We start from the raw sequence: 288358 nt of genomic DNA, 5'->3' as shown, positions 1-288358 counted from the left end.
ACTGGGGAGCACAGTATTCCCCAGGAGGCCTCACCAGTGCTGAATAACTGGGAAGGATCACCTCCCTTGATCTGCTGGCAACACCCCTCCTCATGGAGCCCAGGACACTGTTAGCTTTCTTTGCCAGTAGAGCATGGTGCTCGCCTGTGTTCTTCTTGGTGTTCACCAGAAACCCCAGGCTTTTTCTGCAAAGCTGATTTGCAGTCTGTTGGCCCCAGCATGTACTGGGGCATGGAGTTGTTTCTTCCAAGAGGCAGGATTTTGCACTTCTTTCTTTTAAACTTCATGAAGTTCCTGTCAACCCATTTCTCCAACCTGTCAAGGCCCAACTTGATGGCAGCACAAACTTCTGGTGTTCCACCCACTCCTTCCAGCTTTGTATCATCTGCAAACTCGTTGCAGGTACACTCTGTCTCATCACACAGATCATTAATGAAGATGTCAAACAGGATAGGACCCAGTAGTGACCCCTGGGGTACACCGCTAAGTACTGACTTCCGTCTGCATGCTTTAGCATATGGGCACTTCAGAGAGGCACTCCAGTATACTGATTTCCCAGACAGGTTTCAAAGATTTCTCCGTAATTGTGTCATGGAGGCATTTCCTTTGCTTACATGCAAATGGTCAAGGTGACTTCACATAAGCCCCATTTTGCTGATTTTGTGATCCCTTCCTGTCCATCATTCCATTCTGCCTGTCCATAACTCCTTCCCAGGGCTTATTCTCTTCCTTCAGCACCATTCATAGTTTTAAGCCCTTCTTACCAGCCCAGACATTCTTCTGGCCAAGATACCTCTGCCCTGCTTAGTGAGGTGGAGCCTATCTCTCCCAAGCAGGTGCTGGTCTGCAAAAAGGGTCTAGTGGTCATAGACCCCAAATTCATGTCACCAGCACGAGCTCCACAGTCAATTATTGACCTGCATTACCAGTTCTTTCCTCCTCACACTCATTCCTCTCACTGGCAGGATTGAGGATAACGCCATCTAGGGCCCCGTGCCCTTGAGTACTGCCTCTGCAGCTCTGAAGTCACTTTTCATATTGTCCAGGTTGCCTCTGGCAGTATCGTTGGTACCCACATGGAAGAAAAGCAGGGGATAGCAGTCAGAGGGTCAGGCAATCTTTGGAAGACCCTCCAGAACGTCCTGGATCTGGTCCCCCAGTAGGAAGCAAACCTGTAAATGATAGGTCAGGTTGGCAGACTGGTGCCTCTGGCCCCTGCAGCAGGGGAGTCACCCATTACAATCACTCACTGCTTTTTTGTGATGGTCACGCATGGTTTAGTGTCAGATATCCCTGTTCCTTTGCATGAAGGCACATCTGGATCCTCTTCAACTCTGAGTGCAGTAGTTCTAAGTCCTTAGGTGGGGCAGGAGCTTTCCTCTTCATGCCTGAAGTCACCAGCTTCCATCCTTCACCTTCTTCAGAGGTTGTGCTTATACTAGAGATGGACATTGCCTGCATCCCCGCAGTGGCTGGGGTCCAGGGCTTTTCAAGCTGTTGCGTCTCAGAGAATATCCTTGTCTTTCTCCTTTTCATTTTCCTTGCTGCTGAGCAGACGGCTCATTTCCTCCCATAGCGCCTCCACTTGGAGGCGCAGCTCCTCCGAGATGGCACACATCTTGTGGGACAGAGGGACATCCCTCCTGGTGTCAGAGAGAGGCCTCGGGCACTACCTGCAGCCTGGGACTGGGAGGGATGCTTCCAACATCTGAAGCTCTGCCTGTGTCAAAGCCTCTGCCCTAACAGGGACAGCTGCTCCAATAGTTGCTGGGGAAACCACCCCGTGACATGTAACCACTGTACCTGACACTGTTTACACTGGTACAAATTCCTCCTCATTTATGCCATCCAGCACAAACTGCTACTTCTGTTGGCTGTCTTCATGAGCTGTGCTCTAGGGCTGGCTCGTGTATAGGTTTCTCCCAATCACTGACTAAAGGTACTTGACTCTCCCTAATCAGAGGGCTCCTGCAACAAAGGCCCCATGCACCCTGGCTCAAAGGCAACTGACCACACTCACTAGAAGCTACTAGAGCTTCCTCAGGCTCACACCTAATTGCTTGATTGTACTTGGGGGGGCAAAAATATGGTCCCAGTGAAGTGAAGAGTGAGACTCCCATTGACTTCAGAGAGATCAAAAATTTAAATCTTAATAACATGTATTAATTCTTCATGCAGTCATGGGAAAGCAAGTATTGTATAATTTCTCATCTCTGAGAACTGATGCTTCTCAGACACTTTGATTGGAAACAGTGAATAGGGTTCTAAAACCTTGAGGAACGGAAACACAACCCATACCAGCTCTTTGTTAAAAATTCTTAGCATGTTTACCAAATTTTTTAGCAAGGAGTGAAAAAGCAAGAAAACTAAGCCACAGCTGGTCGTTTTTACAAGTATTTGAGAAACCAAAAACATCTGAGTCATCGACAGAGATTGTGATAGTGAGCAGTACATGGGAGCTGCAGGAAAGTGGTCTGGATACAGAATGAGTCATTTCTTCGTTCTTCGGTAGCAGAGCAAACCCAGACTCAGACTAAAGCATACCAGTCGCAGTTACATGGGGTTACTGGCAACTGCAATAAAAATATGTCTGACTGTAGATTCTTAGACCCATGGACCAGACATAAATAAAATAACTCTTACTTGCAAAGGAGAAAATCTAATGGTGGGGAAAACCTCTGAATATGAATGTGTGGTTGAAAAAACATCTTGATCTCTATTCTGTAGAACTCTTTATTTAGCTGTTCTGTATTTATTTGTAACATCCAGAAATAGGCAGACCCAGTGGAAGCACTGAATACAGTCTATTTATAGAAGAAAATACTCTTTTCCATTTCCAGGGAAAATTTATCACAGAACCTCTAAAATTTTTACACTAGTTGTTCTGTATAAAATTAGACAAAAATATTGGGGGAAAAGTTTATACCATGAGGAGTAATAATAAAGCTACTACTTCCATGATAATTTCAAGTAGACTAAGGAATCCTTAAATCACATGAAGAATCATTACTTTGCTTTTTCGTTTTACATTTTCAGTCATTGATACATCAGCTCCAGGCTTAAGAACTGGAAAAGAAAGAAAACATGCTTTTTAGAAATTACAAAATCTGTATCGTATGAAATGTATTAAGAATAATATGTGCAAGACATGGAAGTATATAACTTTGTATGGTAACATTATGCAGAATTATATGCTATGCTAACAGCCCTTAAATGGTGTGAATTATCTTGTTACTATACAGAAAAAAAATCATTTGATTAGCTTACAGTGTATTCACTAATTTGGGCTGATTAAGCTGTTGAGTGCAAAGCAATTAATTAAAACATTCCATACACTACTTGTTTTCCACAGCCAACAAGCAGTTGGTGTTATTAATCCTTTCAAATATAGCTGTATTTATTATACGCAAATTCAAGTTTTCAAAGGAATGTACTATATTGTTACATATACTCATCCTATCTCTTGCATATTACAATCCGTATCTATAGATTTATAAAAGCTAATGTCAATATTTTCCTTGAATTACAGTTCTGTAACTTATTACACCTGTCTTCATCGAGAGAATTCTAAGAGAGCTGAAATACTGCCTTTATTTCAGAAATAACCCAAAGTTCAGCTTTTTTCTTTGCTTAGTCTGCTGTGTTTGAGTGTAAGAAACAGGGTAAGTGCAGTGAAAACATATGTGTGTTTTAAGGAATGATCTCTTATGAGGAACCCCAAATTTATTAGTTAAGACAAATCATTACACTAGAGGGGAAATGCGATGGAAGAATTGCTTTGGTTGATGTTTTATCTAAGACTGGTGTGTGGACTCTAGTAACAAACCAGTCCTGTGTTATGCTAATTTAATGTTTCATCAGCTTCAAAAGAATAGCCACATTCTGTTTTTTTCAGTTTGATATTTAATATTAATTGATATAATAAAAAAGTGTTCTATGGCATGTATTATTCAGGATTTAGTATTAACCAGTTTTGTTGAATACTCCGCTGATAGAATTTCTTGAGAAATATGGTCTCTATTCACATATGTGGAAAAGGAGAATGTGGATTAGTGGTAAACCAACGAGGTAAGCAGTGAGGCTCTAGAGAGCTGTGAAGTGTGCGTAAATAACTGGATACACACAGGTAAAGAGATAAGGCTGAATGCTCATTGTAAACTTGCTATTTGAACCCCAGATTGCAACTTCTTTTAAGCCATCCCTCCTGGAAAAAGTTGCAATTACAAAAAACTTTGCTGACTGCATTTCATCCCAGACATTTCTTCCCAAGAAGTGTGACAAATATATTTAATTTGATGAGCTCAGATTAACGAGTTATATAAATTGCTGGAGTTGCTTCATTAATTTTAAAAACACAAGGAGAATTTACACAAGTCAAGAATCCACTCTTTCCACTGAGCTGTAAGACTATTTCAAGTGCTTTAGTTCACTGTATCTCTAAAGCGTATCTTCAGGCATATGCAATATATATTCCTAGATATTAAAAGCGCTTGTTTTGTGAATTACATTCCAACACCTGCCTAAAATGTTTCACTGAATAATATAAACTGGTAGCAAATTTTGGGATCATCAAAGAAGCCTTTAAGAATATTTCCAAAAGGTTCTGCATGTAAGTAGAAAGTTTGTTTAAAGATGTACTCAGATGTTCAAAATTGTTATTCGTTATTGAATGAAACAGTTAATTATGGACTGCTGTTCCAAGTCAAGATTCTGGGTCATCACTAGAGTTGTTATTCAGTCATATTGTTTAATTTTCATCGTGTTTACCTTCCTCTTAGTGCTGTCTGCATGCTGAAACATCACAGCAAAGTACTAAGAAAACATGGGAGTTTTATATACGCTATTTTCCTGTTTCTTTCTTATTCTTTAATTTTAGGTATAACGAAGTTAAAACAAGATTATCTCCCTCAGTTTCACAGTTGATATAACTGGTCAGTTGCAAACCTTACTAAATCAATATTCTCTCTCCAAGACAGCACCATTTGATCTCCCATAGAGGAGTTTTTTCCCTCTCCTGCAAATGGGAAAGGTTGCTACAAGGTCTGTGAAGACAAAGCACCGTTAAGGGGAAGATGGAAGTTTACAGCTCTATAATGCCAATAAGATGATTTAGCCACACCTAGTGACCTAACCTTGGAAATGAAAAACAGCTACTTTGAAAGAAAGAACTATATATACACACATACATTTACCTGGATGTCTGTCTCTTCTACTAACTTGCATTATGGTGCGCTGCAGAATTGCCCATTGAGAGGGAGTCAAGTACTTATAAAGGGTATTGCACATACATTTTGAAATCTACTTTCTGCTGCATTAAATATATCTTTGATGTTATACACTATCTTTGTTTTAAGAGGGAACTTATCTTTCCATTTTTTAATATAAGGAGATTGTTTAATATAGGGAGATTTTTTGACATTAGACATTCTTAACAAGACAGATCTGGATTTCTGAACTTGTTTTCTAGAATATTTGAGAAATTACCTCAAATATTTTACATGACAGGCAAGCACCACACACTGGTGTCATCCGTGTTGTTCATCAATCCTATTTTTGTCAATATAATTTACAATACCAGGGAATTATTCATATGAGTCCATACTTGCTGAAGTTGAAGTAGTGTACAATTGTATTTTCCTGTAGGTAGTGGTATAATACCTAGTCATGCACGTGGAGTAAAACACATTGAAACACAGGGTGAGAGCATCTACGGTGATTTGCTGAAGATATTGTGAGGTTTGTAGATGCTCCGTTGCATTCATCATCTTCCCTTTCAAAGAAATAATTCCAGCCATTAAGATAGGAGGTGTGCTGGAGCAGAGATTCCCCTGCAGCCCATGGTAAGATGGCAGGCTGCCCCCTGCAGCCCATGGAGATTAACAGTGGAGCAGTCCATGAAGACCTGCAGCTGTTGAGGACCCCACGCCAGAGCAGATGTCTGTGCCTGAAGAAGGCCATGACTCCATGGGCAAGCCTGCGCTGGAGCAGTCTGTTGGTGCAGGACTGCACTCTGTGGGAGGGACCCACACTGGAGCAATTCATAAAGAACTGCAGCCTGTGAAAAGACTCACATCAGAGAAGTTTGTGGAGGACTCCCTCCCATGGGAAGGGACTCCACGCTGGAGCAGGAGAAGAGTGTGAGGAGTCCTCCTTCTGAAGAGGAAGGAGTGGCAGAAACAATGTGTGACGAACTGACCTGCAGCCCTCACTCTCCGTCCCCCTGCACCACTTGGCAGGAGGAAAGGAGGGGCTGGGAAGAAGGGAGGGGCAGGGGAAGATGCTTTTAAGATCTGGCTTAATTTCTCATTATCCTCTCTGATGTGATTGGTAACAAATTAAATTGATATTTCCCCAAGTCGAGTCTGTTTTTCCTGTGACCATAGTTGGTAAGAGATCCCTCGCTGTCCTTGTCTCCACCCTCAAGCTTTTTGTTGTATTTTCTTCTCTCCACGCCATTGAGGGAGGAGGAGCAAGCAAGCAGCCACATGGAGTTTCGTTGCCAGCTAGGCTAAACCAAGACAGTTTGGCAGTAGAGGGAAGAGATTTTAAAGCAAATCATTAAAATAGGATCTGGGAAAAGTTACAAGAGATTAGTTTCCAAATGCATACCTAGAAAAGTAGATAGGTTCTTAAATCATTGAAGAAAGCATCATATTAGTTAGGCTGAAGAGCTAGCCTACAAAATCATTTAGCATGGAAGGATTTTATTTTATCTCCTTGGAGAAACCAGCACCTAAAATTAGATTCTTTCATGGAGAATCTTTCTCATCTTATTATTGTTATCCAAAAGCTTAGAGAGAAGAAAATATGAAGACTCTTCTGAGCATTGTTTCTCTCCGTAGTGGAGTTCTTCAGTGACAAATGAGCTGTCAGATGAGATTGGTAGAGAGATCGGTTTTGCACTGATAGCTTCAACTCTGTGAGAATGTAAACTTCTTATTAACAAACTGACTTCATGTTGGAAATTAATAAGGGGTTGTAAAGTAGTTAGATAATTACAGCTATTTGAGCGCTCTGACTCACAGGAAGATCAGGTAACAAATTATGCCCTTACATAAGGGCAAGTAGACTGGGTAATGAACAATATGCAGGAACTGGAGCTTTCTCTTACTGTGATGTAATCTGAAAATCAGAATGAAAAGCACAGTTTTAGAAGAGTTATTTCTGTGACAATAGTAGGCATCATTGGAAGTGAAAATAAACTTTAAAAAGACAGGCCAGCAGAAACAAGAAAAACAAATACAAATTCATAAACAAGAGTCACAATATTGCCTATTGTACAGGCAATAAACTGGAACACAGCTCTCTCTGCCCTGTCTTTATTATGGAAAACTCTTGTCTCTAGTTCTGCTGGGTTGCCTACCTCCACCCTCCCTAGCCTTCTTGAGTTCCCTCAGATTCATCTTGACAATCACTCTTTTGTATGTTATTACTTGAAATCAAATAGAAGTCTACAGTCCTTAGCTCTAAAACCTCTAAGAATCTCTGCAAAGCTCCTGCTACGCTTTGGGGCGTGAAAGGAACATTTAGAAAAAGGTTAGAGCAGGGCAACAACAATATTTGGTGTGATGATCACTAACATCCAGTAACTGCAGAGCTTTTCAGCTCTTTTAATTCCTTTCTCAATATGTCTTTCCATTCGATATCCTCTTGTTTGAACTCAGAAGTAATATCACTGAATCAGCTTCAGCACCGCAGGGGGAGCATGAACAAACTCCGATTGGAAAGAAAGGCAGTTATACAAACATTTAAACCTCATAGACTTGAGCAATGTCTGTGCTCAAGTGACAAAGAACTATTTAACAGTATTTTTTAGAACTAAAGCTCTGAACTATTCTTATAGCAGCTATGAATTTGGTCTATAAATCACATATTCCACTGTTCTTTTTTTTTTTTTTAATTGCTGTGAAAATATAGCATAAAAAAAGTCATTTGAATGTTGAAGAAGTAAATGACTGAAAGCTTTAATGACATGCTGATTATTACTGTGCTGTATTTGGGAGCTGTCAATAAGAGGCTGATTTCTTTTGAAAATTGTCCCATTTTATTACAGCTTTAGGCTTCAAGGGTTTTTGAAGATTGTGCTTGTCACTCGCCACAGATGAAGCGTTGTGCATTGAAAACAGATTATAATTAGTTGAGTATCAGAGGTGAATTTTACAGTAGAGTTTTAAACATGATATTGATCCCCCTCCATATGTCAAAGAGAAAGAAGAATCCTTTCCAGAGGCCTTGACTTTTGAAAGGTTTTGAGCACTTATATACACAGGATAATGAAAAAAAATCCTTATCGTAATTCACATCAAGGAGAAGAGTCACAGTGTTACTGGTGCAACAGAACAACATCTGAAGTTTCCCTCTTCATAAATGTTGCTGTTTTAGAGGCAAAGAGAAGACAAAAGCATGGCTGGTGACTTAAGGCTGGTTTTGGATGATACTTTTAAAGTCTTGCTAATAACTCCCTGAATTCTTCATCAGTATGATTTCCAGAGGTGCCTGGCCAAGAAAGCTGCCTTGATTACTGCTTCCCTCATTCTAAAAATCCTCTCAAGAGCTTAAGGAAAGTTTTGATTAATTATTCTAGTCTCCTGTTTGAAGCCTCTACAGTCTCCCTACAAAAGCTGTGCAAACCGTTACACCAAACTTCTGACAAAATGAAAACATGGAACATCTCTAGGTTTAAGTCATTCCTCTCCAGGGCTCATTCTTGTCTGAAAAGGGAAGATCAGCCAGCCTTTTCACACTACTCTCAGCAGAAAAATGTTTGTTTCTCACCATATCAAAGGCTTTTTAGAGAAAGTGCATACACAATTTACCATCCACGCCAAAGGTGCTGATATTATGCATAATTTTGTGGCATAACTAATTCATTTCTGTGCTTCATTTTTCTGCCTGATTTCTTTTTAGTATCTCAGGAATTCACAATTTGGTATTTCACACTTTAAAAAAAAATCTTGTGATGGTTTAGATCTTATCGTTTCATGTTCAGCTCTGGGGTCCCCAACATAAGAATGACATGGAGCTGCTGGAGTGAGTCCAAAGGAGGGCCACGAAGATGATCCAAGGGCTGGAGCACCTCTCTTAGGAAGACAGGCTGAGAAAGTTGGGGTTGTTCAGCCTGGAGAAGAAAAGGCTCTGAAGAGACCTTCTAGCAGCCTTCCAGTACCTAAAGGGGGCCTACAGGAAAGCGAGAGAGAATTTTTACAAGGGCGTGTAGTGATAGGACAAGGGGCAATGGATTTAAACTGAAAGAGGGCAGATTTCAGTTCATTATTAGGAAGAAATGTTTTATAATGAAGGTGGTGAAACACTGAAACTGGTTGCCCAGAGAAGTTGTGGATACCCCATCCCTGAAAGTGTTCAAGGCCAGATTGGATGGTGCTTTGAGCAACCTGGTGTAGTGGAAGATGTCTCTGTCCTTGGCAGGGGGGTTGGAACTAGAGGATCTTTAAGATCCCTTCCAACCCTAACCATTCTATGATTCCATGATTCTATGATTTGGGATAAATGTCTTAACGATGTCATCCAGGGAAGTGAGACAGGACTTTACAGGCAAAACCAGCAAAGAAATCCCTGGGTACTCACATCTGGTGGATAAAACACATACATGTCGATCCTCTCACCCTAACCTGCCTAGGTTAGAGACAGTCCATCACAGCCACTTGAACAAAATGATCAAAGGTCTTACTGCAAAAGCTAGCAGGGCTCATTGACAGGGATTTAAACTAGATTTGAAGGGGGAGGGGGGAAATATCAAGAATGATAAAGATATGCTGGAATTACCTGTAGAACAGAAGAAAGGAATTCCAGCTGCTCCAGCCAGGAAGTCAGATTCATCTGGGGCCCAACTTAAATGCCTTTATGCCAATGCGCGCAGCATGGGGAATAAGCAAGAGGAGTTAGAAGTGTGTGCGCGGCTGTTGGGATATGATCTTATTGGCATCACGGAGACATGGTGGGATGAATCCTATGACTGGAGTGTCAGAATAGAAGGGTACAGGCTCTTTAGGAAGGATAGCCAGGGGAGAAGAGGAGGAGGAGTTGCCCTCTATGTCAAGGACCAGCTAGAGTGCATGGAGCTGCACCTGGGGACCAATGAGGTCCCAACTGAGAGCTTATGGGTTCCGATTAAAGGCAGAGCAGGGACAGGGGACGTAGTAGTAGGGGTCTGCTACAGACCACCTGACCAGGAGGAGTGGGTGGATGAGGCCCTCTACAGACAGATAGGAGCTGCCTCACATTCACGAGCCCTGGTCCTCATGGGGGACTTCAACCACCCCGATATCTGTTGGGAGGACAACACAGCAGGGCATAGGCAATCCAGGAGGTTCCTGGAATGCACGGATAATAACTTCCTTCTCCAAGTGGTAGAGGAACCAATGAGGAGAGGTGCTTTGCTGGACCTTGTTCTCACCAACAAAGAAGGGCTGGTGGGGCACGTAAAGCTCAAAGAGAGCCTTGGCTGCAGTGATCATGAAATGGTGGAATTCAATATACTTAGGGAAGCAAGGAGGGTGCATAGCAGGATCACCACCCTGGCTTTCATGAGAGCAGACTTTGGCCTCTTCAAGGATCTCCTCAGTAGAGTACAATGGGATGAGGCCCTGGAGGGAAGAGGGGCACAAGAAAGCTGGTTAATATTCAAGGATGACCTCCTCCAAGCTCAGGAGCGGTGCATCCCAACAAAGAGAAAGTCAGGTAGGAACACCAGGAGGCCTGCACGGATGAACAAGGAGCTCCTGGACCAACTCGGGCACAGGAAGAAGGCCTACAGAGGGTGGAAGCAAGGACAGGTAGCCTGGGAAGAATACAGAGAAATTGTCCGAGTAACCAGAGATCAGGTTAGGAAAGCCAAAGACCTGATAGAGTTAAATCTGGCAGGGACATCAAGGGCAACAAGAAAGGCTTCTGTAGATATGTCAGTGATAAAAAGAGATCTAGGGAAAATGTAGGCCCTCTCCGGAAGGAAACGGAGGACCTGGCTACCTGAGATATGGAGAAGGCTGAGGTTCTCAACCACTTCTTTGCCTCAGTCTTCATTGGCAAGAGCTCTCGTGGCATGGCCCAAGTCACGGAAGGCAAAGGCAGGGACTGGGAGAATGAAGAACCGCCCACTGTAGGAGAAGATCAGGTTCGAGACCATCTAAAGAACCTGAAGGTGGACAAGTCCATGGGACCTGATGAGGTGCATCCGCGGATCCTGAGGGAACTGGCAGATGAACTTGCTAAGCCACTATCCATCATATTTGAGAAGTCGTGGCAATCTGGTGAAGTTCCCAATGACTGGAGAAAGGGAAACATAGCCCCATCTTTAAAAAGGGGAAAAAAGAAGACCCAGGGAACTACAGGCCAGTCAGTCTCACCTCTGTGCCCGGCAAGATCATGGAGCAGATCCTCCTGGCGACTATGCTAAGGCACGTAGAAAATAAAGACATGACTGGTGACAGCCAACATGGCTTCACTAAGGGCAAATCCTGCCTGACTAATTTGGTGGCCTTCTATGATGAGGTTACAGCATGGATGGATAAGGGAAGAGCAACTGACATTGTCTGCCTGGACTTATCCAAAGTATTTGATACTGTCCCACATGACATCCTTGTCTCTAAACTGGAGAGACATGGATTTGACGGATGGATCACTTGGTGGATAAGGAATTGGCTGGATGGTGGCTCTCAAAGAGTTGTGGTCAACGGTTTAATGTCCAAGTGGAAGCCAGTGACGAGTGGTGTTCCTCAGGGGTCAGTACTGTGGGCCAGTGCTATTTAACGTCTTTGTTGGTGACTTGGACAGTGGGATCGAGTGCACCCTTAGCAAGTTTGCAGATGACACCAAGTTGTGTGGTGTTGTGGACACGCTGGAGGGAAGGGATGCCATCCAGAGGGACCTTGACAGGCTGGAGAGGTGGGCCTGTGAGAACCTCATGAAGTTCAACAAAGCAAAGTGCAAGGTCCTGCACGTGGGTCGTGGCAATTCCATGCACAAGTACAGGCTGGGCAGAGAATGGATTGAGAGCAGCCCTGAGGAAAAGGACTTTGGAGTGCTGGTTGATGAGAAGCTCAACATGAGCTGGCAATGTGCGCTGGCAGCCCAGAAAGCCAACCGTATCCTGGGCTGTATCAAAAGGAGCGTGGCCAGCAGGTTGAGGGAAGTGATTCTGCCCCTCTACTCAGCTCTTGTGAGACCCCACCTAGAACACTGTGTTCAGCTCTGGAGTCCCCAACACAAGAAAGACATAGAGCTACTGGAGTGAGTCCAGAGGAGGGCCACGAAGATTATCAGAGGGCTGGAGCACCTCTGCTATGAAGACAGGCTGAGAGAGTTGGGGCTGTTCAGCCTGGAGAAGAGAAGGCTCCGGGGTGATCTTATAGCAGCTTTCCAGTACCTAAAGGGGGCCTACAGGAAAGCTGGAGAGGGACTTTTTACAAGGAGGTGTAGTGATAGGACAAGGGGCATTGGATTTAAACTGAAAGAGGGCAGATTTAGGTTAGATATAAGGAAGAAATTCTTTACATTGAGGGTAATGAGGTACTGGAACAGGTTGCCCAGAGAAGTTGTGGATGCCCCATCCCTGGAGGTGTTCAAGGCCAGGTTGGATGAGGCTTTGGGCAACCTGGTGTAGTGGAGGATTTCCCTGCCCATGACAGGGGGGGTTGGAACTAGATGATCTTTGAGGTCCCTTCCAACCCTAACCATTCTATGATTCTATGATTCTGTGATTCTATCTTCAGCATCTCATAATATCCTGACTTTCTAAGTGTAGCTTGGTTTCCAACATAGCAATCCAAGATTTTAAGCCTTCTTAGAATGTGAAAATAAAACTCATATGACAAGAAAGCAGTGGTAAGGCTGAAAGGATCTTTCGGCAACTTACTAATGTTAGATTCATTAAGGATTTTGGCTGGGAACCTTCATTCTCAGCATTTTCCATTATTTAGACTTAGTGGTAGGAGAGCACTTAAATTATGATAACAGGAAAGAGCAAAGAAATAATTTACTGTGCTCATTCAATGTATATTATTAGTGCAAAAGACCCAAGATTTTAAATTTGCTAAACACTTGCTTGAGGAAATCTGCTTGGTCCTGCAACTTACCCATAAAGTACTTGTTTGTTTCATCTGAACATGTGAAATAAGCTGTAATGGATGTAGCCAAATTGCCTTGAAGTGCTTCAGGGCCATATTGAGTTTGTGGTTTATAGATCTGAAGATGTAGAAAATGTGAGTTGACCAAGTTTTCTGAACATACTGCCACTTTGTCATCCTCTTAGGATTGTTTTGTTACAGGCTAAAAATGAGCAATAGCTGTTCAAATGGATATCTTGATGGTAAACTGAAATGAAAAAAGAAAGTCCATTAGTGTCATGTGTTTCTTTTTTCCTCAGATATGACCAGACAACGATTTAAAAATCCAGGATGCAGGTCTTTTTTCTTTCCTTGCAAAGAAAACAACAACAAGAAGAATTTAATAGCCAAGATGACAGTTTAAGTGGAGCAAATGGAAGGCTTTCAGAGGTTATTGCAGTTTCTGATCTTTGGACCAGTCATTGACATTTCAGTATAAAGGGTAATAAAGGGTAAACATTTTCACAGATCTATAGACACAGCCCTCATGCATCTTGACTGTTCGTTTGAAATGCACATAATTTAAGCGGGCTTTTTTGGGGGCTTTTCTTCTTTTTTTTTTTTTTTAATTTTGGTGGAAAGAGATTTTTACAGACCTTGGCAGAACAATCAGCCAGGTTGCAATCACTTCCTATGGGCTTGAGAAAGATTTATTCTTTCAATCCCTTGTTCTGCCTTCTCCAACTGCTCAAATTCCTCACAAAAAGGGAAGTTTTGAAATGTTACTTTTCAATCTAGACCGTGAATTCACCTCTACCTGTGATAACATAGAACATTCTGCATAAACCTCTACATTCTGTTTCAGCACATTAACATACGGATATTCTGAGAAAGGAGAAGTTCAAAACAACTCTTTTTCTTTTGTCCAGCACTTCAATTTACTAAAGTCACTATATATATTACAGTTGAAGAAATTATAGCAATCCCTGCAACCTGTGCTTTGCACCATTTACTATATTTTCCTGTGTGGGTATTTATTTTGCTATTGATAGTTTGTGTACATTAGTCTTGTTACTGTTTGCTCATTTGCTTATCATAATTTTAAAATACAAGATAAGAAAGAAAATTTCATAAATGTGCATAGTAGATGAAAGTATTCTTTTGGATATATTATACTTAGCTTTAAAAAGACATATCCAAAAAGATTTTAATATATGGGTTACATAACCATATGCAGAAGTCTTTATTCTGATCCCGAACAGACCTAACCTGTTAACAAGCTCAGAGCAAGCAATGTTTTTTGTATATACATTAAAGATTTGGCAATAAAAGTAATTTCTGAACTGCTCACTCTTTCAGCATAAACTAGTTCTTCATCGTATATGTTGTAGTTGTTTTAATAAGTTTTTAAAACCACATTTAGATAGACAGATTCCTATTGAAATATAAATCTGACATTTGTGTAAGCTCATACAGAGTTTAAAACCCATCTATTTAGGAATAAATGCAATAGGTAAAACAAGAAACACAAAATTTAATTACTACTTGTAAAATCGTTGGATAAACATAGCATAAATCAAAAGCTAACCAACCATAGCTGTTATCATTATCTCAAAGTGAATTGCAATCATTTGGAGACTGGATGTTTTTACGATTAATATAATTTGTACTGCCTGTTTTTCCTAAGTACTTTCTCTGCAAAAACGACCATGGCAATGACCTCTCCTAGTAATTTAATGAGCAAGAAGAGGTTCTCATGCAAATTGCTACTAGGATGCCTCCTAGCTTGAGACACATGGTTGTCTGACTATTTGAAATAATAATAAGGGTCATCTTCTGCTTCTCACACAGTATGAGTGGTAATCATAACGGTTCCCCAATTGCCCTATGAATGCTGACTAGTTAAATGCCAGACTCTCTTCTGAGGGAGCACTACTGATGAGCAGCGTATTATGGATATTTGCCAGTAGCAAGTCTGCTCAGAAAACAGTGTAATGATACCAAACAAATCTAACTTCTGGCATGCACAGAAAAAAAAGCAGGTACGTCCTGATTAGGGTACGTCCTTCAGATAGGGTAGCTGATGAACCATTTAGGACTTGCTGAACCTCAGAAAAACAGATATAATGCCCCAATAAGGGACCAGATGTTTTAGTTATTTTGATGAATATTGATTATTCCTTCTTACTTACAGATAGTGATCATGCAAATGAAGGGTAAAATCTTCCCTATCCTACTAGAAACACAATAGCTTTGAGAAGAAAAGTGAAAGAAACTGTAAGGATGAGAGTTTCCCAGGTGGAGAACCTACTTGATTCAGGAGAATCTAAGAGCATTTTCCTATGTATCAGTCTTTCCTGCTGTTCGAGAGAGAAGAGATGCATGGATATTACTGCAATGTTAATTGTTGACTTTATGATGTTTGGAGAGTAAACTAGAATGTTTCTTTGACATCATGTTTGGAGAGCACTGCCCCACAGAAGTGCATATTAGTAGCTGGTTGGACCTCTCAGATAAAAATTTGAAGGAAAAGAAAGTTTTGAATAAATGTGAAAGAGGTAGGTTAAAACAGAAACCGTGACAGTACTATGAAAATCAAATTCAGAATTCTGAGAATGATTTCACTCCTGTCTATGCAATAGTAGTGCAGCAATGCAGAATGGAAATGCACAGGGGTCCATACCACACAGATAACTAGTGAGTTGCAGTCTGTCAAAAAGCGATCATACTTTCCTACCAAAATATCTAAATATCTGATTTTTCAGGTTTGAGTTTCAATACTAATAATCATTCAAGTTATGGGGGGTTTTGAGTCCATTCATGTAGGTAGTAAAGTTGCATAAAATTAAACATTATTTCCAACTGAGCCATTAGGCTGCTTCGTCTGTGATTCAACTTTAATAAATTTGCTGAAAATGACTTATTTTAACTTATCAGTTAGAGTCTTTAACATATCTTACAAATTTAGGCATAAATATTGGGTTTATTCCAATTGGTGTAAATTTTCCATTGACCACTGTTGAAAACAAAAGCCAGTGCAAGATAAAGAATGAGACTGTCAAGCTTTGTGTGAAGTACAGAGTTTACCATTTTTGAAGATACAAGTGTTTGGTTGCCTCTGGAACTGCACCTCATGAAAATATGCTATATTCATATACCATTGGCACAAAATTTTTTGATAGCTAAAAGTTAAGTATTTGTTTTTACAATTATTTTTTGATTCAGACTTACTTTGAGCTGCTGCTTTCTCGTTTGCTTTTTGTTTTCCTCTTGACAATGCTTTTATAAAAATAACCATACATACTACTATGACTAACAACAAAGTCAACATGCTCTGTTCATAAACTATTGCAGGGTAATAGTTCAATCATTGTACACACATTAGAAATTCCAAAATAGAATCAAATTATCCTATAAGAGAACGGAGTAAGACATTTGACTTGTTTTAATGTTGGGGCTGATATCCTCAAAGCCATCAGTATCTATAAAATATTTAACAGTCAGATTCTCCACTGTTTTATGTCATCCTTCAGCAAATGATATAAGATCAGAAAAATTGCTACCCTTGTCCAAAACTTAAAGAAATGAAGTTGTTTAAAAAATAAAGAGAATTTTGGGAATACACTTTTTTAAAATAATAAAAGCAATCTAAATGACTCTCCAGTATTTAAGTTTATGAAAGATAAGTTGATAAATGAGTTGAGAGGAGGCTATGGTCTCAAATTATAGTTTATAGCTGAGCTTGAAACCCCTAAGCTAAAATACTATGAATGGAAAAGCTGATACAGCCACCAATGCACAGGACAAGATGGTTCCACTGCAACAAAGAACATTTCAAGTACATAGAAAGTAACAAGCTGGATTCCTCCAGGAAATGTACCCCAGATAGTAAGTCCAAGATTTGTAAGTCAAATAAATCAGTAATGGAACATGAAACTTCAATCTATATGTCATTAAATCTGTGTTCAGCAAGTTAGATCCTTGGAGTGCTTTCAGATTTTCAGCTCTTTTTTGAAGAGAAAATATGCAGAACTGAGAGGCATGAAAGGGAAGGCTTAAAGAGTTAAGCTGAATTTAGCAATTTAAAAAAATATCAAACAAACAAATTCAGAAAAATAACAGCTCAACAAGTGCATAAACCCTTCAGGCAACTTTCAGTCATGCAATAGGCATTTTCTGAGGACAAAATCTAGGGGCTAAGCAGGCAGAAGAGTAATATATTGCAAAGAAAAGCATATCTGATAAACATGGTAGATTCTATGTACAAAGGGCTTGCTTCAGGGGCACAATTTTTCTCACTGAAAACCTCTATTTAATTGAATCTATATAATGTGGCATCTGTTTAAATGAGTCTTTTTGTTTCTCTCTATGCACATATAATTAGGTACTGAAATCGAGCATTTTGTCTACTGGATTAATGGTGTTGTAAGAAGACAACCATTTAAGACCAGTTGAGAATGAGAATTACAATGTTGAATTAACAGAAAGAAAACATCAACAACAACAAAAAACCACATTTTTCTTTCAAGTATGATTTTTTTTTAGGTTTATAGGAATGAAACACCACTTTGTTTCACAGCTCACATGCAAAGTTCTTTTGGATTTCCTGGTTTATAGTTGTGGCTGCAATACAAAATGCTTGACCTGACACATCTGCAAGATTTTCTGTGTAAAATTCTGGTGACTTGCTTTTGGAATTAAAATTGAATTTTAACTTCTCATTTTGAAAGTTCTTGGGAGAACTTATTGTCTTGTCAAGTTAGGAGTCGTGTTAGCATCACCAGCCGAAAGGGAAGAGGTAGCTTTTTGAAGTAATTAAAAAGGGCAGAATTTGCAACATCGGTACAGAGCTGTGTGGGTTAGGTTGACCCCCCTCCCCCCACACAGCCGGTCACTCCCCCTCCCCCACCCCCAGGAATGAGGGAGAGAATTAAAGGATAAACGGGAAACCGTGGGTTGAGATAAGAAGAATTTAATACAGATGATTTAATACAGTGTAGGTGCTCACCACCCCCTCGTACGCGAAGCCCGTCTCGTCCCGAAACTGCAATCCCGGACGAACTCGAGGCCCCGAAATAGAGAGGGGCAGAGAGAGAGAGAGAGAGAAAAAAGAAAGAAAAACAACAGAGCAACAGCGTGGCAAGCGCAAAAGAGCCAAAGTGCAAAAGAGCCAAAGCGCAAAAGCCCTTCTTCCCGGCTGACCCTCGCTTTTATACTGGGCATGAGGCTGCATGATATGGAATACTAATTGGCCAGTTTGCCCCTCAGTCTTAAGTTCCACCACAAATCACAAGGGGAATCGTGTCCCCCGTGTCCCAGCTATGCTTCCCCCTTATCCCGCCATGTTTCTGCACTCCAGCACACTGAAAAGTCCTTGGAGTTTCACGTCCAACCACAAACATCAGCTTGCTATCAGCATTCTTCTCAGAGTGAGCCTCTGAGTAAAACCAAAACACGGAGCTCTTCTAGCTGTTAAAAACTCTGTCCCAGCTAAAACTAGGACAAGAGCTTACAGCTCCATCTCTTTCATTCCCCTAGAGCAGCTAGATGTCACATTACTAGATCTAGTTCCAATGCTCACTGTTGTTGTCAGCCTGTTGACCAGAGCATTATCACCACCAGGCGATTCCCTTGCCAGTGCCTGAAACCTGAACTCAGGTACTTATCAGAAAGCACACCCACTGAAGTGATATGTGAACTAAGTGCCACTGAAACACCATTCGGCTCTTTGGAGTGTCAAATGTTTAGTTGCAGCATGCAGGTTTGTGTCAATTATTTATATGCCATAATGATTCTCAGAATGGAGAAGGAAGGGCACCGTAGATTGCACCAGCTTTCATCACTTCTAGTGCATCAAATTAAAATGCCAGCAGAAGAGAAGAAAATGAATGAAGGTCCATCTTTGTGGAAACAGATGCCTGTCTTCCTGGGGATGGATGACAAGCTGACCGAGAGCTTACGGGTCAGCATTAAAGGGAGGGGAGGGACAGGTGACATTATAGTGGGGTTCTGTTACAGGCCACCTGGCCAAGAAGACAAAGCAGATGAGGCCCTCTATAGACAGATAGGACCAGCCTTACAGTTCACAAGGCCTGATCCTCATCGGGGGACTTCAACCACCCCGATATCACAGGTGTGAATCAGGTGTGAATCATGCTCCAGTGCTTGCCTGTGAACACACATGAACTGCGAGACGTCTGGGAACCAAAGCAGCATCCAGATAAAATTCCCACTTAGGCTGTGAACTGAGCACCTTCATTAGAAAAGTTGATGCTGAAGAGCGAACACAATTTTTACATTCTGAAAAACAGCAGAGGCAGCAATCCCAGCATATCTGCTGGATATAATCCCAGATATCTGCTGGAGGGACAACACAGCCTCCAGGAGGTTCCTGGAATGCATTGACGATAACTTCTTTCTCCAAGTGATAGAGGAACCAACAAGGAGAGGTGTTATGCTGGACCATATTCTCACCAAGAAGGAGGAGATGGTGGGGAATGAGAAGCTCAAGGGCAGCCTTGGCTGTAGTGATCATGAAGTGGTGGAGTTCAAGATCATTAGGGCAGCAAAGAGGACACTCAGCAAGCTCACTACCCTGGCCTTCAGGAGAGCAGATTTCGGCTTCTTCAGGGGTCTGCTTGGTAGAGTACCACAGCAGAAAGCCCTGGAGGGAAGAGGGGCCCAAGAAAGCTGGCTAATATTCACAGATCACCTCCTCCAAGCTCAGGAGCAGTGCATCCCAACAAAGAGGAAGTCGGGCAAAAACACCAGGAGGCCTTTATGGATGAACAAGAAGCTCCTGGATAAACTCAAACACAAAAAGGAAGCCTACAGAGGATGGAAGCAAGGACAGGTAGCTTGGGATGAATACACAGCAATTGCTGTCTGAGCAATCAGGGATCAGGTTAGGAAAGCTAAAGCCCTGACAGAGTTAAATCTGGCCAGAAACATCAAGGGCAACAGGAAAAGCTTCTATAGGTATGTCAGTGATAAAAGCAGGACTAGGGAAAATGTGGGCTCTCTCTGAAAGGAAATGGGAGACCTGGTTACCCAGGATATGGGTAACCTCAGAAGGCTGAGGTACTCAATGATTTTTTTTCCTCAGTCTTCACTGGCAGGAGCTCCAGCTGCACGGCCCAAGTCGCAGAAGACAAAGACAGGGAAAAGGAGAGTGAATAACTGCCCACTGTAGGAGAAGATCAGGTTCGAGACCATCTAAGGAACCTGAAGGTGCACAAGTCCATGAGACCTGATGAGATGCCTCCATGAGTCCTGAGGGAACTGGCAGATGAAGTTGCTAAACCATTTCCACCATATTTGAGAAGTCGTGGCAGTCCAGTGAAGTTCCCACTGACTGGAAAAGGGGAAATATAAGACTCATTTTTAAAAATGGAAAAAGGTAGACCCAGGGAACTGCAGGCCAGTTAGTCTCACTTTCGTGTCTGGTAAGTTCACGAAGCAGATCCTCCTGGAAACTGTACTAAGGTGGATGGAAAAAAAAGGAGGTGATTGATGGCAGCCAGCATGGCTTCACTAGGGGCAAATTGTGCCTGACAAATGTGGCGGCTGGCTATGGCAGGGTTACAGCATTGGTAGATAAGGGAACAGCAACTGACATCATCTTCCTGGACCTATGCAAAACATTTGACACTGTCCTGCACGATGCCTTTGTCTCTAAATTGGAGACATGGGTTGGATGAATGGACCACTCGTTGGATAAGGAATGGGCTGGACGGTCTCACCCAAAGAGTTGAGGTCAACAGCTCAATGTCCAAGTGGAGACCAGTGATGAGTGGTGTTCCTCAGGGGTCGGTATTGGGTCCAGTGCTGTTTAACATCTTTGTCAGTGACACGGACAGTGGAATTGAGTGTATCCTCAACAAGTTTGCTCACAAGACCAAGCTGTGTGGTGTGGTTGACACACTGGAGGGAAGGGGTGTCACCCAGAGAGACCGTGACAGGCTGGACAGGTGGGCCTGTGCGAACGTCATGAAGTTCAACAAGTCCAAGTGCGAGGTTCTGCACATGGGTCAGGGCTATGCCAAGCACAAGGACAGCCTAGACGGAGAACAGATTGAGAGCAGCCCTGAAGTGAAGGACTTGGAGGTGTTGGTTGATGAGAAGCTCAACATGAGCTGGCAATGTGCGCTTGCAACTCAGAAAGCCAACAGTGTCCTGGGCTACATCCAAAGAAGTGTGGCCAGCAGGTCGAGGGAGGTGGTTCTTCCCCACTGCTCAGCTCTCCTGAGACCCCACCTGGAGTACTGCATCCAGCTGTAGGGCTCCAACACAAGAAGGACCTGGAGCTGTTAGAACAGGTGCAGGGGAAGGCCACAAAGATGATCCGAGGCAGCTCTCCTCTGAAGACAGGCTGAGAGAGTTGGGGTTGTTCAGCCTGGAGAAGAGAAGGCTCTAGGGAGACCTTCTAGCAACCTTCCAGTACTTAAAGGGGCCCTACAGGAAACCAGTAGAGCTACTTTTTACAAGGGCATGTAGTGATGGGACAAGGGGCAATGACGTTAAACTGAAAGAAGGTAGATTTCTATTAGATATAAGGAAGAAATTCTTCACTCTAAGGGTGGTGAGGCACTGGAACAGTTTGCCCAGAGAAGCTTGGATGCCCTGTGGAAGTGTTCAAGGCCAGGAATGGACAAGGCTTTGAGCATCCTGATCTAGTGGAAGGTGTCCCTTCCCATGGCAGGGAAGTTTGAACTAGATGATCTCTGAGGTTCCTTTCAACCCAAACCTTTCTATGATTCTATGAAATGCAAGATGTTGTACCCTCGGCTAAGCACTAGTGTCCAAAAGTGTCTGCACATCTCGTAGGATGGTATGCTTGATGCTCTACAGCTAAGAAATTTGTTTTGGTTGAGTAGGCATAAAAAGGAAAAATACCTGCATAGGCTAGCACAGGGCAGAAAAGATTAAGTTCTAATTAGATATTAATAGTAATAATGACATCCCTGCAGCTTTCTCAGTCACCTGCTGAGTTGTATCAACAATCAGAATTTATCAGAGCTGAACTGAGTAATTAAATACACTAGTTACATTGAATTTATATAGTGCTTTCTTCCCAATACTACCCTGACTACCTTTGTTAAGGCCAGAGAAGAAGACATTGCAAACACAAAGTTGTGAGATAAGAAGTCTTGAATTTTAGTTATGCAATGCATAGGAAAAAGGCACACTTTAAAATATTCCTAATAAAGCACAAGATTCAGATATAGCCTATATGAGATGATGAATAAAGAGTGATAAACGCATGTAATATTCAGCATTCAATGGTGACACAAAAATGTGTTATTTTCAGAATTATGGCAAACATAGGCAAGTAGGAAGGAAAATCTAGAGTGATGATCTGCCAGGATGATCTTGGACCAATATTCAAGAGAGATATCAGAGACACATTCTGCTATTAGAAAGCAGAGCGTGGACTTTTCAGAGTTGCAAATACAAGTAAGAAAGTTAAATCCTGGAACAATAAACTGAAGAAAGAAAAAAGTTTTTGACCTACTGCAATTTTTTATTGAAAGAACCAACTTACTCAGTAGTTGTCATAAAATAAACCCCTTGATTTCTTTACCTAAGTACACAATATAGCATTTCACATTTCTTAATGAGGGGGAGATACCAAATGTCTGGTGTTTCTTTCAACATACAAACAGTTACTATAGTCTATAACAAAGGAACAATAGAAGCAACTACTAGTAAAAGATTTAAAAGTTCTTGAAATGTTTAATTATCTATCTCTGTTTAAAACTAGTACGTAACAGATAGATAAGAGTTCAGCTTATTTTACTCAGAAGGTTTAGTTCACCTGTGTAAGCTGTGACATAGGCTAAGATTCAACGGATGATCAGATCTGCCATGAAATTAATTCAGAATACAGAGATGTGACTAAAATTTAGTGATGCTGACAAATCACTCAAAAGTCCTGGTGGTTTGTTGTGTTATTGATTTTCTTAAGAATGAGAACAGGTGGATAAGTGTTTTAAGATGCTTGTTAATATTAACTGGCTTGCACATGACCTTATTTAGGAAAGGGATTTAACAAAAACAGACTAAATGTAAATTTCCTCAAGACTGTCTGCCCTCTGGACTCTGAGATCAATAGTTTGAATGAAGATAACCAATCAAAAAAGTATCACCACTACCAGGAATGAGTCTTTGGTTTTATTTATAAAAACATACTTGAAGAAGGAAATTCTTCTACAGCAAAGTGTTTGCTCATAAATATTATACAGCACTATCTCTTGATTTGGAAAAATTTAGAAGTAAGAAAAAAAAAGAGGAAAGTTCATAGACCAAATTATAGACTTAATCTTTATTTATATTATGTAATACATAGAGAGATGTACATGTAAAGATGTATAGATATAATTAAACACACAGATTGCCTTCAGAATACTCTTTTTGTACACATCAACGTATTTCAGGCGTTTCACGTTTTCAAAGAGCATCAAGGGCAAAACAATCATTTCTAAAAAAAGGTTTGCATTTCAGTCAGCCTGATGACCAGGTAAAAATCTCAACCCAAACTGAGCAGAAAACTTCAGGCTGCAAAAACTTTGAATCTTCTAGCATATCCAGTGTCCAGTGGTGGAGGAGGGCAACAAAGATGATGAAAGGATTAGAGAGAGTGACTTATGAAGAGTGGATAAGGACACAAGATTTGTTCACCTTAAAGGAGACTGAGGAATGACCTCATTCCTGTCTACAACTTCCTCAAGAGAGGTAGTGGAGAAAGAGGTGCTGATCTCTCTTTAATGTCAGGTGACAGAATACAAGGGAAAGGCTTAAAGTCTCATCTTACCAAGTTTGGACCGGATATTAGGAAAAAGTTCTTTACTGAGAGGATGGTTAAGCACTGGAACAAGCTCCCCACAGAAGGGGTCATGTCCCAAGGCTGTGTGTGTTCGAGGAGTGTTTGTACAATGGTAATAAATATAAGGTTTAATTCCTAGGTTGTCCTGTGTGGAGTCAGGAGTTGGACTCAGTGATCCTCACAAGTACCTTCCAACTCAGGATATTCTATGATCCTAAGTGGAAGCTTTCTGCTTGTTAGCATAAATCTCAAATATTGATAATCAAGTTCTATTTCATATTAAAACATAAATAACTCTCTTTCTTTCTGTAACTTCTACATTTTATTAATTACAACAGGTGATTCTTCCCTGTATGCTTCAAACTACTTTGTGGACTTATGTTTAACATCTTTAAATAATAAAAATTAAGATGATTGTGAATAAAATACCATGATGTTTAAAGACAAGCTTTATCGTAGAGGATGGACTTGCCCAGTAGTCCTCTGGCCTTATTTCCCAGAAGATTTTCCTATTGAAGCAAATATGAAATGTCTCCTTCTGTGTCATATAATGTATTTAATAAGGAAGCAGATAAGTTTGCATTTTAAAAGCTGTAGTAAATAGGTGTTTATAAAGACAGATGTTATACTTTGGGATTATTGTTTCCTTAAATTTCTTCTACATCAGTAAGAACTAGTCATCTGTATTCTCATCAGCAAGTGTCTGGCAAGTGTTAGCAAATCAGACACTGACAAGAGAAGAAATAACTGTAAGAATGAAAATATCTTTTTATTGGATTACTCATGTCTCTGTTAAGCTCCACCTAAAGTAATTTAAAAAGTAAGACATTCATCTAGAGGATACATAATCCCTGCAAAACAGCAAGAAGAGTGCATAAGGAGAAAGGAAGGGGTGAATACTGTATGACTAGATAAATTGTTTGAAATATCTATTTTTTTTTTCTATTATGCATTAAGCCTTAAAAAGGATTATGGAAATGAGATGGGGTAGAGATGAGTGCTCTGTTCTTGTGTTGAGCGACTTTCAGGACAGCAGTTAATTGAACTGTTTATCACATTGGAAGGTCGTATGAAACATTGTCAGAAGACTTCAGAATAAAGTGCACTTCATGCTAAAAATAAAAACAGACCCCCACTTTCATTTATGTTTTTTAAAATTCTAATGCGGTTATTTAATCTCAAAGGAGAAACACTCATTATGATCGTGGCAGTGCTGCTGAAATCAGCAAGTCATTCACTATCTGCTACATTTCTCTGCTAACAGTTTTCAGTTTAACCATTTTTTTATACAAAATTGTCTTCAGGTAAAAACTAGATCAAGTGATTTTGGGGAAGGAGAAGAAAATATGGGAAAATAACAGCATAGTTTATTTAAATTTCCAAGATTATTTCTACACTGTAACAACTAATGCTAATGGTAGGCGTTATTCCAAAGGAGTCACCATAAGACATTTACACACACAAAGATGGACCTTTTGGTAACGTGTCAGACAGATCAAGCTGGAGCTCCTCTATTGCTCCAGGCAATAGGCACCATACGCCTGTTAAGGTGTCTCTATATCCTGCAGCTACAATTTCCCTGCAGAGGCAGAACAGCATTTCAGACCTTGCAGCCATTCAGATTTCAATACTGGAGCTTCCAACAGGGACAACTCGGAAGCTGACAGGCACTTCCTGACAGGGTCAGCCGGCTGGGGAGAACCAGGGCAAAATCTGTTTTGCACATCACCAGATAATGAAACTTTTCACTCCATGATTCGTGTTACATCGAATCCAACACAGATTCTGGAAATGTCATTGAATACTCACAGAGATAATAGGGCCTTGCACCAAGTGCACTGAGCTGACAGTCAGCTCCTAAGGCAGAAGGATGTCAGTAAAAGGAGGCGTGCCCTTTTATTTTCTCAATGTGCTGCCAATGCTGAGATCACCACGGCAAGTATCATTTAGGTGGGACACCCCAAAAAAGGACAAGAAATAATTAGCTCGGAGCTTTGCCTTTTCCTCACCGAAGTGATTTCTAACTGCAGTGTTTTCTCAAGTAAATTGCTCCAATGAAGATTTTCTGTAAAGTTTTATCTGGGATTGACAGTACTAAGAAGAACTTTGAGTAGGATTTGTGGGAAAGGAAATAATTAGACAAAGATTCCAAGCTGGACAGTTTCTCTTGGGAAGAAAAAACTTACCCATGAACATCAAACTGTTGGTGCCTGTTCTCTCTCACCAGCTCATCCAGTCGATCTTTTGTCAGAAAACAAAGATTTTACTCACTTTTTCATGCATAGCCAGTTTTGCCTACAGAAAATACACATGTACAGTTCTAAAAAACATGGTTTTTTTCAGTTAATTTTATATCCAAAGAAATGAATTCAATTTTGCTGTGCATTCAAACTTAAGATTTTTTTTTCCTAAGAATATTCCATTATTTTTTTTGACAAAACTGATTGCTTTGATCTATTCCTAGAGTACTTTCTGCTGAATATATATGAAATTCTGCAGCTCTATAGAGCATATAAGAGTGGTTTGCTACCTTCTGCTTTCTGCTGGCAGTTTCTAAATAGCAGGTAATATTACAAGCCTAGAAGCAGAGTCAGCACTCTCTTTGTGACTGCTTATGAATTTACAGGCAGTCTTTGCCATTGAGTTACCCTAGCATTAATCTAAAAAAACTACAAGTCAGAAGGAGTCACAAAATACTGGTTATGTCCACAAGCCTCAGCAAAGAACCTTTTTGCCTGCTATAGAGAAGTCCTGTCACTTTTCGAATGCAGTGTCCCATCAAAAACCTAAACACAAAAACCTAGTCAGAAAAAGAACCACTAACCCTCTGGGCCTTTACTAACTTCAGCAGCTTTTTTAGCTGAAATACTTTCCCTTTCTAAGTCATGTAACGATGGGCCTTAATTGTTGTGCCTGTGAAATTGCTCAATCAGTGTTTAGGAGAAAGGTTACTGGAATGTGAAATAGGCAGTCAATTAGGGCAAGAGAGAGAAATTTCACCTCCAAAACCAGCATACAACCTTTACCACTTCCTAAATCTCTGTGTTGATTAGTAATAAACTTTGAACTTGGTGTCCAACTTCAAGCTCAAATGTGTTTTCACAAAAAGCCTTCACAAAGAAAGATGTTTTCATCTTTCTACTGTAAACAGTGACCCATCTTGTTCCTGCATATATTCAGCTGTTTTAATTACTGCTCAGGAAAAGCCAACCTCCATCAGACACAGGTTTGTTTTTTTTTTTAATTAATGTTTTGTTTATAATCTAGTCAATACAGTGAAAAGTAACTGCCACTTCTCTTGGCTGAATACATTAGCTTTATGATTATATTTAAAATGGCATAGAACAGCCCAGGAAGGAAGTGGCTTTTAGCTACTAAATGAAAAACTTAACATTTTTAAGTGCTACTGAGAAGTAAAGATTCAACTCAACTGGAAGTAGTCAATCACTATATTAATCACATCAGGTTTTGTGTGTTTGTATTTTTCTACAGCTGCATTTTGCAGTAAATCCTTCCTTTTCTAGAAGATTCTGCAAACTTCTGCACGTTTGCTAACAATTACTGACTGCCTTGCACTTCCGCAGAGCTCAGACAACTTCTTTCAAGACCAAGTTCCTACCTCTGAAAACCAGCTGTTGAACACCAGGCTGCTGTGATGGGCCTATGTCATTGCAGTTGTGATACTCAAATTTAAACAGAGACCCTAGGTCCTCCTTTTGAGATATGGTAACCTCTAGCTGCATTTCTAAAAGGCCTGATGTCCATGCAAGAAACAGATCCAACATAGGGAATTTTCACAATGCAAGAACATGGGATATCCACGTTTTCCGGGGATTTGCTGATTTGAGAAGCTATTTCCCACAAGTGCCTTCGGAAATTCCATACAAATCTTCAGTCACGGCAACGATTACTAGCACGGTACATGCAAAATTATCTAAAACTGAACAAGTTGACCACCATCAATCAAACTTCATCTATTTTGTAATAATGGAATTCCTGTTACTTTTAGGAAAATGTTTTTTTCCCTCCTATCACTCATGTTATACATATTCCCCTCTTTATATTTCACACTCAATATAATTTAAATTTCTTTTTCATTTTTAACTAGTGTTGTTGCATTAAAATATTCAGGGGGGAATTTTTTTCTTTATTGTGTAATAATGGATATGTATAATGTTATTATATAGCATTGATTAAGCAATTATGGCTTAGTCATAGAAAGACTGGGGGAAAAAAAGACACAAGCCCCAGAGGATAGTGTGGGGAAGGTAAATGTTTGAGAGCCAATCATTTCTAAGTACTTCCCACCCACATGTCCAGAGGCCTTCGCAGTCCTTGTTGACCTCAGCTTGGACTCCTGCCTTCTTCTTCCAGCTACTGCATCACTATCTCAGGGTGCAACTCTGAGAGCTTTGTGCCTGACATTTGGCCAGCAGTGCCACAAGCAGCCTCGGAGCCTCTTGAGAACCTGGAGGCTGCCAGAATGTCAGCAGCATTTCCTCTCCATAGCGAAAAATCCAGGGGAGCTACAGTGACCTGATACTGCAATCCCTCATCAAAATGAAAGCATAATATCCTGAACTATATTGAGAACAGTTGGTACTCAGAGGCTTTGTTATGCCTGTACTGGTGCTGCAGTTCATTCTGGCCATGACAGAATGGCTTTGCTAGCAGTGTTTCTTAGCTGCCTATACCTAAAATTTAGGAGACGTATGTTCCCCCTCTACAGAGTCCAATTCCTATCAGCACTGCAAGTACCTTACAAAAGCCTAGCACCTTCGTGCTATAATAGCTGACTGCAAAGGACATGATCTGAAGTGTTTTCAACATTTCTTACAAAGAGGCCAAGCAGGGCTGGTCTTCCATCTGAAACTCTATTAAGTGCACAGTTTAATTTAACAAGTAGCAGTATTTCTGCTGCATGCTTTCTCTCCCTCATTGCTATGTTGTTTGTTTCCAGACTGAATTGCTTTTATTGATTTTGTACTGTTTTGTCTAATGATTTTTCTGGTAAACCCCACTTAATATGATTTATGACCTTCACTCTTCTGCTGCAAAACCAGTTGGAGGATGTTTGCTCTATCAACAAATCAATTATTTTAAACATTACCTCAAAGGGTCTTCTCAGCAAATTTATCCATTGCACCTTAGAGATGTCCTCTGCCTTTTCTTCCTCCTGTCACTTCCTATTTAACATCTTTATCTCTTGATATGCACACACTCGCCTTTGGAACACACTTCAAACAAATGTCTTTCTAGGATAAGATATCTGGGGGGACTACTAGACTACTTCTTTTAACATTTACAATATAGCTGCCACAGTTTGCTTATCCATAGCCTTGATGGTTACAAAAGTAATCTGTGGATGGTTTAAGCCTCTAAGTGTCAGAAGGGGATGTCAATCTGGTTGGCTTACCATCAACATAATTAGAAAGAAACAATCAATCAAAACCCTGGCAAGGCTGTGATTTAAACCAGCATCTCTCTCGAGCCTAGTAAATTCAGGCTACAATGTAGTTTATATTGTTTCTGTAGTACAAAACTACAAAGATTATAAATTGTCTTGAAATCAGCATGCAGGTAGTCATTCATCCTTTCATGTGCACTTTCCAAGTTTAAAACTAAAATGTCAAAAAAATTAAAAAGAGTAACTTGTGTTGGAGTTGGCAAACGGATTTTTGTGGCTTTAGTCCAGGGAAGCTCTCATTTGTGGCTTACACAGTAAAAGCTACAGCAAGGAAAATACTCCTAGCGTCTTCTGTTCATGACATACGACTCCCTAAAATAACAAACCTTATGACACACTAAAACCTTATGACACACTAAAAATAAGGTTTTTTCCTCCCCTTTTCTTATTGATAAACTCTAAGAAGAAAACATAACAAAAGGCAGAAATAACTGGTACCTTTTTACTTTACTTTAATTGCCAACTCTAAGCTGATATTTGGTCTAAAACCTCTGCTAGAAATAAAATATTGCTACTAAGTCAGATTACACAATAGAATTAACCAGTTTTCTCCTCCATTCAGCTTAAAAGTGTTTATTAAAACCTTAATATCAGTAAAAATGTTAACCACAAGTTTCAATCAAGACTTAGCTGTTTTAACAGCAAAAATGATAGTAGAGCTTAAAGAGATTTACAGAAAACATCAGAACAAGGACAAGCAAATCTTATTTCCCATTAGTTTGCTGAAGCAGAGGTGGTTAAGAGATAATAGATAAAGTCGATTGTCCTAAAATAGCCTGACTTGGCAAAACTTACATACAAGATGCTGCTGTTATAACTGTCTATCAGTTTTCTTTAAATCTTTAACACTGACAATTGCCTCTATGTTTCACAGTTGATACCTGAGTAGCTAAATGCAGACTATGGACTCAGAAGCATGTAGGCAGGGATTTGCTTACAACTGAATCCAGATGACATAATTTCTGGTTGCAAAATTTATTTTGTCATAGAATCATAGAATGGTTAGGATTGGAATGGACCTCAAAGATCATCTAGTTCCAACCCCCCTGCCATGGGCAGAGAAATCCTCTGCTACACCAGGTTGCTCAAAGCCTCATCCAATCTGGCCTTGAACACTGCCAGGGATGGGGCATCCACAACTTCTCTGGGCAACCTGTTCCAGTGCCTCACCACCCTCTATGTAAAAAATTTCTTCCTTACATCTAATCAAAATCTCCCCTCTTTCAGTTTAAATCCATTGTCAGTCAGCTTTATATGCTGCATGGCACATGTTAAAGAAAGAGATGTGCTTAAAGTTACTGAATTTGTTTTATTTCTTTGGCTTGTATGGGTTTATCATCCTATGTTCAGTAACAATTTAGAAAGTGGCTGGTGCAGATTACAGTGGCTAGAACATGCCTGTGCACTGCTGACTTAGATATCTTTTATCTGAAATGGGCACAACATAACCCTGCCCTTGGACTCTGCAGGAAGGACAATGTGATGGACAACACCAAAAAGACCACTGAACCCTAGTCTCACAGGGTTCATAGGGTAATTTAAATGTAAAATTAAACAAGCAACAAGCACTTTGCTTGTACTTGGATATGAAAACATGGAGTTATTTCACTTCTGAGTTTAAGTGATTACATTTGTTCAGACACATATTTTAGCTGTGTTTGTTGTTTCATGTCAATTCATCCTGACCAGCTGAAGAACACACATACCATGCAGTTCATTTTCACAGAACCATTTTTACTGCGCCTCATATTTCCTCAGGTCTTAAGCTCAAAACAACTATTTGATTTTGCTTTGCACTATATAAATACAAAATGCTGACAGATAACCTCACATAGTTCCCACAAAAAAAATAAAATAGAAAAAAAATCTGGGGAAAAAAAAGATAGACTGAGCATATGTTGTAAAGTGAGTGATTCATTCAGAAGAAGTACTCAACTATTCAGCACCTGGTATGCGCAGTGTAAATTTACAGCCATCTTGTTGAAAGTACATTTGAGCTAATACAAACTGGTTTCATGTGAGGCTAGGAGAAAAAACAATAAAATAAAGAACCACAGTAAACATCCTCCATTCATGGCACCTGGGCAAAAGATCATGTGGTTTTGTTCAGTACACGCTCTAATCTTAGCAACGTTATTTCAAGGCATACACCGTAGAGAAAACAATAAGCTTCATAGACTAACAATGTAATTTGTCTACTGTATCTATAAGGAAAAGAGGGGTTAATGTAAGTTAACATCTTAATTAACCTTAACAGGGATCAATAAATCTGTATTAGTATAATTTTATAGAACAATTTTAGCTCTCAAATCCAAAACATTGTACAAACTTCACATAATCTCTCTGAAGTCACTGAACAGTTCTTTTCTCTTATGTAAAACCCAAATACAGAGGGTGAATTTTGCTCACATCAAGTTCTTTCTGACTACCATCAATTCAGAAAGACAATGGTTAAAAAAATGCAATACCATTGGTTGCATTACATGGGTAATATCACTAGAAGATGAATTATTCTTGAATAATTCGTCCATTGCTTGTGTCAAACAAAAGTATGTCTTCAGGAGCAGAGAAGCAAATGTCTTCTCTGAACTATACCTTTGGCTTCTTTACAGAATTTCCTGTTCCTGTGTGCACAGCAGAAGGAAGCATGTGTCTGGTTCTTTTGGAGGACTGATGTACAATGCTTTTTTAAGACAACTTCCCCTAAAAGCATTCCAGCTGCATCATACATAGCAGGCAAGAGTACTACTGTTGTCTGTCTTACTCCTTCCCTACCTCAATACTTAGATCAAACTCCACCAAAAGATTGCACAGAGAGAATTTGACAGGAAAGAGGTAGTGCTTACCTGTAAAGGCAGAAGTGCACTAAAGAGATGTCCCCAGGAGAGCAACCACCACCACTACAGACATTTGTAAAAGGCATGTGCCCTGAAAAGTGCCTTAGCCTGTCCCTAATTCTGGTCACACACATGTACTACAGGATCACACAGTAGCTCCTGGGAGAACACGACGCCACCATGCAACTCTCGCTTCCTACAGTCTTTGCGTTTCTAGCAGGCTGCAGCCTGTGAATCACAGAAACTCCATGCTAAAATTTGGCATCCCATTTCCACAGAGATTTGAGCTACTAGAAAGCTATCAGTGAATATTTTTTTGATACGTCAAGAAGACGTATAAATTTTATAATCTTACGTGAGGTGCACCTTCACAATGACAGTTGACCAATTCCTACAAGAATCAAATGGAAATAAGAGACTTTTGTTGTGAGAGCTGAGTACCTTTGTCCCCAGTGGGACAAAGCCGAGAAATCCCAATCACTAACAGGAAACCCTTTCTCTTTAGAGACTATGTCTTTCTAACCCACTGCAATACAAAAGTAAATTAACACTAATAAGTCGATGTTTTTTTAATAAAAGAATTATCACCTCACCTTCAACTACGATTGCCTACAGTATTAAAGTACAGTGGTTATTACAGATTTACTGTGTGATATATCAATTTTAATGTTAATCTGCTAATATCCTCAAAGTATCTCAATCTCTAGTGAGTGTAGTGTGATGATCAGGAGAGAGAGCATGCATCATTGCAAGATTAGAAGCACTACTAATTCAATCATGCTGACCTTCAAGCAGTGAGCTTAAACAAGGCTGAAAAACGAACCTTTCAGTGATAAGACTAACAGCCATTGAAATTTAATTGTCCCTGATCTTTGTGCCTCACCTTGTCAATGCTTGCACTGGTTTTGGTAGCACCAATAAACAGAATGCTTTATCAGCTTTGACAGTATGCCTGAGAGCAAGGATCTAAAAAGTACTAGTTGAAAGAACCAAAATATCCTAGATGCTACTTTTTAAAAGGTCATATTTGATATTTCTTACACAGACATGTGTCTTCTAGGTACTGCTGTTCATTTGTTCCCTGTACTTTTAGGGTTTTGAAAATACAGTAACTAATTTGTGGACTGAACTTGCATTAAATTTGCATTAAACACTGCTCTGCCCTCCACTCCCGCAAAAAAAGAAACCCAAACAAACAAAAAGAAAACCTCAGTGTCAAGAGTTATTATGAGTGACAAATAAACATCACAAGTGGTAACTGACCCACCTGTCTTGTCTGTTAGTGAGCATTTTTCTGCTGGAAGCTATGGAAACATACACTCTGCTTAGCTCTTAATTCTAAGACATATTTGCACTTCCGAAATGTCAGCCATGCCATGAAGTTAAATTACCTAATTAAGAATTCCATTAATTCAACAAAAAAGGTGAAGTCAGTGACAGACTAAATTAACTTCATCTCTAACAATAAGCTAGAAATGCAGTAGTAATGTCTTTGTAGAAGATACTTTGTATAGGTGCACCCTGCATGTTACATTTTTAGCATTTCACGTTAAAGCAAAAATTTCGGTTTAAATTGTGCTAATAGTTCATGTTAATTTCAGTTAGTAACTTGAGGCCAAGATTATAAAATATATCTCCATCACTTCTTGACAAGGACAGGTAGGAAAAAAGAAGTAGAAAGTTTTAGAAAGTTAACACAACTGACAGATATGCAGGTTTTCTGATCACTACGTGTAGTGGGTTAGGCCAATCTGGCAACTAAACTCCACGCAGCTCTCCCACTCCTGTACAGTGGAGAGGAGAAAAATGTAATAAAAGAGCTGAGGGTCGAGACAGGAACAGAGGAGCACCCACCAACCACGGTCCTGGGCAAAAGAGGCTCAGTTTCCTTGAAGCAAAACAGTTTATTAACAGCTACCTACAAAGAGAAAAGCAGACAAAAACAGTTACTTGAGAGGATAACAAGAAAACAAGGCCAGGTCTTAAAAACAACACCACTCCCCCCCTTTTGCCTCTTCTTCCCGGCTCTACCTCCTCCCCCCAGCGGCGCAGGGCCAGGGAATGGGGGAGTGCAGGTCAGTTCATTCCAAGTTGTTACTGCCGCTTCTCTTAAAGGAGAAGGAGTCCTTACACCATTGTCCCTTGCTCCAGTGGATCCCCTACTCACAGGGAAAGTGTGAGGTCCTACCCGCTGGGAGGCAATCCTTACCCCATTGGATTGCCCCAAGTGCGGGCTTTACCAGTCCTGGACCTTTAAGGAGCTGTAGCCACTCGCTCTGGTGTGGGTCATCATACAGACTTTAAATGCGCTCCGGCGTGGGTCGGCATATCGACCTGAAATGCGTCTCCGTACAGACTTAGATGCGTAAATGCAAAATGCGTAAATGTGCCTCGACCTGTGCCCATGATTCACAATAGTCTCAGGCTCAGGCATCTCCTTTAACGAAACACCTCCCCATCGACGGGGGTCATCCCACGGACCCTAGATGCGTACCGTACTCAGGCTCTGGCATCTCTTCTCGACGTGGATCCTCCACGGGCTGCGAGTGGGTCTCTGCTTGCTCCACCGAGGACTGGTTGCAAAGGGGCTGCTCGCAAAGGGGACTCAGCCACGGCACATGTTGTTCCATTCCATCTTCACTGACCTGTATGATCTGTGTGGCCGTTTCTCTTAGATCTCAGTCTTTTCTGGGTGAACTCGGCCCGGTGGGCACCCCAGCAGCGGGGCTCTCCCCGAGTTCCCCAAGCAGCTCCGCCGCCGCCATCCTCGACGGGAGGGGGCTGCTGGCCCATCCGGGCGCCGGGGAGCGGGGGCCGTACCCCCCTCCCTTCTCTTTGCTCCTGGGCAAAGGCACACCTTTCCGGTTCCTTTGTCCCGACGTAAATAGGGCAATTCGCAGAGGCGTCGATTGGCTCAAGCGCCGGGGCGGATGGGAGTCCGGTGTGATGGGCAGCTTCTGCCACCCGGACCTCCCCCCCCACAAACCATGACACTATGTCACACATGAGCTGCATGAAGAACAAATGACAAGGTAGAGGTTGTCAGTTTAGTAAGATGTAAATATGAGTCTTTCTCATGATTTGTAAAGTGTTGGAACATTCTTGAAAATACTATTGACAGCATAAAGAGTCTTTCATCTAGAAAGAACTTGTTGAGTGATGCTCAGAGGAGGATGAAGGTGAACTCCTAGAGCAGATGGAAAGTGAGGTCTGCCTGCTACCACATTCTCTTTGCCCAGCAGTAAAACCAGGAGGAGTTCTGTGAAAGGAGACATGATAGAGAAAGAAAAAAAAAAGAGTTTCCACCACAAATACAGAAAGGATAAGGAAAGGTAGTTTTTCATCATACTTTCTGCCTCCATATACTGCCAGCCATTTTGTGTCCTATGCCAGCCAAGGGAGGATGTCACTATGAAAGACCTTATTACTTTTTTATATAAAATAGTTTCCAAATTTATAATCAAGCATTTAACCCTCCTTTTTGCTGGACTAAATACATACCAACTTTTAAAACAAGAAATGAGCTTAATCTGAACTCAGTCAAATACAATAAGTATTGCTGGGATTCTTTGCAGTGTTGCAGGTAATCCCTTTGGGTCTTTACATACAAAAGCAATTTTGGGAAGTCTGGAAGGCTGAGTTTGTTTTCTGTGATTGCAGGTTTGTTTGGGGATTAGTGGAAATGCAGTCTATAATGGATGCAAGAGGAAAGCTCCTGCTGAATCTAGATGTGCTTAGCAAACAAATACCTGGAATTATTAATCATCTACTGATTCCTATCAAATTTCAACTGAAAAACTTTCAATAATAGGAGCCTGACTATCATTCAAAAAAGAAGAAAAATCTTATGGATTGATTTCTAACACTACCACTCCTTAAGGAAATAAGAAAAGAAAACAACTCACACCCTCAAAACACCCCATGAAATATTGACAAACACACACTATCAAAGCAGAAATTTGTATTTGTCCAAACATGGGTGTCTATATCTGAGAAGAAAAAGAAAGAACTGAAAAGGTACACCTGACTTGCCATTAAGGACCTATCAGATGGGGCCAAAACCAGCAGAAAGGCATATACAGAATGAAAGACAAAAATAAAAATAGTGGAGACCAGATTGAGACTACTACTAGTGGGACATACTTCTTCCTGTTGCCGGCCTCAGTAGGTGATCATGTACAGGTATCAGAGTGTCAGTGCCTGAACAATTTGTTAGTATTTTTAAAAGACAGCTGAGTTAATTGATAATTTGTTCTTAAAAAAGAAGCTAAAAGTATATCTGATCACAGCTGTCACATGTGGTTTAAGTCCCATACCAATGGCTCTTAGTCCTTCTTGTTTTGTGGGCTCCCCAGCAGTTCCAATAGGGTGTAAAATGGAGAGTGAAGGCAAGATAGGTCGACTGGTTTTCTCCTCTTTCATAAAGATCCTAAAAATAGCCCATGGATCTCGTGTTTTCTGTCCTTCGAGTGTCTGTTATCCAGGCCCAAAGCTCTCTAGAGTACTAGACTTTCTAAATAATTTCATTTACCTAACAGAAAGCTATAACCTACATTTTCAGCAATGCTTGTCTAACAGAGAAAAGCATCCAGAGCCACTGCTGTTCTAGGTGGTGTCACCTGAACAAGTTGAGCTGGAAACCCCCAACTTGAGCAGAAACACAGCACAGAATAACAGAAAAACATTATAAATGACTGCCAAAGACATCACCCAGACAAGAACACAAATTACTTTCCCAATGTAAGATGCCTCAGTACAAAAGATTCTGCCATAATAACACATTCTTATGAGTGTGGCTTCAACCTAAAATAAAAAGTTTTGCCTTTAGATCTATACTATTTTGATCTTAAGAGTCACAGAACAACACAGAGCAAAGCAATGTGCAATGGGGATTACGCATTCATGCAAAGATATTTTGATAATTTAACTGAGATAAAAATGTAACTTCCTTACCACCTAAACCATTTGCATTTTCCCAGAGTTATATCAGATCTGACATTTTGAATTATAAAACAATAATAATTTTATAATTTAAAAAAACAGGAAATAATAGAATTTCAGATCAAGTCACAGAACTGCTAATGCATTATTTCTTTTCATATTCACTTAATCCAAACCCTCCAATGTTATTAACATAAATCAGTCTGCAGAGGGGCATATTTATCTAACTCCATGAAAATGATAAAGGAATTATTAATAAGAGCTCAGGACCAGAGTTTGCCCATCCTTGTACATAAAAGAACACTGACTCAAGCTCACATTTTAGAAAGATAAATTCCAGCTCTGGGCCAAGTTTATGATCCTATTTGTAAAGCAGTTGCCATTTTGTGAAGTCAGGCACAAAAACCATGTAAAGAAAGGGTCTAAACCCAGTCATAGTTGTTTTCTAATTTGTAGGTTTGATTCTGTCTTATTTATACAAAATATTTATCCTTTTTTATATTTACATATCTATACCTGTCTATCTATATAAATAATATAGCACCACCATCTTTAAATGGTAATAGCCACCAACACAACAATAATCTCTAATTGTTGATTAAAGAGTATTTAAGACTTTAGACTAAGCAATATTTTTACAAAAAGTTTTAAAGAGTCCCTAAGAGATGCGTATCTCGAACAAGAAGGATGCGTGGAATGTGTCTTAATCCAAAATATATTTCCTGTGATGTATTTATGAATCTTCCATAACTGTTCTTCCAGGTTTATAAAAGTTTATTATATCATCAAGTGACAAAGCAAGGATGTGTTTTAACTCTTCCACAGTCTTTCATAGTAACTGGACTTCCTGCTCTATATGTAGTTAATACACTCAGTCTGTGATGTCTGCAGGCGATGTTTTGTGACTAACATGCCTAGGAAAACTGTAAGACACACAACATGCAGGAAGAAATATGGAAAACCCACTCCAAAACCATACTGCAAAGAACAATCCATCCTCCACTACATATTGCTTTGATCCGTCCCTTCTTTTACCATTAGGTAAAAGTCATGATTTGCATTATTCCAGTGTTACAAATTTATGATTTGTTACTACTATCAAAAGTATTTCTCTTGCTTATCATTCAGCCATCAAAAAAAAATAGATAAATAATTCTTCAAAGATAGTGTTCTTTGTCTTAATTAGATATCATAACAAATGAAGCCCATCGATTGAAAGATTTTGTTTTTTTTTTTAAAAAACCCAAAACCAATGAAGAAAACCCACTCCACACCAAAACCACATTGTATTTATAAAACCCATTTGTTAACTGGTAACATAACTGTTAGTAGTGCCAGCAGCAATTACAACGTTGTTAATAATGTTCAAATGTTATTACTCCTCAGTTGAGGAAATGCTAATCATCTGTTTAGATTTTGCTATGGGAGCAGCCTGGCTCCTCCCTCTCACCCACGCACTCTTCTAAATGCCTGTCATGCTCTTTGTGAAGATCTCATGAGACAATTAAGCCGGTCTTTCTTTTGAAGCTTTTGGCTACAAGAAGATTAAACTACATTTTAATGAAATCTAGTATTCCTACTGATATTTTATTAAGATCATCCTTTGGTAAAAAACTCTCTCCACCTCATTACTCAAGACAATTCTGAACTTATAATTCCATTCCCTAATCACACAGGAAGATAAATCAGGATAGGGCTCAGATCAGCCGCTGGGCTGCCCTGTGATTTCCAAGTGCCCTGTGCTTGGTAAGCACCTACCCACAGCACAATCCTCTTACCAGAATTAGAGAGAAGGAAAGCCTTCTCACTGAACCTGAGAAAGGCAGGAGAGGTTATATTTTACTTTTATTTGTGCTTTCCTCCAGTACATCTTCATCCTCAGCCTCTGTTGGAAAGCACATGTTGCACATTTTATGGCTTTTGCTACAAGCTACAGGCTTGCTTTACTCACACACTAGTTCCTAGAGCTGTGAAAAACACTCTATGCCACTTCTCCTAACCCACATTGCACAACTTAAATACCTCTTAATCCACTTCTAGCCCAGATGGGCTCTCAGACCAATATGCTGCAACCCACACTGCCACACAAAAGCAAAGAGGACAAGTGATACCAGCCCTACAGTCTCCCACACTCTGCTCCAACCCTCTCCTCCAACTGCAGTTTCCACTCACTCAGCCTAATTAAGTCACCAGCTGCCAGCACAGTCCAGCTGGCCATTCCTGCTCCCTAAATGGGGTAGATGTAGTGGCATGCATGAGGCAGATGATGCTGATGGGGAAGGGAAGCAGTGCATCTCCCAAGCTGTGCTTTCATCATGCTTGGGCTTAGAGTGTCCACCTCCACCAGCAACATGTCAACCATCATGCTGCAAGCACTCCTAGAGGCCAGGTCCCATCATCCAAGCATTTCCACCCATTCTGAATTACCGAAAATGCAAGCTGGGGTATCATGAGTGGCTTTGCACTCCTGAAAAGTCCCAAGAGGAGTCACTGCTTGCTACCCCTTTTCACCTTGGCTGTGCCTCCGATAAGCCACCAGTAGCTTTTGTGAGATCACACAGTCACTAAAATTAATTCAGAGAATATCTAGCCTAAAAAAAAAAAAAAAAAAAAAAAAAAGGGACTTTTCTGGTGGATCAGTTTGCAGGATTTTAAGTTAACAAGCTTCTCACACACATTTCTGAATAGGAATGGAGGTAAGCCAGGGACAGAAACATTTCCTAGTTAGCACTCCTGAGTCTCAGTTAGATCCTGATTTTCAAAGCACTACTGCTATACAACCACATAACAAAGCATTTAACAATAATAGGAATTCTAATTAAGCAAAACGCACTTCATGCTGTAGCACATAAAATGAGATTGCAGAGATTAAGAACATTTGTCCCCAGTTGCCATATACAGATAATGCTTTTATACATGGAGAATCATTAGCATATCTTAAAAAAATTATTAAATTATTATATTTAAAAAACACAAAGAACTAAAAAATGTATTTAAAAATGATGGGAAATATTTCTTAAATCCGAAGGTAGTGTCTAAAATCAGAAATAGACACAAAACCATCAGTAGCCGTTAAGATTTATATTTACTGCAAATTGTGCCAAGAAAACCATAGAGAGAATCAGGGCAAATATCTTCACACATTTTTCACATATATATTGATGTATGTATATGTACAATGTATATTTATGTTAAGTATGTATAAATACACATATATGTAAATCACCTTCTTAAAGGCAGAATGGCATCTAATTTCTCTTGCAGAAATAAAGTACTTCAGTTCAAAGATTGGACCACGTTGGAAAATCAACGCCCTAGCCTTGAAAAAGACAAATGCCTCTTGGAACGTGCTTACTTTGGTAGAAGGGAGGATATTGAACATATAGCTGGAAACTTTTGCAGATGTCGTACGCTTTAATCACAGTGTCACAGACAACATGGTGTAACTGAGAGTTAATATCGATTAGTTATTATACTAATCTTCTGTTATTTAAGATTTTAATCCTCAAAGATGGGTAAAATACCATTTTCTTCACTTCAGTACTGTATATTGTATTTCAACATTGCAGTTCTGGGCATCTGTAATAAAAAAACAAAAATCAAAGATCAGTCAGTGCAAAACTCTGGCTAAATTACCCATGGTTACGTAATGTTGTAGAAGAGAGCTGATGTTTGATATTAAATCAAATACTTCTTCCCAGAAGAGTTTAAGAACCTGAATGATGTTCCAGTGGCTGGTTATATCTTGGGTTGTAACATGGCATAGACTAGTGTTTTGTGTTAGATAAATGTCCATCTGAGAAAGCAAACTGTAGAGGAAGAAGAAAAATTCCTCATTTTACCCCACTGTTCTGAACACTGACAGAAATTTTGCTGTCAATGCAAATGGATAAGGCCTCTGATCTACAGTGGTTTTTGTCCTACTTTGTTTTAAGGAAAACATGTCTTTCTTCTCCACTTTCATAAGGAAATGTTAAATCCATATCTTACTTTCATGATATTTGGCATAATTGGCCCAAATTTGAATTCTTCTCTCTCTGAGGTTTATTTTCTATCAAATTATATTCATTTTCCATGTAAATGGACAAAGGATAATTTTAAATATGTTACCTAGGGACTCCACATAAAACAGATCAAATGGTAAAAAATTCATGTTTTGCATAAAATTAATCATTTTGAAATGAAAACCAAGCCTTAGCCTATTGCCTTTTAGGATGGTTCAGGGACACCATTAAAATGCCTTTTATATCTATGACTGAAATTATCAAACTATATGTTCTTTTATTTTGCATAGCTAATAAATGCAAAGAGATTAATCACATTTTTGTTTAGGTGATATTAGGTGGTAAAGAAACTAAAAAAACTCTACTTCTTTACTTTTTTTAGTGCTTTTTTTAGTATATATGCACATTAGTACCATCTGATAGAACAATAAAGATCCCTTATTCTCCACATCCCTCCTGGTTTAAATATGATTACTGTTGAAAAGTTACCAGAGGTTTCAGAGAGGAAAGACAAAACCCACACAACTGACACCAAATCAAAATCATGAAAAAGACGTTGATCATCCCTGCCATTACATTCTTTGGTGTAACATTGCCTTACTGTGAATATGTCCCATTCACCTCCATGTGCAGATATATAGAGCAAAATCCTTTATGTAAATACAAGATATTTGATCCTGAATTTTGCTTTCTTACTGAAAATATCAAAGAATTTTAATACTCATGCGGTCACCAACTTGATCTAAATTTCCACCCTGTTTTCATTCAAAATGGCTTGATTATTTTTCTTCTTCTTTTTTTTTTTTTTTGAGAAAGCCACTACTTTCACTTTTGAGAGGTGTGATATACTCCTTTAATCTCAACATTTCCTTAGTATTCTGTATAAATCCATTGCATAGCTTTGCAAAATCTGGATGGACTTTGTATAAACCTTAGAGCTTGGTGCACACTACTGTTACTCAATACGGAAATTAGCTTTTTAAAAAAAATTAATTTGGTTAGGCTAAAGATAGATACTGTGTGAAAGATGGAAAATACCAGAGTGAAGATTGTTTAAAAGACATTGTCACTGAGTGACTCCTCTGACCCGAGAATTGCAGCATAATGACACAGTCTCATCCATGGATTTACTTTTTCATATTTATCAGGGCACCATAGTAATTCTATTTCGGTGTATATTAACTTGAGGGACACGTTCTCTGCTTGGTGCTATCACAAGTTAGTAGCGATACATACAAATGTGAATTACTCAGTGCTTTAACTCCATACTGGGTAGAACGTGCCACTCCTACTTATGTCGAACGCCACCGTATCATACGAGAGCTTTATTTGCTGGTTGAGAGCTACAGAAACAACCAAGGCCAAAATGAAGAAGAATGTCAGAAGCCCTGTGAGCCAGGCATCAGTTTCATGTCCTGTAAACTGTAACAATAAGAACAGTCTTATTTTCTGTAATCACGATACCTTCTCTCTGTTTTGGCATCTCTCTAATAAAACAGAGATCATCTGCATCACTTGCTTGAATATATCTTACGCAAAATAATCAATAACTTTCCCTGGAAGTGTCTCCTCCAGCCTATTCAAGTGGGAAGTAGCTCTCAGAAACATAGCTTATAGCATGGCATTAAATGCGTACATGCACACTTAGGTAAGCACTGTAGCAAGATTAACCTTCAAATAGCTGCTTAAGTATTTGCTTCTACTTGTTGTTTGGTAAGTTTGGAGTTAAATCCTAAGTAGCTGTATTTAGCAAGAGCTAGCTTTATCAGAGATAACAACTAAATAGACTTCTTCCTCACATGACTTATGTTACTACAAGGGATGCAAAAAGGAAACCTTGACTAATGTTTTCACCACTTTGAATCCTCTAACAGTCTTTCAAATACAAAATCTGATGCTTCAAATCTTAATGGTTTCTGCCCTCATGGCATCTATTAACTCTGTATTACAGCAACATATAACCCCCTTAGAACAAATAAAATACCAGAAGAGAACAGCAGCAGGTGACCAGAGGATCAAAGTGCAACCCATACATGATCAGTCCCCACCACTGCTCCAAAATTAACGGTGTGGTCTCCGTTTTGTTGTTCACTCACTGTGCAGTAGGAAGAAGGAGCAGAGGCTGTAAATGAGTGCACCAGTCAAAAATCCTTGATGATGCAGGATACTTTCTCCACTTTATTCACCAGCAAAGCACCACAAGTGCAAAATAAGCATCATTTTGCCTGGTGGAAGAGAAAAGGAAACTTGTTCTGCTCCCAAATCACTGCAACACAGATTTTTGCCCAAGATAGGAAAAAAATAAACAGGAATGTAATGTATTATAATATTTTCTAGCTATCCTGAGCTCGTCATGTGAAGAACTGACAGCATTCTCATACGTAACGCTCTCTTTCAAAGAGTAACAAATGCACAGGTGAACAAACAACTGTATCTGAAGCACTGTCATTGATTATTCCATTTAATAATTTCTTCACCACAAATGGAGCCCTCTGATTTTAATAAAAATAGATTACCTCATTTCCTTCCCTGGGACTGGTCAGACTCCTGAGACAAAAGGTCCTCTTTCAGTCATTGTCATTATTTATTGCATGTAGTCTTGCACTTCCATTGGAAAATGAACTGTCTAATCTGCCAGTTTGAAATTGGAAAACACATACAATTGGTAAAAAGGCCCTAATTCTCCCTAAAATCCAAGGTGTCTTAATACTCAGGATATTATGTTAGATACATAAGCTGTTAGATTTAGGTCAATGTGCTATGCCTTTTGAGACTATAAAGCCATTCTGACCTCGGTTTTGATTATACAGGGATTTTTCACAGCAGTTCCTGCAGCTGGCAAGCTAAAATGTGTTAACATGCCAGGACACTTTGCTGTTTGGATATGTCATAGTTCAGCCCAGCCAGCAGCTAAGCTACCACGATGTCACTCTGTTGTTCTTCCCCATCAGTGAGGAGGAGAGGAGAAAAAAGTGACAAAAGGACTGAGGGTCGAGATAGGAACAGGGAGGGATCACCCACAAACCGTGGTCCCAGACAAAACGGATTCAGATTCGGGATAAATCAATTTAATTCATAAATGGCTCATTCAGAGAAGACAATGAGAAACAAAGCCAGATCTTAAACACACCTTCCTCCCACACCTCTCTTCTTCCCCCCTCTACTCCTTCCCCAGCGGCACAGGGGGACAGGGCATGGGGGAGTGCAAGTCAGTTCATCATGCGTTGTTTCTGCTGCTCCTTTCTTAAAGGAGGAGGACACCTTACACTCTTTTCTCCTGTTCCTCCTCCCCCTTCGCTGACCTCGGTGTCTGCAGAGCCGTTTCTCTCAGATCTCAGCCCTTTCTCCTCTCTCACTGCAGCTTCACTGGTCCCGGCTGGCCTGACGAAACTTGGCAGTCCCAGCAGGACGAACACAGTCCAGCAGGCACCCAGGAGCAGGGACTGTCGGAGTTCTCCAAGCCATGCCGCTGAGGCCATCTCCAGTTGAGTGGTGGTGGCCCAGCAAGGACAGCTGCCTGCCCTGGAGGATGGGGGGGGGCAGCCCCTGCTTTCCCCCTCTCTTTACTGTAGGTCCAGCCCAGTTCGGGCTCCTTTGTCTCCTTCTTAAACAGAGCACGCACAGAGGCACTGGTTGGCTCGGCCCTGGCCAGAGGGGACGGGAGTCTGACCTGGCCAGGGACCAGTATGGCTGGTTTTAGAGTGGGGGAAGATTCTCGCGGATTCTTACAGGGGTTATCTCTGCAGCCCCTCCTGTGCTACCAAAACCCTATCAACACAGACCCAGCACAGGTTATTAGATGGAGCTTGGGAAAAGTGTTTCAAAATTATTTGCAATGTGCTTTTAAACAGTATAAATCATCCTCAACACATACACAGCAGTTTACCCTAGCTTCAAGGTATATGAATAGGATGATAAAAAGTCTCTAGCAACTACTTGTTTGACTCTGATTTACTATATGCATATACAAATAAGGATAAATTCAATACAGTAGTAAGGAGAAAATCAACATCGTATTACTTTAGATTAGACCCTTAAACTGGTGAAGACATCAGCACTGTAATGCACTGCAGCTAGTCTTTTACTCGTATAGAAACCGAACTGTGATAAAATTCCTTCCTTAAATAGCACAAAATACTCGGTCTTGGGTTTTGAGCCACTTCACTGAGTCAGGAGAGAATTTGCTTTCTTATATTATGGTATGGAAGCTATAATTCGCAAAGCTTTATGGGGCAAAAATGAGAATAAGAAGGGAAGGGCAAAGTTACAAAGAGTGTTCGCTAGGTAAGGAAGACTGCATCAGCGGAGTACAAATTTCAGTCCTTTCAACTCTTGCACTAGCTTTGTTAAATCTTCATGCTCAGCCTCTGCTTTGTTTTCTATGAAAGATAGGAGTAGCTGTTTCACACCATTAAACACCAATGAAATATATGGTGACAACTAACTACTATTTGTCATAAACAGGTGACCGTGTAAACTATTCTCTATGTCTACCAAAAGTGAACTGAATATTAAAGCAAGATTTGTTTCTTATGGAACGTCGAACATACAACTTTGGATAAAGCAGATGACAAAGTGGCACAACATACTGCACTAATGAAGATGAGAAAAGAAAACCAACTTTTCACATACGTTCACTTTTCTCGTTTCACTGGGAGTGGGAATAGTTTCACACAATTTCTCTGAGAACTGATAGTTGATATGACAAAAGATCTGATCTGATTAGAAGTTAGGATTGTCAAACTCAGCATTTCTTATATACTTGTGATTCTTTTTGTTGACTGCAAACAAAAATTTCTTATTAACTTGTTTCCAAGCCTCTCGTATTCATGAATCTTTGAATGGCAGCTGAAAGAAGAAAACCCATCATATGTGGTGAAACTCACAAGAAATTGGCCCAGGTTGGCATTACTGTAATTAATAAAACAATAACTTGTTTTTGCCAGGTGTAAGAATTTACAACATTTCAAAGGCTCAAGATTTTCACTAGGAAGCGAGCCAAGAGCTATACACTGCATTTGTATATCTTCTATATGAACTTATTTGGCAAAATTATAGCTAGGAACTGCTATTGCATTTGAACACTTAAATATTTATGAAACTGCATATAACTAATCTGTACAACTTGGTCTTCTAAATCAATATTAAGACTAGGTCTCCTGCATCTGTCCCTTTCTTACAGCTACAGACTTTTTTAGCTGTAGAGATGGCATCTTCCTAAAATCTTATTCTCAGTTGAATTTTATTTAATCATATGTAACACTAACCACAGTGCTTCAGGGAGTTTTGTTTTATTTCCAGCTCGATACATTTCAGTATCTCTGCTATCAAGCTATTGCTGCAAATACAGCCATGTGTAACTGCAGGTATAGAAAATGACCTGATTTCATGCGCAGAAACCAATCTCTTTTCTAATGTTGTGGAATCGTGCCGCTTGCTCTAGATGCTGAGAGTCTTGAAAGTGAGTGCACTGTCTGCCTGGGTGGATGAGCATCCTGCTGCAAAGCCATGGGGGCCAGAGCCACTTGTTTCAGACAGTTATTGCCAAATGTGCTACACAAAGCTGTTACACATGAGATGCAGCTCATCACAGGACATAAGATATAAACCGGATTCCTGAAGGGTTAGAGACTCAAAGAAAGCGTACTGAAACCACCTTCAGCACATCTTTCATTTTCACTAGGCATTGCATTTAAAATGTGCAGGATGTACTTCTGTGGAATTTCCCAATGCAGATGCCCCAAATACATAGATGGTGTAAAGGAGTAATATATATGCTAAATAAGTGAGACTTCCCTTTGCAAAGAATTACAGTCTCCTGGGGATATGATTTTGCTCTAAGAGTTATCCACATGCAGCGCATGACTTCAAGGTAAAAAAAAAAAAAACAACAATTAAACACAAATTGAGTGTTTTGCCAGGAAAATACATTTTAAAAGAATTTTAGAGTGTTAAGGGTTTAGAAGCAGTGTTTGGAGATTTTTCTGTCTTTTATGTATTGCAAAGGCTATGTATTATAGAACTTGGATTTGATTTCTTAGGACTATGTAGTGCAAAACAGGAATGAAATATCAAAATGCCAGCAAGGACACCACAGTTATGGGGAAGTGCAATTGGTTTACTTATTTTCATTACACTCTTGCTCTAACTTACTAAGCAGTTGCTAATCCTTCTGGTTATTATTGACTCAGAGCTACACTTTAAAGAACTTAACAAATCATTCCCTCTGCAAGGTCTACTACGTTTGAAGAGCCGTTTCATCATTTTGTCTGCAGAACAATCATTTAGGTGTTGCATTGTATTAAGTACTCTAATGTCTCCACATTGCATATTTTTGGGTTCTGTTTTTTTTTTTTTCTCAGATAAGCATGTCAGAGAATTTACTTCTTTAATTACCATTTCAAAATCTGCATTAAAGTAGATCAAGTCTTCATTTGCTGTTTGGCACTCAATCCATACAATTTTAATGTAAATCTATATTGCAGATCATTGCAGGCATGTTATTATATTCAAAATACCAGTAACTTCCACAGACAACATTAGGAGTCAGACGCACTCACAAAAGTTCTTTTTTTTTTTTTTTACTTCCATGGTTTTAGTCCTTGTCTAATAAAATTATGCAAAATCACAGTACATCAAAAGATGCAATTACCTTAAACGAAGTACTCTATCATAACAGAGAAAAAACCCAAATGATGTTCCACATCAAAGCCATTTCAGAAACAAATGTGACATTTTAGAGAAGGAATTTGTAAACTAACAACTTGGTGGTTGAGTCCCCATCCCTGGATGTGTTTAAGAATAGGGTGGATGAGCTACTTGAGGATATGGTTTAATGGGGATTAGGGATGGTTGGACTCGATGATCTCTAAGGTCTTTTCCAACCTAGAAATCTATGAATCTATGAATCTATGAACTTGGAAGCCATGGAAGGAAATGGCCTTCCCAAATAAAAATGCTTGAAGTCTCATCTTTTTGTCAACACAAGAACCTACTAAAATATTACAGACATTTTCCTCATATGTTCTTCATTATATATGGTTGATGTACCAGTTTATGTTTTGCTGTGCTTTCTAAACTTATGCTCGTCCTTTTTCTTCTGCAGAAAAGAGGAGTTATTCACAGGTATACTTCTAGTCCCTCACCTCATTTTTGACAGAATCAAGAAGGCAATTGTGTATGTCCCTGTAGGACAACCTACAGACCTTCTATCTTGGAAGAGGGGAAAAAGTGGTCTTATGATGTGGCACCTGGCCTTCTCTTGATGGAGAAGATAATACTGAATTTCCCACTTCGGTATGTGAGGTAAAACAGTTCTGGAGATATTCCTATTCCTATGTGAATAGGAACACATGAACTGTTTTATTGCACCCTGCCTCTGACCATCATGACTTTTGGGATAAAGGTAAAAAATTGTGGCTTGAATGGAGAGGCATAAGGTATATTTTTCAAGGCTCTAACAGTTGGGAAATGACAGATATATCCAGACAATTATTACTTAACATAACTGTTCTCCATGACTTTGTCTAAGTGACACTCCAAACTCTTCTGTACTCTTTCACTCCACAGCCTGATGACTGAAGACTTTGTCCTAGGCTTGCAAGACCTGCAGGTGTATACAGCACCACAGTATTCTTCATTTAATCGTTCTCTTCTCCTTTCCCTAGAGAGCTATATGCTCCCTGAGTCCTTTTAAACATCTCTGTAGCTGGTCCTTAGAAAACTGTTTGTAACGGACCCATGGCTTCTTTCTTAAAGGTGACAAGTAATTGGAGCACCTTATGAAGTGAAGATAAGGTTAGCTTTTCCTGCATGTACAACTTTGCGCTTACTTATATTGAATGACATTTGCCCTCTCATTTACTGTCATGCAGCATTAAAGGATTTTTCTGAAGCTCTTCCTGGGAGCTTTCAGTGCAACTATTTTGGATAGTTTAGTGCCACTTACAAAGAACTAGTGTAGAAGGTATCTAGTTGTTTTCCTGGTATCTCAGGTTTCTCCACTCAAGCACAGACCTAGATCCTGCAGACACTGAACTTGATTGAGAAAGCTTATTAGAAGGAAATGCAAGCCCTGAAAAAAATGTCTCTGAGGAATTTGTAAATCTAGGTCTTTTCTGCTCTTGACTGTACTGAAATGGTGATTGTGTCTCTGACTTCTGATTTTTATTTCAAGGACATAAATTGTGTCTTTTATATCATACAATTTACTCTCATTTTTTTAATTTTCTTCAAAGCTTAAATTCCAGTAAAATAAGTAAATTCCAGATGAGAAAATTCTCTGTTTCCATGAGTCCAGTTATATACATGTTTCATTACCATTTGTTACCAAATCTGTATTTTGTATTTGTCTAAAATTTGCTAGTCCCTGGAAGTCACTAGAAAATCATTCTTTGTCTCATGTATTCATTGTCTATGCTCTTTGTTGTTCTTTTTATTCTTCAGGGAGTCATGAGGTACTTTGAATTCCTGCAATAAGGGAGGACATTACTCAGGGAAAATCAGAGACATAAAGTAAATCCATGAGCAGTCTAGGTGATGTTTTGTGTAAATCGCTTTATACCAAGATACTACTCCTGTTTCTATTACTATCCCAACGATTTGTCTCCCTAGTTTTGCTACTAGATTTTCTGTACAATAAGAATTTTAATCATCTGCTCTAGTGCTTTCATTCCTAATTACTCATTTCTCCTATTTCAATGCAATAGCCATGTAAGTAACTTCATCAGAATCCAGAATAAAAATATATAATGTGTATACAACTCTAGGTTCCAATGCTTGAGTTGGGAGATTGGAGCATATAACCTCCAGAGGTTCCTTCCAGAGGTTCCTTCCAACCTCAACCCTTCTGTGATGCGTGTTATGGATAAAATACACATATATATATACATAAAATTATCAAAATTGGTTTCCCCTGAAGACTATCAAGCAGGCACAGTTACTTCTCTTACAATTTATTGAATATCTCCTATCTAGACAAAGAGAAAGTGTAATTAATTTCCAAGAAATAACCTGCATGACTTTCAAAGCATCATTTGGAATACATATCAATAAGTAAAATCTAAGAGTGAACCTCTAGACTAAATGAAAAACAAATCAGTTTTTAATTTGTTTCACTATTTTCACAGTGCTCCCTGAGCATTTTGAGGGAAGCTCTCACACTTTATCTGAGAAATCATCACGACCAGCTGCATCTCTGCAGTGCCTGCACACAAATGCAGGTGGGATGGGGAACAGACAGGTCTGTGTGCCACTTGCAGGACTGCAGTCTCACTGGGATCACAGAAGCACATGGAAAAACTCACATGGCTGGAGTGCTGCAAAGGATTGCTACAGGCCTTTTGTAAAGGACAGGCTGGGACTACCAGAAGGGAATGTTCTTCCAAACGCAAGAGAGCAGCAGGAATACATGGAGCTGTGCCTGGGACAGATGGCCACCTGACTGGGAGTTTATGGGTCAGTATTAGAGGGCAAACCAGTGTGGGCAGCACTGAGTTGGGTGTCTGCTACAGACTGATTGATTGATCAGGGAGAAATGGACAAGGCTTTTTCAGAGAGCTGGAAGAAGCCTCACATTTGGAAACGCTGGTGCCGGCGGGAGACTTGAACCACCCAGATAATGTGCTGCAGGAACAGCACAGCAGGACACAAGCAGTCCTGGAGGTATTTGAAATTAATTCATGAATAACTCCCTAAGACAGATGACTGAAGAGTGGATGAGAGAAGGTGCTCTGTTGGATACTTAGAAATGAGGAGAACTGGTCAGGAATGCAAGGGCAGTATGGACTGCAGCAACCAAGGGAGGCTGGAGTTCAGGAATCTGAGAGAAGGAATGAGGCAAATAGCAGGATCACAACCCTGGATTTCAAGAGCACAATCTTTGGCCTGTTCATGGACCTGCTGAGAAGAATCCCTTGAGAGGTGGTCATGGAGAAAAGGGGGTTCGGAAGAACTAGGTGATCTTCAAGGATCACTTTACTCAGCTCAAGAGCCCCATGAGCAAGAAATCAAGCAAAGTGACAGGAGGTCTGCATGGATGAATGAGGAGTTCCTGACTATATTCAGACATAACAAGGAAGCACACAGGAGCTAGAAGCAGGGACAGGTCACCTGGGATAAATAAGTAGACACTGTCCAAGAGTGCAGGGATGGGGCTAGGAAAACTAAGCCACCTGGGCTTTACCCTAACAAGTGACGTGAAAGGCAGCAAGGGTTTCTACAGGTGTATCAGTAGCATAAAGAAGAGGAAGGAAAATACAGGCCCATTCCTGAATGGGGCAAGGGACCTGGTGATGGAGGATATAGAAAGCTCAAGGTACTCAATGCCTTCTTTTCCTACACCTTCACATATCAGATTTGCTTTCAGGAATCCCAAGCCCAAGACCAGTGGAGAAGTCTAGAGCAAGGAAGATTTACTCTCAATGTAGGCGGATCAGGTTAGGGAACATACAAATAAATTAGACATTTTTATATATAAGCCCATCAATGAGATGCACCCATGACTGCTTGGGAGGTGGCTGATGTCATCATGACGTCAGTCTTGATCCTCTTCAAAAAATGATAGCAACCGGGGGATCAGAGGAAGGAGGTGGTTCTTGAGGTCTGGAGCAAAGGAAGCATCATTCCTGTCTTCAAAAAGAGCAAGAAGGAAGGCCCAGGGAACCTTGATCCCTGGGAAGGTGTTGAGGCAAAACCCTGTAAGTTGTTTCCAAACACATGAAGGAAAACAGGTCATTAGAAGTAGTCAGCCTGCATTTAAACAGGAGAAATCATCCCTGACCAACCTAACAGCCTCCTAAAAGGGCATGACTGGCTTGGTGGACAATAGCAGACCAGTGGATGCTCTTTATCTGGACTTTAGTAAGGCTTTTGACAGTGTCTCCCATGACATCCTCATAGATCAACTTGTGAAGTACAAGACAAGGGGCTAAACTGCCAAGAGTCCACTGAAGGGCCATGAATATGATTAAGGGTCTGGAGCATCTTCTACATGAAGGGAGGCTGAAAGAGCTGGAACTAGTCAGCTTACAGCAAAGACGACTCAGTAATATCTTATACCTGTGTATAAACACCTGATGAGAGGAAAGAAAATGAGGGAGCCAGACTCTTCTCAGTGACAGTCACTGACAGGAAAAGAGGTAATGGACACACAATTTGAAATACAGGAAAAGCTGTTTAAACATGAGACAACACATTTTTGCTCTGAGTATGATTGAACACGGGCACAGGTTGCCCAAAGAGGTTATGGAGTTTACATCTCTGGAGATATGAAAAACTTGACAGGACACAGCCTTCAGCAATCTGCTGTAGCTAACCCTGCTTTAAGCAGGGAGTTGGACTGCAAGATCTCCAGAGTTTTCTTCCAACCTCATCCACAGTATGTTTCTGCAGTTACTATTTTCCAGCAGCCTATGCACTTTAAAATCATCCTTTTCACCTCATTTCATTATTTTGAGCAAGAAATAGCATCAAGAGCTATTCCTCAAGAACAGCACATAACACAAGAAATTTTAATAAAGACAAAGACAATGCACATAGCAGCATTTCGACAGAAGAAAACACACTTTTCAGAATGCATTATACTCTCATAACACACTTTGAACCACAGAACATGACTTTTTGCAATATTAAACATAATCTGGAAAGAAAAGAAACAGCTCATCATATTAAGTTTTCATAATTTTAAGTTAATCATAATACATGTCCTCAGACCTGGGAGGCTGATGCTCTTCCAGTTTCTATTTACTGCAGGTGAAAACTCCATAGCCACACAGCAATTAAAACAATAATCACACAGGTCTTGTTCATATTTTACAATATCTATGATTCTGTTACTCTTTTTTGTTATATAGTGAAATGCATTGACATAAAGTAGCATAGCCTGCTGATGAGTAGCTGTCCTATGAATAAATGAAATACACACATTTATTGTTCTTTTGTGCACATCATTATACTGTTCTAAAGCAGAACTCAGCAACCAAGGCCGAAGTGATACTTTCATTCTAGCTGTCCCTTTTCAGTTTCTCCTGATTTTCACTAATACATGTCTTTGGGACCGACATTTCCCATACTTGGTCTCTGTGTAAAACATTAATGTTTTTCCACATTATGAGAAAATCTCATTGTTTTTTAGGTATGCGACAGTGAAAATATTTCTCTCCTTGTACATTTCAAACAGAAATTTCATGCTCAGACAAAGCCATAACTCAAGCTAGAAATTCAATAAAAAGGAAAGTAGCTTATTTCATAGAGACTGCTGTTATCAAGGATGTAGTGTTTTCAGCATAATAATTGTTTAAATTATCTGTTTCACCATGGACAAAAGTTTTCTTCTATGATTCAAGACATTTCCAGTCTCAGTGTCTACTGGTTGGAGAAGCAGGAGGTGTTCAGCTTCACGGAACAAACCCAACCTAACAAAATTCAGCTGAAAGACCAGAGTTTATGGGAGGTGGAAAGGTGTAAGTCTACCCATGACCTGGAGTTTCTAGCTTTTATAAATTCTGCCAGTAGAGCTATGAGATCAAAGAGCCTTTAGCAAGCAGGAGGATTATTTAAAAAAAAAAAGAAATCACCACAAATGGATTTCAAAATAAAACACAGCAAAATAATATCCTCTCAATTTCTTTTTATTCTCACCCCCCTCATTAATTTTAAAAAACTCAGATGTAGAGCCCAGGAAAAATTCATATATTATTACTCTGCTGCAATGTCAAGCATGCAACATAGGCTTCCAATAGAGTTTTCAGGAAATTTGTTTTGGACAAATAATGATGATGTAGGTAAACCAAATTAATTACTTCCAGGTCAGATATTTGGCTTCAAAACTGTTGTAAGGGAAGAAAAACTCCAAAAACCAAAGCCCAAAACAATTCAATAGAATTTGGGGAAGCAGCAGTCAGACCAGTAGCCTGTAGACGGCTTACTGTAGCCTCAGAGTTAAGGTGCAACAGCTGCAGAGGAGGGAGATCTGGAGAAAATCGTTCACTGAGAAGGCTTCATCCTACAGTTTGAAGCTGTTTCCTGAACTGCAAGACAGAGAGGGAGATTTTATTCTTCTCCTGTGTTAGAAGTGCTCAGCCAAGGCTTTCAGATAGGGAAGGATTCACCCCTGTGATAATGTCTGGTGAACATACAAATGTCAAAACATGATTTATGCTTTTTTAATGCTTCCACTTCCTTGTTTGGCCTGGCTTTTAGTTTATTGTTATCAGCTTAGTTCACACCTCCCAGCTACATGAGATGTTCTCAGATACACTTTCTGACACTCATTTGGAAAATTTCTGTAATTACCTGTCATGTAGAATTAGGGATCACAGTGAAAGGTTAGATTTGTTTCTTACAAGCTTTGTTTACAGCAAAATCCCAATGTGATATCAAGGGAAGGAAATGATCAGTTATAAAGAAAAATCAGGCAAAACAAAAAAATCGCTTGTCCCATCTCACTGAGCCTTAGACAATTCAGTGGAATTTCTGAAAAGATTCTTCTAGTAAAGAAATAGAAAGAGAAATGTTTTTTGACATTTTAGACATGATTTTGATTAAAAACAGACTGCATAGTCCTTGGCTCTTTGCATTAACGGTGTGCCAGCCAGCCTCTCTTATTTGATGAAGGACTGCAAAAGCTGGCTAAGAGCAATTCAAGGGAATAATTATATCACCCTATGAATTAAATCTCACCACTGCTATTCCCAGGAAATCTGACAAGCAACAAGAGCAAGGGTTGCTGTACTGAATTTTCAATGAAAGACCATGTTCACTTTTGGAGCAGATATTTTCAGCACATTTGATTTAACTCATTGTCACAGCCCGAAGAAACGAAGGCTGACAACAAAGAGATGAAAGTTGCAACAAAAGTTAAGCAAGAAAAATACCAAGATGCTTTAAGACATTGTCCAAAGCAGACATGGGTATTCAATTGCTATGCAGGTTTCAGCTTCATGTTTTCAGACCTCTGCTGTAAACTCGTTGAAATGAGGTTGGAAAAATGAAACTCATTTGTGTTTTAATTTACATATTCCAGAATACTGCAAGGTGGCAAGCCAAAGAGAACCATGCTGCAATCAAATACGTATGTGTGCAGACCTTAAGGCAATTTTCATAGTTACAGCTGAGTCACTAAGGCAGCTGGGCCACTCAGTGAAATTAAACATAGTAAATTAAAGGCACATGTAATTGGCTCTCTGTATTTATTGCACTCTCTCTCTTTTTGAGTGCATCTGAATATACTTAGGATCGATTTCATAAAATCTCTTTTGGCAGAATTTGTGCTCTCTTTCTTCTGCCTTCCTGTAAAAAGGATTATCACGAACATCAAAAAACAGATTACAACTAGTATTAAATGAAGTATATAGGCAAAATGGTTCTTCAGAGACTCTCAGCTCCCTTTATTATTTGTTTCTTTTTCTCCATGGGGCTCTCAGAGGATAACAGAGTCTGTATTCCTTTTCATACCTTTGAGGAAAAATCTTTTCTTTTTTTTTTTTTAACTGCCTCAGTAAAAGTTGGTAATGAAAACAAATATACACAAATGGAAGCTATCTTCCCTCAACTCAAATATTTCTTTGACTTTAATAACCTACAAAATCTGTCATTAGTGCCACAATTACAAAAGCAAGTTAGAAGTGCTTCTCTTCCATTTACTTCCCTCTGATACATCCATTACCGGAGTAAACAGTGCTCCCTTACACTGCCCAATGATCTCCTTAGTGGCAAGGTAAATCTTAACAAGTTAACTGAATGTTGATGCAGTAAAAGCCCAGAAAAAATAAAGTACCATTTTTCACCAATAGGATCTTCACAGTTGCGGCTGATTGAGTCCAGCTACAGCCAACCTGCCATGCCAGGAAGGGCTATGCCACCACGCCCTCTGCTTTTCCCCTTCGTCTGCCAGCACCAACTGTTCAGCAGCAAACTCAGATATAAAAATTCCCCAAAATGCTCAGCTCTAGAGATGCCTCCCCAGCACTTGTGCTGAGTTTTTCCAAAAGACAGGGCAACGAAGAGATTGGCAATGTGGTATTAGTACGACCATGACACATCCATCTCAGAGGGAGAAGCTCCCTATTAGATTCGGGTCTGCAAGGAGCTGTTTTGAACTATGGTGGACACCGTTTAACAGGCTTGCGTGCAGGAAGCTGGTGTGAACTCCTTCCCAGCTAGCTTGGCTAGCTCCTCGCTCAGTTATTTGTAATTTATGCAGAAAGAGGTAGTGAAGGGAAAGGAAAGTACTCAGGCTCGAAGAGCATTTCATACGTCACATAAAGCATATCTCTGAAAGTAGACACGGCTCTAATAGGGTGGCTTAAATACTCACTTAAACCTAAAAAAAAAAAAAATCAGAAAAAATAAATAAATAAACAGACAACCAAATATTACCCTGCTTTTCTTCTTTTCCTTTCTTTTCCCGAGTTCTCCTAGATTTCCACCCTTGCTGTGGGCACTCTCAAAACAATTAAAACATAAGGGCTTTAAAACTGCTTTGTTTGTACCTGGGCTGTGCAGTTTGCTAACCTTCAGAAAAAATAATTCTGTGGCATGTCAAAAAAATCACCCCAGTCAGTAAAATACAACATGGCCTGAGGAGATCATAACCTGGAGTTTATCACTCAGCATTACAAGGACAAGGCAGGACCGCCATGAAGGTGAAGCCTTCGCCATGTGAAAGTTAAAAGAAGACAGCATCATAACCTCATCTCTGGACAGCTTTGGTTGTGAACAAGAAGTACAGAGCCTTCTCTCTCTTGCTAATTTTTAATGAGACTGCTAAAATACATCGGTTATTCTATATTACCCTGCCTTACTCCCAAAAAGCCATTTCCTTCCCACTGCAAAGCTGAACACATTAAATGGCCAGCTTTGAGTACAAAGTCTGCCCTGCTCCTTCTCGCTCTGCACGACTAGTGCTTTGCATTTCAAGGAGAAAAGAAGACATTACATCATTAACATTGGGCTAATTACTCCAAACAACCTCACCATAGTTCACAAAGAAAGTTCTTTCCATTTATAAAATAGACAGATTGAGCTGATACCAAAGTGAATCAATCAACAGTAAAAAGCATGCTGAAAGTAAAAGGCACACATTTAACAGATTTAAAAGCCCTTTTGTAAACAAGAAGGATCTTCATTATCTTTACTTAATGGAATATCAAATGTTACCAAAACCACGATGATTCTGACAGATTCACATTAATTTCTCCAGTACCTGCTGGAAAGTAATAAGCAATTAAAGGTGCTTTTTTATTTTCCATTTTTTTTTCTTTTCCATTTTTTCTTTTTTCTTAATATGTGATTTAAAGTAATTTAAAAACTGTCTTCTTTCATAATAGGTGGGGAAAACAGAATGATTTGTTTTGCTTCACATACAAAATGAATTGCCAATGATGCGTCAAAAATTTCTAAGAACCTTAGTACAATGCAGCAAAACTGAAACTTTTAAAAGAAAAGCCAAAAAAAAAGACATAAAGTTAAAAAAAATAATTAAAATGTCAAGATTATCATTTTATATATCATAAATACTTCACTATATTATTCATATCACTGCATTCCAGCAGCTTTAGAGTGGTCAGCTCATGTTCTGATAAGCATCCACCTCAACTTAGACTGGTCTTCCCTGCTCTCTAACTCAGCTGGTACTGGCCTGCCTCAGTGCCTAAACCAGCTGGTGCAAGCCAAGTTAAGTGCTGAGGTCTTCACTGAAATTGGTTATCTCACCCTAGCAACACTGGATTTCCCCATGGGAAAATAATGGCAACACAACAATGAACCTTCTAAGACTCAGAGTGTCCATCTGCCTAAGTACTGGAATTGTAGACTTAGAAATAAGCACTGAGTTTGCTTTGCATAGCAGATGATCCTACCAAATGGGGGAAACAGGTTGCTAGCATGGGAATAGGTAACTCACTCTTTCATTGAACTATACTAGTATTTTGCTTAGACTATCTGACTGTATTCATTTACAACTTTTTACCTCCTTCTATTTTTGCAAATGCAAATTTCTCCTGACAACATCTATCTCTGTTTTAAGCAGAAAAGGTGAAAGGAGAGGCTTTAAAAATTACCAGAAATGCATAGAGAAATGTAGAAAGGGCTCCAGTGGAAAAACAAAAGTAACGTAACCATGTCAAGAAGATAGCACTACAAAGCATGACAGAGTTGCTGAAGCAATTACATTGCCAACTGTAATTCTCACAGTTCATAATTTCCAAGAGATTGACTTAGCAGTCTTGCAGGTATTTTGAAACATAATGACTCGATGTTACATTTCCAATGCTGCCCTCAGGGTCATTGCACAGGAGGCAAAATGCTTCCTGGGCATCCCTGGATGGTTGTCAGACTGTGGTCCTGCACAGGTGCGCCCCGCTGTCTTTCTGTTCCAAGGGTAACCACATAGCTTCAGGCTCCTGAGCTGTCAGAGAGACTGACACCTTGAATTATCAAAGAATTCCCTCTCTCTTCCTCTCCCCCTCCTTCTTTCTTCAAGAGCTGCCTAGTTGACATAACAGGATATTTCCTTATTCCTAGGGGAAAAGGATCTGGTTTCTTTTCATGTGAATCTGTCAGCCTCACTGTGTCTGCTTAGTACAGTGCAAGTAATTTGGTGCATTTGCTTCGAAGAAAGACATCAAGTCAATTTAACTAACTCAACACATTTCCCCAGAGGAGAACGACAGAGATGGAGAGAAAAAGCCCTGTCGCCTTCATTGTCCTTCTCTGGCAGAAAGGTTTGCGGGATACAGGGAGAGGACCACTCTTAGGTTTGGCGCAAGGGCTAGAGTTGTATGAACACTTTTCCAATTCAGTTGATCCTGAGTTGGGCCAAAGCACTCACATCTTCCCTTCACAAATGAGACCATGTCTAGACCTGAAGAGGACAGTTCCAGTCTGCTATCAGATTAAAGGTATTTCAAAGCTACTGAAAACCATCACCTCCCATAAACCAGCTGTTGTGACCTATTGAAGTTAACACACTAAGGAAGAGTGCTTTTTCATGTGGAGAGGTGTGGGAAAGGCTGGAGGAGGATTATTTTCATCCACGCTGCAGCACTAGAAGCCTCTGAGGTGTATGTAGCCAAAAGGCAAGGCAATTCAAGGAGGGTGACAAGAAAGAACTCCCATGTCAATCTGATAAAAGAAAGAAAGTATCTGGGTAAGTAACCTTAGTGAGGACTGTTTCAGATTTTTTGAGCTGTGTTATTCCTGGAGTATGCCCTCAATACAATGAATGTAATTTACAATTCTGAACATACGGAAAAAAAAAAAAAAAGATGAGATCCATTTATTATGGAGTTGTCTAGTAGCACTAGAGATGTTTTATTAGCGCTCTTATTATGATCTCTCCTGGATTTCAATCTCACACATGAATTTGTAACAGTGAAGACTGAATCAAAACTGAAATCAAATGGGAATTTCTTTTACTGGAACTAAATATAACTTAAAATCAACAATATCTAGCTCCAGCCTTTATATGAGTTATGGTCATATGTGCTTCTCCCAACTCTTGAACGGGTTGAAATGGAAATTTTTCTTAGCTGGAAAAATTCTGATGAAATATATTTCTCTCTCCCTCTCTTTCTCTTTTTCTTTTTCTGTTTTTCTTTTGGTTTTCTACCATCTTGCCTGCCTCATTTGGAGGCAACCTGTATGTATATTCATACAATCGTATCTGTATGAACTCGTATTTCAGCACATACTGCTTTATTATATTTATTTTCAAGTATTTTGGGGAGCAATAGTAGGGAAATGAAGCAAATGGTGGGGAACATAGGCTTGGGGAAAGATGGACTGCGCTGGAGACATAAAGAGAATATTTGAGGGAAAATCTTATATTAGAAAGCCTTTATTTCAGTCTATGCATGTACCATGCGCTATACAGTCAGTAAATTTGAGGAAAATTATTCTGGCAAGAAAAGTCATGCCTTTGAAAGCTGAAGAGTTTTTAATACACATACATCTTGTGGAATAAAGAAAGGAAAAGAATGGGTTTAGCTGGCGGGGACAGAATAGAGTGAGTATTTGGAAGGAGCAAAAAAGAATGGTTTGGGGACAGGGGTGTCAGGGTGTTATTGTTGTGACAAGAAAAAGAAGTGAGCAATGTGTGATCTTACAAGGATTTCCTGCCTATTCTAGCTTCAATGGCAACTTTATTTTATTTTATTTTTTAATACAGACACTGTCAGCATGTGCCTACTAAATGGTTATGCGTTAAATCCGGAGATTATTCTATTGTAGCTATTTCAGGATAAGTTAACAAATGATCATACTAAACATGTCAAAAAATGTCATGGATATGTTTTTTTTTAAATATCAAAAACCACTACAGGACTGCATGAAAACCAACATTTTCCCACTCAGTGCTGAGGACCGGCCCATGAACTGCAATAATAAGGGATAATTTTAAACATGCCCTTCGTTTAACCTATGGGTTTTCATATGGACATAGTTTTTTTGAGATCCTACTAGCCTTTCAGAAGTTGATATTTAACGATCATGTCTTCCAAGCTCAAAAATGCTCCATCCCATCAGATAGGAAATAAAGCAAAGATGGCACGAGGCCTGCATGGATGAGCAAGGAGGTCTTGACTGAACTTGGACCTAAAAAGGAAGTGTACAAGAGGTGGAAGCAGCAGCAGGTGGCTCAGGAGGAGTATAGAGTCACTGTCTCATCTTCAGGGATGGGCTTAGGAAAGCAAAAGCTGACCTGGAGTTACTTCAGGGAGCAGAGGATGTGAAGGAAAACAAGAAAGGCTTCCAAAAAAACCCAACCAAACAAACAAAAATCAATTCAAACACAAGAAAATACTTTCTTTTTTGTTTTACTGTGAGAGAGAACATCTTGCTCATGGAGTTTGCGGACTCTCTATCTCTGGGGATACTCAAAACCCAACTGCACAGTGCTCTGAGCTACCTGCTTTAGGCAACCCTGCTTTGAGCACAGTGAGGTAGACCAGAGATTCCTTCCAGCATCAACCACTATGTGAGTCTGTGAAATTGCAAGCGTAAGACTGTAATTGCAGGACTGACAAATTATACAATTCACATCAGCTTCATCTGTCAACTTAGCCACATTCAATATCATTAACTATCAGCATCACATATACCAAAAAAATACAATAAATTGGAGATCTCAGATCATTAATAATGCAAGTCCACGTCTGGGGAGAGAATACGCTTTTCTCCATAAAGTGAATAGGAGTTTGGCATTTCATTGCAAGAAGGGCAAGATGTATGCAGTGACAGTGAATAATGTCAGACTCTGAGAATCTTCATGGAACGTGCAAAGGTGCAGCTTCAGGATAGAGTAGCAACCTTTGTGTGAGTTTTATTTCTCACCTTGATGAAATTCAAATGTTAGTGCGATTTGGGGTTTATTTTGATTTTTTTTTAATTTATAGAGATAATTGCTTTAGCAACAGTAGTTCTAATTGTAGCAATTAACAACGTCACTTTTTCCCTCTTCAAAAAAAAACTCCAGCTGAGAGTATGCAAAGAAATTATAAACCAAATGAGATTAAAGGTACTGAAGACCTCCTATGATGGCGTATTTCATTTGTACTCTCACTAAATAAAGAGACAGCAGGACGATTTTCCTTTTTGAGCTTAAAATGCAGTATTGAGAAGAAAATAAACATGTGAAGGAATCATACAGACCCCAAAAAATTCTGTCTAGCCTAAGAGATCATTTGTTCTTCATCTGAAAACAAGCCTTAGTTTTCCATTTCGTAATTCCTTTTGTCCTGATGTGCTGCTTACCCAGAGGCAGGTGAGTGACAACAAAAGCTTAGAGATTAGCCAATAAATACATAACTGAATGGACTCCTGACAACTGTGCTACATTTTTTATCCTTTCTCTTCTTGCACCCTTACTCTGTCATGGTAGAGATAATCAGCTCATTGACTGCTGCATTTTCTATTCATTATCACAGTGCTTGTGTAACTGGGAAAAGAAAAAGAAACTCGAAGTAATTTACATTTCCAAAGAGCTTCCTGAGATCTAGAAATATGTTGTATGCCCAGCCTCTCCTAATTTTGAAAGCTGAACTATCCCATCAACTCCTTCATTCTCTTGGGAGGCAGAGGGGTAATGACAGAGGGGCTCAGTACTTCCTCCTCTTGCCCTATCCTCCGTATTCATAAAGCAAACACTAGCGGTACCCAGTAAGGCCAAGGCGGATAGAGATGCTCCACCTTTGCTACTCAAGTGAAATGCCACAGACAGACAGTAAATCACTTACAGAAACACATCATTGGTCAGAGACGGAGCACAATGGTATAGGCATTAGCTTTTTATACTGCTTTTTATCTTCAGTTTCTACTCAGCAAATGGATATCCCAGTGTCCTCCAAGTCACAGCAGTTGCTTTTGACTTGTTCTTGCAAATCCATCTCAAAATTCTCTCAATCGATTTTTACATTTTACACAGATTCTGGGCATGCAACTGAAATTAAGGCATGCCAGCTTTATCAGCCAAACGGAGAGAAGAATACATTTTAAGGGAAGGATAAAGAGGCAAGGCATTTTGGTGGCCTTTAGATGAATGGCCATGGTAATTCCAGTACTGTTCAAGGGCTCTGTTTCAGATGCCATTAATATACTAAACAGCTGCATATTTAAGCCACTTTTAAAACACTCTCCCAACCATACAGGCTGCACCTCTTCAGCAGCCTAAGTGCAATTTCTTCTTTTTAGCCAGTATGTAGCATTTTTAATAGTCTATTATATATCCTGAGGCAGTCCAAAGTGACATACAGCAGTGGTTTTATGAAACACTGATATGCAGCTCAGCATCATTTCCTGGCACATCACATCACATATTGACATAACACAAGGCGGCCACTGGCTGCATGTCTTTTGAGAAGAATATTGCTATAAGGGGAAAAAAGGTAGAAATAAGTAGCTGCTTGAGTTTACATTGTCAACAAAAGGCTTTACTGCATTAGAACATAGAGACTTTCAATATATTTCAAATGTTTCCATTTATGATCCAGCAAGCAGGACATGCAAAGTGGAGTTAATTCAGGTATTTTTGTGAGAGCGCTTTGCAGGAGGAAAGAAGGGTGAAAGAGTGACGTCTCGCTGTAACATGTAGAATATAAATATCTTCCTTTCAATAAGGCAGAAAGTCAGTGATTGGAGGCCAAATCATTGTTTGGAGAAAAGACAAAAGGAGGCAGAAAAGAAGAGAGGAAATCAAAGCAATGGAAAGTAGGAAATTGGCATATACTTGTCAGAACAGTTCATTGAGAAAAAGACAGACAGACAAAAGACAGAGAAAAATTACATAAAATACATAATTTCAAAACAAGCATATATGAAAAGATTAAGAAAATTTTGAATACGAACCAGTTAGGTTATTTGGATGTTTTGAGTTTTCATCTGCCTTTAGAGAAGGCCTATTGTCTTTGAGGTTTCAAACTAGAAGGTGTAAATGTACATTAAATCCAGTGATAAACTACAACCTAGAAAAACTTCTGCAGAAATTGAATTTTGGCTGTGAAATGAATACAAGATCAATCTCTGTTTCAGTTAGCAGAATTTGTTCTTAAACATCTGTTCCACATCTTAAATTAATATTAGAGCCTTCCCTGGAGTGGTTTTGGAGTCTTAAATAATTCTGCTTCGAGAAAACAGCCAGAACAACAAACAGGTGGGTTTGTCCCTTATCAACATGAGTGATGTCCAAAAGCATTGCTCTGGATAGCAGCAGGAGGAACATTCAACAATGTCTCTTCTCCTAGCACGCTGCAGATTGGATTGTGGATACCGGGGTTGTAAAGAGAAGAAAAACAGGGTATTATTGCCTTCTGACATCACTGCAAATGTACCAAGGGGGGGGGGGGGGGAGTGGGCGGAGGTAGGGTGGGGAGTGGGAAAAGGGAAGGGAAATATAGAGAAACACATTAATTTTACTAGCTTTTTCTTGTAAATGAATTTTTATTGTTAGAGAGAAAATTCAGCTAGCTGACCAAATATCATTTATTCTTTGCAGGTCTTCATTTTAGAATGTTTTCAAAGGAAAACGTTATAAAGAGGATAACTTTCCTTAAAGTAGCACTCAGGGGAGCGATCCAGCTGCACTGAAATATCTAGAAGCTGAGTTCAGTTTTCTTTAAAGACCATTTTATTATGGCAAATAAAGATTGAAGGGCAAGATACCCAATATATTTATGCTATCAAAATAATAGTACATGTTCAGTTTTTCACTAACAAGTCTGTGCCATACATTTAACTTGTAAAAGATCAAGCATTCATTTCTGTGCATAACATCCACAAGAGAGCTCCTCCGGTCCTCTGCTATGACCTTCCAGACACCCTTCAAGAGATCTCAGTCATTTGTTCAGTCCTGGCCACCAGATCCCCAACAGAAACCATAGAAGTATAGCCTACAGCACACCTCTGTTATGAAATTCAGTGTACTGTCAACTTCAGCGATAATGTAGAAGTCGACACCTAGTCCCCTTGTGGCAGTAACCATGGGTTGTTCCCTCGTTAGAGGAATTATGTTGTTTAAGTGAGGACTATATGGTGACACTTTCCTCACTTGTGGGTTATAGTCTGCACTAGGCTTTGTAAAGCTTCCTGGAGCTTTGAACAAAGATGGACAAACACAGGATAGTTAATTTCTGTATTTCTTCTGAAGGCTGTTAATCGCATTGTATTTTTTTTTAAATATTACGTGAATGAATATTGTCAATAACTAGGATCTTGTCCTTTTACACTTCATGAGCAACTCTAACATCTTTCCTCTGCTCTACTTCATCTTAACAGTGAGTTTGCCTTTGTAAACTCATTCCTTTTATGTTCCTTTTTCCGAATGGTTTCCTTGAGTCATCCTTGCTCTCCAGAGACCATTAAGAACAATGCATGGCTTAATAGTCAGGCCCATGAATCCCACAGTTTACATCCTAACTTCAGTAGGATTTTAGCTGCTTGCAGCCCAGGAGTCCTTAAGCTGTTTTCGGCCAGAAATTGAGGCTATAGTGGTAAGGAGGATGTGCTGGACCTAGGCATGAATTGGTGTGAATCCACCAATAGCTGGGGCTGATTTGTCTTATTCTTATTTGTCTATATTGTACACAGTGGATTTTGCTTCTGATAGTTCTTAACAGGTGTAACTGAAATGTTATCCCAGCATGTGAAAGCTGAAACAAGGTGTAAGAACCAGTGCCTTCCTTGCCCCACCAAGATGTTGTCCTATGGTATGAGGCATCACCCATTCCACATCAGTCAACCTGCAGGAGAATGGTGACTGCCTTTTGCAGAGCAGGGCACATCGAAAGAAGAGTTTCCTTTTCTCTGGTCCAGAACATTGTCCCCAGGACCCCAGAGAACTGCCTTTTCTCCTTGCTAAGCGGGTACATGTCACAGGACTGATGTGGGATGCTGAGCTGCTTCTCTTTTTTTTTTTTTCTCTTTATATCTACAATTGCTTTTAACCTAGCTCTCTTATCTGCCTCTCTCCACCAGAGATGGTCATATGATTATCCCAAATACTTAAAGCTGCACAAGCTGTTTTCCTGAATTTTATTTCCCTTGGATCAGATAGGAACAGCTTGCGAGCTCAGCTGCTGTTCAGGTGAGAGAACATGAGGGTAAACTAGATAGAAAAGTTTTGTATGCACAGGATAATTCCTTGAGATCCTGCAAATGCCCAGTGTTTCACAGGTGAGTCCCAAAATTATCATTCTCAGTGTGTAAGCAGAGTAACTAAGGACACTTAGGAAAGTTTTGAATTCTTTGTGTATCTTTCAGTTGGTCGAAGCTTTAGTATTAGATTGCTTTACCTCACTGTAGCCTGACATCAATGAACAATGTAAGCAAAGAGTATTAATGAGTATTTCCTAGACATCTGGGGAACAAAAAAATTGTTTCAATACAAATCTCTTCCAGTAATTTCACTGCTCTCTCTTCCTGATGATTACATATTAAATGAAACCATGACTGCGAAAATAATTAATTCATCTAGAAATCCTGTCTGGGATCTCTGGCCAGAGTAGCTGCAAAACAACTCAAAATTTACTCATTTCAGATTGGAATAAATTTTAATGGATTTGGAGAACTTGCAAATATCATATCATCATGAGAATATCGTATCGTCAGTGATACATACAAACAGCCTCTGATGCGTATCCGGAAAAATATGCTAACTTTTTAATGAAGACTGAATCTGCTAAGATGCTGCATTCAAAAATATAGAATACTTCTCATCCAATATTTGCTGTTCTTCCTCATGGGACTGTTCAATTTGAGTAATACAAATCCTACAGAGCATTGGGGACACAGAGCTTAAGCTAATTATACTTCTGAGAAATATACATGGAGAGTATCTGGAAACTCCACTTTGCAAATGTCCAGCAGGTATTTGAATCATCACTTTTCTGGTACATCTTTTCTTACACTGAGGAGCTAAAACTAAGGGATATTACAGAACTTTCACTATTTTACCTGGGTGTGTATTCAGTGAATTTCATAAGCTTGTCTTCCAAACAAATAAATTACTCAGTTCCTTTGCCATTTAACTGAATATTTTACACTAAGAAAGAAAAATGCTTTAAGACATAAGAAATGACAGTCAAAAAAAAGTCACATGAACCCATATAATCTTTTCCATCATTCAAAGACAACACAGCATCTGAACTAAGCCACTTGTCATCCTTTAAGCCTAAATATTTCATTATAAAGGTTCTCCTGAAATTCTGAATTAATGTTATTCTTCCTTCCCACATTCACAGTGCTTATTTCAGAGCTATTGAACTACGGAGCACCTCACATTCACCTGTCTGCTCGCTCCAGCAGTAGGTGCTGGCTGTGATGCAGAGCTTCATGGCAGCGTAATCTGGAGACTGCACTACTTTATCTCACTGGACATTGTGAGTGACTTGGGAATTTAGGGTATTGTAACAGAAAGATATTTCAGACTTTTCCTAACAAATTGGCAAAGCTAACAAATGTGCATATGATGTTTTGGACTGCAAGATCTTCAGAAAAGTATTGATAGGTTGCATTCAAAGGGGCTAGCATTTGCCAGTACGCTAACAGACTCTGCTCCCAAATAATACCTATTAAAAGCAGACTTTTTTGTTGTTGCAATATTCAAATGATTATTCTTCTAGCAGAAACAGGATGAGGTAACATCCTGAAAGAGGTGACATCTCCCCCTTTCAACCAAAATGATTGGAACAGATTAGCACTTGCCTAGAAACACCATAAAATGTTTTACTCTCTGTGTGCTTAAAGTAGAAACGTTTTCTTTTCAATTATTTTAAATAGTCAAGATGGTCCTTCACAAACACAAAGCTTTCAAATCCACGTCTGCAGATTTGACAAATATTATTTATAAAGCAACACACAATTTATTCAAAGGAAGATATGCAATCTTTGAGGACTGAAATTAACTACAAATGACTGATTTGATGATAGAAATAAATTTGGTTTTTTTGATAATATTCTTCTTTAGGATTCTGATGATGTTTTCTAATTGTAAAGATATAGCCAGTAGCTGAGATATAGCTTGTACACAATTTTTTGTGGGTGGAATTTTACACCTGATTTATACTGGTATAAAGACCTCAAACAATGGAAACATACAGTTTTAAAATCGTTGTCATCACAACATTGTCATATTGTTTTTAAGTGGCACATTTTTTATCTGGGGCTTTTATTTGCTGTATTTTGTTATTCATTTTCTCCAAAAGATGGTTTTAAAATAGTTTATGTATAATACAGTACATCCTAGTATTTTTAAAGTGGGGTTCGCTCTTTAATCAGCAGTCCATAATGATTACAAAGGTAACGCACAGGAAGCATCACTTCAGGTACAGCTCTCCTGTAAACTGAGAGCACACATTGGCAAACACTCTCTTCTTTGTTTCCATTTCCATTCCTCTTAAATTTAATTTTGTTTATAGCACAAGAAAATCTGCCTGCAAGGAAAACTGATATGTGTCACATCTTAAAGAGAAATAAATCAGTAATCAGGCAATGCACTTCTGGGAAAACAAAATAAGCCTGCAGTAATACTGAAAGGCAGGGGAGCATAAGCCAAATGGCTCAGAGATGTGCTACCTGGAGAGCCATATGAAAATGACCTTATGTACAAAAATAAGTGCAGCAGTCAGACTTGGCTGGGAGCTTAGGAGATCTTACAGAAATAAATACAAGATCACAACTAGCCATTGCAAAAGCTTCGTGTCTGTCACATACCTCTAACTATTTTACATTTTACTGTGTTTCCTTACATAGAAAGTAATTAACAATTACCCAATGTAAAAAAATAAAAATGTGTGAGAGAAAGGACAGCAAACCACATTTCCACAAAAGACTGTTGTAGAGCTTTGTCATGAGGGGAAGCACATGCTTGTGCCACCTTGGGATTGATTCCCCAGCTAGTTCTGGTTCTGAGGAAACAAAACCTGGAGAATCCTGTGTTTCATCTATAGCTAGTGAGAGTTTGTGTATGAAAATCTACCATGAAAATTTACTCTTAAAATTTAAATGTCATAAGCACAGGTCTTTACTGTCTGACCAAAAGCAATTAAAGTTAAGCATTTTCCTTTGCAACTTCTACACCTTCAGGAAAATCAGGATCTATTCTTTGCCAGACAATAGTTTTGGTGTCATCCTGCTTGAAACATTACATGGAAGTCATTTTATAGCGTAACTGTGAACTTGCTCCTAAGAGCCTTAGAGTTTGCAAATGTTTCCACTTGATATAACTGATATCATACATGAGAAGAAGGATCACATACTTTATTCTCTATGCAAAAGAATGAACAAACATTCCTCATTAGTAAACTGAGTTCATTGATAAGATAAAGAAATGACTGTTCTTCTGTTGTTTCTCCAGTTATACTCAATTTTCCACCAATCAACAATAGAAACGTAATTAGTTTCAAGCAACACAAACAAGGTCTTGAAGTTGTGTCCTTTTGTAGTCACTTTATTTATTGTCTACTTCTGGGCATTAGTGCTGAAACTAATTTAGGATATTCTCAGCTGGTGATATAGGACATAGTCACAGGATGTTCTGATTACATCTGATTTTTGGAATGAATTATTATCTTTGCCTTCTAGTGGTGGTTCTAAACAATTTCTTCCAGTCTCTGTGAATTATGTCCATTTTCATATACTTGATTTCAGAAAAAAGAAGATAATGAAATATTGCAAGACAACATGATGTCATAAAATTTCCTCCCCAGAAATTATAAGTCTTCCAGGATAAAGTCTTTTAATGGGGGAGATTTTCTAACCATTTCCCAACCGAAGAGCTTTTATAAGAATCTAAACTTTAGGGCATTTCACCTAAACTAGTAATCATTTTGAGGTCTGCCCTTCGCTAATCTTTATAAGTAATTCTGCTTTGACTGAGAGCAGTTTAAGCAGATCTAGCTAACTAATAACTCACTAAATCAAGAAAGGTTTTTTTCAGCAGTTTTCTAAGGCATGACACAACACTGAATATCTCCAACATGCCTGTAAGATTATTCAGACATCTCAAAAGAGCTGAAAGAGTGCAGACTATGTTGAACTTGAGAAATTGAAGAGACCAAATTATTTGATAGCAATTAGGTTATTGAACCTTATTACTTTTAATTTATTTTTCTATCAACTATGATAGAGCAAATGGGTTAATCCCTTGGCTCCCAGCTATGTACAACAGCAATAATAAGTCCTATTGGTTTCAGGGTCTAGGGTTTGAAGGAGCTATACCTGTGCTGGTATTTTCTTCTGATCTTTTCTTTTGCGATATTCTTCCACTGAATTTGGAAATTCAGCTTTTCCTGCTCTGCAGCGTGTTGTGCTCTCTGTGGTCCAAACGTATGCACACTCAGGGTACAGCCTGAGGCAGAAAAAAACTGATGGAGAGCAGGAATATCCCAGGAATTCTAAGACTTGATGTTGAGGCTCTCAAATATCTATACAACGTCTTACTACAAAGCCAATTTTTCAGTACAATCAAGGTAGAGCACACGGTTAGGAAAATAGAAACATGAAAGCAAGATAAAGTGTTGTGAAGGCAACACATAAAGAGGAAAGCAACATTACACCTTCCGTAGGTACTCTCTACTGCATAGCAGGCAATAATTCATTATAATTAAACAATGGGAGATAAATTTCAATTTTTTTCATAATGTTTTAGATTTTCTCATATTTTCCTAATGTGGCAAAAGTAATATTAACATAAACAGTCCCTGCCTGCATAATACCTGTCAGAAGCCTCTGTTTGTCAGTACTCAGAGTTTAAGCCCACTGTAGTAAGCTCTTGCTGGCTTGATCACAAATTCTCCCCTCCGTTTTTTATGAGCAGGCAGAAAGATGATTTAGTTCCCTTTAGCTCTCTCATAGAGCCATTCCCTCTAGGAACAACGCTTAAAGATTGTTGAACGCTCAAAACACTGCTGAGTAACCCCGTTATCTATTTGCCTACATTTTCTCACTTGAAAGCAAGTCAGTGTGTGTACGGTTTTTTTTTCTTTTGTTGGTTAATGGAATCGCAAATAAATATAGCTTGTATTATGCTGACTTATATTTAAATCTGTTTACTTTTTTCTCCAGAATTACTTAAGCTGGGGTTTCAAGTGTTAAAAGGATGAGTATGAATTTTGAGTCACATTATCTAATTCTTTTCAAGTCCTGAAATTGAAGCCAGCATTGTTTAGAAATGTAACCATCACTCAATTCAGTAAGACTATAGATTGCATGTAGGGCAGCCCAGAAGTCTTTTTTGTTATATTTTGTTATGGTTTATCTCCAGGAAATCTAGCATTCTGGCAGTGCAATATAGTGAAAAGCTGAATCATGAATGTTACTCTAGTTATACGAAGAAGTGTGTTGATGAGTGCATGGAGAGGCACTCCTCTTCAAGCCCTTGCTCTTAAGATGACGAGAGACTGTGAACTCTAGCAACAAGGGCAACTCTGGAAGCACGTGTTTCTGTCATCCTTCTTCCTTCCCAATTTAAGCTACATGTTTTTATTCTTCATGTGGAAATACTGCATTTTTCCCAGACCCTCTAGTACGCGCTGACTGCTAAATGTATTGCTCTACGACAAAACAATTGCATAGGTTTCTTCACAGCGTTCCTGTCAACGTAGAAAAGAACAGGGATATATCAATCTATTTTGCAAATGAATGGTCTTGACTTTACCTTACATTCTTTTTAACTGGAAAATTACATATTGAAAGGCTCTAATATAATTACAGTTAGATTCCTAAACTGGGAAAATGTTAACTTTAAATTTGTCAGACTGTAAGGATTTGTCAGGCCATTCTGAATTTTAGAAAGACAATTATGTCTCTACTTATTTCCCAGTTGCCATTACAAGGAGCTCTGAACGCTGTCTTCGAGGAGGTCAGTTGAGATACCGTGCTGGAAATACTACATGCCTGAATCAATATGGTAACTCCTGTTACCTTTGTGAGCCAAATATCACACAGCATTATCACAAAAACAGCATACGAACCTACAAGCATAAATAAATTCAGAATTCATTACAAAGTGGTCACAGAAGGAGTATGCTGATGGTGTCCCCTCCAGCCTTACCCCTCTGAGGGCCTGTTTCGTAACTGTACCAAATGCTACCAGACACTGCCAACCAACTGACACTGTGATGCTGTAATCACATTTCATTTTAGGAGTCACCTCTTATTAACACAGAGCCTGTCAAATTGGAGAGGAATACGTGAACACTAAAAATGCTTGCACTAATTACTATGGCAACTCTGAAGATCCTGATGTTAAAATTAGGCACATCTTTGGTTTACATTTCACTTTCTCTGAAGGAAAAAAACCAACTTAATGCCATTTCATATATCCTACTTATACCAAAAATATTCAAACATACGTACATTCTTCTCACAGAAGATCTTTAAATCCAAGTAGGAATTCCAAACACAAACTGATTCAGATCTGAAATCCTTGAAAGATTGTAAACATGAAGTAAAAAGATACGTTTTGCAGGTAGAATTGAGCAATGCGGTTTGGAAAGTAGACAGCAATTATCTTCACTTCATGCTTATCTCACTAGTCATTAAAATGCTCTGTTTCCAAAATAGCAAACAGCAACGCTCTATGTGGAGACGTAAAAGGTTCTAAAATGTCATCCATTGAGACAACGAGAGGAATGTCAAGGGTGCATTTCAGAGGCACAGAACATGTTCTTTGATGGCCTTGAATTAAAAAACTGATTTTAAGAAAGATTTATCTGGGGAAAATGTGCATAAAAATTTAAAATCAAATGGAAGCATATACACTGAGATTCCCAGCTTGATATCAAGACTTCACCTGAAGCTGCCATGGCTTAAACTAAACCCCTGAGTTACTCTAATATCTAAGAGGGGATGTGAAAATAATAGAATTAGAAAACTTTACAGATTTTCATTGCTAGCCACTTTTGGATAGCCTTCCCCACTGCTTTAAACGAAACTGGAAATGAAGATGGAAAAAGCATCAAGGCATGCAGGGCAGGGCAGAGGGCACCAGTGCTGCTGCCAGTTGTGACTGCTGTGTTCACAGAGGTGGTAATGTGACGAGAGGAAAGGGCAGCCCTGCACTCAGTGTTTGCTTTTCCTCTCACACATCGCAGCCTAGAGCAATCCTCTCAGACTGTCCCATGGCTCCCCCACCCTCTGGTAGGTGAGGGTGGAAGAGGAACCACTGCATGCGTAAATCTTGTTTGCACTGGATTCTGAGAGAGGACTTGAATGTCCTTCCAGAGCTAGGAGATGTTCCAAAGGCGCAGAGTGTAAGCTGGGTCAGAATTAAACCTAAAATAAATGTTGAAGACCACTGACTGTTCTCCTCCATCCTTCCAGTTGAGGGTAATGATGAGGGAAGAAACAGGAAGAGTCAGCACATCAATACCTGGCTCTGAGCCTGGTGTCGCTGGCAGAATTTTGGGGTCTTTGATCATGAGATGGTTTACATGACACCAGGCTTGCTGGACATGGACAGGATACACAGAGGAGGAGAAAGATCTTTGCGCAGAAGTTAGCAAGGGTCGTTGAAAGAACTTTAAACAGATTTGAAGGATGAAAGGGAAAAAAACAGGCTTACTAGATAAAAGCCTGAGGGCAGCACATCAATGTTTGATGGACAGTGTGCTAGTGAGGTTGTTCAGTCTGCCTTCTCAGTGGAGATAGGGAATGGAGATCCATGCAGCAGCAAAGATGCAAGGGTTGTAGATGTGTTAGAAACCATGGAAATGCCTGAGAATAGTCATGTAGGATTTACGGTTTCTCCCTCCAAAAAGGTGGCAGGATCAATAGCCCATTGAAATGGGCTACACCAATGCATGCAGCACGGGTAACAAACAGGAGGAGCTGGAGGCCATTGTGCAACAGGAAAACTATGATATAATTGTCGGCACGGAAACATGGTGGGATGACCGACACAACTAGAGTGCTGCAATGGATGGCTATAAACTCTTTAGAAGAAATATGCAAGAAAGGAGAGGCAGTGGGGTAGCCCTGTATGTTAGGGATTGTTTTGATTGTCTACAGCTTAATGATGGAGGCGATAGGTTGAGTGTTTATGAGTAAGAATCAGGAGGAGGGCCAACGAGGCAGATATCATGGTGGGAGTCTGTTATAGACCACCTGACGAGGATGAAGAGGTAGATGAAATACTCTATAAGCAGCTGGGAGAAGCCTCACAATCCCTAGCCGTTGTTCTCATGGGGGACTTCAATTTACCAGATGCGTGCTGGAAATACAATACAGCAGAGAGGAAACTAGGAGATTCCTGCAGTGTGTGGCAGACAACTTCCTGACACAACTGGAAAATGATCCAAATAGCGAAGATGCCTCGCTTGACCTGTTGTTTGTGAACAGAGAGGGACTTGTAGCTGATGTGATGGTTAGAAGCCGTCTTGGACACATTGATCACAACATGATAGAGTTTTCTATTCTCGCAGAAGTAAAGAAAGGGGTCAGCAGAACTGCTACCTTGGACTTCCAGAGGGCAGACTTTGGCCTGTTTAGGAGCCTGATGGACAGAGTTCCTTGGGAGGCAGTCCTAAAGGGCAATGGAGTCCAGGAAGGCTAGACATTCTTCAGGAAGGAAATCCTTCTTGCATGTCCCCATGTGCCAGAAGATGAGCTGGTGGGGAAGACCAGCCTGGCTGAATAGAGAACTTTGGCTGGGACTCAGGTGAAGAAAGAGAGATTATGGCCATTGGAAGAAGAGGTAGGCCACTCAGGAGGGCTACAAAAATGTCGTGAGGTTATACAGGGAGAAGATTAGAAGGGACAAAGCCCAACTAGAACTTAATCTGGCTAGTCCTGTAAACAACAACAAAAATGTTTCTATAAGTACGTTAGCAACAAAAGGGGGGGTAAGGAGAATCTCCATGCTTTATTGGATGCAGCTGTATTGATCAATAACTGGCTGAAAATAAGCCAGTAGTGTGCCCAGGTGGCCAAGAAGGCCAATAGCATCCTGGCTTGTATCAGAAATAGTGTGGCTAGCAGCACTAGGGAGGTGATTGTCCCCTTGTACTTGGCACTGGTGAGGCCACACCTTAAACACTGTGTTCAGTTATGAGCTCCTCACTACAGGAAAGACATTGAGGTGCTGGAGCATGTCAAAAGAAGAGCAATGAAGCTGGTAAAGGGTCTAGAGCAGAAGACGTATGAGAAGCGGCTGAAAGAACTGGGGTTGTTTAGCCTGGAGAAAAAGAGGCTCAGGGGAAACCTTATCACTCTCTGTAACTACCTGAAACGTGGTTGTAGCAAGGTGGGTAGCAAGTGATAGAACAAAAGGAAACAGGCTCAAATTGTGCCAGGGGAGATTTAGATTGGATAGTAGGGAAAATTTCTGCCCTGAAAGGGTTGTCAAACACTGGGACAGGTTGCCCAGGGCAGTGATTGAGTCACCATTCCTGGAGGTATTTAAAAGATGTGTAGATGCAGTGCTTAGGGTCATGGTTTAGTGGTGGGCTTGGCAGTGTTAGGTTAATGGGTGGACTGGATGATCTTCAGGGTCTCTTCCAGCCTAGTTGATTCTGTGATTCTGTGTGATTCTGCGACTTCAACAGAAATTAGCTCTTCTTCACCTGATCTAGCTATCTCATTCAAGTCTCAGCATTATACAGTTAGCTTTCAGACATACTGCTCCTATACTTGAATGCGTCTTAGCAGGGCCAAAGCATACACATCTCTTGCCAGAGACAGAAAATTTTTGACAAAAAAAGATGAACATGAGTGACAAGAAAAGAGCTCCCTCATTCTTACGTAGTCAGATACTGCTCAACGAACAGTTATCTTCAGTGCTAAAATTGTGAGAGATTTTATGCCTTTGTTCTCTTAAAACTAACTAGCAATCAAATGCAACTACATTTTTACTGGCTTCAAAAAACACTGCAAGAGCACTGAGAAAGCTGGGGGAAAGCTACTGGTTCATGCAAAGACAGACGAACACCATAGTCCATTGATCTTCATAATGAAAACCTGTCAGTTTCTGGTTGCTTACAGTGGCCCAGAACTACAACACAATGATGATATGCTATGCTGTGTTGCCTGTGCAGTTTCCTCGCTTTACAAAGCATGGAAAATGTGTGGGAGATGAGACAAAGATGGGACTCTTGACAGAGGAGAGAGTTCTGCTCATTAACAGGTTTCCCCTTCCCCCTCTCAACTTGTCACAGTTGTCAGCTCATCTCAGATTATGGAAATGCTTTCAATCTGTCTTTCTGCATTAGCCTGTCATTAGTTTTACATGTTGTTCTTTCATCAGTGGCTCTTAATTACTGTAATTTTGTTCCACAGTCTTTGATAAGCTCATGCAGTGTCTCTTTTTCACGTTTTCATCCTATTGAATTGAAGGCGATGACTCCAGCAGTTGAAAATGGAGTTAAAGCAGGACTAAAATGCCCCACCACATCCAAATGATTAGGAACCCACATCATGGCTCCCACTTTCCTGCAGTTATTTTGGGAGATAAGGCTTTGATGTGAGTTAAAGAAATGCCAATGTCCGGCATGTGCAGAAAGGAAGAACAAAACCAGATCTCATTGCATTTTATCTGGACCCGATTCTGGCTTCAGTCCAGTTTCCTAGACGATTCTCTGCTGCCTGCTTCTGAGTAGGCATCAGGTGCCCCTGCCTGCTTGCCAGTGCTAGTAGCCAGCAGGAATTTGCTTTTAGCTGTATAACGCTTACAGGGATGGACTAGGGCTGATGGACTTTGCTCACTCCCAGCTGACAGAAACAAAATGCTGAACAGAGTTGCAAACACAAATATGGTTCTGAGGATAACTTCCAGCTGACAGCTTCAGAACAAGTATGTTCAGTGACAGGATGACTCTATCTAAAGACAATCTTTATAAGACAACAGTGGTTTTGGGTTTCGGGTTTTTTTAACTGATCCATGAAGACAAATTCCCTCTTCCTGTTTCTCTCCCTTCATTTTTAGGCAAGAGACATCAAAGATAAAAGCATGGAAAGTTTTTATATGACCAAATTCAATGCACTCTTCAGCCTGATAGAGGGACACTTGAAGTGCAACATCTACACAGTGGTAGAGGTAAGCCTTTGTAAGCAGATATAGAGAACAGTTTTCTGAAATATATATTTTTTTTGCAATTGGATACTCTAGGTGTAAACTTCCAAACTCAGAACCATTCAATTGAACTTCGAGTTGCAAGGGAACTGAGCTGCAGAACTCATTGATCTTAATGCGAGTTGCATGGCTCGAAACAATGTGTTTCTTTGTAAATGCATGTATAGCTGTACATTCATTTTTTGTTATTTAGTATTTCTATCTACTGAAGCATTTACACATGAAGTAAAGTGATCAGAAGTCACTATAGCAGAAATTTCTGTAATGTTTAAGTAAGTTCATATTTCTACAATTAGTTTTTCCATACCTTGCAAGACAGTGTATGCTATCATACTATAGATGAAACATTATCTCTGCAAAGCTGGCCTCATGATATCCTAGATCAGTATATAATTCTATTAAATGGTGAAGCACAAATACAATATATAGCAAAAATCACGACGCTTTTTTGTTACTGGGGTGCACTGAAGCCCACAAACAGACTTGGCAGCCTATTGTATGTAGTACAAACACAGGTCAAGAAGTTGAATGGATCTCAGAGGTCCACTAGCCATGTGTCAAATAAGAGAGGAAGGGAGCAAAATGAAGATGCATTAGTCAGCAATGGCAAGCAGAATCCACTCCAGACATATGTATAAGATGCTTTTTTAGAAATGCAACAACAGAGTTCGGCAGTGGTATCTTATGTTGACAATGAAAGGGAGGTGACGTGTATGGAGCTCCAGAAGCGCAGAAAAGTAGCATCCATTTAGAGAATACAGAAGATGGTTGGCTGGCATGGTGCTGAGCTCCTAACTGATGCATACTCAAAATACATAATGAAAAAATATTATTGTATACTCTGTTTCAGATTTGCCTGGGTTTCTAATAGTTCTCATCCTAACTTTGGGTTCTATCATTGTTTCCACTGGATTTATTAAGCTTGTCAAGGGAAAAATAAGGACATTGCCCTATTTTTCCTTACATAATAAATATAATTGCCCTTGTAAAAATTGCACACTTCATGTGAATTACAATGTCTTTAATAAAACTTCAGGAAACTGCATTATGCAAAATTGAGGATGTGTTGTCAATCAGTCAAAGGTTACTCAAGTCAGACAGGTACCCTCCACGAACCAGTACTGTTAATTGAAACTGATAATGCTGAAACTGAGAGGATTTCTAAAGGGTCAATAGTGATGGTGATGATGATCTTCAATGGCATCCTATTTCCAGGAAAGGCATCTTGATCTCACACGTTTTAGCAGGTTGTCAAATTGCATTGCTTTGATTAAACTCTGAGCTGCAAACTGATTGTTCCCATGATCAAAAACATACTAGTTGACAAAGCGAATCACATTTGATTCTTTTGGTATTTGTTCAAGAACAACTCCTGTGAAGGGAGAAGTTTTCCACCAGCTCCTCCAGTAAGATCCTCTGAGCCATTCCAGCTCTGACAGCATGGGCTTTCTCAAACAGTTCCCTAGCTTTAGTGCTGTTTGTATCCTCACCTTTTCCTATGAACTAGTTAACAACCTATTTTCCAAGGCAAGCAGTAAATTTCTTCCTGACTTCTTATTCTTATCTATATAACCATGGCATGCAGGGGGTGTGGGCAAAGACCCCACCGAGGTAGGCACTATGCGCACCCTGTCATTATGCTTCTCCAGCCACTGGGAATTTAATCTCAAAACTCTCCTCCAGCATCTTTTTTCACTCTCCTTTTTTTCCATGTAGCCCCTGATGTACAAGCCTGAAAGCTAGACTGCCCTTTCTTTGAGTGACATTTGGCCATATCAAATAATCCTTCTCTTCTCTAGGTAAAGGAAGAGGTGGCGCAACACCTCCACAGGAGTTCTCTGTTATCCTGTGCTTCCTCAAGATGCCCTGTATTTCTCTCCAGGCCTGGAAGGGCTAGCTGCCTACTTGCAAATGTAGTGTCTTAGTTGCCTGTGGGATACCAACAGCACAAGTAGAGGCTGTCAGTCACTTTCATGTGACTCAACCAGTCCTGGCATAAATTACAGCAGGTATAGGGTTGCTGCAGCGTGTGCTCACTAGCTGAGTGAGACTAGAATAGCAACCCTTTGCCAACATCTTCACAGGGTTTTGCTTACTCTGTTCCATTCAGGAAAAACTGAAAATAGGCCCCAACAACCTCTCACAGCCCAGCTGTGGGCTATTGGCAGCCATCATTCCTGTACTTCCGCTCTTCAGACACACGCATTGCCAATCTTGCTTCCTCCTTTCAAAACATTTAAGGTGTGGCTTGTAGTCCCAGTAATGAAGCTTACCTGAGAGTAGTTCACAGTCTTCTTCTTCCAACAGCTGCCATAATCCTGCTGCCTCCAAACCCGTTCAGTTCAGGCAACCTGTCTCTCCCTTTCCTGAAGCTGGGTGCAGCTTTTTGTAACCTCAGCAATCACCATCCCCTTACCAGGACTGAAGTTTTTATAGAGTGATAGAGTTCACAAGAAAGTTGGCTTTAAATTTATTTCAGCTTTCAGTATAATTTTGTCCAGTAATCTCAATCCTTTGCATTCGTCATTACCTGCTTTCTCCTAGACAATGTTTTTTTACACCACTTTTCCAAAACCTCCCTTATCAAAAAGGCAAAGATGCTGCAAAGCTTCTGAGAAAATTTAGAAGTTTCAATTGATGTCTAGTGTAGCTTTAATCAGCCAAATGATGTCATCCAAATGACATTCATTCTTCACTCTATTCCCTTTCTCTGCAGAATTACATTTTAATAAAAAAACTCCCTGCAGAAAACCTTTAAAATCCTACATCAAAGCCTTCTGTAAAGATCTCTTTGTCTATAAATGGCCCATGAAATAACAGAAATTCCTTCTGTCTTACTCTCAAAGCGCGGGCAGATGAAGAGGCAACTCACTCCTATGGCTGAATGAAAGTAGTATAGATTTCAAAAATCCTTTCTAAAAGTTTATTTATTAAAAAATTGATGTATTGCATCACAAAAACATGGTTTCTGTAGAATATGGCCTGCTGCAATCTGTCTTATCAATTTGATTTATGAATCCTGTCTGGCTTACTTACTGAATTGCTTCACTTTGATACAGTCCTTGTTTGATATAGAAGCTCAATTCTGTATCAAAATAGGATAAACATGCCCTGTTCTGACCGCTTTTCAGTTTTTCAGGAATTGAAGGAGCTTTTAGAAAAGGCAAGTAGCTCAGCTAGCTTGTTTCTCCCCTCCACCAATCTTGTACATTCAAGTTGGACAAGAAAGAGCAGGAAACTCTGTTTCACATCAGGTTTTGTTGGAGGACAAGATGGCAGCAAAATATTAAATAATCACGAGTTAATGCTTAAAAATATTTTATTTAAAAAGGAAAAGAAAATATTTTGCAGGAATAAGACAGGTAGAACATCTAAACATGTTTTGTTGAAACACTTGCTTCCTAAGCAAAGTTTTGTTTCATTAGCTGGTAGATACAGAACTAGATCATGAGTGCTGTCTAAATGTGATCTTAGTGAGTGGCTGCCTTCACATTCTCTACAAGCAGCAAGCCATTCCCAACCCATCCATTTTGCTTATTTTATTTGCAGTCTCAAGACTACTGTGATACCACTTGAGCTCCTGCGTCAAGTAGCAGAAACTGTGGATCACACTCTCTGATGTTGAACACTGGGCAGGAATTGTATCACCTTTATGCTCCTCTTTTAGCGCTGGCACGCTCTCAACGACTGTTTGGAAGTTAGTTTACAGCTCTATGTGGTCTGACTCATGCCAGAATTATGTATGTGAACTAGCTAGAAAGATGGTGTGAATATGCCACTGAGTGTATTTACAGGGAAAAGCACTCTAATTCCAGAGACATGTAAAACACACTATCTGTATAACTGGCATTACTCTGTAAATTCTGAATTGCTTCAGTAATCTAGCGTTCAGCTAGCCACTGCAAGATCAGTTGCTTTTTAGTTATAGGAAACCTTAGAGCACTTCTATATTGAGTTCTAACAGATGATTCAGTCTTAGAGGTATGCTTTAATAGCTTCACAAAACTGTCATTTCTTCCTCCTCCTAACTGTTAAATGCCACCAGCAAAGATTTAATTGGTCACTTGCTGCTCTCCAGAGTTTATCCCTTTATTGGTCTGTGGGTAAATGTTTTGATGGCTTTATGATGAGACCAATTTGGCATACACTTGTTGCTATTACTAATGACCACCACATTTAGCAAGTCTAAGCGATCCAGAGTAGACAAAAAAGGAAGAGATTATACAGGGCAGCAACTGAAAGGGCCATTTGTGCCCTTCCATAGAAGGAAATGTCACTGCTTAGAAAAACTCAAAAACTGAAAAAATACAGATTCTCTTACTTCTATAATCCTAACAGCAATACATTCATAACATTTCCTGTCTGTGACATTCTCCTTAGCACATTTTCTTTTGTAATCAGGATATTACTATTGCTCTTTGGGGCTTTAGACTAGGTTTGCAGGGAACAAAATCAAGCCAAACTTCTGTCTATAAATAACTAACATTATTATAAAAGACCATGAAAGGGGCAAATAAATACACCATTTAATAGTAGTTGAGTCACAATCCCAGGATTTCAAATCCCAAATATGCAATTGCTTAGTTTATCAATACAGTATCATAGCACTTAACAGATATCTCTAGCCATGCTGGTAGTCAAGCTGGTCAACTTACTGTCTCAGTTCAGTCCTCATCAGGTAATTGCCTTCTTAACAATAGCAGCACTGCAGTTTATCTTACAAATATCAATAAAAAATTTCCCTGAGATACTCAATATCTTTTCTGCCTGCTCATCCCTGGGTCTTTTCCCTATGGTATCTTTGTATCATTGAATACCCTACTTAGCACTGCAGGACGAGGTGGGTCCTGAACAGAAGCTTGCAGTAGCTGGTTTACACCTGTATATTCACACCACAGATGTTTTTTAATTAACAATCCAATAGAGTTTTTAGCAATATGAATTACATCTGAAAACATATTCAGGCTACTATCTTCAAGAGAATTGGTGGTTTCTACTGGAAGGCTGCTTGAATACCATCAATTGAAGAACAAGCCTGCATAGATGAACAAAACTAAACATAAAGCATACAGGAGGTGAAAGCAGGGACAAGTAACCCATAAGAAATAGAGAGACACTGTACCAGCATGCAGAGGTGGGTTAGGAAAGCCAAAGCCACCAGGAGCTGACCATAGTGAGTGGCATAAGGTAACAAAAAGCACTGCTCAAAGGTGCATTATCAGCAAATAGAAGAGAAGGGAAAATGCGGGTCCATTGCTCTACTGCGCAAGGGTCATCATGATGAAAGATATGGTAAAGGTCAAGTTACTCAATGACTTCTTTGCCTACATCTCACTATTAAGATTTGTCTTCAGGAAACTTCTGGACTTTGTTAAGATTTGCCTTCAGGAATTCGCCTTCATAGACATTAGCTGTTATGTGTGGGCTGCATAAGCAGACAGTGAGGGAAACTGAAAACTGTGGCCAGGCCCAGAGAGTGGTTATCAGTGGCACAAAGTCTAGTTGGAGGTCAGTAACTAGTGATGTACCTCAGGGGTCTATACTGGGTCCAGCCCTGTTCAACATCTTCATTAAAGGTCTGAGTGATGGGGCAGAATGTACCTACAGCAAAGTTGCAGACGACACAACACCTGGAGGAGTGGCTGATACTGCAGAGGGTCATGCTGCCACCCAGAGTGACCTTGACAGGCTGGAGAAATGGGCTAACAGGACCCTCATGAAGTTCAACATGGAGAAGTGCAAAATCCTGCCCCTGAGAAAGAACAACCTCATGCACCAACATATGTTGGGGGCCATCCAGCTGGAAGTCAGCTTTGCAGAAAAGGCCCTGGGGTGCTGGTGGACACAAAAATTGAACAAAGGCCAGCACTGTGTCTTTGTGACAAAGAAGGATAATGGAATCCTGGTCTGCATTAGGAGGAGTGTTGCCAGCAGGTTGAGCGAGGTGATCCTCTTTCCCTTTCTTCAGTACTGGTGAGGCCACACCTGCTGTACTGTGTCCAGTTTTGGACTCTGCAGTAGAAGAGAGAGACGGAGCTACCAGAGAGAGTCCAGCGAAGGGCCACAAAGACAATGAAGGGAGTGGAGCACCTCTCCCGTGAGGAAAGGCTGAGAGAGCTGGTACTGCTTAGCCTAGAGAGGGCTTGGGGAGATCCTACTGATTTGTAGAAATACCTGAGGGGAGGGTGCAAAGAGGACGGAGTCAGGCTTTTTCCAGTAGTGTCCAGTGACAGGACAAGAGCCAACTGGCACAAACTGAAACACTGGAGATTCCATATAAATATCAGGAATTACTTTTTACTGTGAGGGTGAATGAGCACTGGCAGAGGTTGCCTGGGGAGGTGGTAGAGTCTCTACCCTGGAAGATATTCAAAAGCCATCTGGACATGGTTCTGGCCAATGAACTCTAGCTGTCTCTGCTTGAGCTGAGGAAGGGGCTTTGACCAGATGACATCCACGGTTCCTTTCCAACTTCAGACAATTCTGTGATTCTGTGAATCTCAGACCTCTAGCACCAGTGGGAAAGTCTGGAGCAAGAAAAACTTATCCTAGGTGGCAGAGAACCAGGTCAAGGAATATTTGAATAAACTGCATATATGCAAGTCTATGGGACCAGATAGGATACACTCATGAATGCTTGGGGAGTTGTCTGATGTCACTGCAAGGCCACTCTTGATCATCTTTGAAAGGTGATGACACTCAAGGAAGGTGCTTGAGAATTGGAAGAAAGCAAATGCTACTCCATCTAGCAAGATGGAAGATACAGGGAACTACAGGCTGGTCAGCTTCTCCTTGATCTCAGCAGGGAGATGGAGCCAATAAAGCTGGAAACCATTTCCAAATGCTTGAAGGACAAGCAGATGTCTGGGAGTAGCCAGTGTGGGTTTTCCAATATGGAATCATGCCTGATCAACCCAGTAGCCTTCCACAATGAAATGACTGACTTGGTAACTAAGGGGAGGGTAGTGGATGTTATTTATTTGGACTTTAGCAGGGCTTTCAACTCTTCCATAACATTCCTGTTGGCAAAAGGAAGATCTACAGACTAGATAAATGGACATTGAGGTGAAATGAAAACTATCTGAACTGCCAGGCCCAGAGATTTGTGACAGATGCCATAAAGCCCAGACCCAGGCCAATCACTAGTGGTGTACTTTAGTAATCAATACTGGGAACAATATTGTTTGACACCTTCATTAATGACCTGGACAACGGGACCAAGCACAATCTCATCAAGTTTGCAGGTGATACAAAACTGGGAGGAATAATTAATATAGCAGGTGGGTGCTACCACTCAAAGGTACCTTGGCAAACTAGAGAAATACACAAACAGAAACTTTATGAAGTTCAGCAAAGGTAGGTGCAAAGTCCTGCTCATGGGCTGGGATAATCCCAGACAATATTATTATAATGTCTAAAGTAACCATATTAGTATGGATAAACTACCAAGGTTTTGAAAAATAATTTTACCTGGAATATATAATTTTAGGTTAAATACATAAGTTCACAGCAAAATCTGTGCTCAAAATTTTATTCCTTGCTATGGCAATACTAAAAAGAGATAGATTTCCTTAGTCCTCTAAGTTTGTCATCAGTACCTAAGTACAGCAGAAGCTAGAAACTGAAGGTGGAATAGGAAGGGAAAGGAGTATGGGACAAGACTGCAGAAGATCCCTCTGAAAACCATCTTTTTGTAATTAGAGGACATCATAATCACCAAAAAAAAAAATTTTTTTCAGAAGATGTACCGCAGCATTAGTATTACCATTTCTTTACCACTAAGCTTCAACTGTACTACTGAAGACAGCTCTCCCATCTTACTTCCTGTTTAGAAAAAGCAAGTCTCAGTAACACTGTATCAGAATAGATACATACCACACAGGGTGGGGGCAAACCAGAATGAAAACAAGCAAACAAAAGTAGAAATATTTTAATATTAGCTTGGGATCTGCTCCTTAAGCCACCCCCAGGTAAAGCAGTGGGGTGCAGTGCCACAGAAATTTTTCCCAGTACATGTTTCCCATGTTTCTCAAACAGCACTGCAAACCATTCTGTGACCAATGCTTAACAGTTACATCTACGTTTGTCCTTCAGTTGCTTTTTATTTCTAAGTTGTTCTTTTCCTTCCACAGTTTCTTTCCTTCTATTTCTTGTGCTATTTTTCCCCAACTACTTTTGTGTCCAATTTGTGTTTAAATAGGTACTCTGTTTTCTGCACTATGTCTGTATCTTCCTCTTTCTTTCAAATTTATGCCCTCTTATTTCTCCCTCTCTTTATTACTGTCTCTTGCCCTTACATGTCAAGGCTAGTAAAATTGCTTATCCACAGACTGAATTTCTACTTCACAAACAAACAAACAAAATAATCCATTTTCTTGGCTCCTTATACGATTTCCCATGCACTTTCTCTTTCATCGTCCACCAGTATCTGCTCCTGTCACACACACAGCATTTATGCTTTCTTTCCACAAGGCTTAATGAATGGATTCCCCACCTGGTGCTGAGCTGAATCCAGGCAGACCTGGTAGCTCCCTGTCAATTGACAGCAATATGTCAAGAGGAAAGAAAAAAGGGAATCTTCTCTTTGGTTTCTTGTATGCTCCCTTCTTTCTTCAGCCCCATGTTTCTCTCAGAGCAGGCATTCTTCTAAGAGTGTTCTAGGCTAAATTTTGGTTACCATGGTCTCTTTCGAACATGAGGGCAAGATCCAGGGATCTGTTCTTGTGTCCTTCCCTTAAACACCTGTCGATCATGACAGAAGTTATGGCTGATATAATTCTACAAGCAATACAAATCTTTTGTTACCACCATTTCTGGAGTGGAAAACACAGCACTTCTCATTCACTTTTACCAGAGATATTGTCCTATAACTTGTTTCGTTAAAAGCACCTGTATTCTCTGGATATCCTCCAGTATCAGCGCATGCCAGGTGCATGGCTCATCACTTGGCCTCAGTTATTTAAATAAATTTGCTTAGCTTTGTTGACAGAAAATATTCAGTCATAACTAATCTTCATTCTGGATTTCTCATCAAGTAAAACCATTGTATCAATACAGCAAATAAAAGACCATAGGTGAAAATATTTCAACCGCATAGCTGTGATTGCAAGATTACACCAGCTGTACACTATTGTCCAGAAGCCTTTGCTTAAAGAAACTCTTTCCTATTTAAAGCAGTGATGTGCATAACAAAGACACACATGTCTCTGGATTTATCTCTGGATTTACATCATTCCGATTCATGCTGCCACCCATGAAACACTTTTTACTGTGTTCCTCACTTCACTGCATTCCTCATTTTTTTCTTCAACTAGTCCTAACACTATGTTTGGACTTAGTGCCTGCTCCCAGTTATCACACACTAGAAGCATGAAGGTGGATCCCTGGATACCATGATGCTTTGTACCAACTCAGGCTTCTACTTCTGTCTGTCCAAGACAGACAGCTAGGAGAATTGTCCTTACCTGGGAGCAGATCTGAGTATTGGTTTTGAGGTCAAACTGCATTTAGCAGTTCTCTCTCTGGCCACTCATGGTTCAGTCTCCATCTTCAAAGCATTTAGTCAGCTTATCTCTTCTTTAGTCAACAGTGTATGGATGAATGCGTAAAATAACATAGTTTATTGTTCCATATTACACCAAGCAAGGGTGAGAGCAAGTCATGAAGGCTTCCCAAATAACCAATAATAAAAATGTTCAGGATCTCAAACATAAGCACTTTTCTTTTCATCATTTTGTGCTATCCTTTTTTTGATGAAATCTAATAAAGGCAATTTACCTGCTCTAAGTAAAAGTCTTTGGCACCTACATTAACTAGCATACAACTCTTTTAGGAATATCTTCACAGAGCCCATTGCATTGCTGAGGCCTCTCTTTTAAAGTGATGTCTTCAGTGAGTGTGCCCAGAAGTTGTGGTAGCAGATATATTTGACCTGTGTACCTATCATCTGATTATGCCACACCAGAGTCCCTCTGAATTGGAGGATCAGTCTCCCACATGTTTGGGTAAGTTCAGTAAGTCTTGCCTGCTGTGCCTGTGGCTTTGCAGTCACTTAGAATCATTGCTAGTCACAGCTGATTAGTGAAGAACGCTACCACACTGCAGGCATCCTATGCAGAGCTGAGGAGATCTTCCCACCAGCACTAAAAAAGAAACAAAACTCAGCAGCCTACGCTATATAGTACATCTTTTGATCTCTGCCTACATGGTTAAGCTTTCCACTAATGCTAAATAATCACTAAATCAGTAAGGACACTTTTAATTTATCTTCAAAGTTACCATAAATGGCAAATATCAGTTGAATACATTACATGTCTAGAAAATGACAATGTAAAATTACAGTTTGTATCATATAGTCCATATATATGCTGTCTTAGATCTTAATAACCTTATTTTATTAAGATTATGGAGCTGATAAATATGCTACATATGATAAATATTTGAAGACAAAGAAATCCCAAATAAACAAACAAACAAACAAACAAAATGATCAAGAAAATTCCCAGATTATATTAATTTTCCTAGACTTAAGGATTGTAAAGTTTTTGCATTTTCTTGCGTTGGTGCAATTCCAGTAAGAAGGAGACCAGAGGAAGGGACGAAGTAATAATATTCAGAACACTTTTAACTTACAATGACAAGCAAATGGAAACAATCTGAAGCAGTACTGGAAACTCATTCAGCAAAATACTCTAGTTCAGCAGTTTTATATGGCAACGACATTGTAAAACCATAACAGAAATATCATGCTGGCTCAAAAAGTTTGAAATACTGTAGTAATATATATTGCAAATGGGAAGACCTGAGGAAAAGAAAAATAGGAAGGAGAGAGTCATGAAAAGCCAGCTTATTAATCAAGTGAATAAATGCTGACAGAAGAACACGTAAAGAAAACTATTCTAAGAAATGAAAGAAATTAAAATGGTCTGATTTAACTGTTTATGTTACTGACAGACTTATGACAGAGTATAACCTTCAATGACACTCAGTTATTGTAAATAGTTAGATTTTTGTGAAACATCTCACTGTGCTGCAGTTTAGGACCATGATCATCAGTGCTACCCTCACATCATGGCTGATTTTTGTGTGTATCTACTATAGGCATTTTTTGTTTTCTTCTCACCTGATTCTCCTTTAAAAATAGCGCAGAAACATAAAACTTTCCTCCAGTCAGTGGCTCACCAATTCTTAGTCCATATTTTTTTCCAAAAATTTAACCAATTTCAAGTTGCAGGAAAATCAGATGCAGACTGCACATGTGTTTTGTCTGTACCTTAAAGCTAGCACTGTTCTTTCGAGCAAAATCTTCTGTGTGGCAAACTACATCTTAACTAATCACTAGAATGATTTCTTAAGAAACCAAAAGTTTAAATTATTTTCTCTATTTAAAGAAAGTGGTTGCTAACTCATGCTCCTTGGAAGTATCCACCTTTCCTCAGGATCTACAGTATACTCCTATGAGCCATTCTACCAGCATCGTAATTTTTGTAAGAGTCTTGAGGCACTGGTAAGCACACACTGGTACAAAGGCTCCAAAAAGGCACTTTTGTGCACCTCCTTCTGGTCTCTAGTGAGTGCAGAAGGTACCTCTCTCTGTACTGCTTTTTAGGAAGACCGTTTGGCACCTTTTCCCCACATGTCCCATGATATGGTAGGACTCCAAAAGCATGGTCCAGGTCTACTAGCCCTCTACTGAGAGGCAGGACTGGTGGTTTTGCCCTCTCCTTCACAACGGCCCATGAGAGCAAACAGGATCCTGTTCCACCCAGGGACAGGGAGACACAGGATCTGCTCAAGATACCCTGCTGCCTCCACCCAATGGAACCTCACTTTGGCATCCTCCTTTCACTCCTCTCAAGCCCTGATTAAAATGGCCCTTTTGCTTCCCAAGAGGAACTGGTGGCAGCAAGTGCAGCTCCTCTCCTGCACTGGCTTGTGCTGTCTGTTTGCAGCTCCAAGGAAGAGGCATCTGGCAGCGCTGGTGGCAGCAAGGAGGTGACTTGGGCAGAAGGCAGTGACTCCCACTGCCCTCTGCCTTTCTCTGGCTTCAGAACCAGTACCTTGATGCAGACTATACTCAGCAAGTCTTAGGAAGCCCAACCTGATGCTCTTCCTTCATCCAGAAGATGCAAATGCTCTGTTAAATAAAGTACTGTGAATGGGAAAACATGTAACAATAGGGGCAGCATGGGAATTTCCGAGGTTTCTGTGTGAGGACCGTTGAGATATTTTTTTTTTGAGAAAGCCAAAGTGCGAGCAGTTTGCAACTCACCTCCCAGCAAGGAAACCAGGGAACCTATTCCCAGGGTAAGGAGGTTTTGGCCATTATGTTCTATTGCAAATTCATGAGTTACGCATTGACAAAGGGACATCATTCACACAGATATTTCATTTTACAATCAAGAGTATGATTCAGACTAGACAAAAGCAAACAGTGGATTAGCACAGATATTCCCATCTTAATCTATACATCTATAATATTACTCTAACACTTTTGTGCTTTTTTTTTTTTCCTTTTAATATGATCTCCTTAGAAGGCATATTGTTCTTTAAACAAACTAACACAAGTTCTCAAGTTATCTCAGGATAGTTATTTCAAAAGACAATGCAATATTTCATAATAAACATTTATAATCAGGTTTTTAACAAAGTAATTCATCATATAAACAAATGAATCAGTCAGACACTAAATAAATATTGTACTGGTAAATACTAGCATTTTGCTTATATCATGTAGGACCTGATCCTGCAAGCCCTCTGTATATATCTTTATCCCCACTGAATGATTGGTTTAATTTCTTCTTTTAATCTACTATTTTACTTTGAGCTGAGCAAATACTTTCTGGTCACTAAGTAAAGTAATTGAAATAAGCACTGGAATACATCCCAGCAGACAATGATTTCCTTAGATGTCCTTGTAAATTTTTTTTTTTTCATGTTTATGAAATCATCACAAACATTTATCAACAGGCATTCAGTTTTGATATTTACAATCTGAGTTGCATCAGTTAGTCAAGATTGATCAAACAAATTGTGTTTCTTGTTCTTGGCTCTCTAATTGAACAAAGTGTGACCTTTGCACTCAATTTAAAGAGTGGTTTCCAATAATTATTTTATAAGCAATACTGCATTTTACTTTGTCCAGACATTTGTGCTAACAATACTGAGCTAGGAAGGCAAGAGTCTCATGGAGCACAAGCCAGGAGCTCTCCTTAAGGAGAGCAAACAAGTGTGAATTACCTTCTATGCGTTCGCATCTACCACAATTACTACCTTCTCCAAAGGCAATGAGGATGGCCTTTTTTAAAGCATACAAAACCCTATGGCTAATCCTTTAATTCTGAGTTTACTCACTCCTTTTAAGGGATGCCTTCTTCCTTGCATGGTAAATCCAGAACAGAGAACCGCAGATAAGAGACATTAACTGACCTACACACCCTCTTGGTGCCTTACGAACTTTATCACGGTATCTTCATATAAATAGATGTAGCAGGAATTCCAACCTCTCAGTTGGCTTTTGAAAGGAAACACAGAAGGACTCAATTACAGCTGAAAACGTATTTAAGGATTTGGAAACTTAAATTCAATAATTGCTTACTTTTTCTTGTCCACGTCTATTTGAAATATAGTTTGAAATCAAGGGTACTGAGGTTATTAGATGTACCTGCTGTATCAATTTTAGTTTGGCTGAATTCTGACAGTTTCTTGGATGTCTTTGACCTCTTACCACAGTATTACATGAAATGTTCCAAGCACGTGGCAGAAGTAATGATGATTGAAACAAATCACTGCCTGAACTGAAAAGAGGAATGTATTTTGAAAACACTCTCTCTCTCTCTCTCTACATAGGGATATACATACACACACACACATACACACACACATATATATCCCTATATAAACATTTCTCTAAAATACAGAAATGGATTTTATTATGTCTTATGTTGGTATCATTTTAAATGCTTTACTCTGTGAATCCACAATATGACAACTTCAGGCTGTTCAGAGACATAAATCTTAACGTAGCCTTATAACCTCCACTAATATAAATATATTGGCAAGGAACTTTGACCAGCAATAGTAAATTTTGAAACTTAAATAATTATTCTACAGTAATTTTAACAACAAACTGCTACTGAGTACCAATATTCATGGAAAATGTAAAAAAAAAAAAAAAAAAATTCTAACACTGTATCAAGTGCAGCTTTATGAAAGGAATGTAAAAGAAAATGATGTATTAGAGACTCATTCTAAAAAGAGGAACAGCAACTTATCTATGCGTTTCAAACAAAGAATACTGTATGCCTGCACTTTATCATAAATAACCATGTTAAGTTATAACTTCTTTTTGCCTCCAAATGAAGGACGTTGGTTCACAAATCTTCTCAAGTGTACATGAGCATTTCATTAAATCCTGTTCCTTGTGAAAATAAAGTTCATTTACAAATAGAGTGAACAACGAAGAGTTTGATACTATACTGAGACATTTAAGGACCTTGACCTTGGTAGCCAGTACCGGTCGTATTTGCAAGTAGCTCCTCAGCTTTTCTTTTCTTTTTTTTTTTTTTTAAAAATAAAAGTACAATAGTTATTCATTTACTTTAAAAATTCTAAAGATGAAGAAAAGTAGTATTTATACATATAAGTCCTCATATAAATTATAAAACTCAAGTTTATCTTATAGAGTTCCATCCCCAGAAGAAGCATAAAGCACTTTTGTGGTACCTTCACCAGTAAATATTTGTATCACATCAAATTTGAAAAATGCAACAAAGATGATACTGCATCCCAAAGCTGAAAGACAACATTATTCTGATGCAGTCTCTTGTCATAGATGTGCTCCATGGGATCATATGATTGCCATGACTTGACTGAATTTCAAATAAAGGAAGTATGAAGGAATTCACCTCACCAGTTCAGTAGGTGTAAGAAACATCAGTGAACAGCAGACTCATCCTGTTCGAGGTCAACAGTCTTTGGAAGACAACGAGGAGGGAGTTTAAAACTATGACAGCAAAATCAAATAACAATAACAATAATGAGGTAACCTCCTCTAAAAAAGTCAAATGGGCTGAGATGTCAGGAGAGAGTTCGATTGTACCTGACACCCAAATGTTTCTGTAGCCAGAGTTCAGCAAGCTGCATGGTAGAGGCAAATGTACTTGCTTTGGACCCTAAGCACATTTTATATTGTTTCGGGTCTAAATTGGGGTCACACTGAACTGGATGAAAAATATGGACGACTCCTACTTCTTGACTTCTGAAAGCCTTCAAGCCAGATGTTATCACTTTAGTAAAGAGGTCTACGTCCTCAAGTCCCCAGCCTTGAATTGAGGTATCAAATCCACCAGCAGTAAGTAGATCACTTTTGTAAATACAGGTAATTCCAAATCCATACTCCCTCCAAAATCCAGTTCTTTTTGTGAAAATAAAACTACTGTCAGCTGGAGGGTTGCCTCCATATATTACTTTTGGATCATACTGACTAAAGATGATAGGGTAGTAAACCTGTTCTCCCTGAATAGTGTTATCTCTGCATCGCTGGAGGAAGTCTGGTGTGAATATCAGATCAACATCACAGAATAGCAGCAAAGTGCCATTGTCAAATCGAGATGAGGCCATTTCAAGACCTAAACCTCTAGAAAACCTTCCTGCCATCGGGATCAGAGTCATATCTGCCTTAGGATACTTAATGCTGTATTCTTTCATTAGTTCTATGTGTTTGCTGGAGTCTTGGCCCAACTCAGAACTGAAGAGAATTATTGCCAACTTTACATTCTGTCTGGGAATCAGACAAGTCTTCTCAAAGTTATCCATAAATCTTGAGAAAATGTCAAATCTTCCTGTGAGAGGGACAAGAATATGTATTTTCTTGTCACTGCGTCCCCCAATGTCTTGGGTGCGTTGGAATGATGAGGAAAAGATCTTTAAAGAGCTTGAAAGAAAAGAGAAAGATGGAGTGTCAGTGTTGGTATCCTCCAGCAGGCTTCTTACATCCAGCTCCTCTGCTTCTCTGAAGAAAGGTTTGCTAAACAATTGCTGAAGGTAAGCGTGGCGTCTCACCGGAACCGTAACTTTCCTTCCTTTGTGCCTTTTGTACAAAAGCAGTAAATCCAGGATGTACTCCACTCCATGCAGAGGGTCCACCCTGCGGTAGCCATACTGTATTTCCTTGAAATCAATGAGCCTCCCTCTAGATCTAGAGTTCTCATTTATCATTTCCATGACTTGCATCACGGTGTCGTCCAGTGCAGCCCGCAGGACACTGCTCAGGCTCTGCCGGGGTGGCTGGTTCTCCATCATTGAGTAAAGAAATTTTCCTGTCAGGAACTCCCACTCGATGACTTCACTTCTTTCACGTGGCTGGAAATGATTGAAAGATGGCATCACTCCCAGTTGCTTATCTTCCTTATTTAACTCACTGTTACTGAGCTGGCTCATTAGGGCACTTTCCCTATGGAGCTGGATGGTCCGATAGCGCAGTTCGGAAATTTTGCTGCTCAATATGTAATTGTGCAGTCTGTATTGGTAGGCTGGTCTTTTGTTTGGATGAAGTGTTATGGCTGTGTGAATCTTGCTGTTGTGAAGATCTTGAATGTAACCCTTCCGGTTGTGTTCATAATTTTCATGGAACAATTGCTGCATCTAAAAAGAGAGAGAGAGAGAGAGAGAGAAAAAAGACATTAAGGGGAAGCACTTCTAGCCACAAAAGGACCCATATTGTTACTGTTGATCATTACTAATTCTTATATATCATGGCTGGTTTTAGGCATAGACCTTTAAAATATTCAGTAGGAATTATTTACACCTTTTTGGTCTCAGTTTCACTACTGTCCAGAGTAAGTAAATATTGTCCTCTACCTAAAAAGAAAGGCAGATATCTTAGGTTTATCTTTATTTCATCAAACTGCAAAAGTAAACAAAACACTTAACTGTAGGTCTGTAGGTAATATTTCTGAGTTCCTAGGTGCAGGCTGAATGCTGCTATACAAGAAACACTAAATGTTCACCTACAGCTCAACCCTTACTAGCATAGATCCTTACTGAAAGGTTAGCAACACTGATGATGTTTTTCAAGAGGACCCTGGATTTATATTTAAGGAGCACAAAGTTGCTTGTGTTTCCAAGAGACATACGCAAAAGGACAGTGCTACTTAACATTCAAAAACTGAATGGACTTAATTTCAACACAACCATTTTTTTTTCCATGTGGACAAAGAATTCAATGACTGAAATACAACCATTGGAATACGTGTGTTGGCAGGAGCACATAAAATAGGGTATGTCAACTAAACTGTAGATCATGCTAGTATAACTCGTCCTGAGTAATTTCCAACTCATTTCTGTGGCAAGAAAAGACATTCTACTTCTGTCAAATTAGCAATTGTAATATCTTCTAAACAGTGAAGACGTGCATTTAATGGCTGAAGCACAGCTCTAGCATTTAAAGTATCTGGGCTTTATACTTTCCTGTGCTAACAGCTAAACTGTAAGCAAATTATAAAGCTTTCTCTGACTCGGTTTCCTCCCTAAAAGAAAACTTAGCTCATTATTTAATTAATGTGATAAATATGTATTCTTAAACGGGAAGTGATATGGAGGAGTAAAATAGTAACATCGTAAGTACATTTAAGACCCGCTGCTCTTTGCTAAACTAACACCTACTAACTGCAGATATACAAAATTATTTCCCATGAGTAGCAGATAAAGGAGAAGAGGCTGCTCTTTTTCATGTGCAAACAGACTGATCTGTAATTAATATATAAGGAAAATGTGCTAATTAGATAGAAAATGTTGTTCAAGGAGGTGTTGTAAGCTTGAGCTATAATCAGATTTTGTGATGAGTATTGAAGCTTGTCTTTTATACACTGAGGAAATCAAGAGAGGTGAGGTCTGATGACACAATGTCTCGGATTCAAACATTTAGCTCATTTTACTGCAATTCTTTCTAGAACAGATGTTTTGCTACTAGAAGTAATCATAAGCATAGGGCAATAAATTTAAATAACTCCTAACAAAGCTAAGAACCATGACAATTATTTAAAATCCATCAGCATGTATAAGAAATACACATTTTCATATTTAGAAAAACAGAATTTTAATCCAAAATTTCTAGAATCTCCCTCCCACCTCATTCAGGCCCCAAATGACTCTGCTTGGGCAAACATAGCTACCAGTCTTAATCAGGTCAGCATTTTTGAGGCTACAGACACATAACAGAGAAAAGCAACAGCCTAGTTCTGAGAACTACCTTAAGTTCTCTTAAATTTGTCTTTAATACAACAGATATGTCTGTTACATTAAAGCAACTCGTGTGAAAAAACATACATAGTTACAAAATAACTCAAATACTCCTTATTCACATAACTCCCACCTAAATCTGTCAGAGCACATTTGTTCTGTCTTGGGAGGTGGTTATTTTACTTGTCACATGAGATGAGAACCTGGGACATGAGGGTTTGGGTGATTTCCTTGCTATCACAGAGAACAAGAACCAACACCACGGCTACTGAGTCACAGTTTAACCAGCAGTGCTGGCAAAATCAAAATATGGCTTCCTTGAGGACAAGAGATGGACACTGGCAAGACAGGCAGATGATTAGGGATTGAATTCCAGAGAAAAGTGCCTGCGAAAAGGCTGGGTGAGGATATTTGCTCTTTGGAATAATAATTTTTCCTTCTCCCTCTACAATTTACATTTTGAATAATGAAAAAAGATCAGCTCATCAGGTGAGATCTCTGTCTCTCCAGTTACAAGCCACACTCCCTTCCTGGCCCCTTTTGTTCAAAACTGTCTACTGTGTGCTCTGTAAGGTGCTTTTGTATTCTCCACTTATTCTGGAAAAAGTTGAATCCATGATTTTCATGTTTAAAATTTCACAGTAAAATCCCCTTATAAGAAAATAAAGAAAAAGAAAACATATAACCTTGAAAACAAAAGAAGGAAAGGGAAGCTGGTTGCTGAATGCTATTAGTATTCTTCCCAACAAACCCTGGCATTCCACTCTTTCCTATGTTCTCTAACCATAAAGAATCACTTGAGTTTTAGTTCATCCACAATGAAGAATGACATTTAAGTGAAACAACCAGTAACTACCTTTACACATTTAACTTATCCTATCTGAATTTTCACAGTAAGTTTTATCTAAAGTAGTATAATGTATTTTATCCAAAAGATTTTTAACAGATGACAAAATATTGCTGTAAAACTAAGTCCTTTCATCCTGTTGTGCAAATTCGTCTGTAACCCTTGACTTGCTACAAGCTCAACTTCACAGTAGATTCATTAGCAGCACTCATTTAACAGAAAAATTCTATTAACATAAATACTGCATTTTTATTATATTCCAGTTTCTGATGCCTTGGTTTATTAGATATGCTCCACTGAAATCACAGTGAGGATGTACTCCACTATACTAATGATTTTGGTTTTGATAATCAACAACAGATTAACAGCAGCAATGGAAAAAAATTGTATCAACTCAGGAATCCAGTATTATCATACATATACAAAACTGTACTAATCAATTTTAGATGATGTTACTGAACACTTCTAATAGGTCTTCATACAGAGAAAACAGTTCAGAACAAAAATGGCACTGAAATCACCAGCTCTTCCTGAAGATAGCATTTTATTTTCTTTCAATATTGCAAGACAAAAACATCTTTTTACAACTCAAATTGTTAATGTCTAGATGAAAGCAATTCAATGTGATCCGAACTTGGCTTTAAAATTTCTAAGCAAGGTGCTTAACTCGAGGACGCAAAGGGAAAGACAACAAAGTTTCCTGGAGAACAGATCTGTGCAAGGGCCTGCATTGGTCAATGTAGTCATACATGATCTGGAAAAGGAGGTGATTTGGGAGGTGGTGAGATTTACTGAATTTAAATTAAAATTATTCAGCAAGGTAAAAGTAAAGCTGCCTGCAAAATTTCTCATGATTTCGAATGGCTAGGTAAGACATCAAGCTGTATGATGTGGTCAACATGCTGGAAGAAAGGGATGCCATGCAGAGAGACCATGACAGCAAGCTGCAGAGATGGGCCCACGCGAAGCTCATGAAGTTCAACAAGGCCAAGTGAAAGGTTCTGCACATGTGTCTGGGCATCCCAAGTACAAATAGAGGCTGGACAGAGAATGGATTGAGAGCAGCCCTGAGGAGAAGCACTTGGGCGTGTTGGCTGATAAGCCCAACATGACTCAGCAATGTGCACTTGCAGCCCAGAAAGCCAACCGTGTCCTCTGCTCTTGTGAGACCCCACCTGGAGTAATGCATTCAGCTGTGGGACCCCCAACACAAGAAGGACATGGAGCTGTTGGATTGAGTCCAGAAGAGGGCCATGAAGATGATCCGAGGGCTGCAGCACCTCTACTTTGAAGACAGGCTGAGTGAACTGGGGCTGTTCAGCCTGGAGAAGTCTCCGGGGCGATCTTATTGCAGCCTACCAGTACTTAAAGGGGGCCTACAGGAAAGCTGGAGAGGGACTTTTTACAAGGGGGTGTATTGATAGGACAAGGGGCAATGGCTTTCAATGAAAGAGGGGAGATTTAGATTAGATATAAGGAAGACATTTTTTACAATGAGGGTGGTAAAACACTGGAACGGATTGCCCAGAGAAGCTGTGGGTGCCCCATCCCTGGAAGTCCAAGGCCAGTTTGCATGGGGCTTTGAGCATCCTGATCTAGTGGAAAGTGTTCCTGCCTGTGGCAGGGGGTTTGGAACTAGAGAATCTTTAAGGTCTCTTCCAACCCAAATCATTCTGTGATTCCGTGAAAAGGGCAGATTAAATTCTGTGTAGATAAAAGCAAAGCACACGTGAAGAAGGCAATCCTAATCACACCTGAAGAGTGTCAGACTGTGTGCAAGTTGTTAGCACTCTGGAAAGAGAATCTAGTTACACAGCAGGCAATTCTGTGCAAACGTCACGTCGATGTTCAGTAGTGATGAAAGGAAAAGCAAATGGCCTGAGGACAAGTCTAGAGTGAATCAGAAACATCATTAAATGGTTGTGTCCATAGTGCGCCTGAATCTTGAAGGCTGTGGGCAAGTACGTTGTAAACATCACAATCTCCAATCTGAGATTGATAATATATGAGCAGAAAGGTACTAACCAAGGCCACCAGATGATCACAGATATGGATCATTAAATGAATAGATGGCTAGGGCAAAAGGGAGAAATCCAAAGAGGGACAAGCCCTGAGATCTATAAAGTCAGCAGCACCATAAGGGAAATGGTTTTCTCACATAAAGAACTATGACACATACAATGATGCTCTCAAGATTCAAAAACAGAAAAAGAAATGCATGGTTCAACCACAGCACTTACTGACACAGTAAGCTGCTGATGCTGTATCATAATGTGTTTTTACTGTCTTACAGCCCTGCCTCAACTTTTTCTACCGGTTACTGCAGAGAGGATATTTTGTGAAAAGAACGTTTAGTCTGACATGTTACAACCACTTTACGTTCATTGAAAGCAGTGAATGGGAGAAGTTGTCTTCAATTCAGTAGAACACATAGAGGCACAACATTTCATTCTTTCATATTGCCTGACTTTGTGACTTTCCTGAAGAGTATGCAGTCTTCCAAACAATTCTTACAGCACAACTAATGCAAGAGTTGGCAAAGACTTCTTCTTTCCTCTTTTCACTCCAGCTGAAATAGAAGCTGGCAAGAAATAGGAATAATCTAATCATGCTCTGAGGAACTCTGAACTCCAAGCACAAATAAAAAAATGAGAAGAAACAAATTAGAATAAAGGCAATGCTCTATTATCATGGCAGAGAAACACAATAGCTAATACGTAAGCACAATGGAATTTGCACTGCAAGCTCTGAAATCATTATAATCTCTGTGATTTACTGATGTAATAAAACCTGAAAGTTCTTATTATATATACACAAAAGCCCAAACCAACATAGTTTATTATTGCAAGACTATCACATAGTAAAAGACTGAAAGTAAATAGTGCTTTTTAAATTAACACAATTTTTCTTTGAGCATTGTTTAAGACCAACTTTTCTCATTTAACAGAAGAGACATGGAACTTAATCCTTCATCCACTCCAGCTCTTCCTAAATCTACAGCAGTACTAAACTGTTGACCATTTTATTTAAACAGGATTTTTAATAAATTTAGAAATAAGATGAACAGGAACTATGCCTAGTCTTTCTTCACCATGCACTTTAGAGTTTAGATCCCATAAAGGTAAAGATTTATTCACTCTTTCCAGTGACTTCAAGGGGCATTTAATCCATACAAAGAACACATGTAAAATCTACTGTGTTTGAGATAATACTGTTTGGCTGAACAGCAACAAGTTGAGTACCTTAACTGAAGGATGAGTTTAAAAAAAAATTAAAAATTCAGGTAAATACAGGCAAATTAGAATGTTCTCAACAACATGTTGCTGCTTGTTCACAAGCCCTGGTCCTTATAGGGGATTTTAACCACCCCGACATCAGTTGGAAAAACAACACAGCGGGGAACAAGCAATCCAGGGGATTCCTGGAATGCATTAAGGATAACTTCCTTATCCAAGTCATAGGGGAACCCACGAGGAGAGGTGCCATGTTAGACCTCGTTCTCGTCAATAGGGAAGGGCTGGTAGGTAATGTTGAACTCATGGGTAGCCTTGGCTGCAGTGACCATGACATGACGGAGGAGTTTGAGATCCTAAGGGCAGATAAGAGGGGGAAGCTCAGCAAGCTTGAAACCCTCAATTTCAGAAGAGCTGACTTTCGCCGCTTCAGGAACCTCTCTGGTAATGTGCCATGGGATAAAGCCCTGGAGGGACTGGGAGCCCAAGATTGCTGGTTGACTTTCCAGGATCATCTCCTCCACGTTCAAAGGCATTGCATCCCTAAAAGGAAGAAATCAGGCAAAAACACCAGGAGACTTATATGGATAAACAAAGAACTCCTGGCTAAAATCAAATACAAAAGGGGATTACACAAAGCATGGAAGCAGGGACTGGTAACCTGGGACGAATACAAGGAAGTTGCTCGTGTACTCAGAGACTAGGTTAGAAAAGCTAAGGCCCTGACAGAGTCAAATCTGGCCAGCGATATTAGAAATAACAGAAAAGGATTTTATAGGTATGTGAGAGAAAAAAGAAAAACGAGAGAGAATGTGGGGCCTCTCTGGAAGGATACAGGTGACCTGGTTACTGAGGACATGGAGAAGGCTGAAATACTCAACAACTTTTTTGCCTCAGTCTTCACTGGCAACCACTCGAACCACACCACCCAAATCACAGATGATGTTGGCTGGGTCCGGGAGAGTGAAGAACCACCCAGGGTAGGAGCAGACCAGGTCCGGGAACACCTAGAGAACCTGAAGGTGCACAAGTCCATGGGACCTGATGAGATACATCCACGGGTCCTGAAGGAACTGGCGGCTGAAGTTGCTAGGCCACTAGCCATCATATTTGAGAGGTCCTGGCAGTCTGGTGAGGTTCCTACAGACTGGAAAAGGGCGAACATAACCCCCATCTTTAAAAAAGGGACCAAGGACAACCCGGGAAACTACAGATCAGTCAGCCTTACCTCTGTGCCAGGTAAAATCATGGAACAGATTCTCCTGGTAGCTGTACTAAGGCACATCAAAAATAACCAAGTGGTTGGTGACAGCCAACATGGCTTCACTAGGGGCAAGTCGTGCCTGACTAATTTAGTGGCCTTCTACGACAAAGCTACAGCGCTGGTTGACATGAGTAAAGCAACGGATGTCATTTTGCTGGACTTGTGCAAGGCATTTGACACTGTCCCACATGACATCCTTGTCTCTAAAACGGAGAGACACAGATTTGACAGATGGACCACTCAGTGGATAAAGAACTGGCTGGATGGTCGCACTCAAGGAGTTGTGGTCAATGGCGCGATGTCTACATGGAGACCAGTGTCAAGCGGTGTCCCTCAGGGGTCTGTTCTGGGTCCAGTGCTGTTCAACATCTTTGTCAGCGACATGGATGACGGCATTGAGTGCACCCTCAGTAAGTTTGCCGATGACACCAAGTTGTGTGGTGCCGTGGACTCACTTGAGGGAGCAGATGCCATCCAGAGGGACCTTGATAGGCTTGAGAAATGGGCCAGTGCAAACTGCATGAGCTTCAACAAGTCAAAATGCAAGGTCCTTCACCTGGGTCGGCCCAATCCTAGGCACAAATACAAACTGGGCACAGAGTGGGTTGAGAGTAGCCCTGAAGAGAAGGATTTGGGGATGTTTATAGATGAGAAGCTCAACATGAGCCGGCAGTGCACTCATGCGGCCCAGAAGGCCAACCGCATCCTGGGATATATCAAGAGAAGTGTGGTCAGCAGGTCAAGAGAGGTGATTCTTCCCCTCTACTCTGCTCTTGTGAGACCCCACCTCGAATACTGTGTCCAGTTCTGGTGTCCCCACCATAAGAGAGACATAGATCTGTTGGAGCATGTTCGGAGGAGGGCCACAAAGATGATTCAGGGGCTGAAGCACCTCTGCTACGAGGACAGGTTGCGGGAGCTGGGATTGATTGTTCAGCCTTGAAAAGCGAAGACTTCAGGGGGACCTAATAGCTGCCTTCCAATACGTGAAGGGAACCTACAAGAAGCCTGGAGAGGGACTTTTTACAAGAGTGTCCACTGATAGGACAAGGGGAAATAGGTTTAAGTTGAAGGAGAACAGGTTTAGATTAGATCTTAGGAAAAAATTCTTCAGTACGAGGGTGGTAAGACTTTGGCAAAAATTGCCCAGAGAAGTTGTGGATGCTCCCGCCCTAGAGGTGTTCAAGGCCAGGTTGGACGGAGCCTTGAGTAGCCTGGTCTAGTTGAGAGGTGTCCCTGCCCATGACAGGGAGGTTGGATTAGATGATCTCTAAGGTTCCTTCCAGCCTATGCCATTCTATGATTTTATGATTCTATGTACTATAATAACACGCAAGACTAAGTAATAGGTGACCATAAGTTTCTGGACAAGAAAACACATTTCAGCAAGTCATTTGGTGTGGTGCTATAAGAAAAACTGTCAGCCTGGAGAAGACAAGGATTAAGACCAGAATTGTGAAATGCGTATGAACTGGATAACAGAGAAACAATAACCAACTATGTTTAAATGAGGAACTGTTAGTTTTGACGGAAGTAATTACAGAAGCTTCTGAAGAACAGTATCATACCTAGTGACACAGGCACAAAATCTGGGGCACTGCTCATGACACAAACTCAACGACATCACGAAGAGACAAGAGAAGACTACCTTACAAGAAGGGCCAGAGAACTTGCAGAAGCAACATCGCAGACATTCAGTTGTTATTTAATAATACAACACACATGATCCTACACTCATGGATTTAAGAGGTACATGACTAAATGTTTTAGGAAAGTTGACTTTTAAAACTGGAAATAACTGACAAGTAAGGAGAACATATGAATACTAGATGACAATAAGGTAACATGGAGAGATTAAAAAACATCAGTGCGAATCCTACACAGAAAAGGAAAAGAAGATTTTGTGTTGCATCACTCAGGATATTTCTGAAAGACAATTTCACACAATTCTGAACCTGCATCTTTATCAAATGCATGTGACCAAATCAATGCAAAATTGATTTGCCAGGATGAGAAACTATCTTATGAGAAGTTAATGCTATTTCACTTGTTTAACCTTGCAAAATGAAGGATATGAATTATATGGTCTCTAAATACATTAAGTAAATAAGAAAGAGATAATGAAAGCAAATGAGCCTTAACTTCACCTGGGCAGGAAATTAAAGGAAAATTTCTAGCCATCAGAAGAGGAAGAGTTTAGATCAGACTTTCAGTACAAGTAATGCAAACAATTTAATCAGGTTATAAAAAAATTAGATTGCCTGTGAGTAGGGGAAGGAATGACTTGAGAGATCTACTCAATTTTTCCTAATGATACAGTGCTCGTTTTTTAGTAAGAATTAATTATATATTACTAATTGGCAGCAGCCAACCTTCCTACAAACGGACATTACAGTGAAAACACCTCACATCCTTTTTCTACTCACAGTCCTCAGCCAACAGTAGTTCTTTATGTTTCCACTTAGTGTAATGCCTAACAAGCCAGCTTTATAGCTACAAAAATGATGACTGGTAATATAATAACTTTATAGCATAATCATTTGTTTGCAGCTTACAATGCATCCGAGTAACAATGCTGTGAAGCATTTTGCCACAAAACCAGAACAAGAATTCATGTTTCATTATTCAAATTATTGTAAGGGATTAAAACCTGCTGCTGTCATTATATTATGCCCATCAATTTAGCATAGAATGCACCCAGAAACAACAGGGAAAACTGGAGTGTAATTATAATCAATGAATGATAGTAAAATGCCACAAATACAATAGTTACATCTTGCTGTATATTGAAAGGGATCTCTGCTAATTCTTCCTAGAGAAGTTCAAACCAATACAGCCACAGAAGAAAGTGCTGAATACCATTCCGTTTCACACATCATTAACAGACACCTAAATAATTTAAGCACCAGAATCAACACCGTCCCCAGGATGAACAAACTTGATGCATTGATTCCAGCTCTGGTATGTAGGGGTTAGTAAGCAAAAAAATCGCAAGTGAATATGACAAATTCAATTAACAGTTTCTTCAGTATTAAGACTGTTCATAGAAAGAAATATAACTTCTTAATTGCAGATTAGCTAGTTATGATATGTAGTGATCAAAACAAAAAAGAGCTATTTTTTTTCAGACTCTTTAAAAAGTAAGCCCACGCATTAATTATTTATAACTCTTCTGCTGGCTGTCACCTTAATGAGATTACTAAATAAAGGTTAACAGCAAAGCCTTTTGGATCATTTTCCCCCACCTCCTGTCTCACATTAGTCAAGCCATTGGACTGAAATCAGCTCAGCATGCTGTAAGACATGTGATACCAAGAAAAGCTAAGATAAAGAGCTCATGAAACAGTGCTGCTCTGTTAATGTCAGTAGACTTTTTTGACATCTCATCTCTTTACGGTTTTAAACTAAAAAAATCCCACTCCAAATTCTCAAGTTTTCCTGCAATGTAGGACAGATAATACAAGAAGGATGTAAACAGTCATGTTGTTTTGTGTACGATTCTAGCTACCCTCCTGCTATAGGGATACTTCACCAAGCACACACTGTAATAAAATCCAACAAATCTGTAGAGGCAAAAAAAGCATATGTTAGAAGAAGAATGGCAAATACCTGAACTTCCATAATTTAGCCTATAAACAGACAAATTAAACAGCACTGACATGCAAGTACAGCAGTATACACGTAAGAAAACAGCAAAATGTTTTAAATTACCCTCTGTATTACCTATTTGGAACAATTGTGAAAAAGGCTGCATTTCGGCAGTCTACAGGTGTAATGGAAGTAGGCTGTCACCCTTTCAGCTTGCTTAGGTTTGGTCTGCCTGGTGCCACTAAAGTTGTCCTTTGCACAAACCAGCCTTCAGAGTAGGAGCACCACAGGTAATAGGGAAGGGGTGAGGGACTAACAAATTAGTAACAGTGCAACGGAAGCTCTCCCTGAAACAGGGATTCTGATTTTATTCCTGCAGTAATGAAAGATGCCCAGTATTTGATAGCCGGTACCCTGTTTGAAGATTTAAGAGATTGCTGCCTTGGTTTCGGAGTAAACTGTTCCACCTCTGGGAGAAAGGAGAGCTGAAAGCTGTTCACCACTTGCCAGTGAGCTCGTCATGGTTTAACCCATCCGGCAACTAAATACCACGCAGTCGCTTGCTCACCCTCTCCCATGGCTTAGGGAACAGGGAAGAGAATTAGAGAGGAAAAGAGAAGGAAACTCAGAGGCTCAGATAAGAACAATTTAATAATTGAAAAAAAAAAAAATTAAAAGTACTAATGATAAAAATAGTAATTAAAATTATATCAATACATTATAATACATAAAATGTTAACAACATACACAAACAAGTGATGCATAGTGTAATTGCTCACTACCTGGTGATCAATGCCCGTCCCAGCCTGGCAAGTGATCCCAAAACAGGTAAGTCCCAAAACCGCAACCCCAGAAGAGTGAGAGGCCCAAAAAGAGAGAGAGAGAGGGAACTCCAAAAGTCTGAGAGAGAGAATAAACTTCCTGGTCAATCCTCATTTATATGCTCAGCAGGATGTTGCATGATATGGTATATTCCGTTGGCCAGTTTGGTCCTCAATCCTAAATCTATGTTCAAACTTAGGAGTTGTGGACGCTCCATCCCGGCCATGCTCCCCGCCAGCCTGTTGTGCTCCTGCACACTGGCAAAACCACGGCAAGCTGAAAAGTCCTTGAGGTCTCAGCACCAACTATAAGCATCAGTGTGTGATCAGCATTCTCCTCATAACAAATCCCATTCTAAATCCAAAACACAATGCTACTCTAGCTACTAAAAAGAAAACTAACCCTGTCCCAGATGAAACCAGGACAGCTCTAAAAAAAAAAAAATCAGATCCAGAAGAACTGTGTCAAAGGTGTTGACTTTGATTAACTGCTTATTTTCTAGTTTGAGCTTGCTGACAGCTAACATTTATTCCCAATCATTTTTTTTTGGTTGGAGTTTTCCTAAAAACAAGATATTGTTTTACTAGCGTTACATACAGCTCAGCAAACTTAATCGTTGCCAATAATCTACAATGAATACACATTGTCCTTTCCATTCCCTTGTTCCCAGCAGTGCTCATACATTTATACTCACCTCATCCCAACAGTCCTCCCTCCCACAAAAAAACCCGTGACTTCTGAAGAAACCATCCAAATCTTGACAGTCAGCACATTCAACATTTTTCAGCATGGATGTACTCCACAGTAAGAAGGCTGAAGCTCTCCACAGTGTTGCACCAGAGAGCAGTTTGTTCTATGATTGTAAAAAGGGGCATGGGACAGTATTTCATAGATACTTGGCTAGAGCTATTCCTAAAAAAAATAGCCATTCTTCACCTGTAGAGATCAATCTTCTTGTACAATGTGTTTGAGAGTCTTCGTCCATCCAGCCCCATTTCATGCTAACCAACCGCAGCTGGGGACAGGGAATTAACACCCTATAATGGGCCTGAGGCTGTGCTGGCTGGCTGTGCTTCACATCACAGCTTCATTCATACAAGCTGGCACAAGAACAGAGGTTCAGCACGTCATCTGCACTCCAGACACATTGCCTGATGTGGCAAAGTAACTCCCTCCGCTCACAACCCTGCCACGTGCAATGCATGAAACCTCTACCGCTGAACGAAGAATGGGGAGATTTTCTTCTGTGCCTTGATTTTACAGTGCAATATAAAAATTTAATGTTTCTATAGCCTTTATGCTTCAAGTACTCTGAGTGGGTAATCTTAGTACAGTGGGAGAGAACAATTTTATATAGCAAGAGAAAGCAGCCCCCCGCATGCCCCCACCCCAGGAACAACACTAGCAATAAACAGTATGAGGCTCCTTTCTCATGAAAAATCCTTATAAAGCAGCATTATTTTACAAAGCACAATCCTCCTTCCTGGGAGATGAGCACCTCTGCAAACTACAACAGTCTGACACAAAGGGTTCCCTAGTATTTATGACTTGCCTTGGAAAATAAATCGAACTGAAGATTCCGCATGCTTGTACCTTACTTAACTTGTTATCCACCACAGAAAATATACATCTTACATCGTTCTGCAGGAGCTCGAAAGGTCCTCCTTAACTGATTCAGTCATAAGTAGCCTTACTTTTGAAGTACTCAAATGTTGAAGTACACATTGAGAAAAAGCCATTATCATTTCTGATTCATCTGGAAAAAAACCCCAAACAACTAAAAAAATCAAGCTTCAGGGCTACAAACCCTGAGATCTAAGAGCTGAGGTAAATTGCTTTAAAGTACAAATGCTTCTCTGCCTCACTTGTTGGTCACACTTCTGGCTAATTGAAAAGTTCTAAGTGAAAGCAATTATTTGCATCTAATATTCACAGTATATTTATCATTATAGCCTACAAATGGGAAATGCTCTGAGGTACTATGCACTAGTGCCAAAAAAAGTCGTCTTTTAAGCTCAGCATCACAATTATTTATTAACAGCTAATTGATATAAACTACTTTTGCACATCGAGACAGGCATTCTATCACATTATTCTGTCACCGAAAAACACTTTTCTTCTGCAAACAAAGGAGTTTTGAGAACTTGTTAGGCAATGTTAATCCAGTGCAATCTGATGCAACTTTGATCTTCAACCTTGAAGCTGATCCTGCTTGAAGAGCAAGGAACTGGACTGGATAATCTCCCAGGTCTCTTTAACTCAAAGTATTCTATGAACCTACAATGCTATATTAATAAGTATACTGGTATTAGAAGCATAATTTGAAGAGAAACATGTGCCAGAAATTTGTACCATACTATCAGTGTTAGGGATTCTGCACCTGGCATCCTCCAAAAGTCTTTCACAAAAATACAAGCTTTGAGAGACTGGAAACACTGACAATTCGGAGTATTTTTAACTTGTTAATGCATAACCTATGTTATGTGGCACATATGCAGCAGCAAACATAAAGCATGATTCAAAATTTTTTTAGGTAACTCAGCCTTAAAGAGATGCTACTTCCTCTGTTCATTTATCCTTTTTCTCCCTCACCTTACTCACAGTTAATTTTTTTCACCTTTTCTTTTGGAGTGTCTTTCTCTTCTGTAGACTTCTGGAAAGCATTTAGATACAGCAAAAAATAATCATTCTCCTGTGCTTAGTTGACACACTTCCGTTTAATCAGTTACCTAAATCTTTTTTTCACTCCCCACCCCACTCCCATAGGTCTAAAGCTATATAGTTATATAGACCTGGAATTATGTTTCAGGAGCCCTGTAAGAAGAGTACCACAATGTTCCTGAAGATGAAATACATAGTCTCAACAAAATAGTATTGTACATAGTCAGTTAAACACAACGACAATTTCATCAGCTGAACTTCCATGCAACTTAAAAAAGCTGTCTGATACTTTAGTAGCATGCAGTTGATGCCATGAAGAGTGCTGTGCAACATACTGTGAAGGATATTATATTTCTTTTTAGCTAACAAGTCTGTATGCACATCTACCAGATAAATGGCAAATGAGAATACTCAGCTTAATACTGAATACTCAATATTTATTTCTTGGTCAAAGTAGAGCTGTTAAAGTAGTGCCTGAGCAGAAAAATCAGTTTACTAAAGTTGTCTGAAAAGCCCATGAAGGTGAGAACAGAAGTTAGTAAGAAAGAGGTATTTTAAAAAAATCAAAACAAAAAGTCAAAAGAGAAAGTGTAACAAGAGGACAAGGATGGGACGCCAACTTATCCTGGGGAGTAGTGAGAACCAATACACTTATAAGACCAAGCAAGAGCTGGAAAGGTCAGATACACTAGAAGGTTTTATCAGAAAGCATATATTGCCCCATATGGAAGAATTTAGCATACCAGTAGATCTCTCCTCTGCTAATGAAACGCTTCTGAACGGTAAAGACAACAAGGCAGGGGATTGCACATGAGGCTTGCTATGTCAGTAGCCATGTATTCTGTATGCCAACAAGTGAATACTAATGGTGTGCTCCTAACACCACTGCAATGTATGTCTTGCCTACACCCATCTCCTCCCACTGGGAAGTTAAGCCGTATCAGGAATGCTCATGCAGCTGGAATTAGGAGAATTAGCTAAGGGCACCATGATAAATAAGTACCCGGTTCACAAAAAGGCAGCTTTTCTCTTACTGAAAAGTTGCTAGACAGAAGATCAACCGCAAAGGGGTCTGGGACTGCTAGCCCGAGCAGTGCTGATCCCTGGCTGAAATGCCAGGAGATTGAAGTTTGCTATCCCCTGCGGACTGGAACCAAAGAGATGGGAGTTTGGTGAGTTTCTCCACACAGATTTGTTCAGATCTCTCATCTGAACAGATCTGCAAAAGAACAAATATAACAGAGTGCTGCATTTGCCTTCGCTGTTGCTTGTCTGATTGTTTCTAGAAATACCTTCTCCTCAGATATAAGCACATCTGAAAAAAAGTGTTTTCATATCTGAAGATATTCATAACTCATAATAGCAGAACAAATTAGTAATAAAAAAAAACAACTCAAACACTGAAATGAGAAAATTCGTTTAAAAAGTCATTGAGGTCCTCAGGAAAAAATGAGATTGGCTGGAAAAAAATCCTGTAACTCTATCTGTGTTTCAATACAATCCACAATTATGCTTCTAAAATTTGATTTATCTTGAGACACAGACACATGGCTTGTTTTCTTCTCTACTGTTCACCAACTACGATTTTCTTTTTTATTACGTTAAGAAGTTATCATTCTACTGCAAACACACGTCAGAAATCTGCTGGTTTTACCCTTTAAAGAATCTTTTGAAGCCTTCAATTATTAGAAGAAAATTCAATAAATGCCTGCATAACAAATTAAGTACAGATTTACATTCTAGCTATATCAGATAATGTTGAAATGATGAAGTACAGCACCCGTAATTTCCATTAAGTAACACTATGAGTCTGTGTTCAAAAACTTTACCGATCAAACAAATCCAACTGCCTGAATATATTACACATTTGTTGACATTAATATTTAAACACCTACAATAAAAACAGTGCAGGAAAACATTTGGCCTCAAATGTCTTTGTTTATGCACAATTAGCAATATTTCACAAATAATTAGTTTAAGTACTTCAATTCCCCAGTCCATTAGCCTCATTTGGGTAGATTTTCCACACAAAATACAGAAAGAACAAGCATTGTAAAGAGACATACATAACTGGAAAACCTAAAAGCTTAGTATAGGAGTGATACTTGGGTTATATCTTCAAAGGTTGAGAATAAGAATTCAATCTGCAGCATTAATTTTAAATTACACTGAGTCAGACAGCATCTGATAAAAACTCATTGCAATCTCTTATGCAATGCTGGTCTAAGGACAGAGGCAAGAATGTGAGATAGAGGTAACACGTTTCTAAAACTAGAAAAAGGAAAACAAACACACTTCTAGGGGAAGAAAACTTTAAGAGACCTAAAAAGCTGCCTGGAAGCCTTCTGGACATCTTAGATAGGTAACTAGTTTCCTTGCTTCAAGCTCAGGCCACAATGTTTAGATTTCTGTTTTCTGGTAATAAATGCAACATATTGACAAAATTCTGAGATATCAAAAAGGATAAAGGATGACGGAAACTGGCAAATTAAAATGAGAAACAGACTAGGGCTAGTGTTTACCTAAGACTTTAAGGAAGAACATATTATTACTATAAAAACAGGCAATCTCATAAAAAACAGCACTTGTAGCAGAGCACCAATTTTCTGTTCAGAGCTCTAAGGGCATTACATTTACTTGACTTGCTCTGAAGCTTGTGTGTTTATTCAAATCATCCTCGAAATCTGGCATCTTGCAAAAGCTGTTGAGTGGAGTAGGTGTTCAGTTATGAACGTGCTGGAGCAGAGGAGTCCTGAAAGACAGCATCCAGGGGAACTCCCCCTCCCCCCACAAGAAAAAAAAAAACACAACAAACCAACAATGAAAAAACCACACACACACACACACACACAAAAATCCAAATTTTTAAATGTGGCAGAAGCTACAACTCCTTATGCACACGTTTGTCTGGATATGACCATGAATGTCATCCCACTTCATGTGATTTCAGTGTATCTCAGCTTGACAGACAAATGACAGATGACACGAGCACTGAAGTGTGTTTAAGCACTCAGCCATGACTTATTGTTTATAAATACGGAAGTGGTTTGGGAGAGTGGTTTGGTTTAGAGCTATGACAAAGGACTGCCCACAGTAGGAAATATTGCTAACTAGTAATCTTGACCTTTCTTATACGATTGAAAAAACAGGCATGAATTGCAAGCCACTTAGCAATGCCCTACTCAGGGTGCCATATTCTTCTACCTGCACAAGGTAAGAGGGAGGAAATCTCCTTCCACTTGTCTTTGGCCATGCTACAAGCTTTGCCTGCTATGTCCAGATCTTTTTTACGCATTTAGGCTCACCTTTGGGGATGCAGGTGTGACTACAGCATTCAGTGAGACATGAAACCTTATCGTCAAGAGAAAAGAGATTTTCTTTTCTGCAGAGGCAAGTCTAGGTTCCCCTCTTTGCTCACTCAACTAGTGGTGGGGCTTTGTATTCCCATTATAGAGAGGTCTTGCCTGCCTGGGTAAAGGATCTATCCTTCCAGACAGGGTCAGGTGACTGAGTTCTGCACTGGCAGCACAGCCCCAAAGATAACTAGAAATAAAACCTGCCTCCAGCAAGATTTTTCTAATGCTAGGAATATTAATTTTACAGAGGAAACATACAGTCCTGCAACTACAATAACAGGAATAATTTAGAAATAATAGATAACGGCAATCAGACATGTCTTTTTTACTAGGAAAAGAAATAGAAAATCAGCAGATGTAAAATGGAGTAAAGGAAAAAGTCTGTGTGTGATAAAGTACCTTAGGGAGCCAGGGTTTCTTAAAGTTACTGAAGCTCAGAACTTAGCATGAAGCTAAAAGGATTAAACATGCAGATAACAAGAACATCCAAGACAACATTGTAAGAGAGAAGAGCAGTGAGAACCTTTGCTGCTCGGGGCAAAAGCAATTTGGTAGCTCAATAACGGCCCATTGCAAGGTCTCAGCATGAGCTCACCGCGACGATCGAGCCTACAGACTGCAGTATTAATAACTCTTTCCAGAGAAATCTATTTAGTAAAAAATGATAATTTGACCACTTTCACACACATCACATTACATCAACATACTGAAAACAGAATTTTCAATACCTTTGGACAACAAAACAATAAACATAGGCTGGTGAAAAAAGAAATTTTCTCTTTTTTTAACTGGGTAAGCACTTCTTGAGAACACTTAAATATATTGCAAATTCCCATTTTCAACTCTCATTTAAGTAAGAAAACAGAAGCATCAGCAGAAATACCTAGTATGGACCAAGGCTCTCTATTCTATGTCTGCTAATTAAATACTCCCATCTTACAATAAAGTTAAACATAAACTTTATAGCAACCTCTACAAAATTTGGGAATGACTGAAATCTGGTTCTCGTGGCTGGTAGACCTAAAAGTGGTTTCCCACAAGTTACCACTGGAGAATTAAAAACTGAACTAGAGTACCCAAAAAGCTATAATTCTCCCAAAGAAACAACAGGTAAAATCAGTACAGTAAGACTGTCTGTTATACTTCTCCATTCCCTTTACATAAAAGCTGCTCAGCAGATTGCATACTCATAGCCTGCATGATAGGTTAGATTTAATCTCCTTTTGATTTAATTTTCCTATACTTGCACTGCATTGAGTCATTACTCAGCTGACAAAGTGAACAGCATGATCTCCTTGTCAACTTAGTTTTCCCTTCTTGCTTTGTCAGTAAAAGAAAGAAAGAAAAAAAAAGGATGTTCAAATTAAGATTTTATTTCTTATGGTGTAATCAAGGAGATTAAGTATAGCTTCCTGCCAGTTGATTTTATTAACATTAAAATTTATGATAAATTACGAACCGCCCTTAAGCTAAACATCCAATTAAAATAACATAAGCATGGCACGACATCTGTTATAAAGTTTTTCTTAGAAGAAATCCTAATTATATTGCCATTATACTTCTTCACAGGCATAGCTGTGTTTTCTGACTAGATGGGATGAAAATATAACATTAATTAACATGAATGTATTCTTACAACATCACTGAGAATTAGTCTTACACTAAAAGTAAAATCCAAGCCTACTGAGTTATATGCTTCATGGAGACTGGAGATGTTGCATTGAACAGTGACTCTTCATCCTTCTAGTATTATAAAATATTGTTAACAAGATAGTGCAATGTTGGATTTCTGAATTGGGAAGTGCTGCTGATTAGTAAAAAGAAAAAATCTTCCAGCTACAGAGTGGTAATTTAAACCCCATTTTATACTGCCTCATATGTCTTTATGGTTGAAAATGTTACTGGTTTTCATACACATTTGAAGATTTACGTTATGAAAAAAAGTGGTATTACCCTGCTAATGGCAATTTCTAATTCAAGTCACAGAATTCAAACTAATTTTTTTTTTCAGGTAGTAAAAGACTTGCGCATTCATTGGCTCTTTAGTAATAAAGTCTAGCAATTTTCTTGCAAATCACAAAAGCATGTCTGGCTTGGCAATTAACTCATAATCTACATCCACTGTGTCTTGTATAATGTTGTAACACATCATTCTGTTTTATACCATATCTGTCATAGCACAATCAAATATACATAAAGCAGTTTTATAAATGCTTACCATGAAGATTTTGGAATGAAACAAAACCAAACTAACCAAAAAAGATGACAAATGAGGAAGTGCAATAGGGTACAACAAATGGTCAGGATTGATTTATTCGGAGAAATACTCAAGGGAAGCAAATTCCTGGTGAGAACAAATCAGAAGAAAAATTAAGGACTTCTGATTTTACCAAGACAACTGACCTAAATAATTCAAAAATTAGTTTTTATTAAATTGTTGGCTGGCTTCATTTGTGTTTTGAATGGAGGACGTAGGGCAGAATGGAACAAGGAAATCAAAACGAAGTGCAATAGTTCATTTTAATTTTCTCCTGTCTCTCACTGTAAAATGTTAAAATATCTTAAAGGAATGAGACCAAAACTATAGGGAGCTTTCTGCAGGATAACACTACATTTATTTTTAATTGGATGAATATTAAGAAAATGACTCCTCTGTCAAGGTAGCCAATAGTTCTATTATGTAATGATGATGACACCATATAGTAAGATAAACTCTCTTACACAATTTCATTTTATGATCAGCTTGAAAAAACATTACAGAGCTCTTTGAAAACCACTTATTGGGATTATTAAATTTGTTTTCTTGGATGTATGCCTACAGTGAGCTGCTATTTCTCTTACAACCATGCGTATCAATTCCTATGAAGATTAAAACCAACAAATGTTTGTTTAAAATACTGAACAAAATGGAGAAAACCACGAAGAACTTTAGAGAAAGATGATAATAGGAGTAAGTTAATTCAAAAACATGGCAGCAAAATTATTTTTCCTGCACTGTGACTGAAGACAGATGTGGAATGTGGGGATGCAAACAGTGAGGAACAAAGGATATTGACACTCCGGTTGCACTGAGATAGGGTTTAGGAGGATGGGTTGAAATGTCACTGTATCTGTCTCAAAACCAGCTAGACTTTGCCTTCTGAGAGCAACTATATGCACACTATGATGTGCAAATGACTTCACTCATATATGGAACTCAAAAATCTTATCTAACAGGAAGAAAGAAATAATATATTGGAACTTCCCACTAATAAGGTAAAATGCACTCAGTAGGAATTAAGAGACATAATTGATTATTGTTCCTACAACTATTGTGAATACCCTGAACTGATCAATTGTTTGCTGAAAGATTTCAGCAAGCAAGCAGAATATTCAGCTATCTTCACTTTGGAAATGAGTTTTGGTCTTTTCTCTCTAGGGTCAGGTGGGTTCATTAACATTTAAAACATCTATCTATGTATTTTCCTTACAGATATCACCAACAGGAGTTTCTTTCAAAAAGAGGTCTAAATACACAGATATGACACCACTTGGAACTGACATCTTTCATCAGATATGCATGTTATATTTAATCTATTTGTAAAAGCAAAAATAATGCTCTTAGTAAGCCAGATTTAAGCTTTTTCATACTTGCTTAGCCTAGCTATAGAACAGCTGCTATATGTTAATTTATTTCAATCACTGCCAGTCTGCGTTATAGTTACATTGGTGACATAGAATAGCTCAACACAATGAAAAAACCCCATGTAGCCAAAAGGATCTTTCTGTATTTACACAACTAGAAAGCATGTTAAGTTGCATCAAGTCATTTCTATACTTGACTCAAACTGAAAAACCTCTTTGCCCATTTTACAATTTTATTCTTTCTCTCATTCAGCTTAAAGAATCTGTAGAATATGAACTGGTCCTCACTTCTCTTTCCAGGACAGGTGTCCACAAAGTAATTCCTTACCAACCCCTAATTTCAAAATGCCCACATTAGAAGCCTTAATGAACAATCACATTAAATCTATTTTTGTATAAAATAAATTCAGAATCATAATCACTGAATTTTCATCAATTTCCTTCCTGAAAATCCTTCCCATGCAAGACTTGGAAGAGAAAGTAAGACTTGGATGCAGCACACACAGCAAGGAGTTCCACAGAAAATTGCACTTAAATCACTGCTTTAACATGGGCAATTTCTGGTACATGAGGTGTATTTTGGGTGCAATCTGATCTATTAATTTCATACAGTTGACTTAGATTAAAAGTATGAGAGGAAAAAAGCAGAACCGCTTAAAACAAGTAATGATCCAAAACCACTGCTTTTTATTAAAGACCATTTCTGGAGATCCTTGAATAGCATTTTTATAATATGTTCAAATGCATACAAAGTCAGGAATAAGACTGCGTTCAAGGAACTGAAACATCTGATACTTCTAAAGAAGGTGACCCACAGTAGCTTCCTTAAAGTTATTTTAAGTGACTTCTGTTAATCTAGGAGAGCCACAGGCCCCTGCTTTTGCTGGCCACCAAAGTCTTCACTTAGCATCTGGAAAAGCTTTCAGTTTTATAAAGTACAACAAGTTAGCAAACGCCAAAAAATAAGACAACTTTTACCTAGTAAGTTCAGAGAAATAGTGGATCAGCATTGCCCAGTTGAAACAAACACTACCTTTGTCTTGGACACCAGTCACATCCACCAAAACTAAGAAGCCAGGATCCACAAAGGTGGTCATTATCTGTAAACAGGTGAGAATATATGCTGAAGGAAGATTTGTATTTTAAGATACAAATTGAACTGACTTCCTACTTGGCTCCTTTTCTGTTTACCACCTTCCATCTCTCCATAGGCGAGTAACACGACTAGTTTAACTGACTGTCATGGTTTGATGTGGGGGGGGGAGGTTCTGGTGGCAGAAGCTGCCCATCAGATCAGACTCCCATCCCCCTCGGGGTTGAGCCAATCGGTGCCTCTGCGAATTGCCCTATTTACGTTGGGACAAAGGAACCGGAAAGGTGTGCCTTTGCCCAGGAGTGAGGAGAAGGGAGGAGGGTGCTGCCTCCGCTCCCCAGCACCCAGCCAGGCGGTGGCCCGGGCCGGGCTGGGGCAATCCGCTGAGGATGGCGGCAGCGGAGCCGCTTGGGGAACTCGGGGAGAGCCCCGCTCCCGGGGCACCCACCGGGCCGAGTTCACCCAGAAAGGACTGAGATCTGAGAGAAACAGCCACACCGACACCAGGTCAGTGAAGATGGAATGGGACAAGGTGTCCCAGAGCTAAGTTTCCCTTGCAAGCAGTGGTGAGACGGCAAGTGGCCCCCTTGCAGCAAGACGGTCCCAGGGGAGCAGAGACCCACTCGCAGCCCGTGGAAAACCCACGTCGAGAAGAGATGCCTGAGCCTGAGGATGGTACGCATCTAGAGTCCGTGGGAAAACCCCCGTCGATGGGCAGGTGTTTTGTTTGAAGGAGATGCCTGAGCCTGAGACTATTGTGAATCATGGGCACAGGTCAAGATGCATTTACGCATTGACACATTTACGCATTTAAAGTCTGTATGGAGATGCATTTAAGGTCTATATGATGACCCACGCCAGAGCGAGTGGCAAGGACTCCCTAAGAATCCAAGACTGTGGTAAAGCCCGAATCGGAGCAATCCGGTAGGGAAGGATTGCATCCTGCGGGTAGGACTCACACTGGAGAAGTTTGTGGATTTTCCTCGTGAGTAGAGGATCCACTGTAGCAAGGGACAATGGTGTCAGGACCCCTTCTCCTTTAAGAGAAGCAGCAGTAACAACATGGAATGAACTGACCTGCACTCCCCCATTCCCTGCCCCCTGCGCCGCTGCGGGGAGGAGGTAGAGCCGGGAAGAAAAGGCAAAGGGGGGTGGAGAGGTGTTGATTTTAAGACCTGGCCTTGTTTTCTTTTTATCCTTTTAAGTAAGTGGTTTTGCTTGTCTTTATTCTTTAAGTAACTGTTAATAAATTGTTTTGCTTTCAGAAAGCTGTGTCTGTTTTGCCTGAGACCGTGGTTGGTGGGTGCTCCCTCTGTTCTTGTCTTGACCCTCAGTCCTTTTATTATATTTTTCTCCTCTCCACTTTACTGGAGTGGGAGAGCAGCTGTGTGGAGTTTAGTTGCCGGATCGGCCTAACCCACAACACTGACACTGACTGACTGTCAGACAGCTTTATTACTGACTTCGTATAAACACAGAAGATGAGAAGTAATATACAGCTGTTGATGTAAAGTCTTCATTAGTCTTTGAAACCATTTTCTATATGCTTATTGCATTGTATGTACAGGCAACACACCTACTTGTGAATTCTACTATATCTAGGTGTATACAAAACATAGACAAAACAATACAATAAGTATTATTGTTCTTATTCCAAACAAGCACTACAGAGTTCTTTTTATAAAGGCTATGAAAGATATCAGAGAAATGCATGAATAACTTTCCAATTTAGGATCAGTGAAAATGACCCAAAATTTACCAGTTCAGACACTGCAGTACACGCTGTTCACCACAATCAAACAAATAGATTTTCAGAACACTTAACTTTAAATCTCATGATACCAACACGATTTTTCTAAAGCTGACAGACACTCGAGAATTACAGCAAGCATGTCAACACTCTCAAAATCCTTCCATTAGCTACACGTTTACCTTCCAGAGATGGATTACAAATTCAATAAGCTCAATATCCTGAAGTAAACAAAGTTGCAAAGAACAAAAACTTGCATAAATACAGTATTTGGAAATACAAGCAGCTAAAACATGCATTTTCCAAAAACATTACACAAATTACAACCCAAATATACAATCATGTTAAGTTTGAAAATTAAGATTCAGAAGTTAGCAAACACAGGGCCCGTCAGAAAAATGTGAAGTGATTGTATTTTAAAAGGATTAAAACATAATTCACTTCCTATGTTCTGCAAACAAAAAGATCACCCATAGCATAGCATCCCATTGAAATAAATGACTTGATCACCTTTCCAACCCTGTCAACACTTCCTCCCACGCACTGCAGTTTTCCCTCAGATGATCTAAGTGATATCATATAATGAAGTGCCAAATAATTCTTTTCAAGTTGTATTTAATTGGAAAAGAATGCTGTATTGCAGACTTGAAGAGGGCTTGTATGTCCAAATCCTGTTTTTCCACCTACAGCAAGTAGATCTAATAAACAGCATCATGTGTGCCTACACATCTTTTCTCTTACAAAAACTCAAAAGCATTGATGCAAGGAAAGAATTAAGCCTGACCTTCCCCAGTTTCTGACTGTAGGAGATTTCAATGCTTCTATTCTTCATTAAATTCTGGATATAATTTTCCCATTCCTTGCCAAGAAACAAAAATAAAAAGCAAGTAACTGGTATCCCATCCATACTACGTAAATAATTGTTCTCTAATTTTAGACTTCACAGGAAAGTTCACGATCAAACGTATGGGACATGGTAGTCTAGGGCTGAAAGATTAGAGAGTTCAAAGCACAGAGGCTCAAGCCCAGACCAGAAATAGCCAAGTAGGGCAATTTTGACTCCTGGCTGCTACTATTAAATCCGTTCAGCCTCCTAGACTCTTCAGCGTAGGCTTCATCCTTTGAACCAATGAAAGCCAATTAGAAAAAAATTTCCAGTCTGCTTTTCGCTACTGCTGAGCAGAAAGGAGTGTCGAAATGAGAACTCCTACTGTCAACTCCAAAAAGTGCATGCTCTAAAACCTATGGTTTCTTCTGTCTCTGTCCCTGTCGGTACCTGTGATCACTCCTAGTGTACTTTCTCCCTAAAGCCTTGGTCCTGGCCAGCACTCCTCTGCCTGTTGCCGTTTTCACTCCCTCGTTCATTTCCTATCCGCATTCCAGTGTGGTTTTGTGTCCCTCCCCACTCCACGCTGCCACACAAGGTTGTTTCTCTTTCACGCCCTCGAGTCACAGCATTGGTGTGCTTTGGTGGGATAATGAGTAACGAGTCTTTCTGGCAGGCAGGAGCTGTCAGAAGGCAAAACATCCTTCCAGTAGATGATATCTTTGGAGAGCGTCTTTGCCTTTGTCTTTCCTACAAAACCACAGTCAGTTTGGAAGCAAATTTTCACAGTAACAGTAAGTACTCATCTCCACCTCGGTCACCAGCCCATTAACTTTCAAGTAGCCACCCTCAAGTATTAATGTGAAGCAATTTATCAGTAAGATGGCATTTCTGTTTTCCTTAATACAGATCAGCAATATAGTTTCCCTAACCTTGCTCTTCAAAAGGCAGCAACATTTTCCACAAAATTTAAACAAATCTGTATGTGGCATAGAAAATTTCAGACCAAATGGCTCAAATCTGCCAAAATTATAAGCAAATAAAGCCTTTATCTAGGAAGATTTATGTGGCCCGTAATTAACAGCAGCGTGAGTAGTAGCTCAGGCTACACTAAATAATAGCATACGCTCTATAGAGGAACAGGGGCAACCTTGGGCTTCTTACACAGAATTACATTTTCCTTCTACTCACTAAAGCAAAAGACAACTAAATGTATCCGATCAAAAGTCCAGGCACATTACCATGTGTTCTGATTTGTCAAAAATTTCCGATCACTTCTATCACTATAGTATCTGTGCTTGATAAATGAGTTCACCTCCTCAGGGTTTGTGGCTAGATCTGCAGCTGTTTGAGTACTAATTTCATTCTGTAAAGATTTTAAATATTTTGCTTAAGTTAAAAATTTGCTTAAGGGTTAAAATTTTGGAATGTTTCATTCTTTCCTGGTAATTTTACTTACATATATTTCTCTCTTTTTGCATTATTTTCTATCACCTTTTGACCACAGTCATAGCAGATTTTCTCCCCTTTTAAGAGAAACAATATGCCCTGGCATTAACCAAAATTTAGATCAATCTAATGTTCATTTCACATCTGAGATTTTTAAAGTTTTGATAGGAAAACACATCATTTATTTCCCTCTATTAGAAAAGTTAATTAATTTTGAAGGAAAATGCCGCTATATGTTTGGATGAGATTAGCCAATACCTTTTTATATTTATGGCCAGAAGAAAAATTTCAAGTTTGATATTTGCAACTGTTCCTTTAGATTTCCAGTTGCAGAAAACACTGTATTTTACCCAAGCCTCTTCAGTATTCTTTCTATCCTCAAAGAACTCTTTTCTTTGGACATGACACTGCAGATAATTGCTAACTATAAAATTTAGATCTCCTCAGTTTTGGCCAGGCATTTTTGAGAGGAGCCATTTTGAGTTCCAAACTAGCCAAAGGTGCCCTGGGTACTTTGGAATTGTGAATTCAAGGTACTGAAGGCACTAAATATATAAGTGAAGTTCAGGGATTTTTCTTGCAATGTATTGCCACAGATTTGAACTATGTTGAAAATCTAGAAGAAAATCCCATAATTTGACAAATAATTAAAAAAAAAAAAAAAAAGAGAGGTGACTTGTTTGGATTATGGACAAGATAAATTTAAGTCCTGAAAGGTTAAAAAAAAAAAAAAAAAAGGCAGTGTTGCTGTGCGAATATATGCAAAATTTGGAAGGGAAAGTAATGCAATAAATTCTTTCACAGAACCAATTCCTACAAACTGTTTTCTTCAGAAGGCAAGATCATGCAGACCATGACAGTTTCTACAACCTTCCAGCAGGATGCAACATGGAGACTGGAGCCTGCACTAATAAAAGCCTCAAAGCAGAACTGTAGCACCCTTGTAACAAATCTTTGTTGGAAGCAGTCCAACTTAGGCTTGTGGGCTCAGCAGTGTGTGTATTGTATTTATAGCCTTCTACTCATATGGATGAAATCTTTGCTGATAAAAGCAAACCCACCATCACTCACACTAGCGAAATGCTTTGCACAGATGCTCAAGAGCTATGAGGAAAATTACAAGTCAAGCTGATTTTGTACTTGGTTATATTGTCTTTTAAAACAGATGGGTTTCTTTTTATGGCTTGTAAAGCCAATTTTTATATATATTTTAATTATCCCTATTCCATCTGTGCAGTTTAATTACTGATTTATTTCCCTTTTTAGTAAGATATCCATCTCTGTGTATTTAATTACTGTCTACAGTGAGGAATGCAAGTAACTTCATTTTCCTTATGAGAGTGACAATACATCTTTTAAAGATAGGACATGTCATCACAAATGACTGAACAAACACCACAAATAACTAAACAAACTGCAGAGAGTAAAAACTGTAACTGCAGCTTCCTTTACTAGCCCCTATATTTTATCAGCTAATTGTAAAAACCAGTTTTGTTGGAGACAAAACAATATACATACTAATCCAATGTCCGATTTCACCTCATTTTGCATAAAGCTTGCCAAGAATTGCATTACTATTGTCTCTGCAAATCCACAAACTCAGGGTCTCTGAAAAAGTCTGTCACTTTTGAATGTAAACACTAAAATACAACTAGTACCATTCCTAGTTCAAACTTGGAAAGACTCATTCTGATTTTGAAGTAATTCAGTACATGCAGAGAAACTGGCAGCCCCTTGAGAATGTCTTTTTTTTTTTTTTTAATAAAGCCATAAAACATAATGTGGGTCCTGTTATGAACATTCTCAGGATTTTAACACAACCCTGTCTAAATTGCACAGGTGCTTAAACAGTCATAAAGAAACACAGCAACAGTAAAGAAATAGTACGATTGATTCAGTTCACAATTCACAGCTGGGAGGTTACCTATGTGAATATATTATATCTAGGAAAATGGTGCAGTTAAATCCTTATAACTGATCACTCGGATTAGTAAAACTAGCATGCTTTAGCAGATGAAACATTTTCCAGTACTTTTTTTTAATCCTGGCTTTTCTACACATGAGATGTTTCCAACCAAATGGAGTGTAAAACATCGTAAGCATTTATCACAACAGCTCATAAATTGTTTCCTCTCCAAGAGCAATTGCTGAGAAATAACTGTACATTTCAAGAGGGACATTCTAGTATAAGCAAAATGATGTACAAAGCCTGCAGAAAAGTGGCGATATTTCCACAGTCTAATATGTATATCAATCCAAATTCTGGAAGCGTTTTAAGAACGCATGTAACTTTTCAACAGGCTAATACAAATGGGACCAAACTGCACCCAAAAAAAAGACATCTTTTGCATTTGACCTAGCAATACTCACACTGACATAATAATACTGATGGAAGAAAGCAAAAACTATATGCTACCATTCTTCGTAAACAGCAGCTGCATTTAAATTACATCAGAGCTGCTGTGAAATAGAACTTGCTAACCACCTCACGACAGCTGAAGTGTTTTATTAGAAATAGGAACAACTGAGAAGATCCTCTAGGAACTGACAGATTGCACATGTCGAAGTGCATCACTGACCAAGAACACAGCAGGATATAAGTTAACTACATTGTTATTACTGTAACCTGTCACCAAGGAAAAACTTCGAAACTGTAGTTCGTTGTGTTTGATCTTGATTTTACATTAAGATCACGCTTTCATACCTACCAGTTATCATGTAGCATTAGGAAGACTTCCAAAAATAAATAATTTATCAAGCAAATTTACCTTATTCGGTCCTGTTAAGTCAGGCTGAGGGCTTTATTGGAGCAGTTAGCTCAAGTTATTACACCTCAATTACTCTCCTTACTTTAGCCCAAGTGAATGCAGTCATCCTACGAATCAATACTGAAGCCAGCATGATTGATTGCAACCTCGAGCACTTCTGTAGCTCCAGCTTCTACAGCTCCCTTAAATCAATGTTCAGCTGTCAGCACCGCAGGGGTTTTAGGGTCCCCTCCCACACTGTGACCTGGGCTGCCTGACGTTAGCTTAAATCACTGCTTAAATCACGGATTTTTGTATAGAAAATGGGTAAAAGGCAAGACCAATGATAGTCCATCTTCATTATCTTGAGCAATGGGGACAAAGGAGGAAGAGGACTCCTGCGACAACGGGATAGAAGAGACCTCCCGGTATCAGACAGCAACGGGAAGAGACTGCCTGCGGCATCGAGCAGGTACGCTTCTGCCGGGGGCTGTGTGCTGTCTGCCGCGGGGCTGCCGCGCCCAGCACCGCGTTGCCCTGAAGCTGCTGTAGCACTTCTCCACCCGGGAGTCATAGGGCTGTATCTGCGAAGAAGTCACCGGAGCAAACACACCCTGTCTGCCCTCCAGCCAGCCCGGCACGGGATCAGCTCCGTGCACATGTCCGTGTCCCACTCAGTTTGCAGCTCAAGCAATCCAGCCTTGATTAATTCAAGCGAGAACGCATCCAGGGAGCCAGGAGCACAGAGAAGATGACCTCTAAGCCAGCTGCACCATCTATCACATAAGACTACGAACTGCAGTGATGGAGTGTCCTGTTGCTTGCAGAAGCACTACTTACTGCAGTGACCATTTTAAATCTGATTTCTGAAGGACTATAGACCACTAACTCAAGTCCAAAGGTGTTTTTATGTGTACGTCAAAACTTACGGGTGTGTTCTCTGTTCATCACCTCCAGAGCAATGGAAATGACAAAATTCACCAGTTGCAAAGTGCAAGTGATTTCTCTGATCTTTTTGGTTTGGCAACTGGAGAGATGATTACCCATGTTCTCACATGTAGCTGCGTCTACAGCAATTTCTGGAGAGTTTGAAAATGTCTTTTAAGCATTTCTTTCTTTACTTAGAAAGGAGCATGCAGGTGTATAGAAAGTGATAATAGTAAGCACTACAGTCCCACACTATCTTGCACAGGCAAACTTTTCAACTAGTTTCACTATCGCATGTCTTTGTCAAAAGCACATTAATTTTTTGTGACTGCTCACTCAGAGCATTAGCACACTGATGAATTCCCACAATCCATAAAGGTGCCTCACAAAACCAAAAAAATAGGCTATTGGTGTGTATATGAAACCCTTCTTTCTGTGTGTACCTCAACTGATGAGGTCGGTGCCTTGTATATTACACTTTTACTCAGATATGAGATATCTTCTTAGCCTGTAAGGAATTTTAAATTAGCTAAAACTTTGAGAAAAACAGATATGACTTTCAAGAGTACATGATAATCATCCTCGTGCCATCCCCCTGCTCCAAGGAGGACATAAATAGCATTGGATCCAAGAAAACCATCTAAGTTTCAAAAAATACAACAGCAACAGAAAAAGATGGACACTATTATAGTGCTGAATTGGGTTTTGCATCATGCGTAACTTTTTTAATGATACTGCTCCCCAAAAAGTTCTCTTTTGTATTCTATTTTTTAGTTGTTTGAAGCTATATGTTTTCTTTCTAGGTATTTTAGTTGTTTAAAACTGTATGGTTGGATTTCCTGTGTTAGCTAGTGTAATGGATACTTACTTTCCCTAGACTAGAATATCATAGCCCTCCTTATCTAAACAGATGTAAACCAGACTCTTTTTCTGTAAGATTCTTTAGAAACCTTGATCCTGAAGTCAAAAGTAAAACAAGATAATAACAAGACAAATACATAACAAAGTCTAGTCCTTTGCAGAAAACGAATACCTATAGAGATGTTCAGTGAGACAGGACTCACTGAAAGTAGACAAACAGAAATATAGTAAATTCCAGCATGAAAAACAAAGGAGAGAATTTATAACTTCAGAATTTGTAAACTAAGAATTTCTTAAGTCTCAAAATAATAAACTGAAATAGTTTTGCTGATCATCCTATTCTCAGACCCTAAGATTTAAGAAACATCCAGATGTAAATAACATCACGTATTAGCATTTCTGCGGAGCTCCAACGTAAATCCTTGGCATGTCTCACTGCATAGACGGGACAATGTACAACAGTGAGGTGTATCTGAGACCAAGTTATGAAAAAACAGGAGGCTCTGAAAGTGATTGAGCACAATTATTCCAGATTTTGTTGAAATTGTTTCACTACCTAGTCAAAAAGAAACACTGCTTCTATAATGATATCCTGGTAAACCAAAAATTCAACAACTTTTTCCTGCCAAAAACAGATAAACAAATACGCACTGTATAGCCCACACAGAAAATAACCTGAGACTTACCTGGACTTACTTTCAGCTAAATATGGGACTAGATTTCCAAATAATGCAGAAGTTAAAACAATATTACCAAGGCATCACGCATTAATTTTATACCAGCAGCTAATTTTTTAAGCTAATGTCCAGTAGCCTGTATCTAATCTCACAGTTTAAGACTATTATATAGGACCATGCACTTTTCTCTCTTGTTTTCCTACATTCCTTGAGACATAACCTTAAATAATTTCTTGAATAGTCTGCAATTACTGTAGCCTGATCAAAGGTAAAACTTTCCAGAGATAAATTAGAAAAAGGGAGAAGCATGCAGGTATGCACACAATGATGAAATGAAACCCTAAACAAGGAGAGTGAGAATCAATTATGGCAGGTATTGATTGTGTTTTTTTTTCTCCAAGATTAGTATTTTGAGCCAGGAAATAAAATAATTCAAGGAATCTGAAAGCACTCCAGTTAGAGTAGAAGATAAATATGATGATATCTAATTAAGATAAATCTTTAAAGTCTCATCTGGGAATACTAGCTAGTTATGAATCTCATCACAGGTTGTCACTTCCCTTGACCACTACTTCCCCCATTTGCCTTGACTTGGGATGGCTACTGTCACTGAGCTGCCTTTTAGGCAGCCTTTTCTTCTTTTATCTGTCAAACACCTTACAAAGAAAACTGCAATTTAAGACATCATTAAGATTGAGGAGGGAGCACTGTTGTGTGCAACAGCATAATTACTTTGTTTTATTATATAGACTCTGGTAACATCAAGCCATAAGACCAGAGATGGTAATCTGCTGGAACGGTATGTTCAACATACAATATAAACAACTGACAATGCTGTAACACATGTTTAAGCCTAGGGTCACACACACCAATGTTTATAAATCTCTCCCTAACCTGCTGAATCCTGAAGGAACATCTCCAAATAAACTCTGCAGGGAACCTAAGTTACTAATTACTTCTATTATAAAGTTGGAAGGATAAACTTAGAAAACTAAGCACTCCAGCACTTTAAAGGATGTAGGCTTAATATGAGAACAGACCTGTTAATTTGCACAAAAGTGCACACACACACACAAAGGCACAAAAATACTTTGATGAAAACAGTCAAATGTTGACTGAAACAAAGTCAATCATTTCCATCAGACATCTTCACATATCCTTAGATATTGTTAAAACACTGTGTTGTGTTATAAGAAAGACCACTGCATGTTACTGACAAACATGGTTTATTATGAAACTTATTCGCAATACTTTTGTGGGAGCTGATATCCAGTATTTCCCTAATATGATCAAAACATGATTATGCTTTTTCCCAGCTTGTGTTGTAGGTTTCTCACATGCAAAAACATTGTAAGAAAACAGACAGTTTTCCACAAACTAAATTTTCTTTTTAGCTAAAAGATGGTTGAGAGCAACTAATATAGCAGAGAGCACTGAGAGCACTGTAACAATATAGCAGTCATTATTATCGTTTTGCAAATGTAAATGAAATACAGCAATCTTGTAGCTTGAATTCACAGCACAATTGTCCATTAATACCCTAATCTGCAAGCTCAAAGTAACACAATTTATTTTGCAGAACTGTTTTCTGTAGTCTTTCCCTTCACACATACTAGGCTGCACAGAAAATGTTTGTTTGCATGCCGAAGAAAAAAGAAACACATTTGCTGTTACATTTATTTTCCAACTATTTCCAGTTTTAATACAAAAGAAATGGTAACGGTCACACAAGACTGGAACTCATATGCTATACTGAAAAAACTGATTTAAGGAGTATGCTAAAAATTAATATCTAGTTACAATATCTGTATTAAGAGTTAGATTTTGCTACCTTCACTAAAGTATAAGGATTATTTAGGGAGAAACTGCCAGTTTCTGTGTGTTCTCAAATTTCTAGACTCGTACAGAAGAGTATCTCATTCTTTGTTTGAATATGCAGGTATCCTAATGAATGTCTTAAATCTAACAGATAAATTACTCTTCAAGCCTGAAAAAATAACATAGCATAATAAACATTTGATTTTAACAACCTGACTATGGACAGTTCATTATGGATGTTCACAAAATCTCAGAAGGAAACAAGCTGGGGCTTGCTTCTCTCAAATAATAAAATCTTTCAAGAGTCACCAAAAAAAAAAAAAAAAAAAAAAAGGGCAAAGAAAAAGCTAGTCTTATGTCTTCAGGGCCAAACACTATATTTGCCTCTGGCAAATAGGCTGACTTTGTCCAGCAGAAGCATTAGCGATGAAATCACAGCCCACCTGAATCACAGGGCAGCAATTTAGTTAAATGATTCTGCAGGGAGTCTGTAAGCACTTACGGCACTTACGCACCCTTTCCGCTGTAAAAGGGTCCCAATTACATATAAGCAACCATGGGCATACAGGAAACTGCGCCCCATTACCTCCTATCTCACCATCTGCTTTCATCATGAAATTGTAGTAGAACACTCACTGCACTTTAATTAGAGTCACCTCCGGTGGAAGGGAAGAAAAGAAGCAACCCTTTTTATTAGTTTTCTGTATTACTCCAATACTTCTTATGTCATCTGACTAAAAGAAAGGAATCAAAAGCTTTAAGACTTGTCTTTTGAAACTCAAATTCCAGTTTTTAAGACAAAAACAATTTCTAAATGAAACATCAGTTAGAAGAGAATCGAGCCAAAAAAACTGAACAGGAATCAGGAAAATACCCTAAGGACTGCTGTTTGTGTCCACTGCCAAATCAAAGTTACATTTATGTTGGAGACGGACCTTGTTATGTTGGAGACGGACCTGGTTAGTTTGCTGCAGTAACTCTTTTCTGTGACTACATATACCATCAAGATGTGGCACTTACAGTAACCTAATGATGGACAAATATCTTTTTCAGTATAATTCAAAATCTATTTCTGGTGTTCAAACTGTAGAAATACTATTTAGGACAGTTCCTGTTACCACTGTTCCCACCAAACATGTCAAACAATACTTTGTAAATACTAACTCTCCCCAGCTAGTATACTCTCCCTAGTATATTTTAATGGACTCCCATCCTTAGGTAACATAAGGGTAATGGCTATCCGTTACAGTTGCTGGACTGAAGATGGCTGTTTCACAATTAAAAAAGCAGAATACAAAAAACCAAAGCCACCATGAGGATATCTATTTTCACTATCACACTCTATTACAGTTCACAAGCACTTTCTCAACACAGAGTAGACTATGAAGTGTTTGTGCACAGAGTTTCTCAAATGTCCTCTAGAATTTATCTGGAAATTTATTTCCGTTACAGATAGCCACATACTGGTTTACTATTTCATTATTGTAAATAAGATCCTTTATTTCCATTAACATTTCCAGCAGGAAAAGCTTTTCACTGGAAAGACACCACTTCAGCTTTGCTCTGCTGAATTTCTAACACAAGACATCTACTTTTTCTGCAGCAACTCTCCAGTATATCTGACTTGTGTGCCACAATCGCTTAAGAATTACTAACCTCAAGTTTCCATTAGGGAACACCTTGCAGCTGCAGCATGCTTGCCAAAATACAAAACCTTGCTGCTATTTTAACACATTTTATCGTACTCCCTACTGGCCCTCTGCTTCTTTCATAAAGAGAGAGTGTCAATCACATCTTTCATTTGCTTTAGGCAGTAGATCTCATGGTAAAACCTTTCTGGGTCCACAGAAATGTATTCCTGCAAGAATGCATGTACAGTGTTGTCTTTTTTGTCTTTTTTTTTAAACAGGAAAAAAGAATGTCTTAATCTTTTTGAAAAGTAGATATATTCATCTTAGAAATGGATTGACATAATACTTGTGAATTAGTGATCTTCCTCTTTATTGTACCTTAAATGTTCATTGAGCAAAGAGAATAAGAGGAGATAAATAAAATGGCAGTTCTGTGATTCAGCCACTGCAGTCTAAGGAACTCCTCTTCGGTTCCTTATGCCACCACAAATCTACCAGTGACAATGGAAACAAATCATTTTGAGTCATGGCAAAAAACTAAAGGACACAAGCAAGAAGGCACCAAGCAGAGACTTGGGCATGTTGAATCCAAAGTCTCACTGAAATTAGTTTTGAAGCTTACACTAATGCTTGCATATACCCAAGGCAATGTTTGCAGGTACTTGTCCCAGCCTTGTCGGGCTTCCATGGAGCAGTGCCAACCGCAAAAAGGTACTCAATGGACTGGCTAAATAACATCAGCAACAACTGGCACTGATTGCATATACGGATACATCTGTAGATGCACCATGATACGGTTTGGGTGTCACTGGACTGACTCCCAAAGATCTGATGAGCTCAGACTTGTGCAAGCATTTCTGCAAAATGCAAACTACCTCCAGGGCTGTAAGACTTCTAGTTTTGTACCCTTTTCCTGTCTGTCCTTGTTCTTCTCTTCCTCATTGTGCAGGGCTCTTTTTGTTTCTGGCCTCTTCTCTGGAAGTGAGAAGAAAGGGATATTCATGGAGGTAAGATTAAAACCCGCCTCAGTTCAACAAAGTTTCACCCCCTTCCACCTCCAAAACTTTCCAAAAGCCTGCCAAGAGAAGTCTTTCTCATTAAAAACAAAACAAACCACAACAACTGTCTGCAGTTAAAGAAAATAAAGGAGACTGTAAAAAATGCACACCTTCCTTAAAACTTTGTAGTTTAAATACTTCAGTGGTTTCCTTCCTTTCTCTATTTTAATGGAGTGTTTAAAAGGTTTAAGTAGCAACTATGTGACAGATGCAAGTCTCTGTATCTGAAATCCCAAACCTTGTATGACTGCTCAGTATTTTTCAGTGAGAGGATCACACTAACACAACTGAACTTCTGAGCTCATTTAGTCTACTAGAATTAACATACTTAGAATAAATAATTAGTCATTCGCAGTGTATTAAGAAAGACTTGTTTGAAAGCACAGGAAATCTGTCAGTTATCACCAGTAATTAATGAGACTTTTGTAATGGGGTAGAAAGCTCTACAAGCCAATGATTTGAAGTGTACTAAACACTTTGACATGCTTTCACAATACATTTACAGCAGTTGGCATAGGCCATACTCATACATTTTCTCTAGGTCTGTCTGACAAAATTTAACAAATGGCCTTTGTTTGGAACAGTGGATTTGAAATTTTCTTAAGCACCTCCCCAGGTAGTTCTCCCTGTGCTTTAATACGCAGTTCTCAGGCCAGCTCTAGTGATCTCCCTGACCATCACGTAATCACGATCACTGCCAGTAGTCTTGGGAGTGGCATGAGAACAAGGCAACGCCACAGGTTTTCAAATCAGACGCTGAGGAACTTTAAGATGCAACCACAGGGCACCTCAAATGAAAGACATGAAAATATATACTACGATCAATTGTGGAAATGGATCCAGGAACCACTTTTCTGAAATTTTTTAAGACAGTATCTTGAATAGCCTAATAGCTATTAGTCTGTGGTCTTCAGTGGCTCCTCCTCATCCCCACCTCGATTATGTTCACAGATACTGAGGCCAGCAAGCACCAGTATGATAATTTACCTTGATTTTCTGTATTACATATTCTACCACATTTTACACTGAAATTCCTGGAACAACCCTATAAATTCTGATTCAGTCAAATCTTTTGAAAAGACTGTCAATCTTAAAAGATCTGGGGAGAAAAAACTTAAATACCTACCCATAAATTGTTTCAACAGTTAATTGCCTTAATTACTGTGCTGGGTTTACGGGAGTGGCTGCAGAAATGGCCCCTGTAAGTAGCTGTGAAAAGCTTCCCCAGCTCCAAAACCTGTTGGACCAGCCTCTGGCCAGGTGAGACTCTCCCCATCCTCTCAGGCCAGGGCTGAGCCCATCAGCGCCTCTTCGAATGCCCTATTTAAGACAAAGGAGCCTGAATGGAGGCTGGACCTGCACTGAAGAGACCAAGGAGGCAGGCAGCTGGTCCCACTGCTCCCACTACTGGACTGGAAATGGCCGCAGCAGGGTAGCCTGGAGAGCTCCAAAGTGCCCTGCTTCATCCTGTCAGGAATTCTGAGGTTCTTTGAGAGGACTGAGACCTGAGAGAAATGGCCACACACACACCAAGGACAGTGAAGATGGAAGGGGAGGTGGTGTGCTGGAGCTGAGATTCCCTTGTAGCCCATGGAGAGATGGCAGCGGCCTCCCTGCCGCCCGTGGAGATTAACGGTGGAGCAGAGATCCACCCACAGATCCTGGAGAACCCCACGCTGGAGCAGAGATGCCTGTGTCTGAAGGGAGTTGTAAAGAATGGTGTCCATGAGCTGCTGGAGGCTGACGACGAGGCAGAGAGGCATCTGAAGCCCATGGAGAACCCCACACCAGAGCAGGTGCAGCTCCCTAAGAAGCCATGACTCCATCAGGAAGAAGCCCGCACAGGAGCAATCCGATGGGTAAGGATTACATCCTGTGGGAAGGACTTGCGTTGGAGCAGTCTGCGGACTGTTCTGTGAGGAGGGGATCCACTGGATCAGGGCAAAGAGTGTAAGGACTCCTCCTTTAAGAAAGGAGGGGCAGAAACTGTGTGATGAACTGACCTGTAATCCCCCATTCCCCATCCCGCTGTGCCTCTGGGGCAGGAGGCAGATCTGGGAAGAAGGAAGGGGTGAGGGGAAGGTGGCATTGTTACGATCTGGCTTTGTTTCTTGTCCTCTCAAGTAATTGTTCATAAATTGAATGGATTTTGTCCCCAGTCAGAGTCTGCTTTGCCCGGGGCCATGGTCGGTGAGTGCCCCCCCGTGCTTGTCTCAGCCCTCGGTCCTTCTGTCCCATTTCTCTCCTGTCCACCGCATGGAGGGGAGGAGTGAGCGAGCGGCTGAGTGGTGGGTTAGTGCTGGCAGGGCTGAACCACGACAATTACTAAACATTGTGCCTTGCTCCCTGTCAAAATTTGTATTGTTCAAACTTTTGTTTGCTTTCGTATCTTGTGATGCCTTTGGCCTTGAGTCCACCAAACTAAAACATCCTATCTGGGCAAAATTTGCATTATGAAAAGGGATTAGGAATGCCTGGGGAATGTAAAATGGAGACATTTGTGTCTTTTAGCAAATTATTTATATGTACTTAAAACAACTAAATACTGCTGGACATTCTGAGAGTGGGAAGAGGGACAAATGCATAGGTAAAGGAAGGGAGAAAAAGAATTTATTCTGTATAACACAAGTGTTCAACTTTCTACTTCATTGTTGATACTTGTGGCTTATGCATTTCTAATTCTCTCTCTCGTGAGTATACCGCTCACAGTATTTACAGGGGACCTGGGTATACATTATTTTACCATTTAACTGCTCCTTTTGCCTGCCTTTTTCACTCTACAAAGGAGTAATTTGAAAGGCAGAATATCAGTCTGACTTTAATGTTCCAGGAACTTACAACTTTAAAGAGCACTCAGAACCAATCAAACTTGCAAAGGGATTACTTGGAAGCATGCAATACGTTTTTAATTTTATCACAGACTAAGGCTGACTGTTGATTCAGACAAAATGTTGATCTTCAGTGTCTTACCATCTTCTGAATTAATACAAGGAAACAAGCCTCTATGTTTTCAAACCAGAAAAAAGGATAAATTTTGATCATTATGAAAAAAACTCTGTTCTTGCGTCTCATGAAATCTTTAATCAGACTCTATACATTGCTAAACATCAAAGACAAAATATACAAAATACTGTCTCAGACCTCAAATGTAACTTGACCAAGAGTGCCCAAATAACAGCAGAATATAACCAATTCTATCAGTGGCTTCTCAAATTAGCATTACTTGGCTGAGTTTTGACGGGCAACACACAAGACCGGGTACACTGGCAGCAATCTGAAGTGAAGAAAGGCAAAGTCAACAAGAAGGGCATTGGCAGTCTAAAAATTCTAAACATAGCAGCACAACAATCTCTGTATATTAAAAAAAAAAAGTATATTTAAGCTGTTATAATTGCTTCCTTTCAAATGTTCCTACATATTTCTCTCTAAGATGCTGGTGTAAAAAAACATGAACTGATTATTATTCTATTCTTCCACAGAAAACAATCAGTTTTTCTTCTTCATTCTTTAGCAACTTAAGATTCATAGAATAAGACAATCTGTGAATAATATTACAAAGCATTATGGGCCAGAATAAAAGAATGTAATTTACAGAGAAATAACTAGATAATGGAAAACTTTCAGATACTTCCAGTTTTGGTTATTTATCCTTGCCAAGCCAATACTGGAAGAAACAAAAAATCCTGACATTTTTAACTAACTAGTATTTTTTTATTATTAGTATCCTTAAGAATTTCTTGTTTTTAAAGGCCAAAGAAACTCAAGATAACCAAAGCTGGAAATCACTCTAATAATGTGTAATAAGGTTCAGCAGTGGTATTTAAAAAATAAATATCTTTTGATTCTTAACTAGCACAAACTTAAAATTGCTATTTCATACCAATATTCCATGCAATTTAGCCCCTTTTCACATATAGCACCTTCAAGTTTTCCATTACAATATATAAATCCAGAAGATGTCAAAATTTGAATTGCCAGCATCCGTGAGCCTGATTATAATTAAGTATTTCATCACTGAAATAAAAGAATAGTTTCACGTTTTGTTGCCTCAATTTCATAAAGAAAAAGTTAGAAAGGCTTGTGTTATTGTTCTAAAAGAGACTTTTCTGGATTCCCAGTCATAGAAATAACAGGAAAATCCAACTGTTTCTTCTTGGAATTTTGTCTTTAAAAGATTGGATTGTCATAGCAAGGCAATTCTGTGTTTTCTGCCTTTAATTGGAGACACTTGGATATTCTGAATCTTTAGTAAATGTATCATTTCATCTTTTTAAACTGCAATTGAGATCCGCAGGTCTTAAAACAAAATACAGCTTTAGATGCTATGAAAAAAACCTGCTTCCTTTTCTTCATCACATTTTTATTCCTTAATTCAAAAGATAACAAATTACATGGCCCTGCCTTTAAAGGAAAAGCTATGGAAGACATAAACTTTTAACACACAGAATGGGAAAAAGAGACAGGTTTTGTGTATTGCAGGGCACATACGCAAGTGAAAGCATTCATACACATAAAGTATTTTGCATATTTTATAAAGATCTCTTGCCTTACTATATAAAATCGTATATATAATATGTAAAATATTTTATAAGTAGTATATAATATATAAAAATTTTTACCATGGTTAGTGAAAGAATACTTAAAGGGATTTGAAATTTCTCTACAAACCCAATCACAGAGTCTCAATGCCCCAAAGCATTAAGAGAAAATAACAGCAAATGTAAGACTGTTTAAATAAGATGCACACACAAGTGATCACCAATTTCCTTGCAGATCTGCTATCTGCACAGACAAGCAAACCTCAGACATTGTCACTTTCAGATGTATCTGAACTAACATGTTTCTCCCTTCATGTGGTATGGAAACCAATGAAGAACTCCTGAGATGAAATGAAGTCAGTATGAAAATCTGGCAGTTAGGGAGGGATGACTTCTCTATTTTCTGCACTGGTTTTAAGAAAGGAATGGCAGGAGTCTTTAGGGGGCATAATGAATATGCTAACTTCTTCTTAGTCTGGCACCACCTATTGTATATTTTCTGAACTGTATGTCATTTGGACCTCATTCTGGTAAAATGCTTTTCAACCAAGAAAAGATGCAATAAATGAAGAAATCTCATTAATTCGAAGGGTCATCTCAGTTAGAGATGCACTTTGATTTGGAACAATATGCTCTTAAAAAACTAAAGGTTTGGTTTTTTAGGTTTTCTCCTTTTCTGTTTTTGTTTGTTTGTTTTTTAATGAGTGAAAACATTATTGATGCTCAGAGTCTATTTTTATCACTTACAGGATGCCTCTCATATTCCTGTGACTGCAGTAGCTTTGAGCAGTTCCTGACTGTACCTAGAACAGAAAGGCTGAACTCTACTGTATCTATTAATTTTTTTATTTTTTTTTTTACTGCCTTTTAACCTTGTTGCTCACTGCACCTCCATGTTCCCTTTTTTAAGCACTCTGCAGCTCAGAGTGGAACAATGAACAGCATAGCATGGATGACAGCTGATGTCCACAAACCCAGGGCAACACATTTAAAGAACGTACTGATACAAAACCAGATTTACTGTCCCAATGAAAGAACTTCCCACTGTGTTGCTGTTGCCCACTTGGGTGATCACAGCCACATACAGGACTTAAAGGACAGATCTTGTCCTAGGTTTTCTCTTACATGTCACCTCATCTGTTTCGATCTCATACCCAAAGTCCCAGATCTCATCACTCTATATTTGCTTCATTCCAATCAAACATTACCTTGTGCTTCAAGTGCCAATCTGTTCATTTTTTTCCCTTTATGATGACAGTTTTCAATCTTTGTTGGATTTTAATTATCTTATTATTTTAGCCCACCAGGAAGTTACAGTAACACAGCTGAGTTGTTTAATACCCTCCTTCAGTTGTTAAAATTATCACCCTGCTTATTTCTATTAGCAAAAATATTGGTAGCTACCTCCACGTTCTTTTAATCGCTGCTCCCTAGAACTCAGTCTAGTTCTTAAAGTTTTTTCCTTTATAAGGTGACCAACCTCTCCACCACTGCACCCAACTTCCTCAGCCTCACACTCCCTCCCAATTCATCCCATCTTAGTGCCAGCATTGTATTCTCATTTTCTACAGTAACATGCATGCTTTCCTTCTGTCTCCTCTGCTATCATTTTGGAGGCATTGTGCCCTTGCCAGTTTCTTCATCTCACTGCAGGAAGATACCAGAAATGCAATTTAACTAGGTAAAACATACAAGAGCAACTTGGGAGCAAGTAAGCCAGAAGGGGTCATCCATTCTCATGGACTAACAGACTAATAGACCAGAACATCCATTAGAGTACACAGTCAAGCTTACACACCACATACACTTACATACCTTCTAGTAAAGCCCAGTATGAAACTCCGTGAACTTTGGCAGAGAAGTAGCTTTCCAAAAGACATGCTCTGATTTGAAGGCATCAAAGGGAAGAGTATCTGCTGTGTCTCAATTGTTGATCCAGAAATTAAACATGTTCCCTTTAACATTGTAAAATTTTCCGTTTGAGTTTGTCTGCTTGCACCTTTCAGCCTTTTGGTTTTGTTTTGTTTATTTTGATAGGAAAAAGAATCATTTAGTATCAGTAATTTTTTCACTTCTGTGTTCAAGTAATCCCATCATGTCTCCATCCCTTTCTTATAAGCTAAGCCACTGAACTCTTTCCTATGTTTTCTCGTTCTCTTTCGAATTATTCTCATTTTTCAAATGCAAATGCTATACACCCTCAGGTGACATTCACAGGTTTCCTTAGTAGAAGTAAACCCTCCACCTTTCTATTTACTTATTGCTCATTTTCAAGTATTTCGCTAACTCTAGCAGTGACACTACAAGCTCAGGTTCAGTGTTTTCTGCTCTGACCCCTGAATCCTGTATGAAGTTCTTTTCAGGGACAAAAAGCCTCCATCACATTTTATGGGAACAGTTTCCTTTCCATGTTCCTGAAGCACTCACTCTTCACATGCCTCGGTTAAAAGCACAGGCTGGCCAAATTTAGCATCACTCACCTCTCTTTTCACCATCTGTGTCAGGGCTATCAGAAAATGCAATTCGTAGAAACAACTGCTGATGATCTCTCCCAGTTGACAAATACTTTTAAAGATCTGACACATTGTTAATTGTATCTTAATGGCTTTAACATGTACTCTTTTCATAGCATACAATGCTATTAAGAAAAATTATGCCAGGCAGTATTAAACAGTTAAGAAAAAGTCATTAGTTCTACACAATTTACCTTTATTAAGCAAACCTGAATCTCATCAAGGGACGCAATAGAATCTGGCTGACAGTTTTTATTTTCCATGTCACAGGTCTGATGAACATTAACTACATTCTGCACTTTTAACTCTAACTCATTTTTCTTCCAAAAATGACAACTAATAGTGGACTGTTGAACTCAAAGATGTTAATCTGGTTCCAGAATGAATTTACAGAAACGAGTTATGGAAGAAGCACAATCCATGATGAAGGAGCAAACAAGGATTTCGAGCCACCAAATGTGTGTGCTTGCGGAATCCCTCTGAAACAGAGTACAAACTAAGTGACAGTCAAGCCATTGCCTTTATGTTACCAAACTTTGAAATGAGTTTGATCGGAAAAGGCTGTAAGGCACATGATTCCCTAGTATCATCACACAACACAAGGACAAAGCAAAATAATCTTTCTATGCACGTGCAGAGAGGAAAACACCAGCAACATGTAAGATGGTTATATGGCAACTGCAAAACAGCTGTCCTAGTCTATGACAGACATGATATAATCTAATATTTTAAAATATTTCATAAAGCTATTAATTTTAAAAAGTAAGGTCTTACCACATCACTATTTCAATGGCATGCCTAGTGACATCTTTTTTCTCCTTTTCTTTTTTTTTTTTAAGAGTGATACATGAAAGTCCTGATAAAAAAATTCAAATGAAAATCACTCTTTGGCATCTCAGCCAAAGCTTGTCCCTCTGCTTTCTCCCCTTAAGTACAGAATCCACCTACAAGGTTATAGGAAATACTGAGAACATTGAGCTAGTCTCAAGCATAGTAGTCTTTTAATTTTTGCTGGAGAACTATCACAAAATATCCTGGTCAAGGAATTATAAAGACAAGAGCAAACAGAATGGCCACAACCTGAGAAAAGATAATACGCATTTTGTGGACTCTAACAGTGAAACCTCGGAAGTGAACAAAGTTTCTTCTGTCTGAATATAACCAGCTGAGGCCAGCAGCCAAAATAACCAAATAGTCCTACTGCGCTTTTACAGTAAATTACGTGATTTCACAGTTGTAGATCCTATTACCAGATGACATCATATGTTTGAGCTAATGCCCGAAACTCCTGGCTGAAATTTACTATTGTGAGCACACTGTCAAAAATTCTGTGGCTTAATTATACCCTGAGATCTTACCCTGCGTTTCACAGTTCATCATTAAATGCACAGACTACTATAAAATAGTAAAATATAATCATATAAAAGCTCATTTTTACTCAGAAAATGAAGTATTAGAGTCAGATACATGCTACCTAGGAAACAAAAAGTAACAAACCACCATAAATGGTTTAAATACAGTTAGTGCTTGCTGCAAATGTCAGCTGGGAGATGATGGAAAAGCCAACTGATCTTTTTTTAATAAATTGCACTATAATTACAACAAAACAGGAATATATTCATGAAATATATGGAAAATATATTTATCAGAAAATATCAGGAAAGTGTGAATCAAAAGACAACCTTTAGTCATCATACAAGCAGTCTGCCAGAGGTCACACAAAGTGATCACAAGAACAGACCCTAACATACTAGCTGCTCCCTCTAAAAAGGATTTTTAGTAAGTGTTGGTGTAACTCATATCAGAGGAATAATTTTTGTTGGTAAGTATACTACATACAGCATTCACTGAAAGTTACAAGAATTAAACATACTATAAAATGTCACCAGCAGCTATAACACAGTGATCACAATTAACTGAATTCAGTAAACTGAGCCTAATATGAGGCTATTTGTGTCTACGTGTTTAAGAGGATCCCACTGATTAATCTACAAAGTATCTGATAACTTTTGGCTTTGGCTTGACTCTTAAAAATAGAGGTGGAGAACACTTAAGATTCAGAGAATGTAAAATGAGAAAGGATTGGAAGAATTGAACAAGTAGGGATGTTAAAGAAAAATGAGTCAAGGACAAAGGAATAGCATTAAGAAAAAGGCAACAAGAGAGTATAATACTGCTTAGCCAGATTAACATTTACTTCACATTATGTAAACATCTCTGAATAATATAAACCCATATATGTTACAGTAAAGAAGATATTATGGTCTTCAGTTGCATTCAACAGTCTCCACAAAAAACAAGGACAGTGTAATAAACAGATTCACTAAAAATATATTCTGCAAAGGGGTGAAAACACTGTCATATTATTCAGCTTATTTCCATTTCCAAGAGAGTTTTCAAGATTGAAGGCAAATCTATCATTCTTGGTTTACCCTATTCATAAACAGAACAAGAGTATTTAGGGCAACATCTGCCTGAATTTACCACCAAATGTTCTCCCTAGCCACAATTTGTAAATAAATCTCCTCGGGTTTAAAAATTAAGATAACTGATCTCCTCTGGATCTAACTTCCAGTGGTGTCGGTATCCAACAAGGACAAAGACATAAATGGACTCTAACACCCATTTCAAAATATTTTATTATTTTCAGAGACCATGGCAACAAATAAATAAATGCTGTTTTTTCCCTGCAATGCTTATTTTACTTTTCTGCACTGATTACTTTTCACTCCCATTAAAAACAGTCATTAGTTTGACTGTTTCATCCAGATTTGTTTCAAGGGAATCTAATCTTTATATAATCGGATACTTTCCTGTGTTGGTTAGATTTTAGACTCTTAAAGACTAGGTTATATCCTATCCTTTTCACTTTCCTAACTTTTTAACCTTATCACACAAGCCAAGTCTACTAAAATTGTTTGACTCTAACAATATAGCTAATGTGGTAAGAAAGCACAGAGAAAGAGCTGCTGATTTTATGGCAATATCATTAGGCGCCAGAGATCCAAATCTCAAAGGGAAAAAATACACATGACCCTCTTTTATATTGCTTCTTTTCCATAAACAAGAGCTCTCAGAATCCTAAAAGTATAGATATACGTATAGGAGGTTTGCAATTACAGTACTTTAGCCATAAAATTACAATACATTATATATAGTATAACTGTACGACGAACCAGATCAATCCTGTGTGTTCTCTTTTTTTTAACTCAATCGCAAATCCATGGATAATCACATCTGCTTTGCTGTCAAATACACATGATGAACATGATACCCATCACTTATGCAAAAATCAATTACTTTACAAGCACATGATCTGATCTAAGAAAATAGAAATTTCATAACCACAGAAACCATACAACATTTGTGGCATATACAGTTCCCCTAGATAATTCCTTATGCAATAGGTAAGTAGCATCTTATCCCAGATGTTTTTCATTTCTCTGCTCTCAGGTACAAAATAGTTGGTTTCAGAGCAAGGAGCAGAAATTTGCATGGACCAGTATAGTGGCTGAAAGAGCACGTAGCATCCTCCCACCCTACACACTATGTATCTATGACATTAAATACATCTGCCAACTGTATGTCATGGGACAGGACCCACTCAGTTAAGCTCCCCTAATCCTACTGTTACTCTGCTTTTTCAAGCACCTGCCACTGAAAGCTCTCCTCCCTCACCATTTCCTTTACCTTGGCAGGCACCTCTACAGCAATGACAAGCAGCTGCTGTGTCTGTAGATCCCAGCAGGAGATGACAATGTGCTCTTATAATACATGCTGGAGATGCAAGCACTGCCTACTTCAGTGTGCTCTCTACAGGCTTCTCAGCCAAAACACAGTCAGGATATGGGAGTTTCAATTATTCAAAGGAACTAGAATAACAAACGAGAAAAAATGAGGTCTCGCTCTGCCTTCTAGAAGAGGCAAAGGCCTTTCAGTGCAAAGTAGAGGTCCAACTCATTGAGAACAGAGAGCTCGAAAAATCAGGTTGCATTTTACTAACAACAATTAGCTAAGCTATTAAAAACACTTTAAAAGAATCCTAAAAAATAGGCTTACAGAGTGCTTTATAGATAGTAATAAGCCCTAACAAGACATACTAGCAATGACATTGGTGGAGAAATGTTAATAATACCCATCCCACTGCTAGCAGTATGCCCACAACTGCAAATAGATTTACATGAAGAAAGCATGAAACCCTCTAGATCAATTTATACTCTGTTGAGGTTATAAATTGAGGAAAAACGAGTTTATTATTGTTCAGTTTTTAAGCACAGAATCAAGCATACCTTCATAAACAGTGAAGGTTTTCCTTTCTCCCATATAAAAGCTGCACAATCTTACATTGTGCTGTAAAAAAAAATTAAAAGGAAATTCCACGCAGCGTGCAGTTTTCTTTCCACCATAAACTCACAGGGTGAAAATGCCACCATTTTTACATGCTCAGGCCAGTAGCTAGCCAGTTATTTGTTACCTTTGAATCCATCAATTGAAAAAGTAAAATCTTATTTGCACTGAGGAGGTAATACCTAAATCTGGAGTGTTGTATGACGAGGTTAGGTAGTATCAAGAGGTATCTTCTAGCTTCTGCAAAGTTGCAATTTTACACAACGTAGCAGACCCCATGTTCTGGGTGTACGCGGTGTCCGTGTCCCGGTGTTGGTGGGAGGGGGCTGTGCAGTGCCATGTGCCCGTCATGGCCAGTTACAGCTGAATTCAAACATCTCCCATAGACCCACTGCAGGACACAGCGAAGCCCATCGGCCACGCTGGTGGTGCCTCTGTGAAAGCGTATTTAAGAAAAGGCAAAAAATGCTGGACAGAGAGAGGAAGAGGGAACAAAAAAGGGTGAGGAAAAATAGAGAGAACATCGAGGTCAGACAAGGAGGAGAAGGAGATGTTGTTTTAACTGGCAATAAATTAATTTTCCCCAAGCTGAGTCTGCTTTGCCCGTGATGGCCAATGGTAAGTGCTCTCTCTGTCTTCATCTTTCCTCCCTGCTCCCACTGAGGCAGGGGATAGAGTGAGCAGCTGGGTGGGAGTCTGGTCCTTAGCCAAGGCTAACCAGCCACACTGGGACAAATGCTTACAAGCAGCTTACAGTTTTACAAGGGCAACTACCAGAACAATAGTGTCCAAAATTTTTTTGGCATGAAAAGCTTCTACGTTCCAGACACAACAATATATTTCATCACACAAGGCCGGTTTGTGACCTAATTTTCTAATTTTGTCTGGAGAGAGCTGCCAGGATATGTATCGCCAAGAACACTGAGCCAGTAAGCTGGAAGGAAGCTTGAATCCAGAACTCCAGACTGCACCAGCACAAAACTCATTCTGATTATACCCTACATTTACTAAGCTACATAGACCATGACCTGTAACTATATCTGAGCAAAGATTTACATTTCTCCCAAAGTAACTAAAACAAAGTACAACCCACCGAGTACCTGGCCAATACAATATGATTAGTGGACAAATGGTAATGCAACACTCATTTTAGGATGAAAGAATAATTTTAATCTAAGTTAGTAGAATATGTAACTGAAATATTCTGTCTATATCTTTTCAGTATGCCTTTCGGGCATGGCTGACCTTCTCATCTTGAAAATATGCAAGCCTATAGAGCATTCTTTAGAGACAGAAGTCAGTGACACAAAGTGACAGATAAAAATGTGATAGTTCCTTAATTCTTCTAGAAAACAGCTTTTCACTCAGCCAAGCTTCAGCAGTATTGGTGTTTTAACACCTCCGAAACACTCAGAAAGAAAAATCCTCTAATGGTTATATGCATTGAATGCTTTACACCTAATAAAATACTATTGCATAATGGCCATTAAAAGATTTTTAAAAAAACCCAAACAAATGAACAACAAACCACTCTAGAAATATGCCCTACTCTTTCATTTCCAACACAAGACAGCCGTAGGTAGCCTGGAGCTAATCTGATTGTAGAGTATGTGAAGATATCCAGAAGAAATGCAGAGTTTGAGAGCCTTAAGGGGTACACAGCTTCTTCATTTCTAACATTATTCTTTTTTTCCTTTTAATATGAACCTAAGGCAGAGAGTAGCTAGGTCCAAAATGAAGTTTGACCTTTCTTCTCAAGATGCTACAGTCAATGTACATCAGAAAGCATTAACAAAGTCACCCAGGTCAGTGGGAACAGAATGCTGCCAAAGTTCTTTGTGTTTGTCAAAAACTGAAACAAAGGATGCAAATGAGGAGAGTGGTAGACATCCACCAGAGGAGAGGATGGAGAAACTGAACAGGTGACACAGACATGACATCAAAAGCACAAGAAATGCCAATAAAACACAAGCTCTATACATCATGATTCCTCGTTCTCACTATTAAAACATAGTGTCTAATCTCCTCATCGACTGGAAAGGGAAAAAGAAAGCAACAAGTCATTTGGAGATCCAGGTGCAATCATCTACTTCTGATAATATCGATAATACTGTTTTCCAGCAAAGCTTTCAAAAGCCTAAATGAGAAAGAGTAGAAACGAATTTCTACAGAAAACATCATCAGAAATCCCAGTTGAGACATGATCCTTAAATTTAAGCCTTTTTCACTGCTTTAGAAAAGACTGAGAAGAACATTCTCTTTGATGCAGAGAGATGTTCCTTGTCTCCACAGTGGACTGGGAAGTATTAATATTAAACTGCAGCATGAGAGAGGAAAGGAGAAAAAATGTAGTAAAAGGAACCTTGGTTCACTGAAATAGTCTTCTTAATGAGGTTACGGGATGTTCCTCACAGAAGGTTTCCACAAAGAACTTCAGCAAAAATTTATCTGGAATAACATAGAAATTGATCCTGCAAGCATTAACTAAATGATCTTGCGAGGTCTGCACAAGCTTGATTTTTCCAAGAGTTAACGTTAAGAACTTCCTCTATCAAGGTCGTGGCAGTGAAATAGGTGATGATTGCCTCACACGGAAGAAGTGATAATATATAGATATAGAATCCTTGTTGCTTATTTAAGAAAAGAACAAAAGAAAAGTCAGAATCTATTTTTAATTTAGCCAATTCATAGCCAGAGATGCTGTTGCTTTCACAGATACAGCTTTCAGAAGACAGACCACATGTGGTATGCTGACCATCATGCTTAAATGAAGCTAAAGAGATTTTAAAAAAAACATTCTAAAACATATTCTGTATGATGACATCTTACCTTGAATATTACCTTCAGTTTTAGGCATAGTTTTTAAATGAAGATACCAACAATCTACAGAGCTTGGGGAAACCACAAAACCAGCTCATACAGGAAACATGATCTAGCTGGAGAAAACAGAAAGAACTACAGAGAAGAATGTGCAAAAATAAGGTAGCAACCTTCCAGTATTCAAAAAAATCACTATCAAGAATGTGGTTACGATCTTTTCCTTATGTCTATTGGGCCTCCAGGGAAAGGACATGAGGAAGAGGATTTAATCTGCAGCAAGATTATTTTGCTTGCATTAGAAACAGATCTTTTAGCTATACATACAGTGGTAAAGCTATATGACATCATTACAGAGAATATGTCAAGTGTCCTACCTGGGAGACTTTTAAGAACATATTTTTATGTTCTTAAATTTATATAAGGGATGGTCTAAGTAGACTTAAGCAGGCCTCAGTGAGCTGAACCAGTTGAGCTCAGATGACCTCCACACAGTTATAATTCTGTGTGTCTAAGAATCCCTGAAAAAGTTAGATCCATGTGTTAAATTCAACCATTACAAATTTATGTACCCATATAAGAAGGAACAAATCAGAAGCCAAATATATTTTAACAGTGAATTAGGTTAAAAAATGATCCTTTGAAAAATGTCTGAGGATTCATATGTATTTATATGAGTATATATAATTAATACACAGGAAAATGTACTTTTATGCAGATACAGTTTTATAAAAATTTCTGAATTTTAAATAGTATCAACAATAATTAAAAAAAAACAAACCAAAACAAAACAAAAACCCCCAAACCTGTGAATGACTGGTATAAGATCTGATTAAGATCATCACTATCTGGAAAAGTACCATATTCTTTCTGGAGGACTTCCAGTAACCTTGGAGCTTTCTAAACTGCTCAAATCCAATACTCAGCAATAAAAACCTAACTGGTTCTAACTCAAAGGCTATACTTTGTTTGACTCCAAAATACAAAAAGACAGGTCAAAACATTCACAGTTTCCTCAGAGGAATGCCTTTCATGTACTGAGAAGTGCTTTATCTGCTCTTGAAATTATCAAAGCTTTTATACATGTCAGGCAGAACAAAGTCTCTCTCCCTTAAATTTGTCCTCCTGAAGACCACTAAAGAACTCCTGCTCAGAGGCACTGCAGATTATTTTATAACTCTCATTGCTTTTTTAGTCCTGTTTACTGACTGCTTTGCAAAGAGGAGAAATCCAAAGTTTCCTATTTAAAACGCTCCCAAGGTCAGACAACATGTGGCAACTCATTCATAATTAGATGGCAAAAAGGCTGTAACACTACATTGCCTTGAAGAGCTCAAGCTCTCCAGCATGTGGGCTGCAGCCATATGTTCCAACACGCTTCTGCCAGTAAAACGTCAGAGGTCTGAACAGAACCAATACGGTATCAAGGCCAAGCAGCAGCCTTCCGGGGTTTGAGATTACACCTTGTCAGAGCTCCTTGCACTGATGATAACGTCCAAGTGGTAAAGGAACCAAGGAGGAGAGGTGCTTTGCTGGACCTTGTTCTCACCAAGAGGGGCTGGTGGGGAACATGACGCTCAAGGGCAGCCTTGGCTGCAGTGACCATGAAACGGTAGAATTCAAGATTCTTAGGGAAGCAAGGAGGGTGCACAGCAAGCTCACTACCCTGGATTTCAGGAGAGCAGACTTTGGCCTCTTCAGGGATCTCCTTGGTAGAGTACAATGGGATGAAGCCCTGGAGGGAAGAGGGGCACAAGAAAGCTGGCTAATATTCAAGGATCACCTCCTCCAAGCTCAGGAGCAGTGCATCCCAACAAAGAGAAAGTCAAGTAGGAACACCAGGAGGCCTGCATGGATGAACAAGGAGCTCCTGAACCAAACTGGACACAAAAAGAGGGCCTACAGAGGGTGGAAGCAAGGACAGGTAGCCTGGGAAGAATACAAAGAAATTAACCGAGCAACCAGAGATCAGGTTAGGAAAGCTAAAGCCCTGATAGAGTTAAATCTGGCCAAGAGCATCAAGGACAACAAGAAAAGCATCTATAGATATGTCAGTGATAAAAAGAGATCTAGGGAAAATGTAGGCCCTCTCTGGAAGGAAATGGGGGACGTAGCTAGCTGGGATATGGAGAAGGCTGAGGTACTCAATAACTTCTTTGCCTCAGTCTTCACTGGCAAGAGCTCCAGCTGCACTGCTCAAGTTACAGAACGCAAAAGCAGGAACTTGGGGAATGGAGAACCGCCCACTGAAAGAGAAGATCAGGTTTGAGACCATCTAAAGAACCTGAGGGTGCTCAAGTCCATGGGACCTGATGAGGTACATCCGTGGGTCCTGACGGAACTGGCAGATGAAGTTGCTAAGCCACTATCCATCATATTCAAGAAGTCGTGGCAGTCTGGTGAAGTTCCCACTGACTGGAAAAGGGGAAATATAGCCCCCATCTTTAAAAAGGGGAAAAAAGAAGACCCAGGGAACTACAGAACAGTCAGTCTCATGTCTCCACACAGCAAGATCATGGAGCAGATCCTCCTGGCGACTATGCTAAGGCACATAGAAAATAAGGAGGTGATTGGTGACAGCCAACATGGCTTCACGAAGGGCAAATCCTGCCTGACTAATTCGGTGGCCTTCTATGATGAGGTTGCAGCATTGATGGATAAGGGAAGAGCAACTGACATCGTCTACCTGGCCTTATCCAAAGCATTTGATACTGTCCCACACGACATCCTTGTCTCTAAACTGGAGAGACATAGTTTTGATGGATGGACCACTCAGTGGATAAGGAATTGGCTGGATGGTGGCACTCAAAGAGTTGTGGTCAATGGTTCAATGTCCAAGTGGAGACCAGTGACGAGTGGTGTTCCTCAGTGGTCAGTACTGGGGCCAGTGCTATTTAACATCCTTGTTGGCGACATGGAAAGTGGGATCAAGTGCACCCTCAGCAAGTCTGCAGATGACACCAAGTTGTGTGGTGTTGTGGACACGCTGGAGGGAAGGGATGCCATCCAGAGGGACCTTGACAGGCTGGAGAGGTGGGCCTGTGAGAACCTCATGAAGTTCAACAAAGCAAAGTGCAAGGTCCTGCACGTGGGTCGTGGCAATTCCATGCACAAGTACAGGCTGGGCAGAGAACGGATTGAGAGCAACATGGAGGAGAAGGACTTGGGGCTGTTGGTTGATGAGAAACTCAACGTGAGATGGCAATGTGCACTTGCTGCCCAGAAAGCCAACCATATCCTGGGCTGCATCCAAAGAAGTGTGGCCAGCAGGTCAAGGTAGGTGATTCTGCCCCTCTACTCAGCTCTCGTGAGACCCCACCCAGAATATCACATTTGGCTCTGGAGTCTCCAGCACAAGAAGGACATGGAGCTGCTGGAGCGAGTCCAGAGGAGGGCCACAAAGATGATCTGAGGGCTGGAGCCCCTCTGCTATGAAGACAGGCTGAGAGAGTTGGGGCTGTTCAGCCTGGAGAAGAGAAGGCTCCAGGGTGATCTTATTGCAGCCTTCCAGTACCTGAAGGGGGCCTACAGGAAAGCTGGAGAGGGACTTTTTACAAGGGCATGTAGTGATAGGACAAGGGGCAATGGCTTTAAACTGAAAGAGGGCAGATTTAGATTAGACATAAGGAAGAAATTTTTCACTCTGAGCGTGGTGAGGCACTGGAACAGGTTGCCCAGAGAAGTTGTGGATGCCCCATCCCTGGAAGTGTCTAAGGCCAGGTTGGATGAGGCTTTGAGCAACCTGGTGTAGTGGAAGGTTTCCCTGCCCATGGCAGGGGGGTTGGAACTAGATGATCTTTGAGGTTCCTTCCAACCCTAATCATTCTATGATTCTTTGATTCTTTGCAGCTCATGTTCAGAGAGGTACTGTGAAGTTCAACTTGGGTGGGGAAAAACATGTCCACTTGAACAGGCATACCTGGAAATCCCATCTGTGAAGTCAGCACTATAATCTTGCCATTCCCAGTTCTTCCACTCTTCTCCAGTCCCACTGTCACTCCAAGTCAGGGTTCATGATGCCAAACTGTTCTGAGCTTCTTGTGCTTAGTTCTTTTATGAACAGATTGTCAGTGGATGTAAGTTTCTGTAATTTCAAACACATTTTCAGGGTGATGTGAAAACGTCATGAGACTGTCTCTTACCATGGAACATGCAACATTCAAATCATACAGAAAAGGACCTTCATCCACTTTGGTGTGTTCCAAAGGAATGACCAACAACTACATACAAGATCTTGGCATTTTAATAGGTACTCCAATGAAACTTACAGCTCAGTACTAGGTTGTGGTCAAGCACAGAAGTCAGAATTTTAGGAACTAAAAGGACAAGGATAGACAAAGCAGAAACTGTCACTATCCTCATTGGTGAGTGCTCTTCTACCCCTCCTCTACTTACAAATTTAGAAAAGGAGATAGCAGAACAGAAGGGAAGTGGACACACAAATAAGAGGTAGGAAGGGAAGAGATGGACAAGAAAAATAGTCATAAGGAATGTAAATGAAGAAAACATGGAAAAAGGAAAAAAAAAAAGACCAAAACCATAGAAATCACTAGCAGAGGATTCTGCCATTCATAGCTAAAATACTTATGGTGTAAGGTACCTAGAAGAAGGTGGATCACAAAGTCAAGGATATTACAGTGTCTTTATGAAAATTCAGGTAGGTAAAGCCAAACCTTCCATGATCATGAGAAAAGTGAAATGAAAATCCACTACTATAAATAAGAATGTAGGTTTTAAATACTAATTAAGAATAAAATGCATGAAAAAAATGCTCAGTGACATTTTTCTCCTACAATGACTATAATATTTACTGAAGACTACATCTTTTGGAATAGAAAGAGGACAGTTGTTTAAAAATATTTTGAAGATAAATTATTTATTATTCTTTGTATTTGTGTATGCTTTTTGATCACTTATTCTTCACTCTAATATCGTAGAAAATTGAGTAAACAACGCTGAAGTTACTTCCTTCACACTATTCCTTCCTAATAGACCTGTTCTCTCTTTTTTGGAATATAAATTTGGCCACTCTCCTGTTTCTTTCTCATTGCAAAGTGCTCTTCCCACTCTCATCTTTTCTACCTTTCTTCCATGTCCAAACTGTATCTGCCGCCTCACTACTTTCTTTTTCCAAAACCCAAACCATCATTCCCTTCTCACAATGCATATAGGCGCAGCATGCTATTAGATATATGAAAGGTAACAAAGAAATCAAACAGGACAGGAAAGAAATACAATGTTGAAGTTGAAATACTGAGTATCATCCTCTCGATTATTTGTCAGCTAATAGATTAAGTAATAAGAGCGTCCCCCTTATATAGAAGTTTATGCACAGTCCAGTTAGGGCTCATCATCAGTCTGGGCTTGGCCATTAAGTTTCAATCACACCAGTGACTGCAAGTTTAAAGAAAATCGCTGGTGGTGCTGACTACTCATCTGAAGAACTGCTCATCTAAAGCGGCTGCTGCTTGGATGTGAACACAGGGCAGGCACCCCGCCAGCACGTGGGTGTGCAGCACGCTAGCCCAGCAGACGGGCTGGAGGGAGAGTCCGACAGGAAAACATGTCATGTGTGTTCACAGGGTTGGTTTTGAGCACAAATTCTTGACTATGCCTTTTAACTAATGTTTCTGAATCGAACACACCCGCTGCAAACTCTACAAGCAGGAAAGCTTGATTCCTGCTGCCTCTGTGGGGCGAAATACGTAGTGGGGAGCAATATCCTTTATACTGACATTCTGAAACACAGAGATTGACTGTTTGAGTGGGCTAGGAGAGGTCCTGCCTCAGACACGTCTTTGTGTTGTTAATTTTTAACTATATATATTCACACTTCCATAGCTAATGTGACCTACAGCCCTGGATTTATATCTAACTCATATGTATTTCACTGCTATGGTTACTGTCAAAGGGCACATCTCCTTGGCTCATTCATCTGATGTGGGAAGAGGTTCAGATCGAATGATACACACTCCACTTTTTAAAAGAGCAGATGCTTTCTGTAAAAATCAATTTTAACAGTTTGGCTAAAAGTAGAACTTTAAAGTGCTAAAACTAATAATAGGAATTCAGCCTACTCAAATAAATTCCTATTAACAGAGAATAAGTGAAACTGAACTGCACTACAATCAAGTTCAACATTCGTAAAGGAACTTCCATGAGCTCAACTTAAATTTGTATAACCAACCTACACCACTTTAACTACAAACACCAACAGGCCTCAAGATTTCTTACTCTCTCAAGATTTCAGCATATTCTAAGCATATACAAACACTAAACTTTGGCAGCAATTCAGCTCTGCACCATGCAAGTAAGAGTCATAGCTACAGGGAAGGGCCACAAAGATGCCAGACTTCACCCTTTTTCAAGTCTAACAGAAGCTTTATAAATAAATTTTATAATAAATAGCATTAATAAATTTTTCCAGTATCACATTTGTCAATTGCAGTATGGTTTGGAAACCAGTTGAATGGCATTTTGCCAGCTTTGTACTGTGAGTTTGTAGATCAGGTTACCTAAATCTGTACAGATCCCCTTTATGGGTACAATCCTTTAGGTGAGTATTCTCCCAATATTTTCAGAAAACCATGATTTCCTGAATTATTTCAAATTTCCTGATATTTCAAAAATCAGTTAGAAATTTGTCTACATGATAACATAATGCAAGAGCCTTAAGAGGTCCCACAGCAGTGTTGGTACAGCAAAGCCTGTCTGCATAAAGCCCCTCCTCTGGCAAAACCCCCAGGCTGAAACAGGAGGTGGCAGACCCAGAAGCAGTTAGAAGGGACAGCATGGGTCTGTCACAGTCAGTGACATGCCACCAGCATCTAATTCCTTGTCATCCTTGACTGGACAGATATCAAAACAGATTGTAACTTACACAGTGGATAGAACAGGAGCAGAAGGAGGGGGAAAAGCATCTGGCCCTGGAAGACAAACAGAATCACAGAATCACAGAATGTTAGGGATTGGAAGGGACCTCAAAGGATCATCTAGTTCAATCCCCCTGCCGGAGCAGGACCACCTAGATCAGATCACACATGAACGCGTCCAGGTGGGTTTTGAACATCTCCAGAGAAGGAGACTCCACAACCTCTCTGGGCAGCCTGTTCCAGTGTTCTGTTACCCCTACTGGGAAGTTCTTCCTCATGTTTAAGCGGAACCTCCTGTGTTCCAGCTTATATCCATTTCCCCTTGTCCTATCATTGGATGCCACTGAGAAAAGCCTGGCTCCATCCTCATGACAGTCACCCTTTACATAGTTTTAAACATTAATGACGTCCCCCCTCAGTCTCCTCTTCTCCAAGCTAAAAAGACCCAGCTTCTTCAGCCTTTCCTCATAAGGGAGATGCTCCACTCCCTTCATCATCTTTGTGGCCCTGCGCTGGACTCTCTCAAGCAGTTCCTTGTCCTTCTTGAAATGAGGGGCCCAGAACGGGACACAATATTCCAGATGTGGCCTCACCAGGGCAGAGTAGAGGGGGAGGAGAACCTCTCTCGACCTACTAACCACAGCCCTTCTAATACACCCCAGGATGCCATTGGCCTTCTTGGCCACAAGGGCACATTGCTGGCTCATGGTCATCCTGCTGTCCACCAGGACCCCAGGTCCCTTTCCCCTGTGCTGTTCCCCAGCTTGTACTGGTACATGGGGTTGTTCTTACCCAAATGCAAGACTCTACACTTGCCCTTGTTATATTTCATTACATTTCTCCCCACCCAACTCTCCAGCCTGTCCAGGTCTCTCTGAATGGCAGCACAGCCTTCAGGTGTGTCAGCCCCTTCTCCCAGTTTAGTGTCATCAAACATTTGAATTGTCTAGGCAAGGAACCTAATTTAGCCTCCCTCCCTGAATCACCTTCAAAAAGACAGAGGCATCTTTTTTCACTCAGTGTATAAAGAGTCCAAGAAGACAAGCTGATGAAGCTGATACACAGTAAGCTGGTATATACGCTCACAGGTATGTGATCACAAAATTCCAATCTGTACTTTTCCATCTTCGAAGGTGTTAGCCATTGCTTACTAAGCCTAACCTTCTGCACTTTTGAAAGAACTAAAGGAACACAAGCTATTGCTTCAAAGTGCTCACCTAAAAGATCATGCTACTTAAAGCTTACATCGCACCATTAGTCATCCTGATTTATCCGGCCTCCAGTATCAACTCACTTCTAAATCTAAATAAGATACACATGAAAAATAAGACATAAACATTTGGATACTAGTAAGTAGCTTGCATGTAATATTTAAAGTTACTGTTTTAAATGTCATATCTTGATGGGAAATAAAATACCATGAAGAACTTGAATATTGAAAGCAATGAAATATTGATATAAAAAATAATAGGAATGGAAAGCTATTAATGAAGATTAGATTTGCAAGACCACATGTGAAGACATTGAAAATTATCCTGGAACTGTTCACAGGCAAATAATACTGTCTGATTGTAGTAACATTTTGAAGTGTTACCTATACTCCAATGTATGTCTCTGCCCTGCCATAAAGCATCTGAAGGAATTAACTTACAAGTAAAGAAAATTGGAGAATGTATTATTCACAGATTTCCAGTTACAAATATTTAATGCTAAATTAAATAAATTCTTCCTTCTCTCTATCATAACATCCAGCTGCAATTCCTGTTGTTACTACTCTTCTGGCTCAGAAGGAAACTCTTTTTCTTTCATTAAAAAGTAATTCATAAATAAGCAATAACAAATAAAGAATAGTAATACTAATAAAAAAGATGCAGGCTTTTCATGGTATCAGCATATTTTACTAATTAATCGGTTGTAAGCAGGTGCCCCGGAAAAAAACAAATTTTATGAAAGGGTGTAAAAGAGAACAGCTGTACTACTTCAGGGAAATAGATTAGGAAGATAGTACAGGAGAAAATATTTCAAAGAGCAGCTGAGATACTGGATTTTGTGTGTCCTAGGAACAGTTTTCTGGTTTACAGAAAACACAAAACTAAACATGCCAATGAGTAAGATAACATCGAGAACCAATTGGATAACATAAATATCACTTTAAAAGACTGATTTTTTTGTTGTCTTCTACTTTACACCACTAATAAAAGAATTTTCATTCTTCTGTGTGGATCACGACATGCTATTTAAAGCATCAGAAAAAGAAAGCTTTAGGTTTCTTTTAAAAATTGAACATATTTTTATGCAAGGTGTTTTTCAAGGAAAAGCTGCTGTAAAACAATCTGACTCCAGTACATTCTGTTGAGGAAAAGAAGAAATGGACTATGCACTATGTAGCAGTACAAAATATAATTCCTAGAGTCATTTGAAACTCTTTTCAGAGTATATTTTCAGGCTTCCTCCCATCCACCTTCAGCTATTATAGTAAAACACTTAAAAGATGCCATTAATAAAGCAGCAGTGAAACTTTCAGAGTTCCACCCAAACACACTAAGCCTGAAATGTAACTTTTACCCCGGGCAATTTAGGTAAGGCTGTTACGACCATGTTGTCTTAGAATCATTTCACAAGCAATTGCTGCCTGAACTTTTAGAGGAATGAATTCAAAAGGATTTTTCTTAGTGATGGTAAATCCTCTGACCTTCACTTGCTAGCTCTGTCTTCCTTCGTATGATACCGTGAGCTGCGCAGGGAGCGGACTTGCTTGACCCAAGTGTAAAAATAGCAAGTCCTGCCTTCCACAGTTAGGATCAAACAAAGCTAAAATAAAACCAATGGCCATCACTTCGGTGTCAGCACCATCTAACTTCACACAGGGTTGAGGATTCATTTTAACACCAACAGCTCACATTTGGGCTAATGGATAAAAGAGCTCCTTCAGGAAAAAAATTTAGCAAAGGTGTTCGGCTTAGGTAACAGTGAGAGCTGGCCAAACTCTGGATATGCCATTTGGTTAGAGAAACCTGTTCCTAGCTCTTTTATAACATGTAGCAGAACTGCTTGCTGCTCAGAGAACAGTGTTCCTCCACATGCACTGACAGCGAAGACTGAGGAGGTTGTTCCATCTTTTTATTCTGTTCAGCATTCAAATCTCTCTAATACAGCCAGAAACACATATATGCAACGATATGTCATGCAAGAAGAACTTGCCAAAGGAGACCTAACATGCACAGTGAACATACAAAACATAACTTACTTTCTGCTTTCTGACATGCTGAGGACTACACTACAGAGAAACCTCACTTTAGGGAGAAAACAGGCAGATGGAGGCAAACAACTTGTGTCCTACTATCCTGCTGATAAACTGTCAGTGGTTTTTTGTTTGTTTGTTTTTTTGTTTGTTTTTTTCCTGCTGGATGTCTTGCAGTGAAGTGCATCCAAGACTTTGGTAATTAATCTCTTAATTTCAAAACTTTTTCATATCTTCTTTCTGGAGGACAAAGAGGTTTTAGTTTTTATCTTTTTATGAAAGAAAGTCTAACTTATTTATTTGAAAGAAACAGTGCACGTTATACCTTCTGGTTGATCTGTCACCAGAATTCAGCAGTTTGGTATCACAAGATTATAGAGGGAATAAAAAGAAATAAAAGCAATTAACTAGTTTACAAAAAAAAAAAATATTCTAGGTCAAAAATACAGTGTCCCCAGGCATTCTGTGGATGACTACCTTGTAAATTACATCAGCGTTTTTGAAAAAGTAGAAATATTGTTTTGTAGATGAAGTTTCACAATAAAATAAAACGTTGTCATTTAATGTTAACCAGTTTAATCTAGTGGAAGGTGTTCCTGCCTATGGCAGGGGGGTTGGACTAGATGATCTTTAAAGTCTCTTCCAATCCACACCATTCTATGATTCTATGATAATCTTTAGTGCTGATATTTTAACTAGACATGTTAGTTATGCTCTTTTTTCCCTGCAGCAAAAATTGAATATTGTGAATCTACAGATACACCTGCACTGCTGCACAGGTCAACAGGACTTACTCAGAAGGACGGCACTCTAAATTTCCATTTCCAATCTGTGGACAAAAGCTGTTACTCAAAGAGACACACTCTCATGTCTATGGATACTGAGGTACGCACGGAGAGCGGTCACACTTCACTGGTCTGCTGCTGCTTGGTTTTTGCACAGCTGAGAAGTGTCTAAGAGCAGGCTTCATGCTCTGCTCAAGCCACTGAAGCTGCTCTACTGCCAGCTCTGCACCACCGCTACACCCGGCTGCGGCGTTACAGCATCTGAACTCCGGACAGGTGTCTTAGCAGGCAAACTCACACTATGAAACCACTAAGCATGACTTAACTCTTCTGTTTTTCAAGCTTCCAGTCAACAGGAAAGCCTGCAGCAATGGCAGAGCTATCCAGATGAAAATCATTCAACATAAAGCTCTTCATTGGCTATGTGCTACAGTACAATATATTACATTAGACTTACAGGCTTGTCAGACCTAAAAAATAATATGTCATGCTTTGGCCTGGTAATTAAAATGCCTTCAGAAAAAGAAGAAGAAAATATCTTCACGCTGAGCTAGCTCCAAAGTTCAGGCTGTCACCTCAGGGTGACAGCATTCACAAGCAGAAGTTTGTACCTGCAACTTTTCTAAGGATGACTAATGAGCAAAGGCAGTAATTATCACTAAACTGTGCAGAGGGGCAAAACAACATTACACTGTAGGATATTCAGAAGCTAAATATTCATATAAAAACGTGTACTTTGTGAAATACAAATCACAAACAGATTTAGAGGCCAAAGTGAAAATTTATTCGGTCAAGAGAGCAATGATGCAGTAAGTGGCTAGGACTGAATGATTCACTTTAAAAGCACACACTTCCCACAATTAAAATGCTATCTGGAGGGGAATGGGGTTGTTTTTAAATGCTAACAATCAGTGCTCTGCTACTAATCACAGACATGTATTCAAGATTTGTGATCACGACAAGATTCTTCCCACAATTCTAGGCTTAATGCAGATCTTCCAGGCTTGTCCCATAGACAAAACCATGTATTTAAAATGCAGTGATTTCTATAACTATTGCCAATATTAAAGAAATCTAGCTCTATTTAACTATAACTCTCTTGTTATAGTAGTTCAGTAGTACTAAATAAAAAATATGGTAAGAATAAAGAAGTAAGCTGTGTGTGATTTTTGACAGATTGGAGGAATTACTTTAAATCTCTAAATAAAATAAAGACAAGGATTCCCTCAGAGAGGGAAAAAATAATTCTGTATTAGTAAATATTTACAATGTAATAAGTTATTTTTGCTTATTTTCTTGCAGTTGTGTATGATCATTAAATTATCATCACTGCCTTCTATAGAATTAATAGCTGAAAAGCATTACAGATTATATATTGCATCTTTAAAAGTCTTTTCAATGGAAAATACATCAGAAAATACATCCAGAGTAACCACTTAATTTTTTAAAATTTATTTCTTACAAAAATATCTCACTGCCAATCTCAGAAAAATAATCTCCTCATTCGCTTTAACTTGCTGTAAAAGATGTAAATATTGGTACCATATCAACTTTTCCAATTTTGTAACATCTCAGCTTTTTGATTTTAATGTCTTCAAACACAGAACAAATGCTCCCCTGGAAACTCCTGTTGTCCTGCTTTTCTTTATGGGAACAGCAACTGGACAACAAAGGAACTGGATCTGACCCCAATTACTGCATTTTGTCCGTTTATTTTTATAACTAATAATATATTGATATAACACATTATTCATAGCTAAATATAAACAGAATCTCTACTATCCTGTTATTGAAGTTGCCCACTTGAAATTCATCCCGCTTTGTCCTGCTAAAATAGAAAACTATTGAAAATCACTAATCAGGAATGGCTCTAAAATGAGGCATTAAAAGTAGCAAGTTTCTCATGTGTATAGCTCACTGAAGAATAAAAACCGAACATCCACTTGAGACAGAAGAGATCCCTCAAGGAAATGCCAACCACAGTGATATCCTGAAAAGCTGCTGGTTGCAACAAATTGCAGAGCATATTGAGAGGAAAACCAGGCCTTTATTTCCAAGCACAGAGAGTTAATTTGATCCCACAGGGACTCCTGTGCTTTTCCAGAAGCAGAGAGCTCAACTGAAAATTCAGCAGCTGCTGTGCGTGCAGGTGCCTGTCCATGCGCACAGGCATGCATTGGCAGTGGAAAACAACGCTATCGCCCAAAAGAAGAACCGCACAGGTTAGTCATTATCAGGACTTCTCACTGTTGCGTGCTGCCCAGGTGAATACATTTTAAAAACCTACATAACGCAATTCCTACAGACAAGCCTCGGTTGTCCTTTCCATAGGCTAGGACCTGTTTTCACCACAAACAACACAGCACCTGAGAGGTAGTTCTTGGGGTGAACTTTGCCATCCCCAAGCTTGCAGAGATGGACTGTGTCAACTCAGGCTGAACACAACAAGAGCCATGCAGCAGAAAGCCACAGAGCACTTTACACCGAATCGATTGATTTTTCTGTTCTTAAATACGTTAACAGTTCCATCTTGTCAATATTTTTATGAGGCTGAATAACTTATACCATTTGTGCAACTGTGCTCTCTTAAACCTCCGCTGCACCATGCTGTTACTGCACTTCACCACTAAAGCAGAACAAAAAAGATGGATTTTAGCAAGTTGTGTCAAGTTCTGCTGTGGATGGACTCACCTATACCTAAGGTAAGATTACAGTCAAAGTGCATTTGCAGTGTCCTATGAGGCTACAACAAACATATCCTGTCAATCAATTTTGATCAAATCAAATTGAACACCAAAGTAACCACATAAAACTTAAAACAATTTCAGACCAATCTCTCCACCAATAATTTCCTGCCCAGGTGTCCTCAAAATCATCCATAGACATACTCCAGCTCTATGAGGGTCATTTGGGCTGATGTAGTTTGAAAGTGCTAGTTTAGAACTGTAATTTGTCAAATAAATCTTCCATGTAAAGTGGCTGAAGAGTTTGTAAGAGTATGTTGAGCAATCTGTAAGTAAATGGTGCTAAACACTATCATCAGGTTTATATCCATCACTACTAGACTGTCAACACACAGCACAAACACTTCAGCTATCAAACAGTGGCAGCTCTAGATGTAACTAATATAATTTAAATGAAAAAGACTTCATTGTCTTCAGAAAATATAGACTACACTGATTTAAAAAAAAAATCAAAACCCACACCTTATGCTGGAGAGCTTGACTATTGTTTGAGCTAAAATAACAGTAAAAATATTGCAGTATTCAGTCTACGATAGCTGTAAAATCCTCCACATGAAAGTGAAAGGACAAATGATATAAATGGGAATCTGTTTACCTGCTAATAAATACAGATTTACTAGACTGGCATATTTATGTTGACAAACAACCTATCTGTCAGCAGCAGATATATGTATCAACAAAGGTTTACATATAGGAATGAAACTGTATATTTCACCGTAATTAATTCTATTTGAACCCATCTGAAGCTATTTACTTCAGTGTTTAATTGTATTTTCATCCTGCACTAGTTTCTGTTATACTCATTAGATGTGCTCTCATTTAATTGAATTCTTTCTATTTTCACCAGTTTCCTTTCCTACCCTGAGGCTACTCCATTTCAAATTTATTTTTTCAGATTACTCCTTGTTCTGCTTACTTTCACTGTTATTTCTACCTGGATGAATTCTATCTCTGATACTTACTTTTCCAGATTTTCCTCTATTAGGACAAGCACCTGACAAAGCATTTTTCCTTCCATTTATTTCTACTAATTCACCTTTTTGATTCTTTATATGTAGATTTCATTTTTTTTCCCTGTTAACAGTACAGAGATAATTAAAATGGAAATATTAGAGGAAAAAAAGATAAAAAAGGAAAGAGTGCTTCAATTTGAAAGTGCTACTGAAAACACCAGTCATGTTCCACACCCTCCCACAATCACAGGCCAGAATATTGCATTGAAATGAACTGTAGCCATGTAACTGTGAGATAATATGCTTTGGTATCAGTGTTACACCCAAGAAATTGTATGCTAGATTGACCATATCATATCAGTTCCCGTTGCAAGTCCGAAAATCTGCAAATGCAGCTATTGCATGCAGCATTGTCTTTAGTCTTTCCTACAACACAGATTTCTTTGTTGTTTGTGTGATTCCCACTCCTTCCATGGTATGCTGGGCCAGTGTGTATTTTGTCCAGCACAGTGGCTTCAAGCGTCACTACAGCTGTTTTAAATCCCCTAAAATTTAATAACTTCTCTTTTTGCAAAGGAAGAGAAAATAAACCTTCATTCATCAACATAGGTTGCATTAAGCCAATGACATTGTTCACAGTACCCAAACTAAAACTCTATTTTTTAGTCAGATTTGACATTTGGTGTTCCTGACACCTCAAAATATTTTTTATTCCATACAGGAGATATTTGCCATGTATTATTTTTAATCAATGCTTCCATATTCCTACAGACTGAGATGTATTTTTGAAAGTTTGTTGAATTTATTTACAGTGAATCTCTCATAAAATGTTTTCAACACAGAAGGCAATCACATTAGACTTCTCCAATGGCATTCAGAAATAATAAATAGGAAACCACTTATTGCTATTGTGACTTTTATACCTAACATGGAAGTGTAAAAAAGGATTCCTTAAGAGTTATTCCCCTTGCCTGCTGTCTATCTTCTCGAGATTGTACAAGGATTTTACACATAGAGAGAAATTGTATTTAAAACCCATACGTTTTGGAAGCTTTATTTCACTGTATGTTCTATTTTACTGCTAGATGACTCCATAAATCAAGTAATCTGAAATCATATAGACTGTTTATTGAAAAACGTTATTTTGAATGCGACAGAACTCAGAAGTCTTATTTAAACACAAGTGCATCACTGCCTAAACCAGACATATATTAGAAGAGAAGCAATAATGAATGACAAAATCCCTGATTCTCAGATACTAATAATAATCTATTCAACTTTTTACTCATATAAACATTGCAGCAAGGTTTGATCAAAGCAACACACTATCGACTGTCCTAGGTAAAGGACAATCCATTCAAAAGAAATTAAGAAAGTCTAACACTTAGATTTAGGGTTGGCTGGGTTATTTGTTGGTTGGGTTTGGTTCCATCTGAAGCTCTAAAATAACTAAAATACATATTGTGCAACCTCCCCATCATGCCTACGTGGGACGCAGTCGCACAGAGGACACATCCACGCCCTGGGATGTGCAGAGGGCCGCAGTCATCATTTGCCTACTGGCTAAAATGAAGGTGACATTGAGATACAGGGAGAGAAAAAAAAAATAATTAGGCTGAGACTCCTTTGGGCAGGCGGTCTGCCCCGTGGTCTGCTGAACTGTGACTTCAGTTGGCTCCCATGCGGAATTCGCAGGATTAATTTGAGATTAATTTTCCCTGCCCATGGCAGGGGGGTTGGAACTAGATGATCTTTGAGGTCCCTTCCAACCCAAACCATTCTATGATTCTATGATTCTATGAGATCATTGTTCTACTGAGTTTAAAAAACATGTATAGAAGTGTTTCTAATTAGCTGTCACATTTTAGTAATCAGGTGAGTCAAAGTTAAAATCACATTTAACCCTTCATTTCTGTTCCCTTCATGTCACATAATACAGCAATTTTTGACCTGCACTTCCCAAAGGCGTGGTTCCCTCTATACATTTCTTCAGTATTTTTTGCTGCAAAATATCACCAAACAAAAAATAAGCATCCAACAATGTGGAAAAGTCAGAAAAAAAGACAGAGAAAAAAAGACTTCTTCCCAAATATTCTACTATTGAGTGTTAAAGTCAAATTCTGATGTATTTTGTTACCAGAAGAGTACATTAGTTCAACCTGGTAGATGTGTAGCATAAACATGCATATTGTTCTAGAACAAAATCACTAAACACACAAATGTTAGTAACTGTCCAAAATGAGTTAAGTGTAAGCCAATGATACAGAGCACTGTCACAGATGTGAAATTGGTACAGGCATACTTACATGTCTACTTGTACAGAATTTGTGCAGAAGAAAGTCACAGATAGAAAATAAGATAAAAACTAAAGAAAAAAATGAGTTCAAAGATAACCTATTTTTAGACTGCAAACAGATTTAGAAACTTCAAAGATTTTTTCTTCTTTAATGGATACATAATTTACAGATGTCTTAGTACAACTGAGCAAAATGTATCAAGGACTATAATACCACAATACTGCTAGAAACTAGAGTACATAGGAGGCAGTTGTAAGGATAGGTTACAATCCTGAAGTAGAAACATAATTGTTCTTTTAGCATCAGGGTTTGTGTTTACTTAAAAATAGAACAGTGCCCAGATTAATTCCTATTTAATTTTAAGCATTTATGTTAGAAGCCCCAATACACAAGATTCAATCTCTAGTAAACAGTAAAAGCATTTATTAATAACAGACAAAAAAAGTCTGCCTTAAGAGCTGCAGCAAGCAAACCTTTTGGAAAATTTAAAAGTTAATATAAAATGGAGAAGATACTTCAGTCTACTTCAATGACTTTAGTATGCTGTACTATACTAAAGCAAGTTGTCCAAAACCACTCTAGTAAAATTCAGAAAAATATAACAACTGCAAGATATTACTGCACTACGATTAAGATGACAAAATTGTCTGTAAGGGCATAATCATAGTTTTAAACAAAACAAGCATTTCAAGCAATCTAACTGGTGAGGTAGGGCATTACTCAGGGAAAAACTAAACATTCAGTTAAAACGAAAAGCAAAGCAACTGTGAGTTTATAATAACTGATTTTGAATGCAACACAAATAAGGCTTAGTATAGAATTGATATAATTATATTGCTGCTATCATAACTTACTGTAAACCTCAAATATCCATGGTCACACAATTTAGTTCAATTCTTCCTAGTTACACTAGACTTTTAAACTTTTAAATCCATCTGGCAGCTTTGGGTAGATATGTCAAATCTTCAAAAACTCATAGCATTATGTTTCAAATTCACTGACGTCTACCATTTCACTTCAGCTAGCATGAGAACTTTTATCATTTGATGAAAGCATTACTCTATACTAAAAATTAAAATAAAAAATTGAACATCATAGGACTGCAGCAGGAGAAAGTTATACCTGCATTTAATTGCATAAAGCATATTTGCAGATGCAATTTTGGGTTGCAGAAGCAGTATTCATCACTATTGCTGCAACTGAATTAATGAGATCTCCTTGCAGTAAAACATGCCATGTTTACTTACAATTCAAAATAAAAATAATAACTTTACTGTATCACATATCTATTTCACTTTTCCAATTACCCAGATGAGGTTAACTAGAAACGCTGATGGAAAGACCATACCTTTTTTATTTTCCTATCAATCCTTGTTCGTTTATTTAAAGCAGTCACAGGAAAAGGAAAAGGAAGTTTCACTGAAAACTGAAGAATATTTGTTCAGAGAAAAAGTCTATTTCAATCATTTCAGAGTTTAAAGCATGTGTTTTGGGACATTTGCTCCCAAATGAACCTTTGAAAATGGACAGATGAAACAGACAAATTCATGTCAAAAAATCTTACAGCCCTCTAAAAGTGTTCAAAAATCTGTAAAATGTGTATATGTACTACACTAGAAGAGCATGATGTGGTATCACTAGCACCTTTTAGAAAAACACTTTTGTTACTGAATGCAACCAGTTTGCATTATAATGGTAGAATGGTTCCTATCTACTGCAATTCTTCAGGCATATCCATATGTGTAAGTACACCTGACAGCAAATGTCTTTCACAAAGTTCTTCAACAAGAGTGAGTACTGCTAGTATCTTTTTTTAATATTGGTGGATTCAATTATTATGTATAAAAGAGTAGAAAGTCCTGCAACGAAAGGCTGTTACGAGAAACATAAGAATCAAATCTTATGAAGCTGAATAACTGCAGCAGAATATTCACTCCTTACCTCTGTGACTTGCCCTGTGATCCAATTCTGCCAAGTGGTAACTAACCCATCGAAGTGATCATGTTTATTCATTATAAAAACATACCTAGCATAATAAAAGTTAAAAATCCGATCAGATGTGTTCATACATAAAACTACATTGCTTTGACAGTAATTGAACTTCCTTCAGGAAAGTCCATGGCAATAAATCTTTGCCAGAAAAAGATAAATTTTGATGCAATGTATTTTTATTGAACAGCTTGATAGCACTGATACTTAATCTGTGTTTCATGACATTTTGAAAATAATTTTGATTTAAGTATATATTACAATGGGAAAATTGTTCATTCAAAGAAAAAAGAAAACCACAAACAACCCAAACCCTTCCTTGATTTATTTCCATAAATACTTTAGTAGTAGTAAGTTGCAGCAAATGTAGTGTTTAATTAATATCAAAGTAGTCCAGGTTTGCAGTTTGGTATTTTCTTACAATGTTACCTTGCCTTCTACAAATTAGTACCTTACTTAAAACGTCATATATGAACTGCTTCTTCTCCTGTGTGTAAAGACTATGATTTACTAAGAAGATAAATTTGATGAACTGTTTGCTGTGGAAAATATTATTCCCATAGACTGAGAAAATAATTTTAAAAAACAAACTCAGATGTGCGAGCAGTGCTTATTACTGCTAACGTAATCTGTTCAAATCTTACAGTCTAAGCATAACGTAAAGGCATTGTACAGCCCTTTGATGGATGAAATCTAATTTTTTCCACTGTGAAGCAAAGGAAAACACTATTTATCCTTTCCCCTTTTGCTAGAGTTGAATTAGTGCTCCTGCACTCGTTTTTTTCTATTTCTTCATCAGAGGCACAGATAAGCCAAGCAATTGCAATGCAAAGGTAGATTTAGAAAGCAAAGCACAATACCACTGCACATTCATTGCACAGAAGGGCAAAGATAAAATTGATTGCAAACCTGTCTTAGAAAAAAGATCTGAAGTAGAAGAAGAATCTTTGTTGGTGACATGGACAGTGGCATTGAGTGCACCCTCAGCAAGTTTGCAGATGACACCAAGTTGTGTGGTGTTGTGGATACACTGGAGGGAAGGGATGCCATCCAGAGGGACCTTGACAGGCTGGAGAGGTGGTCCTGTGAGAACCTCATGAAGTTCAACAAGGCCAAGTGCAAGGTCCTGCATGTGGGTCGGGGCAATCCCAAGCACAAGTACAGGCTGGGCAGAGAATGGATTGAGAGCAGCCCTGAGGAAAAGGTCTTGGGAGTGTTGGTGGATGAGAAGCTCAACATGAGCCGGCAATGTGCCCTGGCAGCCCAGAAAGCCAACCGTGTCCGGGGCTCTATCAAAAGCAGTGTGGCCAGCAGGTCAAGAGAGGTGATTCTGCCCCTCTACTCCTCTCTCGTGAGACCCCACCTGGAATACTGTGTTCAGCTCTGGAGTCCCCAACACAAGAAGGACATGGAGCTGCTGGAGCAAGTCCAGAGGAGGCCAGGAAGATGATCAAAGGGCTGGAGCACCTCTGCTATGAAGACAGGCTGAGAGAGTTGGGGCTGTTCAGCCTGGAGAAGAGAAGGCTTTGGGGTGATCTTATAGCAGCTTTCCAGTACCTAAAGGGGGCCTACAGGAAAGCTGGAGAGGGACTTTTTACAAGGCGTGTAGTGATGGGACAATGGGCAATGGATTTAAATTAAAAAAGGGGAGATTTTGATTAGATATAAGGAAGAAATTCTTCACTCTGAGGGTGGTGAGGCACTGCAACAGGTTGTTCAGAGAAGCTGTGGCTGCCCCATCCCTGGAAGTGTTCAAGGCCAGGTTGGATGGCGCTTTGAGCACCCTGGTGTAGTGGAAGGTGACCCTTGCCATGGCAGGGATGTTGGAACTAGATGGTCTTTAAGGTCCTTTCCAACCCAAACCATTCTACGATTCTTTGACTCTAAGTAGCAACAAATTATAGCAGTGAGCATACAGAAATTACACAAGAAAAAAAACTGGACCCCTGCTGATTTGGAGTTATCACCTAATCCTATCAGTAGTTATAAAATAAAACACATTAGTGTTCTCCTAGAGGAGGTTATCACATTATTAATGCCGTTCCTACTGTTCAAGTCTGAATGTCATTCATATTATCTAAGATGTATAAAGATGCATATGTAAGAATTTCTGAAACAACTTTTCTTCCAAGGCTTGAGCTCTGGTCCTCCTAAAAAGAGAGTCAGAGCTCTCAACATCCTGATAGGCCCATCACATGCATGGATGTAGTAAACAGTGCAGACTCAAATACAAACCACGAACTCTCTTTTTTCAGAAAGCCCACAACCCTCTTCTCTCCTCACTCACCCCATAGTATTGTAAAGCAAACCTACAGGAAGCCAGTCAGACCCCTTTAACCTATTGTCTTTCCTATCTAATCTTACAAGTTTTCCAAAGTTCATCTCATCTTAACCTTTTGAATCCAGCTTTCTCTGTTTTTGCATTCCTTTCTCTACTAGCTATTCAGAATTGTTTCCAACAGCACACAGGCCAGTGTTTGCTGGATTTTTTTTTTTAAAGTTTCTTCAATAAAGAAGGGTGTGAAGATAAGATCTACTGTTCAGCTAAGCTTAACACTGAAGATAATACACAGAAAGTACACACAGGAAAACAAGTTTCCTCATAACATGCAAAAAAACTAGACAATATTAATGAGACAGCTAATAAAAATATAATGCCTACGGATTGTATGTATTCAAATAATTTGGAAAATACAACATGAAATTAAATGTATTCACTAAAATTGGAACAGAAAAATCCATAAATGATGTGAAATCTAGGTTCTTAGGTAGTTGTGTGAAGCCAACGTGAAAGCTAATGGATCTGACTAGCCTTGGAGATACATTTCTTCCTTCACATCTGGCAGCAAGGATCTGCACAGCATAGCGCCATCTACCTGACCTCCCAAGGAAATAGTCTCCTGTCTGGAGACATTTAATATAGCATTCACATAATATACAATTTGAATAATATGTATCAATAATATTATATAGTTAATAATATTAATATCTAATTCAACATTTATTCATGTATCAATTGAAAATATCTTGCAAGTTTAAAAGTTTTATGGTAAAATTCTTACTTGTGAAGAAAGCAGAATAAGATATCAGGTACTGGATAAATACTAAATTTTCAGCCCCAGCTGGAATCATTCTCTGTCTCCAGTTCATGCTTACTGATGTAATGTTCAAGACAACATAACCTATAGAATATAGCAGAATTAATAACATGATCCCTGTAATCAGATAAGTAATATAAGTAAATGTGAGATTAACTCCAATATGAGAAGATGAGAGAGCAAAGGAAAGAATTCAGGGGGAAGTAACTGAAGAGAGGTTACAAATTATGGTAATTAAGCAACATAGAATACCTACAAAACAGGCTCTTAGGTTAATTTCACAACATCAATAGAAAGCAGAAAGAGAATGAGGCTAATCTGAGTTTCTAGAACACTGGAAAAATAAGTTTACAGATCAACAATTTGGATAAATGTAAAAAGATGTTAGCTGATCAAGACCAGCATTCGGCCTTAGGAATAGTGCATTTACCAGAGCTTGGGATGGCAGCAAGAAAAAGCAAACCAAATAACAGAGTAAAAAAAATCCAGCAAACAGAAACAGAGGTATGAGGAGAGAGAGAAATGAAAACAGAAAGAAGATGGACTGCGAACAAAATCTACTACTGTAGACTGAAAACGACATGAAATCCTGTGAAAGATACATAACCCTAAAGAGAGAATTGCAAAGGTTGCCTCTTCCTAGAGAATCACCTGGTGAAGTTAGCTAGATCTCATAAGATATTTGATTATTTTCCGGATATGATATGAATTCACTTTGGCTACAATTACTAATGCATGTGAATTCCTAAACTCACTTAACATTCTTGTAGTTAATTTCACTCCTTAATTATATAAATATCTTAAAACTATAAAGCAATTTTATTATGGTCTCATCATGCAAGATCTTTCACTATTCTCTGTACATACATAGTTATTATCTACATGATAATAAACACTCAAATAGTACTCTGCACTGTGGCGAAAAGAGACTGGGCTACAAGGCTCAAGCAAACAGTTTATTTGCGCTGCGCTGACAGGTTTAACTGTGAGGTTGAAGATAACAATTTACTTGAACTGCACGTGCAGATTCAATTCGCCACTATTGCAGGTTTTTATGAATACAACGGAGGAATGCACTGTCACAACTTAAAAACAAAATATACACGATTACAATACACTATCACAACACACAAAAGAGTCACGGAATGCACTATTGCACACACAAGGGAGTCACAGAGTGCACTGTTAACACACACAAGAGAGACAACACACAAGCCACTAGACTTTAAGCTGCTAAATAATCACTTATCCCTCCAGGTGAGGGCTCTCAGTCCCAGGGAAGTTACCTTGGCCGTTGTCCCAATCGAGGAGTGAAGAATCTCCTCACAGACCAGCTGTGTAGTTGGATAAGCAACTCCTGATTCTCAACCCAAATCATAGGGCTTTTATCCCCTGATTTATGTGACTGTGTAGGTACTATGCCTGAGGGGGTCTTTGGAGGTGTGACTGGAGTTTCCCCTTGATTGTCTGAGTAGACAAAGTTGTTGGCTGAAACAGAAACCTTCCAGCTTCTCCTACGTTATCTCAGGCAACTGGACAGTGGCTGGATTGAGACTCAGGGCATATTCTTTGTTGAAGGATTTCAAGGCTCAGATCAGGTTTCGGTTCTTTGAATAATGCAGCACTGCTTCGTTTAGTCTCGGACTCATCGGATAGCTCAGGGCTGAGCCATCTTACTCAGCTCCCCGTGGGTCGTCTCTGCTTCAAGGCGACACAAGGCTGGGTTGCTTCTACTACCTCTCGTGTGTCACCTGTGTGCTAGACATTGAGTCGCCTGTGTGCTGGCCATTGCCGAGAAACTTGATTTGGATCCATGAGCCAGATGATCCATACATGTACCTCATAGGATGATTTCATTTGCAAGGTAACATAATAGGATATATCACACCATTTTTATTACATTACATTATATCCCTGCATTTCATAAAACAGAAATAAGGAGTCATCCAAAATAAAAGGATATTTTTGATACATAATCAACAGGCTTTATTTAACACCATTTAAAAACAGTTAGACAACTGAGTATTTTCAAAGCGGCAACAAGTAAGTATCTAGATTGAAGTAAAAACACTGTCAATGAAAACCTAAGTATGTTACAGAATTACAATACAAGGTTTACTTTTATAAGATATCTACAACTCAAGCTAGGGCTTAGCATGAACTCTGCTTCTTTTCAAGTGAAGGTGTTAGCAGATAAGTGTGAAAATAGCAAATGTTGCTTCTTCTTGATAAAAGAAGTAAGAGCACATTTCTGTAATTCCTAGACTAAGAACGCAACTTTTCTTCAATAAAGCATAGTTCTCTTCTTGGTCAATGTAAAAAGAACGTGTATCCAGAATTTCCAAAGTAGTTTATTCAGAATATCTGAACTTGAGTGTCCTCATGATATGCAGATAAGAAGTATTACATCAGCCAGACACTGACCATTACTGACACCAGAGATGGCACTGAACAACAATCTTACTAGATTAATTACATTACAACTAAATCAGACCCACTTTTAACATTATTTGCATGTAAGCTGCTGATTCTATTTGAGGAAACCACTCAAACCACTTTACGAACATTAGCTTTTAGCCTAACAACATACTAGCCAGCTATTATTTTCCTCATGTAATTTATATAGGCCATAAAAAAATTTATTTGCCCAAAACCACTTAGAATGTTCCACAACATAAATTCTGATGCCTACTACATATCTGCTTTCTTATTCTCACTTTGTGTATTTCTCTATTGTACCTCAACTTTTAAAGATCACATCATTAGACTTCAGGTCACGGAAAACTCAGTAAAGTGTAAATATATTAGTACCACATTCCAGTCTAGCCTTCAAAGAGTGAAATCCAAGAAAACTATTTCTAGATAGTAAAGGATGGAGAAAAAAAGACAGGTTTGAGTTATGAATCAGATGACTATTTGCATTATGCTCACTCCCAAGACTAAAAATATCTTAAAAAGAGGGCTTATAATATGTACAAAATTCACCTTTTTAATATAGCAGCATATAAATGTCAGAGCTGTAGGAATGACTTCTGGAATGCAGAACTCAAATACTTTTCTGAATAATAAAATTATCAGCTTCTTAGGAATATAATTAATATTTTGCTCTTCAAACAACAGGAGAGGCGGCCTTAGACAATATTGTCATCTAGTACAAAGAGGCAAACTTTAAAGAAATATTTTCATGATTTCAGCTACTGATAAACTATCTCATATCTCATGATCAAGACACCATTATAGGACAGTTAAAGTAAAATTCAGTAACATTCTCTTTTGAATCTCTCCCTTTGCAATGTTATCTGTTAATTTTTGTCTTTTAATAAACTATCACTATTTCTACAAAACAGAGAAAGCTCAAAACACTCTAATGTCAAAAGAAGTTGGAATCAGAGAAAGTGAGCTAAGAGAAAATAAATAATGCCTGTGTAATTAAACAGAACAACAAAGTTTTCCACGAAAATAAATCCAAATCCCAACTCAGAAAAAACAACAGAACTCATCCCCACAAACCTTCCCCTGCCTCGCCCAAAAAAAGCAAACTAAAACCCTACCACTCTCTTCCTGTCCATATTCCAAACTCACTAAAATTTATCTTCTGGTAAAACATTGATCAGAAATATTTCACAGTAAGACTGATACATCAGTAATGTTTATGCATTTTACATTCGGAGTGGCATCTTACAGAAGACCATGCTTACTGCTAGGGTACTGACAGCTACATTCGGGGTCTACTTAGCTACTCTACACATGACAGAAATGAAACTCACATTTTATCATGTTTCACAAATACCAAAGAATACCTATCTTCTGAAGAAAAATAAACAATAAAACCAGAGGGAAAAAAAAAAACAACAATGGAGGTTATTGCCCCATCATAGGTTAAATCTACTCCCTGTTTCTGTACAGCTCCTGCAGCTCATACATGAAGAGCCCTTCCCTTCCTTCATCACCTGCTTAAGCCCCAAATTTCCTTTTTTCCCCCCATCCAGCCATCTCAGTTTCCTCTGAGGCTCTGCAGCCCCGTTGCCTAGCTTGTATTACCAAGTAATTTGCTATTAGTAGAACAGAGGGAAGAAGGGGGAGGTGCTGGAGGAAGAAGAGGGGACATATGCATCTTACATATACATCTTTATATCATTCTTATATCTGAAGATATAAGGAATGTGGCTTCTTGGCAGGGCAGCACCACTGTTGGAGGGATTCAGGCTGACTGAGGTGTAAGTGAGAAGAGTCAGAGGATAGAAATTCTTATTGTTTATCAACATGGAAATGGACTCTTGATATTTATAATCATATATATTCATTAAATACACCATTAAAATTACTTTTTTAAAAACCATATTTATTAACCTACACCACATTATTCCCAGCAAGTACAATGGGGAAATTTCCAGTTTTTCAATATGCCTGATGAGAATAAGTTGATAATTTTCTCTTTTATAAAAGAAGAATCATGGAAGAGGAATTAATTAAAAGGTTTATATTAATTCTGGATACGAACCTATTCTGTTCTTGCAATCACTTACATCACTCATTATGTGCTATCCTTTGTTCCACTGGCAAGCACTCCATCTATTTCCTAAGCATTATTTTTTCCATATCCAGGTAAAAAAAGTACATGGATCTAAAACTGGAAATTGCACCATAATGCAGATGAGTGAAGGGAACAAATTAAGCTGCTATGGTCAGTCTACACACTGATCCATTTTTAAATGTGACTGTTCAACATACCTTTGAATATAGTATCTACATAGTCAAACGAATATCATTTTTTTTAATACTCTACTTGCAGCAGTTTAAAGCATAAATTTCCAACTCAGTAAAATTCAGTACCAACTTCTCAAGAACATAGTTAAAAATATTTTAAAGAGCAATACTAATCTTATTTTACCAAAGCAACGAGACACAGTCATATATACACTGGTGAAATTTCACTTTATCAATTTAGTGGTTTTTATATGTGCTAATACTCACTGAGAAAACATTGCTATCCTGGACTAAACAACTTTAAATTAACATCAAAGCACTAGTTAGAGCCAGAAAAAAAGCACTGCTTATCAAACAAAAAAAACACCCTTGCCATTTGATGAATGTACACATTAAAATTTTTCACAATATAACAGTTGAAGAAACAAACGCCCTCTCTCCCCTGAATGTTTTGTATTACATGGGTGAAAAATATTTAAATATTACATTGGCATTTTCTTTAAACTAGTAGGTAAATTCTACGTTTTATCATCACTTAGAATAAACCTAGGCCCCATATAACTAGCTCTATTACAGAGATGATAGAATGATTTAAATTTTATGTTGCTACTATGGGCAGTAAAAAAAACATGATAGATTTTTAGATGGTTATTTCACAATATAACTGAAACAATTATGTTGAAAACTTGGCAGTAGAAATAATTAAATTTATGTGACAATTTGTTCATCAATAACATACCTGAAAAGTTTAATAAATCATTCACTTAACAGCCACTGGAAAATCTCCCAATGTGAGAAACAGCAAAGGTAATTTAAAAATAACAAAGCACACCCACTGGAAATGGAAGAGAAAATATGTATAATTTATTCTACACACAAACTGACTCATATGTATACTCGTTGCAAATGGTAGAGGCTGATAGTGACCAGCACAGTAGTAAAACACATCAAACAAAGCATGATAGTCTATTTTGAAATCAGAAGAAAATATGAAGCCAATATAATCTCAACAGCCAAAACACAAACACTTCTGCTATCTACAGGGTGCTCTGAGGGGAAGGAGGAGGCAGAAGAGTTGGGAACAAAGGATTGAACTCGAGCCTAGGAAGAAAGGGCACTGGAGGGAAGGTGTTTTTAGTTTGTCTTTGCCTCTCTCAATACTACTGTATTTTTAATTGGCACTAAACAAAATTAATTTTCACCAAGTTGACTCTGTTTTGCCCGTGACCCTAACTGGTAAGTGATCTCCCTACCTATTTCAATCCATGAGCTTTTCTATCTTATTTTCTCCCCTGTCATATTGAGGAGGGGCAGTGAAAGAGCAGCTGGGTGGGCATCTGCAGCCCGCCAAGGTCCACCCATCACAGTATGTGTATATGTGCAGGCACACCAAGGCAGCCACAAATTACCTGGAAGATTAACAGCCTCAATTACACAGTAGGTATTGTTCTCTTGCATCACCCAAAGGATATATTCTCCAAAATCTCAGAAAATTACTTGGCAATGCAATACCACATTAGCAGGAGTGAAGCTTACATATATACACTCACACAAACTGCCCCCTCTGTCCCCCCTCCACTGCTCTGCTGGCAAAAATAGGTATTGCTGCAAAAGGCCAAAATTAAAAAGCAATTTTTAGACCTCTAGTCCCACTATAAAATTCAGATACCTTATGAATATGGGAATTCATCACTACCTTTCAGTAGGTGTTCATTACCAGTAAGCACAGTTTGCATTTTGTCTGCATCCTCTGCACTCCAGCATCTGCAGTAATAGTCAGGCCTGCAATCATAACTGCAGCTGCAGCATCCACATGGCAACTCAATCACAAACAAGAAAACTAGAAGTAATACACAATCCAGAATACACCTCGATAACATACAAAGCATACATTGGATTTAACCTGTTTTAAAAATAACAGTATCCTCTAGCTACTGGATAGCCAGCTTCTACAAGTCCAGTTCCCTTCAACTGTTCTGTTTCCAATAGGTTTCTTAGATAGCTATGATTCATAACAATCTACAGTGTTTTTCACTAGCAAAATATTTCTTGATGGACAAAATATTTTTTTTACTTTGTTGTGTTGGCAACAAATAGTATCAGAAGATTTGAACATGCCTTTAAAACAATATGCCTTTTCCTTGCTGCAACAACAACAACTACCAACAATAAACAATTAAAAACTTTCTATAGATTTCTGATTTGCAGTACGTGTTAGAAAAGATCATCACTAAGTAACAACTTATGAACTGGGAGACTGCTCTTTCAGTAAGTTCTACTGAATCTCATTTTCTTTACTAACTGAAACTCACAGTTGCTACCTGCTTCATATTTCTAACATTTCGCCTTTATTATTGACAGATAAAGATATATATGTGCACATATATAGAAGTGTATTTGCCACTTCAAACCACAGAACATTGAACTTAGTAAAGACAAACCTAGTTGCCTTCATATTTTTCTGCTCATTTTTCACTCTCTTCATAAGAATGCAAAATTCTATTAAACGCAGATTTAAAGTAAAAAGGAGTCCACATTTTCCATTAGGACACAGTACTCTTTCTATATCCCAGCCTATCTAGATTTACTGTATCTCTATACTAGCGGTTAGTATGATCTAAAGTAGGATATGCTTGTTGCAAAAACGCTGGATGAACAACAGTGAAAAGAAAATGTCATTATACGATAACTACTGCTGAACTATAAAACAGCAAGAAGAGAAAACGTTCAAAGAGGAAAAAACAAATAGATCAGGGAATATTTTTTCACTAAAGTAGATTCCCAATGATTACTGTTGAATTCAGCAGAACAAGCTTCTCCAGCTTTACATAGTGAGAATGTTTCCCTGTTTACTTTTCTACATAGTATGAGAGATTCACATAAAACATTACATGAGTTACAACAATATTGAACGATAAATGGCACAAGCTACGGCCAAAGTTTGGAATCATCAGCTTCTCCAGCTTTCTTAATTTTCTGGATATTCTTTAGGCTATAGTAGCAGCATCATAAGATCCCATTCTCCTAAGGTGGTAACACTGGCAGTTTTGAATAATTAATTTGAAATGGAGGGAAGGGTAAAGTTTAAAGTGCTATTCTAGCAACTGCAAGGACACTAGAACTGACACTCCTTTCACATTTGATAAGGATCCACTTCCAACTACAAGCATCACTAGATGGTGCAGTGGATTTGCACCTGAAAGCTAAGGTAGATTTGTTTGGTTTTCTTTTTTTAAGGCTGCCAGAATCCACCCAAAACAATGGGTGAATTTGTTTTGAGTGGATCATGGATCACCCAGGCATCCATGTCAGTAAATCTTAAAATCTACTGAAAAAGTTTTATTTTCAATTTGTCAACAATACAAAATTAAGCTAGGTGAAATCAATAGAGAAAGCATGCAGGTATACATGAGGGAACATTTACTCGAATGAATATAATATTCTAAAGAACTAAATACTTTCCGAAACTCATCATCAGGTTAACATCACAATTTCAAAACTAAAATTATGGCTTCCTTATCTTCACAACTACATGACTGAATATTCTCTGTGGATGACAAGCTTAACTCTACACTGATAAAAGCCCATCATTACAATAGGAAAATCAGGACGTTATTCAACCTCATAGACCTCCATTTTGTAGAGGTCTCAATGTTTGCTTTATCCAATTTGAAAGTTAAATAAAATGTTTCAGAATAAAACCAGCAAATGATAGAGTAATTAAATTATGTCTGATGAGTCTTATTTTGAAGACAGAGTTATGCTATGAAGCAAGAACTTAACGTTGCTCTAGTACAGCATGTTTGAAATAAAGTTCTTTCACTCTTCCTGTAGACCAACTGACAGAAGAAATTACTTACATGAATGAAACCACAGACTCTCCCTGAAGGAGAAGAAGAAGATACGCTGTTTCACATGTGGTTTCCACAAACATATATCTTAACAGCTGATATAAAAACTTTTAGTAAGTAGCATTGAAAAAAAACTGGTGAGTGGTCTCCAGCTGAATTCATGAAATGTGGGTATCTAATACCAACTATCATAGATTTGTTGTGTTTAACATTTTGATGAATTTTTTTATCTGCACTTCTGTCTCCACTTTTCCACTGATTTTCACACAGTACCGGAAGGATTAAGAAAGACTGTCATAGCATATGTAAATACACAGCTGTCTAGTTATATGGTTTTTCAACTTCACTGTACTATTTAGAGGTCAAAAATCTCAGGTTTGTAGACAATAGCACCCAAAATTATCAATATATTTATATTTATTCTTCGTGTTGAAGCAAGCTCTCTAAGTGAACTTAAGCAACCATGAGGTTGCACATGCAGATATCTACAAGACTGATTTCAGAAGCAGAATCCATGATGTAAGAAATGTCATACAGTTGTGCTTCCTTGAACATCAGATGGAACAGAGGTATGTGCTAGATGCGGATTTAGAAAAGCCAACAGTCCAATCCATGGCATGCAAAGCCTAACACGCAAAAAAGGGATTTGCCAAAATCCCTGTCTGTCATATGGTCTTAAGCACGTATCGCAGCGTAAAGTTCAAGGTCCCTGTAAAGGTAAGCCTGAAAGCTCCTTCAGCTAAAAACATAACAAGAGCAGTATTTTCTCTGTTCTATTTACATAAAACTGATTTCTGCATCTCAAATAGCTTTAGGTGGGATGCATCTTATGAATAATGGTTAGTGAAGACATAGTAGGACTCCTAACAAGTTCTAAAGCTTTTTTTTTTAATTTCCAGTAACAATTTGAGGTGTACTACAGCATTTCACAGAATTTTATTGGATTCCTCTCTTGAACTCTGTTGTGTTTATTCTACCCAACTCTCGCTGTCAAAATTCCTATTGTCTTTTAATCTGACCCAATTACATTCTGCACAGCACAAGCCTCAACAGTAATGCTGAAAGCATACAAATGGATGACTTTGAGAACAGATCAAGCTATAGTGTCCACACAAATACAGTATCACATTTAGGAAATCACATTTAACTGCTTAGGAACTGATACAAAATAGGCATTATACTGGAAACATAGATGAATTCTATCAAATAGGGGCAATCACATACACTTCTGCCTCAGAAGGAATAACATTAGCTATTAAAATTCCTGATAACTAATTGTTGTATCAGAATTAATGTACATTCAGCATCTTTTTAAATATCAGTCCATTATAGGTGGATTTCATGCAACACAAACCTGTTACACCATAATAATTAACTCTCCTTAGATAAGGAAACAGAACTGTTACCAGAACGTGAAGCATACGAGCACCTTAAAAAGAGAAACTTAATTTTTTCCCATGGTTGTATCACACAGAGTATTTTCTTCTGGATGGCAAGTTTTTAATTTAAAAACCCAAACAAAAATATTCAAAAGACAATGCAACAGAAACTTAAAGAAATACAATACAACAGCTCAGCATTCAGAAAGAGCTACAACAAAGTTCTCCACTTTATAAATAAAATAGTGCAAGATGGAAGAAAAACAATTCTACTTTCTAAATTACCATACATTTACATTGCTTACAGACGAAAAACCCTGCCAATACAGTTCAATAAATCAATCTCCTCCTGACTGTTTCCCTTACAGATGTAGTGGAGAGGGAAAGATATTTGAGATTTGTAATAATGCTTTGAAATATGTTGAAAGACATATTTCTGTTATATCTGTTAGGTATACTTGCATTTTATAATCAAAATACAGACTCATCTGGAATATAAAAGCATTAAAGATAATTTCAACTAGTTCTTTTCAGAAAAACCTTTAACGAAAGGCTTTTCAAACCCAGCTACCAAAGGTACACTGAATGTATGACCTAACATTAAGGAAATTAAAAGGTACAGTTATACTATTCAAAACATTTCATGTTAGAGTACACTCAAGCATAATGGCCAACTTTAAAAAGAAGTAAGGTTAAACAGGGGGTCAACGAAATCTCTTTTTAAGAACAGTCTTTAAATTTTCTTCCTCCTTATATTGGCAAGTTTCAGAATCCAATTACATCCTATTTTAATGCTTCAGAGTTTCCCAGAAATTACTGGCAAATAATGATGGATGTGATATTTCTCATAAGTGAAAATCAAAATGAACTCTCCCTATTGCATCCTTTCTCTTCATCCAGACAAGAAGACAAACATAGTATTTTTAAACTAACATTTCAGGTTTCTTAACCAGTGATAAGACTGAAACACAAAACAATGCCATCCTTTTTCCACAACATACTTCTAATGTTAACAACTCCAGGCATTAACCAATTCTATGAACAGCCAGCAGGCTGATGAAACTATCTTCTTCCAACAGCTTTCAAGCACAACAATTCAAAACCAGTACAAAATGAGACAAAATAACTGACTTATCCTAAAGATGTATTTTTATTTGACATACAAAATATCAAAAATCAGAGAAAATCGTACTTCTCTGCTTTCCTTCTATAAGGTGTTTTAAGGCCAAATGTTGACAGACTTGCACAGAAAAGCAGAGGCAAAATTCTCTTGGCAAAACTGGAAATGGTCAGTATTCCACGTATTTCCCGGCCATGGAGTCTGAAAGGCTACAGGTAAATCCTTAAGGTAACAACTGATGCAGTAGAACCTCGCATATGATTTTATGAAAGGCGGGGTTTTTTTTTCCAACACAGCAGATTGCGAAGGTTGGCAAGATATGTGGTGTCCGAGTTGACTTTACTGAAGGGACGCTTGTAAGGTAACAGAGCAGCTGGGTTCACAAATGCACTTTAAGGGCTTATGGGAGATCTCACAGGGTTAACAATAGGCTTTACACATGCATAAGTCCATTTTTAAGTAGAACCAGGTAGACAAAGTTATCTCTTTTCCATTTGCAGAAGCAACAATTTCTCCTGGTCAGTGTGTTAAATTGCTTAAAAACCTATTTAGGCAAAATACAATCTTTTTTAAAGCTTTAACAGCAATCAAAAGAAATACTTTCAAGTCATCTTGCTAATTCAATGTCTGTCTTCTCCATCGAACAAACATTGTCAGTAAGAAGCAATGAACGGATACTCACTGATGGAAGAAGCCTGCAACAGGACTTACTGCCATCCTCTATTCTATGGAAGTGCTTAACAGCCCAACACCCAGACCTCCCAAGCATGGCGGTACTACTCCATCCACTGGAACACTACCAAGCTGAAAGTAGAGCATGTGCACATGGAAACATGTTGTTCCTGTACTTAATCACACTGCTTTGTAACAGACGTGCAATAAGCTCTCACGCTTGTTTTCCAAAACCAAGATGCAGTTTATTTCTTGTAGTGGTTACTACTGTTCATTATTTTCCATTACTTTTAAGTGAGAATTCTTACTAACAGAATTTACAGTTTGCATTTAAGAAACCTACCAGAGAGATGATTTTCTTTAGAGAAAGTATACTCTTCTCAAATGTGAATATATTAAGGACAACTTACAGTATATTAAATGCTAGATGTTTATACATTTACCAGTAAGCCTCAAAAACTTCTGTTCAGTAATATCTGATGCATTTTCTGTGTGATAATGCCAACTTCATTACTTTTATGTCTGTCGTAAGAACAAGAAGCTCCCAGTGCCTTCTCACAAGAAACAGTCATCACTGAAAGCTACAAAGAGAACAGACATGAGGGGCTGTATTCACTGCCTAAAATGTGACAGCTGCTGGAGTGCTTTCCTATACAGAGAAATCTGACCATAAAGCAGACAACTATCTGAACGCTCTATTTCTGTAGAAATAACTAGTCCAGAAGAACTGAAAGCCATCCCTCTTAAATATAAATTGCAAAAATGGTTCTTAAACTTCGTAACCAGTTTCATCTCTGAAAAAAAGACTGCCTAAGTTTCCCCTCCAACACCCCAGACACAATGCTTCTCACAGTTCCTACACCTACTGAAGACTTACAGGGCTATAAGACTTGGCGAATCTTTATCAATAAAACCAAATTTTTGCAATTTTTTTTGCAAGCCTTTCTTTCCTAGCAGTAGCTGCATCATACCATTGGAAGCTTTATGACTCTGAAGTTCAAGCTCTAATCTGTTGTTGGCTTTGGTGGTACTTTATCCTTACCCTTCCCAGCTGTCTCTTCCTGTCACTGCTTGACTTTAGAAGTTATTAGACATATGTTGCCTCTCCTTAGCCTACATGATTCCTCATAGAAGATATGGTTGCTCGTAATGATGCTTACAAATTAAAAGAAAGAAAACAAACAATGTAACAGCAACACAGATACGCTGCAAGTTTCGACCGAGAACTGCTGCTATAATATAAATAACATTTTTTGACCTTTAAGATTGGTCAGGAGGAGGAAGAGGAGAAACCACAAAAAAGTTCCCCACAAATACAAAACACCTTCAAGAAGCAGGAAAAATATGTCAGAAGACATGCTAATACCTTTTATACAACACCAAACTGCTCTGTCTGGTTTTGTGTAATAAGTTCAGATAACCCAGATGCATACAACAGCTGAAGAACAACTAGCTCAAAAATCAATGAACCAAATTCTTAGAAGAATATTCTAGTTGTCCATTAATTAAGTCTTACCCTTTGTTTAATTTTAAATTAGCTATTTCCCTTTCCAAATTAAAGTATGCTGATGTCTTATTAATGGCACACAGTAGTTGGATTGCTCTAAATATAGAGTGAGAAGATGAAGCGCAGCTGAAGGGATATCACAGACAGCAAATTACCTGTAAAATGTGGCCATTTTATGCTACACTTGCTAGAAGCTTTTCTGTGCAATGACCTGTTTCTGAACAATGTTGAAAAGTGTAGTTTACAGGACCCTAATGTTTAAAGGTATCATCCTATAGAGAGTACATTATCCAAGTCAGAACACAATTCTGGGATTATTTCTTTAACTTTGTGTAATGTGCTGCTTCTTAGCTTTTGAAACTCCTCCCCTAGGTTCATGTGTTTTCTTTAACACTATACTTAACCTAAACATCATTAAGCTAAAATTTAGTAGAATGCATGTGAAACAAAGGTGATATAGTATTATCATACAAATTTTGGCAAAGAATTTTAAATTACTCAATAGCCAAACTTTACAACGTTCACTTCCAGAAGGCAAAACTGAGTCAGTCCTTCCACGGATTAACAATACAGTGGAAGTTATAGCAACATCAGTAATACTAACATCCCTTATTAAACAGTGCTGTAAATGAGATATTCTTTTCTAGTCATTTTATAAACAAGCATATCTTACAAAAATGAACTCCGGAACAAAAAGTAAAGTAACTAAGCAAGAAAGAATTGTGATGTGAAGGGTAAATGCAAAGACACCTAAATCTGACATCTAAAGCAAAATTATCCCATGCGTGCGGATGTGGCATGGGATGCAAGTTTAGGCAACACGCATCATGTTTTAAATCAAACGACAAAATTGTTCAGGAAACAATCCCTGGAAGGAATGGGTCTACAACCAGCAAATATAATTAACCTTCTTTCAATATACCAGCACAGAAAACAGGTGGAAGACTTAACCCACTTTGGATTCAAATAAAATATTTTTCCACTAACTTCAACTACATACCTACAAAGGTGAGTGAAAAAACAGAGATGCACGCAACATCTTTCATTGCTCAATTTTAAGTTATTGTTTTCAAATTTTTTTTGCACTTATTATAGTGTCCTCCCAAACAATTTGTGCATCATTTACTATTAGCAATTTATCTTTTTAAGTAAAATTTCAAGATTGCAAATAAAAGAATTTTATGAAGAACAGAGCAGATATAACCTAAACACATTTCTTAGGCTGTTTAGCCAATAACAGAATAGCTTGTCGTTCACAAACAAATAATATTAATTTTAATATGATTAAAGCAAAAGAAAATGTTATGCAAGGAAGAACACATCTATTCTGAGGAATGAATATATATGGCTTTCAGCCAGATACTGAATCTGTGCTAATCAAAAGAAGTTATACAAGTCAAGTTATATTTAAAACATATAGTAAGAAAATCAATCAAAAAAGAAAAACCTTGCAAAGCATGTCCATCCAATATTCCCTGGTTTATGAGAAATGAAATTCCCTGTTTACACCATCAGCTAATAAAGTATCTGCTGCTGCCTATGGCTGCTTAGACTTTCAGGTCTGTAAATAAGCAAAACTTTAAACACAGCCATGATTGTTGCGAACCTTTGCCAATTTACACAGTAAGAGCACAGGCGTTTATACTCATTTCATCCCAACAACACATTTTCAGTGTATTTCTATTGTACAAGAGTCATCATGAAATTAAAATCAAAACCCTCTGACTGACAATCAAGATTTTTCCTAATAGTTTGTCACTTGTCAATTAGACATAAGAATCTTAAAATAGAGAGGTAAATAATTGCAGCCCTGATGCTCTTACTGTCTCTTTCACACTAACATTACTCTCTATTTCACACTAACTAGGGAAAAATAAATAATAAAGCTGTGGTGTGTCTGACTCTCAATCTTTTTAACTCTCCTTTTCTCTCTGTAATAAAAACAACTCAGAACTACTCATAATGCTGAAAAAAAAAATAGTATTATCTTTGCAATAGCTTACTATTATCATGAATATTTTCATAAAGGCAGAGAAAAAACTGACAGGTCTTAATGGAGCAAAGGTGCCTACTTTTTAATATTTCCTAATAAAAAAGAAAAAAAATACAGATTTTATCATTAAAACCAAATTTTTATTTTATTTGTAGTTAACTATTTAATAAATCTTTGAGAAAGAAGCCCTAGGTAGAAAAAATATATACCAAACTTACGTCTCTATCCTGATGGGAAAGGCATTTGATTCCAGCAACTCTTTTTGAAAAAAGTATAAAAAAACAACCTTAATTTAATACTACAAGATTACCACGGCCACAGTGATGAACTATGCATCAAAAATAGAAATTGATTATGTTAGGAAGTTCTAAGAATATTTTAAGATTAATCATCCTCTTCATTCACCCAGAGAGGTCAATCTACTCAGCTTTTGCTCTTTATGCTCCAAATGTGCAGTTGACACATCAAGAGGATAAACCAGCTGTTACAGCAGAGATGATAACAAACACTGATTTCTGTCAGCATTTTGGTTAATTATGTTACATTCCAAGTTTAAAAGAAAAGCAAGGATATCATAGTTATGAAGACACTAATAACCAAGGGGTTCATGAAGACATTGGTTGCAGTTTATTTTCGTTATTTCCTTAAATCTTTTACTAATTTTATATTAAAAAGCTGTTTCATTATATAACTTCGGTATTGAATCTCTAGAGCCTTTGTAATACCACTGTAAAAGATAAACAGCCTTTTTCTAATTGCTTTTATTAAAATTAACTCAGGTTCTTAAATTTATCTTAGAATTTATGGCGACTACGAAAACATTTTTGAAAATAACTCTATTTGTGAAGCCATTTCCTAAAAGTGAACCACCTCATCAGAGCACTGTCCTCCAGAATAACTCTATCTCTGTACTGAAGCAGCCACGGATTTTTACTGAATTAGGCTGCTGGTAAGACCTCAAATGGAGAAATAAAACATACTTGAGACAGATCTGCACATTGTTTGCAAAAGAATAGAGGAAGGCAATAAGAGAAAATACTACCTTTTGAGATCTACCTTTTTCATAATGGTAATTTTATAAACCACATTCAGAACTTGCTCCAGGGTTATTGTTGTTTGGAGATAAAAGCAATATATGCTATTCTAAACAAAGCAGAAGAGGAACAACATAAAACGCACAAATATTTTTGCACTTCTTATAAATGCCACACTATAAAGCCAAGTAATTAATAAAAATGGGATATTGCTGATACTGAACAGCTTCTCTCCAATGAACAAGTAATTCAGTGTACCACATATTGAAGCCTGTCTACACAAGTCTCTTGCATCCAATAGAATTTAAAAACTAAGAGCTTTCTAATTTAATTTTTATATAATTATACACATGAATATATATATGAATAATACCCTCCTTCCAAGTGAAATCCTTTGAAACTAGATTAAACCAGTGCAAAATGAATACAGACACACACAAACAGCAGGAGTTAATTAAAGGATTTCCCTCCTACAGACAAGCTCTCGAAGTGTATTTTACATCCATATATCAGAATCCACAGCCATTCATGATCAGAATTACCATTCGAACTAATTGACAAATACACAGACTGTGTAATTCACGAAAGTATTTTTTATCGTAAGTAATGTATTGGACTACATCCAAGCTGACAGTTGTCAGTGATTAAACTACATGGAGATTTTAAATAAATTATTTGAGAACTAAACAAGGAGATGCATAAGTGCCTTTTTAATATTAACAAATACTAATTAATACTAATCTATACCTATAGCAAAAAGAACCATGTACATATGTACATTGCCCACCTACTACTCACAGAAAACTGACTTCATTGCAAGAAGAGCCTTAACAAATGTTCTGCTTTTTATTTCTAACTTTCCGTGTTTATTTTTCAAGTTGTCTTACAGCTCCTGGCTACGGAAAAAGACCGCAGTTACTTCTACATTTAAAATGCTTCTCTAGCTAGCCCCAAAAGGCCAGCTTTGCTAGAAGCCTGTTTCTAAATGAGAGACGTCAAATTTCGTGTAATGTCTCTCAACAAAAATTATTCAACGCTACTGTCCACAAAAGTGTTTATAGCCTAAATGAGCTTTAAGAGAGTCTCAAAATCTTCTCTTCACCTGCTCTAACCTGAAGAAATTAGCAGCTACAATATTACCGGCTTCTAGGAAGCACAAAGCTTTAATGTTTATACACTGTCTAGCAAAAGGAAAATCAGTATCTGCTAAGCAGTTTCATCCTGTAAAACAGCATAATTAAATGTATCCATTTCTTGTGCTTTTTTACATCAAGTATTTGGTGACTGACAAAGCCAATGGACAGCTTAGGCTTGGACAACAGATTCTCTTTATGGGTAGCTTTTCCAGCTGACATGAGAGCAATACCATTTCAAAGTATCTATCACTGCCAGAGACTTCTGGCCCCTTCTTTTATTAGGCAAGCTACGTAAGTTAAATTAATGTTTAAATGAGTCCAGTTCATTCTCATTAAAACAGGACAGGGTGCAATTCCAAGGACAACAGTTGCAGAGAGAAGTGACCTTCCCTGGAATGACAGCGGCAATACGAAGCGATGGCCTTCAGCCTGCATATTTATAAAAATGTCCACTTTCCTTTTTAAAATCAGTATATTCCAATCTCAAAGAAGCTGCATAGAGAAAACACAGACAAGTATAAGGACACCAAAAGCTTCACTACTATGCAGCCAAAGGCTGAAGCTGTGGTATGGCAGTGCAAAGTTTCTGCTATATCATCACTTTCATTTATGTTTTTAACAACTGTGGATACTTAGTTCATAATTTAAAAAATAAGTATTGTAAATAAGGTAAGACCCTTGAGAAGCTGAAATCTAAGAGCAAACTGGAAGTACACTCCACAAACCCGTGCTTAGTTCAGTTGAAATTATTGGAAAGTATGCTTTTCCACAGAGTACTTATAGTGGTGGAATCAAGCACCTAGCAGCTCATAATTAAGATATAAGATAATAATTAGAAAAATACGACTTCAGGTGTCTGAGAGACAGGGTTTCCAAACAAGAAAGGGGTTTCATTGTTTTGAAACCTGATATGGTAAGATTAATTTCCACAAGCAAAAAGATAGCAGATACGCTTTTCTGAGACGATTAGGACTATTGTTTTATTGCTATATAGTCATTTAAATAATCTAAGAAGTTATTAAGCACAGACACCTATCAGTCTGTGTGGCTTTAAAAGCACCAGTGTTTACTGTCATGGAAGCATTCACATGCATCAAGTAGTTCCTTGCATTAAAGAGCATTTGTTTTTCTTATGCTAATAGCCTAAGCTCAACACACGAGTAAAAGCAGCTGTGGGAAAAAAAGAGGCAGGAAAGAAGCCTTTAACACGAAAGCAACACAGTTCTATCTTTTATCCTTTATCTTTGCATGAATGCCATACCATCAGGCTTTTCTCTCTCGTCTTTGACAGGGCACAGTTTTTGCCAGTGGAGCCAGACTGTTTGCTTCAAGTGCCCAGTAGCTGCCATCAAAGGCTTTCTGGGTCAATGAACTGCGTGCTTTGCGGTGAAGCGAGGATGTGCACAGAAATGAAACGCAAGCGCAAGATTTTCAAGGTAGCAACACGTATGAGCACAAAGATAACAGTCCAGTAAGGTCTTGAAAGCCTGAAGCAAAGCTTTCAACGGCAGCTTTTGACCTACTGCAAGATAACCATGAACCAAATTACTGTTTGGCTCTTCTAGACTTTGAGTAGAACAAAGCAACTTGATTTCAGACGCCGTGCTGACATGCAGCTCACCTCCTTTTTGATGGCTCACAAATAAGGGAACAACTCCCTGTGGCATTTATTTAAATAGCATAGCCTCCTCATCTTCTCAAAATGTCCCTTGTTCCATTCTTAATCTCAAAAAAACAAGTGTCCTTTTAATTGGATAATCTGGGGTGCTAATACTCTGGATTGCAAAATCGCCAAAGCACTTGGATGAAGTTCCTTTCATGCATTGATTAACATGTAAAGAAAACGCTTAAATAAGAGGTAGTATGCTGAAGAATACTGAATCTCATATGTCCTCTACTAATCAGAGATTGATTAATTAGGCTGAAAAGGAACAACTGAACAAACGATATGGAACAGTTTTATACAGCATCACCCAAATTCAAGGCAATTCTATTTCATTGCCTTGTGCACTTCCACGCATACGTGTGCACTACACAAATATATATTAAATAATTTGGTGTATTTCAATGAAGAAAACTTTTGCATCCAGTAAATAAAAAAAAAAAAAACAAACCACTGAAAACTTCCATGCTGCATCATTGTACTTAATATCGCTGATTACTATTGGACAATAGCTGTTGACACCTAAATACATTTAATATGTTAACTCTCCATAGTGTTTCTTTCTGTCCTTCTGAAAAACATTAAAGCCTTCAAATAATTGAATGTCCAGCTCCAACCATGTGAACAGACTGGACAGCAGAGTTCAAAAAGCCTAGTGAGTGAATGTCTTTGGCATTTCCAGTTAAATTCTGCCTTGGAGTGAGCTGAAGTTCTGCTCTGAGCTCCACAGCTGGACCAGAATTCCACTCCTACAATTCCAGATAAGGATTTGAGGCATGTGCTCTGATTACATTAAAAAAACAAACAAACAAACAAACTATACTCTGCATTAAAACAATGCAGAGTTTTAACCATGACATGAGGCTGGTTATTTAAACAGTTAGTCCGATATAAGTTTGCCTCTGTGAAATACAAGACGTTGAGCTCTATCAGTTAACTGTAATAGAAAAGCTTCAAATAGCAAATATTCTTTTGTGAATACTGAATGGTTGTGCACATATTTCTTACACAAAGTTTCCACACTCATTTTCACTTTCTTCTTTGTAGTGCACCGACTTGCGACAAACATTATTTAGGTAACGTACATAAAGATGGTGTGACAGATTCTACAAGAAAAAAGGCTGTGTGTTATAAACACTCAAGAACTCATTGCAATGTTGCATGTTTTCTTCTTCTATGGGCACTTCTTTTTCATATATAATTCTCTTATGGACAATATGTAATACAAAAAAACCTCAAGAAACGAGAAAATACCAGAGGGCTCTTTGCAACCATCTAGAAACTGTGGGGAGAAACACTTAAACACCAGTTGATTAGTTTTGATCTATCACTGAATGTTGGTAAACTACTGAAAAATGTAACATTCCCTCGAAAATAAACACATATTACATAATAGCTGAAACAGTACACAAGATTCATTAAATGCATTCAGTATATTCCATATTATGTAGCAAGTATCTCTTTAGCAGCTTCTGTACTTGCAGTATTGCTCCTTGTTATCTGCACCAGAAAGAGCAACATTTAAAACTTGTGTGATTATAGACTTAGATTGAGAATAAAAGTATATATTACTCATCAATATACTGAATGGGTGCAGTTAATGGCTTTGTAAATGGATGCCTCAAAAGTAATTTTTGCATTTCATCTGATGTGCTTCAATCAAAATTACCTTTATCTTATCCTAATTACTTCCGAATGTTTTTCCTTCCAGAGGTGTAAAAAGAATACTACCAGAAACATAAAGAATTGGCTTGCAGGTCTTGTAAAGTTAAAAAAAAAATTAAAAACAGAAAAAAAAAAAAAAATCACTTGCTTTCACCAAGAAACAGTAATAAATCTAAACGCCACGTAAATCATAGAATCATAGAATCATAGAATGGTTAGGGTTAGAAGGAACCTCAAAGATCATCTAGTTCCAACGTCCCTCCCATGGGCAGGGAAATCCTCCACTACACCAGGTTGCCCAAAGCCTCATCCAACCTGGCCTTGAACACTGCCAGGGATGGGGCAGCCGCAAATTCTCTGGGCAACCTGTTCCAGTACCTCACCACCCTCAATGTAAAGAATTTCTTTCTTATATCTAACCTAAATCTGCCCTCTTTCAGTTTAAATCCATTGCCCCTTGTCCTATCACTACACACCCTCGTAAAAAGTCCCTCTCCAGCTTTCCTGTAGGCACCCTTCAGGTACTGGAAAGCTGCTATAAGAGCACCCGGAGCCTTCTCTTCTCCAGGCTGAACAGCCCCAACTCTCTCAGCCTGTCTTCATAGCAGAGGTGCTCCAGCCCTTTGATCATCTTCGTGGCCCTCCTCTGGACTCGTTCCAGCAGCTCCATGTCCTTCTTGTGTTGGGGACTCCAGAGCTGAACACAGTATTCCAGGTGGGGTCTCACAAGAGCTGAGTAGAGGGGCAGAATCACTTCCTAGTAGAGGGGCAGAATCACTTCCCCTCAGTTTGCTAATCATCGAATAAAATATATATAGTATAAAATGTGTGTGCTGTTGATGCTTTCCTAGAATTGTGAAAATGTAACTTTGAAAACTAGAATTCTTACAGGAACATCTTCTCATATCTGATTCTTAAAAATGAAACTGAACACAATCTGTGAGACTGCTTTTTGGCATTTATAAATTTAGAAGGCAAAATTCAATCCAATTTAAAGAAAACTGCAAAAGCAATCAAGCTGAAATCTATTAAATTTATTGCAAGTCTCTGTAATAAACGCAAAACAAATGTTATTGGGCTTGAGAAAACATACATTCAAAATTATTTTTAAAATCTGTTCTATAATAGCATGCAAAAATGTGCTAAATTAAGACACCTATTCATGGAGCATTGAAGGAGTTTTACACAGTTCTGCAACTACAGATTTCAAAATACAATTTTAATGTAGCAAGTGTATGAATATGAAGTTAAAAAATAATTTTAATAGAGAATAAAATTATGATGCAACATAGTAGACTACAAATTTCAGCCATATTTCAATAAAAACGCTTTTGAATTTGCTATCAAAAAAAATCCTGTTACTTATGCATCATCAAAATTCTTTCTAGAGAGCAGCATTTTAACTAAGTGGAGCAGAAATTACTCATCTCATGCAGACTGAAAAAGCAGAAACAAAATGGGAAGAAGTGTATAATTTTTATTTATTCTCTGCTCAGCCTCTGTCTTTCAGAATCGTAGAAGCCCGAATAAATAAATAAAATATGAACCAGCTAGTTTATAATTTTAGAATTACTGGCCACGACTTCATGCAAGGTAGCATTTCCATTTTCCTTTTACGTTAAGAACATTTTTGTAGACTACTAGAGAAATACAAATATTTAGCAAAACCTTGGATACTTTCATTCTTCTATTTTAAATCAGCTTCATTTGGAACTTCAGTTGATTTGCTTTCATTCTCTTTAAGGTATCCTACAAGACTCTTGATTAATTTCATCTAAAAGCCTGATGCTGTATGTTCTGTAACAGGTCTGTGCAGCGGTTCGACGGAATGAAATTCTGTGACAGTTTTAGAATTCTGTAAGCAAACAGGCATCACAGTTCATAACTGACCTACAGGTTCACACAAGGGTTGCATCCCTTACAGCTGAAAACAGGGAAAAGGATAAAAATATCCTCATATCGTGAATAAGAAAGTGCATTTAACGTATTCAAAAATCTGACAGTCCATTAAGACCGGTTGAAGGAAGCTGCTAATTCAATTAATCAGTGTAGCTTATGCATATTAGGACAACGACCTTTCACGTGCGAATTTAACTTTGGATTTCAAAGGCGTGAGCCTGTAATGCCCACTGAGTCAGTTTGGCTGAATCAACAGGAATGACCTGAATAAATTATTTCTTTATTTAGAAAGAAATAAATAAAATATAACACCTTAACAATAAAATCTGTATCATCTACATCAAAACCAAAATAAAACAACAAACTCTCCTGAGCACTTTGACCTATTCATAGCTAATTTGCTACAGCGATAAGAGGACATGACAGTTAAGAACTGAAAAGTGTGAAGTGGCAGAGTGATAAAATTGGTGAAACAGTCAAGGAGCCCATGTAAGCGCATTCCCCTCCAGCTGCAACACACTGTATTTTAGGCTGACTTGAGTACGGCTGTTTTAGCCCGCCCGCATGTCTCCAAATCCCCCCTCCATCAGCAGCTGTGCGAGTACTTCTCTGGTCACCCCAATGTCAGAGGCTTCTCTTACTCTGAGCAGAAGGTATAGATTTACTGCTGAACCAGGGTGCATGTTCAATTTCTATGGCCGTGTTAAAAGCCAGTTGTAGTACTCCATTGATTTTAAACTTGCAAATTAGGTAAACTGAATTACATGAGAGACAACTTTTAATTTCTTTGATACTAATCAAGTTGCTAAATAAATATATATCCTTCATTTTCTCCCTGAAAAGATACTTACAGAGTGATCCGTTTTCCTGCAGACATGGAACAAATGATTTTTCAATTCTCTTTAACAAAATAGTACAACTTTCTAAAAACCCAAATGCATTTCTTAATGCTATAATACATTGCTGGTATGTGTGGCCCAGTATCTGGACATATATGGCCATATAGCATACATCTGTTTTGTCCACTGTTTTCAGCCACTTCTCTTAAGCAATAATCAGGAGGTACATACAATTTTAACAAACTGTTTCCTCAAAATGAAGATGCTTCAGCCTCCAAGCCTACTCTCAACCTCATTTAAAGATTTATTTTTTTGTCCTTATGTCTCTAATAATCCAGACCTAATTCCATCATACCTGGAAACTGATAAAGCAGTCAAAAGAAAAATACAGAGATAACACTTTTCAAATAGAACCAAAAGCTATCCTCTCTGTCTTCTTAACATAATGGTACATGGGAAAGAATGAGGAGGAAAGACATCCCCACACTCTGTCTCCCTTTACTACAAATATTTTCAAATATGAAGATGTACCTCTCTGCTACCCACTCACTAGTAATCACATTGCCCAGATCATCTTCTGCCTTAAATAGGATTCCGCAGGAGAAGATCAAGTACACGTGGAAGAATTCTTCTGGTAATTTTCACAATATAACATGTCATTATTACACAAATACAAAATAAAACACAAAAAAGCATCACAAGATTACCATAGCAGGCATTAATAAAATTTTTGCAAATAAAGTTCAGACCAGGTGCTGAATATAGTGAAGTGTAGACAGTTTTGTCCCAATCCAAAGCATCACACTAGGTAGATGCTAGGTAGAAAGCAACTTCTATAAAAGATATCATTTGCAAATATTTACCAAAACTCCAACATCTGAGATATTGACAATCTGCTGCTCTACAATCAAATTCAACAGAATACAGTAACCACAGATATTTAAAACATAACAGTACTACAACAATACAACTGATTGGTGACTATGTAAAGAATTTAAAGCTAGGATTAACACCACAAACTCATATGGTGCTTAGTTTGAATCAAAGGCCACAGTTAACAGGGATCTTATATTCCCTCTCTTCCACTCTGTTGCATACATGACTACGGGTGGGGATGCCCCCATACAAAACTTTTATCAGGCCTACCATCACAGACTTTTATAGACACTAGCAGAAAAAAATGCCCAGTACTGGGCAGGAAAATAGCCACTACTTACTTGATGTAATACAGATACAGTCAAATCTCCAAACCTATTCTTCTGAAACATTCTTAGGTATTTGCCTCTATTTGCAGAACAAAACCAAATTTCAAAGGCTCAACAGTCACCATGAAATGAATTCTAATCCTCCTGACATGCCATCAAATACATTCATCTCTATTGACAATATGCAGGCTACTCCAAAGATAAAAATAAATGTAATTCATAAATTACAGCCATGCAATCTCATGAAGTGCATTCATAAAAAGTGATTCAGAAAAAATAATGAACAACTGAAATGAACAATTCAGTTTACCTTAATCACAAATTACAGATTTAACAGACTCTGGAACTGCTTCTTGGCCAAGATTTGCCTAGATTTCAAAAATGGTTTCTTCAGACTTAAAACACAGAGACACTTCTCTATGCAGAAAATAAAATTTTCTCTCACTTCCCTCTGAAATTCCTCAGTCACTGTGTCAGGAACATGGACACACCACATTTCAGCATCTCAAGGATGACCTGGACAATCAGTAATACTCCTCTGGCAGCTATTTCTGCATGATGTCTGGATAGCAGACAGTTTTTTTCAGTCACCTCTGGGGCAATGCCCTCACCCTGAGACAACAAAGCATCGAAGAGGCTTATGCAGCAGAGTTGCTGAAATGGGTCCTATTTAATATAAAAATGGGATCCAGTCGATACCTAGAAGAAACGCTACCACTCCTCTGAAGGAGGCGTTTCGTGCTTACTTTGGTACAACTTGTTGAAGCTAGAGGCAGAGAAGGCTGCTGGCAGGGCTGCAAGCCTCACCTGGTGCTACAGAGGGTTTCCGTGCCTCCCTGGCGCTGCCGAGGGACCAGCAGCACCGACCCGGCTCTGCATCTCACGGAGAGCAATTCACAGGGCGTTAGCGACCGTGCGGGGAGGAGGCAGGAGCTTTGCGTTTCTGGAGAAACAGCAGAGACCAGCCGCAGTGCTTCAGACGGCCAGAGAAGCAGCAAAAGCTTTATATTTTACAGCAGACTGACAAGTATTTTTGTCACAAGCTAACATATAACCAGTGCTGATTTGACACACAGTCCTGTGCACTGGCCCTCAAGGGAAAGATCTGGCAGATTATTCTCTAAGATGTGCATTTAACTCCAGCCTGTATTTTACGCAAATTGCTTTTCCTTACAGAATATTCATATTCACTTTAATACGAAACCGCAATGTTTCCACACAGTTCTGTAAACACCCATCGAATTTAAAAAAGTATCTATGCTTTGCATGAATCTCTACAGAATGGGCCAACCGAAGCTATGGAAAAGAATGCTACGATTGTATTGCCTGAGGCATTTGAGCTTCACATTCCATTCAGCGTCCCGTTTGTCTGACTTGTAACATCCGTTTCACAGCCAGCTCCGCGGGGCTGTGTAACAGCTATGCCTGGAAGAATCTTCAATCTGCTGTTACAAACAACTGTTGAATTTTCTGTGCTAATGATTCTTATTGGCATACATTGGGTATATGTTCGAATGAGAAAGAACTACTTCAGGTTTTTCTTCTAAAAATGGTGAAGCCTGAGATTTAGCATCATTGAACATAGATTCTTGCTTTGATAAGAAGTCATTCCCTATGCTCCTTCCACACCAGCAAACGCTTGTCACTTCTGTGCTAAACACTTCATACCTAAGCATCATAGCTTCACCTACAAATGATATTGAAAGGTAAAAATTGAATACTTGATTTATTTTTTTTTTAGACAATATGCAAACATGCAACAAGGAATCCAAGAATCAGTTTTAAGATGCATGAGTTGGATTAGACATGTCATAAAAAATTGTCACAAGTTTTAATTATTTTTACATACATATACACACAGGTGTACACACAGTACTATTAATAGTTCTTTAGAGAACCTCACTTTGCTACTTCTCATTGCATTACTAATCATGAAACTGAATCTTGAAAATTTCACTTTCTCTGAAGTGAAAATCTCACTTTCTCTGAAGGAAACTTCAAAGCATTTTTAGTAAGAGGATAAGGACATACGTGTATCTACAATGCAAGGATTCCTTCTCATCCTCAAGCCTCCTTCAGTTAATGCTTGTGTGGCAAAAATTGGCTACAATAGAAAAATGCTGAAATCACATATCTTCTATAAACCAGTCAAGAATTAAGGGTCAAGTATGCCACTAAAGCCTGAACAAATTGTATCAGCAGTAAGCATCGTTCAAGGTTACACTAAGACCGAATTCGAACATTCAAATTCTACATTGTGTATGTCTGTGTATCTACAGTGTGTTTAATCAAACTACATAGCAGACTTAATTAAAGAACAGATTATCTCCTTTCATGCCCTCCCCTTCTTACATTTAACAAAGTACCCTAATTCCAACTCCAAGTTGAATCGACACATGCTGTAGCAACCAACAGCCTTTCCCTTTTAACTGAAATTTTTTTCCATTTTCTGTCCTAAATATCTGTGTGGTACACTATTAATCAATCTCCTTCTAGAAGCTGGTAATCTAGTACACTTATATACATACATATATGCAGAATATGCATATGTATGCATCCCTCACAATTTGTTCACTGAATCAATCTGGAACCAAAAATAAGATTAAAACTTTTATCACAAATCAGAAAATAAAGATTTTAAAATGTTAATTAACAATAGCATTCCTTAAAATAAAAAGGAAAAAACATTAACTTCTGGAGATAAATTTGAGAGAGATTAAAGCATAATAAAAAAACAGATTAAGTCTTGCATATTGAGAATATGAGTAGCTGAGGTCAATATAATGTTTCAACATTTGAAATCTCAACAAATTTCAACATTTCAACAAATGTTGAAACATTTCACATGTTTCAACAGTCAAGCAAGTAAGTTAGGATGGAAAATATTTTATGATTCATTCCATATCCTGGAAAACTGAAATTGGTAGTCTGCTGAATGAACACTAATAATACAACATGGCATGATCAAAACCTCCAGGTTTGATTGTTAGTTTTTGTAACTTTATTATTCTGACTTACTGTCACATATAAATGTGGATTCTGCCCTTGCCTGACAGACCTCTCTTCTTGAACTTTTAGAAGTCCCTTCATTTCTTTCACATCTGACTGATAATTCTTCTCATACCAAAATCCTTACCGTCTCACTTTTAGCAATCCCTCAACAAAGAGTATAATTGGAAGCTGTGTTCCTAGCCTGGCTGGTGACAGTCAAGACATAGGAGTTTTGATCATTTTGCAGCTAACCAGAATTTCCAGAATAAGGTTAAAAAATATCTACTCCTTCGATTTCCTTCCCCCTGCTGAGGCACCACAGTTTTCAAAACGTATGCAGGCTAACAGGTGCTGCCCTTCTCTCTTTTTACTACCACCCACACTCATTGAAACTCAGCTGCAACCAGCAGTTCTGCAAAGCACCCCCATATACTCTGAAGCTAGACTTGTGACTGCATAATTTTCAGTAACACCTAGAGATCTCCTTTAAGACTAGAACCTCACTGAACTGGGCACTGTCCAAACACACTGGAAGTCATGATTTTTTTTTTCCTCAGTTACTGTTAAGCCTCTTCATAAAAATACACCTTTAATGACAAATATACAGCTGGGTTCCTCAAAAGCAAGAAAAAAGTAAAAATCATGCACATGCAAAACCGAAACACTTTTCAGTCTTGCACCTTTTAATTATTCCACCTGCTAGTCATCAGAAGAAATGATAATTTTCCACAAGCTTGCTTCCAAATAATTTAAAGTATTACAGAATAAGGTAATCTAGAAAATGAACAAATGCTAGAAACCAACTGTAAAGCATGTCAAATACAAATATTTATAAAATTGAACATAAAATTTCAATGTTTCTGATCTGGAAAATAAAAGGAGGGATCTGTCAAAGCTGTGAAAGCTAGCTGATCCCCAAATTTAAGTTTTGAAGAGAGGCTGATTGAAATTGGTTGACTTGATTACTGGATTGCTACACTTTTTTTGCTGTGACTCTGCTCCATATCGTAACACCTTTCACACAGGATAGACTGTTGTTGGCAATAAAAAAACACAGAATCTGATTTTTCATTCCAGCACCAAACCAAAGATATCTGCTAAGTGTCTTAAAATCCATGGTTAGAAATACTATTTATTAAAAAAAACTCTATTTGAATATTTTAATTAAGTTTTTTAATGTTTTTCCAGAACAAAACATTATTAATGAAGTGTAAATTTGGAACTAAAATTCCATTTTTCTAACAGGTCTCAATACAGGGACTGGTAACGACCATCAGTACTTACAAAGGTAAAACAAGGAAAGCTTTTCTAAATGTGATTTCTCTGACTACAGATGGAGGTTTTGAATCTCTCTTTTTTCACACATTCCCCTATAGTTGAGCCTCTCTACAAGACAATGCTAAGACTCAGGAAACTTAATTATATTTTTAAAAAAAATTTACTTTATTATATTTGTATATAAGAAGACAGCTGCTATGAAGATCCAAATTAATACTCAATTACTCCTTCAGAATAAAATACTGTAAATTCCTCTTTTTTTTCCTTAGCACTATTTTGTTTTTTACCATCAAAATTGATCATGAGAAATAATTTAATTCTTCTCAGTTGAATACTGAGTTTGGGTGTAGTTTTTGTTTTTCTCTTTTCTTTTCTTTTCTTTTCTTTTCTTTTCTTTTCTTTTCTTTTCTTTTCTTTTCTTTTCTTTTCTTTTCTTTTCTTTTCTTTTCTTTTCTTTTCTTTTCTTTTCTTTTCTTTTCTTTTCTTTTCTTTTCTTTTCTCTTTTCCTTTTTTTTTACCTTTCATTTTTCCTCTAGTGTATTAATGTTTTGGTTCCTTTTCCTCATTCTATAAGCTTTCTTTTTGATTTTTTTTCAACTCATTTCCACAGAGCTATGAATGTCTCTTAAGGAGATTCCATTGAGTTTCCACATTCAGCAGTTCTGTGGGAAAGAAAAGTGTGACTGGACCAGATTACTGAAAAAATGCAGCCCATTCTTAAAAATAAAACATGACTTGAATAAAAACTACTGGCATTAATATTGAAACACTCTTAATTAAAATAGAAATAGGAATCAAGATCTTCTGTTTCCTATCAGGAACAGGAGGATACTTTTGCTGGTGAAAACAGATCATGTTTAAGAAACAACTTATCTCTTTAATCAGTACACAACGTAGACACTGTAAGAACTGTGAACCAATATACCTGTATGACCCCTATGCATCTACAACAATACCTACGAAGTATTTAACATAGATAACCTTGGTTTTTTTCTCTCATTTGGCCTATGGGAGAAATACTTTAACTTTTTGATGTTATTTTGTGCGTGGAGCTGATGCTGTGCATGGGGGGGGGGAGAAGCCTCAATCATGTAAATGAATCTGTGTACTTTCCTTTTGTCTTTTTATTTATAGAAAGTTCAGTAGAAAATATTGCCATCGGTGTGGCCACGCCCAATTCTAAAACAACCATAGCTAATTTTTTAATGAGATAATATATTTTTCCAGAACTGGGAGCACGTAAGAGTATGAATAGCTAGTGAGATTCAAAGTGGGTTAATAAACAACATATTTCTATGTACCTACTCCAGTACTAATATTGTCTATATCTCATTCTGATTATGCTCATTGTTTACTGCATCACTCTTTTCTATGATTTCATTAGCAGAGGCACTATCATCCATCATCGTTAAGGTTTTTACAAATGCTGTCAGTTAGGAGTCGTATCTTTGTTCCCAAATTAAACTAGCAAAATCGTCACGAGTATTATGCATAGCGAGTGTTTAAACTCATGCTCAATATTCTGCAGAATAGAGTTCAAGAACAATTCAAATGCAAAATGTACAGTCCCACTTCTAATGGAACTTAAAAAAACTATTTCAGAGACGACGTTCTGAAAATCCATCCACACCAAAAAAAATCCAACCCCAAACTCAACAACCTCCACCCCCCAAAAAAACCCAGAAACATTTGGAAGGCACAATATAATTCAATAAATGCAACTATGCAGCTTACGCAACTCTGTCAGTGTAAAGAGTCTGCCAAGTTGATATGGACTGATTTGCAGAGCAAGAGCTCAGGAGGCCAACTACAATTTTCAGGGAAAAAAAAAAAGTTCCAGGCAAGTAAATAAACTATAAGATCTTTAAAATCTTCTGCCATACATTTCCCGACACATTATTTGGAGACAATCAGGACAAAGTCACTCTTGAAGCCTGAGGCTACACACCCTGCTCAAGTAGTTGGTAGCCGGCAGCTGCCCCTTTCCCCTTTCCAACCAAACAGTGTCCAGAGTTCCAACTGTGATCTATGAAATTCCCACATTTTGAGAAAATGAAATTTCTTACTTTACTGCATCTTCCACACAGTTAACATGAAGGACTAAGCTACCACAACACAAAGCAAAATTAAGCTACAATTATCATTCAACAGGAGCTTTGTGTTATAACACATATGGTCAAAGGTTTTTATATACACTACATTTTTATGGATAGTAAGACAATAATTAGAGAGCTTCGCACAGAGAAACTTGCTATTTATTGACATTCATGATATGAAGTTAGATTTTTCCATATCAGAGTTCGTTTCTCGCTAACAGTACGGCAATACTCATAGAGAGGACGTGTACATGTAATAGTTTTTTTGCTCCATCCCAGTATTTTAAACAGACTGTTCAATAAATTCAATACATTTTACATCTGCAAAACTAAGCACCTATTTTTTAAGGTAATAACTTAATTCTGCTGATAATAAAGACAGAAAAAACACCTGCTTGCTGATGACATTTCCTGTGGAAAGAAGCAACGTGCAGCTAACATCAAGCTTCTCAGGGTCACTGAATTGCCATTCAATACGGTTTCCTCAGTGTCACAGTGAATTGGGTCACAAGCTTGTAATCGCAATTTAAAGAATTGTTTCACCAAACTAGTGGGCTGCATTTGAAAGATAGTTAAAATTAATTTCACATAATGACATGAAGCAAGGGTTTCAGATTTCATCACGTGCCAAAACCCGCAGAAGTGACAGTGGAAACTGCATGGAAATTGACTGTAATAAAAATAAACTGTCTGATAAAAGAGAGAATGGGAAAATATTTTCTTATTGGGATAGCTATTAACTTGAAAAAAATAATTGTTAATAATTATTTTAAAAGCAAAGGGATCACTTTTCTTAATTTTTTCTAAGAAGTCTATTTAAATTGAAGTTTCAGAACTTTTTCAAAGCATGAACCAACACTTAGCAGACTTCTTCAGTTGCTCTGAATCAAATTCATGCACCTCTGCCTTCAAAAGACAAGAACAAAGCAATAACAGAGGTTTGAGTTCTTTATAAGCTTTTTACTTAACATATCAGACACCTAACACGATATGAAAAGAAGTATTGTGAAGTCATTTTCTTTTTTTCTAATATTGCTAATTTAGTTCAGATCTGACCGAAAGGAAATCAGTGTAGTTTATCCACTTAATTGGATTTTGGATCTGCTTCTGAATATTTTGCCCTTAAATCAATTTTGTGCATATGTGTTCATTTATACTGCTTGTATGGAAACAAGGAATGGCAGAAACCCTGAATAGCAGAAACCCTAAATATATGTGCAGTCTGTCATAGTTAACCAATGGCCCATGCACTAAACATTGTATCCCTAAAGATAACACCAAAATAACAAGGGTTGCACTGACCACTTATTTTATATCTTAAACGAATACAGACACAAAATAAGACGGCTTTTTAATAGCATTGATAGTCATCAAATTGTTAGAAAACTTTTGATTTCATGCAGAGGAGTTAATTTCTACAAGCTAGTTCTAACTCATGAAATATGTGTAATTTTGAAACATTCATATAAGCAGAAATAGTTTTAGAGCTAACCATCAGCAAATAAAGCCATGCTGTAGTATGCAATGAAAGGCTATGAAATGCAAATTGTTCGTAAATCTATGCAGGGTGCAGTTCATTGGCAAAAAAAAAGCTAAATAAATTATTTGGTAAAACACATCTTCTATAATCTCTGTGGAGATAACCTTTATTACTTCACATCTTTGATTTAAATATTTTGTTATTGTTTTCATAGATAAGTACAAACTAGTTGCTGGTTCGTTGGTTTTGTTTTTGTAAAACTGGCCGCACAGAACAAGGTCCAGTATTAGAACCTGATTAATTGATATTAGTGTTAGTATTAGTGTTAGTGTTTGTGTTAGTAACAGATTGCTGATTGATAGAAAATTATCCCAAACAATGAAGCTCATATTCAGTCTTCCAGAATACAGTACACTTCTACTTAACACTGACTGCTGGCAACAACACAGGTTCTGACTTCATAGCTCAAAGACTTCAGTTGCACAACCATATTCTTATTCAAAGCTTATCACTCAACCGTATGAAAAGTTTCACTTATCACAGTTGGTATTTTCTGTCAGTACCACAGAATTGGGGTAAGTATGCAATACCAAATATTAGCAATAGCATAATAAGTTTCAAGTTTCAGTATTATCTTATTGGTGATATTACACATATTCCAGGAACTGTGAACCACAAATACACACTTCCTGCAAAGCTACACTTCCAAGCTCTATTTGTTTTGGAACTAAAATACTGTCATAAGATGCAAGGGAATCCAAATTATTAAACGCTATAAAGCTTAAATCAAAATTTAAAGATCGAGCAGAATGCCAAGGAGATAAAGTTGTACATAGCACATATGTCATTTCTGGTTTTGCTACAAGATATTTGAATATCCACTTCTATGTAAAATCACTTTTCAATCTAGGATATTTGAATATTATAGTAAAATGACAGGTAAAGTGAAGAGTAGTAAAAATTTAATATGTGACAGTTCTATCTTGACATAAGTGAAGGGCAATAACACTGGCAATAGCACTCTTTCTAACCAGTAATTCCACTTAAAAGTAATAAGAAATGGTACTTCTGAAATTCTTCAACCACAATGCCTGGAAAAACAAATCATAAAGCAAAATACAAAAATATTATTCCATTTCAGCTAATAACTAAGAAAATTTTTTTCAGTCTTTCAGGAACAATATTTGCAAATTTGGGTTTCTTTTTCACAAGAGGGAAAAAAAAACAGAATTGAGAGGGATGAAGGCAAATGGGTACTCTAAGGACATACATTTAGAAAAGCTGAAGTTAGATTCAAAAAGCTTTAAAATGAAAACATTAAGTTCTTCACTTAGTTGTAAAACTCAATCCAACAGTCAGATGAATGAATCATCCTCCTTCTCCAGCCAGCTCATTTAACTCTGCTGCTTGTACATTCTTATTATGAAAAGAGTGTTACACTAACTTTGCTTATAGCTGCCGTAAAATCTCAGGTGTGCCTTCTGCGTGCTAATACACCTTAAACAAGATGTAAAAATCTGAAGTGTTTTATTAATATTTTTGAAGATATTCACCAAATACCAAACTAAGCCACAGAAGTCTTCCTTTAAATTTGATAGGTTTGACATGTGTTTAAGAAATTACTCAACCTACAGACTGCCTTTCAGAATAAATAATGAATGAAACCCCACTCCATTTAGTTCCAGGTTCAAAACTAAAAATACTTAAAGAATGGAAAAAAAAAGATAGCTGTAAAACCGAGTTGTCATATCTTGTAGCAAACCTGATAGAGAGAAGAAAAAGGACAGATAAATCTTCTCTCTGCAAAAAATACAGACAGATGAAGCAAAAAGGGCAGAAAGAGTAAATGATAAAAACAGTCATACTAAAATGTTTTATATAGAGAGAAACTTTGAAACTGTTTACAATGAAACTTAATTCTCCAGAGAGGAAATACCTTAATTAGAAGAAATGAGATGATCCACTTAAGCAATACGCTAGACAAAAGGACGCATGGAACAGAGCCCAGACCTCAGCCTTGTAATGTTGCAACCCATGTAAAGAGCCAAGCTGGTCCTCAGAATGTATCAGGCTAAACAGAAACATTCGATTCATCTTTAGTAAAAAATAATGAGTACTTGAAAAAATAACTTTAAAAAATCCTGCAATAACTTATCAAAAGTAGTGTGAGAAATTAAAATATTCAGAAAATAGAACTGTTTGAGAAAACAGAACCATTTCAGAATTAATACTGGAATGCATGTGAGCAACACAACTATGAGAGGACATCTCAACATACTTACCAAAAATGTGGATGTGCTTTAAAAAAAGCTCCCACTCAAGAAACATAAATCAAGGAAGAGCCTTTGACTTTCAGTAGAATTGCATGAAATTTCCAACAAAATAAACAAACAGACAAATACAGTGGGAAGAAAAAATAAATCTAGCTGTATCTTAATATCCAGCAATGAAAATTAAGTAAAAATCTGACATTTATTAAAAATAAGAAAAATTACAGCAAATAAATTTCTGAGTTCATCAGGATTTTGTCAAAGTGTACCTAAACAACAAAACCATCTCTGTTTCAATATTTCCAACAAACTACTTTAGTGAGCAATTATTTTTTTCTGAAATTTCCCAATCTTAAGCAGAATATTCTTAACATTCAAAACTATTTCCTCTGGACTCAAACAGATATTTCATTTGTTCTAAACCTTTTCTACTCCTCTGCTTCCTCTTCTTGCCCCATGATTTAAAAGATACCGTGAAAATTAAAAAGAACAAGAAAAAGAAAAAAACAACACCAAAAATAAAGCAGGAGTAGTGTATTTCTGTTTGTTTGTTCAAGGCATAAGCATATCTTAAAATTCAAGCCAAAAGACTAGATGTTTGCCATGATCTAACAGTAACTGCAGTTTCCCCTCTGCTCTGAAAGTTGAAAAAGGAAGCACAGAATCTTGAAGCACCACAGATTTTAGCATAGGTACGAATATAAATGTTGTCATAAATTCAGAAGACTCTTCAGCAGAAACAGTTCCTTAATTTTACGTTAAGCATAACCTTTCTTAAGATTTAGAACCATATTAGGTGACTAACTGCAGCTATTCAGCAGCACCTCAACCTAGCCTAGAGGCTTGGTCTCACAATTCCATGAAGTGAATTACACACTGTTTAAGGAAAATTTTGAGCAGGCATCTCCCTTGACTGTGTTTACCTACCTGAACAAAATGATGCTTGTTTTAGTACTGACCCTCATGCCTGCCATCTCACACCTCACAGCTGCCAACTAAGCTTCTCTACAATAATCACACAAAATAAACAGCCAAATATAGTGGGAAGAAAAAATAAATCTAGCTGGATCTTAATATCCAGCAATGAAAATTAAGTAAAAAACTGACTTCCACTCCACACAGCATTCAAAGTTACACTTGTGTAAAACACATGTACAAAGTAAGCTTTAAAAAAAATGTTCCCTAATATACATTCTACAAAACTTCTTTCCATTCAATAAAAGCCTCAATATGAAGCACTTTGCTGCTAAAACTTGAGGCTATTGGCAATTAGAGAAAACAGTTTTAAAAAAATGAACAACTGTTTAAAAACCTTTCTAGAAACCCGTTTAAAAACCTTTTATAATATAGCTTTCACTAAATTTTACTTAATGAAATTCAAAACATTTCAGTGAACATGTGAGTTTTTAATACATTTCTAATTAAAAAGATTTCAAGTACATCTTTAGAATTTTGATTCTTTTTTCTACTTAAACAATACCTGAGCAATATACTACTATATTGTGCACTGCATTAAGTATCAAAAATTATTTCAACAATCAAAACTTGCTGGAGAGAACAGAGGAGGAAAGAGTAAGAAACTTCTGCTCTTTGCTTTCATCCACAAAGTTTTAAGCAGTTCTGATTTCCTACAGTTCTCAGCATGCCACATATTATTAACAACGTATTTAATCTTTTACTTACATGTTTATATTTTTCCCTACGACTAGTCACAAAATTTTTCCATAATTACATTATCTTGCGCAAGGTAATAAACCAGCTGATGTATGACAGAAGACTGTGTTAAGAAGCTCTACAATAATTGTCAACAACTTCTCTGAACATTTAGAAACTACTCTTAAAAAACCATGACTTTCCGGTTGCGTGTTGCTCAGACTGATGAGTTTCTTCAGAGCGCCTTTAAAATCCTGAGGAATGGTCTTGTTCAATAAGCATCTGGGCAACTAACTTTGAGCCTGATCTTTATTAAATTTCTTGTCTGCTTGTTCTGACATCACCTAGTTGGGGAGAACATGACCCTGATTAAGACACTGGAAGAAAAACTGCCAACATTTTTGTGATTCAGTTCCCGTAAGTAGCAGTTTGCCGTAGTTGATTAAAGGGACAACTCGGAATAAGAGGTGGAATGGGATGCTTAATGAGGCAGTCTAAAAAACAGATCACTCAGAACTAACTCTGTCTCTCACATATTCACAGCACTATGAATAGTCTCACAGCTACGTTTTCAAAGAAACAGCCAGCCAGATGATGTTTTTCTGATTAGTCAAAGCTAGTTTAAAAATAAAACACCACAACAACCCAGAACACCTACATAGCTATAGTGTGAACTGTGATTTTTTTTTTAACCAAAATATATTTTGGGTAAAAATACCATTTCATTATAATTTACACTTTGGCACAAAAATAAAAAATTTACAGACGGTTAAGATAGCGTTTGCGACCAACAGTGATAATCACCACAAGGCAGGCAGCGAAAAGAAAAACATTCAACACTTGGAATTACTATTATGTACGAAGCATTGCTGAAAAAAAAAAAAAAAAAAGCAGCCCTGAAACAGCCTACTACAGAGTCTTAACTGAAATTCCAGTTCCTGCTGGAACAAGCATGTGAATAAACAACCAGTGATTAGAACTTAGGTTTAAACGTGTTATCAAATCTCAGTTACTGTTACATAATACATAAAATATTAGAGATTCACAAGAGAGGTGTGAAAAATCTACAATCACTTCCTGATGCCATTAACTTTATAGAAGGAATATGAGTAGAGGGAGAAAACACAGAAGCAGACTTAGTTGGAAGATTATTCTCCCAGGGGAAAAAAAAAAAAAAGAAAATTAAAAATGCCTACTAAGAGATAGTAACTCAAAAAAGCACTTAAACACACATCAAAAGACAGTTGTCAAAAAACACCACATACTTTGCAGGACATAACAGATGCAAGACAAAATAGCCTCCCGCTGATTCCAGAAACTACTTTGATGACTTCATCAATGAGAGGAATCATAGGTAAAAATAAAGATCTTCATAGAAGGATAAAAAAAAATCACAATTAGAATAGATCTTAACAAATAATATCAAATGAATAGACCTTAACAAATAATATCAAATGAACTGAAAGAAAACTGCTGAGAGTAGACAGGATTTAGGAAAATACAGAAGAAAAAATAGCCTAATATAAGTAGTGTCAGTCAGTGTACAGAAAAATAGTTACAGAAAATCTTCTCTTTTATGAAATGGGAAAAAAAAAAGAAAGGAAAAAAATCATAGATGGAATAGATCTTTCTTTTATTTTTGCTCCCCAGTTCAGAATTGGAGGTGTATATACAAACACCATCAGAGAAGACTGACATCTTTCTAGAATTTGAACTGAACAGAATCTATGCTGATACAGACCACTAGAAACAGTGCTATAATATAAAACGGCAAATTTTTAAACTCTAAAATAAAGAAAATACACAAAACCACAAGACAATGAAAGATAAGAGGAGAAATCATAAGACACTAAGTACTGGCAAGGTTTTAACAAAGACTGACAGAAATATGAAAGAATAAGAAAAACAAACTTGAAAAAAAAATGTAAGTTAAATATAAGAATAAACACAGAATAATAGAGACAGTAACGCCTAATATAAATATGAAAGTGACTGGAGAAAGGACACCTGAAAAACGACTTTGAACAGCTCTTCCTAGACATCAGTCTCTGACAAAAACAATATAGTGTGACAAATGCACTACCAAATGCACTTGAGATTGCAGTAAAGAATCACCTTAAAATAAAAGGTCCAGGAAAAGGATTATTTTATTCAAATGAAAAAACAGGTTATGTTTTCACATAGGAGAAAGTAACGATGGATAAAAACAATTCATCACTGTAAAACAATGATGTAAGCAACAACAATAATTTAGAGATGGATAGGAAGTATGACTTGATGAAGAATGCTGAGAGTGAAAATGGGGAGGGGTATTAAGCCTCAAAGTAACCTACAGAACTATAATGTAAAAGAGGATATAGAGACCTTCCAATATCTTAAAACAGGGAAGAATAATATTGGAAGACAGCATGGACATATTCATTCTACTGCAGCTGAACATAACAAAAAAGGAAAGGGTTAGAAAATTTTCTTAGGTAAGAGAAACACACTTAGCTTACATGACAGAATGGATGAAGAGAGCACACACGCTATAGAAACAAAAGTGATGGCCTCTCTCTTGGGCAGAAATGTTAATAAATGACCAGATTGAAATAAACATAATGCACAAAAAAGCATGTTAAGTGTAGCTTCAAAACAGAAAGCATTTTCAATTGAATCAGATCACCTACCATTTCAAATAGCAGACACCTATAATCTCAGAATTACGAAACTGCAAACCACCACGATTCTTTTTCTAATGCAGCTATATTAAAATACTATTTGTAAGAACAAAACACAGCAGAAATTACTCAGACTAACTAAATATTTGCTTTTCTTTTTCCTGTGGCAGGTGACATCCCATGGTGATTAAATTAAAAGCTAACATATGCTTCTATAGATGACACAGGAAACAGCATAGCCAAGAAACTCAATGCTGAAATCAAACTGCAATATGATTGCCATAATGATTCCACACACAATTGCATTCTTCTCCAAGGGAAAGCACAGATATCTTGTTTTCAAAATACAGTGTTGCCTCTGGGAATAGAGCCATATTTCTGTCTCTGGTATCATGGAGAATGAGCTCCCTGTGTTAGTAATTAATGTACTGTGAGACTAAAGTGGTTCATGCAGTCCTTTCTGAAGCAACACTTAGAAGCACTGGTCAAGAAAGTCACCATAATCTAATGTTGAAAACTTCCTACAGTTTTAATTCAGAGAAACAAAAAAACAACTCCACTATTGTTTTTATAATTTTCGTTCATTTTATTTTCTTATCTAGTGCCAGCTCCTTTTGACAGTATATACACAAAAGAATCCCAGTGTGCCTAATATAATCAATACATTAAAATCCTTCATAAATTAAAGGCTATTGCATAACACACAACTAAGGAAGTAAGCAGGGTTGCTCGAATAACTTAAAGGACTGGAAAATAAGGTTTATTTAAACTAATGTTACACTGACCTTTACATACACTCGCCCAATGCTCGCACTAACTTGGACACCTTTAAGAACATGGAGTTCTGTGTTACTGCTCTTTTTCATAAAACCTCACTATGTGGTAAATCAATAATACAAATGCTACATTGTCTTATAATTGCCAAAGTCTCAAGTTTCACAGTAGATTTATCTTGCTATGTAACCTCATGTTTTACAAAGTCCTGTCCAGCAACACTACAACACAAAAAGTATGAAATCTTTGTGACTGCCAACCAATACAATAATTTTGGTTAGTTAGAAGTGAGAATCTTCAGTACTATATATGTGCTCTGTAAGCTGCAGAATTTGTCTGAAATACTGTCTAAGGTGACAGCAATGCTCTGATAGAAATAACCACTCCTCTTTTCAAAACAGAGGTTCACAGGTGCGGCGAAATGGAGAAACCATTTATTAAACGTTACCTGCATCTTCGACGAAGTTACCATAGAAAACCCTTCTGTATAAACACACTCTATTTCGCAGTGAAACGGACAAAGGAAGACAGCCACCCTTGCCAGCAGTTAGTAGTAGTAATTTTGAAAGCACATTTGTTTTGTAGTGCTCAAGTGCTTCTGTTCTTAAAAAAAAACCCTGGAATTCATCAGAATCTTCCTGGCAGGCAAGAGACTAAACTGCTGAATGAACAAAGCAGTGCTCTGTAAAACTGAACTACACCAAAGTGAACCAATATCTCGTAAAAAAATAGAATACTTGCAAGACTTCAAATTCTGATGCAAATCCAATCACGGCCATGACGATTTGCATATCCAGAATGTATTAATAATTTACATAGCACTGTGTATATGGTGAACGACAAGCTGCTTTTAAAGCAGTAATCCTGAAAACTGGTTTAATATTGAACAAAAAACCTTAGTTATTTAATCTTCATTAAATAGTAAATTATGCTGCTGTAACATATCTCAGCAATATTTAAATGTTGTCAAGATATACATAGACTTATCAGCAAAACTAACTGAAACGTACCTGAAACTATTGCCATTACTATGCTCAAATACTCACGTACTTGCCTTATATTTTACTAAGATAAAAATCATTTAAAAGAGATTCAATGAACTGTCACTGTAATTAACTTACTGATTTTAAAACTGTGTTTCTTCCCTGCATCATGACATATTCTTCTTCCTTCCTAAATTTAACTGCTTTGATCCTGTCACTGTGCAGTCTCATTTATTGGAGAACAGTTTCTCCATACTACTGAACGAAATTAACAGTTTCCTGCCATCAAACGTAAGAGCTCTTTCTCTCCTTTCCCCTCCACAACTCACTCTCACCTCTTGACTGTATGTACCCACTGCTTACCTTGGCCTAATTCTGATGTCCTTCCAACCAGAAGGTAAGCCAACTGAACTCCACTAAGCCATTTCAAAATACTATGTTTCTGGGGTCATTACTTGCTGCTTCAGTGAGCAGATGCAGCTTCTCAGAGGAACATGAGCTGGATCAGGAGGGGAAGATTACACATCTGTGGTTCACATATGCAGGGAGAAGACAGGAAAGGCCAAAGCTCATTGGGAGTTGAAACTGGATATTGCTGTGCCAGACGACACGAAAGGTCTTTATTACGTATGTTAATAGCAACAGGAAGCCCAATGAAAAAATTGGACCCATACTCAACGAAGACTGTCCCCTGACAAATAGGGGCACAGAAAATGCAGAGGCATTCAATGCTTTTTTGCCCCAGTCTTTAATAATAATGATGGAACTTGGGCGGTCTGGTCCTCTGAGTTGGAGGACCACAACTGCGGGAACAGCGACTTTCCATTGTGGACACAGAAATCATAAGGGGCCAGCTGTATCAGCTGAATGTTTTTAAGTCCATGAGGCCTGACGGGATTAACCCTAGAGTACTGAAGGAGCTAGCGGATGTTACTGCAGGACACCTCTCTATCATCTATCAAAGGTCTTGGGAGTCTGGGGAGGTCCCCACTGACTGGAAGCTGGCCATCATTATTCCCATTTACAAGAAGGGCATGAGAAACCTGACTAGAAATAGAAACATATAGAGAGGGAGAAGGAGGGGGAGGGGGAGGGAGAGGGAGGGGGAGAGGGGGAGAGGGGGAGAGGGGAGGGAGAGAATGCATTGCAATAGAATACAACAGAAATAGAATAGAATAGAATAACAGTTCAGTTGGAAGGGACCTACAACGATCATCTAGTCCAACTGCCTGACCACCTTGGGGCAGATCAACAGCTAAAGCCTATTATGAAGGGCATTCTCCAAATGCCTCTTTCTAAGACACTGATGTCCTTTCCAACCTGAAGTTTCCTATAAGCTCATCATTTTCCATCTCTCATTCCATGCCTCTTCCTGCCCCATCCCCTTCACCTGCTTTGGACTTTCCCAGAGACATCCTGGGATGAACCTCGCATGTTTTCACAAGCCCCTGAACAACATCGCCATAGAACATTTGGTCACGCCTAAGTGTTTTTGCCCTGCATCCTGCAAGGACTCCTCCAGCACTAGAGCAGTGACCTCTCTCAGTCTGCAAGGCCCCTACACAATGGTTTTGGGGGTGACCTATCTCAGCCCTGCAGAAAAGGACGTGGGGGGCCTGGTGGACCAGTCAGCACCATGCCCTTGTGGCAAAGATGGCCAGTGGTGTGCTGGGCTGCAGAAGGAAGAGTCTTGCCGGAGAGCTTTGCAAGACCACCTGGAACTGAATCTGGCAAGGGATGCCAAAGGCAACAAGAAAGGCTTCCCTAAATCCATAAGTGGCAAAGAGAAGACTAGAGAAGATGTGGGCCAGTTGCTGAATGAGGCAGGAGACGTGGTGACACAGCACATGGAAAAGGCTGAAGTACTGAATGCCAGCTTTGTCTCGGTCTTTAGGAGCAAGGGCGGCCATGAGAAATCCCAGGTCACAGAGACCAGGGAGAAAGTCTGGAGCAGGGAAGATGCACCCTTGCTGGAAGAGGACTGGATCAGAGAATACTTGAGCAAACCAAACATACATAAGCCCATGGGCGCAGAGAGGATGCAAAAAACCAAAACACTGTTTGATCATATCAAAATTCTTGAGAACTGTTCTGGTAAAGTTGCAAGCACAAAGCAGATACTTAAAATCTGGCAGAAACAGTGAAAGGGATGTTGCTCTCTGACATCCTTTTGGAAAAGCTGTGCATAACAGACCTTTTAAAAGACAAAATATTTTCTATAACATTTAAAGGACTGCAGTTGCAAAGGCAAGCATTCTAAAAGCTCAGAACTACCAGTAGGTAGGTTCCCAATGAAGCCTTAATTTGGATCACGTGTATTTGTAGAATACAATCTTGGGTATGTATCTCCCCCAAAAGGGCTGACACTTCCATGAAGGCACAAAATGAACTGCAGTTGTGAATGAAAAACTATTCACTACTTCTTTTTTATCCATAGGCCTTACTGTGTATCACTTAAACTATGCTCTGAAGTAAGAATGTCTCGTTTTTCATATGCTTTTCTACAGTGAACATGTGTCACAAACATTAACACCTCTCACAACAGAATTTTTTTTCTATTTTAACAGATGAAGGAATAGAAATATCCTGGATCTCAAAGACCTTGTAGAAAACTCAGCTTTTAATTTTCAATTTTCTTCACTCCTTTAAATATAACATAGCAGCTATATTCAATTCAAATAATTAAAAAACTGAAAGTCTAAATTCCTAAGAATTCAAACCAAATTTCTGTCCTGAATTTTTGTATTATTCAGATACTGCAAAAAGTTCAGGCCAAAACCTACAGCTACACACTTTTCCACAGAATATATAGCATGTATTAACTCATCCAAGAGCTGTATCCCACTTTGTTGCTTCTCTCCTCTACTTACTTTCCCAAGGGAGGTGAAACATGACATCTTTCTGTCCACACTGACACAGCAATCACTCGCATTTTGCCATTGGCACTCAGATTTGGTCCTGTCAGTTTTGAAACAGCTCCAACGTAAAAGCTCAGCCCTGCAGGCTTCAAATAATTTAAGGTCAATGTTGTTATACACCACTTTTTACATTATATATGCATCTATTTATATATTCATATTAGTATCAGTAAACTATAAAACAGATAACACTATATTCTATAGTGCACAACATAAGATTCTATTGTATGATACGATACACAAAATATGAAAAATACAAAATATTGTATAATATATTTTCTACATATATACCTTCTTTATGAAAATGTAAATGAAGGTAAAACGACATGCCCTTGATCTAAATTTTAAGGCACACAATCTAACAAAGGCTACTCTTAATTAAAGTTGGGTCGATAATTACTACAGTCCTCACACTGTTGCTCAAGCTAGTATGCATGGTACACCCTATCACAGTACAACCAAATGCCAAAGCAGATACTGACAACACTCTCTGAATTCTAGACTTTAGTGACATTACTTGAGAAAATAGAAAATAGAACTGGCAGGTTACAAGAAAAGCGAAATTCAAAACAGCTAAGAATGAGCAATCCTGTTCAACCTACATCTCCTTCATAATTTAGTATTTTTACAAAAATAGGTAACTTTCTCTAGTGGCTCAAGCAAATCTCTAACTCATCTTGTTTTGGTGACAAATAAGGAACTTGAGCAGAAAGCTAGTTTACCTGCTTGCTGGAAATCTTGTACAGCTTTCTGCCTTATCATATCAACACTAAATTCAGCCATTCCTGTAAGTAGTTTTTCTGTCAGAAAAGGCTAAGCCTCACGCAGCCTTCACAGTTTCTGTTCTGTTCAGAATATGAGACTACTGTCCCAGACCTTAGCAGACAAGACCTTTATTTACTTATCTGTCTTCAGAGGAACTTAATTTTATGGTAGTACAGTGTAGCGTTTAACTTACTCTTTGCAGAAGCTTTCTTCGTTTACACCACAAGGTGACATAATCCTGTCTCTGAGACCTGCAGCCTGGTCAATAATTTAGACATCTCTCTATATCGGATTAATAGCTGCCACGGCAATAGTACTACAAACATTTTACATCATACCATAGGCACTGACATATATTTTTTTCCTTAACTTTGCATACAATATTTGCATGAAACTAATACACTGAACAAAACAAAATTCCTTAGATTTGTTATATTAGAAAAATAGAAAGAACAATTTTGGCTCAAGGGCAGAAAGCATGTATCTCACTATCTCTGCTCTCAAATAGCAGATCAATGTATTACAGACTACATTACATCTCCTAAAGGATACAAAAGGTATCAAATCTAATTCTGTAAATATCACTTTCCCATAAGAAGCACCATCATACACTTCACGCTTTCCCTATCATATAAAAGTACACACATATACATTTTTTCACACAGTGAATTAGAGGAAGACAGAACTACAAATCAAGCAACTACCTATTTTATTTCTAAGTATATTCAACCTCCAAAGTCCATATGAGTTTATATGAAAAACAAGAAATATATTAGTGAATTTGGTTGAAAAGGTTGAACAATATTGTTCACAATTTTATGCTGCACTAAAAACCTTTCCTGGTCTTATTCATATTATGTATTACCTAGCTGCCACCTCTTCTCCCATCAACTTCTCTGTCCTTTAACACACCTTCAAAGCTGCAAATCTTTTACTCTTTCTTTCCATACCCAGAGCTCAACTCACTTCAGGAGCCTCATTTTCACAGAATCACAGAATGTTAGAGATTGGAAGGGACCTCAAAGGATCTAGTCCAATCCCCCTGCCAGAGCAGGACCACCTAGATTAGATCACACAAGAACGCGTCCAGGCGGGTTTGGAACATCTCCAGAGAAGGAGACCCCACAACCTCTCTGGGCAGCCTGTTCCAGTGTTCTGTTACCCCTACTGGGAAGAAGTTCTTCCTCATGTTTAAGCGGAACCTCCTGTGTTCCAGCTTATATCCATTTCCCCTTGTCCTATCATTGGATTCCACTGAGAAGAGCCTGGCTCCATCCTCACGACAGTCACCCTTTACATAGTTTTAAACATTAATGACATCCCCCCTCAGTCTCCTCTTCTCCAAGCTAAAGAGACCTAGCTCCCTCAGCCTTTCCTCATAAGGGAGATGCTCCACTCCCTTAATCATCCTTGTGGCCCTGCGCTGGACTCTCTCAAGCAGTTCCTTGTCCTTCTTGAAATGAGGGGCCCAGAACTGGACACAATATTCCAGATGTGGCCTCACCAGGGCAGAGTAGAGGGGGAGGAGAACCTCTCTCGTCCTACTAACCACAGCCCTTCTAATACACCCCAGGATGCCATTGGCCTTCTTGGCCACAAGGGCACATTGCCATCCAACCTGGCCTTGAACACTTCCAGGGATGGGGCACCTACAACTTACCTGGGCAAGCTGTTCCAGTGCCTCACCACTCTCAGAGTGAAAAATTTCTTCCTTATATCAAATCTAAATATGCCCTCTTTCAATTTAAAGCCATTGCCCCTTGTCCTGTCGCTACATTCGCTTGTAAAAAGCCCCTCTCCAGCTTTCCTGTAGGCCCCTTTAAGTACTGGAAGGCAGCTAGGTCTCCCCAAAGCCTTCTCCAGGCTGAACAACCCCAACTCTCTCAGCCTGTCTTCATAGCAGAGGTGTTCCAGCCCTCGGATCATCTTTGGCGCCCTCCTCAGGACCCGCTGCAGCAGATTCTTGTGTTGGGGACTCCAGAGCTGAACACAGTATTCTAGGTGGGGTCTCACGAGAGAGGAGTAGAGGGGCAGAATCACCTCCCTCGACCTGCTGGCCACACTCCTTTTGATGCAGCCCAGGATATGGTTGGCTTTCTGGGCTGCCAGCGCACATTGCCGGCTCATGTTGAGCTTCTCATCCACCAGCACTCCCAAGTCCTTTTCCTCAGGGCTGCTCTCAATCCATTCTCTGCCCAGCCTGTACTTGTGCTTGGGATTGCCCCGACCCACGTGCAGGACCTTGCACTTGGCCTTGTTGAACCGCATGAGGTTCTCACAGGCCCACCTCTCCAGCCTGTCAAGGTCCCACTGAGTGGCATCCCTTCCCTCCAGCGTGTCCACAACACCACACAACTTGGTGTCATCTGCAAACTTGCTGAGGGTGCACTCGATCCCACTGTCCAGGTCACCAACAAAGATGTTAAATAGCACTGGTCCAGTGCCGACCCCTGAGGAACACGACTCGTCACTGGCCTCCACTTGGACATTGAACCGTTGACCAAAACTCTTTGATTGCGACCAGCCAGCCAATTCCTTATTCACCGAGTGGTCCATCCATCCATGTCTCTCCAGTTTAGAGACAAGGATGTTGTGTGGGACAGTATCAAATCCTTTGGATAAGTCCAGGTAGATGATGTCAGTTGCTCTTCCCCTATCCATCAATGCTGTAACCTCATCATAGAAGGCCACCAAATTAGTCAGGCAGGATTTGCCCTTAGTGAAGCCGTGCTGGCTGTCACCAATCACCTCCTTATTTTCTATGTGCCTTAGCATAGTCGCCAGGAGGATCTGCTCCATGATCTTGCCGGGCACAGAGGTGAGACTGACTGGCCTGTAGTTCCCTGGGCCTTCTTTTCTCCCCTTTTTAAAAATGGGGGCTATGTTTCCCCTTTTCCAGTCAGTGGGAACTTCACCAGATTGCCACGACTTCTCAAATATGATGGATAGTGGCTTAGCAACTTCGTCTACCAGTTCCCTCAGGATCCGCGGATGCACCTCATCAGGTCCCACGGACTCGCCCACCTTCAGGTTCTTAAGATGGTCTTGAACCTGATCTCCTACAGTGGGCGGTTCTACATTCTCACAGTCCCTGCCTTTGCCTTCTGTGGCTTGGGCTGTGTAGCTGGAGCTCTTGCCAGTGAAGACTGAGGCAAAGAAATCATTGAGAACCTCAGCCTTCTCCATATCCCAGGTAGCCACGTCCCCCATTTCCTTCCAGAGAGGGCCTACATTTTCCCTAGATCTCTTTTTATCACTGACATATCTATAGAAGTTTTCCTTGTTGCCCTTGATGTCCCTAGCCAGATTTAACTCTATCAGGGCTTTAGCTTTCCTAACCTGAGCTCTGGTTGCTCAGACAATTGCTCTGTATTCTTCTCAGGCTACCCGTCCTTGCTTCCACCCTCTGTAGGCCTTCTTTTTGTGTCTGAGTTGGTCCAGGAGCTCCTTGTTCATCCATGCAGGCCTCCTGGTGTTCCTACCTGACTTTCTCTTTGTTGGGATGCACTGCTCCTGAGCTTGGAGGAGGTGATCTTTAAATATTAACCGGCTTTCTTGTGCCCCTCTTCTCTTCAGGGCATTTCATCGTATGCTAGCAAGGAGATCCCTGAAGAGACCAAAGTCTGCTTTCCTGAAATCCAGGGTAGTGAGCCTGCTGTGCACCCATCTTGCTTCCCTAAGTATCTTGAATTCCACCATTTCATGATCACTGCAGCCAAGGCTCTCTTTGAGCTTTACGTTCCCCACCAGCCCTTCTTTGTTGATGAGAACAAGGTCCAGTAAAGCACCTCTCCTCGTTGGTTCCTCTACCACTTGGAGAAGGATGTGATCAGCCATGCATTCCAGGAACCTCCTGGATTGCCTATGCCCTGCTGTGTTGTCCTTCCAACAGATATCAGGGTGGTTGAAGTCCCCCATGAGGACCAGGGCTCGTGAACGTAAGGCAGCTCCTATCTGTCTGTAGAGGGCCTCATCTACTTGGTCCTCCTGGTCAGGTGGTCTGTAGCAGACCCCTACTACTATGTCCCCTGTCCCTGCTCTCCCTTTAATCCTAACCCATAAGCTCTCAGTTGGGATTTCATCCGTCCCCAGGTGTAGCTCCATGCACTCCAGCTGGTCTTTGACATAGAGGGCAACCCCTCCTTCTCTTCTCCCCTGCCTATCCTTCCTAAAGAGCCTGTACCCTTCTATTCTGACACTCCAGTCATAGGATTCATCCCACCACGTCTCCGTGATGCCAATAAGATCATATCCCAACAGCCGCGCACACACTTCTAACTCCTCTTGCTTATTCCCCATGCTGCGCGCATTGGCATAAAGGCATTTAAGTTGGGCCCCAGATGAATCCGACTTCCTGGCTGGAGCAGCTGGAATTCCTTTCTTCTGTTCTTCAGGTACTTCCAGCATATCTTTATCATTCTTGATATTACCTCCCTCCCCCTTCGAATCTAGTTTAAAGCCCTGTCAATGAACCCTGCTAGCTGTTGCGCCAAGACCCTCGTTCCCCTCTGAGAAAGACAAGTCCTATCTGGTGCCAGTAGGCCTGGTGCCAGTAGGCCTGGTGCCATGTGGCCCATGCCATTATCAAAAAAGCCAAAATTGTGGCGTGGACTTTTGGAAAATAATCTGCTTTGGACCTATGTTTTCTGGCCAAACTTCCTGGTCTTCTCCTGGCAGAAGCCCAGCTCTATTAAGGAGTACCCAATGCCATCCAGAGAGAGCACAAGAAATATATTACAAGAAATTCATCTTGTGCAAGCACAAGGCTCCAAGGGAAAAAAAAAAATCACACAGCAGTACAAAACTCAATGAGTAATACATTTTTTTCTCATTTTATAAAGAAATTCTTAACATTTCAGGGCAAAGTCAAGAAATCACATCCAGGAAGTAGCCATCAACACAGAAGAAACTCCTTTCATTTGATCCTCTCTTCTCCTGTGTTAGTGTTTCTATATTTTAGGAACAACTAAAACTTTTCACTCACTCTTATACAATAGCTTCCTTCCAGCATCATGAGCCAGTTTTCATGTTCTGTCTCTCAATTGTCTGTTGCCAGTTCTTCCTGCACTTCTGACATACATATACCACTTTTTAACATCACACAAGCAATCAGTAGGTGCAAGACACAGCTGGTCACAAGACATAGCTGTAAAACTGCCACTTAAAAAGTAATTGCTTTACAGCCTGCTTATCTAAATGGCTGTATCTGGTTGACACACTTAGGTATTGAGAACTTCATACAAGATGTCACAGAAGAGGTTCAAATGAGAACCTCAAACACAGGACTACAAACACAAAACACAAGATTAACTGTGGAAACACTGACAGGAGTAGCTGTAAATGTAGAAAATCGAAAGAGTATGTTCCACAATCTTCAGGAAAGTTTCAGATTTAAGAAGTGTTTAAAAAAACAGTAACTACAATCTAGATAGCAGAAAACAGACTAAAACACACTGCTAGAAAACCAACAGAATAAAGTTTTGGAGGAAAACCAAGTACGTCAGAAACAAATGTGACTTCTGCAAGACTTGATGAGCAGCATCAAGAGTCAAGTTTAAAAGCCCACACCATGTTGAACTTGCATAATTATCTTGTCTTTTTGAATAGCTCCTTCTACATCTTATCTTACCGGAAAAACTACCCAAGAGTGTTCTGCCTCATACCTTGCAGAAGGCTGTTACACTGTTTCCTACCTTTTTTCCTCCTCTTTTCTGGGCTTTAGGACTTGCATTCCAGTGCCAGAAGCTGTCACCTTTGATCCTGGTGACCACTCACCCTTGGATAACATAGCTGTACTGAAGTCTGCACCAACTAGTAACACACACAAGAAGGACAAGGAACATACTCAAGGAAATTGTTTTCACATCAGGCTTCAGTCACCAGGTTTCCAGACATACACTTTTAAAATCAGATAAAAAACAAGCATTAACACATGATGATATTGAACATAGAAGAGCCTAACTCTTGGGCTTCTGCCATTGTAAAGTACAATTTTTCCCAAACTACCTGTACCCTGTTAAGTTCCCTGCACAATTCATCAAAAGGGCCTAGAGCTTAAGAAAAAAAAATCAAAACCTGCAACATCTAAAACATCCCTGCCCTCTCCCTGCCTCAGTATGCTGATTAAGACAGCCAAACGAAGCACCTAAGAGGATACCCCTGAAATTTTACTGCTTCCCAGGACTTCGGTCTGCAAGTCAGGTGTCATTGCAAAAAAAATGGAAAACTGCTAAGAACAAAAGGGATCCATGGCTGTGATGGAGATACTTACTTGAGTAGATAGAGGTATTAGCTCTAACTGTGCTTCTGTGATGGGTTTGGCATTAAAACTAATGTAAAATTTGCAGTGTTAAAACACACCATTAAATCCAAAGAGCCTCAGATAGGAACAACATTTGCTAAAGTCTGCCAAAATAAATGCTTCTGGATATGAATAACGATAAAGCCCTGGAGACCATGTGCTTACGATCTTCTACTGACCTAGGAGGATAGGTGAGAATGCACATCTCAGTCTTTAGCATCTAGGTTCATCCCACATAGAATTTGGACCTTAGTTGTGTTTGCTGAAAACCAAAGAGTCAATGTGAAATATCTGTTGTCGGACAAGCCTTGAATAACTGTAGAAGGCCAAGGATTTCAAAATAAAAACATTGTTTTGTTTGTCATGGGCAGAGATCACCAGAACATAATATCCACAACATATTGTCATGGTTTAGGCCGGTCGGCAACTAAACTCCAAACAGCCGCTCACTCACCCTCCCCCACCCCCCAGAGATGATGAAGAGGATTACAGGAGAAAAGGAAAAAAAGAGACCCATGGGGTCCTACAAAACGTTGTGTTGTAACAAAGAAGAACATACCACAGTTTTATATTGCATATACGCAAGACAAGCATAAAATTCACAACCAAGAAATAAATAAACAAATATGAACATTCTGGAATTAACACTCCAAGAGCAATTATGGTTTCACAAGATACCAAGAATCATTTGACTAGTTGCTTACATGTTTTCTCCCTACTTTAGTTCTTACTTGCTTAACTCGGGACTAAATGTTTCAAAATATTGAACTCTTAATATTCCACATCATGATATCAAAGCTAAATACTGCAGCTAAAAAATTAAAGTTGGGTTCTGATTGCTACACCCCATGTACTTCGTTCAGTAAACTGACCTGAACAGGAGGGAACCGCACGTGCTAACATAACCTTTTGGATTAAGGTACAGTGACTTCTAGTTTTTCATACAACTTGACTAACCCTGTGTTTTAAGTGCATATTGGCTGGAAGGTACTGTGTAACTTCATAAAAGCCCACAGAAAGCCAACATATGATGTGGTTCCCATAGTACTGATGGTGAAGCAGTAACTTATAAAGCTGTCCTTGATAGTATAAGTGGCCATCTGTCACAGTACGTCTTCACTAAAAAGGTAACACGTCATATGGATGATTCACACAATTAATACTGTGCTTTGCTCAGTGATGCATCCAGTTTTAAAGATCTTTCATCGATGCCTTTCCTGCATCTACCCAAATCATGTAGGGGATTAGATAATTCTGCTTCCCAGATTACAGTGAATTCACAATTGATTTACAGACCAGTGAGCACAGATCATTCCAGCTAAAAGCAAGAGAGGTGATGGCCGATTGGCATTTGTAGGGGAAAGCCCCCCAGCTTTTAAGAGCAGAATGTAAGCTTGAAACCTAATCGTACTAGAACCAATCTAAAATTTCAACAATTTACCTGTTTCCATCTCTCTCTGTACAATCCTGAGGCTTTACAAATCCTATCTGTGGCAAGTATTCTTTCTCTTCCTGTCAAATCAAAGAGTCAGCCACCAAAAATTGGAGTTGCTTCATAGAAGTGATCGTAAAACTAAGTTCAGAAGTGCTTTTCCAAAAGCATAAAAGCAAAACACTAACAATCAGTCAGAGTAAAATTAGGGGCTACTTGAAAGAACGGGCAGTTGTTCAGTTTTTCAATAATTGTTTGGGGGTTTAACTATCACTTCAAGGTTGTCAGAACAGAACTCTAGTGTCACAAACGCAGTCTTTTTAACGTACGTTACAGTAGCCATTTTTTTGGCATCTGAGTATTGTTACTTCCATATTGTACATCTATTCATTAAAGTCAGTAGGCTAAAGACAATTTACCAAATCTTAGATATAAATTATTACATAAAATGATCTTTATATTAGCTCTTGAGAATCTTACAATCGTAATTGTTTTCATCTGACTTGTTTATGTTTACGCACAAAAATGGAATCTTTTCCTGCCATCTCAATTAGAGTACCCAGATCCTTTGGCATCCAATACTGCTACATCCTCCTGCAAGATGCTACTGTTACTTCCTCTGTAGTCAGTCATTAGTTATAGTTATCAATCTGTAACTTAGTGTTGTACGTTTTGCCATTCAAAGCAGAACACTCTATAGTATTTTGAAATAAATCCCTGTTAGTCAAGATCAGTATACATTAACATGCTCATTCCCCTTCTCTCCAGGAAATCCTCTTGTTATTAGGTCTGAAAGTTTGCTAGTTTAATTTTTCCACCTGTTTAATTTTTCCACCGGCGACAAAGCAGTGACTATGCCTTACAACTCAGCAATAAAACAATAAAAGCATACTCATTGTTTTTTTTCTTTGATTTTGTTTTTTTAAGAGATTTTAGTCTTATCTTGATCTTCTTGCTAAAAAACAAACTAGCAACAAATACCAGACAACATCCACAAATACTTAAAAGACAGATGTCCTGAGACTCGTTAGTTCAATGGAAGTGGCAAGCTGCTCTCCTCAGAACGGGCACAAGGTCATAGATACTTACAGGGATTAATTTACTTTCCTCTACAGTCAGTAGCAAAAGGTAAATTTTCCATCAAGGATAATGCAGAGCAAGCATTTCTTTTCAGCTATACAGGATAACATTTCTGTCTAAAGCCAGTGCTTGCAAATAAAATGCCTGTCTTAGTTTCATCTTGCAGACTAACATAACAAGCATTTAACTGCTCTGAGTGTGGAGTTGCTGGGCCTCTGACCAAAATACCAATACTGTGAAATAAATTCTCTGCAAGTTGTTCCAGGAATGAGCCTGGTAACTGGGTTGTTTGGGTTTTTTTCAGCTGTTTCTAAAGGAAAGTTTAATCCCATGAAGATCCAAACATCACCCTCTCCTATAGGTGTGCAGTTCAAGAAAATCCCAGACGTTATATACTTGCTTTTTATGAGCACAGGATACTCATGACAGTTACATCTGCTTTTCCCAGTGTAAAATGTCTTGTTTTACTCAGCCTGATGATGTTGGCTCTGACAGAAAGATAGTGTCTACAACTTTCTCAGTTTTTGGATAGGGAACAATTATTTGCATGGGATCAAACACACAATATTCTGAAAACGCAGCACTTACTTCAACGTTAGGGAGAAGAAGCAAAGCAAAGCAATGCTAGAGCAAAAGCCTTTAAAAGCTCAGGAAAATTCAAATAAACTGTAAGTTCTGAGGAGTCAGTGGACTAGTCTAGCTATTAGGAATGAGAAATGTAGAGCTAGGGAAAGGTACTTCCATCTTAACAAGGATACGTTCTTATATTCCCTAAACTACACCAATCTCCCGGTTACAGTAGCAAAATAGGACTGGAGAGTTAAAAACAACTTTGCAGAAGTTCTCTATGTTCTTCCAAAAATAAAATAAATTAAAAAAAAAAAATAACAGCCTCATTTAGGATACACTTTAACTGCCTAAATCAGTATTAGAAAAGCTTTAAAAATATGCCTTTGTTTCATTGTGACAAACACAACACCAATAGACTGTCTCGTATTCTGTATGTATTTCAAGCATTTTTTTCTCTGGTTTTCACTTGGATATTGCTGAAAAAAACCACTAGATTGTCTAAATCATATCAAGGATAAAACGTACTCTGCTTTTTGCCATGAGAATGTCTGGATTCATTTCAGAAGCCTGAAACATTAATCCCCCTCTCTCAGACAACAAACTCAACCTTGCAGCCTTTCTGTGAACAACTGCACAGGCTACCACAAGTTAAGGGTAAACATGTTATGCACATGCCATGGAAGATGTCCTGCCATTGGCCCTCTACTTCTGTAAATTACTTACATTAATACAATTGGATCACAAGCTAGAAGTGGTTTTCTCCAAGGCTAACGGAGAAGAGGGAATGTGATAATTATTGTAGATAGGGAGTTTTATACGTCAGTGCAACATGGGACTTCATACACAGCTGAAGCCTGTGAAACACAGGCTGTGTGGATATCAGCACTTGGATATCAGGTGATCTGAACCATGGGTACACTCGCTATTCAATTCATGTACTTATTTGGGATAGCAAGGATATATTTTACTGTGGTTAGTTTGGGGTTTTTGTTTGTATTTTTCACCCTTCACTGCTTTAAATTAACTTGTTTTATAGAACATGGCTCTACAAAGACTTTTGTCAACTTGCAGAGGGTTTGACAGGGGCACACTTTCACATGCTTCAAACACCAGCAAGTTAACATGTCTGTCATTAGTATCACGTGGCAGATTAAAAGCCTCCACCCATTTATTACCACTTCAGCAAAGCATTAAGCATTCACACAGGAACGCTTAGAAAAAAATGAAAGGACAAAAAAAGGATGTGTTCTCCCTTGAGGGAGCAGCATTTCGGGGCTTCAAAGAATATTTGTACTTCTTTCTGAAATGTTTTCATTAAAACTTCTTTTTGCACACCTGACTAACTTAAAATGGGAAACGCAAGGAAGGAACAAAATCCAGAATTTGCATTTACAGTTCTAACACAGTTCCACACATCCTCACTGAGCCAGACAATCAGAAGCCAGCTCTGTGTCAGTATGTATCCTGAAAAAAAAAACCAGGGCCTTAGGTTTGGCCAAATGTTCAGGTCCAGAAAGCCTGACCTCCAAGCAACTCAGCAGGCAAGCTCAGCACAGGCAGCAATAAGGCGGACAACACATCTCACCATTTATGGCTGCACCAGGCCAGGCAAACATCACATGCAAGTGACTCTAAGAAGTGCAATCATTCTGTTGCTTAGGCTTTTCCTAACAAATTTGTTTTGTTCCAATGCCAATTTCATAACTGAGAGGTCAACAAAATCTTTACTTGCTACAGTTGAAGCCTGTACAAACTATCATCTAAAACTTTGTCAGCATGTTTAAGCTCACTGTCAAGTGAGAGCTGTATTAGAGCATGGAAGCATAAGAATACTATCCTGGATTTTATGCTAATGGATTCTGTTAGTCTTGAACAGATCTCCAAAAAAAAAAAACATTCTCTGCAACTGTCCTGAGAAAGATAACTAACTGCTTCAGTCAATTATAAATCTACATTGCACATAAGCACTACAAAACTGAATATAAACACTACAAAATATATGTGTTTATTTAACAACAGCCATGGTTTGAGTACTCATCCACATATATGCAGTGAAAAAATATAAGATTTTTGATACCGAAAATCAACATGTCTCCTACCTCCTTAGAGAAGAGCTGTTACTGCACTTAAAATTTTTGGAAAGCTCATCTTGAAGACATCACATACTCCTCAGTGGAACATATGAGATAATGCAGATAAAGCATGAAAATACATGGATACATATACACAATTTGGAAAACTAATATATGTGTGTCTGTGTGTACATATGCTTGTATTGCATATTCTTGGGCTGAATTGTTCTGTGTGTTTTGTATAGAAATGGCAATATTGGAGACCTGTAGCATGAAAGCAATAATTTCAGGCTCTCACACACAAATAAATCTGAATCTACTTATAGCTAGCTAAATTAATTTTCAAAGTTAAAACAATCACAAAAGTAATATACTTTTAAAGGTCAGTTATAATTCTCATCTAACTAACACTAGCTTCCGTTTCAAAACAAGAAAAAAATTATATAGAGGATGTAGTTTCTCTTGTTACTTCTATTTCAAACTTCTTCAAATTCTTCAAATAGTCCAACTATTATGTCATGTTTTCTCCAAATGAGAATTAGGATCTTGGGATCATAAAAATTGCCATGAGCAGACCCATGATTCAGGTAATTCAATATCCTGTCTTTCAGTTAGACATGTTAGACACATCAGACAGTTCAGAAGAAGGTCCAGAAGTCCTGAAACATAGATGAAATGCATGCAGACAAAGGAAGTATCTTCGTTGCCTAGGCAATCAAAGCTGCTTTACACTATAAATGATAAGGTTTTAAAGTGGTTTTTTTTTATCCTTAACGTAACTGTAGATATTATTCATCCATAAAATGGATATTATCCTTTTTTCCTAAGTTCTTGTCTGTGGTCTCTCACAGGCTTGTGTTTCCAAGCTTACACACACACTGCACTGGGAAGTCCTCTTATTATTTTTACATTTGGTGTTTCTCAATTTCACTATGGCCTCTACCAGAAAACATGAAAGAGGTTAATATAAAAATTGACATTCCATTCATGCTTCATTATTTTATCTATATACTTGTCTCCAAATTGAGTAGCACTGATTGCTTAGTGGTCAGTGGTAATATTTTTTTCCAAGTCTTAGTAAGAAAAGTGTCTTAACAAGAATTTTTTACTATGTAAATTTTTTTTAAGTCTTTCTTGACTTTGAGCTACCATTTATTTGAAAGCTATAGCCAATAGGCACTTTCACCAAGCCTGTCAAGGGGTGTAGGTATCTGCTGATATAACACTCTATTTTCACATTTTCCATCCCATTTCTTAGCAACAGTAGTTTTTTTTTACTATTATAGTCCTAAAGCTGGTGCTGCCTATTCACAATGCTAAGGCAGGTAAGAAGCTTCCCAACCTTTGGCCTCCCAGTGGCCACAGTACATTTAACACACAAAAACATAACTTATACATTCCAGAAAAAATTACCGTAACACTTCGTATAAGAGCTGTAACTGCCAAATGACTGGGATGAATGGAAGCTCTAGGTTGTTTTACAAATGACAAATCAAGGAAAATAAGTTTCAGACTGAACGATATACCTTGTTTGTTTGCAAGTTTTGTTTTGGAACACTACCTATTTTTACGTAGAGCTGAAACTAGTTTCCAAATGTAAAGTTATTCGGGAACTCAAGAAACAAAAATGTCACAACTTTCTGATTTTGGAGCAGAAGAAGGTGTCTCTCCCACTAGCTCAATTAACTTAGTCAAACTGATGTGAACTTAACCAAAAAGGAAAACCACACACTTCTTGATGCTCTGGAGGCTGTATACTTGTGGCTAAGCTATTTGACTGAAAAAAAAAACCACATATGCCCAGTTACGACATGCTGAAGATATTTAAATACTTTCCAGTTCTTCAGAGCGTGCTCTGCTCTACTTTTGAATTAATTCAGCAGGAAATATCTGCTGAAGTTTCCATATCATAATGATCCAAGTCCATCAGCTCCTGCAATTTGGTTTTTCTTCATGTGTCCAAAACACAAGTCTCTCAAAGACCCAGTGCAGTACTGAAAACACTTTGCTTTATGTCACATCACTATGATTTAATATAAAATAGGAAAGCATCGCTCACTAAGTGCTAATGAAATACAAGTTGATCAATATTGCTGGAAAAAGCACAGTCTAGTTAGCCAGCAATCACTGTGACTCCAACTGCAGGCAACTCTCACTTCAGCAGGGCTACTCCCAGTTTCCCACAGACACTTCCAATTGACCAAATTGAGACTTGCTTAAAATAGACATATATTGGATCAAAACATTTTCTTTTGACTTCAGAATTGCATCTGTTGGGAAAAAAAAAGCTCTCCCAAGACCATTTATATGCCACTTGACAGTGGAGTAAATCTTTCTGACCACAGTAAAAAACTTCATAGATTCAAGAGTCACAACTTCCAAAACTCAAGTGGAAGGAAAACCCGGTGACTAGTCCAAGGTTGGAAAACGGCAATGTCTCCCCGAGGCTTAACCTCTCCATGGCTCACAGAGGAAGGCAGTAGCCACTGCTCGCTCACCACATAGTGAAATTAAGAATACAGAGGATCATGCATGGTCTTCTCCAGGCAGATTGTCCCCTCGCCTGCCATGCCGCAGCACCCCAGCACAGGTGCCTACTTCCACTAAGCAACCACAAGACACAGCTCAAAAGCCAATGAACACTTTCACAACATTATCTGAAATAATAATTTAAAAATAATTAAATGTATCCAACAACTTTTTCCCCTAGACTGAAGATCCTTCCCCTTGCTATACTCATAGACTTCCCACCACAAACCTGGACTTCAAACCCAGACAAAAATGGCAGTTTCATTGCTCAGAACTGCCCATAAAACAAGGCCAGAGAAATTCTCTTCGGTTTAAGATCAGTACAAATATTTGTGCTATGCTCATGAACGATCTGACATAGAAGCACCCTAGCAACTGCAGGTCATGACATCCAGATAGCACTGGGATTTCCCTCACGTGACACAAAACAGCAGGAATGATGCATTTTGGCCATGAGTCCGACCATCTGGCAAACAAGCAAGGACAACAGCCCGTCCTCAAGTATCTAGTTAAAAAGTTCAAGCAAACCATTACCCACCAGTGAAATGCAGGCCTGACTACTCTTCTACTGCCATGTGCTTGTGTGTGTCGGGGGGAAATCCACAGAATCTTTGTCATTTGTTTTCTCTATATTGCATTACACTACTATGCCCCTATGTTCTCTACAAATTTGCAACAATGCACCCTGCAAGCCACACAAGCTCTCAAGTGAGAGCCCCAACACCATCGCAGAAGCATGAATTATAAAAAAATCTGTGCTTTTGAAGGACACAGCATCAGTGAAGGGGAATACATTTAATCTTCACAGAAACAAACTAACACTTACTTGGACTCCCTAATGCAGTATTAAGACTGACGCTATCATAACTGTAACAGCATCAGAAAAAGTATTACAGTAATCTGATCTTTTACACAAGGTCAGATTAGAAAACTTTATTGGAATCTCAATTTCCTGTGCTGTATATAGTCATATATGTATATAGCTATTATCTAACAGAAAGAGATCCTAGTTTCATTTAAAAAAATACATTGGCTGCCTAGGCAAGTGGTTAAAATGCTTTGGTTTTCCTCTTTCTGGGCATGATTTTAGATCTTATTTTGAATCTGAGTTCATACAGCTGTTGTTTTCAGATTATGTTTGTGATTCCATGATATGCCTCATTAAGTTGCCATCAGTTATACTTCCCATGTAGGTATTCACCAATTGTAACAGACCGCTTGATTTTTTCTTTTTTTTTCTATTCATGGGTATGAATAGAAAAAAATTAACAGAACACATGAACTGAAGCTACAGAAATTGCAGTATTTTTCCAACTGAAACAATTTCTTATTCCAGAAGTAATTCCTAAATCCAGTATTGGCTTTTCCAGCTGAAGACCATGTGAATCAGGGATCATACGAAAACATGAATTTAGCTTGCTGTCCTGTAAAAGACACATGCCTCAGAAGAAAGAAAAGGCCTTTAAGTGTGACTCAGTTCCAAAAGAAGACTCTAGATTACCTGCAGAATTTGCTCAGGTGGCAGACAAAAAGCTTTCCTAACTGGAAGTACTGAAAATTTAGACTAGGTTCAGAGCCAAGATAAACACTTTCCATCTCAGGAATTACCATAAATGATAAAATCTGTTACCCACTCAGCAACATTTATGAAATCCACTCAAATCTGTTGTGTCAAAAAGTTATTTATCTCAGCAAAGACAAGGCCCTTAAAATCAGTGTCCTGCTTCTCCACCCTGACAATGCTTCCAGAGTTCTCCACTGAGTTTTCAGGCCATGTGCTATTCTCCATCCTTTGAGGCAGACACAGAGCTTCTGTATTACAGAGAGAGCGGGCGTGAGCGGATCCAATTCCCTACACCAATGCCTTTGAGCTTCTGTCCTGATTCAAAGGAGAAAAATGGCAATCTTAGCAGGGGCATGTGCAACCCAAAAATAACACCTAGTCACGACAGTATTCATCAGAGACAACTGAGAGACGGGTGCAACTCCAAGTTTTGACTGACATTTGCCCTGCCCAACTTTAGGATCACTACCAAATGCAAATAACAGTCTGATCACAAAGAGGCAGGATACTCCATAGATCAAAATATACAAAGTTTTTTTAAAGATAACTTTACTTAACAGTATTCTTATTATTAACTTCCTTCCAAAACATTAATTCCTCTTTTTTTTAAGCAATATAAATTATTACATTATCACTAGTGATTTGAAATGAAGCGAAATAGTGAATGGTAGTGAAATGAAGAAGCAGCAAGAGTTCATCCTTCCACTTCTCATTTCATTTTAAAAAATAATAGATGGGAGGGAGAGGGAGGAGTGTCTTCTCTTCTACTACTACTTTTTTTTCTCTTTTACTTTTCCCATTTTTCTCCGTAGTGCAATAGCAACTTTAACATTAGCAAATGTTCTTTCAGGCTTAGAGGTAGCATGTCATTCACTATTTAGTGAGTTCCCTAATTTCTTTTGTCGGGACATAACTAATTAGAATTTTACTGCTTTTTAGTAGATCACACTGCTTTCTCATTTGTCTTCTCAATAGACCTAGTTTGCCTACAATTTAAACTAACTCATTTTCTCTTTAGTATTGCAGCCTACTTTACATCCCATCTCCTCCAATCACTCCTCAAACACATCAAGTGGGACAGCATTAGCATGTCAAGGCCTTAAGGAACCGTATTTTTTATTAGTGCAGTCATGCTAGTTAGATTCAAGTTTTACTCATCCCAAATGCATGAACAAAAGGAGCTTGTACTCAAGATCTGGAAGAAGTTACAGGATAAGGCTAGGTCACAAAAATTAAGGGCAGGCTCGGGGGGGGAGTGGAATAGAGATAAACATGTAACATGAAAAAGATTTGCATCTTGAATCAATTCAGATTACCAGACACTACCTAGAATGGATAGGGAGGAGAAAGAGAAGAAAGAGAAAGCAGGATCCCACAAATATAGAGCAATAGTCTCTGTTTTCACTGCAAGTGCTCTTCCCACACTCTCTGAGTCCTTGAATTACGAGGCAGGGAAGAGGGGAATAAACTCCCTCCCATTGCGTAAGTTCAGGTTAGAGATCATCTGAGGAATGGAGGCAGAGTGCAGCTCCAGGGCCTTCCAGGGCCGCCTCCCAGCGGGCTCCCGCACCCAGCACTTCTTGGGAGCCAACGCTGTTGAGCCCATCTCAATAGCTAATGCTGCCAAGCCAATTTAGAGAGCCAACCCTGCCAAGTCCATTGTGGGAAGCAACCCCACCGAGCCCATCTCCAGAGCCAACTCCACTGAGCACATGCAAGCGCCCAGCTTCCGCTGCTGCTCCGAAGCCACGCACAAAGGCATTACACAGCTCAGGGGCATTCCAAAGCCACCTCCCAGTACGCTCCTGCCCTGAGCGCTACTCAGTAGCCAACCCAGCCGAGCACAGACGAGTGCCTGGCTGGCCCTGCTGCTACTCCAACACTTTCCAACACTGTCTCAGCCTGTGGAAAGTCAAAGGCGAGCAGTTCTCAGAGCACACCATGATTTCATTTCACTTAAGTGCTTCAGCAGGCAACATCTCCGTCCTGCTCTCCCAGCCTCCCACTCTAGAGCAACAGATCAGGGCTGCCCAGCCCTTTGAACAGCTACCAGGTCCTCAAGACCTGTGTGTTGTCTAGTTGCCACGCACGCAGGCCATGCTGACAGAGCACCTCCTCGCCTTCTTTCATAGAATCACACAACAGTTTGGGTTGAAAGGGACCTTAAAGATCCTCTAGTTCCAACCACCCTGACATGGACAGGGACACCTTCCACTAGATCAGGGTGCTCAAAGCCTCATCCAACCTGGCCTTGAACACTTCCAGGGATGGGGCAGCCACAGCTTCTTTGGGCAATCTGTTCCAGTGTTTCACCACCCGCTGAGTGAAGGATTTCTTCCTAATAGCTAACTGAAATCTACCCTCTTTCAGCTTAAAGCCATGACCCTTTGCCTTATCATTACATGCCCTTGTAAAAAGTCACATCACAGCCCTGCATGCGTGCGGACACCTCTAACGCCTCTTGTTTATTCCTCATGCTACATGCATTTGCATAGAGGCATTTAAGTTTGACCTCCGATGAACCTGACTTAGTGGCTGGAATTCCTTTCTGCTGCTCTTCAGGTGCTCTCAGCTTGTCTTGATCGAACCTGGTATTATCCCCCTCCCCCTCCAAGCCTAGTTGAAAGCCCTGTCAATGAGCCCCCCACGCTCATGAGCAAAGACCCTCGTTCTCCTTTGAGAAAAGTAAATCCTATCTCATGACAGCAAGCCCGGTGCCGTGTAGGCCATCACGTTACTGAAAACGCATCAAATAAGAGAGAGCACATTAGCTGCTCCTGCCAAGCATATATCACACCTTAACTAGTGAAACTTTAGCTTCACTGAGATCATTGCCTCACCATTACTATTATGTTTTATACTGCCTGCCGTTTGACTTTACTAGCATTTAATAGTCCTTCCAATTTATCCTTTCTTCACCTACTTACAAGAGCCCAAATTATATCTCCTTTGCCGGAAACAAATAATTCACAGCCTCCCTCTGTTTCCAGCTTTAACAGTATTTGGTCGAAAGTCCTCACCTTCAAGGCCCTGCCCCAAATTAACATGTTACACCCTAGACTAGACATCCTTTTTTTAATCCCTTCCCAGATGACCACATTTTTTCCTTATTCTATGCCTTCCTCTTTCAAGCTCTCACTTTGTCACATCCTTCTCCCCTATACTGTAGAAGATGGCAAGACTGTTGCATGGAGTTCTCCTTTTTGTCTCTCAAGAGCTCATAAAAAATTTTCAAGAGATCACCTGCTCAGGAATCCTCATTCTGCCTACAAACATCTCACAATATCGCCTTCCGCCTTCTCGCCCTCTGTCTCCAGCTCTGACCATGCAGATGTAAAACTGTGGATGTGATGCTCTCCTAGCTCCTCAGCACCGCAGGGCTTTACTAGCACCAAGTCACCTGCTGGGTCAGGGTCTTGTCCTGCGACCTCTTTGAAAACAACAGCATTCCTTTCATCTTAGTTACAATGCAATTTCTCAGCAGCATAGAGAATAACCTCTACAAGAGGTAAATTGTAAGAGACAATTACCTACAAGAGGTAAATACACATGCAAAGACAGTTTTTGGTCTGAAGACTAAAATTCCTGTAAAGGCTTCTAAATCATCCAAATGACAGTGCCTGTCAGTTTAATGACTATTTCTAAACCTATCAGTCTGGTAAAATAGATTATTTTTAACTACATATTGTATAGGTTTTAGTAGAACAATTTACTTTAAATATTCTTTTTCTCAAGAAGAGTTTGTTTATGTATGTCTAGATGCATGTGTGTATGTATGTATATAAATATAAATGATATTAACTTCCATGATCTTTATTCAAAGGCAATTAATTGCGTTCGTTCATCTCTTGAGTGTGCATATCCTCCTAACGCTTTAAAATAAAGGGTTTAACCTATTTTTTTTCTGTAACTACATTTTAGGAACACTTTATGACACTGTTACAGAAACTTTGAAGCCAACCCAATGGCATGCACTAGCAGTTCACAATCCAAACAACCTGTTCAGATTTGTGTACCATTGATTACTTCAATTGCTTACTGAGCAGAGACGTAGTGAAAGAAGTCACCTGCATGAAGGCTGCAAACCACTCGAACACCAAAAGATTTTATAATTACTTGTGTTGGACAGAAGTCCAAGGAGTTCAGCTCTTCTACAGAATTCATTTAGCTAAAACATGAACATTCATGAGCTGTCTAATGACATGTGGCAACACTGTAACATTTTGCAAAGAGATTTATGTAGGTTAACCATAAAACAACAAAAGTTAGACAAAGGCTGCTGAGTAGATTAACACAGGATCTCTCTGGGTCACTAGTTGCCAAGACCACAACTTGGTATCTTTTATAAAAGACAGCATCTCAACAAGCACTACCCCAAGAGCTCCACTTTTCACTACAGTCTGGAGGCATTCACTGAGCGTGGATTCAGGAAAGTGAGAACTGCTATAGGTATTGGCAAGATAATTTCTTTCAAACAACTAAGATTTTCCATAAGTCTCCCATCCAAACAATGTTAAGAACTAATCATATTTCACTGATTAAATCTGAAAGATTTAGAACACAAAACATGGCTGTAGGCTTTCAAGGAGAAATTCTGAGAAAACATGTATTACCATGTTGAAAGCATTTTCATTGCTGAGTAATTTCATCATCTAGAGAACATTACAATATTAATGCATATGAATTCATGAAATATTAAAAATGCTTTCTAAAAGCTATTCCTTCCCTCAGTTTAGGCAAAACCTTGAAGACCTGTGTCCCATGACGATCATTCTTCAGTTTTTGGAAATTCATGACAAAGAATCCTATGTATCATGAATATTTAATAGCTGAACAACTTTTGATAATGAGCGAACAGAAAGGGTGTGTATAAACGATGTGGCTTCATGAGTTCAGCAGCAGTTTGTAGGACTTTGTGCAACAGAACAACTGTACTGAAGATAAACCAATGATAAAAAAATACTCAAGACAGAGGTATACAGGAAGCACTGAGAAAACTTAGTTTATCTTAAATACATCTGGTGTCAAAGAAGCACTTCAGGCAACTGCACTCAACTGCTCAGCACTACGAGGTAACTATAGGGAAGAGCACCATGTTCACTGCCTTCATCACTGTGTGAGAAACACAAATCTGGTGACCCAATGCTCTTTCATTCCAGGATGTACTGCACTGCAGACCAACATAGCAGTAACCTATTCCCCACCAACCTCAGAGAATTATGTCCCAGTTGTCACCTTCCTGCAACACCAAAACTAAAAACCCTTTAAAAAATTGTAAGACTTCCTCCAGAAACGTAAGACTATAGAAGCCATATTCTTAGGAAAACACGTATATTGATTTAAAAAAAGCTTTTTCAGTTGAAGATTTGATGAAGAGAATGTCGTTGAGAATTGTCTATGCATGTTATTCTTGATCTATGCAAGCAGAGGACAGTAGAGCTATTGTTCCAGGACTTCAGAAAAAAAAAGTTCAAAAATTACTAGAGACAATGTACTTCCTCCTCAATAACATTCAGAAGTTGTTAATGTTTCACACACTGAAAATGACATCTCCCCTTTCTAGGTATGTTCAAACCACTGAATGAAACTTTAACAGCTCACATGCTTCCTTTCATATGTTTGCCTTGCACATCTATTTCATTAACATTTTTTAACTTTTATAGACAGATTGTAGCTTTTATTGAAACAGTTTCATTCCCACAGTAACACAGAGAAATTCTTCATGGTTCTACAGGCTTTCATGTCACTTCAAAAGCAGAAACAAGAGCCAGAGCAAAAATTGTACTGCAAAGGAGACAAGGTGGCAATAGGACATGAAGTGCGAAGCCTCAGAAAGGGACAGAGGATGGAGAGAGCGTAAGCCCTGAGCAAGGAGGCAATTTCACAGCAGAAAATAAGTCACTATATTCAGTATGCGACACATATTTAATTGAACTTTAAATTGAGGAGACTTCCCACGAAGTAGGCTAAAGTGATCGATGTAGGAATGAACACTGTTCTCGAACCCTGTATACAGACAGCAAGTGGAGTAAGATAGGAGGGGAGACAAACTTTCCCTGAGTGAGGACTGACTGCACTTAACCAAACCCTTTGGTGAAGTTTCTTGCTACCACAGGGCTTTGTGATAGTCAAAAGCAAAACACGAAAGAGCCTATGCCAAACTCAAAGGCTGCTTCTCCCCTACAAGCCACAGGTCTTCCATTACAGCTATAAGAAAAGAATATAAAAAGACAGGGATTTTGATCAGAGCAAAGAGAGAAGGTAGACTGATTCCATCTCAGCTCACACCATGTGTTGTGGACAGTAGCTTTAACTCCTGCATGTACCATGGCCCCCACAGCTTCCTCAAGAGTTTTATGGCTCTTCTCATCATTTGAATGTCAAAAGGGCACCACAACCAGATTTTTTCACATCTAAGTATGTAGAAGCATGTAGCACAGGTCACTGCAAGGAGACTCCAGAGGTAGCTTTGGTTCTACAACTTGCATTAATTTATTTACTTAGTAAAAGTTAAGTTCTTCAAAACTTGACATTTCCCTTTCAGGAAAGGTGCCAGAGCTGACAGGAGCAGACTGCTGCTTGTATGCTGTGAAGACTAAGCTGGTTGTTTCATATTAGTTGTAGGACCGGTGCCAACCTCAAGATACTAAGGAATACAGGTACACATGAGATTTAACACATATGTATTTACTACTTATTAATGAAGTTGAAACGCTCTGAAAAAGCATTAACGCTGGAACTAATCCTTACATTTACACAAGCCTTGTGTTCATGGGAATGTATTTTCCAGCCTATCCAAAAACCTCTTTTTAAAGTCTCTATTCTACTGTAGCATTTCAAGGAAATTACCTCAAGCTGTTATATTAAAGTATTGACATGCTCTCCTAGCATTTTATGTATATATATATACACACACATATATACACACATACATATGTGTGTGTGTGTGTGTATACACATATACATACACACTTCTTCAAGTTTTAATTCTTTAAACAATTAATTGGAGTCTTCCACATCAATTCTTCATGAATTAAAGCATTCATTAACAGTACACACAGGATTTTAATTTTTTCCAAATTAGTATGAAGTCATAGCATGAAAAGATCTGCACTACACAGTCGACATACAACCAGAAACATAACTCTTCCAACAGACTCCAGTATTCATTCAGTATTTGTCCTGGCTACAGGACATTTTCACAACACTATTCCAATGGCACAGTACAGGCAAAATGGAAGACCCTATTACTTCAGATGGAGCTCAATACGTTTATAAAAAGGAATGATTGAAGATGTAGAAGGTATCTTAAATACCTCGTTAGAGAGTGTGAATGAATGGAAATATCAACCTGTTAAACACAACAGTGTTGATAGTTTATTATCTGTACTGATGAACAGATACCAAAAACTCTACTAGACATCTCTCATTACTACATATTGATCCCCAGTAAAGAAAGAATAATAATTATACTATAAAACACACAAATATTTTCTTAAAGCTATTTAAAAAATAACAGAGCAACACTGTATGATTCTATCCTTGTATCAATCATCAAAGCTTCTCTTCCCATATAATTGAAATACTTAATCCAGAAACTATTTTTGTTATCTAGCTACATGATCATAACAGATGTGATAAGGATGAAAAGTTACTTCATTTGTACAACGTAGTATCTAGTCTGCAGAGAAAGACTTATTTTGACCAAGCTGATTAAGATAATAATGGCTAAACAGAAAGAACTAAATAAAAATCAACCAGGAAAGCACAAATTCCTTCCTTCCTAAACCCAAGGCATCACATTTTATTTTCTTTCAAGTTTGAAGAACACAAACCTACATAGAAGCTAACATGGATATTAAGACTGGTGAAACCATAAGCTGGTTTGTTTCCATTGGCCATTCCCCAGATTCATGGCAAAACCTTCAAATAAATCTTTTCAAAGGCCATTTCCAAGGAAAATAGTAGGTCTCTAAATGATGTTCAGCAATGGAAAATTAGCACTGACGTTATTTACTAAAACTATGAGCGTAGTACTAAATCAAACATTCCAATTAGCAACAGCAAAGTTCTGTCAGACTGAGATGAGCATGAAGCTCCTGCAGTTCTGGACTTACCTTGAGGAATGTCACTACCGAAGCATATTTTAAGATACCAGAGTAGATATCACCAATGTTCAGAAATACAAAAAATTTGAGAGCTCCTATTTAATTAAGTCAATAACTAACTTACACTCAGGAACATATTTTAAGACAATTGATCTGAGGGCCTCAGTTAGATTCTTCCCCTTCTGAACTACTGAACTTTTACCAGTGTTTTATCAACAGCATACACAGCTAATGGAAATCCCATTCAGATCAATGTGGGAGTGTTAAGTGCTTTCACATCCCTCCATGCACTAGGAAAAGAGAGTCAGTAGGGGAATACTACAGAAGACAACTGGAGCGTTTAAAAGAAACAAAAATATATTTTAACACTGGATTCTCACATGGGAGTGAGTCTCCTACAATCCCAGATAGGTCTAAGCACAATTGTTATCATAATTATCAGTCTCCAGAAACACTTGGTAAGCTAAATGACTGTGCGGGGTCTACACCGTTTCTGCAGAAACGACCTCTGTAAGTAGCTGTGAAAAAGCTGAATGTGCTGGCTTTATGTGATGAGATTTGGTAGCACGGGAATGGCTGTGGAAATGGCCCCTGTAAGTAGCTGCGAAAAGCTTCGCAGGCTCCAAAACCTGTCAGACGGGCCTCTGGCCAGGAGAGACCCTCCTCATCCCCTCAGGCCACGGCTGAGCCCATCAGCACTTCTGCAAATGCCCTATTTAAGACGGGGACAAAGGAGCCTGAATGGAGGCTGGACCTGCACTGAAGAGAGCAAGGAGACAGGCGGCTGGCCCCGCTGCACCCACTACTTGACTGGAGATGGCCACAGCAGGGTAGCCTGGAGAGCTCCAAAGTGCCCTGCTTCATCCTGTCAGGAATTCTGAGGTTCTTCGAGAGGACTAAGACCTGAGAGAAATGGCCACGCAGACACCAAGGACAGTGAAGATGGAAGGGGAGGTGATGTGCTGGAGCTGAGATTCCCCTGCAAGCCATGGAGAGATGGCAGCGGCCCCCCTGCCACCCGTGGAGATTAACGGTGGAGCAGAGATCCACTCACAGCTCCTGGAGAACCCCACACTGGAGCAAAGATACCTGTGCCTAAAAGGAGTTGTAGAGAATGGTCTCCATGAGCTGCTGGAGGCTGATGGTGAGGCGGAGAGGCATCTGAAGGCCGTGCAGAATCCCATGCCAGAGCGTGTGCAGCTCCCTAAGAAGCCATGACTCCATGGGGAAGAAGTCCGTAGTGCAGCAATCTGATGGGTGAGGACTGCATCCTGCAGGAAGGGCTCACGTTGGAGAAGTCACGTTGAACTGTCCCATGAGAAGGGGATCCACTGGATCAGGGAAAAGAGTGTAAGGACTCCTCCTCCTTTAAGAAAGGAGCGGCAGAAACAACATATGATGAACTGACCTGCAACCCCCATTCTCTGTCCCCCTGGGCCACTGGGGGAGGACATGGAGCTGGGAAGAAGGAAAGGATGGGGGAAAGTGTTTTTAAGATCTGGCTTTGCTTCCTGAATGAGCCATTAACAAATTAAATTGATTTGTCCCCAAACTGAGTCTGTTTTGCCCGGGGCCATGGGTGGTAGATTCTTCTCTATTCTTATCTCGACCTTCAGGCCTTTTGTCACATTTTTCTCCTCTCCACCACACTGAGGGACAGGAGTGAGTGAGCGAGCGGCCTCGTGGTGACTTAGCTGCTGGCTGGGCTAAACTACAACAATGACATAAATTTAATGGTCTTTATCATAATCCAGTGCTCAAACTGGAGCAAAAAGACAAATGGCAATACTCTGCATTATTCTTTAAAATATACACACACACACATCCACATGTACATTCACATGGAGAACATTGTCACCACATCCTATTTTAAGGCAAAAACTCATGAAAGAAGTCTTCGTTGTGAGGATGCAACTTCCAGTCATGAGCAGCTGATTCATAGTGACAGTTATCTAACATACCAAACTCAATGAAGGCATGTTATAAAATGGCAGAGTTCAAGATCTTTAGGGTGGTGAGGAGGGACCACAGCCAGCTCACTACCCTGGCCTTCAGGAGAGCAGACTTCAGCCTCTTCAGGGATCTGCTCGGTGGAGTACCATGGCAGAAAGCCCTGGAGGGAAGAGGGGCCCAAGAAAGCTGGCTAATATTCACAGATCACCTCCTCCAAGCTCAGGCGTGGTGCATCCCAACAAAGAAGAAGTCAGGCAGAACCACCAGAAGGTCTGCATGGATGAACAAGGAGCTCCTGGATAAACTCAAACACAAAAAAGGAAGCCTACAGAGGGTGGAAGGAAGGACCCAAGGTAGCTTGGGAAGAATACAGAGACCAGGGATTGGGTTAAGAAAGCTAAAGCCCTGATAGAATTCAATCTGGTCAGAGACATCAAGGGCAACAAGAAAAGCTTCTACGGGTATGTCAGTGATAAAAGCAGGGCTAGGGAAAATCTGGGCCCTCTCTGGAAGTAAATGGGACACCTAGTTACCTAGGTTATGGAGAAGGTTGAGGTACTCAACAACTCTTTTCCCTCAGTCTTCAGCAGCAGGTGCTCTAGCCACACCATCCAAGCCACAGAAGGCAAAGGCAGGGACTGGGAGAATGAAGAACTGCCCACTGTAGGAGAAGATCAGGTTCAAGACCAGCTAAGGAACCTGAAGGTGCACAAGTCCATGAGACCTGATGAGATGCATCCACGGGTCCTGAGGGAACTGGCAGATGAAGTTGCTAAACCATTTCTATCATATTTGAGAACTCATGGCAGTCTGGTGAAGTTCCCACTGACTGGAAAAGGGGAAATATAAGACCCATTTTTCAAAAAGGAAAAAATGAAGACCCAGGGAACTACAGGCCAGTCAGTCTCATGTCTCCACACAGCAAGATCATGGAGCAGATCCTCCTAGCAACTATGCTAGGGCATATGGAAAATAAGGAGCTGACTGATGACAGCCAACATGGCTTCTCTAAGACAGATCGTGCCTGACATATTTGATGACTACCTATGATGGAGTTACAGTGTTGGTGGATAAGGGAAAAGCAACTGACATCATCTACCGGGACTTATGCAAAGCATTTGACACTGTCCCACATGACATCCTTGTCTCTGAATTAGAGAGATGTGGATTTGATAGATGGACCACTCGGTGAATAAGGAACTGGCTGTACGGTCACACTTAACGAGTGGAGGTCAACGGCCCGATGTCCAAGTGGAGACCAGTGATGAGTGGCATTCCTCTGGGGTGGATATTCAGGCTGGCGCTGTTTAACACCTTTGTCGGTGACATGGAAAGTGGGATCGAGTGCACCCTCAGCAAGTTTGTGGATGACACCAAGATAAGTGGTGCAGTCGACTTGCTGGAGGGAAGGGATGCCATCCAAAGGGACCTTGACAGGCTGGAGAGGTGGGCCTGTGTGAACCTCCTGAAGTTCAACAAGTCCAAGTGCAAAGTCCTGCACGTGGGTCGGGGCAATCCCAAGCACAAACAGAGGCTGAGTGGAGAACAGACTGAGAGCAGCCCTGAGGAAGAGAACTTGGGGATGCTGGCTGATGAGAAGCTCAACATGAGCTGGTAACGTGTGCTTTCACTCCTGAAAGCTAACTGTATCCTGGGCTGCAACAGAAGAATCGTGGCCAGTAAGTCGAGGCCAGATTCTCCCCTTCTGCTGTGCTCTTGTGAGACCCTACATGGGAGTACTGTGTTCATCTGTAGGGCCCCAACACAAGAAGGACATGGAGCTGTTGGAGCAGGTCCAGAAGAGGGCCACAAGGATGATCCGAGGGCTGTAGCCCCTCTCCTATGAAGACAGGCTGAGAGAGTTGGTGTTGTTCAGCCTGAAGAAAAGGCTCCAAGGAGACCTACTAGCAGCCTTTCAGTATTTAAAGGGAGCCTACAGGAAACCTGTAGAGTGACTTTTTACAAGGGCATGTAGTGATAAGACAAAGGGTCATCGTTTTAAACTGAAAGAGGGTGGATTTCCATTAGCGATTAGGAAGAAATTCTTCACTCAGAGGGTGGTGAGGCACTGGAACAGGTTGCCCAGAGAAGCTGTGGCTGCCCCGTCCCTGCAAGTGTTTAAGGCCAGGTTGGATGGGGCTTTGAGCACCCTGATCTAGTGGAAGGTGTACTCGGCCATGGCAGGGGTTTTGGAACTAGATGGTGTTTATGGTTCCGTCCAACCCAAACCAGTCTATTAATCTATGTTAGTCTGTTATTTCAACCTACCTTCTTTCAGCATTTCCCCTTCCTGCTTCTAGCATTATGTGCAGTTAAAACAATAAAGCCTCTGCTCTTCAAAAAAAATTTCCAGTGGCAAGTTAGGAAGCTCAGGCTCAGCTCAGACAGTTGATAAGCATACTGAAAAAAGATGACCAGCCCTTAATTATTCAAGGCGCTCTGCTCCATAAAGACCATAAGTCTCTTATATCTCCGTCTCGTGACAGTTTGTCACTTTCAAGGACACATGCCAAAAGCACAGCATGGATAGAGTTTGAAGGTAGGTTTTTTCTCTGATTTAGTGTAGTAAAAACTGAGGCTAACAGATTTGGAAGAGGGAAGTGAACACCAGCATACCATGGCCAGGGTGGAGGAATGTTCAATGCATAGTTTTGGTACAAAATTCTTTCTTCATGGTACAAACAATCATCAATTTTTGCAAAGATGTAACAGACATGCTCTACAACTCTAAGCAGACTTCAAGTGTCAATGCCACAAAAGATTACATAAACATTTACCTGACCCTCTTGGATGCACTAATATTATATTTCCCAAAATTACTAAAACCAAATATTAAGAAAAAATACTTTTTGCTTTTTGACAATATTTTCTGTTCAAGTCAACTACCCTCATTTAGGCACAGTTGTCTCCCTGTACCATATGAAGAAAAATATCTTCAGTCACAAAAATTTATAGTAAGATAAAAGAATCCAAAATACTGGCATCTGCTTTCATTCATTCTAGTAGGACAGATTTATACCTAACAAAATATTTTAAAATAACAACTAAAACTATCAATAGCACATAACAAAATCGTTTCATTTCCTGAGTTAGGCATTTTCCTAAAAGCTTTGTCATCAGCTACATCTGTTCTAGTTATATTCCCTGCCTTCTAGAACTGAGACTCAAGCACATCAGAAAATTTTGCCAAAAATTCATAAAAAGTCACAGAAAAAGTCACTGTGTTTTATCATGATCAATAATAGGAAGCTGTGTGATTTCGGCAGGATAAAAGCTGATCCTGAAGAGAGTCCCCTTTGGTGGTGAAAAGTTATTATGATAAAAGGCATGCTACAGTCTGTAGCTGGAAAGAAAAACCTTTCAAGGAAAATGGAAAACCAAAAAGCTATGTTAAATTGAAGCCAAAGTACACACATACACAGAACAGAAGGACACATATACTATGAAGAGAAATGAAAAACAAGCTGAAAGCTAAATTCTTAAGCTTTACAGTAAAGAGATTGCCATAAATACCTAGAAGCACAACTTAAAAGCTCTAAAGGACCTTTATTTATGCCTCCACTTATGCTTTAAAGATATGCATGTGTACGTACAAATGCACATTGCTGTGCACATGGATTTACAGTGTATGCCTCATATAGTAGGTAAGGCCACACATACAACTAAAGAAATTTTAGTTGCATTTCTTTAGTGCATCTGTTTCCACACCATGAGGAGCTCGTTCACACATGCCACACTCAGAAACAGCTCTGTGAACATACATCTCTCTGTTACCAGCAAATGCAAAGTCAAAAGGAGCATTGTCCCTGGTGACCAAATTATCGTCCTTCAGATGTTAATTTCATAGAATCATAGAATGATCTGGGTTGGAAGGGACATCCAGTTCCAACTTCCCTGCCATGGGCAGGGAAACCCTCCACTACACCAGGTTGCCTAAAGCCTCATCCAACCTGGCCTTGAACACTTCCAGGGATGGGGCATGTCAAACACTATTTTTAAAGACACTTGAACAGCTAGCCTTCTGCACTAGACTTCTATGGAAATACCGCCTCCAGTATACCAGTTGCACAAAAGTCTTGACGTCACATTTCCAATAAAATGAGAGCAAACACGAGAAAAGTTGAACATATTTAGGTTTAAGTTTCCATATAGGTTGAGAGATGGTTCAAGATATTCATTTGCAGAACTAAAGTACGTTTTTGGTCATTTAAGAACTTTTCCTTTTGCTTTTCGTTTGCTTGTCTGTGGGATGCTTTGGAAATTCAAAGAAAAGCTTATTCTTAAAGAGGAAAACCTCTGAAATGTTTGCTTTAAGAATGTACAAACATTCAAAACAGACTAGAAAGCTGTTAGCTAGCCCACGTAGTCCTGCTTATAAATAGCTGCTGGCATCTTAGAAGAAAACACATGAAGAGGAAGGTGTACTCACGCTTTTTTCACACCAAGGACATGAACACACACCCCCGAAGTCCTCCAGTAACTCAGCACCAGGAGTCAGAATTACACAACTGTCAAACTCCAAAAAGGCTTGAGCAGTATTTCCTCTTGGAGTGGCACAGCAGGAAAGACAGGACACTCAATCTGCAAACAAGCCAGAAACCTACAAAAAGCTCTCAATGAGGGTGAGAAACAGACCCCTAGCTCTTGGCCCCACAGCTAAGATGCCATCATACAGTGGACTACAGCCATGGGCTTGTGTGTGCTAGTGCACACCTCCACGGAGCTGTGTTAACACCATCTGAATCCCTCACAGTAAAGACCACAGAAAGGTATCTCCAACTCTTGCAGTCCTGCTGAGCCACATGGGGAAATGCTTAAAACCCTCAGTAAAAGCAAGCAGATATAGATTAGATATAAGAAAAAAATTTTTCACTCTGAGGGTGGTGAGGCACTAGAAGAGGTTGCCCAGAGAAGTTGTAGATGCCCCATCCCTGGAAGTGGATGAGGATGGACGAGGCTTCAGGCAACCTGGTGTAGTGGAGGGTTTCCCTGTCCATGGCAGGGGGGTTGGAACTAGATGATCTTTGAGGTCCCTTCCAACCCTAACCATTCTGTGATTCTAAGTAACAGAGACATTCTGTTTTCTCATCATGAGCTTTCTCAACTCTCAGCCAAGCTGATCTTGCAGGATCAAGAAGAGGCAAGATGACAAGGAGTCCCCAGGGTATGTGAATGCAAGGGAGGCAGCATTCCTGGGCAGTCTCCCCACATTCCCCAGGTGAAAGAGCACACGAATGACAGCAGGCTACTTTCAAAGCCAGAGAAAGAGCCGGGAATCTGCACAGCATCAACAGAGGCAGGCAGCTCAGGTGAGGACCAGACAGAGCCACACAGGGCAAGAGTAACGACCCAGTTTTAGCATCACAGCTACTGCAACAGGATATGCATTTAATGATTTGTATTTTACTTGGTGTCGTGTACACACAGAAACATTATACTACAATGGTATGGAAACATAACTCACTTTTCTAACCAGGTGAGAATGACAATAAACTAAAAAAGTTTGATAACTACTTTTAACATTGTTGTAATCAGATAGCTATTAATAACAAATAGTTAAGAAAGCATGAGCACAATCCTCTATCAGTAACTGGCCACTTAGGCAAACAGTTCTGAGGCCTCTGTCATCACCCCGTTCCTCTAAACAGACCCTCAGGGATCCCTGCTACAGTTGTAACGATCCACTCTTCAATGCATTTCTATTCAAAGGTTACTGACAGCTCACTCTATGCTTTTTTCAGACGATGGCTGTATTTATGTAGCTACCCAATGAAGCTGCCCAACAGCTTAAGTGGAGGTGGGGACTGCTTCTTCCAGACTGATCATTCCAGTACTCAAATGTGCAAAATACTACCTCAGGCAGCACCTCTTAATGCTTCTGTTTGGTGCAGTGTTCAACTCAAAGCTGAGCTGTGATCCACCACCATCTTCAACAAAGAGAGAGACGAAGCCTCAAATTGAAAATTAAAATACATTAGGAAGGAAAACTGGAATTAAAAAGGACAAGATAAAGTATTTTGTAGAGGAAGTCAGAAGATGGCTTACAAAGGTTCCAGCACCTCTGGAGACAGTCACGATTCCAACGCACTGCAAGGGGAACCTTTTCGAGCATGCAGTTTGACTCAAATAGGCATTTTCCCAGGATATTTACTGTACATACTGGGTACCAACAATAAATAGGATATTAGAAAGCTGTATTATTAAAAAAAAAAAAAAGTTATAGTAATAAGACTGTATTCTACAGTTGTCATAGAACTTTGTAAAATGAAAAAACCTATGGGAAAACAGATGCTACTGTTAATGTGAACTGTTTGAACGTACAAAGTACAATATTTCTTTCAACACAATGTATGCATTACCAAAAGATTAGAAGTATATGGAGTGGTTTGTATTAATGTAGTTTTTTGTATGAATGCAGTTTTTAAGTTTAAAATGAATGTAATGGGAGTTGATGATCCTCATGGGTCCCTCCTAAGTTGAGATATTTTAACTCTATATTTTCTCCCACAGAAAGGGAAAAAAAGGCTGCAAAAAGAAAAGCTTAACAATAGAATAAATGTCCCAAATACACTGATGAATGGTCTTTATTTTTTTTTAAGCTGCATTTGGCATTTTTCATTTTCTGAAAAAAAATCTCCGATAGCCAGTATATATACCCTGACAATATTTCACTTCTGCTTGAATTGTTATAGCCATTTAATTCATGTGTTGCATTTTATTTTGTCCTTCTGTGGAACTACACTATTTGCTCTGTTATAAACTTAGGTTACAAATCACAAAATGGACTCCTGAAACCATAAACATCATTAAAAAAAAAGGAGGGGAGTACAATAAAGCAGTCAGCCTTTTTTTCAAAACGGTCCTCTATAGTCAAGTCCCTCCTAAACAGCAAAGTGAGGAACAACACATCATCTCAGTTTTTTAACTATATTTTTGTTTCCAAAGAATAAAACAAGTACGAGTCACTAAGATCAAGCTAATCTCTTCATTCGTGTAAAGAAAAACATTTTGAGTCTTCAAAATTAGTAGAAGAGAGAGTGCTAGCTTGAAATATGAATTCTGAAAGCACAAAAGCAAAAGGTCCTTCATAGTCTCTACTTTCACTGATTTGGGGAAGCAGAAGTTGCTAACCTCTAAAAGAAACAAAAAGGCTTTTTACAGAGATATTTTGGACAAATTTGTCAGCTTTATTACACCTTAATCATTACAGAATCATCAAAACTGGAGGATAAATTAAGATAACGCTGACAAATACATCAGAACAAAGATGGATTTTTTGCAGAAAGAAAATGATCCATCCAAAATACAACACTTCCAGCAGGTACTTCCTCACATAGCAAGGCAACGTCTTAGATTTAGGCTGCAGCTCAACTGGTGCTTCCAGCCAATTCAAATGTAAGTTGCTGCCGAGAAGGGCAGTTTGACGCGCTCCTGCCCCTTCATTCCTGGCTGAACGTGACTATCTTCTTTCTTCTGATGCTCATGCTCAGTAAAGCTTTGCCATGACTACTGAGTCAGCTAAGAAAACACTTTTGCTCAGGTTCAGGTTTCAAGGGGATCTCGCCCCTGCTCCAGCTCACCACAGGGCTGCACAAGTTCTGCAGAACAGGACAGCAACCAAAAGGAGCAATCATACTTCAGCGAAAGCCCGTATTTATGTCAGCTCAGAGCAACTGTCAAATTGCAGCCCGAGGGCAGGGTTTTGTCTCCTCCATTCTGCACAAGTGCCCTAAAAACCCTGTTATTACATTCACTCTCTCAGCAATCCGATGACTAACTATTTAACATGATGGATGGACCACTCGGTGGATAAGGAATTGGCTCAATGGCCACACACAGAGAGTAGTGGTCAACGGCTCGATGTCCAAGTGGACACCGGTCACGAGTGGCGTCCCTCAGGGGTCCGTGTTGGGCCCGGCCCTCTTCAACATCTTTGTCGGTGACGTGGACAGTGGCATGGAGTGCACCCTCAGCAAGTTCGCCTATGACACCAAGCTCTGTGGTGCCGTCAACACGCTGGAAGGGAGGAATGCCATCCAGAGGGACCTCAACAGGCTGGAGAGGTGGGCCTGTACCAACCTCATGAAGTTTAACCAGGCCAAGTGCAAGGTCCTACATCTGGGTCGTGGCAATCCCAGGCACAAATACAGACTGGGTGGTGAATGGATCGAGAGCAGCCCTGAGGAGAAGGACTTGGGAGTACTGGTGGACGAGAAGCTCAATATGAGCCGGCAATGTGCTCTTGCGGCCCAGAAGGCCAACCGCGTCCTGGGCTGCATCAAGAGGAGCGTGGCCAGCAGGTCGAGGGAGGTGATTCTCCCCCTCTACTCTGCCCTCGTGAGACCTCACTTGGAGTATTGCGTCCAGTTCTGGAGTCCCCAACATAAGAAGGACATGGACCAGTTGGAGAGGGTCCAGAGGAGGGCCACGAAGATGATAAGAGGGCTGGAGCACCTTTCTTATGAGGACAGGCTGAAAGAGTTGGGGCTGTTCAGCCTGGAGAAGAGGAGGCTCCGGGGTGACCTTATAGCGGTCTTCCAGTACCTCAAGGGGGCCTACAAGAAAGATGGGGAGAGGCTGTTCAGGAGGGCCAGTTGTGATAGGACAAGGGGTAATGGTTTTAAAATAGAGGGAGGTAGATTCAGGTTGGATATTAGGAAAAAATTTTTTACCATGAGAGTTGTAGAACACTGGAACAGGTTGCCCAGAGAGGTGGTGGATGCTCCATCCCTGGAGACATTCAAGGCCAGGCTGGATGAGGCCCTGAGCAACCTGATCTAGTTGGAGATATACCTGTTCCTTGCAGGGGGGTTGGACTAGATGACCTTTGAAGGTCCCTTCCAGCCCTAACGATTCTATGATTCTATGATTCTAAGAAGCTCCATCAGCAGAGACAGACTAATCACCTCAGCCATAAGTCATTTGGTATGTGGGAGACCCAGCCTTTAGCCCTGGCTTCAAATCTGGCAGAACAAGAATTAAACTCTAGAAAGCCCCCAAAAAAAGAGCAGCTCATTCCAGGCTTGTACACTTCTTCGTTTCTTATTCGTTCTGGGAAAAAAATAAATTGCCAAAAAAAAATATCAAAGTTGTAACCCTCTCCTTGCCAGCAAGCATATTATGCATATAAGCTAGCACAGCTTATGAGCTAACTCTGAACGGCAGCAGAATAAACCCTGACAGGCAGCCAGACTTACACATGCCATTTGAGCCACTCAGCAAAGATCAAGCATTTCTCGTTTTCTCTTAAACTCTTTGATTTCTTTCATCCTCACCAAAAAGGGACTTTCTGTTCCAGTTCTTAGCAAAGAAATCTAATAAAAAACAATGCAATACTGACTCAACTCCTCTAGAGCTTCTCTCCTTCTATGAATTTTAATGGATTTGTTTCCAGTTTATATTAGTCGTCAGCAACACGTGCTAAATACAAATTACGCGTCTTCCAAAAAGCAACGATGTTCATAAAAATCTTGCAGCTCCATAAGACTTGGTTTACTACTTACATACAACAGGAGGACTTCAGGACAAAAGTGCAACTGGCTATGCAGAAAGTCTTGGCCCCAATGGCAGGTTTTGCACATGTGCATCTGAGGGAGTAATTCCCCTTCTAGCACACAAAGAGTGTTGCTGATCTAAGGCAGGAATGAAAAAGCACACAGCAAGAGTTTCAGTGCCCCAGGAAAAAAGTGACCCTTGTTACGGACTAATTTACAAAGCCGCAACACACCAGTCTGTTCAGGTGCGGTGTCAGACTACTTGACACAACCAGCTACGCAACACAAACCATGCCAAAGCACGAGTGCAACACGTCTTTCTCCAGACGTCCTATTTCGCTCCTTCCCTTCTACACAGATTTAATGCTGGGATAGCATCCTAAGCAGCTTTGCCTTAATCATCTGCATCTTCTGGAGCATCTTCTGTACCGGCAACAGAGCCAAAGACAGAAACACTCGTCAGAAACGTGCACTGCTATTGCAATGCCTAACACATTTTTTTCTTTTTCCATTCCTTATTATACAGACCTAGGGCCTTCAAGAGCAACTGACAGTCAACTGGTGTTGTTCTATTTAAGAGCCCATAAAAACCACATGTTTTTTTCCAAAAAGTTTCTGTTTCCAGGCCCAAATCCTACCATGAAAAGCTGAGCTTCTGGGCAGTCATATAATTCAGTTTCCAAAACTGAGGAAAGTAAACATATTTTTTCATTCTATCCCACTTAAGCTCAGTGTCTGGAGCCAAAACTTCGTGACATTCAACATCAAAACAAATTACAGCCATAGTGATAATGTTATCTATTATCAGTTTTCTTCCCTTCCCCGGATTTCTTCCCAAGAAGACAAACCAGAAAAACAAAACCAAAATCTCTTCCAAGATACAACTGTCAAGGCAGAATCATAATTCTGCTATCTGACACAGATCAGCAGGTATCAAAGGCCCATAAGGATTTGAAAACGACCTTGTACTGACACATCAGTACATCAGAGTGTAAGATTAAGCTGCCAATATAGCACATCGTTTAGAAGACTGATTAAAAACCACAAGTCCTACATCAATATCCATCTGCACGATAAATGTCTTCCCTGCTCTAACGGTGCAATGGATGTATTCTTTTACATTGGCATTTTCAACATTTACTGAAAAAGTATATAAAAGCACCTTTCTACTGTGTAGTAAAGGGCAGGACTTCCATCTCTAAAATTTCTACATAGTTAGTATCAACTATTCAAAATTTACTTTCGTTCACCTGTTCAAATGCACTGTAGCCTACCAAACCCATTTTTAAAATGTCCATCTTTCCCCAGGCCATTCAGAAAAACGCTAATTCACAAAATTAATTGTTTTTCCTGTCTTTTTGTCATGAATAGCACAAGATCTCTTTCACTGGCCCATTTAAACAATTTTTCCTTCTTAATGAAGGAATGCCACAAGGGCAAGCATATATTAATATTAAAGAACCAGTCATAATAACTAAAATCATATTCAACATATTAACTATCATGCTTTACACTTTCTGGCAGTTGCACGCTTAATCTATTTTTATCTACAAAGACAGTGTTGCCACTAACCACAGTATTTCCAGAGAAATAGGCCTGAAATTCAGTTATGGCATTGCAAACAAACTTTCTGGGTACCGCAACACATCTTTATTATTTTAGAAAATGTTACTATGGAATGAAGTCATTTGCTCCTAAAATTACTACAGCATAGGAAGTATGTGTCCTTAACACATTTTAACAGTTTTATACAAAGAAAAACTTTTAAAAGTGTATCATAGACACAGGCAGTGTAACAAATTTCATTTCTGTACAATAACAAAAAAAACAATCCCTGTTTCTGTGTTTGCCAGTAAGGAATTCCATTAAAATACACCTGAGTAATTAAGAAAATGCAGGCAATTCTTCTTCCAATACCACAACCTATTTTAAGAACCTGCGATGCAGAACAAATAGATACGCAGCATCCTTATCCAAAAACAAATTCATAAAAAGATCCAACCTGAACAGCATACGTTAAACACAGCAACATCCTGTGTCAAGGACTGTATGTGAAAACCCTGAAGGCAATTCTCCAGCAACTTCTAGTATAGCAACACTTACAACATGTCTGCAGTGATCATCACCGATTAAAATGGAAAGACACAAGTAGAAATAAATATGCTTGCAGCAACATGCCATGAATGTTTTCCTCTTTTTTCACCACAGTCTGCAGTTTACATTCTGATGCACGCATTAAAACATAATTACAGTGGGAAAGAGTTTGAGGATACAGCTATTTACATTGCAAGACATAAAACTCCATAAACAAACAGTGTGTTGCAATTTACACTGTCACTTACCTCATAGGACCAAACACACTGAGTTCCTCCAAACCTTCGGACACATCTGCCCACCTCCACGTCCTCATGAGTGGTGTACATTTCTCGAAGGCATTCACCTATATGTGGCACCATCCTCCTGAGAACCTCCCGGCTGAAGATCATTCCTGGCCCTCCCATGCAGAAATTCTCTCCAGGCTCCAGCCCGAGTTTTCCGAGTTCTTCAATATTACCCAGACCAGTCTGTCCCAGATACAAAGGTTTACTGCTGTTCAGTGAGCGAAGAAACTCCTCTAATTTTTCACCTGAAAAACAGAAAAGATTCTGTAATTTCTCTGCCTAGTCTGCCAGTCATCTCTTTTCCTGTACCTGAGACTGTCACAGGAAACCACTTCCAAAGCAGTATCCTATACCTAATTGAAAATATTCTTGGACAAGTTTACCTTTCACAGACTTCTTTTTTTTATTATTCATTAACATTACAATGATATTTCCATTCAGCCAAAAGTCAGAATATGATCAAAACTTAATTTTACCAGTAAACCTTGTTTTGTTCAACCAATACTGATGGAAAGCACTTCCTCGCTAGTTTAATACTCTCTCTGAAGAAGGACAATTTGCCATTACAGTTCCAGGAAGAGGAGGGGAAAGCAAATGCCAGGTATTATTTCAATACAATTAATTTTTGAAAAGACCAGAGCCAACAGAGCCAATCTAAATTAACCAAGATAAATATGTTTGACTACAGAGTAACTGTTGGAACAACACAAAACTTGGGCTCCTTCCAAAGTATTTCCAGTGCCACAATGTCTACACACTTTTCCTCAAAGCCCTTACCTATTTCTTTTAAGAAATTGTGGTTTCATATTGATTTGAAATTAAAAGTTTCTGGATGGGTTTATCTCAGAACCTTGGAACCAATTAAACACCGGTTCGTTACAACTCCAAAAGGGGCCCAAAGAAAAGAGCAACAGCTTTTACGTCTGCAACCGAACGTATATACATATATACGTGTGTACATGTGCGAATATTTCACAGAGGAATGATAGCTGACAAGCAAGCAGTCCATTAAACCACTTAAAATCAAGTGACAAATGGACAAGCATACAGTTACGTCCAGTTAACTTTCAACAGCGTAAGCAACCACGCTTACAACCCAGGCTTACGCTTACAACTTCAGCTTCTTCTTCTTTGCCAAGAGCAGGACACTGCACGGGTAACAGCACCAACAAGCGCAGCCCAAAACGAAGCGGGTTGCAGAACATCATTTTCTAACGGTGCCACAAAACTCGCACAGAAATAGGGCCACTACTTTTCAGAGACAGACGCTGCAGAGGAGAACAGCAGCTTTACAAGTAGCCTTCGGAGGCTGCGTCTGCTCAGCCGAAGCGTCAGCGAGCCAGCGGGGAACTTTTGCTACTGCTGAAAACATCATTTCCGAGGCGTATCGAACGCAAGCCCCCGGGCCGAGCCGCAGCCGCAGCAGCAGCGGGGGCTGCCCCGCCGGAGCAGGACGCCGCCGGCAGCGGTCCCCGCCGCTCCGGCCCGCCGCCTGCGCACGGCCGGCCGGACGAGGCGGGACCGCCACCCTTGGGATGCGCAAGCGAGCGCGGCGAGGCGCGGGGCCGCGGCCACCCCGCCGCCCCCCTGCCCTCGCCCAATCCCGCCGGGCCGGGCCGGGCCGGGCCGTACCGGACCCTCTCCGCCAGCCCACGGCACAGCATCGCCCAGGGGGCCGCGCCGCAGCAAGCGCGGGGGCCGCAGCAGCGGGACCCCACGCCCACGCAGGGGCCGTTCGCCCTGCCCGCCGCGATCCAACCCGCCGCCTCAGCCCTCCAACGCGCCCCGGCGCCGCGGCCGCCCAGAGCCTCCCCGGGGGCAGCCCGGCCCAGCCCCGCAAGGGCACCTCGGGGTTCCCACCGGGACCTCCGCGCCGGGACAGCACCCCACGTCCTGCACACGGGGGCTGGAAGCAAATGCCGTCGAGGCGGGCGGTGGGTCGAGGTACCCTTTGCGCTCTCCCCGCGGCCGGGAACCGACTCTGCCCATCCCCCGTGGGACCTCGTCGGGCCCCCAGGCCACCGCTGCCCTCCCTCCCTCCCGCCGGCGGGGCGCGCCCCGGTTACCTTTAATGTAGACGTCGTCGTCCGCTCGCATGAACCACTCGTACTTGTCCAGGTAGTGGTCGTGCATGTACTTGATCATCATGAAGGATTTCTTCTGCGGCGGGTACGAGTCGTCCACGCCGGGCAGGGCGACGACGGGCAGCGGGGGCAGCCCGGGGGGCGCGGCGGAGCCCTGGCTGGAGAAAAACTCCACCCGGCCCGGTACCGAGGGCGCCCACGTCCTCTGCGCAGCCACCGCCCGGCTGCCTAGGTACTTCTGGGCCGTCATCACCCCCACGTAGAGGAAGTTGCGGGGCTTGGCGCAGCCCGGGGCGCCCCCCCAGTCCCCGCTCCCGTTCTGGCTGCCGCCGGGCCGGCCGCTCCGCTTCTCGCCGCCTTCCTCCTCCTCCTCCGGCTCTCCTTCCCCGCCGGCGGCGGGGCTGGACACCGTGCCTTCCTCTGCCGCCGGCGGCAGCTCCCAGGGGCTGCTCCTGAAACTCGTGCCGCCCAGCACCGCCGCTGCCTCCGGCGCCGCTTGCTGCCCGCCCGGCGCCGCCGCGCCCCCGGCCGCCCCCGGCCCCGCCGAGCGGCCGTAGTAGGAGCAGAGGCTGGCGCCGCGCCTCTTCTTCTCGCTCAGCTCGGCCACTCTGGGGGCGATGAGCCAGGAGGCGGCGGTGAAGCCCAGCACCAGCCCCAGCACCACGCTCAGCCAGGGTCTCCGGGACCGCGCTGCCATGGCGCGGGCGGGGCGGCTCCCGGAGCGCCGCTGCCGCCGCCGGCGGCGACCGCTGTCCCGCGGCGGCCCCGGACACGGCGACTCCCGGCTCGGCTCCCTGCCCCGCCGCGACGGCCCGGGCGGCTGCGCTGCTCCCGAGTCAAACTTCTCTGGGCGGGAGGGCAGAGGCGACGGCGGCGGAGCGCTAGCGGCGGCCGCTCTGCTGGTACCTTGTCACCGCGGCGGCTGGTCCCTCCCCGCTCCTCCCACCGCTCAGCCTCCTCCACACGGTGGCGGCGGCGGCGGCGGCCCCCACTCCGCGCTCGCCGCTCAGCCGGCTTCCTCCGCGGCTTCCGAGCGCCTCACCCCGGAGGGCGCCGCTGCCAGTGCCCGAGCCGCGCCGGGGAAGTGGCGGACGCCGCCGCTCCGGAAGGAAACGATTTTTTTAGGTGCCTCTCGCGGCTTCTCCGCGCCGCGGCCCCGCTACCAGGCTCGGCTCCGGCGCCCTTCGGAGTCCCCCTCCACCCGCCGGGGCCGCCCGCCCTCCGGGCGGTGGGGCACGGGTCTCCCGGGCCGTGCTGCTTGGCACCGAGCGCGCTGCGGTGCGCCCCGCGCCCGCCACCGCGTCGGGAGAGGCCGGGGGCTCACCTGCGGCCGCAGCTTCACATCGGCCGAGGGCGGCCAGGGGACGCCGAGTGAGACCGTCCTGCCTTGGTTTTTCGTTCAAAAGGTGGTCGTGGAAAGCAGGTCAGGGGTGTAGTTTCAGGAGGGGGGAGGCTGTCTCCTCTGCCCCTGCTCTACTGTCTTCTCCCCGGCACCGAACAGTTAACAACTTTCCAGCCAGGAACCGTAAGCCCTCCCTGACTATGTTTTTCTTCTGTGGCGTGGATTTCCACAGCTTGAGTATATTACTGCTATCACGACCTCCAAGATGCTGGGGCATTGCCTCCTCATCCTCCCGACCTCGAGGTGACTGCACTGTCCACAGCCCAGAATGACCGACAACAGGAATTAAACCTCCAGGCCACTGTGCCTATAGGGACAGCTTTAATTCTGAAGTTTAAAGTCTCCCTCATATCCCTCTTATTTATATGCATGCCTAACTGTGCAAGATGCTCATCTCCAATAGAAGTCATAAATTGTTCCTCACATCCATTTGTCATTTCACTGAAATACATCCAAGTCACTGAAGATCCAGTAGCATATGTTTAATTGTTTGTCAGCGAACCCACCTGTTTTGGTAGCTCAGTCTATGGGATTGTCTCTCACTTCACGTGACTATCAATTGTTAGGCATGTACGTCAAGGTGAGAGGAGGAGTATGGAAGCTGGTGTTGTGTGATACTAGCAAAAGTAATTGGAAAAATTTCAAGCCTTTTTCCAAAAAGGCAGAAATTACTTTTGACTACAGAATGAAGGAAAAAACCTACTCTGCATAGTTTTTATCTATGGAAAGGTCACCTGCTGAAGTGATTTTCAGTTTTTCCCTGTGCATCCACCACATGCAGTGAGCAGGCTGTATGCTATTTATGTTTTTGAGATGTGCAAGCACCAGCCTCAGGAAATATATCCTCTAGCTTCCCCAGGGCTGAGCATCCTTTCCAAAGCAGCCCATCATTATTTTCCTCTATACACACACACAAGCTGGAGTGTTTATAATGCTGAGCTACAAGGCACTGGGTACCAGGTATTCCCTCAGCTGTTGCCACTAAAAACAACAGCCAAAGCAATGTGTCTGGGCACATGAATACCACCCAACTTGTTCTACGAGCAACAGGGTGACAGATCCTGGGTCTGCCTTCACGGAGCTACCAACAGGTAACAAGCTAAGGGGGAAGGCTGTCCTTCAGAAAGCCTTCCCCATGGCATTAGGGGTTACCAGTATTATCATTGTCTTAGCTTTCCATGAGTCTTCCACTTAAAAATACTATCTCCCACTCCTTAACCCCCGCTCTCCACAAGCAGTTGAAGATTGCTGGGTCCCAGTGGGCCATGCGCAGCGTGACTTCCAGTAGTAAGGGCTCCTTTAGCCCTACACAACTCCATCATCACCGTGTCCTAAAATTTCAGACAACTTGCTGCTATGGGGTTGCAGAGGTACAACGTGACACTAAGCTACTTCCATTGCTTATGCATACACTGAAATCACTTCAGTCTGTGTTAGCTGGGCTGACTCCTCAGGTCTGCCAGTGCTTATTTTTGTCACAAAAAGAGCAGACAGACCTGTGAGAGGCGACCATAAAGCCTTTTACAAGCCTCCAAGATAAAAACAGACCTTGAAGGGGTATGTGTTACCAAGATAGCTAACAAAGGAGTTGAGTATAAGGATATTTGGAGCAGAGATATTACAAGTGTGTACCTGCATCTATACTTTCAGTTCAGTGCTGCACCATTTCGACACATGGTGGGGAAATCTGTGGAAGATCTGTGGTTATCTATGGACAGACCAAGACACAGACTGGATCGCTTTTATAGGAACAATGGTGGCATCTGGTGGTTAATAATAACAGTCCTGTACACGTGTTCAGTAATGGAGTGAAACTCAGAATGTCTTTCCAATAAAAATTAGTACTTGATATAATAACTTGTTAAGTTGGGTATTGTGAGTTCATGTCTACGTGGCTTGTTACATATTATACTGTATTTGATAAGAATACTGCACTAATGTCACACTGAATGTGTTTGGAGGGAATGGGAGAAACCTGGGTCAGGCAATCGCTTCAAAAACTTGGAAGATATTTTTGTAACAAAAATTCTATTGGGAATTAGAAGATCTGCCTTGTGTCCATTGTACCATGTGTTTAACATGGTCTTAACATCTTTGTTTTTTCTTTTGTGAAAAATGCAAATCTCCTGTTTCACCTCAGTAGTGTTACAGCCTCTGATCAAGTTTTACACGCATGTCCTTTGATGAAGGAACTGCAGAAATGTAGGGGCATCCTTGTCCTTAGTAAAACTTTTAAACTAAAATAATATTTTTATAGCTCTAGAAGAAGTGGGCAATCTTTCTTACACAATGATACCAGTAGTTCAAATGGATGGATGTCAACTTCTCACTCTCACTTTACTTTTTTTGAAAGTCATTCCAGCCGCACAGAACTCACTCATTTTGTCTTCATCAGGCACAAAGCCCTGGACTGAAGGTGTGGTCAACACATCTGTGGTGTCAGAGAGGAACAGAGCTGTTTTTTGCCAAATTTTTCCTCCTGTTCCTGAGTAGTAGTCTTACTACTTTTTCTTCTCAAGTGCAAGTCCAATGTCATCAGTGATAGATTGCTAGGAATTACTAGTAGGCTTCAAAGTCAACACTGAACAGAAAATAAAGGAAGGTGAATCTCGAGTGCATCCTTGGATGCTTTCACTCAACTAACTTGCTGAGATGCCTAAATATGACGCTGACACTTGAGCTGCAGTTTACCGATAGTACCTATTGTGTAAAGGGCATCTAAAACAAGATAGCCCCAACACCATTCAAGATCTCTTCACAGCAGCTGTAGGTGAAAAGCACTGACTAAAGCTAGATGCGCTTAAAGTGAGGCTGAGGGTAAGTTGTGAAACTATGTCTTTAGGCACAGTCTTTTATCCTGCTGGTCCCAGTCCTGTGTCAGTTATCTCAAGAAAGAACAAAAGAACGCTTTAACAGTATAGGTTGATCAGCTGAAACAGACATAGCCCTGGAGCATATTAGAGCTGAACAGGGAAGAGAAAGCATCCAATTTAATCCCGCTGTCAGAAAGGAGTTCACTAAACTGAATTCTGTTCCAGCTTTATTTCACTCGACCTCAGATATCCTACATAAACAAAGAGGACTGTAAGAACAGCAGGATTTCTTTTCTGCATTAGTCACCAGTTGCTAAAACACGCAATATGTCAACTGTAACAGAAAACTGAGACCTGACTGTGAGGAAAAATTAATCGCTCCAGTTGTATTAGAGCTGTTACTTCAGATGGAACTGCTGACCCTTAAGTATCCTAAGTTTTGCTCTAATGAGATCTTTATGGAACAGTAAGATTTAATACATAATATAAATAAAGGCACACATATCAAAGATCAAATAGCTGTTATGATATTTGTTGATAAAGCAGCTTAGTGCCATTCCAGCTAAGAGGCCATTTGCTTAGGATTGTTGGTGTGAGGAGTGTCTCAGCTTTCCATACAAGTTTTGTTTGTGTGTGTGTTGGTATTGAAGTCATATGATGTACGGTTCCCCCAAGGCAGACCAAAATCATCTTTAAAGTATAATTAGGTTGGGTTTTTTTTTCACAGATTTTGAGGTATCAAGGACAGGTTTAGAGAATTTCAGAGATGGAAAACAATTTCAGGTATCTATTTTGTGTTCTTTTTAAGAAGATCTTGGTAATATATTTTGTGAATTCAAAAAGTAGCCTTAGGGGTGGCTTCAATTTATGTTGCGGCAGACACTACAATCAACTCAAGCACTGTTAGGAAGTTAAGAGTGAATGATAGCGATAAATGTCCTTTTTAAAAACAAAAAATAGCTAAAAATAAGGTGATAAATGGATCTGCTTGGTTCAAGAAAGGAGGAACTCAAGACTGACATATTCAGCATTGAAAGGACTGGAGCTATTAGTATTGCTAATCAGACATGTCTCAAAATTTTGTGGTAGGGTCTCAGTCTTTGAAGCCAAAACAAAACTTTTTTCACTGCTTTCTCATTGTCCTTCTTTAAAATATCACCAGGAAGCAGTGAATATCTTCCTTTTAGGTGTGTGAGGCTACAGAAAACTTGTAGCATTTGGCTCTAAGTGATAGGCAGTAACGTACCCACCTCACGAAAATGGCTCACGTGAGAGCCAGCATGGCCATCTGCAAAAGGCAAAGAAATTTCAATTGTCCCATAAAATAAACTTTTGAAAACTTTAAGCTTGACATTCTCCTTGTGCATTCGGTATTATTGTGGAGGCAAATATACGTCATTTAAAGAGCAGTAGTTGTAACTGTCAACTGTCCTTTAACATTTTTATAAACATATATTTATTCATTGATACATGTTGGTAATCATATGCATTAATGGTATGTTAACTAAAACATACTTTAATTGTCTCTATTTTTATTCTTATGTTCTAAAACTCCCGGGTGTTTATGCTGAACTTAGTATTGCGGTGTGGTACCTGCGTTATTGCAACATCTGACTCTATAGCCATTTGCGTTTCTAGATACAGTTTGATTTTGGAAAGTAATATATATGTCTAATCTATTAATCCTCACAGCCATCTGACTGAGTGTGATTAAAGCCTTTTCTGTTGATTTTACTGGGCACTGGACCCAGCCAGATCTTGCATAAACACAGCCTTTTCTTTCAAGAGAGATCAGCTCCTTGTGTATATTTAGTCACGTCCATACACTTACGGTCTTACCACTGTTCCCTTGTAGAGTAATTACAGCTACTGGATCAGGAACTTGACTGCAGTATCTTGCTCCTTCCCTACTGTCCGCAGAACCATTTCTGAAGCTCTCTATACTCAGTCCTGCTTCAGATTGAGATCAGTGAAGTGCAACAAGCATTACTGAAAGCAAAACATTTATATCTTCCAGAATTGTATGCTGTTCTGAAAATCCAGCAGTAACTTGAATTTTATTGCAACATCAACTATTACCAAACCCATCTTTTACTTGTGAAATAAATTTACTTGGTCTGTAATTTAATGAAAGATAGACGTGGAATTTCATACTCATGTAATTTATTTTTTGATTAAAGCCAAAATTGAAATAATATGCATGATAGGCTAGGCTGTGAAATCCATACTTACGAAAATCCTTTCAGATTTAACCTTTTTTGACATTTATTTAGGAAGAATTATGATGACACAAGTTTACACTGGCAATTTATATGTAAATTTTATTTAACCTATTTTATTTTGCTCCTTTTCAAATTGTTTACTTTTCCTGTATTTTGTAGTAGTTTTCCCTCTCATCTTAGAATACAAATAAATGAGACTAAATCACTTTCTTTTATGAACAGGTGACATCCATACACAGTTCTTACCTCTGTGGGATACATTAAACGGTCCTATGTGGTGGACAGCAGTATCTACTCTCTTCCTCCTCAGGTGCTGCAATAGCTGTGACTTGTACAGAATATGTAGTCTCAAGTGGTTTTAATAATTTCTGACAAGCAGGGGAATCTGGAGCATGTTTCAGGGGAACTGAGGACCTGTTCATCTCAGGGAATGATTGGCAGAAGCAGTCTGCTTCTCGTAGGTTCTTGCACATTTCTAATACTAGAGAATGAAGTGTTGTTTCCTGTATTAATGCTCTTGTCAGTTTATTGCCTACTATTCTAGTGGCAGATAGAAGGATTAAGCTGAGTAATTTCTGCTTTTTGAAAGAAAGACAGCAATGTGCTGCATCTCCATATGCACTTAGGATAGATAGAAAGCCATGTGCGTCAATCCTGGTAAAGAGGTAGCTGCAATAGTAAGGAGCACAACTGAAAATCTGTCTTTTGAAGACCTCAACAGAAACATTTGGCTCTCAGTGTACTCTGAGAACTCATTGTACGGAGAAAGATTAAGACTGAAAGTTAAAACATTTCCTGCTTAACATCACTTCCCTGCAATATGTACAGTAGGAGAAGAACCTGTGTGGTGCTTTCTTCTGAAATTTTAAAATATATTAATGAGGCAGAAAAGGTTCTTGTTGTAATACTAAAGGTAACGCCACCGTTTGATCAACCTGGCCACAAGAAGTCTTTTTAATTTTTTTTCTTGGAAACAAAAGAAACAGAGGAAGGTAAACCACAAGATTTATTTCTACTAGCAATAGTCATATCCTCTGTACATTACTGGTTTATCTGCAGGCTGAAGCAACGCATGCAAGGAAGCTGCAAGGCATATATTTTGTTGTGTTGTTTTGTGAAGGCAGAAGACACTGGATGCCAAAAACTCTGAAGGTTGTTCAAGCCAGTTTAGAAGAAAAATCTGGCCGAGGAAATAAAAATTAAACTAAATTGAAAAGAAAAAAAATCCAAACAACCCTTAGAAGAAAATTCTAGAAAGGAAACAGCGGGATTCCTACAGAGGTGAGCAGCTATTGCTCCCAGAGGAAGAATTAAATAGTTATCTTCCACTATAAATTAGCCAAAACAAAAATGACAGTAAACACATACACACACTCTCCTCCAACATTTAGTGTTACCGAACCATGTGACATCTTAAAACGAAAAATACTAAAAGGAGATAACTATGAGCCTAGAATTCTTTTAAACATGCTTTGCTCTGATCCTAGGCATGTTGGTTTGGTGAGTTTCCTACAATGTTTTATGCAGTCCTTTTTAAAGAATTGTTGAAGAACATATTAAGTTTATAACAAACAACTTTTTTTTTCCAAATTTGCTAAGAATTTACTCAAACATCATTTTTCCTCAGACTTGGCATCAAAGTCACCTAATGGAATGTCCTTCTAGTCTGCAACTAGAAATGTCTAAATGAAGAACAAATGATACTTAAAAGACTCACTCTTTGCATTAAATATTGCAATCATATTGTTCTGTAATTGTGATATAAATATAGGGAAAAAACCCTTTAATTTGTATATCATGTCACTTTTCCCTCCTACTCCTGGAGATGAATTTCCAAAGTTTGAATTAAGAATATAAAGAATTGGACTGAAACATTAAGAGAGCAAAATATGAAGACCTCTAATTAGAAACCACTTCTGCATTATCTAAGTGTTTTGAATTTACTTAGAAGCAGTCTCACTGAATTTGATAGGATTATGGATGTGTCAGTTCAGCTTCTAGTTCTAAGTTCTTATTACTAGCTGAGTTTATTAGGAATCCTACCAAGATTTCTAAAAAGCCAGATGAGAGCTCAGCACTGTGAGCTTACTTTTCCTGAGAAGTTTAATACATTGTCTGCTGTAGCTAATCAAGCACAAGAGTAGAAAGCTCGTCAGGAGAGTTTTTAAAGGGGCGACATGGTTCCTTAGCTGCCAGCTGGGCTAAACCACATCAGTATAACAAGGAGCATGTTTTCTGCTTTTGCAAATCAGCGCCTGGTGATGCTTGCTGAGAGATGGCTGCATCCTTTCCATGTGCACTAGTGGCATCAGAAACTCGTGTGACTTGACAGCTCTGTGCCAAACGGGAAAGGCAAATTCCTCACCTGAAAACAGATATTAGTTGCATTACTCTGTTAGGCCCCAGTAGCCTTTTGACTTCCACAGAAGTAATGAATTACAAGCCATTTTTGTGTCTAGGTGCCTATTTCAAAGGGAATTATTCAAATGGCTTGAATTGATGAGCTGAGGGAATTTTTCAGAACTAAAGCTAAGGAGAGTTGGTTAAGTATTTGTTGTTCATGGTATTCTCTTACTTATCACTAAAATGACCTCTCTAGTTTACCAAGTGCGGTTATCGTTTAAAACTGCAGTTGCAATTCTTGATGAACAGTGTATTTTACTTCTTCACGATCAGCTTTCAGAGTGGTGGCCAAAATAAGACAAAAGCTACTTAGCCTGTGTAGGGTCGTTAAGTCCAGCAGATAAGGCTGCTATGCAAATTAGTCTAAGTGTGTTCAGGTAGTAAAGTATCACACTAGAAAGTGTGTCCTATCTGCTGCATAATGGTATGGAAAAATTGTCAAATTCCAAACAAAGAAAGAAGGTAGGTGAGTGCACTCAGGGTAAACAGCCCTCAAGAAAATTATGTCTGTAAAAATAATGTTGAAAGTTAAAATCAATTATAAACGCACTGTGGATAAACTTCCCTTCGAAGACACTGGAAAGCTTATTGATTTCAACAAGCCTTGGACTGGGCCCGGGGACTATCTACCTTGCTTGTGCTTTCTGCGATTGAGTTTAAGTAGGCTCTTTTACAGCTACACTGGGAGGGCTAATTAGGTGTTAAACACTTCATTGATGGTTGAGGAAAAACAGACACACACGATATGAAGAGCGGTTGCGCCACCTGGTGAAACAATACTGTGGCTGCAGTCTGATGGTTTCTGGCAGCATTTAATTATAACTGAAACCATCGTGCAATATCTTTGGGACCAAGTGATTATTACACCACTTTATTTTATGCCTTTTATTAGAAAGGGCTTTAAAAGAAGCTGCTTCTCTACTGCCTTTCTGAATTATTCACTGAAAATTCCGTTACAGTTTTGAAACATTTTTACCTGCTGAGTTTGTTCCATATGTAGCTGGAAAAAGTTGTGCAAAGAGTAGATAGCTCTTGATAGCAGGAGTTTTTCCAAAAGAATTGTATCTTTGGCAAAAATATCAATCAATTTACAGAAAGTATCTTGTCTAGAGAATCTAGAATTTTGAAGGGAAAAAACAAACAAGCAAGCATTCTACAGGCATAGGGAGTTTTCTAAGGGAAAAGTTGAATTGTATGTGTTACCATTTTTTAATTACACTCAAGAAGAAAAAAAAATTCAAAACACTTTGAAAAAACCTTTTTTATTTAAAAGATATAATGTTTCTGTGAGTAAAAGTATGTGTATGAAATATCAACCAGGAAATCAGTTCAGCAAACATCTACAAGGAAACAGTTCTCTATTTTAAAAATACATCCTATAACATAAAAACATCATGATTTTTACTATCATTGTTTACCTATAATAGGAATAGGAGATTGGATTAGTAATGTTCGAAACCTGCACTTGGCTGTAGAGAATCCAACAGTTAAAGAGTCATCCTGTATTTCCTTTCCACCCTTGCTATGATTAATGATAAATTGGAGGCATATTTTGACTACTCAGTTACCCAGCCCACGGTGACCCCAATTCAGCAGAATATATTTGTTTTAGCACAGAAGCAATCCTAATAGAACTAGGACATTAGATTCTAGAGCTCTCAAAAGAAAAAGTATACAAGGTTCATTTTGCGTTTAAAAATAAGTCGTCATAAAATCTTGCTTTCTAAGGGTTATATCATGTGAAATGTCAAGAGGTGCTATGAAGTAAAAGTACGGGTTTACATTCAGAAGCACTGGTTCCAAATCACTAATATGGATATTAAGTTTGTTGTGATTATGGAAAGGATGTGTTTGAAATTATGTCCATTTTACCTTTTTTTAAAAAAAAAAAAGAAAGTTCAGAATTTTCTTAAGCCTGAAAGTATTTAGACATAGCTCAAAGTATAGTTTATGAGGTGAATAAATCTTTACATTTAAGAGGAAGTGGCTGTAGTGAAGAGAGACATTATGAAATTCCCTGTTTGTGACTCATGCATTTAGCACCTGACATTCTCAGAGAGCAATGGCCTCAAGTGTGAGGTCTGGCAAATTTGCTTTGCAAAATCCTGCTGCTTACATACCTACTTGTATTTTATGCAAAATTTGTAAGGAAAAAGTTTGCTTATTGGGAAACTGCCATTTGCACAGCTGTTGAACATCATCGTGTAACAAACTGCAGGGAATATCCAAGACTCAGAACAGTTTGTCAATTTAACTCGTGACTTTTGGGTGAGAGTACAGAAAATTTACAGATTTACAATCTCGTGCCACAAGTTTCAAAGAGGTCTCTCCACGTGGGCAAGCATTTAAAATTTTGGGTGATCACAAGACAAACCTGAATAAATTCCTCTGAAAATAAAATAAGCCTGTGTCTTGTTTTCTTTTGGATTATCTTGACTATGGCTGTCTCCAAGAACTGTGGCTACGCAAAACTGGGATTAAAGCAAAAAAGCTTTGTATTTCAAAGGCCATCTAGTTAGCCAGCTTTCTTTATCATTAGAAGTGCCCATAGAAATCCTCCCCCAAACACCAGCAATGCTTTCAGTTCAAACACAAACACAGAATAACATGCATGTGTGTTTGTACATGGAAGAGGATTAGTCACAAGAGGAAGCAAAAACCCGAAAGAAACATAAAATCTGGGGTTTCACATGATGGCATGTGGCCAAGCCAGCCTTTTATTTCAGTGTAGGGAAGGTGCTGTATGAATGTCATCGTTAATACAACAACATTCACTTATTTTTTTCCCTCACAGGGTGATGTGTTAGCAAGCGTGCACAAAGAGAGTGAATGAAGATCTGTTCTTTGTGGGGTGGTGGGAAAACCCCAGATCTATTCTTGCTGATCACAGCCACTGTCTGCCTGCCTGCACACAGCCACCATTGCCGTTCTGGCACATGTTTCCCTACAGCAGGATGTCTCACCCCACACCCTGGCTCCTCTCTTGCACAGGAACCCCTCCTTCCAGGCTGGAAGATGCAAGGTTCATGACAGCAGGCTGATCCTGATGAATTTTCATTTGATATCTACCAAGGAAGTCTATTGTTCTCCGGGGTATTGTAGCCCATTAGAGCATTTGGCTTTGCTCTACTCTGCTTGCCCTGGTGACAGATCCTTCAGAGTTCCAGCTAAATAGCATGAAATAGCACTTAAATAACTCTCTGTGCAGATCTGACTGGGACACCGATTCAGCTCAGAGGCAGCCAGGCTGTTTGAAGTGCTCTGCTTCAAGGCAGAATGTCAGGGTGTTACTTTAGGTGAAACAGACAGCGTTCAGGGTCCACAAAGAAGGCAGTGAGCGTACTGTAAGCATCCCGACTTTTCATGTAGGCTAGAAAATCCAAATGGCTCCTAACCTGTCTGGTTTGTCTTAAGCAAAACTGTAGCCTTTGGCTGAGGTGATGAATTAATTACCGCACTGTACTATTATTTAAAAACCCTTTATAAGCCATGTGGTGTCTGGTGCCTCCAAGCTGCTGCACATATGTGGCAGCCACAGCAGAAGGGGGCTGTGATGGTCTGCTGAGTGCTCCCTGGACAAAGGCAGGAATGTTCCCCTGGGGCAAGAAGGATAAATCGTGAATTTCTCCTGATTAATACATCAACGATCTAGAAATCATTCCTCAAATAATCTATTCCCTCACTTCCATTATGCAGAGCTCTTTCTAGATGGCTGAGACCAGGGCTCTTCAGGAAAGATACAGAGAGGTACCACCTGGCCATCCAAAGGAGACAGCTTTGGGCAATTCCCCTTTGAAGGGAATTGCACTGCTCATTTTGGCTGGACTGATAAGACTGACTGTGATGGCTGTCCAAGTTTACCCTCTGTCATTGTCCTTAATCAAATATTTTAAAAAGCAAGAGGGGAGAAAAAAAAAAAGCCGATAACTAACCAAACCAAACTTTGTGAGGCTGGAGATACACCCGACGGCATAGCTGTGCAGTACAATGGGAAGATATTCAAGGGGGACACACAATCCTTTCCTCCGTATTCCTGGGACATGGACAGTAAGCAACACTTGATATCATCACCTAAGGATATCTTTATATAACAGTTAGTGGTTCAAGTCTATTATTAGCTATGTTTGTCTTTATTTCATCAGTAACAGTAAATAAGCAAGCAAGGAATCAGGAATTCTTTACCCTTGCTGTATCCTTATCACTGATCCTTATTTCTGGCTTCTTTCATTCAGGTAATCACTACTAGGAATTTCAAGGCCAGAGCTTATATTTGTCAGCTAACAATTTATTTCTCTTAACAATATTTTAAACACATTTCAGCTATTCAGCAGCTAGTGCAATCTAAGACCGCATCCAATAAACCATGCCCTGTTGTTTGCAGCCTTGAGCTGCTACCACAGTAAGAAAGGTGATTAACATGCTGAAACAATTGATACTTATATCACTAAGTGTAGCTCGTAAGTATTTTTCCTTAGACTAATTAAGCGCACTGCTGCTACTACTTTTAGAGTAGCATTCCCCCAAAAACTTAAGGCTGCATAGTTTATTTGCTGGAAAACAGTGTTTCCTAGAGGTCAGCCCCCCTATTCTGATGTAAAGGTACTGACCTCAACTCTTCTCAAACTCTGTTTTTTCCCAAAGTGCGATTTCCTGAGCAGAGGAGAGGCAGAGGGTTCCTTATCTGTCTCTTGCAATGTCAGACAGGAAATTACAGATTCTACTGAAAATTTAAGACTCGCCATTCTCTCTCATTTATTTTGTGACAAGGGGAAGAGTCATATCATCACCTTCAATACACTGAGTGACTTTTCTGTTCTCAGTTATATTCAGAAGCCCCTTCACACTGAAGAGTGCTTAGCATGCTGCTTTATGCCTAAGCACTAGCTGCATGGTCCAAAGTCAGGAAAAGTGCTTCCTTTTCAATGAAGCTGACAGTAGCACACGGGGCTGTTGTTATTTTTTGCATTAGAAGAGACACCACCACAGACACGTTTTCAGCAGAGTGATGTGTTACACAATCGGCAGGCTTGAATAGGCTCAGAGCACTGCCAGCCAAAAATCCCTTGGGAGGTAAAGGAAGCGAAGAAGTGGTTGCGCGAAGAAACCATATCGGGGCTAAGAGAAAGAAATTTCCTGTTATGTGCAATAACAGAGCAACCTGACATAACTGTGCATTCTTTAATGCTTTAAAGAAAAGAAGGTGTCTTAAATGCAGAAAGTGAAAAATAAATCAAATTACTGAAGACAAGGATGAAAATACCACCAAGCGTCCAGGGACCAAAAAGATGCAAGATAAAAATAGGTACCAGAGGTAACAAGAATTTATCCTGTAGCCACACAGAAAGCTAGTTTAGATAGGGAAGGAAGATACTAGAGAGAGCCCTTAGGAAAGTTTGGGTTTGCAATGGTCAGCTGAAAATGCCAAGCTTCATCTCAGGAAGAGAACTAGGAAGCAGCTGTGAATCCAGAAGTTATCTCAGAATAGTGAGTGTGGTGAGATGCTAAGAGAATGGAACAGGATGAATACAATTTCAGTGCTTAAAAACTGATTAATTTGCCTAACTATGGTTTCTAGAGAGAATAACTCGAAGAAAACCCTCCAATTTCTTGTTGTGTAAAAACATAACAAGAGCTTGGCCCAGGTCTGTTTGTTCATAACACCAACAAAAGCATGTCCTGAAGCATTAAAGTGCTTCCTATAATCACATTAGTGTTTCTCAAAGATGACTCAGGCTCAGTCACTTGAAAATCCTATTAGGGCAGGGGGAATTGAAGATATCATTCTTAGTGCCAATTCTTTGACTCCATTCAGATTGTCCTGTACTAAGACTGATATTGAAAACTAAGAATCTGCAGTGACGTTTTTACTTTAAAAGCTCTCCACCTTAGTTCTGCTCAGGAGCTCCCATCTGCTCTCTGTCTAAGCACAAGGGAGCTCAGTTTCTCCTTCTAGTTCCACCGTGTATGTGGACTACGAGCATGTCCGTAGTACTTCTACACTCTCCTGAACTTGGATGATTTTTTCCAGAGATTCCTATTGAGGTTTCTATATGGAGGAGCTAATGCCCTGCCAGAGCAAGTGATTTTCTGCCATGTCAATGCTGTACACACCACTTCTGACCCTATGCAATAAAACGTGCCTGTGGTCATTTCTAGCCAGCATTTGCTGGTACATTAACAGCAACAAAGTCTTTCTGGAAAGCTGTCTTCCTTGCCTGCCACTTCCCTATCTAGGTCACAAACACAGTGCCGGTGATAATATATTCTAACAGCAGGCTCCAAAAGGAAAGCCACAAATAAGTTTGGGGTTTTTGAGATTTCTGTCGGAGGTGTGCAATGTCATGATGTCTTAGGACAGAAATATTTGCTTTATATTTGCAGGTTTTGTTAGCAGTAAGTTTTGTCAGGTGCATTTCATACCAAAAAGAGTTTAATTCACAATAACAAAGTTAAATTATTTTGTTGAGAGTGGAGGTTTTTTTTGTTGCATGGTGGGTTGGGGTTTTTTTTCCACATAAAGAACAGAAAGATAAAATCAAAGATCAGCCCTCTAAAATTAGAGATTAGCATTCTTCATCCTGATTCTTCTGTTATTTCTACCTCAAAAAAGAAGTTTGAAATTAAGCTGTGAAGGAAAGATTAAGGACTTAGGAAATTTAAGAAACTATACAATACAACAATAATCACACATATGTTCCCTGGTTTGCTGCCAGTATTTTTATCAAGGGAATAGCTGTTTGCTTAAGACTTCACTTTTATTTTAACATAAACTATCATCTGAGAATTCTAACTGCAGATGGAGAGGTTACACAAAGTGGAAGGCAAATTTATGTTACAAGTACTTAATGAAAAGCTCCTTTTCCTAATGTAAAAGAGCTTATTGCCTTGTTTGGTGTGTTAATATTCTTCTGAAAGAAAAATGTGGAAGCAAATTAGAACCCAACCCTGCAATTATAATGCACAGCAGGTACAGTCAATTACTTTATAAAACCAACATGTACATTCTTCATATTTTTCTTTTCTTTTGGGCCTTCAAAGCTGGAGGCTTTAGAGGCAGAATCAGGCTGTAAGGCTGAACACTTTGCTGCTACTTACTGAAAAACACTAGGACTATCTAGGTTTTCAGCATATTCTGCCAGTATAATTACAGCAGAGCAAAATCCTTTTTTATGAGCATCCTGTTGGATTACTCAGAACTCCTTCCTTTTCTTTTTCTGGAATGGACGGGAAGTCACTTTGTGCTTTAGCATTATCACATGCATGAAGTGACATGTGCAAGACTAGTCAAAATTATTCACTTCTTTATAGAGTGTAAGGAAGAAAAAAGAAAAATTAAGCAAACACTTACTGCTTTTTTGTCAGAAGCAGCGCAGTGATAATTGGGGCAGTGTCTCTGAGCCAGGCAGCTCTCAGCTCCCACTGCCTTCCTGCAATTGCTGGATCCACTCACCCAGCTCCTGAGACTCAGAGCCACTGACTCCCAAGGAGTCCCAGTTCCCTGCTTCTCAAAGCAGCCCTGGACCATTGCTTAACAGCACCTGGTCACCTGCATCCTGCCTCCGAGAACATTATGTTTCAGAGTATTGTGGTTTAGCTTGACAGCAACTGAATGCCCCACAGCCACTCGCTCACCCTCCCACATCCCCAGGGGATGAGGAAGAGAATTAAAGGGAAAAGGGAAGGAGACCCATAGGTTGAGATAGGAACAATTTAATAATAATAGTAATAATAATAATGATGATGATAATGAATATATATATGTATAATAATAATAATATATACAAACAAGCGATGCACAGTGTAATTGCTCACCACCCACTGACCAAGGCCTGTCTCATCTCGGACTAACGATCCTAAAACAAATAAATCCTGATGCCATAATCCTGGATAAGTGAGAGGCCTGAAAGAGAACGAGAGAGACACAGCACTCTGAGAGTCCGAGAGTTGAGAGGTCCCAGAAGAGCAAAAGCGCTTCTTTTGGGTCAGCCTTCGTCTATATACTGGGCATGATGTTGCATGATATGGAATACTGCATTGGCCAATTTGGCACCCAATTCTAGATCTAAGTTCAAATCGTAAGGGAAGTTGTGGACCCTTTGTCCTGCCAAGCTCCCCCCAGCCTGTTGTGCTCCTGCTCACTGGCAAAACATGAGAAGCTGAAAAGTCCTTGTTGTCTCAGTGCCAACTATAAACAACAGGGCGCTGTCGGCATTCTTCTCGTAACCAGTCCCAGACTAAACCCAAAACACAGAGCTCTTCTAGCTGCTAAAAACCAGGTCACAGAGTCTATCTACTTTCATCAGTCTTTACTAATTTAATTCAGACTCTGTTTATTCAAAAGCAAAACTCACTTTTGGTAGTCTCTGGCCCTAACACAAACCTGTAGATAACTTTCAACTGGCTCTTTGCAGTAGCTGCTGGTGCATCTTATCTGCAGCTGGCAAGATATTGGTTGAGGTAGTTCAATGTAGCAAACCAGTCTCTAGAGAGTTGCCTGTGGTGTGAATACAGTGCACTGAAAAGAAGTGTCAGAGGGAGCTGCAAAAATATACTGAATGATTTTGAGGCCTAAGTGTGCTTGCCAAACTTGCATGCTGCTGATACGCAGCATGAACACAAATTGGCTTGTGCTAGATGCAGGCTGTGGATGTAGCTGGCTCTGTAGACTTGAACTTTGGCAGGTAACCGAATACACTGTTGGCATATTCAGATATAAACAGAATGGATCAGTAAGAGTGAAGCTAACTTTGTGTCAGAAAGGAAACTTGAGAGGAAACCCATAACTACACTGATGATGAAAGGATGATTTATCTACTAACACCTCTGATGAAGTTATGAAGAACAACTTCCTGGGCATCCCAACATCCTCTCTAAACATCACACATGAAAGGAAAAATAAAAAACTCCCAAACCATTGAACATTTTTATGAGAAGGACATTATTCTGATTTGTTAGGAGGAATCCTTGACACATGTCCCAAGTTGTTACCAAGTTTCAAAGGCTTAGCTCAAAGCATAACTCCTAATAGAGGGGAAAACCAGAGAGCAGGCAGGGAAAGCCTCTCAGACTTTATAATTTGTCAATTAAGTTTAGTGTATCACTGTGCTGTTAAGGACAGAATTTAGCTCTTTTTAGTGCATATAACTTTATAATGAATGCCATCCTCATCGTCTCATGGATCAACAGCTTCCTCAAATGGATTCTGCTGAGTAACAGGTTATTCTTCAATACTTCACAAGCATGTGCCAGCAGTTTGTTTAATAATTGCTAGATCTGAAACTGATTCTGACCACTAAATAACTTTTGATATTTCACAGAAATACATACCATTTTGGTTTTGGTGAGATTACGATGCTTCTGACTCTTATGGCCCACCACCACTGTGCTGAATAACAAAGGCAAAACGCATTAAGAAAGCAACAGCAAAAAGTTTTCTTTTCAGCAAGCATCCAGCCTCCACTCATAACATGCAAAAACATTTGCAGGTGAGAAAGCAAAGGGGCTTTTCAGTTGTTTAAGAGACAGAATGACACCTCTTTGATCAGAGAGCTGATCCCACTGGAAGTTTCAGTGGGAGCAGGCAGAGATGCCAGCGCTGCCTGCCTGGTTTCCCCCAGGTGCTGCCAGCTGCAGGGCTGCCCCGCTCCCTGGGCAGCCAATGCAGCTGGCCAAGCTGCTGCAGTGTCCAGCTGCCCAGCTCCTTGTCTGAGCTTCCCATCCAATAGCCAGGCTGCCTGCACTCCCAGTGCCCTGGGCAGCCCCAACTGGCAGCTGGGTGGGAAATGTAGCTTCACAGACCTCTGCATAATTCACTGATTTGTTTCCAGCTGCCAATGAACTACACAGCACAGAAGTGTGGTCAGTAGGTCAAGAGAGGTGATTCTTCCCCTTTACTCTGCTCTTGTGAGACCCCACCTCGAATATTGCATCCAGTTCTGGTGTCCCCACCATAAGAGAGAGATAGATTTGTTGGAGTGTGTTCAGAGGAGGGCCACAAAGATGATCCAGGGGCTGGAGCACCTCTGCTATGAGGACAGGTTGCAGGAGCTGGGATTGTTCAGCCTTGAGAAGACTTCAGGGGGACCTAATAGCTGCCTTCCAATACCTGAAGGGAACTTACAGGAAGGCTGGGGAGGGACTTTTTACAAGAGTGTCCACTGATAGGACAAGGGGAAATGGGTTTAAGTTGAAGGAGAACAGATTTAGATTAGATTTTAGGAAGAAATCTTCAGTACGAGGGTGGTGAGACTTTGGAATAAATTGCCCAGAGAAGTTGTGGATGCCCCTTCCCTGGAGGTGTTCAAGGCCAGGTTGGACAGAGCCTTGAGTAGCCTGATCTAGTTGAGAGGCGTCCCTGCCCATGACAGGAAGGTTGGATTAGATGATCTCTAAGGTCCCTTCCAGCCTATGCCATTCTATGATTCTATGATCTCAAAAGGCCATTTCCTCACATCTTCTTTCCCCAATGGGCTTACCAGCGGAAAGGGATGTTCAGCACAGATCCGTAACAAGCGAACTGAAGTCATGTGATGGTCTCCAGCTGGTACCCTAGTTGCTTTCCCTTGCTGCTTGATCATCAGCCTTCCTCAAAGAAGGAGCAGTGGCAGTTGTTAGCAATGCATAACAAGAGGCTGATGCCATCTGCTTCACAAGTACTGTGCTCTGGGTCTTGTCTGTCTTAATATACCCTAATTATTTTTTAAGATCTTCTAAAGTAAAATTGTTCTTGACACCAGAGATTTTCTGTTTTGGAAAAAACACATCACCTGTACCTTAGGAGGTAACAGCTTCCCAGGGCCAATGGCTTTTTCAAGTATGTAAACACACACCCGTGTAAGTATATATCATACATACGTACTTATGTATACATATGCATATTACATATATCGCCAAACTTAATTGGAGAAAGCACTGTAACCTCGAAAGCCCAGACACTTGTTCTGGGTAGCACTGAAGGCAAAGCTCATGCCTAAAGCCATGACTGGGCCAACCTGTTATGTGAGTGAATAGGCTGCGGGGTCACTCTTAAAAGGTAAAAAAAAAAAAAAAAAAAGAGCTGAAAACGCACTGTATAACATGCCTTGAGCCAGAGGCGTATATGACTGAGCCTTCACGAAATGTTACAGATGTTGAACAAACAGCGAGGTCACTGGTAGCTGCCCTGCCAAGACGCAGAATGAGGAAGGCCAGTGATGTTCACAGCTTCTAACTGGTCACTCATCATCACGATCCTTATGTTTAAACTGAGGGCAGCAGGGAATAACCTGCCCTGATGGAAGGAGATCTCACTCAGAATGGAAGCAGGGTTTTTTTATAGAGTTGCCTTGTGAAAACAAGGTCACAGACTCTTCAGTTGTTACAGGGGTGTGGACACAGCACTGGGGAAAGTACCTGACCAAGGCATGTGGAGTTAAATGTAGTCAGTAAGGTAAAATTTAATGGGTGTCACTATATAGATCCTATCATCACATGCATTTCTTTCTCTCAGTTAAGAAAACCCTAAAGAACCTAATTTCTCACTTCAAGGTCAGACACGTGTTTAGCTCCTTAGCGAATTCTTCTCTTTCGGCAGTTTGTTACATGTCACAACATTCATTTCCACCCAACCTTACTGCTATAAACTCTAGGTTTTACCCATTTGTTTTCTGCTGCCTGGGGATTTGACAACTTGCCAATTTAATGCACTGGCATCCAGGCTGCAAACAGTGTCTTTACACCATTTGCAAGGAGAGCTCGTTCTTCTCTGGCTTTGAGCTTTGCGTAATCTTATACTTCAGACCTAATTACTTCTGGCATTTTGTATTTTCACCCATATGCACAAAGCCAGAGCTGCTGTTGTATCAGTTCGTTCAATTCTAAATGCCTTGCTCAGGATTTATTCTTGTTCTATGTATAGATCACTTTCTGTGTCACATTTCAACCAGGGACAAAGCCTGATTTAATGTTATGGTTGTCTCTTTATCCTCAGCTTGATCTTAACAAATCAGGAGGTTTCCCGTTCCTTTCTCGTTATTTTATTTTTAAATGGTCTGATTAAAAAGCTCTCTCACACTATATTGTACTGAAAACTGCTATATGGTAACTTCATATTGTAGGCATCTCAGAAGTTTTTACGGGGTGCAATGAAAATACAATAACTTGTTGCACTTTTAGAGCAATACAGACCATTTCAGAGCAACACAGAGCTTTCCGATTCCTGATTTGAACTCTTCCCCATATATGTAATATGGTTCTGAAATTCAATGCAGTTAATCTTAAGAAACAACTTTAAAAAATAAGCAATTAAAAAAAGAAACAGCACTTTTGGCTTCTGACTATGCAGATTACTCACATGCCAATTTACCAATACTTGGTTCAGCTCACTTCTCATTGAGATAAAACAGCATTTATGACATTATTTATTAAAAAGAAAGAGAACTAATGCAAATTTAAAGATTGAAGGCCTTGTACTTATTTTACCCTAATAGCTACTTTTGTAAGGCACACAGTCTTTCCCCTGGCAATTTACCACTGACAGTACTAGCCATACATAGAACATTATTCACTTGCAGCTCCTACATCTATAAATCCAGACTGTCTTATATCATAAGCCCTTTGAAAAGGTTACCGTACTTGCAGTTCAGAAAACAAAAAAGCAGATGAGGTGTGAAAAAGAGAAATCAGACTTGGAACAAAACAAAGCACCTTCCACAACAAAGCCATCCTTTGTCATCTTCACTATGGATCATCTTTACCACTTGCCTTTCTGAGGAAGCATCAAGTTATTTGGAGGAGAGAGATTCAAACAGCTGAACAAAAAATACTGCTTTAGCATGCACGTTTACATGTAAGTTTTCAGTATTCAGTTGTGCCTAGAGAGAAGCTTTAAAGGCTGAATGTTTACTTCATATATCACACACCACAGACATTAAAAAACTGAAGTCCACCAAACTGGAAGAAAATAAGCCTGATACCCTGTAGGCTTGGGCTGCATGTGGTACAGCAACTGCGTGCTGTCATAAAACTCTCTGCCTTCCCCCATACCTCCCCACCACTTCCTCCAAGAAGACTAACCTTACCACACGCAATGAGAATCCCCACAGATGAACCCACTTACAGCTACAAGAGTTTCAATTTACTGCAGCAGCTGCAGTAAATTGATTTCTGAGCTCGAAGCGGCCTTTTGGAGAATTTCCCAGAAGAGCACAATCGGCACAGAGGAAGACCCAGAGGGAAACAAGCCCTCTGTGGGAAAACTGGTTCCTGTGCTGGGTTGTCTGTGAAGCTAAATATGTGGGTGGAAAAACTAATGCATGCCATCTCAGGATTTGCATGTTCTCCTGAAAATACAGCACGTTATACTGCTATGAATTAACTGTTCCCCTGTCTCCATATAATGCAAAAAAACATTGGAAACTACGAAAATGTGTCTGTGTACAGGAATTTTGTTGTGGAGTTGCCTTAATAGAATGTAATACATCAGAGGAGAGAGTGTCCAGTGTTTATTTTCCACAATCAGATGGCTTATATTAGGTTCAAGGATGAAAAACCTCATAACGATATGTCATTCATAACCGACTATTCTGACTCTGGGATTCAGTGTGTTGTGGTCAGCATTAGAGCAGTATCAGGATCATTGTGAAGTGTGTCCAGCTGCAGAGATTCACAAAGTCAGCCTCCAGCACCAGAAAATCCCAACAAGTCTCTCTGTCAGGAAGAGCATTGCCTATCAAGATGCACCATCACCACTGACCAGACTGGCTGCTCCCAGGGAGAAATCCACTGACAAGCAGTTGCAAAAGGGAGAAGTCAGCGTCGAACCGTCTGGGGAATCTGGTCAAAAGCTCTCTCTCTCCTAAACCACACAGACACTCTGATTCCACCTCAGTTCAAACTTGAATGACATCTGTACTCCAGCAGAAATCTACCTGGATTGTCTTTGGTTTTGGGAAGTATCCGTTTTGGGCAGTCCTGTGACGATTGTGCGTGGACAGCTGCAACCACCACCCATTGCTGTTTGCAGTTGGACATGTTGTCCAGAGAAGCTGAGAAACCTGCAAACCCAGGTAGCTGGCCATTTCCAAGGTTTAGCTCAGTAAGCTTATGATTTGAGCTTAGCTCAATCGCATAGGTCACATACCTGTCAGAAACACAAATCCCTGTCCTAGGGAACTTAAGTGAAAGATTGAAAATAGAAATCTTTGGAAGAGAAGAGAGGAGGGATGAGGGAAGAAGAAGGGAGAGAGAGGAGAGAAGGGAAGGGAGAGAAAAGAGAGAAGAGAAAGAAGACAGAGAAGAGAGGAGAGAGAGAAGTGAGGAGAGAGGAGAGATAAGAGAGAAACGGATGTGCTCCAAGTAAGTAAAGTAAAAAATAAAGTCCAATCACTTAGGTAGTTTTGAAAGCTAATTCTTATTTGCTGGAGAGAAGGAAGTTATTTTTTCTAAAATTGCTTGTGACACACAGCAACTGCCAGTGCAATTATAAGTTGGCAGAATCCGCGTGAACGAGTGCTCTTATTTGCTTCCAGGTTGCAGTTGTACAGTTTATAAGAGCTAATTCCTGCTACATGTCACTGCAAATGCCAGTTTTCCCAGTCGAAGGTAGCATGCTGCTGCAGTTACAGATGTTACAAGCAGGTGTCCGGTAAGATATTGATGTATCAACCTGGTATGGTATGTTAGAGTTTTTACTGACTATTAAGCAGGAGACTTCTCTGCCGTTTGGGCTGATTACCATTGGAATAAAAAATTTAAACCCATGACAAGATTTGTTTCTGTTCTGCTCCAAATTTGACTACTTGCTTATCTTTAAGCACGTGCTTAAATCACATTGAAGTCAAACAAAGTGTATGTGTGAGTGTTCTCTCAGGCCAGGAAGAGACCAATGAATGTAGATCTGAGAGATTACCTACCACGGAAAAAATGTCGTATGTCCCATTTTAACGTCACTACCCAGCAGAGTTGTTTGATTCATCCAGTTTTAAAAGCACTTTTGGAATACACTAAACATTCTGTTCTCCAAACTCCAGTACTGACCCTACTTTATAAATATTATGTGATGACTTCTCTTCTTCAGTTCCTAACCCCTAATGAATTAAAGAAAAAAAACATTTGCACGGCAGGAGAGGCAACCCAACCAACACAATCTTACCAGCAAAACTTAAAATTTTTCTTGTACAACACATGTAACCTCATATTGCATCAATTAGTTAAAGAAGGGCTGTCTCCCTAATTGTGTTGAGACTAAGCACATTCTACCACGGATCCCGGGGCTCCCCCCCTCCCTTGAAGGGAAGTCTGTTGGGCCGCCTCCCCGCCCAAAGAATCCAGCTGCTGTTTATTTTCTCAAACGCTGGAACACCACTCGCATTCGGGAGGACGACGACAGCCCATCCCCGCCCCGCAGGGGCGGGAAGAGGCGGGGCTGCCGCCGGGGCGGTGGGGAGGGCGGGGCCGCCGGAGCCGCAGGGTCTCTGCGCCCGCCCGCCCGCCCGCCCGCCCGCCGCGCTCTGCCGCGAGGTGTCAGCAGAGGAGCCCGCATCGCAACGGCGGGAGCGGAAAATACAAAATCGATCCCAAAAGAAAAAAAAAAAAAGGCAAGTTACTTCCAACCGGCACCTCCGTGCCTGCAACGTTTTTCTTCTTTTCTGAGTCTCCGCTAGGTGACAGCAGCGAAACCAAATTGAAACAACCAGTAATGGGCTTGTGGAGAAAACGATTTTATCCCGACTGCTAAACCCTCGGAGAGCAATGCAGTTAAGAAACTCTCATTATTGGCTTGTTTCCTGGAAATTACAGAGCTCTTTGCTTTTAGGCTTCCCGCCTGCAGGCCTCAATAATTTACAAAAATACATCTCTGCATTGTATGCAATGCACTTAAAGCAAATGTACTCGGGCTGGAAAAAAACAGTTGAGTATTGTTGCTTTAATGTGAATAATTACTTCATAAAGTCAGCTATTAGTCTGGTAAAACGCTCCCAAGTTCTTACTTTCACAGGCTGAATGGACCTGATCTTTCAGACAAGAACACTCATCTAAGCTGAAACTGCAGCAAGCCAGGAGAATGAGTTTCCCTGCATATTTACAGCTATGTTCAATTTTGTAATAGGGATACTAATTTTATGCCAATGCCTTAAAATGCTGCTACACTTTTGCTGTTGGCTGCTGTCCAGATTAAAGCAGTAAGCTGTTTTAGCTTGGGTCTTCAAACCAGTTATAGTACAAGCTAGACTAGAGTCCAAGTACTTACGGCACAAATGAGGTTCAAACATGGACCAGGCGAGGAAGGAAGGAATTAAACACACTTATGTTACCGTCACACTGTACTTGAAGATGAATTCATCTTGACCTGAGTTAAAGCACTGCAAAGCTGCTGTCAGTACGCCATGTGATAGAATTCAGAGGGGGCAATACACATCCTCTACCTCAGTCCTAGTCCTGACCTGTAGATCTGGTGTAACTCCAACTTTCCAGCTTTCCTGCCTCTGTGGGATTCTCTTGTGTGAGTGAGGGAGATCCCCATCTCAATACTATTCATAACCTCTTGCCCTAGCGTAGAAGTATAAAGGGTTTGCAGCACTCAGGATATTTTTCAGGAAGGAAGGAAATAATTTAAGTGCTTCTCTTTCTGTTCATTCACTTTTTATTTTGTAATTTCTTCTCACATTTTCATTGTCCTGAATTATTCTGAGGTGTAGGAACTTAACTGTCTGAGTGCTCTTAACATTTGATTTTTGTCCTTTCATTTACAAAGATTCTTTTTCACAGCATGGCTATATACCTTTAATCTTTTTAAAGTGTATTCTAATTCCATTTTGTACCCATCAATTTTGCTGTGCCCAATTAAAAAAATATTGGCACTCCATCTTGTAGGGTGGCAGAGATGCTACATATTCAAAGAACATGACACAGGGATGAAGAAACTGTCTCACGTCTCAGGAAATTATTTTGATAGAAACTTGGTGGTCTATTTTTGAAAAAGAGTAAGGAAACATTTATGCTTTCAGGTTAGCTTTTTACTTAATGCTGCATCATTGCAGCAATACATTCAGTCACTAAGTAATGCATAAATTTTTGGTTTAGAATTCTTTCGGATATCTTGAATACTTCTTTATCATATTTTCATACATTTCAATAATAGCTACCATAAAAAGATGAACAGAGTAGTAGATGTTTATTAGAACAAATAGTCAGTTGGTTGTCTGTACATACTGTATATACCATACCACACATACCGACCCAAATCACGGGTCAAAAGAAGAAGGTGTTAAGAGTAGTAGCATATTTGTAATTTTCTTTTTTAATTATACCCATAAGGAGACATTCTGCCATGCTCAGAGCATTTATATCTTTTCTGGATCAATTCCTTTTGCTGCACAGGAACATTGCAAAATAGTGATGTCAAACAAATTATATTTGTGACTAAAAATTGGAATTCAAATAAAACAAGGAAGGGGAATAGCTTAATAAAAATATTTATTGAAAAAATTATCATCAATATCATTTGGCTGCTCTAAGTAAGTAAAATGCTGAGCGTGACTATGGTAATCAGGATGCAAACAACTAGTGCCATGAGCAGGATGATTCGGCAACATTTGGAATGCTTTTTTTCTCTCTCTTTCTTTTTTAACAAGGTATCATACCCAGGAGTATAAATATCCCCCATCCAGAACTGTAGATCATTAGGATTTTCCTAAAAGAAAAATCAGAAAATGAACTCAGTTCCTCTCTCTTGCACATAAAGTCATTAGAACACAGCCAGAAGTATTTTGGCTATCATCAGATAATGATTAATGAATTTAAGGCATCACAACACAAATGCAAGAAACTTTCACTTGAACATAGGTTGTTGCACTACTTGCCAGATGCTGCAAATGTTCCACTGGGGAAAATTAAAACCATGCTTTTCAGCCAGGAACGATATGTAGGACACCAGCCATTGAAATGTGATTTAAAAACTCAGAAGAAACCATATTGTCTCTTAAGAAAAGATGTCGACTTATAAACACAGATCTGAGTCCCTTTTTGAAAAAAGGAACAGCAAAAAAACTCTCACAAAAGTAACCCTAAAAGTGATTTGTGCCAACCCACAGGCAGGCAGGTTCCCGCATTTTGTGGATGAGGCTGAGAAAATGTATGTTATTCGGTAACAGGACGATGTTATGAACAGGTGGTAAAGTAGGCATATAGTATTTAAGTGCCTCACTTATAGTTCTTCTCTGCATAACTGGGGAAACTGAGTTGCAGGATGCTGCTGTTTAAGAATTTGTCTAGTCACAGAGGTTGTATTCTGCAGAACTGAAACTCCTAGAGTCTAACCAGATATGCAGATTTCATAGATTTCATAGATTTCTAGGTTGGAAAAGACCTTAGAGATCATCCAGTCCAACCATCCCTAATCCCCCATTATACCATATCCCTAAGCAGTTCATCCACCCTTTTCTTAAACACATTTAGGGATGGGGACTCAACCACCTCCCTGGGCAGCCTATTCCAGTGGCTGACAACCCTTTCAGAGAAGAAATACTTTCTAACATCCAACCTGTACCTCCCCTGACTAAGCTTACACCCATTTCCTCTTGTTCTGTCACCCATCACTAATGTAAAGAGCCCTTCCCCTACCTCCCCACCATCCCTTCTCAAGTATTTGTAGGCTGTAATCAGGTCTCCCCTCAGCCTCCTCTTCTCCAGGATAAACAGCCCCAACTCCCTCAGCTGCTCCCCATAAGTTTGATTTTCCAGCCCCTTGACCAGTTTAGTCGCCCTTCTCTGGACTCGCTCCAGGAGCTCAATATCTCTCTTAAAGCGAGAGACCCAAAACTGGACACAATATTCCAGGTGCGGCCTCACCAGTGCCGAGTAGAGGGGCAGGATCACTTCCCTGCTCCTGCTGGTCACACTATTCTTGATACACGCCAGTATCCCATTGGCGTTTTTGGCCACCTGGGCACACTGCTGGCTCATATCAAGCCGGCAGTCAACCAACACCCCCAGGTCCTTCTCCGCCAGGCAGCTCTCCAGCCACTCTTCCCCAAGCCTATAGCGATGCTTGGGATTTTTACACCCCAAGTGAAGGACTCTGCACTTGGCCTTATTAAAGCTCATGCCATTGGCCTCAGCCCAACGATCCAGTCTGTTCAAATCCCTCTGAAGGGCCTCCCTACCTTCGAGCAGATCGACACAGCCTCCCAGCTTGGTGTCTTCCGCAAACTTACTGAGGGTACATTCAATCCCCTCATCCAGGTCATTGATAAAGATGTTAAACAGAACCGGACCCAGCACTGAGCCCTGGGGAACCCCACTGGTGACCGGCCTCCAGCTGGATTTAGCCCCATTTACCACCGCTCTTTGGGTCTGGCCATCCAGCCAGTTTTTAACCCAAAGGAGGGTGTGCCTATCCAGGCCAGCAGTTATCAGTTTCGCAGCCAGAACACTATGAGAGACTGTATCAAAGGCTTTACTGAGGTCAAAGAAAACTACATCCACAGCCCTTCCCTTGTCAACCAGGTGGGTCACCCTATAATGGAAGGTGATCAGGTTTGATCGGCAAGACCTGCCTTTCATAAACCCATGTTGACTGGGCCTGATCACCCGGTTAACCTGTATGTGCTCATTAATAGCACTCAAGAAAACCTGTTCCATGACTTTGCCCGTCACCGAGGTCAGACTGACAGACCTGTAGTTCCCCAGATCCTCCTTCCGCCCTTTTTTGTAAATGGGGGTAACATCTGCCAGCCTCCAGTCCAGCAGAACTTCCCCAGTGAGCCAAGACTGCCCAAAGATAATGGACAGTGGTTTGGCAATGACATCCACTCTCTCAGGACTCTCGGGTGGATACCATCAGGCCCCATAGACTTGTGGGCATCCAGCCGATGAAGCAGATCCTTGACCCGTTCCTCTTGGATCACAGGAGCTTCGATCTGCTCTCCCTCCCTGCTCTCAGACACCGAAGGCCAGCTCACCTGGGAACTGCTAACCTGGTTATTAAAGACTGAGGCAAAGAAGGCATTAAGGACCTCAGCCTTGTCCTCATCCCTAGTGACTAACGTACCCCCCGTGTCCAGTAGGGGCTGGAGGTAATCTTTAGCCCTCCTTTCTTCTCCTCCTGATCAGACTCATGTTACTGCTGTGTCTGCACCAGGAAATACATCTGTATTTACCTTTGGAACCAAGCGGGCTGCACAATGATTCACACACACACACTCCCCCAGCTCACGGCAGCTCACTTCACTCCAACGCAGCGCAGCAGCGTTACCTTGATGTGGCCGGCCAAGTTAGCGTGCAGCGAGTGCCTGTCATAGTCTTGCACGGTCCAGGAAGGGGCCTTTTTCTTCTCCTCCCAGTCATCGTCCACCTGAATGTCACTATACAAGGGGTTGCTTTTGATTGTGGATTTCAGGGTGATGGGTGTAATGTGTTTCCCGAGGGCTTTGTCTATAATTTCTTGACTGACCTGGTTCGAGTCTAAGCCTGGCAGCTCAGTGACATTTCTCTTTTCTCTCTGTAAGGCACAAGTTAGATTAGAAGTTGGCTTTCATCCTCATTTATCTATGACACATGTCCCCTTCCAGATTTATCATTTGCAATACCATAGAATTGTTTTGAAAATTACACATGCAATGATTTTTCTCATCCTGGCAAACATCTACAGCACAGCAAGGGAGCCTGGCTGTTCACTCTGGGCAGATGCCTTCCTTCTGGGGGAAGGACGTGGATGCAATTCAAGCACTAAACTCTTCTGCAAATGTGAACTGGCATCATGATGCCTGCTGAAAGAAAGCCTCTGCTTTAGCAAAGCAGTGCTACGGAGCACTGCAGTAGGAGATGCAGTTCTGGTGAAAGTCACGGCCCTATGATGCAGAAGCAGAGCTATAAAGATGAAGCAGGAGGAAGCACAGGGGCACTGGTGTGTAAGGGACTGCCTTGAGGGAAGCTGCACCTCTGGCAGGAGGAGCGTGAGTTGCAGCTCTGCTCATGTTGTTGGATGTGTCAGGGCATCAGAGGCCCTTCACTCCACTGAGAGAGAGCCCTTAATTTGGACACTGTCAGACCTCAAAGGTAATTAAATATCTGAGCAGCCTCCCAGCAACAAAAAATCTTTAAATCAGACCTTTTAGAACTGGGGGGACAAGGGAGGAGGAGGAACAGCCCTGGTGAGATCATATTTTTGGAGAGCTCACAAGCTGAAACTTAACATAGCCCTAAGAGCCTCTTCAGCAGCCGATAAGATGGTAGTGAATACATTTTTCGATCTGTAATTGGATGGAGGAATTCAATCAGACTCTCCAGTTCAAGTTTTTCAACATTTATCTTCACCACAACCTCTGTCCCTGAGACTTTGAATTATTCAGCCACTGATCTGCGGTTCCAGTGTGATGTCAGCTTCCCAAGAGATCTGCTACTGGCACAGCCCTTGCTTCACACTGACAACTGTCCCGGGTCTCAGGACTACTTCTGCAGAGCCACCACAGTCCAAATTAAGAAATTTCCTTCCACGAAAGGATGTCTTTCCCTGGATACTTCACTTATATTGAGATCTTCAGCCGTTAAGGTGCCATGGGCTGAATGGGCTTCAGCAGCATGTCCTGCTTCTCCCTCCACCTTTCTAGTGGGACCCCAGGGGATTACACCTCCTCCCACACACTGGCTCTGAAGCTGCTCAGATCTCACATCAGCCAGTGCACGTCCCTAAGCCGATACCAAACTGTTGGCCTCTTCTGCTTGAGTCATTTTCTGCCACTTTTGTGGGCTGGTAAATCCACTTTCAGTGGAAGCCAGATGCTATGTGTCATCACCCACTTTATGCCTCAGTGCCTGTGCAGACCCGTAGACATGAGTGAGCTCTTCTGGGGCCAGGCAGGTGTAGAAGGGAGTGGGAGGACTGCTTTGCTTCTGACAGGAAAGAGGGAGAAGCAAAACCAACAGCCTTTGTTTAAGAAACCCCAGGAGGAAGCATCATGCTGGCATTCTTATCACTAAATTGTGCACAAGTGACTTAGTGTGTTTCCCATCAAAAATTACCATTAGTAGGTGGGTGGATCCTCAGTGCCCTCCCAGTCTCTCTATTAGTTCATAATTTCCATATGTCATTCCTCAGCCTTGACATATCCCCTGATAATATTACTCTTTGCATTGCAGTTGCAGCTGGCACTGAAGCCCTCTGGATTGTACTGGCCAGATTTCAGCTGAGCTGATGTGTCCAACTGTCATTTCTTTCTGACTGCATTTTATTTCATTTATTTTATTTCTTATTTAAAGTTTGTCAATGGCCTTAATGATGCTTCCCTTGGGCTTGCTAGATAGTTGAACTTGGAGTACATTTTGTTGAGGAACGTGAACTGTCTCACCAGGGGATGCTCGGTCTCCCTAGGCTAAAATGTTGTGAAAAGAATGTGACTTGACAGTAATTTTAAAAGCTGTTTTAAATAAAATGCTCCAAAACTTGGAAGAGATGGCATGATTCAAAATTTGTTCATAAAGAGAGTGCCTTGTGGCAAAGCTTTTTGCCCCTTCCATCTGGAGTACCTTCCTTTCACAGGCATGAGAACAGGAGACTGTGGTAGTCTGGAGCAGTGGTAGAGAGGGAATAGGATGGGAGGGGCAACAGGGTTTTACCGTGAGAACTGATGGGAATTTGGGGTAGGAGATGGTTTGCAGAAGTTTTGGAGAGCAGACATTAAAGTGCCAAGTTAATTGAGAGAATACACTTGAGTGCAGGCAAAGGCTTGGCTGTAAAACTTCTGAAGTAGCTAAGTCCCAGAGACTAGTTAGAGAAAATGAAGGACAGAATCCTGATGTTTATAAACAAAAACAAAGGTTTAAGTCAAAGAAACGATCCAGAGAAATATGAAGAAGTTTACATGGGTACATAAGCATTTACAGAAGCAGAGAAACAGAAGGAGGTTAGATGATAAAAATAAGCCTGCTGGTAATAATTCTAGCAAAAACTACATATTTTTTCTTTTAAAATTCAAAACATTTCCCAACAGTTTTCACAGACTTCTATGTTTTCGTTCTGCTTCATTAAACAAATGTTCAAAGAAAGATGAGAATATTGTAAACTTAGGTATCCATATGTGTTACAGAACTTACATAATAGACACTGTGTCTGAAAAGCCAGCATGAATGAGGGTGGAATAGATCAAATCAGAGCTAGTAGGAGGCAATTTATATTACTATTCACCAAATGGAAGGAGGGAACAGCAACTGCTCAACGCAGTAATAGCTATGAAGAACTCTGAGAAACTGTAGTTGAAACGTGCTGATGAAATACTCATTTAACAAGATGAAAAATGCTCAACTCTGCAAACACATAATTGTGTTTGATCTACATATAGCTCATGAGCAAGAAAGCTGTTATGGTTTGTAACTCATTTTTCACCAAGAACAGTTTATCCCGCCTTGACAGACTCAGAGAGCTGGCGTGTACAAAAAGAGGACCTGCAAAAACCCTGAAGATCTGTAGAGAGTCAATTTTAGTTCCATCTGTGTGTCAAAATATGCGTTCTCCACAGATTTTTCTCACTGATTATTTCATAGTGAAAATTATGCATATAGACACATTACAATATATAATTTAAAATTATAAATTATTCTATATAGCTAGGAAACATTTTTATCTCTGTTTTATCTTTACTTCATCCTTTCATTCCCACTGTTGTCATTGTTGTGAGCACTGAAACAACGTGAGAGTCTACCTGCTCTCTCTTATGTCTATGATATGAGACATCAAGCTAATCAACCGCCAAAAGCAGGACATCAACAGTTAAAGCTAGGCCTTGGTCTCAGATCATCTACCTGCAAGAAGAGATCAAAGATATGCCTAAAAAATTGAGGAAATTTACTTTCTGCAAGTCAAATTTTTCTTTACTTGCCCCAAAGACAGACAATTTCTCTTGTCCCACGGCTGGCCACTGTCTCCAGCTGTGGCCCAGGGAGATACTCAATGAAAGTGACAATGAAAGTGAAAATGCAGCTACAACTACATGTTTTAACCAAGGGAGTCTTTAAGAAACGTAGGGCCACCAGATACTGTAGGATTTGTTTTGTAATGACCTCCTCAATCCTAATGAAAGTGTGTAGCAGGGTGATTATTGTAGTTGTACTTAATTTGTTTAAAGCTATAGCCCTCCGTTGTGCAAAAGCCTTGTAGCACATCCTGGAAGACTCTCTCTTCACTTGGAAGGGCATTTTTCTGATGTAGAGACCTGTTTCTAAGGCAAACAAAGGATCTAACAGACAAAAGCTTCTAGGTAGTAACACAAGAATCCCTGTGATAGTTGTGATAACTGTATAGGTATTGCTAGGCAATTGGTCAGTTTAAAAAAAGCTTGTTCATCAGGATAAATAATTATTAGCTCTTTAGAATTTCCTGGAGAACTCTGACCTCAGAGGGGATGCTGTGGAAAAGCAATCAGGAAGGCAAGGAGTAACCAAGGGTAGGTAAGCAGACATGAAAGACATCAGGGCAGACGGCTCCCATCAAGGATTCCTGAGGATGCAAGTTGTCTTATGCGAGGAACTGAAGTGGATCAGAATTGCTCGTCAGAGACACAAGGCAGCATCACGTACTACAAAGCAACCTGGCCACCCGACACTGGTGGGAAGGAGATTTGTAGATGGTTAGAAACACTTGAGCCAAAATGACAGAAATATTTAGAGAAAAGTAGGCATTTGTATGGACTATTTTAATTGTGCATCATTGAGAGTACTTCTGTCCTCATAATGAATTGTTTACTTAAAGAAAGCTGTTTTATCTGTCATTGGTAATGGAGTTCTGCAGGACTGTGAGTGCACTGCATAAAAGCTTCTGTACAGTGTCAGACCAAAGCTCCTGCCAACCTTGCAGCTGGCTCCGGTTGTGGCCAGTTGCAGATGTCTAGGGAAGAATAAGGGTAAGATTGGAAGTATGTAACGCATGTCTGAGCCAGGGGACAAACAAGTGACTGTAACCCAGCACCTAACTTGTGGATAAAAAAACCCTCTTGTCCCAGAACACTGAGAAACAAGCAAAGGCAGGACGCAGGTGTTAGCTCAGATGCGAGACCAGGAGGGGTTAGGAGTGAAGTTAACATGATAAACAGAACTATAATCCGCAGGACAAAATTTGTTCGGAGTTGTGAATTCCTAAGCAAGAGCAGCACGCCAAGAAGTAGCACTGTGTTCAAAGATCAAACGATCTCTGCTGTCTTCCAAAAATATGGAGAAAGGGAAATAGAAGCAGGAAAGAAAAGTCCGAGAATTAAAGAAAATGACCAGGTGGACTACAGGGAAGACTCGCACCTCAGCTATGAGAAGCAGCTATAGGGGATTAATCATTTGGTGTATGCTGAGCACTAAAACATACAGTGGGGCAGAAAGTCCAGTGGGACCAGACATTTTCAGGACAAGCAGAAATCGGTCAGTAGCTAGCCATTTGCAGGAGAAACAGTCTGTGCTTTTTATGCTGCTTTTCACAAGGAAGGGCCAAGATTCCTGGACTACTTTATTGTTTGTTTTATTCAAAGTAGAGGATGAAAATATATGCTAGGCAGGGAAGCTGTTCAGTTCGCTTGACACAGAAGAGGAAAGAGCAGCCACTTTTTGGTCAGCAATAGAGGTTGTCGTTATGTCAAGCTGCTTATTATAATGGAAATAAATTCAAAAACTTATAGGTGGAGAAAACACATAAGCACTTAAGTGCACTTGAATTCAAATGATCTCATAATAAAGGTCTGGAAGAGGATGCAAACATGCCACTGAGAAGTTGCTTTACATGAGGAGCCCTGAGCAGCAATAGTTTCTTAAAAGAAAATTAATTTCTGAAGAGGGAATTTAGCCTACTCTCAAGGTTTAATGACTTTGGGAGTCTGTAGGTCACGCACATATGTTCTGAAATGAATTCTCCTCCTTCGCCCCCCTTCCCCCCGGCTTCCGTTCCTGACTTAACTAACCCTTAACCCCATTAGCTCTCTCATCTTAAAGCAAAACATGTTATTCCTGCGCCATTAGTTCTCCACTGTGCCATCGTGTTTATTCTAACGTCTGGAACTCATCAGTTCTTTTCCCTTTATTTGATTGTCAGCAAAAGGGAAAAAAGGAGGCAAGGTCATAAGAGAGAGAGAATGAGGCACAATGAATTGTATCTGGACAGCTTGAATTCACTAATGACTACTCTTAAAAGTATAGGTTGTGCCCTAGATTTAACATTTATAAAACGTACTGCATCACAAACTACATTTCGGGAGGCGTGGTGAGCACAGACATTTCCTTTGAGATGGCCATCTCGGGGCTGGGAACAGAGTTCCAGGAAAACCCTCTGGCTAGTGGCGAAGGGCAGAGCACAAGTCGAAAAAGCTCAGGGCTCCCCACACTTTTCTCATCCTCCGGCAGCTCTGCAGCCCTGGCTCGGTGACAGCGCGTCCTGTCAGACGACAATGGGGACAAGGATCCCCGCTGCGGCGCCGGCTCTGTGTGTGGCTGCCTCCCCCCTGCACAAAAGAGGGGTTTAGGTGGGGTGGGGAGTGAGGCCAGCATTGCACCATACCCCATTGTTCGGGATCCCGCAGGGCTCTTTGCGTGGGAGGCGACGGGCGACCGTGTGTCCCCCCCTCCCAGCTCTCCTCGGGGACTCGCCAGTAAAGATTATACAATACAGCAGAGGCCGCTGGAGGCATCGGGATAGGCAGAGGGAAGGATGTCTGGGGTGGGGAGGAGGCTAGGGAAGGTAAGGGAAGGGGAAGTGGTGGTGTCCTGGAATCGGGTGTCGGGAGGGGGAGAAATTTTTTGTGTGGATGAGGACTGGAGCGGACTCTGGGAGGCAGTGAAAGGGTTTGGAGAGCTGATGGGGAGCAATGTCTGAGAGGGGAGAAGGGCAACTGGAGGTAGCTGAGGGAGACTAAGGATCTCTCTCTTGCCCTCCCCTCCCCCAGGTCGGTGTTTTTTCAGCTTCTCCGCCCCCCCACCCCACCCCTCCCCCCCCCCCCCCCCCCCCCCCCCCGCTTCTCATTCCCCCGGGGAATGGGACTCTCACCCCAAGGATCCTCAGGATGCAGACCTTCCTCGAACCCCCCTCCTCCCCCAACCACTTTTGTGCGTCTCCGTCCCTTGACAAGAACCAGACATCGGAGCTTTTGCTGATGCTAGGGGTGGGGAAGGCGAGGGGCTCCCCGGGCAGCAGGAAAGGAGTGCGGTGGAGCAGCAAGTGGGGCCCGGAGGGGTGTGAGCTGATGCAGCTGTACTGCTGCTGATCCAGACATGAACTTCGCCGCAGCCGGCTCCAGGGCCTCTGCTAGGCAGCGCATGTTTGAATTCTTACCAAGAAATGGCTACTACCTCTACGTAGTAACCTGGATTAGCACGGCCAGTGTGTTTCACGCTTCGAACAGCTGTCCGTTAGGATAGTAGGAAGGTCAAAGTGGAATAAGAAAAACAAGGCAAAATAAAGAGGAAGCTACAATGAACCATGTAGACATACACAAGCTTGCGAGACGCTAGCAAGAATCTCTGATGCTCTCTCTAAACTGCCTTTTCTTCTTGTGTAAGGGATATGGCCTGGCTTTCAGATTTAAGCCTGGGTTTTTTTTCTTATTTCTTCATAGAAGGCGTTCCATTCGCCCCTCCAGTACAATTAATTAGTATTTGACATCGGTAGACTTTCTGGGAGATGCTATGAAAATGTTACAACGAGCAGCAGAAAAGCCTAAGGTACTGAAACAAAGTCAGTGAATTTCCCTGGAGAGTAACTCTTTTCTCTTTGAGCCTGATCCTTGCTGAAGTCAATGGGAAAACTTACAAGGATGTTAGTGATGCAGATTGAGAGATGCAGCTGAATCCCGCAGCTGAAGTCTCAACCTCATGTCATTTGTTTCCTGATCCCACAAACGAGGTAGAAAAAAATATCAGGAAAAATGTCAGCCTATTTTAGACCTTACCTGTAAATAGACCCTGTTGTGCCACCGCTGCACTCCAGGTAAAGATGTTTCTGGGAATTTTGCCAGGCTGGCTTGTAGAAAGGCAGAGTTTTTCACTAAAGACTTCACCTCCAGTTGCAGGAATTTATCGGGATGGTTGTTGTTCGGCAAAACGGAGAAGTCCATGTTTCTGTCCTGTAGAGTAATAACGAAAACAGCCCCAGCTTCTGCTCCCTGGCTGTGCACGCTCCTTCTATTATTAATGACGTGAAGAAGGATACGACAGTTTCCTGAAACTGTATCTGACCCCTGCTTGGTGTCAGGCTCACTTATATCATCTACCAATGATAAAAGATTGTTTAGAAGCGGCAGAGCAGACAGGACATGTTTCTGTAAGTGCCTAGCTTAAGTTTTCAAGTTCAAGGTCTATTTTGATAGGTACATGTGTGCTCATTAAAGTTAACGGAGTACCAGTGAGTAGATGCATGAGACACTTAAATGCATACCAGCACTTCCTCAAGCGACCTGCCAAAAATATCAAGCTTACAATACTTCAAAGCGAGCTTTTTCCCCAGAAAATTAGAAGCAGCTCCCAGGGCAAAGCAAGTCCTCCTTTTCCGTGGTGGTACTAAGAGGCTCCATTGTGCTGTGTGGGTCGGTAACGTCTGCCACGGTGGCTATGACATGTACTTCTTTAGGTTCAGGGATTTCTTTCACAGTAAATTCTTCTTGACCCTGGGAAATGCTACATTGTTTCAAGTAATTGATAACAGAAGTTTTCAGGGAATTGATTCTGCTGCTGTTTAAGCGAATGGAAAGAACTCATACTGATTTGAATGGTGTAGTCTCAGTCCCTTCACTTTTATTATTTTATTTTGAGATTTTATGTCTTCATCATTTTTTAAGTCGTAAGTTCTTTTGACTTTCAGCTAATGAAATTTTCCTTCTTATTGTGGCCATTACAACCAGCAAAAGTAGTCTCCTCATTCTCATTTTAACCTTTTTTTTTAACAACCTTTCTGTTTTCCTAAGATAAATTTCAGTTTTGATGACACTGCCACAGAGGATAGGTTTTTGAACGTTCATTGTTTGAAATTCAGGAAAGCCTATTTTGGATCAAGTTAATGCTGCAAATTAGGGCATCATGAAAATTTTAGCCTTGTACTTAAACCAGACCATCAGATCAATTTATTTTCCTTACAGAAGACTGCTGAAATTTAGAAAGTGAAGAAAACCAGTAAACTGTTTTTTTAAACATTACTAATATGAGATCCTAATGTAATAAATGAATACTTTAATATACATATAAATTAAAACCGTTATCTACTTAGAAAGCTCATTATTTTTCCTTTCATGTATTTATTGGTGATTATTTTACAGTGTATCTGCGAAAAATTACTAATCTGGCACATTTCATGTAGCAATTTATATTAAAGTATTTGTAAGCAGCCGCAAAAGAGAGAGTAGTGACTATGCTTCTGAGTGGACTTGCATGCTTCTGGGGAACCTGCTGCTACATTTAGAACGGGTTCTCCTTGGTGTAAAGAAGCCCTGAAACACTAACACACCTTTACAGTGTACCCTCAGAGACTACCATGAAGCTGCTTTTTTAGACTTACCATGACATGTAGTCCCCCTTTTTTCCCCATGTAGAACTAAGACAGTAATAATTTGTGTTTTAAAATAGCTGGATATATAGAACCATGCTTTCTTTCTTCAACACATATACCCTTTCCAGCATCTCTCTGAACACAGGATTCTTCTTCCGTGCTACTGCAGCATATGATGCGGTGTGCATCTGTGCAAGCTTACTTACCAAAGCTACTTTGTTTCATTAGACGTGACGTAAGAACACAAAAAAGATCACATTAGGTCTGACCCCTACATCCCAGGATCTATCACTGTGTTTGAAAAAGGCAAGAAGAGGTGCTATTTAGGGAGACCTGGCTACTTTCTGCACTTTGTTCTCCTTTTACTCCCTAGAAGCCACACAATTTTGTGCTAGAGTGACTCTTTCCAGACCTTTTATTATCTATCTGTGGACTTGTTGTCCATGAATTTCTCTAATCGCTTTTCAAATTTTCAAATCTTCTGAAACTACCTCCTCTAGAAGCAAGCTTCAGAACTTGACAATCATCTGTTTAAAGTGCTGACTTTTATGTGTTTCAAACCAATTTCCATACCA

The 288358-nt window shown here is 39.6% G+C and overlaps 2 protein-coding genes across 3 annotated transcripts; both read right to left on the bottom strand.

The window, feature by feature from the left end:
- Positions 1-91770: 91770 nt before the first annotated feature.
- CHSY3 (chondroitin sulfate synthase 3) lies at positions 91771-250161 on the bottom strand. Of its 2 annotated transcripts, XM_086629666.1 has the most exons (4): positions 249994-250161; positions 249447-249948; positions 247342-247625; positions 91771-93336 (listed from the first exon to the last, which is right to left on the bottom strand). In XM_086629666.1, the coding sequence occupies exons 1-4, from the start codon at positions 250159-250161 to the stop codon at positions 91771-91773; spliced, it is 2520 nt and encodes an 839-aa protein (XP_086485792.1). The 2 variants fall into 2 exon arrangements, with proteins under 2 accessions (XP_086485792.1, XP_086485791.1); XM_086629665.1 differs by having other exon boundaries at positions 249447-250161.
- Positions 250162-275795: 25634 nt separating this feature from the next.
- MINAR2 (membrane integral NOTCH2 associated receptor 2) lies at positions 275796-286359 on the bottom strand. The gene is made up of 3 exons (XM_086629954.1): positions 286195-286359; positions 278538-278783; positions 275796-275975 (listed from the first exon to the last, which is right to left on the bottom strand). Exons 1-3 carry the CDS (start codon positions 286357-286359, stop codon positions 275796-275798), a joined length of 591 nt encoding a protein of 196 aa, XP_086486080.1.
- Between the last annotated feature and the right edge of the window lie 1999 nt (positions 286360-288358).

This window comes from Tauraco erythrolophus, chromosome Z, assembly GCF_009769465.1.
Source record: "Tauraco erythrolophus isolate bTauEry1 chromosome Z, bTauEry1.pri, whole genome shotgun sequence".
Lineage (NCBI taxonomy): Eukaryota > Metazoa > Chordata > Aves > Musophagiformes > Musophagidae > Tauraco > Tauraco erythrolophus.
The sequence above is the reverse complement of the archived record's forward strand: the minus strand, read 5'-3'. Positions and strand labels throughout refer to the sequence as shown.

Coding starts and splice junctions, on each gene's coding strand:
- CHSY3 (XM_086629665.1), bottom strand. CDS start 250,161: ATGGCAGCGCGGTCCCGGAGACCCTGGCTGAGCGTGGTGCTGGGGCTG. Junction 247,626..249,446: donor CGACGACGTCTACATTAAAG/GTAACCGGGGCG, acceptor TCTGTTTTTCAG/GTGAAAAATTAGAGGAGTTT. Junction 93,337..247,341: donor AGTGTGTTTGGTCCTATGAG/GTAAGTGACAGT, acceptor CTCTCTTTTTAG/ATGCAGCAATTGTTCCATGA.
- MINAR2 (XM_086629954.1), bottom strand. CDS start 286,359: ATGGACTTCTCCGTTTTGCCGAACAACAACCATCCCGATAAATTCCTG. Junction 278,784..286,194: donor ACAACAGGGTCTATTTACAG/GTAAGGTCTAAA, acceptor TGTGCCTTACAG/AGAGAAAAGAGAAATGTCAC. Junction 275,976..278,537: donor ACTTGGCCGGCCACATCAAG/GTAACGCTGCTG, acceptor TTTTTCTTTTAG/GAAAATCCTAATGATCTACA.